We start from the raw sequence: 288,358 nt of genomic DNA, 5'->3' as shown, positions 1-288,358 counted from the left end.
TAATCATGGGTAAATCAATCAACCATACAATTCAGACAGAGGGCACTTATCACTTTAGCACTGATTAGCAGTGGTGAAGAGCCCAGAGTCCTAAAGCCAACAAAAACAGGTCAGACAAAATAGGAGGAAGAAGGCAAAAAGTTTGGGGATAACTCTGCAAAAAGAGCCAGGTCCAACAGTAACTCTTTCACTGGGGCCTGCCCTGGGCCTTTTATGCAACCTACGCTCCATCGCAATTTGCCTTAAACCTTACCTTATATTTGTCCAGCTCGTGCATGATCATTTGTCTTTGCACTTTTCGGCGTTAAAATGTAATTCAAACTTTAAAAATTAATACGTCCTGTTCCCCTTATTGAATTTTTGTGATTTTGTTAAAATATTCACTTTTTTAAAAAAATTGGAGTGCGAGTTTTTTTTTTTATTGAGTTATGTTTTCAGCTTTTTATCTGTTTTGGGACTTCCAAATACTTTAGACGTGTTCTTAAGTTATGACTGCTTGCTCTGTTCTGTAGCTAACAGGGGCTGGGCTCAGGTTTAAATTACTGAAACTTTTACTGGACCTAACAAGAATAGTGCCTTTACGACTTGTGGACTACCATCCTCCCCAAATAATAATGTACTTTCTCACTCTCCAATTTCATGTTTTTTGATGCAGTGTGCTGTGAAATGACATTCCTGCACTGGTGTGCAGTGCGCCAACAATCAGCTCAGATAGTGAGAATCCTTTTGATTGTCTGTCCGTGATCTTTGCACTGGAACCCTGAATGCAAGTACTAGTGGCTGGCTGCGTGTCTGCCTGGCAGCGTTTTAGCTGATTACTAAAGAGGGATAGGAGGAAGAGAGAGGGCAAACCGAAAGGAGGAGGATGAAGGTGCAGGGAATAGTAGGGAACGACAGCAAACCTATTGGAAGTATAGCTAGCCATTAATCTCTCACAGAACATCACAGCACCCCCAGAGGATGCATCGCACAACACTTAGCAAATTATGCATGCTACTACAGAGCAATTCAAAAAACAGTTCTAGAACAACAAAAAAGAGGGACAGCTTTACCAAGATGTAACAGTAGGCGGGGTTGGCAGCCAAACAAGATGTAATTTTTAGTTCAGGTACAGCAGTTTATTTTAGGATATTTTAATATACAGTCATGAATGTTGGCCCTTTCAAGATGTTAACTTCCCAGTACTTCACGTGGAAGAGGCTTAGAACAAATTCTACCATCCAGTTTTTGTTCAAAATACTATTTGTCGCATCTGCTTGCCAATACCGGCTTATACTGACTTGCATAACGTGGTTTTCTACCTTACGGCCAGGTCGAAGATGGGCTTTACAGTGCTTTACACTCTCACTTTTGGAGCCTGCACACCCAAGAAAGTTTTGTGGCCTTGCCTAACCACTCATAAAGACAACCAGTGCATGAGATGGTTATTAATATTAAGTAATAAAAACAAGTAAGTTTAGAGGTTTGCGGAATTGAAGACAGGTGACGGTGAAGTTGATCACCCACAGCAAAGAGTGATCTATTTGGTGGGCAAGCGACACAGAGGCCCTACCCCCTAACTGTTGCCTTTTATAGTGAAAAACCACTAGACATGTTTTACGAGGCAAACACAATTGGAAGAAGACCTTATCATTTCAATTAATCTTTTTGCAGGGACTTTCCATAAAGAGCCAGATGTGGCTCTCTATGGAAATGTAACCCTCATTGATATGGATAACGTAAGAAAGGCTGCTGTATGATAGTTTCCTGTCTCTGTTACCAAGCATGCCGCTTTGATTTGAGTAACTTGTAAGCAGTGCATCAAGCCTTTTTGTAATCAAGGACATTCCCTTGATCCAGCCTAAAATCAACCATTGCACTAACTGCCGACATCCAGACACAGCGGACAACACTTGGACAAATGCAATAAAGAATATGCAGCTATAAAAAATAAATAAAAAAAAAGCCCACCAGCAGGGTTACCTGTAGCTCAGCATCTACTGAGCTATCCCCAAGTCTTTTACCATCACAAGTTCTTTACCACTCAAACCGAATGAAGGCAGTTAACATGTTAGGTGGAAACTGACTCGCAGAGGATGGCACTGGCACCAATCCTTAGCAACTCTTTTATGCAAATTGAGGTCCAGCTAATTGCAGCCCATACAGCCCCAGACCACCACCATGCAAAGTTTGGACCTGTTGGCCTGACCCCCCACTCAACAGTTGAAGAATCTGTAAGCAACCAGCATTCGTATAAATGTGAAGCACCAGGTGCAGATGAGGCGTGCATAAGGCTCAACCGTCATGTTATATGGAATAGGGGATAACTATGACCCCTGAATTACTCCTACCCATCATATGGGGCTCAAGTATAAAGATTAACAGAAACCAGTCTGTGTATTCTTAAGAAATTATGTAAACAACCCATGGTCATAGAAATCATTCTGATGGGAATATCTTTCTGCAGACTCCTTGCCTTATGACTATCTTTCAGGATTTAGACTGGTCAGGAACATTTGTCCCAGCAATAGCTCCCAAGCGCAATCAGGTGACGACATGAGGGTCCAGCTACAACACTGCCTCAAGACAGGATGCTGCCAGAGTTTATTCCACACCAGCTGTCAGTTCCTTGCCTTATCAATGCAAGTCTGGAGCTTGCTTTCAATGTCTCACTGATGAAATACACCAGCATTAAAAAGAGACTAGGTTAAATCACTCCTCATAATGTTTCAGATCTCGAGCCTTGTCATAGGTGCTGCAAGATATCCCTTTCTTATCCACATGACAACTGCATCTGGTGTCTCCGATCAGAGGGCGAAACCACATCCTTCATTTCCTATGTCCCCAGGCACCCAAAAGCCATCAGTGAGCAGGAAGCCAATTGTTTCTGCTAAAGCTGCAGGAAGACCCCTAAGGGATCTTCTCCACCCACAAATAAGACACCTGAAAAATAATTATATAAAAAGCAGAAAAAAGGACAGAAAAGACTTCTTTGAGGAAACGGTCTTGATTCCAGGACCACTTAGTCTGGCTACAATTTTCTGAAACTGAATACTTCCTCATCGGAGGAAGATATCCCCTGGGCTTTCCCGAAGGAGAAGAACATTCTTGATGGCTTGGCAGCTCCAATACAGAGGCAACAAAAGCTCTGGTACAGAAAAATAATTCTATCCCTGTCATAGTGCTGTCTCCAGGAGTCTCTCTAGGTGTTGACACCACCCACAGAGGCAACTACTGTGTTACTCTTTAAGTATTTGATGTCTTAAGATATCTGTGTGATGTAGGAAAAAGATAAGGCAAACTTAAATGATGTTTTCCTCGTAAAGCACCTCCCCTGGGCTCAGATATTTACCTGGTGGAAGACATTTTCTGCCCCAAATCTGATGCACTTGCAGTGCCTTATAAGGATTATGGCCTTACAGAGGACGATAAGTAAGAGACTGACAACCTCCTTCCCGATTATAAAACTGATGCTGGCTTACATTTGGACGTACAAATTGCAAATGGCTTGCACGCGGCACCCTAAGAGGATATCTCCTTTCCCTGTCTGGGAGGAGTCTCATTTATGATTGTATTGCACAAAGCTTCTGAGACCTTGGAATTGACCTGGCCCTCTGCAGAGGTGAAGCCTAAGATTTTGACTGAAATCTTGCAACCCTTTTCCTTCCTGGCAGAGCTCTTGCCATAGTTAAATCAATCCCTCTTGGATCCTATCATGTCCACATTAGAGAAACCCTTTTCGAGCCTAGAAGTCTACTGATAGATTGCCAGACATCATATACCTGCTCTGGATGATCCACAATTGTTGTCCTTTAGCCAGTCACTGGAAAGTCTGGATTTCCAAACAATTTTGAAGCAGAGCCCAAGTGCCCTATCAATAGGGAGAGAAACTGGACTCCATGGGTCCCTGATGCACTTCCCTGTTAATGCCACCTGTTTCCTGGGTGGTTATGTTCAGGCCTTTTGGGGAAATATGCAGTTCAGGCCTTATATTGAACCATACAGTGATCTGCTGCCATGCTACATGAATAACACAGCGGTAGTGCCCCTTGAAGAAAGGTGTGTGGTTCTATTCCCTTTACTACTTAGTCTCAAAGCAGGATGGAGATCTGATTTCCATCATGTATCTTCACCTTGTTCATTTGACAGGACAAGTTTCAAGCTCTGAAACCATTTAGCATCCCTGTATCTCCATGATGCCTATTTCTATCTTCAGATTCTTCTTTACTTGAGGTTCACAGTGAGATCCCAGCACTATTGTTTACGTTTCTTGAACAGACAATCCTTCCATGGTCAGCAGTCCATATATTTCTGAACTTTGATGACTGGCTAATGAAAGTCAAGTCCCCAGCATTGGTCGGGGAACACCTCCAGTGAACAAGGACTCTGTTCCATGACTTGGGCTTTACTATCAGTGCCCAAAATTCACACCTGTGTTCCACACAGAGGTTAACCTTTTATAGGGGTGGTACTTACCATGACCCACCTAAAGGCCTTTCTTCCTCCTTATAGGATTGCAGATATTTGGAAGGTGATTAAAATATTCTGACTTTGGCTTGGATCCTAGCCATGCATGTCTTGCATCTCCTTGGCATCACTGGCTTCTGAATACAGTTGATGCCACATCCCAAATGGCAGATTAAGAACTTTCAGTGGGGTCTGAGGTCACAGTGCCTCTAGCATCAGAGGGGCCTCTTTGCTACAATGCAGATTTCCCACTTTGTTCATCTGGTCTGCACTGGTGTTAGGACCCCTCCACCGGTTTCATAGGTTGTCCTTTCAGCCCTCCACAGGTTCAGGCTGCTGAGGTCATTTGGGTTACATGATGCACCATGGTCTTTGGTCAGTTTACTGTCTGCACATAATTGATCTTGAGCTGTAAGTCCACCTTCCATAAAGGCATCTATCCTTTCCATCTATGGGAGCACCATCCAGATTTTGTCAGACGAACACCACCACCGTCCCTTATGAATAGTCAGGATGTTATGGTATCTTGGACTCTATATAGAGAGATAATGTCCCTGTGGAAGCGGGCTACCTAAATATGAGGACATATGCTCTCAGTTCTCTTCTCACTAGAGGACCACGAGTTGAAGCTACCCCCTAAAGTGACTTGGGTTGAGTTTTCCATATTTGGGTTTCCATTCTTGTATCCTTCGCCACTGCCCAGAACAGGAATTGTCTTGTGCCATATACCTCCATCTGAATGGTTCCCTGGGAGTTGCCTTCAGAAATGTTGTACTCTGTACTTCTGATCCTTCTGCCAGAAGTACTGCGGAGGGTGCTAGAGGAACAAGCACACTGATTCTGATTGTCCCAGATGAGACAAAAAGGATCAGGCCAATCTAATGCCACTCAACAGCCTGTTCCTCTCCTCTGCAGAGCGGACCTGCTTGTATATTAGGATGGTAAAGTCCTCTACCCCATCCTCAAGCGGTATGGCAACACATAATGAAGTTTCAGCTGTCATCAAATCTAACTTTGGAGGTCATTAGGTTAAGTTCCTTCAGTGCTGCAAGTTGGAAGGCATCATGTCTTTAAATCTCACCTTTACGACAGCTTGCAATTTGGTTCTAGTGGTTGCTACAGTTAAGGGCTCTCTGGCCGCACTGTCTGTTTTCACGTGTCTGCCTTATCCACCTTCCCTGTTTAGACTTTCACTAGTGGTGCGTTGTCTGAAAGGTTTGATCTATCTGTTTATGCCACCCTTATTTATTGATTGGATTCTTGTTTTGACTTTCTAGATGGAATCCCCATTTGAGCTGATGCTTAGTTGCCTGGCCTGACTTCTTCTCCTGATGACAGTTTTTGTGAGTGGCAATAACTAGCACATAAGATCAGAGAACTTAATGATCTATTCATTAGCCCACCTTTATAGTTTTGTATCCATGTAAGCAGGGGTGTATCTTCATGGGGGGGGAGAGGGTTGTTACACCCCCTTATAATTGTTATTTCAGATGAATAGTTGGGTACTTTTTCAGTCGGGTATGGTAATATGTCTGCCGGACTTCACCTGGGATTTTTGCACACACACACTGACAAAAAACACTTATACTCGCTCACCTCTGTTTTGAAAGTTATCAAAATGTTGGTTATTTTACAAAATGTTGTACCAATCCGCATACATCTCCCTTTCCATTGCCCATTAAGTCCCTCTCATGCACCCTGCTTGTCATATATTGTATTTTAACATTATATGACAGACTGATTAGTGGGAAATCTGAAGCTCACCCGCCAATTTTAATAACCAAACTGCGCGCCTGCCATAAGTTGATTCTTCGCACCTCCGTACCATTACTCAACGTGGTGTTTGACATTTCATATGGCTTAGTCTATTTACCCTTTTATTCCTACTTCCACTCCCAACCAAGGAGGAGGTGCTACTCAATTGACTGCATCCTAATTGAGTGGTGTCTTATTAAATTAGCTATACCCGTCAGGACAGTGTATGATCTGCTGTGTGTGGGCTTTCTCGCAGCTAAGGGCACGGCCATGACCAAAGGGGCTATTTTATGCTGGCTCATCATGTGTATCAAGGTCTCTAATGCCTTGGCCAAGATTGATCCTCTTGAAGGTATTTGTGCCTGCGCCACTAGTGCTATGACTGCCTCCACAGAGGTCTCTTCAGAGGTGTTCCAGTTGCCTACAACTGCCAGGCACCTACATGATAACCCTTGTTTGCTTTTGCCAAGCACTACTGCTTCGTGTCTCATGCGAGCAGTAAGACATACTTCACAAAGCTGTTGAAGGGCTTTCTTGGTTGACCAGAACTGCTCCATCCCATATCCCAGGGTTGTATTGGTTTGGGATTCATTCAGAAGGTGAGGAATCTGTGGGAATATGCTGTAGTGGAGCCTATTTAGTTTTAATGGGAATCTGGAGTTTAGCTTAGCCTTCTGGCTTGCAGGCATCTGCCCCAATCACCTAGGGACTTTTAACCTACTTAGTTTGCTCTGTTTTTGCACCTTTATTTAATTATTTCTTCCAAGATGGCTGCTATGTTTATAGTTAGGAAGATGTTTTAGTTTCACGTTATCAGTGCCACTGTAAAGGCGTCACTATCGGTGTTAAAGATAAATGAGATGCATAGGTATTCACATCATGTACTTTCCCACTTTCGTGTGACAGTAACATAATGTACCTTTTCAAGGAATTGTTTATACAATTGCCGCCCCAAGCATGCCTTCTTATCTATTATTTGGGAACATAGCTGCGTCATGGGTCCGATGAGATCTGTATAAATACATCTCACACAGACGTGATAATGAGAGGGATTCCTACCAGATGCCATCAACGCTATCTATGCTACCTTTGCCTTGATGCCGACCCAGTCTTGTGTCACCACAGAGTCTGATTTAGAGACCTCATTCCGAGGTAAGAAGGGTTGGGGGGGGCTCTTCTCATGGACATAATACTGGCAGATTAGGTTTAACACACCTAGCTCTCTTTAGGTTAGAGATTAAGTTCATCAGGCTAGGGTATTAGGGTGTACTTTACATCCATTTCACATTATCTGTCATAGCAAGATGGTGGGGGGTCTTCGTATTCATGACTCTCGGTTTTACCATTCTGTTTCTTGCATTGTTCATTATCCCAATCATTGCAGCCCATGCAATTTTTTGTAGATTGCAGTCTTGTTAATAAAACCTATTGAAAACTTCACTGCATCTCTTTCATTGCCTGTGAGACATGTTGCTTTTGTGAGAAAAGGGTAATCTCCGTTTAACCGCGACCTCCCTGAGATGTCGCACTCTTGAGTCCATGCATAAAGGCTAGCACAAGTCACCTTTTACTGTTTGTGTTTTTTGTGAGGTGCTGCTTGTGAGCCGGGAGGGTTGGGACGACAGTTGCGGCTTGTTGTAGGAATGGCCTTGTTGTAGGAAACAAAAGTGCTGTCATCTTTAAACCAGCAGTTTTGCCTAGAGCAAGAGTCCAACTACAACAATGCATCAATCAGAAGAAAATGTTACCTACCATATGTAACAATATTCCTCGTGGATGCTTAATCTTCCTGCCGATTGTTTTTAAAAATGTTATTGACGATATCAGGTAATCAAAAACTGTCAGAGTCATCAGATCCTCGGGGTCTGCGCACGTTCCCAACACGTCCACCACTGAACAGCTCCAAGACTCTGATAGATAAATCACAGAGGCTAAGAGAGTTCAAGAGGGGAAGAGGGGGTTAGGAAGGGAACAGCTGGGAAGGAGACCTGTAGTAAGAAAAAGGTTAAAACACACAATATGAAAATTACATCTCATGAAATCAATACTAGACTTTGACTCTAAGCCTAGTCATTCTGAAAACATGAACAACCTAAGAATTAGGCTTAAAATGACTAAGTTTCAAGATGGCCGGATACCTGTAAGGAAATCAAGATGGATTAAATGAAACTTTCAAATTCAAGTACTTTCCTTTACATGAGAATCAGGAAAACATTCTGAATAAGTTCTAAACCAGTCATATGAATCCTTTTTTGAGAATGCATACTAGGGCCATGCAATATTGCATCTAGAAACTCTGGCCTTCTGTGTTCTCTTGAAATGTTTCAACACGAATTGCGCACATTGCAGATTTTCATATAGAATATATATAGTAAACACCATAAAAGGATTGTGCACCATGAATAACACAATATGGATTCAGGAAACAAATCACACAACTTGTCAACTCAAATATTACCTAATAAATGTCTTAGAATAGTGGCATACAATGAACAACATGATTTAAGCTCGAGGAGAGAATCGTGCGTCTTGCCGATTCGAGTGCCACCATGTAAAATGTCAAGAAATGGTAGCACGCAATGAATATCAAGGTTAAATCACCATTAAACGAATCGCGCGCCTTGCCGATTCGTAAGCCACGATGTAAATGCCAAGAAAAAACATTGCGCAATGAATAACAAGATTAAAGCACCATGAAACGAATCACGCGTCTTTTGCCGATTCTTAAGCCACCATATAAATGTCAAGAAATGGTAGCGCGCAATGAACAACACAGTTAAATCATCATGAAACGAATCGCGCGTCTTGCCGATTCGTAAGTCACCATGTAATTGTCAAGAAATGGTAGCGCACAGTGAATAACCAGATCAAATCATCATGAAACGAATCGCGTGTCTTGCCGATTCGCAAGCCACCATGCAAATGTCAAGAAATGGTAGTGCGCCATAAATAACAAGATTAAATCAGCATGAAACGAATTGCGCGTCTTGTCGATTCATTAGCCACCATGTAAATGTCAAGTAATGTAAAAAAGTAATCTGTTAATCGTTAAAGAATTAGGCCAAGAATATGAAAGTTCTCGATACGGCGTCGGGAGGCCAGCCCAACCACTGTCTTACCTCCCAGAACAAGGATCACCAATGAAGAATGAAGGGCAGAGGCCTGGAAGATCAAATAGGCCACCTGGACAGGAGCTCAGGAAGTAGCTGCTGCTCTGCACCGGGACCTCTGAATAGTGAGCACTTGGGCTGGGCTGGCTCCCTTTTATAGGTTCTTGGCCCAGCCCACAAGCACACCCAGGCATGCTGCAGGGAAAGTCTCTGGAAGGCCCTGGAAAGGGACCACACCCTAAAACACTCTGAAAGCCTGCAGCAATACATTGCAAATGAACAGTATTTTTAAACACATTAAAAATAAGTCTTCAGGATTAAACTCTGCAATGCAAAAGGTTAAACAACAACATATCCGCACAATGCATAAATTAAATTGTTTTGAGAGTGCTGGGTTTTTGCATTCTAGTCGCCAATAGAGCGCGCACTGCCCTGGTGTTGACAAAAACAAACTGTAATGAGAGAGCTCACATTAGTTAATGGCGTCTCACAGCACTCAGTAGCAACTTAGTTACAAAGCAGCACAATAAAAGATAGGTCTCAAGACACCAGTAGGTGACCATTTTACAGAAACATTGGGCAGCAGCTCCTTGTAAGTCATTGATGCTAGGAACTGTCACGCATACCATATGAGTTCCAGCAACAGCAATGGCAGCCTAATCACGTAGAGATGCAGGCAAGTCTGTTCCTGGTATACTGGCCTAAGGGATAGAGGCTATTGCTAATAGATAACGGCAGAGAGGTCCCGATATGTCTTTCGGTCTGGTGACCTGAGGCTTCAGATTCGCATACATCTCTAGCTGCTCACTGCAGTAGGTCAGGTCAGATAGCTATGACACAATGTGAGGCCCCCCTTACCCAAAATTGTCTATTCACAAATCAAGCAAGTCAAAACCCAAGTGAGTGAAGTTCAAGAGAACGCAATCTATAAATTTCACGCCAATCTTTATAAAGTCCAATCCAGAAGTTTATTGGATCACATCTTCAAATTTACAGCATCATCCATGGAAATACACTCCGAGCCAACACGTGTTTCGTCATGGGAAAGTCCTCTAGTCCCCAACGACTTCTTCAGGGCTCTACATTATAAGTAAATAATTTATATTAGAATCCAAAATGCTCAAACTGCATAGTGAAAAAATATAATATATAAAGGTACCCTTTATGGTAAAAGAAAAACAGATCCCAAAGTTTGATAGTAGTGCAGAGTTTTCTTATTGGTGAACGAAGGAGTGGGCTACAATGACATATGTTTTTGTAATTGCTTGTGAATATGTGGGTGTGCTTTTTTGAACTATACAATTTGGTTTTTTTTCACAACTAATGGAATCACTTTTCCTGTCGCGCAACTTGGGGATCTGTTTTTCTTTTACCATAAAGGGGACCTTTATATATTATATTTTTTCATTATGCAGTTTGAGCATTTTGGTTTCTAATATAAATTATTTACTTATAATGTAGAGCCCTGAAGAAGTCGTTGGGGACTAGAGGACTTTCCCATGACGAAACACGTGTTGGCTCAGAGGGTATTTCCATGGATGATGCTGTAAATTTGAAGATGTGATCCAATAAACTTCTGGATTGGATTGGACTTTATAAAGATTGGCGTGAAATTTATAGATTGCGTTCTCTTGAACTTCACTCACTTGGGTTTTGACTTGCTTGATTTGTGAATAGACAATTTTGGGTAAGGGGGGCCTCACATTGTGTCAAGTATTGTTGGGTTTATTTTGAACCTTCGAGGGATTGGTGTTTTCCCTTGTGTAGGCAACCCCTAATTATATATTTGCCCAATTAGTATCCTGAGCGCCATTAGTCCCCTGTTATTACACCCCATTATACTTATTAACAGGTCAGATAGCTATCTTTGTTTAGTGGGGGCCCTACTCCTCACACAGCGTTTGAGACCTGTCAGTTGGCCAACAGGAGTGCCAGGGCCACCAATTTCATATGCACTTTTGCAGTAGGTGCCACCCACCCCAGCAATGCGACTTTTAGGTTCTAGTGCCAATTCCTTGTCAAATATAGCTGAAAACACGTCTATCTCCTCCAGCATTTGTGTATAGATAGGGAGCTCCATGCTAGATGTAGGAAGTCCTATTCCAGTTCCCTGCATCGCCCACATTCAGAGTGTTTGTAGTCCCATTTTGCATTGGCTCATTTAAGTGTAATATAGCATTTGCAAGTATTGAAATGAGTTATGCCTACTGTTGGACGTTAATTGAGCTATTTGCGTATAGCAGAATTTCCATTCCTTATCCATGCACTGGGCCTATAGTGCGTTATTCCATCTCACCTTAAAGTTTGTAACCATGATGGGGGCCCTCATTCTGAGTTGTCATCTTCCAAATGATTACTCACTGTTTCCATGAGGAGTTAATGCAGTGACTTACACGATCCGAAGGATATGTAAACATGTATTGTGCTGTATTTGTTACCATTCCCAGTTCCGCTCTGCACCCCTCCACGGGTCGCAGAAAAAGTTCAGGAACTGATTCCAGCGCACCAGTTGGCACCCAATATTTTCCGATGTACCTCATGTATGGAGCGGAGGTGCGGCTGGAGCTGCATGGCCCTACCTATAGAGCTGGGGAAAAGCTGAAACGGTCTGAAGCCTTGTAGGAAGTTGGCTCTGTATGCACTATTTCAAAGTAAGGAATAGTATGCACAGAGTCCAAGGGTTCCCCTTAGAGGTAAGATAGTGGCAAAAAGAGCTAATACTATTGCTCTATTTTGTGGCAGTGTGGTCGAGCAGTAGGCTTATCAAAGGAGTAGTGTTAAGCATTTGTTGTACACACGCAGGCAATAAATGAGGAACACACACTCAGAGACAATTCCAGGCCAATAGGTTTTTGTATAGAAAAATATATTTTCTTAGTTTATTTTAAGAACCACAGGTTCAAAATTTACATGTAATACTTCCAATGAAAGGTATTGCAGGTAAGTACTTTAGGAACTTTGAATAATCACAATAGCATATATACTTTTAAAATAAATCACATATAGCTATTTTAAAACTAGACAGTGCAATTTTCAACAGTTCCTGGGGGGAGTAAGAGTTAGTTAGTTTTTGCAGGTAAGTAAACCACCTACGGGGTTCAAGTTTGGGTCCAAGGTAGCCCACCGTTGGGGGTTCAGAGCAACCCCAAAGTTACCACACCAGCAGCTCAGGGCCGGTGAGGTGCAGAGGTCAAAGAGGTGCCCAAAACGCATAGGCTTCAATGGAGAAGGGGGTGCCCCGGTTCCAGTCTGCCAGCAGGTAAGTACCCGCGTCTTCGGAGGGCAGACCAGGGGGGTTTTGTAGGGCACCGGGGGGGGGACACAAGTCAGCACAGAAAGTACACCCTCAGCAGCACGGGGGCGGCCGGGTGCAGTGTGCAAACACGCGTCGGGTTTTCAATGGAAATCAATGGGAGACCAAGGGGTCTCTTCAGCGATGCAGGCAGGCAGGGGGGGGTGCTCCTCGGGGTAGCCACCACCTGGGCAAGGGAGAGGGCCTCCTGGGGGTCACTCCTGCACTGGAGTTCCGATCTTTCAGGTCCTGGGGGCTGCGGGTGCAGAGTCTTTACCAGGCATCGGGATCTGGGAGTCAGGCAGTCGCGGTCAGGAGGAGCCTCGGGATTCCCTCTGCAGGCGTCGCTGTGGGGGTTCAGGGGGGGCGCCTCTGGCTACTCACGGTCTCGCAGTCGCCGGGGAGTCCTCCCTGAAGTGTTGTTTCTCCGCAAGTCGAGCCGGAGGCGTCGGATGCAGAGTAGCAAGTCTCATGCTTCCGGCGCGAAACACAGTTGTTTTAAAGTTGCTCCTTTGAAACAAAGTTGCAGTCTTAGGTGAACAGAGTCGCTGTCCTCAGGAGTTTCTTGGTCCTTCTAGAGCAGGGCAGTCCTCTGAGGATTCAGAGGTCGCTGGTCCTGGGGAAAGCGTCCCTGGAGCAGTGTCTTTAGAAGTGGGGAGACAGGCCTGTAGAGCTGGGGCCAAAGCAGTTGTTGTCTCCGTCTTCTCTGCAGGGTTTTTCAGCTCAGCAGTCCTCTTCTTCTTAGGTTGCAGGAATCTGAGTTCCTAGGTTCTGGGGAGCCCCTAAATATAGAATTTAGGGGTGTGTTTAGGTCTGGCAGGGCAGTAGCCAATGGCTACTAGCCCTGAGGGTGGCTACACCCTCTTTGTGCCTCCTCCCAAGGGGAGGGGGTCACATTCCTATCCCTATTGGGGGAATCCTCCATCTGCAAGATGGAGGATTTCTAAAAGTCAGAGTCACCTCACCTCAGCTCAGGTTGCCTTAGGGGCTGTCCTGACTGGCCAGTGACTCCTCCTTATTTTTCTCATTATCTCTCCTGGACTTGCCGCCAAAAGTGGGGGCTGTGTCCAGGGGGCGGGCATCTCCACTAGCTGGAGTGCCCTGGGGCATTGTAACACGAAGCCTGAGCCTTTGAGGCTCACTGCTAGGTGTTACAGTTCCTGCAGGGGGAAGGTGTGAAGCATCTCCACCCAGAGCAGGCTTTTGTTTCTGTCCTCAGAGAGCACAAAGGCCCTCACCACATGGGGTCAGAAACTCGTCTCTCAGCAGCAGGCTGGCACAGACCAGTCAGTCCTGCACTGAACAATTGGGTAAAATACATGGGGCATCTCTAAGATGCTCTCTGTGTGCATTTGTTAATAAATCCAACACTGGCATCAGTGTGGGTTTATTATTCTGAGAAGTTTGATACCAAACTTCCCAGTATTCAGTGTAGCCATTATGGAGCTGTGGAGTTCGTTTTTGACAGACTCCCAGACCATACACTCTTATGGCTACCCTGTACTTACAATGTCTAAGGTTTTGCTTAGACACTGTAGGGGCATAGTGCTCATGCACCTATGCCCTCACCTGTGGTATAGTGCACCCTGCCTTAGGGCTGTAAGGCCTGCTAGAGGGGTGACTTACCTATGCCACAGGCAGTGTGAGGTTGGGATGGCACCCTGAGGGGAGTGTCATGTCGACTTAGTCATTTTCTCCCCACCATCACACACAAGCTGACAAGCAGTGTGTCTGTGCTGAGTGAGGGGTCCCTAGGGTGGCATAAGACATGCTGCAGCCCTTAGAGACCTTCCCTGGCATCAGGGCCCTTGGTACCAGGGGTACCAGTTACAAGGGACTTACATGGGTGCAAGGGTTGTGCCAATTGTGGAGACAATGGTACATTTTAGGTGAAAGAACACTGGTGCTGGGGCCTGGTTAGCAGGGTCCCAGCACACTTCTCAGTCAAGTCAGCATCAGTATCAGGCAAAAAGTGGGGGGTAACTGCAACAGGGAGCCATTTCTTTACAAGCCCGAAAAGATAATTCTTATGATTAGGAATATTCAGGAAGATTATGTACCCATCAGAAATATTGTTACTGAATTTAAATATTTTTTTCTGCTCTCAAGCAGAATTCTATGTTGATTTAATATACTAAGGTCGTTGACACTGTATCCAAAATCGTCCCACAGTCTTCAAGGACAGAGCAGGATGTATTCTGTGCAACTGTGATGAAAGAAACCTACTTGGAGACCAACCTAGATAGCTGCCAGCAGTAGGGAAATATGTTTTAAGTCAGATGGAGTGGAATAGTCCAACTCGTGTCTTTTTTAAGTAATATTGTACCAAGTGCCTGTCTGAATTCATCCAGAAACGTGATCGATCCGGTGAAGGATTGAGGCTAATGTTAAAAGCAGGACCTTCCTCCAGCAAAATCAGACTAACGAGTTAATCCAGGCTGAGTTTAGTCAGGGAACTGGATTTCAACATCCCAAAGCTTTGCATAGCTTCCTTTCCTCTTTTAGTTGGGGCTTGAATAAGGTGGTAGATCTCCATCATTCTGAAAAGAGGGCAGGGATAGGGAAAGCAGCTGATCTGATATCTGCCTTTTTGATCAATCGTGGCTTCTAAGTTGTCTACAGATTCCATCAGAGGGTTTGCAGATTGGCTATTGAATTGAGTGGAATATAAACGAGTTCCTTGACACGGCTGTTTTTGTTCTGCTTTTTCATTCCTGCCTCCAGTCTTTGCAGTAACATTTCCTCCTGCACCAAAACTCGCCATCTTGTGGCTCTGTGCTTACTTACCATGTAGACACCAATTGCTTTGTAGGTGGGTTTGTGCTACAAACCAACATACATGCAGTGACTAGCAGGCCCTTAGAAGCTTCAAGGTTAAGTGTGTATGCCTCACTTTTATCTGGATCACACAAAATGTGTCCGAGCCGTTCAATCGACCTAACCTTCTGCGTGACAAGGTTTAAGGGAAAAGCAATACATCTGATTTGGCCTTAACATCTTACTCCTCATTTTAGCCAGAGCGATTTTATCTAGTGAGCTAAATGCAACTGAAGGCCTCTGAGCAACCCACTGAGGTGAATACCTGGCAAACAGCCAATTTTCCTGAACATACCCTATGCCTGATTTGGGGTTGATGGCCAGAACTAAGAGCTAAATAGAAAACCTTGAAATAAATATTGAAGACGCAGGCCATCCCACTTCAAGGAAGAAGCTAACCAGGAAGATACAAAAATCTGACCCGAGGATATGGACTGAGTCATAAGTGGTCTCATACATCTGACCTCACACCAATAGAATTGTGCATATGCTGTGTGGGTCCCACAACCTGGCACTCCACCTGCGAGACAGCTGTTTGAACACTGATCCAAACGAGGTGGTTCGGTCAGAAAACGTTTGAGTGCCTGACCAACTGGGATGAACAGAACTCCAAAATCATTCAGATATGAGGCTCCTGAATAAAGAATTAGGGATTCTTCCTGCATGTGAAACTTCATTCCTCTTTTAGTGCATTCACATTGACCACATGTCCAAAGACTCCAGTCAGGTGGCGAGGCCTGAAAAGAATGTGAGCTGGAGGCTAAATGCAGGTAAAAGGATACATAAACCAACTCAATTGCACCAAGGAAAAGAAGACCCAACCGGTGTGTGCCAGCTTCCAGAACTTGACCTGTTTGTGCTGGTCCTTTCAGGATATGTAGGAGCTGTACAAAGGTGCACAATCCAAGCAGTGATGATCAAGTGAGCTGCCACTACAATCTGCACTCTGAAGGAGTTGGGCACATACTACTTTTTTGTTTTTAGGGAGAAAGACCATGCAAAGTGTAAGAGCACTATCTGTGTGCCACGTGCCTTATTGGAGAGTGGCATTTGAAGACAATGTCTTGTTTTTATTTTGCTTTTGTACAGTCTCTGGATAACTCGAAGATCTGAATGTTCTCTGCTGAAACGCATGGTGATTTTTCAAATCCTTATAGGGCAGACTAAGCTTTTCATGTTTTGGGGAAGTCCGTAAACTGAATACTTAAAATTGGGTAGTAGTAAAATCTCATATTTTACATCGCTTATACAAGGCAGAAGTACTCTATAAATTGATATATATATAAAAACAAGCTACCAATGGCTTGCCCATTAGGTCGTTCAGACATTACCTCTCCTTCCACCCTAATCAGTCCCAGAGTCTCCAGCTGTATAACCCTCAGCTTTGACTCTGAGTGACATGAAAAAAACTGTGCATGTCTGCTTAACTGGGCCACCAATTTCTGCCAAACAGCCATGCCCTGTTTATGCATCAAGAGCACTAGTGGACAGAGCTCTCTTTGAGAGGTGGTGAATGTAATGGTTTGATGCCCATCAGTGCTCTTTACCAATGGCAGCCCTGGCACCACGCTTTCAATGTGATTAACACTGCAGGGTCCAATCAGGCCCTGCACTATATGTGATACCACATATACCAGGTTGCATGAAGTACGACTGGCTATTACGTGGGGGTAGTCCTCAAAGCATGGGAGATTAAGGGAGGGAGCCTTCTAAAGGAGCGGGAGAACAACATGCAGGTGGACAGCAAATTGTAAGAAAAAAATTGAAGAACCTCTCCTATGGTATGTGTGCATGTTTGTGTGTGCATTGACCCTGACATATTGATGCTAATTCTTGCCATTTTGGCATCGGCCCAGTAGATGTGTGTGTCACAACCGGCACTGAACATGATTCCCTTTCCCACTCTAATTCAGATAGGCCGTATGGGGTTGCAATTGTTTTATATGGCAGCTGCTAACGTGGCTGAGCAAGTGTTCATCTGTTGCTCTTTGGTGAACTAAGTGCAGCCGATCTCACGTGTCAAATTTCATCTTGAGGTACTTGCAGCAATCCCCTAAAACAGTGCTTCCCAACCTTTTGATTTCTGTGGATCCCCCACTTTAACATTAATGTAACCCAGGGACCCCCACTGAATCATCATGGGAATCTGGGGACCCCCACCTGAGTCATTACTAGAAGCTGGGGACCTAATTTGCCAATATTTGTTAATATTTTTTTATTTTCTAGGCTCTTGCGGACCCCCTGAGAAGGCTTTGCGGACCCCCAGGGGTCCCCAGACCACAGGTTGGGAACCACGGCCCTAAAACATGCAGGTGTAGGCCTTGGAACACTATGATGCACTGGCCATTATAGTCCTCAAAGCATGGGAGGCTGGGAGAGACAGACGCTCTGTTCTAGTAGGCAAGACTGAAAAGTCTACCTCATTAACCAGCTTTTGGAAGAGACTACATACTTTGATCTTTCTGTACCTGAATAAACCCCTTACCACTCAGTTTGTGTTCCCTTCTTCTAGTGCTACAATAACCAATCATCAGTGGCAGAAAACTATTGCATAAATGGAACTCTGTTCAATTCACAATCCAAAGCGAATCCTTAAACTCGCCTTTGTAGTCAAGGAATACGACATACTTTAAACATATATTCTCAGCGTAAAAGAACTGAGTTCAACCTTGAAAGCACAACCTTGAAATAAAGCTGCAAAGATGATAAAAGTGAAAAATCTTATTCGGTAAGAAATAGTTGCGCTCTCTCAGCTCAACGGTATATTAATACTCAACAGTAAAATATATAAAAACATACACATTCAAGAGCCTTTTGTATCTAAATATAGATGTCCGTGAAATAGATGTGGAAATGTGCAAGCATGCCAAAAGGTGGTGCCATGCGTCTCCACACGGATGATGTTCTGCTTTGGAAGTGTTGTGTGGAGCTGCATATAAGCACTACCCAAGTATGCTAACGTCAGTTCCTTTTTACCTGCACCAACAGACGTAGATCCAAAGCTATTTCTCATCTTTTCATAAGAGTACCTTTCCAAAGATTTAGGCATTCTAATACCAGTGTACAATAGAAAATGTCACCCCTGAAAACACAGGATGCAATCCTTGTAAGGACTGTCACAAGCAAATGCCTGCAAGATCCCTGACAGATGTCTTTGGTGCTTGGGATCAGACCATAACTCCAAGACCTGTAGCCACTGCGCCTCAATGAATCCAAAGGCCATTCAGGACTATGAGGTGAAGCTGTATGTTGGCATACAACAGAAGAATCCACACTATGACTGACAGAAGTTGCAGGGAAGGACCTGTTCCCAAAATTATTCTAGCGGTTTGTCATGGTTGAAGTCATTGGGTAAGTCTAGAAAGAAGCAAAAGAAGTCCAATAGGGACTCAGCACATTCTACCCTCCCACCCTACCATGAAGTGAAAGTGCAAGGGCATTAACGTGCCTCGGCGTTGAACTCAATCGCCTCCGGAGCCAATTCTTATGTCCAAGCAACCTGGGTTCCTAGGTCCTTCAGCGACACCACAGCAAGTCCACAGGTTCTTCAAAGCTACTCTGCATCTCATCTGCATACTGTCTGCTCCCTCTGACTTGCCTTCAGACCCCAAGTAACCACAAAGACATCTGCCGGGATATACACCCTCATCACCACCTAGAACCTCTAAAACCATTTTGGGCCCCACACTGGTGCTGACATCATTCTTGGTGTCACAACCCTCACCAGACCCCAGGTCATCCATGCCAGCTGACAAGGAGCAACTGATAGTGCTCTCTGACTCCGCCAACCTCCTACTTTGACTGGGACCATGTCCTAGTCCTACTTGACCACAGACTTTAAGCAACCTATCAGACTTTGACACTTTGCCCTTGCCTCAAGGAAGGGCCCAGATCACCCACAATCTTTTTGGCACAAATTCTGACAATGTTTGCTATGATGCAGAATGTGAGTTTTCTTAATCATACATTGAAGACAACTGATTTTATGAGCTGGAAGATGCCAGGGGTCTTGCTCCTTTTCCGGATACATGAAAAGCCTGCTGGCCTCTCCATGGGGGTCATCTTCTGTGGTAAATGCTTCTTTTGCGGTGGCGATGCAAAGGGTAGTTGAGGTTCTTGACCTCTAATTGCCTACTATGGAGGTGAAAACCAATGTTCCGAAAGAAGTCCTCAAGACTGAACAGACAACTTAGGTCCTCACAGACACCCGTATTGGGATATGGATGAAGCTATATTCCAGACCACTGGTAAAGAGGCAGATAACGAGGTATTCTCAACCCCATCCTGGGTGACCCGGCTTTCCTAATGCAGCACTCAACCCAAAAAAGCTTAGTGGTGTAGGCATCTATGAGCTGAGTCAACCCAAACTCCTTCCCTACCACCCCTCCAGCTAGCGAGTCCAAGCTCTTGGAATCCTATGGGTAATGCATGTTTTCCTCCACAAGCCTGGCATTAATGTCCGTCAACAACAACTGCTTAATGGGCTGACATACTCATTCCCCTTGAGACTCTGTCACTCAGGTAGTACCTGCTGTACTGGAGGACGTGTCCAACCATTACACAAGTCATTCAGGATGGCATTGATGTGGCAAAATTCACAGTTCGCTCTGGGTTAGATACTACAGATTGCCTTGGTCCATCCATTGACACCAGTGTGACATTCGGGAGCCAAGACTAGATGAGATCTATGGGTTTCTACCCTTTGACCCTCGACTCTTCAGCGAACAGTTGACTCAACCATCTAACCCTTTAAAGACAGCAGGGCCATGCAGTGCTTTCATTGGGCCTGTCTGCTCCAATGTAGTAGTTTTGCCCCTTCTGTGGCAATGATAAGAGATTTCAGTATTGTCAGCACCCACACAGGGAGGGAAGGAAGCTGTCACTTCAGACAAGTGGGTCCTTCAAATGGTCCGTCGAGGTTATGCCCTCCCTTTTATTTCCACCTCACCGTACATTCCACCACCATTAAAACAGTTAATTGAGGACCCTCTCTCCGTCTTGCAGCAGGAAGTGCATAAAGAGTGATGGTATCAGAAGAGCAAACTGGCTGTTATTTGTGCTACTGTTTTGTGCCTTTGCCCCATACTAGACTTTGTCCTCTCAATGCCTTTCTGCGGATGAACAAGTACAAACTGCTCACCCTGGCCCAGAGGGTCCCTTTGACCCTGGAGACTGGATGATAGAGTTGGATCTGCAGAATGCTTATTGTCACATTCCTGTCCTGAAAGCCCACAGGAATTATATGCAAGTCACAGTGGCGCAGGAGCATTTTCAGTTTGCTTTTCTCCCTTTTGCCTTATCAGTGCCCTTCAGGTGTTCATGAAAGTGATGGTGTTGGTTGCAGCATACCTTTGGAGGTCAGGAGTCCCAGTCTTCCCCTCCCTCGACAACTGGTTGTTGAAGGCAAGTTCACCCAAGGCAGACATCACACATCTCCAGACAACTGGAGCCTCTTAACATCATTACAGTCACACCTGACTCCTTCACAGAGATTCTGCTTCATTGGAGCTAGTCTTCACATGGTGCAGTGCCATGCCTTTCCCCTGGAGCAGAGAGCCCAGGACATTCTGGCTATGATCCCGATGTTTCAGCCTCTGTCCTGGATCCCTGTGAGGATGACTCTGAGGCTGTTTGGGTTTATGGCCCCCCCCTCCCCACCACATTCTGCTGCTAAAGCATGCAAGATGACATATGCGATCTCTGTAGTGGGATGTGAAATCCCAATGGCCACAGCATCCAGTGGATCTGTCTGACAATGCCCAGATCTGCAAAGGGTCTGCTGTGGTGGCTGTTAACCCACGATTTAGTCAGTGGCAGACTTTCACTCCTTACTGCACCCAGAGCTAACAGTGGGCACCAATGCACTGCTTGGTTGGGGAGGCGATTTGAGAGAGGTGGAGATCAGAGTCATCTGGACTCCGGCAGAGGCCCGGCTCTACATTATCCTCCTGAAGTTGCTGGTCATCTGCTAGGTGCTGAAAGCCTTAATGCTGTTCATCAAAGGGAGGCTGGTGCAGGTGCTCGTTAACAATACCACTGCTCTGTGGTGCTGCAAAAAGCAGGGCAGGTTGGGGTGTGGACCCTGTGGCAGGAGCATTACACCTCATAAGTGGTTGGAATACCAGAGGATTTTCCTGGTGGCACGCCATCTGGCGAGATCTTTGAAAGTCAAGGCGTTAAATCTTAGATGCCAACACCTAACAGATCACAATAGCAGCTACATCTGTAGGTGGTTCAAGTCTCCACCGTGAATGGTGAGAACCTTGGCTTGATCCACCAATAACGTACAACATCAGCATTTCTGCATGTTTGAGTTTCTACAACAGCTTTCACTTAGACTCATTCTGCCTAGAGTCAAGCTTGGGACTCCTGTATGCCTTTCCACAGCTACCTCTCCTGCTCAGAGTTCTGATGACAATCAGGAATGACCAGGCCTAAGTCATCCTAGGGACATTAGATGGGGAAAGGACAGTGTGGTACCCGGAATTCCTGAGCTTGAGGCCCGTGGACATAAGCATCTGCTTTCTGATCAGGCTGCCACCTCAGGAGGATTTTCTGTTGCAGCTGCAGGGCAGGGTCCTGCTTCTGGTCCTAAGCAATCTTCATATCCTGTGCCTGGAGATTGAGGGGCATATTTATACTCCGTTTGCACCGAATTAGCGTTGTTTTTTCCGACGCAAATTCGGCGCAAAACCAACGCCATATTTATACTTTGGCGTTAGACGCGTCTAGCGCCAAAGTATGAGGAAAGAGCGTCATTTTTTTGCGTGAACGCCTGCCTTGCGTTAATGAGATGCAAGGTAGGCGTTCCCGTCCAAAAAAATGACTGCAACACAAATGCGTCGTATTTATACTCCCGGGCAAAAATCACGCCCGGGAGTAGGCGGGGCAAAAAACCCCGCATTTGCGCCTCTTTTTAACGCCTGGGTCAGGGCAGGCGTTAAGGGACCTGTGGGCTCAAAATGAGCCCACAGCTGCCCTCCCATGCCCCCAGGGACCCCCCCTGCCACCCTTGCCCACCCCAGGAGGACACCCAAGGATGGAGGGACCCATCCCAGGGACATTCAGGTAAGTATACATTTTTATTTTTTTTATATTTTTTTTTGGCATAGGGGGGCCTGATTTGTGCCCCCCTACATGCCTCAATGCCCAATGACCATGCCCAGGGGACAGAAGTCCCCTGGGCATGGCCATTGGGCAAGGGGGCATGACTCCTGTCTTTACTAAGACAGGAGTCATGTAAATGGCGTCTGGGCGTCGTTAAAAATGGCGCAAATCGGGTGGAGGCGATTTTTTACCGTCAACCTGACTTGCACCATTTTTAAGACGCCCTAACGCCATTTTCACCAACGCCGGCGCTGCCTGGTGTACGTGGTTTTTTTCCACGCACACCAGGCAGCGCCGGTCTGCTAGCGCCGGCTAACGCCATTCAATAAATACGGCGCCCGCATGGCGCTTCAGAATGGCGTTAGCCGGCGCTAAACTTTTTGACGCTAAACTGCGTTAGCGCAGTTTAGCGTCAAAAAGTATAAATACGGGCCTGAGTGCCATCAGTGGATGTAATTCGATATTCCTCCCAAAGTAGTTGATGTCAATCTAGCCGATAGGACTCCTTAGAACAAAATAAGTATACACCTGTCATTGGCACAAGCTTATAGTTTTGTGCAGCACTGAGCAGATTGATCCACGTCAAGCCAAGCTATATAAAGTGTTGCTCTTTGAGTTGCCCCTACCCCAGCAAGGACTTGCTTTGGGCACAGTTAAACGTAATCTTTTGGCTCTGTTCAGCTTTTTTGCGGTTGCTGAACCAGCCCTCTTTATTGAAATCCCCTGTTGTGATGCCTTATTGAAAAGACTGCAGCATTTATTTCTGCCCACACCCTTCATCATGCCCTAGTATGACCTGAATCGAGTTGTCACATTCCTAATGTGTACTCTCTTTGAACCACTGCACTGCTGTCCATTATGGCTTCCTACTCTAAAGAACATTTTCCTCATTGCCGTAACACCGGCAAGGCGTGTGAGTAAACTACAATCTCTGTCAACCCACTGTACCCAACATTCCTTACAAATAACCTTGTGTTGAGCACCTGAGCCCCTTTTCTCCTGAAATACCTCCTTTTCATGTAGGGCAAAACACTACCCTCCCAGTATTCCCCGCTGCACGGCACCCCTCTAAGGAGAAGAGGCTGCATCAGCCGGATAGCGAAAGAGCTTTCAGCTTTTACAATGATCGTACCAGGGAACATTGTGTGGACAGCCAGCTCTTTGTTAGAGCGCAAAGGGACAGAGCAATGAAGAAAAGGACCATTTCTCTGTGGACTGTTTGCTGTATAAAAAACGACTAAGCACTGGCTAAGAAGGCTTGCGGGATCATTCCTCCAGAGCTTAAGATGCTACCACTGCATTGGCACACAGAGTACCTGTTCTGAACATTTACTGGGCTGCTACCTGGGTGTCGCTCCACATGTTCATGAAGCACTACTGTCTGGACAGCCAGGTCTGACAAGAGGGCCCTTTGCCCACTCTGTCCCACAGACGTTTTTGGTCTGAGCCAGTTCATAGACCTTCCACCTAGGAAGGTACTGCTTTGTTATCTATTAAAAAGGTGACGAATCTGTGGTTAGAAGTATTCATCAGAACAACTTACTTAACTTCGGTAATGCTCTTTTTGGTGGATGCTCTTACCTAACTGCAGATTCCTCACCTATCCTCCCTTCCTGTTTTGTGAACTAGACTCTCTGGAGGTGTGGACATCCAGAAGGCAACTGATGTCTGTGCACTTGGATGCGCTTATATGTGGCTCTGTAGTGAATCTTATTTAGTTTTTATTGGTACTCAGGAGGTTAGCTTAGCCTTTGGCATGCAGGCCGGTACCCCCATCACTTAGTGATTTGTAACCTACTTAGTGTGCTCCTTTTTAGTTGATTTATTTTTATTATTTCTTTTAAGATGGCTGTCATTGTTTATAGTTATAAAAATGTGATTTGTATTATCGGTGTCACTCTGAAAAGGCGTCACTATCCGCATCATAATCAAGTGATGTATGTAGGTATTCACATCATGTCCCTTTCCCACTTACGTGTGACAGGAACATAATGTACACTTGTTGGGGATTGTTTACATTATTGCTGCCACAAGTCTGTTTCCTTATCCGTTGTCTGGGAACAACATACCCGCATCAGGGGACCTACATTATCTGTATAAATACATCTCACACAGACAAGGTTATCAGGGGGATTCCTTCCAGATGCCATCTATGCTGCACATCACTTTGCTGCAGAAATCAGCCTTTATGTCACCACAGAGTCTGACCTAGATACCTCATCCAAAGTAACGAGGGTAGGGGGGGGTGCTTCTCATGGACATCGTACTGGCACATTAGGTTTATCATACCTAGCTCTCATTAGGTTAGGGATTAGGTTCTCTATGCAAGGGATTTTACACTTCATGTGACGGATCATTGTACTCATGACTCTCATCTTCACAATTATGCTTCTTTTATTGTTTGTTATTCTAATCTTTGCAGCTCATGCATTTTTTCGTAGATTGCAGTCCTTTCAATAAATATATTGAAAATCTCCTGCATCACCTGTGTGTGACTGAGACTTATTACTAATGTGAGAAAAAGGGTAATTTCCATTCCACCACGACTTTGTGGCATGTCACTTCCATGGCAAAACTATGTCAGCACGCTTGGATGCATTTATATGCAGGTCTACATGTTTCTTCCAGAGCCAAATGACGTCACCGCACGGAGAGGTCCAGCATCATCTACCACACACAAGGTTAATGCTTCAAAATTTCAGGATCAAGTCGGTCACCTGGAGGATATTAAAGATGTGAAGAATCTGCAGTTAGAGCATCCACCAGAAAGTGTGTTACTGAAGGTGAATAACTTTTTCATTAGGAATCGGCAACCAATCAAAATAATGCAAGCCTTTTCCCTACACAAATGGGCTCACTACAGAACAGGTTGAGGACTATGTGGGCGTGTCAGACCTTATTTTACTTTTATAATAATATGATATGACACATTTAGGTTAAGTCATCTCTTACCATCAGAGGTCGCCTCGGACCTTTTGACTCAGACAGGAGTGTGAAATCATCCAACCAGACAATATGAACCAATAATCATCAAATATGACATCAAATAATCAACTGGAGTCAGTAATTTAAACACACCATGACCTATGTGACCATGAATCACCACACTAGTTTAGTAAAGTTTAAACATGTATTGCCGTTTAGATTAACAATGCTAAGATCACATAAATCATGTGCAAAACTAAATGACAGAAATACAGAAACATCAACACCTGAAGAATCTCAATCTAACTAAAACAATTAACATTAAACACTCCAAAAGTACAATGCAGAATAGCAACGGAATCAAGTGGCAAACAGAAACAGCATACATTTAGTTTGTGCAGCTAAAATAGTCAAATTCAGTTAATACACAGTCAAATTTAGACATTAGGGTAGGCATTGCTAACTATTGCTCTAATTAGAAAGCATGTGTGGGCTGAATGCAAAAAGAAAATAAGAAAAAAATGTATTTGGAAAACGTCTAACTATGGCACTAACCAAACTAAGTGGTAGGATTTTCTAAAGAGAAAACCTGTAAGAAAACAGAAATGCACATTGGTTATGCCTCTCCTAAATGGATCAGCAATCAGTAGAATCTTCTTCAGCAGAGCACAGGAACATCAGGTTTTCATTAATCAGCATCAGGACATGAAAGGGAAACAGTTCAGTAAAGTTGAGCCTATTATATCTGAACTGTTAGAATAATAGGCAAGACCTAAGCAGCAACATCTGAGCAGAACTGAAGCTAAATGGAATTTGACTTACATCACCTAAAACAGTGGTTCCCAACCTATGTCTGTGGACCCTTGGGGGTCTGCGAAGCCTCCTCAGAGCGTCCACGACTCCTTAGAACATTAAACAGTATTAACAGATTAAGTCCCCAGCATTCACAAATAACTCAGTGGGGGAGGGGTCTCTGGATTCCAATAATGATTCAGTGGGGGTCCCTGGGTTCCAGTAATGATAAAGTTGGGGTCCACAGAAGTCAAAAGGTTGGGAACCAGTGACCCAAAACAATGCTACATTAAAGTCCCAAAGTTTCTAACTAAGCTTCTATTGGACATGACTATGCAGTGGTTTCGTTTGCAGCCAATAAAGCATCATCTGCGCATCAGATGGATCTCTTCACTTTTCCTGCAGTCAGGATTGAATTACGCTGTCACTCCTTCCTCTTCTTCTGATATTCGCTTCAGTACAAAAATTACATGTACTTCCTGCCAAAAATGAACCTCAAACAGGAACAAAAACACAACATTGAGCACTGAGGCTCTTTGTTCAAATAACAGTTTTTATCGCAGGGAAATATACAACACCAACAGTAAAAGCAGGACAGAAATTTCCACTGTGCAAGTCACACAGGATTGTTGAAGTGACAGTATTTTGCAGAGGTAACATTCTTTTAAATATTGTGCCTCTGGAAAATGACTAAAACATGAGGCCTTTAAACTAGTGCTAAACATGAAGAATAAAACCTTTCATTTAAATCATAAATCTTATAGCACATATTAATAATCATCTTGTCAGTATATTTAATTATTATTAAACAAAATATATTTTAATTAGTCATTATTTAATTTCATGTCGAAGTTCATTGTGGCTGACACCAGAGTGATCACATTTCACAAAACACATGTTTTTCAGATAGGCCTTTTCATACACTTTATTTGACATTATGTTCAAGTGACACAGTTTTTATTTTTAATGTTTGCACTCCAACAACTATGAATGCATTGCCGGAGTTATAGCTCAGGTGCACCTTGGGAGAAGTAGCACACTTTTCTTTCCCATTTGCCGGCCTTTTCCTGACACAAAAAGGCTCACTGCAAAATGGGATTATGATACGGCCCGCAGAAGTGTGATCTAACTTAGTGTGGTGCCGACACTGCATATTAAGTGTACTGCATAAAAAGTGCTGCTTTTTTCTCTTGGTGATGACAGTGGATTGAAGGTAGTCTTGGGTACCTGACCTCATTGTACCGGTAAGAAGGCCTGCTACTCAAGACTTCCATTAATAATACATGAATGGCATAGAGTTGCACTTTTTGCTACTTGGGCTCATAATCTGGTCCGCTAATCAGATCCACATGAAGAGGAAAAACTCTAGATGTCAGCTGCATGGAACCACAGGCAAAATTATATGGGCTGATCAGTATGTGCGGGACACAATAACCAGTTGTTGAGACGGACCTAACTCTCTCTCTGCTAGAGACGTTTTAAGGCATGCGCAAAGTGGGCTCTGACCCACAGTCCCAGCCTTTCAGGGGCCCATGATAGAGCCATCTTAGTTCTGCAGAGCCTTGCCCTGATGACCTTGAATATTTCTTTTAAACAGATTGTTTAAAATACAGTTTTCCTTTAATTTTTACGTGGGTGATGTGTGAGAGTCTTTTAGATATATTTTGCAGAGAAATGTTGTGTTTGTTTTATGCAGCATCCATAGAAAAGTTTATTTTAGATCAAACCAGGACCTCGTCTATGAGAATGGGAGGGTGTCACAGAGATTATATTCAAGCAGTGAGCTGCTGCTGTGTTATAATATTGAAAACACAGGTCACTATCCCTGAATACTAGTCGTACAGACATTTAGAATTTGGACGAGTGAGCACCTGCACTGTCAGTGACCTGCCAAAGAAGACATGAAAGAGCTGAAATTGGATCATAAATTCAAAGCTGTTCCAAACAGGGCCCCCCAAAATATGTTTGGCACAGGGTTCCCACAGTACATAAGATGTCCCTGCTCTCTGCATCTATAATTTGCCATGAATGGCGCACACCTGTGGAGCGGAAGAGTGATGCTCTGCATATATTGTGCTGTTGGTGCATGTTCTGGCTGTACAAAGCTTTGAGTCCAAGAGTTTTGCGAAGCAGTTTTCGGTCCTTCCCCTAAAAAGTAGCTGAAGTCCTGCACGACTGGATGTCGCAGATACCTTTTGGACTAGGAATACCACAGCAACCATGAACGCAACGTTGTCTTGGTGTATCATATCACCTTGCACCTTGTGTACGTCGCACTGCAGCTGGCTCTTTTTTCAATACCTAACTTGATAATTGCAATACTCTCATCCACGCACGAACCTGCTGAGCAAGCTGACCGCAAAAGAGTCCAGAATGGAAGAAAAGGGATGTTGTCTCCGATCCTGTGATGGTCAAGTCTTCCCCAAGTTAGGATGACGAGATATTGAAAACCCAAAAACGGGATATTCCACAAGCAGAGAAGTAAGACTACATAATATCTTGATTGGCAGCCCTCAACTGCATAGAAAACACAGACAGTAAGGCATGAAGTAGAATTAAACACAGAACATTATCTGTGTTAAGTAAATTGTTTTCTGCAATACTGTGAGTGCTAATTCTGCACTAGTAGGAATGACAACTTGCCTCTCTCTCTTTTTTAAACCCTGTCTGAAAACTGGGACATACTAAATCTCCTGAAATGTTGTCATTACATAGGGTGAAATGAAATGGAACTGCCTTGAACAATCTGGGAAGCTTGGTCACTCTACTACAAGTGCAATATTTTCAGAAGGTTCAAAATAAAAGCTAAACGTAGGGGTACAAGCGATTTATCCCTGAAATTCCCCCATCAAACTCGAGCAGATCTGTTTTTTCGCCAAAAAGGGCCAATTTTTTCTTCGCAAGTTAATTTTATCCCCTCTGAGTTTGTGTTACATTTTGTCTTCCTTTGTCTCTCCCCGCATGAGTGATGAGAGTGATGTGCATGTATGAGCTGTGTGAAATGTATTGTATGTGTACCACATTGGTCAATTGGGGAAGCTCATTCCAAGATGGGCTGAACAACATTTATCATGCCCCTGTGGGGTGTAATGGGGGACTAGGCCTGGGTATGCAAATGACCTGTATCCTGATGAGGACTTGTTGTCAATAAGACTAATAATCCATGATTTACTGCTGTGTGGGTCACCTCGTTTTGGAAGTTAGGCTTGTCGATGTTGTAGGGCCAGTGTTGTGGCACCCTGAAGCCTGCACTTTATCAATACCTTAAGTTCTTCCAGGCCTCCAGCAGCTGCCAGCTTGTGCCAGGAGCAGGTGAAAAAGCAAACGTCTTACATATAAGTGCACATTCCTACATCTGCAGCAAAATACTCCTTTATGTCCACAGCCTCCCCCATAAAGAATCCTGTACTTCTCTCACCACCATTCCTACTTGTACTCCCTCAATATTTATGGAAAATGGAGGCCAAAACTTTTCATTTACCAGTTATAAAGGTGAAACTCAGGTGATTGATCATGTAAGTTAAGTTTATTGTATAAAGCAAAGAAGCAGCATCGCAGGTATGCATCCCAGGTACGTCTGACAGGACAGTCCCCCAAGTCTCCAACCGCTACTCTTGAAATCCCCTGATACCAAATTCTAATACTAGAAGACAGGTAGAAAAGGGGAAAGGGCACAGGACACAGCAAGGATGAAGGGAAAAGTGGGTTAACACACAATATGTACCATGTAGATTATCATAAGTAACAGTCTTGTGGTTTTAATTAGAGTCGTGGCCCCTTTCCAGATTGGAACTCATCATTAGGGAAGACTCTTCCTTTTGTCTGACTTGATTGGTGATCTCGGGTTGGTGCCAAGATCTTGATGTGGCATGCACTTATTGAACCTTGCAACCCTCCTCGTGTTTCAGCACCTACCATCTTGGGTTACAGTACTGCCTTTGTTCACCTTAACTACTACCTTAATGGACCTTAGTACAAACAATGTGCTTCACTGAAAAAGCGGGGTACCTTGATGCAACAAAATCACCAGTTCCTCCTTTTGAGTTTATGCTGATCATTATACAAACTCTTACCAGACTCCTGTTTGAGGAAAATATTCTTACTGTTTCAGCAAGCTCCCTGGAAAGAAACCTGGAGTCAGGTATTTGCTTGTTCAGTCACCACTGTGAAACCTGACACACCAGAAGGTATCTTTGAAGGAAAAACAGATTTAGTTCAGTGGAGGGAAGTGGACATATTCTGTGGGCCCACAATCTCTTCACTACAATGTTTAAGTGTAGAGTATTTGTGTGGACAGCCATCTTGACACTATCATTCACATGATTGAAGCGTTTGATTTATACTTTGTACTGCGGTTAATACAATGCAGATTATGTGCTTCATGGCAAATGTGTTTGTACTCCATTGTCCCTTACCAGATATTCAGGGAAGCCTTCTTTGCTGAACACATCCATTAAAAAATTCAAAAGAGTTTTTGTGATAGCATCATCCACACATTAGTCCACTGGCCATTTTGAATGCTAATCAGCTAAAAGTATCACAACTTTCATATGTGCTGAATGGTCCAACAATATAAACTGCTATGCAACGTCAGGCAAAGGAACGGGGTGCCTTAGAAGCATGTGTTGGATGCATGCTTGTAATTCATGGTGCACACTTCTTATTGCCTGAGCCAAGCATCAGCTTTGGCATACATGTCAGGCGACTAAAAGAATGTTCTTAACTTAGTATTTAGGGCAGACATACCAAGATGATCTTGGTGCCCACTTTTCAGAGTTATGGGTTTAATGCAGTGCTACTGAAACATTTTGGAGCCATGACCAACTTTTAATACCAAGAAGCTTTTGCGACCCACCTACCTTTAATGGTCATGAGGCAGGACAATTTTTAAATGTGACTGGAGCATCGTGATGTAGCACATTGTCATTTACAGATAGCACATTTTACTTCGAAATTGACACTAAATTTACACAGACATTCAGTTTTACTGATAAAACTATACACCACACAAATTATAATGTGTGGAAGTAGGGTTTTTGTGAATAATTCATTTGTGCATCACCTAGTAAAGTGTCTTTATTTATTTTGATCCTATTAAAACCTGTTTCCAGCACACTTCAGCATTGCAAAAAAATGTGGTTAATTTTTGCTTTCCTAACTGCTAAATACATGTATTTACAATTTGTTGTGAGTTACAAAAAAACGACATCATTATGCCTTTCCTTTTACGTTCCCTGTACATTTTTTTCATATAATTCACACAACTCCTCCCACTTTGCATTCAGAGAAAGACCAGCAAAAACGATCCCATGTTTTAAGAATAAGCAACAATTTGTCAGAAATCATAGCTTGACATTTGACCAATCTCTACTTCTGCTACTGTCACAGGAGTGGAACGATGACTGCCCTGCGGCCCCTCTTCAGACAAACAGTGCTAGCAGTACTGTACTAGCCCGAGTGGCCCTCTCTTAGGGGTTGGCCAGGTCGAGAGCTACCTGCGAATATGCACGTTTGAGTTCTAACTTTTGTTACTTTTGTTGGGGGGGGGTTCTTTTTTTTGCAACTGTTACAAAGAGTTGCCACTGGGGTGGTGGGGCAATTGCACCCATCGCTACCCATCATGATGGGAGTTTTGGTGTTCCTCTTGGGCAGTCCTACAGTTGGGGGTGAATTGAGGGCAGTTACTTGGGACAAGTACAGAGGAGTGCAAGTGAAAGTATTGCATCAGCCACAGAGGACAGGCGAGGTGGGCTGCTGGTCCTCTGTTGATCAGTGCTCCAGAGAAGATACCTTCCCTATGACTAAAGCATTAGTTACCTGGAATGTTCGAGGCCTTACCAAATACCCAAAGCGGATTTGAATATACTCCTATCTCTGCAGATACAAAGTCCTGATTGCTATACTGCAAGAGACCCACTTGCTTTGGATAGAGGTGACAAAACTGGGGCGATGAATGTGGCTACGTATTCTTATTATGCTGGTGGGACGTGACCTGGATAGCTGCAGGGGTTCTGTTCATCGAACTAGCAGTCCTGACTGATCCACTGGGCTGGTGCATTGTAGTAGTGGGGTTCCTTGATGACGTCGTACCTGCCTCATAAATATATATACTCCAATGTGGATGATCAGGCTTTCTTCCCTGATTTAGTACGGGCCATAGCTCCCTACATGGAGATGCCCCGCATCTCGGCAGGAGATTACAGTTATGTCCAGAACTGGCAGGTAGGTAAGTGGCCCCAGAGGCCAGGCCATAAGCCACATATGGAGAAGGTGATGAGGGTGGCAAAGTAAGACCTTCAATCATTAGACTTCTGGACATGTCGACATATGGAGGAGCGGGCATACGCTCACTACTCCTCTGTCCGTAGATGCGCACTACACCCATGTCCATGGGTATTATCACTGGATAGACTATGTCCTCATGTGCACTTTGGATGTAGGTGCCTATAAATCTTCAGCCTATCTTAATCAATATCTTTCTGACAACTCCCTACTTTTGCTGACACTGGAGCATGACACAGGCCTCAAATCCTGTTGTGGAAGCTATCAGTGGACACCTTGACAGATGAGGCCTTTTAAAACCATAACCTCCTTCTTTCAATGAAACACTGGCATGGCGAGCACCAGGGCAACAGGATGGGTGGCCTACAAGGTGACATTGAAAGGGGACTGTATGGCACAGAAAGTATAATAACATCATAAGGTTATGGGCCCATAACCTTATAATGTTATTATACTTTCGTGTAACCAGTGTGGAATAAATTGTTAATTGTGCAGCAGTACAGAGTGCCAGCGTTCTCCTTGTGATGGTGAACAGGGAGGATTTACTTTTGATATATAGATATATATATACATATGCACATACAATACATAATTAGAACCATGGGTAAAATATACTTAGTCAAACAGATTTAAAGAGTGTGTGTGTGTGTGTGTATTTTATTGTTATGACATAGTAGCGATACATATTTTCTAAAGAAACTATACATAACTAGAAATATACACATAATCTGAAAAAATATTTATCAACATAGGCATATGCAGTTTATAGTTGTTTGAATATGGTGATTATGAAGGAAAGAGCCAACTCTTGAGTAGTTTTCTACAAGAAAGTTATCTGTGGCTCTTATAGTTGGGGGTAATGAATTCCATAGTTTGGCTGCTTGAACGGAGAAGGATGTACCACCTATAGTCTTTTTCTTGTATGGTGGTGTTCTAAGGCGGGGTGCCAATCTTGAGCGGAGGTTTCTTTGTTGGATGTATTTGGTTATTTTGTTTCTGATAAAAAGCGGTCCTGTTCCATGTATAGCTTTGTGGGTGATACAAAGCAGCTTGAAAAGGCATCTTCTGGCAACGGGTAACCAGTGTAGTGCTCTCAAGGCAGGGGAGATGTGGGCTTGCGGCTTTACATGTAATAGTAGCCTGGCTGCGGAATTCTGGATACGTTGTAGTTTTTTCATAACAGATCGAGATGATCCATGGTAGAGGCCATTGGCATAATCCAGTTTGGATAGTACAAGCGAGATAGTAGCTTGCACCTTGTGTGGAAATCCGAGGTGGGGGAAGATGCGTCGTAAAGTCTTCAAGGTGATGAAGCTTGTTTGTGCTAATTTGTCCACTTGGGCATTCATAGTCAACTTGCAATCCATGGTGATTCCTAGGTTTTTAACTTCCTTGGATAATTGAGGAGGTGGTCCGAGATCGTCAGGCCAGATGCACAGAGGGTCATAACTTTTCCAGTCACCACATATGAGCATTTCTGTTTTGGAGGCATTTAGTTTGAGATGGCTCCAGGTCATCCACTGATCAACGGCTCTGAGGCAACTGAAGATTTGTGAGTTTTCAATGTTTTTGGGGCATTCTAATTTAAGTAGTATTTGTGTGTCATCTGCATAGTTGTAGCATGTGAGATGGAAATCATTGATCAGTTCTGGTAGAGATATCATGTAGATGTTGAAAAGCAAAGGTGAGATGATTGACCCTTGGGGAACCCCTGCTTTTGTGAGGTAGGGTTCGGACGAGAAGGGGGGCGAGTGGATGATATTAAATCTTTTTTGAAGATAGGAAGTAATCCAGTCGAGAGCAATCCCTTGTTTGCCGGCTTCGTGGAGTCTTTGAATTAGGGTATCATGGTCAACCTTATCAAAGGCAGCTGAGAGGTCCAAGAGAAGTAGTGCAGCAACTCCATTTCGGACGACTGTGTTTTTAAGATCATCCCAGATTGCTATGAGTGCCGATTCAGAGCTTCTTCCTGGGCGGAATCCAGTTTGGAAGTCTGAAAGTATAGGATTGTCTTCAATGAACTGTGACATCTGGGCGAAAGCTGCTCTTTCTATCAATTTGCCCAGGAAAGGTCCATTTGTGATTGGTCTGTAGTGGTTGGGGTCTTGCGGGTCTAGGTTTGTTTTCTTTAATAAAGGTCGTATGTATGCCTTTTTCAGGTCTACAGGAAAAGTTCCTGAAGTTAAAGAGTTGTTGATGATTCTTCTTACAGGTGTGGCAGCAGAAGTAGATAGAAGAATGTTCTTGAAGATTTGTGGTGGGCAAGGGTCAGAAGGGCAACCAGAAGGTCTGCTTGCTTTGACCAAATCCATAAATTCATCCTGGGATATTTGTTTGAAGGACTGTAGAGGTTGGGTTGGTTTATTCTTAGAGGGTATTTTAGGAAAGACGGTTGGTGCTGATGGTTTTTTTCTGTTTTAAATAGGAGTCCAATGTGTCTGCCTTTATTGTGTAGTGAGTTGCCAATTTGTTTGTGAAATCTTGAGTAGTGGAATGACTTCCTTCCATGCATGTAGGTTTTCAAAATTCATTGAGAATTTTATAAAATTCCTTGCTTGTAGATTGAGCATTTTGAATTCTGTCTGAGTAGTACCTTTTTTTAGCTTTTTTGATTGATGATTTGTATATCCTGTTAAGTTTGTGTAGCTGCAGTTTGTCTTGACCGTTGTTTGTTTTGAGCCAGGTCCGCTGCAACTTTCTGATTTGTTGCTTTATCTTTTTAAGTTCTGTGTTTCTCCTGGTTTTCTTTTGTTGTGTTGAGTTTTTCTGAGTGGTATTTGGATATCAAAAGCTTCCTGTAGCCACTCATACTTTGTCTAGAAAAGCATCTTGCAATGTGGAGTTGTTAGGTGGAGGTCTGTAAAGGAGGAGAAAGTTACAGGAGGAAGTTGGAGTAGGGTGGCATCTGATAAGGAGGGCTTCACAACCTTGTATGGAGATGTTGTCTGTTTTACTGAGGTTCAATGCCTGTTTGAATATAATAGCTAGTCCACCTCCTCTCTTGCCTATACGGTTTTGTGTGATGGTTTGATAGCCTGGAGGAACGGCTTCGTGCAACACTGGGGCCATGTCATCTCCCAACCAGGATTCAGTTATGAATAGTAAGTCAGGTTGTGTGTCTGTGAGCAGGTTGTAGATGTGGTGCTTGTTTTTTTAGAGTGATCGAGCATTTATGAGCTGGCAGTTTAGAAAAGGTGTGTTAGTGGTAGTGTAGTTTTGTTTAGGAGAAGGGTATAATGTGAGCTTGAAGCAGGAGTGTTGCTAGTTGTGATAACTGTTTGAGGCTCACAATAGTTTTGCTTTTCAATATAGTGTTCCTCTTCCAGCAGGTTAAGGAGGCATTTTGTTGGGTCTGTGTGTGTGGGTGGTGGACTTGGTGGCTGAGGGAGCCATGAGGAGTGTACTGTTTTTGTAGGGTAGTTTTATTATGTAATAGACAAGGGGATGCGAGGTTGCTATTAGTGGCATGTTTTTTATTTTGTTTGCGTTTGTTTAGTGTGGATGGAGTATGGGTTAGGGGTGGTGGAGGAGCATGTGGATCATGATGTAAGGCTCTAAATTGTGCAATGGAGGAGAGGCAAGTGAATGAAAGTTGCTGGGTTGGGGTGCTTGTGGTAGGTCTTTGTGAAGAGTGAGAAAGTAGGGGTGGCGATAGGATGGAATTTGTATTCTTTGTGAAGTCCTGAGGGTGGGGGTGGGTATGATGATAAGTGTAATGTAAGTTTGTGTTGCTTTGATGTGTTGATGTTTGTGGTCGATATTGTTTTTGTGGAATGGTGAGAGGGGATATTGGTGTAGTTGTTTTTGGTGAGGGATTTGTATGTGAGTTAGTGCTGGTGAGTGGAATTTGAGTGTTAGATGGGGTGTTGATGTGTTTTGGAGATGAATGTACGAGGTGTGTAAGAGGTGATAGTTGTGTGCCAGGGGAGTTTGTGTTAATTGTGATGACTGGAAGAGGTAATATCTGTGGTGGAGTGAAATGTGGGGATTGTATGGTTGTGTGTAATTGGTGAAGAGAGGGGTAGAGTGTTTGTAGATGGTGTGTTTGAAGGCAGGGTTTGGGCACTTTTATGATGACAGGTGGTCTGTGTGGAGCAGCGCATAGTGTTGTTGATTAGTATGAGCAGAGAGTGTGTATCTGGAAGGCAGAGACAGAGAGAAATATATACTGTAGTTTTGTGTTTTGTGGGTGATGGCAGGTTGTGTTAGTGGGAGTGGCTAGGGTAGTGTTTGCTGTGAGAATGCAGGTGTTTGACTGTTGTAGTTGTGGGGGATATGTGTATATGTGTTGTATAAAGGGTATTGTGTTGGGTGATGGGACAATGCAATCTGTCTGTGGTCAGTTTGTGATGCATGAGTTGGATGTCTTTGTAGAATATGTGTTTGCATGTTGAGGGATGTGTAGGGGCTGAAAACATTCTTGGTCCACTGAGAATTGGGCAGCATTTCTGGCCCTAGTCCCTAGTCCCTACCTGTCCCGAACAGGCCCAAACAGGCAGCTGCCCTTGTCCTCTTCACCCTTTGCCTCGACCCCCGGGCTGAGACACCCTGAGTCCTAGCCTTTAATAGCCCTACTGGCCAATAGGAAGCTGGTCCTAACCCTAGCCAATCCAATTTCAAGCCCTGATTCAAACAACTAATGGGAGACCCAGCCCTAATCACCAATCATAGCCCCGGAACCAACAGCCAATCAGAATCCCAGCCCTATCCACCAATCACAACCCTAGAACCAACAACCAATCAGAATCTCAGCCCTATCCACCAATCACAACCCTAGAACCAACAGCCAATCAGAATCTCATCCCTATCCACCAATCACAGCCCTAGAACCAACAGCCAATCAGAATCTCAGCTCTAGAACCAACAGCCAATCAGATTCCCAGCCCTATCCACCAATCATAACCCCAGCCCTGGAGCCAGAAACCAATGAAAGACCACCTCCCAACAACCTATCACAACATCATATGCAACAACCAATAGGAACTTATATACCACCCCCACTCTCTCCTCTCCCTCAACCCTGGAGCCCGCCCCAACTGCTATCAAACAACCCCCACTCACACACAAGGCCCCTTCTCCTGCCACACCTGCCTTTTCTCCTGCTCCACACCCGACGCACCGCACCACAACACCAAATACCTCACCCCCGACACAACAACCCCCGCACCTACCAACACACCCCACAACCCTCACAAGCCCCACGCCACAGCCACCCCCTCACTCTCAACACCACCACAAACATCCACACAAACACTATCACACACCACAACAACCACACCACCCGCAACCACCTCTACTGCCTACTACTAAACACCCGGTCCCTACACAAACATGCCATCACTTCACACTCACCCGACATCGTCTTCCTCACTGAAACCTGGACAAACCCCACATCCGAGCCAGACATAGCCATAGCCACCCCGGAAGGCTACAAACTCCAACGCAGAGACCGCCCCAACAAGCCAGGAGGCGGCATCGCAATCCTTCATAGAAACACCATCAAGGTCACCACCAACACCCTCGACACCCTCAACAACTCAGAACACATGCACTTCCTCATCCACGTCAACAACACCACCACCCTCAGAGGCACCCTCATATACAGACCCCCAGGACTGCGCCCCCCTTTCTGCGACACCATCGCAGACACCATCAGCACACACGCTCTCACCTCCACAGACTACTTACTCCTCAGCGACTTCAACTTCCACCTAGAAAACCCTCACGATCACAACTCATCTTCCCTCCTAGACAACCTTTCAAACCTAGGACTCAAACAACTAGTCACAGCCCCCACCCACGCAGCTGGACACACACTCGATGCAATTTTCACATACAGCCATCACATCACCTACACCCACACCACCAAACTCCAATGGACAGATCACCAATGCATCCACTTCTCCTACAACAAACCCCCCCAAGCACCACCAACATCACACCACCCCCTACCGCACGTGGGACAAGATACCCACGGAACACCTAATCAGCCAACTGACGCAAACCCCCCCCCCCAACATAACCGACCCCAACACCGCCGCTCACAACCTCAACAAATGGATCACCTCCTGTGCCGACAACCTCGCCCCCTCAGAAAAAACATCACTACCCGAAACATCAAGAACGCACCATGGTTCACCACTGAACTCCACAAATCCAAACGCAAATGCCGCAAAGCAGAGAAAATATAGAGACAAGAACCCACCACCACTAACTTCACCACCCTCAAAACCACCACACGCATCCACCACCAACTCATACGCACCGCCAAAAGAGCACACTACAAAGAACGCATTGACAACAACTCACAGAACAGTAAGGAACTCTTTACCATCATCAAAGAGCTCTCCAAACCCAAGGCCAGCAACCTAGACCCCACGCACACACAAACCCTCTGCGACTCCCTCTCAGATCACTTCCACCGCAAAATTCTTGACCTACATAACAGCTTCGCTCAACATACACCCCCCTCCCACACCACTCACCCATCTCACACATACCCACCACACACACCACACAACCTACTCACCACCTGGGCCCCCACCAACGACGAAGAAACTGAAACCACTATGAACTCTATTCACTCTGGCTCCCCCTCCGACCCATGCCCCCACCGTATATACAACAGAGCCAGCCCCGCCATCGCCCCCATACTCCGAGCCACAATCAACAGCTCCTTCGAAACCGCCACCTTCCCAGACCTCTGGAAACACGCAGAAGTCACTGCACTCCCAAAAAAAAAACAATGCCAACCCAGACGATCTCTCCAACTACCGCCCCATCTCCCTCCTCCCCTTCCCAGCCAAGGTTACGGAAAAAAATGTCAACTCCCGCCTATCCCACTTCCTCGAGACAAACAACACACTCGACCCCTCCCAATCTGGGTTCCGCAAGAACCACAGCACAGAAACCGCCCTCTTAGCATGCACCGACGAAATCAGATCAAGAGTCGACATGGGTGAGACCGTAGCACTCATACTCCTGGACCTCTCTGCAGCCTTTGACACTGTCTGCCACCACACACTCAGAACACGCCTTCATGACGCAGGGATAAGGCACAAAGCCCTGGACTGGCTCACCTCCTTCCTCACCGACAGAACCCAAAAAGTCCGACTCCCCCCCTTCCAATCGCCCGCCACCAAAATCACCTGCAGAGTCCCCCAAGGCTCCTCCCTCAGCCCCACACTATTTAACATATACATGACCCCACTAGCCAATATCATCAAACCCCATGGAATCACCATCATCTCATACGCTGATGACACTCAACTCATCCTCTCCCTCACCCGCAACCCCAACACTGCCAAATCCAACCTACACAACGCACTCATCGACACCGCCATATGGATGACAGCCAACCACCTGAAACTCAACTCAAGCAAACCGAAATAATCCTCTTTGGCCCACACAAAAACACCTGGGACCCCTCATGGTGGCCCACCACACTAGGCCCTGCACCCACCCCCGCCAACCACGCACGTAACCTCGGCATCATCCTAGACTCCTCCCTCTCGATGACCCAACAAATCAACGCTCTCACCTCCTCATGCTTCAACACACTCCGTATACTGAAAAAAACATTCAAATGGATCCCCACAGAGACCAGAAAAACTGTCACTCACGCACTCATCAGCAGCAGACTTGATTACGGAAACGCCCTCTACGCCGGCACCACTCTAAAACTCAAGCGCAAACTACAGCGCATCCAGAACTCAGCAGCATGACTCATCCTCGACCTCCCCTGACACGAACACATCTCTCCACACCTCAAATCCCTCCACTGGCTCCCATTGACAAAAGGATCACCTTCAAGATCCTCATCCTCGCACACAAATCACTCCACAACACAGGCCCTGCCTACCTCAACGAAAGAGTCACCTTCCACACCCCCACACGAAACCTCCGCTCAGCTGACCTCTCTCTCGCCTCTGTCCCCCGCATCAAACACACCACCACCGGGGGCAGATCCTTCTCCTACCTTGCACCCAAAACCTGGAACGCCCTCCCAACCCACCTCCGCAAGACCCAAAACCTACTTCTTTTCAGGAAGGGCCTCAAAACCTGCCTTTTCGAACAGTGATCCTCCCCCCGTCTCCCCCTCCAGGGCCTTGAGACCCTCGCGCGCTTTATAAATCTCTTTGATTGATTGATTGATTGATTGATTGATTGATTGATTGATATAAGGAGCAAGTTAACTGAAGTCCAGTCCCTGTGGTCAGGGGGAAAGGCAACTGCTGCTCTATTCAGAATCTCCTTGGATACAGACAGGCTGAATCCACACTTTCAAGCTAGCAGAGTCTACTTTCCAGGTAAGGGAGAGATTGTTTGATAAACAAACACTGGAATACTGCTGGGCGCGCACTCTGAAACCGGGCTTTTTAAAGGTAAAAATACAGGGGGGCAGACAGTTTTTAAGCACAATTTAAATCACAGAAACAGATTAAAACAGTCTCCTAAAAACACACTCTGAAAGATGTATGTAGCCTTTTTACTTAGGAGAGAAAAAAGGGGGGGAGGTGCCACAAACTAGCAAGGCAATTCACATAGTCACTGCAAAAACAAATTAAAAAAAAACACCACTTTAAAAGAGGCCAGGCTGCCTGAAAACACAGAGAGTCCACAGTAAAACAGACACAGGTAGCTGAAATAAACACTTTTGAACAAATAATAATGTTTACCCAGAAAAATCTCAGGGCTCCAGCACATGCTGGAGGTCTCTGAGGAGAAATATGTGCTTGCAGCAGTGGATCTGGAGCATGCTTTTGAGACGAACAGCTGGCAGCATATGTGGGTGGTACTGAGGGCGTCCAGCCTTCACTCACTGGGTGCAGCTATTATACATGGCATGGGTGGCCAGGGTGCATATGGGGGCTTGAATCTAAGACTTGTGGAGACTGAGCAAGGGGATGAGGCATGGTTGTCCCCTGTTTCTGGTCCTGTTCCTACTGGTAGTTGAGCCATTGGCTAGATCAACACTGGAACTGTTTGCCCAACTTCTTCTTGAAACTGTGCTATAGGGCAAGGTGAGAAAAGGTGCATACTATCAGAGCTTGCACAGTCTTCCTGAGCTAAAATCATCTCAGATGGCACCAAAAAGGTTCTGTCAACACAGATGCAGATCTCCTGAAGCAGGAATTGTGTCAGAAGCAAAGATGTCTGTTAAAGTTAGCGCACCTCGATCATTCAAAACAGAAAAGATCGTACAGGACAGTCCACTTTCAAGATGTGTGGATTTCTTTCCAGAATGACATCATTTCTCCTGAATGATCTTTGTGGTCAAAATGTAAAGATGAAACTTGAATGGTCATCACATAAGGTAGATTTATAGCATGGAGCAAAGAAGTGACATCGCACATCAAAATGCTAGCTGTCTGACAAGAAAATCTCCCCTTAGAACTGTGACTGTAATCCTTGGAATCCACAGTTATTAGCATTCCAATCCATGAAAACAGACAAATGTTCTGAGGGCTCAATAAGAATAGGTGGTAAAGGGGCACAGTGGACAGTACAGACAAAGGGAAAAGAGGGATTAACACAGTACCTCAGAAGAAACTACACAAACTTTAAAAGGCCAAGATTCCAGCTACTCCTGTTAGGCTAAAGGAAGCTAATATTCTGAGCAAGGTTTCATGCTCCAAGTCCTTGAAAGCTGTTGAAGGCGGACAAACCTGTCAGGTGATAGCTCAGGCCCCAGCTAGATGTGCACCCTGCACATGTGAGGGTGAGAGACAAAAAGCTTGGAAGTTTTCTGTCCTGAGAGCGCAAGAGCGAACCAGCTTGCCTTGTGTTCCTCTGCTGCATACATGCCAATAGACCCATTTCAGGCGGGAGACTCCCCATTCTTTTATTCCAATAATGGCTTTATTTTGGCTGTCTCCTGCCTGAACTTGCCTCTGCTTCAATAGAAGTCAATGGGAGAGAAATGTATCCTTCCAATTATTTTTATTTAAAATCTCCAACTTTCCTCCTCTAAAATGTTGGCATGTATGCTGCTGCCTTCACCCCGCCATTTGAGCTTAATACTTTAATTGGATCCCAGAGACTGTTGTTCTGTTGTAGTTTACATGTGTTCTTACTTACTGGTTATCTTAATTACCCCAATTAAGGCCCTCCTTGTCCCGTTCATTACTTCAGTAAGGCGATCCTGTCTCTGAGCAGGCATCTCTAATGCTAGTCCTTTTTTTGTTATTATTATAAAAGCTCCTCCCACTCTCCTCCATGCGTGCTAGTATCAAGACCACACACAACAATAGCGGGAAGGAGGGAACATGACTGGGATGAGGAGAACCTTAATCGGGATAGTGAAGATTACCAGTAAGTAACAACACATTACCCCCTCGTAGGACCTCCTCATCCCAGTCATTACTTTACTGAGGAAGTCACAAGTCAAAACAAAAGAAAAAGCTTGCCACCAAAGACTCATGTCCAAGACAAAATTTAATCAAAGCAAACTCGAGACAAAGCTGGTTTCATAACACCAAGAGCAAAATTGGCCATTGAAGCATGCAATACATTAAAGGTGATAATGCTTGAAAAAAGTGTGATGAGATTGCAAGGTAGCAGCCCTACAAATCTCTGGGATAGAAACTCCTGCCTCCTCAGCTCAGAAAGTGGACACAGACCGAGTGGAGAGACCCTGAACCGGAGTCAGATGAGCCAGTCCTAGAGGCTTAACTGACTGGCACACTGCCAGTCGCACCCACTAACTGATGGTGGAAGTAGACACCTTCTTCCCCTAAGCGACACCCCCACGAGGCACAAAGAGAGCAGGGGAAAGACAAAAGCATTGGCTCTGCTGCAGACAAATATGAAGGGCCCTCTGAACATCCAAGATAGAAGGAACCTAAGCACCCTCCTTCCCTGGGAAATCAGGAAAACCAACTTCCTGCTGCAAATTACATTTACAGGAAACCTTAGGAAGAAAGGCTGGATTCAGCCCCAGAACCATTCTGTCAGGCAGAAATTGTAAATAGGGAAATGAGATGAGCAGATTCACCAAACGTCCAGGACGAGGTAATGGCCAACAGGAAGGCTAGCTTGGCATACAATCATAGTAAACCAGCTTCCAACAAGGGCTCAAAAGGGGACAACTGAAGACTTGAAGGACAATAGGCAAATTCCTGGAGGGAACAATTACCGGGGACACTGGTCGACGAAGTGTAGAATTTTGCAACAACCAACCCACGAGAGGGGCAACACTAACTAGAGCATCCCCCAATCTCCTACAGTCATGAGTAACAACCCATTGAGCAGCCAGAGCAGAGGGGGAAAAGATATCTCCAAAAAACATCCTTGAGACACTCCAGAATTATAACAGGTTTTCCATCAACATGATCCACTCCCTGAGGCACACCACTTGACAAAAGAGCCCCAGTGCTTATTATAGGATATAAGAGTTGAATCTCTGCTGGAACGTTGACTATCCTGTGCCACCAAGGAATAACAACCCAAAAATTCCAACGTTGAATGTTCAATAGCCGGACCACCAGTTGCAGTTGATGGAGACAGGGCAATTACAGGAGTGGGAATTGAAGCAGGGATAGAATCACTGGAAGCCGGACAAATCTGCCCCTGGCCAACCTCAGCAATAGGGGAAACAAGAGGCAACAAGGCCAAAATGGGGCAACGAGGAAAACAGACACCTTTTTCACCTGAATCTTCTGCAGCACCCTCAGGAGAAGGGGAATTGGAGGGAAGGCATACAGAAAATCCAAGGGCCAAGAGATCGAAAGAGCATCCACCACCCACACCTGAGGACACCTCTTCGGAAGAGAACCGAGGTAGGAGGGTATTGTGGAGAAAGGCAAATAGGTCTATCCAGAGCTCCCTGAACTGAAGGCTAATGTCCCTGAACAGGAGTAATCACAGAGGATACAGAACAGAAGAAGGCAGATTGTGACTCAGGCTGCCTGCATGAAAATTCAGCTGATTCTGAATGTAGACAGCCCTCAAGGCACTGAGGTGGGACTCCACCCAGGAACTCTCTCCCCCGGCAATTCAAGTAAAAGCGAGCCACTTGGTTGTCGATGCAAACGCACAGGTTCGCCCCCTGCAGCTGAACCTGAAAGAACTGCACCACTTGCCAAATGACTGCCAACTCCTGCCAGTTCAAGGAGTGAGTGCTGTCCTCCTGAGACCACTGACCCTTGGCCTCCAAGAACCCCAAAGTGCCCCCCCTCAATCCCATAGACTGGCATTGGTTGTTAACAACAGAGGAGGGGGAAGCTGAAAACTGATCCCCTTCTCTAGGTTGGGAGTGTGAAGCCATCAACCTAAGTCCTGGATCAGAACTGGAGTAAGAGAAACCAGAGAATTGTAATTTGCAAGGTAGCAACCATCAATCCCTGGACCCTCAACCAAGTCCAAGCCAGGACTGCCTGCTGTGACAAGAGAATCAACAGAAAGTGATGCAGCATCTTGCGGTGACCAGGAGGGAGATAAACTGCTTCTGCATGATAAACTGCAGGCGCTGAACAGGGACCAGATGAGACCTTGATGGATTCAGTTTGAAGCCCAAATGCTGGAACATGTTCATAGTTGCTTCCACTGCCAGCAGAGCCTTAGGAAGACAGGAAGCAGAAATCAAACAATCATCAATATAGTGAAACCCAGACAACCCCTAAAACTGTAAAACATCCACAGCTGAAGACAATACCTTGGTAAACATCTGAGGAGCAGTAGAGAGTCTAAGGGGCAACACCTGAAACAGGTAATGAGCCCCATTCACAGCAAACCCCAGACACTGTTGGCTCTCTAGATAAGCAGGCATGTGAAAGTAGGCGTCTTCCAAATCCAAAGTAGCTAAAAAAATCACCCAGCTGGATAGCAGGAGTGATGGAATTGCAAAGTGGTCATCTTGAAAGACTCCAGCTTCACCATCTTGTTCAGGGCCTTCTGATCCAGTATTGGATGGTAAGAACAATTGTGCTTGGGTACCAAGAAAAGAATGGAGTAGAATCCCTTTGGAGCAACTTCTCCACCCCTGACAGCATAGCCGATCGCTTCATAGCGTTTCTTGACAATGGGGTATCCCAAAGATGACCCTGAGGAAGAGGGCCCAGGAAGGGAATATGATACCCCTGACCAATGACCAATAGAACCCAATGGTCACAAATCAAAGTGGACCAGTGATCCAGGAACAGACGGAGCCGGGACCCCACCCTGGCATAGTCACTTCTTACCATTACCTTGTGACTGCTGATTCTGGGGTTGGGATTTGTTTGAGAATGCAGCCCGCTGGGCTTGTCCACAAAAGGCCTGGGAAGAAGACAGCAACCCCTGAAAATGCTGTATATGGAAAAAAAAGACTTCTTCTTCTGTACCAATTGAAAATGTTTCAACAATTTTTTTGCCTCTGCAAAAAAGCTGCACCACAGCGTCCCCCAAACAGCTTAGGACCCTCAAAAGACAGTTTGTAAATCAAGGCCTTCTGTGCCGCATTCAGGTGCCATGGCTTAATCCATAGTGACCTCCGACTAGCCACCACTGCCCCCTCTGAGACAAAAACTGGGACACCACTTCCATCTGTGCCAAGATAGGACTAGGAGACCCACGATCCTGAACGTAGTCAAATAACGTTTCGAAATTCTTAATCAGAGCCTGGGAGGTATAGGCAGAATACATAATGGCCTTGATCCCAAAATTAGAAGAAGCATATACACACTTAAAGGCAGACTCCACCTTCTTCTTGACAGGATCTGAAAGGGAAGCCTCCTCAGAAGACAAGGATGAGGAAGAAGCCATAGAGGAATTACCCTTAGGGAGCTGCGGAACCTGATCCTCAAACTGCACTAAGTGATACCTTGCCCAGAAAGCCCAGAATTCCCTGTATATTGATATCCTTACTCCTTCACCAGGATATCTTTGATAATAATATGCAAAGGCACATCATCTACCACTGAAGCACTATATCGAGAATAGAAGCCACCATCCACCAAAGACTTAGGCTCTAAACCAGTTAGGTCCCGAGCCAACATGATAGAAAAAAACCTGCCCTGGACATATTTGCCTTTGCAGAAACTGTCTGGTTCTTTATCCTCATCCCCTTTCTGTTTCTTTGCAGAAGGCTCAGCCAATGCAGCCTGAATGGCAGAATTAATTAAATCCTGCAAGTCAATCCAAGAAATAGGAAAAATATCATCTTCTTCCAGATCCTGAACATTTTTCCTCTCGGAAACAGACTTGCCAGGCACAGTCTACTCATCACCCATGATTAGAATGAGGCAAGAAGTGTATTGTAGGAAGCTGGTCCGGTGTGTGGTAGACACCTATGGTGTTTACACCTTATACCAGGACAAGGCAACCCCTATTAGTTAGCTGGAAGAACTTGGGACCCCGCAAAGGTGAGTACCTAGATGACCCCCAGCAACCAGGAGAACAGAGGTAAGTTACCTGGTCTTCCCAGAGACTAACAAGGGGACTTGGAAAAAAAAGATTGCAAGACCAGGACCAGTCCAATGGAACCCAACAGTGGATTCCAGATGAAGAGGACCTGAAAAAGAAGGGGACAGAGTCCAGTCCACGCAGGAGTGTCCAGGTGGGGCAGGAGCCACTACCCACCCTTCTGTGGATAAAGATCTGGGTCAATGAGGGAAGATGAAGATCAGCTGTGGAGCCCAGGAGCTGCAGAGAAGTCCTTGGAGTCATGCAGAAGATGTCCCACCCCGGTCTCCGGGTTGCAAATGGTCAGTGGTCAGAAAGACTACCTTGGCAAACGCAAATCTGGGAAGAAGAGGATTTACAGAGAAGAGGACCAGCAAGGTCAAGGGGACTCGACCCCTGGAGAGGAGTCTGGGCTAACCCTTAGTAATCGGAAGAGCCAGCAGAAGCAGTTGTAACCCCCTCAGGCAACACACTGGCAGCAGGCACAGTAAGCAGCAGTGAGGCCCAGTCAGCACACCTGGAGAGGAGTCCCACGTCGCTGGAGCAGCAGGGAAGAGACTGTCCTTGCAAGGATGAAGTGCTGGAGGCTGGGGCTACTTGGAGCCTGAAGATCCCTTGGAGCAGGAGTCAACAAGCCTTGGTTGCTGCAAGAGTCACGGTGCACAAGGGTTCTGTTCTGCAAGGAAAGACAAGGGCCCACCATTTCCCAAATCGGTCAGAAGGCAGAGAAGACCAAGAGAACAACTCAGAACCACCACCTGTTACTGGGGAAAGCAGATTCCAGCAGCCAGACGTCAATGCCTTAAGTGCCTGCCAATGCAGGAGAGTGACTCCTTCACACCAAGGGATATTCTTCCTTGCTTCTTTGGTGCAGCTGAAGTCTTGCCGACCCCAGAGGGTGCACAGTCATGGAAATGTTGCGATTGCTGGAAGGAGCCGGAGAAACAATTTTCCAAGGTGAAGTTGTCTCGGGAATTGCAGGCGTGTCTGGTTCCTGTAAATTCCAGCAGCGGTTCTGGTAGCCAGGAGCAGAAGAGGTCGATGCAAAGGAGTCCTGATGGAGTCTTGAATGCAAAACCTGGGGATTTACCTGCAAGGAAGTCTCTAAATAGCCCTAAAAGGGGGCTTGGTCACTCTGCAGGGTGACCACCTTTCAGAGGGGTCACTGACGTCAGTCACCTGCCCTGACCAACCAAATGCTCCCAGGGATCTCTGCACATCATGTTTCCAAAATGGCAGAATCAAGTGGCCACCTGTAGGAGTTATGGGTACCACAGGGGGTGGTGATGGACAGGGGAGCGGTCACTCCCCTTTCCTTTGTGTAGTTTTGCACCAGAGAAGGGACCGGGAGTCCCTGGACTGGTGCAAACCGGATTATGCAAGGAGGGCACCAAATGTGCCCTTCAAAGCAAGCCGGTGGCATTGGGAGGCTACCCCTCTCCAGCCTTGTAACACCTATTTCCCAGGGTGTTTCATTCCCTCTCCTACAGGAAACCCTTTGTTCTGCCTTCCCCTGCTTGAGCTGGTCAAGCAACAGGAGGGCAGAAACCTGTCTGAGGGGCTCTAGCAGTGTTGACTGCCTGCAAACTCTGAAAGACTGGTAGGAACAATAATGGGAGGGTCCTCTAAGGAGCACCCAGAGTGCAAAGAATCATGCCACCAATACAGGCATTAGTATTCTGACATGTTTGATACCAAACCAAGGTTCAGAGTTACTATTATGCAGCTGGACCACAGGCCACAGGACCTGTGGCCAGTACACAGGTAAAATTGGTTCCCTGCACTTACAAAGGCTAGTGCATTGGAACTGGAGTTCATAGGGGCACCTCTGCTAATGCAGGAGTGCCCTCACACTCAGGAACCTGCACCCTGCACTTTGGGCTGAAAGGGCCTACTGTAGGAGTGACCTAGAGTGACCTGGTGTAGTGACCAGCAGTGAAAGGGTGAATGCATCTTTTCACGCAGGCTCCAATGGCAGGCCTGCAGACATAGGCCCATATTTATACTCTGTTTGTGATGGATTTGCGTCATTTCTTTTTATGCAAATCCAGCGCAAACTTAACTCCATATTTATCTTTTGACACTTGACCCGCCTAGCATGAAAAATATGTAGTTAATGTAATTTTAAGGATGCGTGAAACCGCCTTGCGTCAATAAGATGCAAGGTAGGCGTTCCCCTCCAAAAAATGACTCAAATACCCTAGTGCTATATTTATCCAACAGGGCAAAAATGACACAGGGGTGGGAGGCGGACCCAAAAAATTATGCTATACTCGATTTGCGTAAAAATGTAATGCCTGGGTCAGGGCAGGTGATAAAATGAGGCAAACACACCACTACTTAAGGAAAACACACACAAGCAACATCACCGACCAACAGGACAACATGGAGGTGCTACTGATGCATCTTGCAAGACGACGCCGAGCACAGCACCAACAACAGCAGCCACTACCACCCCAACGCGGCCCACAAAGGCAACGCAGAAGGCAGGAGAGGGTCTTCAGGAACAGGACAACCGTCCATGGCCTCAAGGAACAGGACATCATCTGGAAGTATCGTCTGAACTGGCAAGCCATACAGCAGCTGCTGCGCCGCCATATTGAGCCACAACTAACAGCTAACCTCCAGACACCACACAACATACCACCGGTGACCAAGCTGCTAGCTGTCCTGCATATGTTGGCAAGTGACTCCTTCCAGACAACGGGTGTCCTGGTCGCTGGGGTATCACAGCCCTCCTACTCGGCCTTCCTACCCAAGGTGTTAGATGCCATCATCTCCCTTACACCCCGCCACATCAGCTTCCCCAACACCCAGCAGAAGCAACAGGAGATAAAACAGGGCTTTTACCAAAACTATGGCTTCCCGCATGTGCTCGGTGCAATTGACTGCACCCATGTCCAGATCCTCCCATCTGCAGCAACAGAGCACATATTCTGGAACAGAAAGCACATACATTCCATCAATGTGCAGGCCGTAGTTGACCACAAGGGATTGTTCACTGGCCAGGTATCCTGGGAGTGTCCACGATTCATTCATATTCCTCCACAGCAGGATCAATCAGCACTTCCAGGACGGACAATATGATAATGGCCTTCTTGTCGGTAAGTCAGTAAACCTAGCAATATACACACAGCACAACACCCCTGTAGGACACACAATAGATACACCACTACATTGATACGTAAGCAGGATGACACTGAGGTGTGACACTGGTAGTTGTGTTGTGCACCCTGACACAATGGGATACACACCTCTGGACAAATGATGGCTGCCACAAACATCAGCTGCCACTCTAGAGCAACAAGGGACCAATGTCAAAGCCCACAGTGACAATGACATGGCCTGCTCTGGAAGTACAACTTGGAAGATGAACCATTTACAATTACATTAGGCAACATAGTCAATCCGACACCCTCCAAAGCAGTATGTAGCTTGGAAGGTGTGTACAATGTGTGTTGCAGCAGGTCTAACACCATGAGACACATAGCATGATGATGCGGACTCACATGTAGGTGACACAGAAATACCGAGGCAGTCCCAACATCATACATCACTCCTTGAGTGCCTTGCCAGGTTACAATAAGGAAGTGGACTGTGCTATGAACACATATTGATGTGGCACAAATGCAAACTGCACACTGCTGCACACACTGAAAGAGCCAATTGTCCATCAAAATAGCATATGTATAGGGAGATGGCCCTTCCTGGATAGATACATCCACCTCCACAAGGCAGTTAGCCAGGTACCCTGGAGCAAGTTTGGTAGTGTAGGTGCACGGTTGCACATGAGCTACTATCAGAGGCAACAACAAAGGTTTGCCTAGAACCAAGTCACACATGGGACAATTGTGCATTGTCAATACTGAACACCTCAGTGCTGCCAAATTATGGAGGTGTGTTGTGCATTGTCACCTAGCCAAATCACAGGGCCCCACTGTTGCATTTCATCTGCAATGACATAAGTCTAAATGGACGGGATGTCCAGGCCATGTAGTGCAACCATGTTACCACCACCTCGGAAATTATTGCGTGTGTCGAAGTATCATGTTCTCTCCAGTGAAAGCACACTAAAACATTTTGGACACTACACAACACATGGTACATACATACTGACCAACAGTTTGGGAAAAAAAATCATAGATCCCAGGTCAATGAGCCAAACACAAGTTGTCAAGTCAAACAACCCACTGCAGAAAAAAACCTCACAGAAGCCCATGATCTCACACAATACCACAAACACATATGAGTCACAGACGACACAAGATATCAACTGCATGCTACGTGACATTCCTGTTGCAAGCACTAACAAAATACTCACTCCTATTGTCTTTTGCAACGGATCAGGGTTACGGGATCCAGCCTTGGATCATGACACCAATCCCTCTATCCAAGCACCGCAGCAGAGCGTGCCTATAATGATGCACATCGGAGGACACACACCATTGTGGAAAGGACCGTTGGCATCCTGAAGTCCAGATTCAGGTGCGTGGACATCACAGTAGGAAGCCTCCTATATGCTCCACACATTGTGTGTACAATTATACGTACCTGTGCTATCCTGCACAACATTTGTGTGAGGAGGAACATCCCTGTATATGAGCCAGAGCAAGAACTGCCTGAGGAGGAGGAGGAGGATGGTAGCAGGCAAAATGAGGGGGAACAGCAGAGCACAGCTGCAGGAATGTGCCACAGACAGCAAATTGTACAAGACTTTTTCACTCCATAGTCACTCTACGCACCTTGTTAAGATATGTAAATAAACACCTTACTTGATCACACAGTCCTGCCCTGGTTTCTTCATTCTCCATCACATGTTCCTTAGGAATGTGAGCTTTACCTCAGGGAGCATGTTACAAATACAAATCTGACTACTTCTGATGCAACATCACATGTGATGCGTATGATTGTACAGCAAACATCACACACATATAAAAAATACTCACCTCTTGAATTTTGCATATGAAGGACAAAATCAATGGACCACAGCATATGACTCACAGCCACGTTGCCAACATGGTCTACTGTAGCACGACACGCAACATCTCCAATCATAAGGTAAATAAGCGGCCCAAACATGAGGCAATGGATGCGAAATATCAGTGGAAATAGGAATGTATGAACAGACCCCTGACATTAGTAAGTGTGACATTTGCAATCTCTACAAGGAGCGTGTGTGACAAGGGGGGCATCATTTGTGAAAATGGATAGCATTAGTGTCCCAGGTATGACAAGCAATATTCACAACATATGCCCTGCACAGTCCATCCCTGGAAATCAGTCCTGCCACTGCTACGTGTTACATCGCTGCCCTCCCATCTCTAGGGGGTGCTGTAAACAAACTATCTGTACCCTGGGAATCATCATGAACACTCACCCAGAGTCCCTTTCTGTCTCCTGTTTGCTTCCCTTTTCCATATGGCATGCTATAGAAGAACTACATTAGCTTGCATGGACTTCAGGTCCCATAATGCACTGCCTGGTAGTCGGTAAGACCTGTAATTTTCTGTCCATTGGTTCCTATGGGGAAAGTCCGGTTGGCCCTTTATACTAGATTCTCTCCTCCAGGACTTGTGAGAGACTGAAGCTGCACACAACTGTGACCTCTCTTGTGCAGCCCAGCCATGTGACTCTGGCCTGGCCTTGCTGCTGCCTTGAAGTGCTTATAGGCTGCCATTCCCTGAAGATCTTCGTCATGTATTGGATTACGATTCCTTTGTGTTCCAGACCCGTTGTTGGATTCTGTTACAGTTCTGATTCAGCCTGAACCTGCTCTCTGTTTACCCAGTCATGTTCCTGTTTGTTTCAGTCAGAGCCTGCTCCCTATTTCTCAGCCTTGTTCATGTTTGTTTCTGCCAGAGCCTGCTTTCTGTTTCCCAGACCTGTTTCAGGCTTTGCGTCATCCTGAGCCTGTCCCTGTTCCTGGCTTTGCCTCCTAGTTGGTTCCTTCCCTTTCTGTTTCCTCTTGGGTTAGGAATGAGCACCAGCTGAAGCATCGCTGGGCTGACCTGGTGGCCAGAGAGCAGGATCTGCTGGATCACCTGGGTGTGGTGATCGGTGGCCCTGTTGGTGAGTATCATATTGACAAATGTGTACAGTAGAATGCTCCTGAGTGACAGAAGAAGGTGTCTTGATGTGATGCATGCAATATCTGTGGCTATGTTGAATGCAAGCAGAACAAAGTGTTATTGTCCCAGTACTGAGATGGAGTCCACATGTCTACACATGTTAACAATGCAGGCCTGAGGTTTGTTGAGTCATGTACGATTATCACTTAGAGCCACATTAACAAAGCTATTTTTAACTGTCACAAACAACCTAGTTTTCAGAATTTGTGTGTTTACGTCAAGAAAAAATGTTTATTTCAGTGCACATACCCAATTTTGCCATTCTACAATCACATTGCGAATCCTAACTGCTAGTGGCATTTAGGAAGGGACGTCCCCCTCCCATTTGCGAGTCGCAGTCCGCTGATTGATTGTTTGGTGACAGGGAATGCTGTCACAGAACAATTGCAGTTACCACCAGTTTCAAGTTGGTGCTAACCCATTCGCAGAAGGGAAGGGGTCCCTATGGGGCCCCTTCCCCTTTGTGAATGGATGCCAAAGAATTGTTTCAGAGCAGGCAGTGGTCCCACAGACCACTGTCTGCAAAAAATAAAAATAAAAGTTATAATATTTGTTTTTGACATGCTTTCTGTTTACACTTAATGAAATAAGGCTGCATTTAAAAAAAAAGAAAATACATCTTTATTTGAAAGCAGTCACAGACCTGGTGGTCAGCTGAGCCCAGCAGGCCAGCATCCCTGTGAGTACCGCCATTCCCAAAGGGGTTGGAAAATAACACCTACCTCATCAATATTCATGAGGTAGGTAATTTACTACCTCATTTGTGATTTCCAAACAGTGTTATTGACAGTGTTGTACATCAGATTATCCTTCTTGCAAATTGCGAGTTGCTAAGTCTCTCAATGTGTGACTCACAAAACCTGATCTTCGTACATGTGGCCTTTAGTCACGCATTTCAGGTGCAAGGGCAACACCAGTGCCCATGCATTCTGTCAATGATAATCAGGTAAGACACTGTCAGCATACCACATTTCAATGTATCAGGACAGCAACGTGGGTAATCAATGTTTAGCGCTACATTGTCATCATTACACACACATGATCCCTGCCATTATGTTGGCAAAGGGGGCATACACTGCTTAGGGGACACTGCCAATAGAGCATTTGTTACCTGCATACAACTGTGCCACATCTGTCATGGACCACTGACTGTATGCTAATTGCAGACTGAAAATTGAGCCACTTGTCCATCACACAGAAACTCAGTGTCCCTTGATGCACAAGCCACAATACCTGAGTGACTTGTATTGCAGTGCACCAGGGAAGTGCCATTGAAATTGTCCCCAAAATTCAAATCATGCCAGGGAGTACCATCTGAAATGGATTAGCCACAAATGGTTGTAGTCGGGTTTAGCACCAAATGATTGTTAGGCCCAGTGCATGTGTGCAGATGTGTGGCTATCACTCACTGGAGTATCAGTGTCAATGTGAGTTTGCAGTGGTATGTCTGTTGTACTGTCTACCTGCAGGATCACCAGCTCACTCATGTAAAATGTTACACACTGTGATATGTTGTCTACACATTTGTACAGTGATCTGACACTGAGCATGTATTTCCTTTCCATGTCTTACAGGTGGACCTGCCCCCTATACCATTGGGAAAGTGGCTCAATTTCAGGACCCAGACGTATCCAGTAAGTGTGATAATGTCTGCCAGTGTAGTGATTGCAGCTGTTGTGTGAGTGACTCTTGTGTGTGGCACTCATTGCAAGATATGTTGAGCTGGCACGTGATCTGATATCTTACTTGGCTGGATGTTGACATAGTGTTTTGTGCAAGGGTTACACATTCACAGGCAGAGAGTCATATCTTGGGAGTCTTGTGTTGCGCAACAGGCAGCAGCGTGTGAACAAGGTGATTACTAGCCACTTGTAGGCCCACATGTGACTTGGAAGTGCTCCAATGTCAGTATATTGGCACTGGGGCAAACCCTCATTCTCACAACACAGTGATGCATCAATTTTCCACACAAAATTGTGCATCCCTGTATTGTAATGTACATGTTGGACTGTATGGGTAACTGTCCCCCAGCATCTAGCCCTATAAGTTGTACTCAATTTACGTGACACTTATGTGGGATGTAATAGAAGTGCATGCAGGTCAAGGCCAGATGTGTGCTGGCATCAATGTGAGTGTTTTGGGAATTGTGTTGGCAGATCAGGTGTTGATGGTTGTCCACAACTGGACACATGAATGTAGATGTGAATGACCTATGGATACCTTATTTCTAGGTGGCAGCCCTCCTCACATGTGCACTAAATCCATGTACAAGTGGACATGCCTTTGTGGTTGTCCTGGACAGTTATGATGATGTATTGCATGCCCATCACCCCTGAGGCACAGGGGTAGGGGAACAACACATATGTAGGTAGATGTGATGGTCACAGTGTAGATGACAGTCATCTCATTCAAGCATCCATGAGTCCCAAACAACTTTGACCCCTTATGATTAGCAACTGCATACCATCCTGGCAATTACATCTACAAGTCACTGGTCTTGTGTGCTTTGAAGTTGACTCAGATGATAAAGATTAGTCAACCTGTCCCATGTGAAGTAGTTGCTGCCTTTGCATTGTGACACATTGCACTACATCAATGCACAGATCTCTTTATCTGGTCCAACTCTTGTTGTACTTTGCTGTGGTGTAAAAGACATGATGGGTAGGCAGCCTTGCCATTACATTCATCAGGGACTTTGTATTATATGGACTGTGATTTGGATTGCATGTGCAAATTGAGGCAGAGTGTTAGATTATCATCTGTACATGCATCTCACAATGATGACACTGATGATTGCCTGTCTCGTTTTACAGCTGCCAACATAGATGTTGCGGAAATCAGGGCTTTCCAGAAGCGGGCAGTGCGATACAGACACATCTTGGATGTGGAATTTGGCTATCGAAAGATGACACAACGCTATCAAAGAGAGCGAGCCACAGGGCAATGGCGGGCTTTCAGCCAAGGGGGACCGACGTTGCCCACAAAGGTTGTAGCCACCACCACAACTACACACAGTACTACAGCCACCACTGTCACATCTGCCCCACCTGCTGCACCGTCAACCTCTGCAACACAGACCACCACAGCTGATGCAATGGACATGGCAGCAATTGTGGAGCTCCAGAGGGACATGAAGAAGGTGCTAAAAAAGCTGGACAGCATTCAGAAGGATGTGGACAAAAACACACAGAGACTGAAGGCAAATAAAAAGACACTGAGGAGGGCCAACCTGTGAACTCTGGCCTCCCCTCACCCCTAGTTCAGTCTCCTCCCTCCTCATTCTTCATCCTGTTTTGTAGTGGGTTTAAGGCGTTTAGTGATAGGTTAAAGTAGGGTAGTTGTTTAGATAGGATAAGTAGGTTTGGGGGGTGGTTTTTCATATTATTACATGTTAGTTTGTGGGTGGGTGGGTGGGTGGTTTAGTTTGTGGGTTAATGTCGGGGCTTTTGTGGTTTTTAAAAAATATATATACATATACATTTGTTTTGTATTAGGTAGTATATGTTTAGGTTAGTATATGTTGTCCTGCATGTGTGTCTACATATAAGGGGGTGGGGGGGCAAATGTTTAGAATGTGTTCTTAACTGTGGTAAGTAACCTTAGCATAGGGTAGTTAGGGCCAGTTGTGGGTAATGTATAGATTAGGTTAGTATAGGTGTGTTACACAGTTTTAAGTTCTGTTCCGTAAACAGTTATTAAAAATGTAGGTACTCCCTTACTGCATGTGTCATATGCTCGGGCTTGGGGTCTTTGCATGAGTGGACAGTGCCAACTGTCTGTTGGCCTGTGAATTCCATCCTGCATCCACATCCCTCTCTTTACATGTTAATTCCCACTTCCAACTGAGCTGTCATCCATTGTACACACCACTCAATGTGACTATAGTTCACATGTATTGGACAGGTAGGTTTGCTTTTTAAGCTGTAATTGTTTTGATCCTGTGTCATGATGTTGGGCACTGTGGGACATCTGCCTGCAGCCTGAAGTGCATGTCAACACTGCTAAATTGAGTAGTGCCAATTTCAGATGAGGTCAAGTATACAAATTTCAGGACAATGTGTTTTACTTGTACTCCCAGCTGGTGTTATTGGCAGAGCATTCTTACACAGGCATTCCTGCTGCATATTGTGGGTGAGGCATGTATGTTTTAAAGCAAATGTCACATACACAGTGACTTGCTTGTAGGAGATGTGGCCAGCATTGACGTTCATCTTGTAGATACCTTGGGCGTAGATATCTGCCCACATTATTTCTGCACTCTGGTATTGACACTCTGACACCCTAGACATGTTACACACATCACAAATCTCCAGCAAAGTAGATGTGTCACATTACACAAAGACACGGTGGGTGTGTAGGTGCTGTTTATTTTAAAGTGCTGTAGTGCAATATTTACACAGTCCAGGTCTGTGACCCCAAAAGTGTAAAGCATTCTATTGTGACGCAACACAAGTGCAAGGTTGAGGGACATGTCATTGGACATGCTGAGGTGAAGGGTTGTTCAGTGCAGGGGAACATGAACTGCCAATGGAGTAGTGAGACAATTGCAGTCCATAGTGGAAAGGTTAACAGTGTGTTGGTGAAGAGTGCATGCCACCAACTGTAGCAACACTAGCATGTTGTCAAGCACAGGACAAAGGAAAATCACTGCCCATGTGGCATGGGCTGGTGCTACCGGGTACTCCCAAGGGGTGAAGATGATCTGTTCCACATCTCCATCCTCTGATGTATGCGCCATCTCCTCTGCCCTTGATGGTGGTGGTAGGGGGGGGGGCTTGAGGGGGCCACACACACTTCGGTGGTTGGAGAAGTGGACACCAAAGTCCCGGTAGCTGCCATCTGTGGAACTACATATGGCATCACTGCAGCAAGGAGGAGCTGCTGATTATATAGTATGGCAGCAACATCCCTGTGGTAGGCAGCCATGTCTGCCCTGAGGGAGGCCAGTTCCCGGTGCATGGAGTCCTCCTTGTTGTCATGCATGCAGCAGCAAGATTGGGAGGGCAGGTGTTGTGGCAACTCCCTTTTTCGTCCTCATAATAATAAAGAGAGAAAAATCCCACCTTGCTACGTGAGGGTCATCAACCTGCGTCTCGTAAGGCGATCCAATATAATCAGATCCAACCTGAGCAAACGCAGCCATTCACCTCTCCTTGCCGGTACCAAGACTCGTGACCTGCAAGACCACCAACCAGCAGCCAGCCATGAGAGAAGGGCAGGGCAAGGAAGTGGGCAGAAGGAGGTGGTAATAATCATTGGACTATACTTCTGAGGTACTTCTGAGGTAACAGTTTGCACAAAGTTCTCCCAAATGACCCAACATTCATCTCTGTTGCTCAGTGGGCCCATACGTTCCAAATCACAAAAATAATTAACAGATAAAAACCAGTCACGTATGTTCGGAGATGTGGATTTAACCCAAATTAAACATATTTGTCTTCTACCCAACAGCATCAGTAAAAACATCATACCCTTATGTGATCTAGACAACTTAGTGTCCCATGACGTACCCGAAGAAACCCCAAAAAAACACTAATACTGGAGTCACTTCCACCTCCGTGCAAATAACCTGTTTAAGAAAGCCATTAATCGAGGACCAAAAAGAAAAGAGGTTAGGGCAACTCCAAAACATGTGTATGTCGTCTGCATTAGGCACCTCACAACGTGGGCACTTCCTTCCCCAGAGCAGTTAACCTCTGGGGTAACCAGAAAACCCTGTGTGTTGTATACAGAGGATTCTTCCGCAGGGCAACTGATCTAGTAACCGACCAGAGCATGGAAAATGAAGAATCCCAAATCTGCACTATATCTGGGGCCCGCAAGACACTACCCCACTTCTTCTCTAGGAGGGAGGCCTCTGAGTCCGAGGCTTCAAGCAACGCCCGATACCAAACAGAAATCTCTTTATGAACCAGACCTGTTAACAGCCTCAAGTAGTTCTTAGTGCCCCCCCCCCCTTTTGAAGGAAAGCCACCCAACTCAATAACTGCTAGTATTTAAACTTGGAAAGCCTATAATCTGTCAGCTCCCCGATCCTAAACCAGGATAGCAGCCTAGACTCCTCCATAATTTGTCCCCATCTCATTATACCCTTCAATGGAAGAGCCAATTTATCTCAAAGGAATTCAAAAGTGCCAGGTGATTCCCAAATCGGGGCCCCAAAAAAAAAGTTTCAAACACATTTTTAAAAAAAATTTGGGATGACCAAACTTATACAAGAAGAAACTACCAGCAACTGAAAGCTCTTGAGTCAATGCAGCCCACAAAAAAGTGTATTCAGAACTGTCACAAAGTAAAGACTGAACATTCTTCAAATGAAAGGGCAAATAATATTTATAAAAGTCTGGAGCCGCAATCCCCCCTTTACCCTTAGGCCTGCATAACTTATGCCAAGCGATCCTAACCCCTCTGGAGGACCATACAAAGGAAATTAGATCTGCTTGTATCTTTTAAACCAACTTTTCTTAAATTCCAGAGGAATAGCATTAAACAGAAAAGTAAAATTGGGAAGAATAATCATTTTAAGAACATTAACTCTCCCTATAAAAGATAAAGGAAGCCCAGCCCGGGTCTTAAGCAAAGCACAAGTCTCCTTACAAAGCTTTTCAAAAATGAAGTATGCTAGATCGTTCAAGTCAGAAATAACTTGAACCCCCAAATATCTGATCTGCTGCTTGACTAAAGGGCTATTATAGGTAGTGTTCCAGCACATAATTTCAGTTTTCTCAGGATTAGCAGAATAACCTGACAATTCACCAAAGTCTTTTAAACATTGCAGGATTCTAGGAAAAACAAGTGGCAAATGGCCAGTATAAATCATAAGATTGTCCACATACAAAGCTACTTTTTTTTCCCAACCCAAACACTTAAAGGAAGGTATCTCAATATCTGCTCTAATTGTCGCAGCCAAAGACTCAATATATAGATCAAAGAGAAGGGGAGACAGCGGACAACCCTGACGTGTCCCTCTCTCAATCCTAAATCTAGGGGAGATCCTATCATTTATCAAAATACTAGCAAACGGGTCCTTGTATATAGCCTGAATAGTCCCAATAAATTTAGAGCCCAGCCTAAAACCCTCCATAACGCATTGCAAAAAGCACCAGTTAACGCGATCAAAAGCTTTGGCGGCATCAAAGGTAAGGACCGATAGGGGAACTTTTTCAGAAACTGCCAAATTCACTGCACCCAGCAAATCATGGGATAACTCATGCAATTGTCTACCTCTAACGAATCCCTTCTGATCCACGTGTATCAATTTATAAATCACATCCTGAAGCCTTTTAGACAGAATATGTGTATACATTTTATAATCCAAATTTAACAGGGAAATAGGCCTGTATGAGCTACAAGAACCTGGATCTTTCCCTGGCTTTAAAAGGAGAGTAATACCCTTCTCATCCCAGGATTTAGGCATAACAGCCCCTTCCTGTAGGAGAAGGTTAAACAATTCTGTCAGGAATGGAATTAACTCCTCATATAAGTTACGATATAATTCATTAGGCAAACCATCAGGGCCTGGCGCCTTCGCCTTCTTTAAGTTCTGAATTGCAGCCCGCACTTCCTCACCATCTATCTCCCTAACCATTTGTATCTGGTCCTCTTCTGACAACTGAGGAAGATGAAGGGCATCCAAATAAGCTCTTACCGACGATTCGGAAACGTGCAGGTCTTCAGTGTAAAGGTTCTGGAAAAAACCTATAAATGCCTCCTCTATCTCAGCTTCAGTCGTAGCTAGGGCTCCAGTAACCTCTGATCTAATGGAGGAAACAAAGTACCTGGAGCGATCTGTTTTGGTCTTCCAAGCTAAAAGCTTCCTACAACCTTCAGCATACTCATAGTGAGCAAACCTGCTACATTCCCATGACCTTCTAATTTTCTTCTCAAGATATAGCCCCACATCCTTTCTAGCCCACTCCAGCTGAGCATTCAGAGAGACCAACTGGCTCTCTTCAGCTCTTTGAGTAGCCTCCTGCAAGGAGGTGACCTGAAACTCTAGTTGTTTAAGCTGATTCTTATCTTCCCGATAATACCAGTTGCCCAAGCAACTAACCTACCTCTAATGAATGCTTTTTAAGCATCCCACTATAACTGCAGTGTAGTAGATCGATAATTAAATTTAAAAAATTCTCTTGTGTCCCTCTTCAGACCCTCTACTATCACTGCGTCCAAAAAAAGCGCATGATTGACTGTCCACCTAAGAATGGATGGAAAAAGTTTAAGAAGAACCTGCATTCTGACCGCTGAAGGGTCCGAGAGATGCGCTGGTGCGTGAGTTACTGATCTAACCATATCCCTCAACTGTTGCTGTAATAAAAAGAAATCGATCCTGGAGCAATGGCCATACTATTTGTTGTAAAATGTATACCACTCCATGCAGTAGTGATTGTGTGACTTGTTTGGCTGCTCTCTGTTCTGCGGACGTCATCATGCACATGAGCATCCCTTCAAGGCTGGCTGCCATAGATTGCATCCCCACCTGCACCTCCATGGCCAGCTCCCGCTGTACTCCCACTATTGTCCTCTCAAAGGTGGTCCCTGTGTCATCAGAGTCCTCAGCTGTGTTTGAGCTGGCAGGTCGTACTATTGGGGAGGTGGGTGGGTCCTCTGGGATGGCTGGTACATGAATGCTCCTCCTTCCGACTGGACGTGGTGTCTGGAGGATTCCCGGGACATCTTTGAGGGTTTCCTGGCTGATGGTTGTCAGTTGGTCATCCAGGTCATCAGGGTAGTGCAGGACAGGCAGATCCACAGGAGAGCCATTGTCCTCTACAATGAGACAGTGTACAATTAGTGTGTCTGTGTGTGCCAGTTGTAATGTGACGTTACTGACTTCCTATTGGTGGTACATTATCATCTTGGTTATTGTTCCTGTCATTAATGTTTGCAGTCTCTCAACCCTATGCTCCACCTGCATGTCACATGTAGTGTGGGCAGTTTGGGCAACTGTCTGTGTCACATCTTCTAGGTGTGGGTTCAGTCCAAATTGTGGCTTGCCACCTTCTTGTCTTCATCAACCCTCCCTCTGCTTCCATTTGCATGGTGAGGCCTTGCAATGATTGCTGGTGTGCTGATGCCACAGCACCACACGTAATAATATGGCCCTGTCCCAGTCAACATTTTGCACATACACCTATGCTGTGCTGAGCCCTAGCACCACACCATGCATGGCATTTCCATGAGACAATGAATGTGTTATCATTAGTAGTTTCGCATTTTGATGTTTGCGTATGTGTGCTACATTGCATTGCACTGATGGACCTGGCAGAGTTCAATTTCCTCTTGTGACTGTGTTGGTGTGTTTGCCTTCCTACACACATATGTCCTCCCCTTCAATGCAGTTGTCTTAGCACTATGGTACCTGAGATGTTGCATGATGGCATTGCAGCCATTGTGACACAGGCACAGGGGTAAACCCAGGGATGGGCAGCATGGGTATAAGATTACTGCTGTGTACATCATTATGTATATGACAGTGCCTGATGGTTATTGAGTCTATGGACATGACCAGTTGACAGGAGTTGCACTTGGATAAGGATTGATGGGGATTGATCACGTAGTCATACTGAACACACATTTCGAGTGTGTTTGTTCCATGGGCACCTAAGTGGCATTTCCTAATTGACCAGCGCACACAGCACAGGTAGTTGTGGCAAATGTTGTCAATGGGGAATGCCGCTTGAGCCAATGGCCTGAGACTGGGCATTTTCCTCTAGTTTACATTCTGACAATAGCAGCTGTCCTGTGACACCAGACCAGTTTTACGTTCTACCCTATCGTCCTGGTCTGCTTCAACATTTTCAGCAGCCTTGGCATGGCGGTGTATCCCCATGCAAAGGTTGTTGGTGTTGTGTTGTGCTGTGCCGCTGGATGCCCCTGCACAGCCTATGCACCTGGCCTGGGCAGTGCAGGGAGTCCCGTACTGAGCCCCTTTGCCCTTTCCACTGCCTGATTTGCAGGGCTGACATGCACTGTGTAGTAGGTATATGCCTCCCCCTTCTTGCACTTGACATTTAGGCATTTTGGTCCCCCATGCAACTTACCCTGCAAATGTGTTGTTTCCTGGTAGTCTGCGCTGTCCTGTCCTGCGATACCAGTGACGATTTCCACTGGGATGACAGCTGCAACCATCTCCTCCATCTCGTCCAAGTCCTCTTGCAGTGCTGGACTCTCACCTCCGATCTCCAGTGCTGCCTTCCTGTTCCTTGCCATTTTTTCATTTGTCCTCCGCTTACAGTCATGCCAGCATTTCTTGCACTCAGTGACAGTTCTCCTGACCTCTGCCACACTGTTAATCCTGTCCACAATCTGTTGCCAAATTGCCTCTCCCCTCCCAATTGGCAATTTAGAGGTGATGAAGAGTTGATGCTGGTGCTCCGTCACCTCTCACCAGTATTTCGTGCTCCTCTACGCTGAAGCGACACTTCCTCTTCTTCTTGTCTCTCCCCTGGGTCTTGTCTGTGTCCCCCTGGCTGGTTCCTGGTTGTCTGGGGTCTCCCTAGGGTCTCTCCTGGCTTCTGGGATCCATTTTGGGGCTCCTTTGCACTGTTTGCGTCACTTTTTGACACTAATGCGGGGAAAAATGGCACATATCCGTTTTGTGACGGGTTTACATGTGGTAAACTGGATTAGAGTCATTTTTCCTGCGTTTACGTCATTTTGCCTTACGACAAGGCGCAATGGTTAGCGTCAGGAAAAATGACTCTAACCTCTTCTTAGCGCCACGCAGCGTCAAAGTATAAATATGACGCACGGCAGGCGTTAAGAAATGGCGCTAGCCAGCGCTAAACTTTTTGACGCAAAACTGCCTTAGTGCAGTTTTGCGTCAAAAAGTATTAATCTGGCCCATAGTTTGCATGGGCTCCCATGGGTGGCATAATACATGCTGCAGCCCATGGGGGGGCCTTGGTGGACCAATGCCCTGGGTACCTAAGTAATATACACTAGGGACTTACATGGCTCCTCGAGTGTGCCAATTGTGGGGTATAAAGGATACCAAAGCAACTGAATTTAGAGGAGAGACTACAATCACTGTGGTCCTGGTTAGCAGGATCCCAGTGAAAACAGTATAAACACACTGAAAACAGGCAGGGAGTAACCATTCCACTTTCCTACATGTACAACGACTACTTCCTATATATACTGTCTCCTAGCAACCAAGTCTTGAACCTCATGAGACCTTGGAAGCATAAGGACAGCCTTAATGAAGGGGTCAAGGGCCACTGGAAATCACTCAGCACCCAAACGGCCCTGCACACAACCTTCTAGAATCCTCCCTGCCCCAGTCAAGCACATGTGCAGGGAGTGTGGCGCGAGAGGAGCAAGAAATGTCATACGCGACCCACCACTCGACAATGCATGCAGTAAGGGCAGTGTGCATCTTAAGAAAGAACAAAAACAAGCACAGTGTAAAAGAAGCCAAAAATGAAAACACGTGAAATCTAACAAGGACTGCACAGCATGGCGGAGGGTGGGAGGGGCTTTACAATAATAAATAAAAGGGATAGTTATAGATGCCTGTTGGGAGGCGGGATTGCCTCACTGAAGTAATGAGTGGGTCGAGGAAGTCCTATGATGGATTAATGTGACCTCCTAACTTTCTAGAGTTCCCTCCCAGAACCTTAATTTTCATTACTAGTAGGTCATGATATCTGAGGTAAAACTAGACAATGTTTTGAAAGGAAACTTTCCCTGCTTCCATGTTTTATCAGCTAGGACAGTGGTTCCCAAACGGTGGTCTGGGGACCCGTGGAGGTCCACAATTGCTTAGAAAATGTATTAACAGATTAATAAATTGTATATAAATAAAGTGGCTAAATGTACAATTGAAATTTTTTAAACGTTCTGTAAATGTCATGAAATTAGAAATTGGGGGCTAAAAATTAAATTGGTATCCTCAGATTGATTTGTGGGAGCAGCGCAGGTACATCAGGCAGAAAATAGTATGGAGGATGTGCAGCTTCAATTACAGTTAGAAAACTCAAACCGTATATTAACATTTTAACTTTATTTTTTATATTTGTTTGCAAATAAATAAAATATGTTACAATTTGTGGATGTGTTTGATGAATGCTTGCTTCTATATTGTTTGTGTATTGTTATGCAGGTTGAGTCATGACAATGTTGAGGCCTAGGTCCCGGCTTCTATTAATGGCTCAGTGTGGGGGGTCCCAAGGTTCCAGTAATGATAAAGTGGGGGTCCACAGAAGTCAAAACGTTCAGAACCACTGAGCTAGGACAACAGAATGGTGCTGACTTAGCAGTCCTCTATTTGTGCAGTCGTAGCCCAGCTCTTAAAAGTTACTTAATGCGGTAAACAAATTAAACACTGTCTCGGAGACTGCTTGCTAAACAGAGTTGCTCACATAAGTACTATCTCCCTCAAAGATAACTGTTGCGCTGTCCTAGAGGGATATCTAAAATCAAATGTAATCACCGTAAATTATGTGGTTTGCGCTGCCGCGTGACTAAAACATTTGTGTGATCTTGATAACTGTTATTTGCCATGCATAAACATGGCAGGGACTGCGGTATGAAGTGCATTTAAAAACCAAACTGGCCAGGCCCGCCCACTGTAGTCAGTCACACGACTGCGAAGTATGTAAATGAGACAGCTCAACAGAAGAGGAATCAGGACATCGAGTCCTAAGGGCGGGGCTTCGAAATTCTTTTGCTATGAACTGCCAAGCTGCAGCTGATTAAATTTAGGATTGGTGCTGTGTCTACGATTGCACAATGCGAACGGGATTTCTCGCCTGCATTTTTATTATAACACTGACAACGAATGCAGGGATGGTCAATACCTAACAGTGGCGTAAAAACAAATAACGATCTAGACAGGGGTCTCGTCACAATTGTTAGACCGGCACAGCCGAGAACTTCGACCTGTTGGCTCGCGACGCTTGGTATAGCATCCTCATTTCCGCCTGGTCTTGGGACGTTTGCGGGCCTGGACATGCAGCGCGCTGATGGACTTCTGCAGCGTCTCTGCGTCACTGTTCATCATGATCCCAAATGGTTTCCATCAAGACCATGGTCCCGATCAACTGAAATCTGAGGAAAGCAACACTGGGTTTAAAAAAGGGCTTACGTATAAACGGCTCCATGAAATGCATTGAAGAAAAATTATTTTAAACAGACAAATACGTAAACGACAATAAATTGCTTGATAAAAATACTAGCCACTGCATTCAATTTCAGTATACCTATTTGTTCTCAGCCCACCTGTGAGGGTTACCACGCGACCAGTATGTTACACATCTATCTGGGGTATGGTGACCACCTGGCAAGAAGACAAGTCCTGGACAGTGACAATAAAGATTCAGAACAAAAAATAAGGACAAAAGGTAATTTTTACAGAGACCTCTGAGGACGTTGCACAATTATAAAATAGACATCTGACAGAAGCCCAAGCCAAGATAGGTTTATGTTCTTTAGTTTGTGTTACACATTGGAGTGTTGAGCAAACATTCACAAATAGCTGGACAGATTAAAAGACAAAAAAAAACTAGTAAATATATACACTCCAACCAGAATGGGGCAGCCAAAATGAACTGTAAACTTCGCACTTGTATAGCACACTACTCACCCATTAGGTTGGAACAGTGAGCGTGAACAGTGTGAGAAGAGGAAAGCAGATACAGAGAGATGGCGAGGGTCACAGAGAGAACGTTGAAAAGAGGAAAAAAGGGGTAGAGGGGGCATATAAAAGGCAAATAAAAGGGAATCAAGACTAATAACTAGGAAGAGGAGAGAAGGGAAGAGATAGAGAAAATGAAACAGAGAGATGAGGTTGAATAGGGAGTGAAGTGGAGTGAGGGCTCACTTTGCAACTTGGATGTCAGACTTTTCAATTCCAGTTCCAATGCACCATATCTTGGAAAATCTGGTGCTGCTGTGCTCTTTCCCTTTCACACAGCGCAGCAACTTTACTTATTGAGCTGTGTTGCATGAAATGTTAGTAAGTATACCTCTCAATAATTTGGCTCAGGTGTCTAGACATAAATTGTGTCTTGGAACTTGTACAGTGCTGTACTGCCTTTTTCAAAGAATGAGGGCGAAATCCATCAAAGGTACCAGCCCAGAGCTTTTGTCCAGCAGGTTACATTGTGGCACTAGAAGATTCTGGGATTAGAACACTTTGGTCATGTTATGTAGGCATTTCTACTTGTGCTCTTCATTTTCGTTAACTAGAAATTTTAAAATAAAAACTTCACAGAAACACTGATTACAAAAAAATTGAATCCTTCCATTCATATACTATGACATCCTACCAGTTGTGCAAATCAGCTACTGAAGTGCTTTTACCTCTGGGCCTAGGGCACGTCAAAGGCTGTAGGAATGATAGTTACACCCCTGACAGGGCCGGCTTTAGTGCTGGATGGTGTGAGAAAATTTGTTGTGCCCAATCAGTGCTTTAAATAGGCAGGTATTGTCCAGTACTGATTACCGGCACTTTTTTATTTTGGGAGGGAGAGTACTTGCACTTCTCAGGAAAAATGTAGTACTTTAAATTAGTGAGTACTGGCACTTCTCAGACACAAGCAGGTACTCTAGTACAGAGTACCTGCACTTCTATATTTCCATTTCAAGCACTGTCCCGATCCCCAAAAAACTCCTCCTAGGATTCAATCAGTACCACCCTCCAACGGTGTCCCTCATCTCTACATAGACCCACTCTTGTGTAGATAATTTATTTTGCAGAGCTAATCATTCTAAGTATATATGACAGAGTAGGGTGTCGGAATGCATCATATGGCACACATAATATGCAGACAAAATAGCTTGTATAAGTTTGTAAGCCAATACATAGGAAATGCTACTTGAGACCAGAGTCACAGGAATTATGCATTTCTGAGGCTGAGAACATTTTTGTATTATAGCTTTGCTGCATTTGCCACATAATCCAACATCTGCCACATATTCTGCAGATATAATTAAAACACTTCAAAAGTAACTAAAAATGCAGCAACACATGTTTCCGTGCAATGAAAGACGCTTTACAAAGCTGGACTGGTCACCTTTCTGTTACCTACTGCTATATTTGGGTATTAAACTGGTACTAATGGGGTGCAACTAATGCCCAGAGTGTGTTAACAAGTTTAAAAAGGACAAAATAATTAAGTAATACTGTCACAAAATGTGTCACAGTACGCCACATAATTTTCTTTTTCTTGATGCATAATTTACTCAACCCTACTGTATAATTTGGCTCTCCTCTGACGCATAATTCCAGTGTCCCTGCTTAAGCACAGAGGTCCACAACATGTAGGAGTCACATGTCACCCATACTGGTGGGCATTATATGTAGAGTGCTTAGTACGGAGAATTTCAAATTTGGGATTTAAAACATAACATAGTGATTGGAGTTTTTTTTGCTAATAAGTAATTATTATTATCCAAAGGAATCCTATTTAGCAACCTTAGAATAATGAAAGATTAAAATAAAATAATAAAGGCTGTAAACCTACACCTAGGATTGTATCTTATGAACTGCATTTAACAAAAATATCCCTGTGACAAAAACAATACCCCACTGAGCTGTCGTCATAAAAAAACAATTCTTTGATCTGAATGTCACACTTTGTGCTTCCCTGGAGGTACGCTATCCCTCTGTGCTACTTTATGATGAACCAAAAACAGACAGGAAAAAACTCAGGTCTCTCAAACAGATAGACTATCACTAATCACCAAAGTTAAAACTGACATTTTTATTATGGCCTAGAAAACACTGGCACCTAACCTGATGTCTGTACTATAATCATGTAAGTAGTGTCAAAATACAACTACCCCTCTTCACCTCCAGAGAGTTTGGCCTTGATGAGTTGACACCAGCCCCTGAATAAAAGCAGAATGCCGTTCTCTAGGGTGGGGCAGAAGGAGGCCCAGCAAATGCTGTAAGTGCACAGTGAGGTTTATTATCACTCTGTATGTGATAATGAGCCAAACAGAATCATAATGGGCAGACAGAAGTCTGTGCAAGGCTGGGGAGGGGCTGCTACAAGCCATTGAGTTCACAGCAGAAGTGCGAGCAGGCCCCTGTTGTGAATGTTGCGGGGAGGCAGCACAGCTCCCTTCAATGTCCAAAATTAAGGACAAAACGCATCCGTGAAAAACATAATCACGGACAACAGACCCGAATCTAAAATTATGGATTTTCCGTGAAATTTACGGACGGATGGTCACCCTAATCTGGGGTCGTATTTATTATACATTGTGCCCTGGGGGCACAACGGGTGTGTGTGCCTACTTTGTGGGCACCAGGGGCACAATAGTAGATGCTTGTGCCCCCGCTTCTGTAATAGTGAAGCAAATGTAGCTCCAGTGCTATCATGAGATGGTGTTTCCTCATTGCCTCTGCACCCGCACTGTATTATAGACGGAGGAGCAGATGTAAGCAGGCCATTAGGAGGCACACTCACAGTGCGCCACAAAAGAGTGGTGCACTATAAGTGTGTCCGCTCAGGGCAGCACTCTCTCGAGGGGGAGGAAGGGGATCCCATGAACCCCCTAGACATCCCCCTGCAGGCGAGCTTAGTCACGTAACTGCACCCACCTGCAAGGAGATATCTCTTTCCACCTCAAAGTGCAGGTGAAGTGCCATCTGCACAGAGAAACACAGAGCAGCTTTGAAGCAGCCATTCAGTATTTCGCAGAATGCACTGCCCCTAGGGTGCACTGTCCCTTTTTGGGTCCAGTGCACCTATTTAAAGGTGCATCGTGGAGCAAATAGGGAAAGACAAACCTTGTTTGTAATACTTGTGCTGGTATTTTCTTTTTTTTTAAAATAATTATTTTCATTGTTTTTCAAACAAACAGGGTTCACACTGTCGTATCAAGCAATGCATAGTGGGTACATACATGAGTTACATAGCATCTTACATCATTATGAAATAATTTTTCGTCCAGTCCTTCATGGTGCTTTTCCAGCCATCTCACTGTCTAGGGGAAGAATTGATTTTCTTACCTCATTGCCCCCCCCCTCCATACACTCCTCTGGGCCGCAGTCTAGGCCCGAGCCCCGAGCAGTTGCCCAAGCCCCCCATACCTTCTCCCATTTCTTGGAGCAACCTTTGCACTCATATATAACCTTCTCAATCCACTGACACCAATCCAGTGGCCCTGGTATTTTCATACCAAAATAATTTTAAAGAAATAGCAAAATGGTGAAATCCAGTATTTTTTAAATTTGAAATATTATGATTGAAGCAACGAATACATGACAAAAACACTCCAAAAGTATTGTAGTGCTGTATAAACTATTCCTAAATGTTTGCAAATAGAGGCTGAGTGAAATGTTAGAATGTAGAGTATTTTACATAAAGGTTTTTTAAGTACCATCTACGAGCTCATTAAGAAGTTTACAACACATACAGATAGTGGTATTATTTCTGAGAAAGATGGCAACCCTCTCTTAAGCTCAATCCAACAAAAAGAGAATTCCTGTTACTAGCCAAGAACAACACACAATAAATAGTACTCAATGACATGAATCCTGACAGCTTCTAAACCCAACTTTTACTAAATGTCAAGTCACTTGGATTAAACCTGAACAACAACCTCACCCTCAAGGAACACAGTGCCAAAAAAACATGATGACAGTCTGAAACCGCGTGTCTCGTACAAAAAAAGAAAAACTGTTCTTGCAGAAAGCAGCTTCAGCACTGCTATCCAAGCCCTTGTACTCTCACATCTGGATGGTGGTAACGCCTTGCTCCATTGCCTCCTATACTGCATACTGGCAACCCTAAAGAGCATCTTACACACAGCAGCACGTCACATGTGGGCCTGAAGAATTATAATCACATCACCCTTATTTGGATGGAACACGATTGGCTCCCCTTCTGGCCCAAGCTACAGCTACATAGTTTACAAAATTCCTCTGTTTACCTTGCAGACAAGCTCACCATGTCTGGTGGTTCTCGGCACACCCGCAGCCATGACACCATCAGACTGCATACTAAGAAGTACAAAAAAAATCAAGACAGCAGGCCTCTCTCATCTGTGCTCCCAAGATCTGGACCAGCATCCCTGTAGCCATCAGCACTGCCACAATTTAGGAAAAAGTTTAAGATTCACCTCATTAAAGAACACTACGCTAAGTTTGCGCTACAGAAATACCATTTATGTACATACATAATAATTACTCTGCAGTTGCCCTCTTTCTCAACAATGCCAATGCTTCATACGCCCAGTGCACAATGCCTATATTGCATATGTTATGTTATCTTTCATTTGCCTACCCACAACTGCCCCTGGGGTGACATTGTGGCAGTCTGTCCGGCGTGCTTACAGAGATGCATGTTTGGTTGCTGAAGTGTGTGTTTGTAGTATGACCCATGTGTGAGGAGTTGGGCGAGGTGCGCATGGTCCTGAGACTTGGTCCTGAAATCTTTTTTTGATGCTGCAAATGGCAACCGCAAAAACTCATTTTGAAAGGTACAAAAGCCAAATTGAGATTCGATAACGAGCAAAGTTCTTCAACCTTTCATAAACCCAGGTGGTTTTCTAGCTTCCTTAACTTGGTGGGGGGTGGGGTTCCACAGCTTGCTGATTGGGGCTGAGAATCCATGCTGCATCTTTTTGAAATGTGACACGACCAGAAGCTTCATTTGGGGCGCATCAGAGGCTTCATTTGGGGCGATGTGTCTATTTCTGGTACGGGAATTTGACTCACTCCATACAGCACTTCATGCTTTAAATGCACTGTGACAAGGCAATGAAAGTTTGTGAACGATAATAAGGGCATGTGTGACTTTGGGCTCTAGGATTTCAACTGCAGCAGTAGCCTTGCCACAGAGTTTTACCTATGTGATAAGTTATTTAGATTGCCCTGGCAAGACATCATATCAGCTGTGGGTTGGACTCTATAGGGCAAGCCTTACTAGGGGAAACCTATTTTAAAATCATGAACATATTTATTGAAGTATTTACTACTGCATCTATTTGTGGTACCATAGTAAGATCTGCATCTGCTGGTGAAAATCCCTTGAAACATGCAAGTTAGTAATTTTGCACAGACTCAAAAGGCCATGCCAACCCTGAAACCATTGCTGATGCTTATCTCCAGCCCCTGTATGTAGATCTGCTGAAAGATGGCAAAATAAGATAATTGCTAGTATTCAAACCCTATAATAGTATGAGCCCTGGCATAATCAGAGAGGCTTTTCTCGGAGCACAAATTAGATTGTGCCATAGTCTGTCGCCACACTACATGGCACCAAAGGGACAAGTAGATATTTGTTTACAGGGCAAGTAGATTTATGAAATAACCTGTCCGGCAAGTAGATATTTTATAAAATTCCACACCCCTGTTAAGTATTGATTTATTGAAGGCAGAGGGCTGAGGTAGACAGTGAAAAGAAGGGAAGAGTTGAAATGTGGGGAACACTGGTAATCTAAGTGGTTCTGTTTGATATGAACAGTGGTAGTGAGACAGTAAGGCTCTAATCAGATAAGAATTCCCTCATTCTTGAGCCTGGTTAATAGTGTTGGGTGGTAGGTGATTTGTGTTGAAATCGGCACAGATGTCTCGTAGAATCAGATTGGCTGGTTTATTAGCACACACCTGTGTTTTTAGCTCATCCACTGTAGAGACTAGGATAGATCCAGTTTCTCTGGAAGGACACAAGCCAACCTATTCCTCTAAAAGGATTACGTCTTTTTTTTGAGTGAATTTCTACATTTCGATTAAGTCTGCCTTTGCAGTTAGCTTAGCCAAGCAGCATCCATTTTTATTGATCTGTAGTTCACAGGATTATTTTATCAGACCAGTTTTTTAAGAGATTTGGTAGATGATCATTTTAGTCCTTTTGCCATGGTACCTGTCATACATGAGGTATTGATAATCATTTGTATATCTCCTGCTACATGTTTGATGGTTAGGATTTCTTTGAAGGTAGCCATGGGGCATGGATCATCTGGCAATCTATATTTTTCCTCTATCATTCTGGTTCTTTAAATGACTGAATCTGGTAACTGGAACGCACTTCTGGTTTCCACTGCATGTTGCTTCTGGGTGCCCTTGAGCAGCGGGTAGTATGTAGCTTTTTTGTTTTTCCATGAAATTAGCGTCCAGAACATTAAAGAGCATTTGGAAGAGAGTATTAATTGCAGCAAGCTGTATGATTTTTAAATTCAGTGATGATTGTAATACATTTGTATTTTGTAAGTTTGCGCCGCTTTTGTGTCAAAAAATGACGCAAATGCGATGCTAAAAAAGTATAAATATGGGCCTAAATCTAAATAGTTACGTTGCAAAGGTAAAGCTCGAGGTGTAACATTTCTTCAGTTTTTTTAATGGTTGCTCTGTAGATAAAGAATTATCTGATTCAACTGTCCTTCCTATCCTATGATTCTCCTCCTTTTATGTTAGAGTTCTCTGTCAGTGGCGAGCTCCTTGGTAAATCTTTTTGCAGTCCTGGTACAAGTCGACCATGACTTTTTTTTGGCGATGATTGTGTCGGAGGCATTCACTGAAAATTGTAATTTTTGATGTAATGCAGCTGAAGGTTTCTGGAGTCGGTTTCGTTGTTGTCATTGATGTTTTTAAGGTGTCCGATTTCAGCTTTTTCCAGGTAAACTGTAGAGTTCTTGGCTAAAACTGCCTTTTGGAATTAGGATTCTGGAATTGTGATGTTGATTGCAGAATGGTCACTCCAAATTAGTGGTCGGATTTGAAGTGGTTCTTTTGTACGTGGTTGATGAAAATTCCACGAGGGTGTGTCCCACTCCCACAGAGTGAGTTGGACCAGTAACAAGATATGGCTATTCCAGAGTTTCAAAGCCCATTTGCGACCCATAATATTTTAGAACAGATCTGTCTTCTGGGGCAGGTATTGCCCAGAACGATAAGCATTTGGCAGCTTAGACTGAAGATGAGGACGGAATCCCATGAACTTATTCCAGGTGAAGTGCTTTGGGGTGGTGGGTGGTAGGTTAGCAAAATGTAGATGGATGCTTGTGAAAGGCTAGACTTTGGCTACAAACACATTATTCGGATGTGAAAAAGTTGTATAGTTTGAAGGGATTTAGGCATTCCTTACACAGCGACTCCTGCCTTTTTATTTTGGCGGTATTTGACAATCTTATGTGCTGGTAGTATTGATTCATTCATGCATCATCTGCTAGACGTGGTTTGATTATGAACAAACATTCCACTTGTTTGTCCCTTGTGAGGTCAAATAGGTGATGTTTATTCTTTGATTTAGATTTTGCATTGATGTACACACATTTGCGTTTCTGTTCTTAATAGGTGAGTAATTGAGTTGTGCGCAGGTGAAGGCTGTCTGATCAGTGCCGGCTGCTCGTGCATTTACACCCATAATATTGTTAAGTATATCAAGTTTATTTTATTCAACTGAACCATGGCACGATGTTTACTGGCTGGCATGCTTGTATTGTTCAAGGGGCATGCAAGCGGGGGACTTGGCACTTATCAGTACTGTGACAGGTGGGAAGCTGGCATATGGACCATATCTCATTATTTTTTTGTCCTTGGCTGTGTTTACACGTTGTCGTGATCTTTAATGTCGTAGTGGTGTTTTGAAATGCCTTGGCGAGGTGTCATCTGGCTCCCTTTGGACATGTAGCTTATTGAAGACACCACGCTGACCAAGAAAGAGATGCTTGATATAATAGGAAACACGGCGTAGGCATTGCCCTGTAAATCTTATAGTTTAAGATTATTTTCACATACATCATTTACCACACTTTAGTGCAGACAGAATAATACATATCCACTAAACAACAGGATTTACTTGGAATAGTTGCGATATATTTGGCAACTTTGTAGGTGTGCAAAACACATGAAAAGGCATCCACACCCATGTTAAACACGGCGACTGGTTTAGATGGACACATTTTAGGTCATGAGAGACAGAGGGAAAAAGTGAGAAGTAAAAATTAAGAACAATGGTGAGGAAACATAGTAAGAAGAAGAAATAGTTTAAAAAACGTCTTGAAAGAAAGCAAAGGGACAGGGAAACAGGAAGGTTGTGATTGTGGTTAGAATTAGGGTTATGGGACGGAATACACCCTAAGTTAAGGTTAGGGTAAGGCATATATTGTAAGCTAGGAGTATGGTTACAGTTAGGTTAAGGAATAGAGTATACGCTAAGGCAAGGGATATGTATGGACCTTGGATATTGTGAGGAAGGTAATAGTTTGGGGCATAGTAAGGGTTTTTTGACAGGGTTAGAGAAAATCTGCAAGTTAGGATGAAGATAAGGAGCAGTTGGTAGCCCATATGTCATGCTAGGAGCTTTATATTTAGTGGTTCTGGGAATAGAGTGTAGCTACAATAAGGATTAGAGCATGTTTTATGTAACCAAGCAAAAAAACAGTAGGGATATTTAAATACATAGGAAATGTCTCACTAAATATACTGACGCATTTTTCCATTGAAAAGTTTAACACTTGGTTTTCTTGCTTTCTACCTAGATTCACTTTGTCCATAGTATGGCATAAACAGTCATTCACAAAACCAAAACGTCTGCCCTAGCAAGATAGTGCGATGGTTATTTTTTTTATTGCAAACCCATGCCACAAAAAAAAAAGAAAAGAAGGAATTTACACCTAAACATGGCTGCCATATGTTTGCAAAAAAGAGTTAAGTGCAAAAATAATTCACCGTTGTAGCTAGTTTCCTCGTTACTCGTTTAACTAAAAAGCTTTCAGTGGCGCCACACATTTAACTATTATTGTTTGTGAGGGAGACAGGATTAAGTCATTATCTAGCCAAGCACTCATATTGCAAGAAACTACAATGTGACAATGTCACTTCACTTTATAACAGCAACAATAAAAACCATTGGCAAACCAATTTGTCCTACCAGCCTTTTGCCTTTGTCGATGTTTGTTTTGTTATTTTTCTTTTGGAAAACTATATTGTTTAGGGAACAGTGGGGCCCATCCTCATTATTCATTATAAATAAATAAATATTGGAAGAAAAAATATTTTTTAGTCTCAGAAGGCGCACAGTGGACTGACATTGCCACAGTAGGGAAGCCTTTTGTGTGCGGATGTGCTCCTTGTGGAAGATCAGAATGCCTTCACTCACAGTGTAGTTAGCCAGTGGCCGATACATTGTCATACTGAATTCTCTAGTGGGTGTAAGAAAAATGTAAATGACACAACTAACCAATGGATGAAGGAGGTTGTCTGAAGGCCCCTTGAAGAAAGTATAATATATAGATATTTTTAGTAAAATCAAAAGGTCCTGAATAATGCCAGACCTAAAAACGATATGAAAAATAAATTGCCATTTAATTGGGCACCTGATGCGCAGGCAAATTTTTTTTTTAAAAACGGTACTTAAAGTTAAAGTAGAAAAATACACAATATAAAGAAGTGCACTTTGAACTATGTGTTTCACCCAGGAGAAATTATTTCTAGGCAGATGTGAACAATACGCACAGGCTTTCTGTAGTCACTCAAAGGATAATTTGGGCTGATCCATTTCCCCATGCTGTTGTAGACAGAAGGAAACTTTAATCATCATCATAAACACTTTATACGGCTTTTAAAAAGCAGATACAAATATAAAACTAAGTATATAAACCATCTTCATAAAAACATCACAATTTACCCAAAATGAGGTACAGTGCATAATAAATAGATCATATAAAAAGTAAAACATCGTAAATCACAACATAGGAGCAAATAGGAGGTTTTACCATTTAACACATTACCAGGGCTGCTCCTCCGTTAGGGCGGAGGAATGTTGCCACCCCACCAGCAGAGGCAGCTGCAAAACCTTTGCCAGAAAATGATAATAAACTGGGTTTATTATTATTTCCTGGTAAAGTGGCGGGGCCACGGGGTGACGAGCAGTGAGGGGGAGTGTACAACACTCCCCCTCACTGCGCATGTATGTTTGGCCAGCCATCTCCGACCTGCCAAACACACATGCGCAGTAGGCTCTCTCAAGCCCAGCAACACAGGTGGCAGGCTAGAGAGAGCCTGCACAGGCTCCTAGTCTGCCTGGAAGCACCCTGGCTGGGTGCTTCCATGGAGAAGAGGAGCAGCGCAGCAGAGAGTGAAGGTAAGTGGTTATTTTTATTAAATGAATGTTTATTCCCCCACGTGCGCCGCTCCGCCCCTTCCGCGCCCCGCTGGTACTGCATATTACCTGTACAGATTGCATACAACGAACAGCACAGTCTAAAAAGGATTCACACATGCGATGAGATGTTAAACCTAAGAAGGCTGCAGTAAGAGTTCTTTGATTTCCATTGCTCACCTCTAATTCCCATTTGTGCGACGAGAAGGCTTCCTTAAGTATTTCCTTAGAGAGGTTCAGAGGACGAACCATAATCATTCCAGTGGGCCTACGAAACAATTTGGCACAATGTCCCTTTAAGGGCATATCCAATGAATCTTGGAATTCTTATCTAGCTCAATTGCTTCTTTAAGAGCATTACGATACTCCATTAGGGCTGGTGTGGATTTAAGCCTCCACCAAAACAAAACTGGTTTTAACTGAGCTTTATCAATAATTGGTTTAACACCCAAGTCCCACCGCAAAGATAGCAAGGGTTACTCTCGGGGAAGCCTATGAAAGATCTTAAAAATTATTTTCGGCTTTTCCTAAACTAGTCAGCCCTGCAAAGCCAGACAACTCTGCTCATATAGGGCACTACCTTCAGCCTTCACGCTGTACACTTTAAGTGCTGATGAAATCTGCTTGGTTTTCGAGGCCCAGCACATTCTCTGTACCCGAGATGCATGGTAATAAAAATTAATACTACTCTTCTAAACCTGGGTGGACCAGAGCATACTACTAGATACCCTAATACCAAGATAATCAAGATAATCAATTTCTGCCACCACTTCAAGATCCCTTTCTTCAAGGGTAATGGATCCTCTAAAGGACTTGTGTGGGTTGATAGCCATAAATTACTTTTTGCATGATTTATTATCAACCCTCTCTCCATGCAAAAGGCTACAAAGCAATCAACCAGTGTCTGCAGACCCATTGGGGTCTTAGATACCAACAGGGTATTGTTTGCAAACAAAAGAAAGGGATTTTCCACCCTGCGATCTTCAGAGCATCATTATCGCAGTTTTGCAGGTGGTCCTCCACATCATTAAGGTAGAGGGAAAATAAAGTTGGGGCAAGTACACAGTCCTGATGCACCCCTTTGTGTGTTGCTATACATCTTGTTGATTCCCCCAAGGAGCCCCACCAGACTTGTGCATAGGTGTCCTGGTGAAGCCTCATCAAGATGTTTAGTAGATCATTGGGAACCCCATTATTTTTTAGGACTGCCCAGAGTTTATGCCGAGGGACCAGGTCAAAAGCAGATTTAAGATCCAAAAAGGCCAAGTATATATGTAATTTTTGGAGGATTACCGTCTTTCTGTATATTGTCATAAATCTCAAAATCTGGTCAATAGTGCTTATATCACTCTGGAATCCTGCTTGAAGGTTAGATAAGGCCTCCTTCTCTTCTATCCAGTCCTGTAATTTGTTTAAGATTTGCCTACTATCGGGTTTATTGGTCTATAGTTTAGGGTTGAATCCCTAGAAGCTTTTTTGAATGCTGGTACTATCTCGGCTGCCTTCCAACTAGCCGGAATCTCTGCCCCCTTAAGGATTGCATTGGATAATGTATTTATATATGTGGCCCAATTTTCTGGATCCACACCAAGTAGATCACCTGGAACCCCATCTGATCCAGCCACTTTCCCCATAGCAACAAAGCTAATTGCAGATAGGGTTTCTCCTCGATCAATGCTTAGTGACAGTCACCATGCCTGTAAACCAAGATCTTTAAGTGTGCAGCCCTGTACAACCAGACCCAGAGGGGAATTAAATAGATCAACAAAATGCTTATACCATGTATGAGGGTGAATAGAGTTAGCCAGAAACTCTCAAGCATTCTGGCTCTCATTAGCCACCAGATGCCATAATCTCTTGGTGCTCCTTGAGGCCCTCGCTTCATATAACTTCTTCCAGATTTGGCTTTACCATTTACCACATGCTTTTGCCTGGACCTGCTTGTATTTTTCCCTTTGTGTTCTAATGTGCACAGGATTCCTACTCTTTAAAGCTAAGCATAGCTCTTGTTTTGCTTATTCTGGCTGTGTTCCCCTGATGTTTGGTTCCTGGGAGCCTCTGAAAAAACACTCTCCAAAAATTATAAAAAGATTCCCATGAATTGTCCCAACCTCATGAATTTGGACTTGAAAAGGTAAGAAATTTGTTGAGTCGCTAAAGCCTCTTCGAGGGCAATATTCACAATCTCTGGCTTAGATGTCATGTTAACCCATTTAAGTCTGTGCCTGACATTCGTTGGATTTGGATTAATAGAACCCGATAGTGTAACTTGCTCCTGGTGCCCAATCAAGTTTGCCATTCTACAAACAACAGCATTATGATCACTACCACTCCTAAGACTCTGGGCACTTTATCACTAATGATCAGTGCTAAAGGGCATGTGCTCTCTCCTTTAAACTTGGTATGATTGCCTTACACCTGTTTGGCACATTTAATGTACCTGTAAGTCCCTTGTACAGCGGTATCCCATATACCAAGGGCCTATAAATTAAATACTACTAGAGGGCCTTCTGCGCAGCTTGCGCCACCCACAGAAGTAGCCTTTGCAAACCTGTCTCAGGCCTGCCACTGCAAAGCTTGCGTGGGCAGTTTACTGCCACACTGACTTGGCAAGTCAAACTATTTGCCAAGGCCTAAACTCACTTTTACTACACCTACTCCACCTCTAAGGTAGGACCTATATAGCCCAATGGGCAGGATGGTGTGTATGTAAAAGGTAGGTCATGTATTTTTATATGCTACATGTCCTAGTAGTGACAAACAGTCTATTTTGTTTTTCACTGCTGTGTGTGCTGCTCCTCTCATAGGGTTGTATTGGAATTCCCTTCTATATGTCTAAGTGGTAACTTCTGATCTGTGAGGAGTAGCGTTTGCATGTTTGGTATGTTTGGAATGGTAGTGAAAAATCCCTGCTTATTGGTGTAGGAGGATTTTTCATTACTATTGTAGAAATGCCACTATTAGAAAGTGGACATTTCACTGTGCTTATGACTCTTGTGTTTTGTGGCCTGACTCCAATCCACGTCTAGGGTAAAGTGACAGCTAGGCTTTGTACATACTTTCCAGACAGCCATCGCACAGGGTGGAGATGTAATAGGATTACATTTCCATACTGAATAGTCTTCCTGGGCTGGGAGAGAGAGGCGGGGCTCACTTACATATGTATAGGCTGTATCCTGGCCTCACACAAAGGTCTTGTTTACCCCCTACTGATGTGTGGAGCGAGAGCTTGGGTTGACAGGGGGTGTTGTGCATTCTAAGGTCCTTTTGAAGTTCCCCTTAGATCAAAGGTATTTTGAGTATAAGTACTGTGGCCCCCATGTTTTTAGACACTGAGTGGTCTTGTAACCAGACGCTGCTGGCTCTACATGCTGCACCAAATGACTGCTGTACTGCCAGAGAAGATTCCCACTTGGACTATTTGTGCTCTGTTGTGCTAACATGCTTCCCTGTGTGGCTGCTACAGACTCTACCACTTTGCTGAATCCAGTGGGTGGGTCTTCTGCCTGCCTGTACCTCATGCTCCCCCAGTGTTCTCAACAACTGTGGCCTGCTTTCCCTGCCCCTGTGGGAGGGAGAAGGATTCCAGTGGCAGCCTCTGGACTTGCTGGGGGACCTGGAGGCCAGCCAGCGTGTTTGTCATAACGTGTGCAACCTATAACTCTTTATCTTATTGCACTAACTATGATGTTTTGACAATTGCCTAATTGGAAAAGGAATCACTGTTTTATGATGTTTTGGTTTCTGGTTTATGTACAATACATTTTATATTTTTATATATCATTGTGTGGAGCCTCATTTCATGTTGCATTTATTCTGTCACTGGACGTGTGGGTTGTGGAAACGGTTTACACATTGATTCTGGGATAAACCTGACTGCTTTGGCCAAGCTACCAAGGGGGTGAGCAGAGGTTATCTTGGGTGTGTAGCTCCATACCCTGACTAGAGTGGTGGGGTCTGCCTGGGTTGGGTGCATACCCTAGCCAACCAGAATCACAATTGCTAACAATAACCACTCCTGCTGGTATGTTTAGTTTGATTGTGTAAGTATGTAGTGCATGCAGGTCAGACTTTGTTTGCCCATTACAAGCTCTCAGGCCATAAAATGATGTAAATGAAAGCAATTGATATGCAACCTCAGTTCATCTCTTCACCGGCAGAATACCAAGGGAAGGGACCCCCCACCCCTTTATCCCTGCTTTACCTCAGTGAGCGAGTGACCATCACTGTCCAGTGGTTCAAAGGTGGTATTAAAATTGCCTGCAAAAATCATGCAAATCAAATTGTTCGCTGTGCGCCCTTAATTGCTTTAAGGTCGGGAATCTCCACCACTTCTGACCTCCCGATTGTATACATTTTACAGATAAATATCAAGGGTATTCTCCCCAGTAATTTTTATACATTGTATATCTAAGGATAAGATATGTATGGGGCTCAGTGCTATGCTCAAAGTAGTAAGTATCCATGCTAAAAGACATCCAGAGCAGCGTCCCCTTACATTAAAGGTGGCTGGGACAAAAACAAAATTACATTCCTTGGTCTATGCTTGGGAACCATGCTTAAGTCTCATGGAGCAGACAAATATCGAATCGATACATATAAGAAGCCCATTCAGAGACACCAAGCTTAGAACGTAGCCCTGCAAAGTTCCAGGACAAGATGTTTTTAATGGACAGCTTGTTAACTTGGCCAGATTTTAAAAGTATGTCGGTCCAGCCCAGGGGTGCTAAATAGGATGAGTCTGATGTTCCAAGGTAAGGTATACGTTAGAAATTGGGTCCCTAGTTGGCAAAGGTAAGGACCCCATCCAAGTGGGGACCACACTCCTAGTCAGGGTAAGTCACAACACAACCTAAATTATCCTGGGCTCACCCTTCTTTAGCTTGGCACAGAGTAGGCATGCTCAATTAGAAGGCAATGTGTAAAGTATTTGTGCAATAACATACAGTAACACAGTGAAAACACCACAAAAAGTACTCCACACCAGTTTAGGAAAATAAATAATATTTGTCTGAATAAAATAAGACCAAAACGACAAAAATCCAATATGCACAAGTCAATATATCACTTTTTAAAGGTTTAAATGAGTCTTAAAAGAATCAGTGGTTCTATCATAAACACACAGTACCTGGGATACATAAAAAATAATGACGCAGAGGGGCTGCAGAGGAGGAGAGGCTTTGAAAAGTAAAGTGATGCATTGTTTTTTCCGTCGCGGCAAAGGCGATGTTACTTTTCATGTTGCAAGGCGATGCATCAGTTTCCAGGAGGGCAGCCTTGGTTCCTCTGTGCAATGCGGGGATATTTTGATGCCCAGGGATGATGCGTGGAAAACCCTTGAGAAGAGGCAACAGGCACTGCCTCGGTGTGGAAGGCGATGTGGTGAATTTTCTGCTGCGGAGCAGGTGCTGCGTCGATCCGTCAGGCGTTGCATCAAATTTTGCAGGTGTTGTGTCGATTTTCCAACGTGCTGGATTTTCTTCTCTTTGGTGAAGTCTATGATAGCCCTGAGACCTCAGAACAGGAGGCAAAATCAATCCAAGCCCTTGGAGAGCAATTGAGGAAGGCAGAGTCCTTCCAGCAGAGTCAGGGGTCAGAAGGCAGTAGGGCAACAAGCAGGCTAACAGTCCTTCCAGCAAATCAGTCCAGAGGAGTCCTTTGGGCAGCCAGGCAATCTCTCTGACAGAGTCTAGTTGTAGGTCCAAAAGTGTCTGATTTGGTGGGGTCACAGACCCAGTATACACACCAAAAAGTGCCTTTGAAGTGGAGAAAACTTCAAAGAGTGGTTTTGAAGTGCACAAGTTCCCCTTTCAACCTAGCCCTGTCTACCAGGAGCCCCATGGGGGGTTATCAGTCCTTTGTGTGAGAGAAGGCAACTGGCCTTGGAAGTGTAAGAGAGAGCCCCTCCACCCTTCCTGCCCAGGGAAACCCATCTGTATTCAGATATATGCAGATGCAGCTGAGGGTCATGTGTTTATGGCTGTCTGGGTGGAATGCACAAGGGGGGCTGTCAACCAGCACAGACCAGACATGGATTGGCGACAGGTTGTAAGGCACAGAGAGCAGTAAGTGCATAGAAATGCCTACTTTCTAAAAGTGGCATTTGTAAAACAGTAATGTAGAATCCAACTTCACCAGTATGTAGGATTTCTCACTACCATTTCAACCATATGAAACGTAACAAGCCTCTCAGTTCAGAAATGACCACTTAAAAGCATATATCGGGAATTTCTAATGATGGCCTATAAGAGGAGCAGGCTTCACAGTAGTAAAAAAAACGACTTTGTTTTTTTTTTTATTACCAGGACATGTAAAACGTAGAAGTAAATGTCCTGCCTTTTCATTACATAGCATCCTGCCCTATGGGTTACCTAGGGCCTACCTTAGGGGTGACATATGTAAGAAAAGGGGAATTTAAGGCTTTAATGCCAAGTCGAAGTGGCAGTGAAACTGCACACAAAGGCACTGAAATGGCAGATCTAAGAAGTAGTTAAGGTGCTACATATGTGGGTGGCACAATCAGTGCTGCAAGCCCACTAGTAGCAATTAATGTACAGGCCCTGGGCACATCTAGTGCACTTTACTAGGGACATATAGGTTAAGTAAATATGCCAATTGGGTATGAGCCATGTTTTAGGGAGAGAGCACATGCATTTTAGCTCTTGTTAGCAGTGGTAAAGTGTCCAGAGTCCTAAAGCCAACAAAAAAGAGGTCAGGAAAAGAGGAGGAAGGCAAAAGGTTTGGGGGTGACTCTTCAGAGAGGGGCATTTTCCAACAGTATATGTTGTAAATGGTCAATATCCATTGTTGACTACTCATCTCTAACTAGTGGCGGATAACTCCTATCTCCAAGTCAGTCCACCATTGACAACCCCAGATTGTTGTTAAGGCATTTATCACAATTAGCATATGAGGGGAGGGATGGGTGAGGTGGCCTAAATTTAAACTGCATTGAAGTTCTCTCTGGGGGACTTTTCCATAACTCCACTCTCACAAGCCCTTCTGCCAATTCAGGGTCCTTTATTGTACACTCAATAAAGTCAGAGTCATCCCTGTTAAGGGATAGATCCCCGATGTCTTTTACTGGATGGATTACTGAACAACAATTCCGTGTGGATTTGATAAAGTGAATACATTTATTCATTAGTGTTTCCTCATCTTCTCTTTATCATTTGATTAGTTTAGGAACGTTTGTCAAAAAAATTTGTTTCAATCTCATCACAATTGTCTGGACCATTTAAGATCTAGACCGCTTCCTCCTACTTCTAATTACACAAGTGGTTAAATCAAATGGAGAGAGTATTGTGTTTGCGTTAGGGGGGAATACCTGGAAAGGAAGTTGTGTAGGGCGCAGCTAAGGATCTGACTGGCGTTTCAGATATGTGCTATGGGAAGGAGGTTGACAAGATGTAACAGTTTGATTCCTCGTCATGTTTTGTTCTGCTATCAGTGTAGTATATGCACAATTAGGCAAATAGGCAAGCTTACTGCTAGAAGCGGCTTTAAGACATTTTACCTTCTCAACCTCCGCCGACACAGATGACAGCTGTGCCTGTAACTCAGTTATTCAACATGCAACCTCTTACCCGGTGCAATAACTCTAAACATCAGACCCAGTTCTCACATTTATCACCGTACTATCCCCAGATCATTGTCCTTGACACAAATTTCCTCTCATCCCCCCTTTCCACTCCTTCAATCTTGGTACCCTGTTGCAAGTCTGTAAGCACTGACTATCTATTAGAACAGACAATAACAGGATCTAAAGGAACAAACCCCCAGATTATAAACGCTAATTGTGGCAGGATTCACGACATTAGCCTCCAGAGACTCATTTGGCTGAGGTGTATTTCCACTTGTATGCGTTAAAAGTGAAGTTGAGAGATTGATTCTATGTCAGGACCGGAGGCTTCGGATTATGCTTTCTCTTTCTTTGCTGTCAACACACAGCAGCCAATAAAAAAAACAACACTACATTTCCCAAGAGCTTTGCAGCCTCGCTATAACCCCCAATCAGGGCCCACTGTCTAGTATATATATAGTAATCACTAAAGTACGTCCTCTTTCTTTGCTGCTTTGATGCAGAGCTAAGTACTTTCATCATTTCCCTTACACTATATTTGATTATCACAATTATTGTGCTACACGTTTGTTGCAGCTTATTGCCTTGAGGTGCCTTAGATTTGTTTGCCGTGCTCCGAGCGTGGATTCCACATTTGTATTGGCGTTGTTCTCAGCTGATGTAATTGACGTCGGTGAGGAGTGATAGGGGAGCAGACTGCTTTCTGTTGTTGCCCTCGCGCACAGACCAATTTTGGGGAACCGTGCGAGCGCGCAGTATCGGCAGACAGAGGCTTCCCTTTTTGCTCCATGCGCCCCCAGCTCTACGCCCGGAAGGGATGCAATAGAACTTTAGAGCCTGACTCAAGGGGACTTCTGGTGCTTCCTCCTCTGCATCTTATAAATAAAAATACCGGCAAGGACATTCTTCTAGCACCTGGGTGTTGCCCTCATTGATATTGTCAGTATATATTTGGGACCTCTGATTTATTGTATTTTATATTGCACTTCAAAATATGGCCCAACAATATCCAGACATTATGACCAGCACATGGAAGAGCGCCTTGTGGAAGCTTTGGACTTCCATGTTCAGGATTCAGTAAATAAGGCTTTAGTGAAAGCCCTGCACCCATTTGCGCAACCTATTTTCAACTTTGGAGTAAGGCACTTTGGCGCAGGCTCGGGGAACCCCACCCCGGTAGAGGTGAATGTAAATGAGCCTGGCCGGTCATCTTATGACCCTTTAGAACAGACTATTAATTTGGTCATGAATGATCACAATTATGATGCCTTTAGGGGCCATAAAACTAACCCTTCCTTTCAGGCTACTCAAAATACGATAGATGAGTCCAATTCTTCTGATTCGGATGACAATTCGACTCCTGACAAACACAAGGGCAAACGCAAGCGTAAGACTCATCATACTGAGGAACCTTTAATTCTCCCCCAAATAAGAATCTACAATTTGATCCTATCGTACATCCCAGGTCCACAGAATGGATCCCATGTCCAGAGGTGGAAGGGTTTGCTCAATCAAGACTCGGCAAATGTTTTGAGAAACACATTTGCAACAGGCTGCAGTCTGAGTGCCTTCGCCCGGCTCTCTCCGGCAAAGTTGCAGAGACACCAGAACTAGACCCTCACATGGTGACCTTCCTCAAAAAGTATACCAAGGACCTGAAAAAAGGCATTGATAGAGCCTGGCGGGATGTCAGGATAAATTATTAGATATTTCCAGACCCCTCACCAAGATTTTAGATCTTACGGTACAGGCCAAGGAGAGACAAGAGGGGATTAACCCTGACGTCCTGTTGGAATGGGCCCAAAGAGCCATCTGTTTAATAGGAAACACCAATTTTTCGATTCCCACAGAACGTCGGAAATCACTCCTATTGTGTATTGATCCCAAATTGGTAGAGTTAGCGCCCTCTGATGCAGGCTCAGTGGCTAATGGACTATTGTTTGGTGACAGGTTCGTCAAGGACCTAGCCAAACATGTGGCTACCTTCTTGGCTTTAGATAAGGCCCAAACTTCAATCAAGAAGGTGTTCAACAGTGGCCTTTTTCACAGGGCTAGGCGCTTCAGAGGTCGTGCGCTAGGCCGGTTCAGTTGCCAGACCTCCCGATCATACTATAGAGGCAGAGGAGCCTCTGGCTGCCAAGCCAACTCCAACTTCTACCCACCGAGAGGCAGAGGCTACAGAAGTCGCAATCCCACGGCCTCACGGGGAGGACAATATCACCAGGGTTCCCCTCAATCAGGTAACAATTCTTCCTTCAGGGGAGGTCATTTTGGGAGGCAGAGTGAGTATGTTTGTACAAAACTGGTCTTAGATCACACAGGATGTATGTGTACTAGAGTCAGTACCATGCTACCATATAGAATTTTATTTGACTCCTGAACAAAGTTATTCCGCCTCCTCTCAGTTTTTCCCATCAAGAGAGTGCTTTTATAGAGTAGAAGCTCTTCTTCCCAAAGGGTTTATCAGTATGATCTTTTTGGTCCAAAAGAAGGGAGGGGGTTCTCGCTTGGTGCTCAATCTTAGACAGTTCAATGCGTGGATTGTTTACCAGCATTTCTAAATGGAAGGCATTCATCTCCTCCGAGACCTATTGTTAGGAGACTGGATGGTCCACTTGGACCACAAAGATGCTTATCTGACCATTCCTATTTTTGCTCCTCATTGTCGTTTCCTTCAGTTCTTTTGACGGAAAAGGTGTTACGAATTCTCAGCCCTTCCTTTCAGACTGTCTTCCGGCCCTTGGTGTTTCACCAAGATCATGCGTCCAGTTATGCAGTGGCTCAGAGAAAAAGGTGTGTGTCTAATAGTTTATCTCAACTACATTATCATCATGGCACAAGAGAAGCGTCTGGTACTTATACACCCTTCCTGGACAATTTAGCTTCTTCAGGATCTGGGTTTCATTATAAACACAGAGAAATTGCGGTTGGCTCCTGCCACAAGATAGATTTTTTGGGGTTCAAGATAGATTCTATTTTGACCTAATTGAAACTCCCTTTGACAAAGAGACTAGCTATCAAGAAGGAGTTGAAGAAAGCATTGTCTGTTCCTTTGAACAGATGAGGCTGGGGAACCAGATGTGGACAGATGGAGACAGGGAGTCGGTGGTCCCCGAAGGAACTTCAACTGCACATCAGTTGTCTAGAACTTCTATCAGGCTCGTTTGCGGTGAAGACATTGTCCCCGGTCAAGACAAAATGTTGTATCCTCTTGATAATGGACAACATATCAGCAGTGAGCTATATCAACAAACCTGGGGGAACACGGTCCAAGATGCTAGCGGTAATTAAGAAAGACTTTTGGCACTTGTATCTAGCTCATCAAATTTCGATCACAGTGGAGTACATCCCGGGAAAAGTGAAAGTAGTAGCAGACTGAAATTCTCTATACCTCCGAGATGTCAGCGATTGCTGTCTACCCCCCAGAGTATTTCAGTTTCTGAATCATCTTTGGGGTCCTTGCTCAGTGGACCTGTTTGCGTCCCGTCTGAAAGCTCAACTACCATGTTTTTACAGCTGGAGACCGGATCCGATGGCTCTCAGCTCAGACGCCTTCCTTCAATCCTGGATGGGGGAACTGAATTACAGGTTTCCCCCTTTTTCCATGATTCATCGAGTCCTCTGCCAGGTTCTTTCTCGGAAGGTAGAGATGATCTTGGTAACTCCATGCTGAAAAGCTCAATCGTGGTTTCCAGTGGCATTGTCCCTATGCTGTGCTGCCCCGGTGCTAATTCTGAGTTCGGAGGATCTTTTATTGGACCCGATGGGGCAACCACATCCTCTAATTCTGGAAGAGCAATTATCGCTCATGGCATGGAGAATTTCGGGGGATCGGTTCAGATCCCAGATGCTTTGGAGGACACTAGATTCTTCCTCTCTCAATCCCTGGTGCCTAGTACATATAAATGATTTGCCTCTGCATGGAAACAATGGCTGTATTGGTGCAGTCAGAGGAGTGTGGATCCCTTGGGGGCCTCAGTGCAGATGATTGCTAATTTTTTGTCCCCCTTTGCAGCGCAAGGTTTAGCTTACAGAACAATTAACAACTTTAGATCGGCTATTTCAGCCAAACACCCTCAAGTTGATGGTAAGACCATTGGGGAACATCCTTTAATATGTAAACTCCTACGTGGTATACGCTTGGTACGTCCCCCTCAACCAAAATATTCACCCTTGTGGGATGTTAATATAATTTTAAAATTCCTTGTGGCCTGGCCTGCCAATGAAGGTTTATCACGAAAACAATTATCGGCAAAATTAACTATGTTACTTTGTCTGATTTCATGTTGGAGAGTGTCGGACGTCAAAGCACTGGACATTGCAGGTAGGGTTTTTACTTCTACAGGAGTCTCTTTTCGTATTTCTAAACGCACAAAATCGAATTCTACGTGTATTTCTTTTCCAAGTTTTAGAGACAACTCTAAATTATGTCTGGTGAATTGTTTTAAATTGTACGAGGATGTCACTCGTGAATTCCGTAGAGACCATTCTGGTCAACTTTTGATTTAATTGCAAAAACTGTTTGGTCCTGTGTCTTCATCGACTTTAGCTAGATCGTCAGAGGGTTATTGCAAGAAGCAGGAATAGATATTTCTGTTTTTGGGGCACATTCTGTTAGAGGTGGTATGGCCTCAAAAGCCTTTAATTCAGGGACAAGATTAGAAGATATTATGACAGCGGCAGATTGGTCATCAGACTCTACTTTTAAGTTGTTTTATCATAAACCAATTGTAGATTTGGCTTCTGGGGTTATAGCTCAGCTTTAAAATAGCATAATCCAAAGCCTCTGGTCTTGACAGAATCAAATATTTTCTAGCTTCAATTCTATTAAGGACACAGAGGTGAGGATTATCCCTCCCGTGATATGGGTAACATTATGAGTTAATGTCAATGGCATATTATATGATGATAAAAGTTGTCCCACCCGATGTAATAAGATCCATTTTTTCATGTTTGGGAGGTTACTTCATTCTTTTCTTTTACACATGAGAAACCTTCCTTCTTGAAAGATTTAAGGGGAGATCTTCCTGAAATTTCAACATGGTGAACAGTTTGGTTCTGAATTGCACCGGTGATGCTGTTTCGCTTTCCTACGCTGAGAAGGAACCATGGGTTGGGGCTACAACTACGTTGGTCGGTGTTGGTTGGCGTCTTTGATTATTGGACTGAGATGAGCAAAGAAAGAGGATGGACTTTAGTGATTACTATCTATATTCTAGATGGTGGACCTGATTGGGGGTCATAGCAAGGCTTGGAAAATGTAGTGTTGTTTTTTTTATTGGCTGCTGTGTGTTGACAGTAAAGAAAGAGAAAGCATAATCCTCACCTCCGTGTCCTTAATAGAATTGAAAGTTCTTGTCACGCAAGCTAGAAAATGTTTGATCCTCCGTTTGGGTACAAAAACTGGTGCTAATTTCCTTGCCACTTTTCTTTGCTTAGCGCCTTCCACAGCCTTAGTCCCCCCCCCCCTACAAGAGGCTCAACCTCTTCAATGACAGCATCAGTATCCTCCGGTGTTGTATGAACTACAGATCTGACTTCAGTCTCACAAGGAACAACCCTGGAACTTTTCTTCTTTTTCCAATGGAGGTACTCCATCGCTTTGCGCTTACCCATTTAAACAGGTCTGAAACCTAAGCAAATGACCTTGTGCATGGTGCTATCTCCTCACTCTTTGTAAAGCATTCCCACGTGGGGGGAATGATCCAATAGAACCGCAGGACAAAATGCCTCCTCCTGGCGTTGACAGGTGCAGAACAGGCCTGCCTACACGGCAGCGCTTTATAGCGCGATATTACTGGAAAACAGGTGTAGGCAATTGTGGGACAGCCTCTTGGCTCCCCGTGGACACTGGGACACGTAGTCCTGGATGCTTGTGCCTCCCGTGCAGCAGGCCCTCTCTCGGCGCTGTATAGCACACTTTTGCTGGGAAGCAGGTGCTGGCATTTGTAGGACCGCCTCTTGGTCCCCGTGGAACAGTCCTGGATGCTTGTGCCTCCCCTCAACTTTAATGACAATTGAACAGACCAGTGGACGAAACCTGCTGACCGTAGGCTTATCTGCGTATGTATGTATTTATTTTATAAAGTATCAAAGGCCAAACCTAAAAAAGTATGGACCGGTGTAATTTTTCATGGAAACCTACTGGACACAACTACAGGTTAGAATTGGTTAACCCGGAATTACTCAGAGTTGTTTGTTATTTCTTTTTTTAAATACTTCTACTTAAAAAGTCGACTTCTGTGTGACGGTCGGTTGAGACTGCTCGGAGCATCTCTAACTTCAGGAGTACCTTCTCGGTTGTCGAGGCAGCTGTTGCTGCCCTCCAGAGAGTGACTCGCCCGGCCTGAGTGCAGGAAGAGGGACCTGCTTGGCAGTATCCAGGCCGGCATCTACGAATGAATGGAAAGTTTTAAAGAGGAAATACAAAAAAATCACGAGAAAGAGAACACGATAATAGCAACTTCCCCCTCCCATCCGGAGGCAGCGGCTCGAGAATTAATAGTGGAGCCGAACTGGTGGAATCACAAACAAGTGATTTAGGGAGGAGCCATATTGGTAGAGGTGGTCTTGCGATAACGAGTCATCGTTCTGACAGGGCTTTAACTGGGATGCCAAAAGTGGGGGTCTCTAAAAGGGGCGTGGCCTATGTAAATGATAGCATGGTTTAAACACGTTAACTAAATATGTGTGATCCCTATAGTATGTAACCCGACCGACATTTTGGTGTAGTTGGTGTAGTAATAAGTAAATCGTGAAATATAAACATGAACTAATCCGCTGCCATGGATTTACCCCCATAATTGTTTAGAAATCGATCAGTGTTATTTGCCAGTAAAGTTAAGGACATGAATATGGGGCCCCACGGGGACCTGTTTCAGTGTTAGTTTTTAATTACTAACGGATCTGTGATGAACGCGGGCCACATAAAGCCCTGCGTCCTGGAATCACAAATTGCTTTTGCTGGACGATACTAAAATCAGAAAGAAGTGCCTCGGAGAGGACAGATACATCGTCCGCGCTGTGCGCAGAATTGGCTGTGAGTGTGTGTGTGCGGGGTGAGGCACTGTCAACGAAGGCATTGAGGCATGTCTACATGGCATTGAGGCATGTCTACATGGCATATACGAAGGCACCACCAATAGTGAGCCGACCCAGAAAGACGAACTTCAGGGGAAGGTGAGATACATTGACTGGGCTTGGTGGAATTGGGCAGCTCAGTAGAGACATTCTAAATAAGTGACTTCGAGGGAGGGCCGGGGAGCACTGGCAGAGTTGTATGCGGGATAAGTGGTCTGCCTGTACTGGAAACATAAAGACGACTTCACCGAGAGATATGGGGTTCCTGCAACCCCAGGGGATGCCCTAGGAGCAATACACAGGTAGTGAAATGTGAGATTCTAAGATAGGGTGACCCAACAGTGGTATTAAGGGAAACGAAATATATCGTGCCCCAGATATTGTTGTTTCAGGGAAGAATAGACGTGCAATGACAAGGCGCCAGTACTAGAATGTCTGCAGGTGATGCAGGCTGCGATGAAGGCGTTATGGTTGAGTGGTGTGAGACAGTCTAGTACTGGAATGGCAGTCCTTACTGAGGGTCAGAATGAAGTTTCCATTGGCAGATGATGTGCGAGGGTCTAGTACTGGAATGGTACTGGATGTCAAGATGAAGTTACCATGGCAGCGGGCAAGAGAGGGTCTACTGCTGGAATGTCACTATGTAGGAGGCTGGACTGGCTTGTAGTGAGTACCACGGGGTACTTGCACCTTGCACCAGGCCCAGTTATCCCTTATTAGTGTATAGGGTGTCTAGCAGCTTAGGCTGATAGATAATGGTAGCTTAGCAGAGCAGCTTAGGCTGAACTAGGAGACGTGTGAAGCTACTACAGTACCACTTAGTGTCATATGCACAATATCATAAGAAAACACAATACACAGTTATACTAAAAATAAAGGTACTTTATTTTTTATGACAATATGCCAAAGTATCTTAGAGTGTACCCTCAGTGAGAGGATAGGAAATATACACAAGATATATATACACAATAGCAAAAATATGCAGTATAGTCTTAGAAAACAGTGCAAACAATGTATAGTTACAATAGGATGCAATGGGGAAACATAGGGATAGGGGCAACACAAACCATATACTCCAAAAGTGGAATGCGAACCACGAATGGACCCCAAACCTATGTGACCTTGTAGAGGGTCGCTGGGACTATTAGAAAATAGTGAGAGTTAGAAAAATAACCCTCCCCAAGACCCTGAAAAGTGAGTGCAAAGTGCACTAAAGTTCCCCTAAGGACAAAGTAGTCGTGTTAGAGGAATAATGCAGGAAAGACACAAACCAGCAATGCAACAACTGTGGATTTCCAATCTAGGGTACCTGTGGAACAAGGAGACCAAGTCCAAAAGTCACAAGCAAGTCGGAGATGGGCAGATGCCCAGGAAATGCCAGCTGCGGGTGCAAAGAAGCTTCGACTGGACAGAAGAAGCTGAGGTTTCTGCAGGAACGAAAAGGGCTAGAGACTTCCCCTTTGGTGGACGGATCCCTCTCGCCTTGGAGAGTCGTGCAGAAGTGTTTTCCCGCCGGAAGGATGCCAACAAGCCTTGCTAGGCGCAAATCGTGCGTTTGGCGTTTTTGGACGCTGCTGGGGCCCAGGAGGGACCAGGAGGTCGCAAATTGGACCTGAAGAGAGAGGGGACGTCGAGCAAGACAAAGAGCCCTCACTGAAGCAGGTAGCACCCGGAGAAGTGCCAGAAACAGGCACTACGAGGATGCGTGAAACGGTGCTCGCCGAAGTTGCACAAAGGAGTCCCACGTCGCCGGAGACCAACTTAGAAAGTCGTGCAATGCAGGTTAGAGTGCCGTGGACCCAGGCTTGGCTGTGCACAAAGGATTTCCGCCGGAAGTGCACAGGGGCCGGAGTAGCTGCAAAGTCGCGGTTCCCAGCAATGCAGCCCAGCGAGGTGAGGCAAGGACTTACCTCCACCAAACTTGGGCTGAAGAGTCACTGGACTGTGGGGGTCACTTGGACAGAGTCGCTGGATTCGAGGGACCTCGCTCGTCGTGCTGAGAGGAGACCCAAGGGACCGGTGATGCAGCTTTTTGGTGCCTGCGGTTGCAGGGGGAAGATTCCGTCGACCCACGGGAGATTTCTTCGGAGCTTCTGGTGCAGAGAGGAGGCAGGCTACCCCCACAGCATGCACAAGCAGGAAAACAGTCGAGAAGGCGGCAGGATCAGCATTACAGAGTTGCAGTAGTCGTCTTTGCTACTATGTTGCAGGTTTGCAGGCTTCCAGCGCGGTCAGCGGTCGTTTCCTTATCAGAAGGTGAAGAGAGAGATGCAGAGGAACTCGGATGAGCTCTTGCATTCGTTATCTGAAGTTTCCCCAGAGACAGAGACCCTAAATAGCCAGAAAAGAGGGTTTGGCTACCTAGGAGAGAGGAAAGGCTACTAACACCTGAAGGAGCCTATCAGCAGGAGTCTCTGACGTCACCTGGTGGCACTGGCCACTCAGAGCAGTCCAGTGTGCCAGCAGCACCTCTGTTTCCAAGATGGCAGAGGTCTGGAGCACATTGGAGGAGCTCTGGACACCTCCCAGGGGAGGTGCAGGTCAGGGGAGTGGTCACTCCCCTTTCCTTTGTCCAGTTTCGCGCCAGAGCAGGGGCTAAGGGGTCCCTGAACCGGTGTAGACTGGCTTATGCAGAATTGGGCACCTCTGTGCCCAACAAAGCATTTCCAGAGGCTGGGGGAGGCTACTCCTCCCCTGCCTTCACACCATTTTCCAAAGGGAGAGGGTGTCACACCCTCTCTCAGAGGAAGTTCTTTGTTCTGCCATCCTGGGCCAGGCCTGGCTGGACCCCAGGAGGGCAGCTGCCTGTCTGAGGGGTTGGCAGCAGCAGCAGCTGCAGTGAAACCCCAGGAAGGGCAGTTTGGCAGTACCAGGGTCTGTGCTACAGACCACTGGGATCATGGGATTGTGCCAACTATGCCAGGATGGCATAGAGGGGGCAATTCCATGATCATAGACATGTTACATGGCCATATTCGGAGTTACCATTGTGAAGCTACATATAGGTAGTGACCTATATGTAGTGCACGCGTGTAATGGTGTCCCCGCACTCACAAAGTTCAGGGAATTGGCTCTGAACAATGTGGGGGCACCTTGGCTAGTGCCAGGGTGCCCTCACACTAAGTAACTTTGCACCCAACCTTTACCAGGTAAAGGTTAGACATATAGGTGACTTATAAGTTACTTAAGTGCAGTGTAAAATGGCTGTGAAATAACGTGGACGTTATTTCACTCAGGCTGCAGTGGCAGGCCTGTGTAAGAATTGTCAGAGCTCCCTATGGGTGGCAAAAGAAATGCTGCAGCCCATAGGGATCTCCTGGAACCCCAATACCCTGGGTACCTCAGTACCATATACTAGGGAATTATAAGGGTGTTCCAGTAAGCCAATGTAAATTGGTAAAAATGGTCACTAGCCTGTTAGTGACAATTTGGAAGTAATGAGAGAGCATAACCACTGAGGTTCTGGTTAGCAGAGCCTCAGTGAGACAGTTAGGCACCACACAGGGAACATACACATGCACACCTATGAGCACTGGGGCCCTGTGTGACAGGGTCCCAGTGACACATACATATAGGCCACAAACCTATGAGCACTGGGGTCCTGACCAGCAGGATCCCAGTGACACATAACAACCATACTGAAAACATGGTGTTTTCACTATGAGCACTGAGGCCTGGCTATCAGGATCCCAGTGAGACAGTGAAAACAGTGACAAACACCCTGACATACACTCACAAACAGGCCAAAAGTGGGGGTAACAAGGCTAGAAAGAGGCTACCTTCTCACACACTACCAACCAAAGAAGGTACTGGGCATCAAGATGAAGTTACCATGGTAGAGTGGCATTAGAGGGTATACTGCTGGAATGTCACTACCAACCACAGAAGGTACTGGGCGTCAGGATGAAGTTACCTTGGTTGAGTGGTGTGTGAGGGTCTCGTACTGCAATAGCAGAGGGTACTGGATGCCAGGAAGAAGTTACCTTGATAGAGTGGTAGAGTGGTGTGTGAGAGTCTAGCAAAGAAATGGCAATAGGTACTGCAGTTCAGGATGGAGTTACCTTAGTAGAGTGAAGTTACCTTGGTCGAGTGGTGGGTGATGTTCTAGTACTGGGATGGCAGTTGGCACTGCCACAAATGTGATGGAGTATTCCCCTTTGCCAAGTTCTAAATCAGACCCTAAGTACTGAATTGCAGTAGCCACTGCAGGTAAGGATGACTTTCCCTTGATAGCGTAGTGTGTGAGGGTCTAGTATGAAAATAGCAATAGGCACTGCGGGTTAGGATGGAGTTACCTTGCTAGCGTAGTGTGTGAGGTACAGGTACTGGAAGGCATTACAGGTTAGGATAGATACTGCAGATGAGGATGGAGTTACCGTGGTGGTGTGGTGTGTGAGGTTCTGGTACTTTAATGGCAGAAGGCACTGCAGGTTAGGATGGAATTACCTTGGTGGTGTGGTGTGGGAGGGTCTAGTAACAGAATGGCAGTAGGCACTGCAGGTTAGAATGAAGTTACCTTGGTAACGTGGTGTGTGAAGAACCGGTACTGGAATGGCAATAGGCACTGCAGGTTAGGATGGAGTTTCCTTGGTAGCGTGGTGTGTGAGGTTCTGGCACTGGAATGGCAATTGGAACTGCAGGTTAGGATGGTGTTACCTTGCTAGTGTAATGTGTGAGGTGCTGGTACTGGTACTGGTACTGGTACTCAAAGGCATTGCAGGTTAGGATAGACACTGCAGGTGAGGATGGAGTTACCTATGTAGTGTGGTGTGTGAGGTTCTGGTGCTGGAATGGCAGTAGGCTTTGCAGGTTAGAATGGAGTTACCTTGGTGGTGTGGTGTGTGAGGGTCTAGTAACGGAATGTCAATAGACACTGCAGGTTAGGATGACGTTTCCTTGTTAGCGTGGTATGTGAAGCACTGGTACTGGAATGGCAATAGGCACTGCAGGTTAGGAAGGAGTTACCTCAGTAGCGTGGTGTCTGAGGGTCTCGTACAGGAATTGCAATAGGCACTTCAGGTTGGGAATGAGTTCCCTGGGAGTGTGGTATGCGAGGTTCTGGTACTGGTACTCTGGTAGTGGTACTGGTACTGGAATGACAATAGGCACTGCTGTTTAGGATGTAGTTTCCTTGGTAGAGTGGTGTGTGAGGTTCAGGTACTGGAATGGCAATATGCACTGCTCGTTAGGATGGCGTTTCCTTGGTAGAGTGGTGTGTGAGGTTCTGGTACTGGAATGGAAATAGGCACTGTTGTATAAGAATGAGTTTCCTTGGTTGAGTGGTGTGTGAGGTTCTGGTACTGGAATGGCAATAGGCACTGCTAGTCAGGACGGAGTTTCCTTGGTACAGTGGTGTGTGAGGTTCTGGTACTGGAATGGCAATAGGCACTGCTAGTCTGGATGGAGTTTCCTTGGTAGAGTGCTGTGTGAGGTTCTGGTACTGGAAAGCTGGGGGTTCTGTGAATTAGTATGCACTAGTATTGGTAGAGTGATTTGAGGTTCGCATGCTGCAGTGGCAATAGAAGTAGTGTATGTTATGATGGAGGTACATTGGCAGAGTAGTGTGGGAGTTCCAGTTTGGTGCCGGTAGGAGGTACTAGAGGTCAGGATAGAGGATTCTTGGTCGAGTGCTGCAGGCCAGGAGAAGGTGCACTGTTAGAGTGCAGAGTACAGCATCTCCTGCCAACCCACTCCTAGGAAGTACTGGAATGGCAGGAGATGCTACAGATGAGGTGCTTTGGTTGAGCGATGTGTGGGGTTTTAGCACTGCAATAGCAGGAGGTGCTGCAGGTCAAGATGAGGATACATTACATGTGTGTGTGTGGGGGAGTCCCAGCCATGGGATGGCACAAAGTGCTTTGGTCGAGTGATGTCTGGGGTTCTAGTACTGAAATGGCAGGAGGTGCTGCAGGTCAGTGATGAGGTACTTTGGTTCAGCGATGTGTAGGGTTTTAGCACTAGAATGGCAGAAGATGCTACAGGTCAGTGATGGGATACTTTGGTTGAGCAATGTGCAGAGTTTTATCACTGCAATAGCAGGAGGTGCCGCAGGTCAGGCTGAGGGTACATTTTTAAGAGTCTGTGTGGGGAAGTACTAGTAGTGGAGTGGCAGAAAGTGCTCTGGTCCATTTGTGTGTGGGGTTCTAGCACCTGAAATAGCAGAAGGTGCTGCAGGCCAGGCAGGAGGTGCTTTGGAAGAGCAATGTGTGGGGTTCTACTACTGGAGTAGCTGGAGATGCTGCAGATTAGGATGAAAGGCGGCAGTGTAACCAAACTTGAGGAAGGGAAATCTAACCCCAATCAGTCAAAAGCTCTGAGGCCAGGGGCCACTGCCCAAGCACAGTGTACTGTGGTGAGGGGGCACCCCCGCAGCGCAGGGGCTGCTGGGTCTATTGTTATGCCAGTGATGAAAGGGCAGTGGTAGAGCTTGGGTGGGATTCTAATACTATGATGGCTGCAGATGCTGCACAGAAGTATGAAGGCAAAAGTACATCCTTCCAGAAGGTAAGGTTTTTTGTAGATTGATTTTATTTTAAAAAGTTAATCTATTTATTATGAAAATCAAATTCCTTTGTTAAAAAGACTGAGCAAAATAAAATATCATCGATTGAAAACAAACTCAAACCAGAACATCCAAAGTAATGATAAAATTCTTACATAATAAGTGTGAGGTATTCCTACAAAGTGACGACGCAGTGTAAAGTGAATAAGTGAACGTAAAGTGCAGCAGTGTTATTTACAAGTACATACACAAAAAATGTGGCTGTCAAAAATTCTGTGTTCTCATAATACATCACCTATTGAGTGTCATAAATCCTCAACAATGTATTTGCAGACAATCCACATAAAATATTTGTTTGTTGATGTTTCAACCCCAACAGTATATGCAATGGGTCTCACATTTGCTGGAGTAAGAGCTATTAGCGCTGTAAACTCCTAACCGGACTTTTCTTGCCACAAGAACTGAAAATGAACAGTAAAACGGTTTCACATAAGCGAGCCGACGGCCGCCATGAGCGTGAAGGAGACACACAAAAGGAAACAAAGTTCACTCACAGTCAAACGTATCGGCAAACGTGCAATTATCAATGTAACCAGCAAAATTGCAATTGTCCATGTAACAGGGTCGATGTCATGCAAAGCACTCAACGACTGCCCAGCGAGATCACGATGTGTAGGAAATAAAAATAAAAGTAGTCCAGAAACCATGCTGAAAACATGGAGCCTCGTATGTTTTCAGTGGTTTACAGGTGCTCTTGAGGAGGGCTAAACAGTGGAAAAGCCATGAGGTATGCATGCCTTTCACTAATGAAATCAAGCGAATTTTAAAAGTCAAGGCCATGAACCAACCAAACTGATGGGCGTGACATGGCGACATTAAAAGCCCACAGAGATATTGCAATAGGGGCCAGAGCGCTATGCACGCTTGACCCTAAAAATTACCAATGGGTCATCATCAAGACCAAGAAGTAGTGTCGGAAGCACTGACAAGGTGCAACTTGAATGAATAACACAAGAATCAATGTAGTTTAGAACCATCAATTATGCATGTATCCCCTTGTAAGCGTCAGGAGGTCGAAAAATATACATGGCAAGACCGCAGTGTACAAAATATCACTGCCAGACCAAAGATATGGGCTAAATTCTCTTGAGGCACAGACCTGTTAATCTCTGGGCTCCAACAGCCGTGATGCCCAGGCAAGTCGAGGCTATAACTTCTCACGCACTGACCCATTTTTTGTTCATAGACTTATTCACTGGGGTCCACGGGTTACAGGGTTTGCCCCCTTTTTAAAAAAAAATACCAGAAGTATGAAGGAGCAGTGGTAGAATCTGGGTGTGGTTCTAGAACTGAAGTGACAGGAGATGCTCTAGGTCAGGATGAAGGTGCATTGGTGGTTCTAGAACTGAAGTGACAGGAGATGCTAGTCAGGATGAAGGTGCATTGGTGGTTCTAGATCTGAAGTGACAGGAGATGGTGTTGGTCAGGATGAAGGTGCATTGATGGTTCTAGAACTGAAGTGATGTGTGGTTCTAGTACTAGATGGAGGCACAGAATACGATTTGATGTGTGGTTCTGGAACTGGAGTGGCATGAGATGAAAGGTCAAGATGAAGGGGTATTGCTAGTGTGTGGTTCTAGAACTGGAGTGGCAGGAGATGCTGCAGGTCAAGGAGGATGTGGTTTGGTCGAGCAATGTGTGGGGTGCTAGGCCTGGAATGGCAGAAGGTTCTGCGTGTCAGGATGGAAGCGCAATGGTAGAATCTGGGTGTGGCTCTAGTACTGAAATAGTAGGAGGTGCTGCAGGTAAGGGTGAACGTGCATTTGTAGAGTGTGGATCTAGTACTAGAGCAGCAGACAATGCTGCAGGTCAGGGTGAAGGTGCATTTGTGGAGTGTGGGTGTGGTTATAGTACTAGAATGGCAGGAGGTGCTTCGGGTTAGGATGTATGAGCAATGCTAGAGTGTGGGTGAGGTTGTAGTACTGGCGTGGCAGGAGATGCTGTAGGTCAGGTGCATGGTGCATTCGTAGAGTGTGGGTGTGACTGTAGTACTGTCGTGGCAGGAGATGCTGTAGGTCAGGTGGATGGTGCATTCTCAGAGTGTAGGTGTGTTTGTAGTACTGGAGTGTCAGGAGATGCTGCAGGCGAGGGAGGGGGTGCTTTGAGTAACGTGTGTAGTTCTAGCATTGGATTGGCAGGATGCGCTTCGGGTTAGGATATAAGCATAATGCTGGAGTGTGGGTGTGGTTCTAGTACTGGAGTGGCAGGAGATGCTGTAGGTCAGGAGGACGGTGCATTTATAGAGTGTGGGTGTGGTTGTAGTGCTGGAGTGGCAGGAGATGCTGTAGGTCAGGTGGACGGTGCATTCGTAGAGTGTGGGTGTGGTTGTAGTACTGGAGTGGCAAGAGATGCTGTAGGTCAGGTGGACGGTGCATTTATAGAGTGTGGGTGTGGTTGTAGTACTGGAGTGGCAAGAGATGCTGTAGGTCAGGTGGACGGTGCATTTGTAGAGTGTGGGTGTGGGTGTGGTTGTAGTACTGGAGTGGCCAGAGATGCTGTAGGTCAGGTGGACGGTGCATTCATAGAGTGTGGGTGTGGTTGTTGTACTGGAGTGGCAAGAGATGCTGTAGGTCAGGTGGACGGTGCAGTCGTAGAGTGTGGTTGTAGTACTGTAGTGTAGGTCAGGTGGACGGTGCATTCGCAGAGTATGGGTGTGGTTGTAGTACTGGAATGGCAGGAGATGCTGCAGGCGAGGGAGGAGGTGCTTTGAGTAATGTGTGGGGTACTAACACTGGAGTGGCAGGCGCTGCTGCAGATCCGGATGAAAGCGTAATGCTAGAGTATTGGTGTGGTTATAATACTGGAGCGGCAGGAGATGCTGCAGCTCAAGAGTAAGGTGCATTTGTAGAATATGGGCGTGGTTCTATTACTGAAGTAGCAGGAGATGCGAGGTCGGGACGAAGGTACACTGCTAGAGCTTGGCTCTAGAACTGGAGTGGCAGGATATGCTGCCATTCAGAGACGAGGTACTCTGTCAGGTTGGTGGGTGGGACTGTCAGTAGCTAAGTAGCATGATGTACTACTGCGGGTCAGCATGGCGGTGCATTGGCGGAGCTCCCAGTTGGGGATCACAGTAACTGGATAACGAGGGGGCGCCTCTCGGCATTCTCTGAGCAGCGCATTGGAACTCGCACCCTAGCAGCTGGCAGACTAGCACGGTGACATTGACATCTTGCCGCAGCTCCTGCACCCCACCGCCTCTGGCTCCGGGCCCGGCCACCAGCCTGCAGCGCTCTCACGCTCCTGTCAGAGACACCTGTTAAACATTTCCTGTTTTGGAACATGGAGCGCGACCTTTGCACGGCTCCTGGAGCTGAGGATGCAGGACGCTTCATGCTCTAAGTGCAAATAAACGTGTGCATTCCTGGAGGACATCCTCTCGGGCCAAGTAATGGGCGAACCATTATTTTCACACAGCGGGGGTGTGAATGGAGGGGCGTTTGCTGTAATGATTACAAGAGTGCATTCGCTGCTTGAACTGTTGTGCAGTTTTGGAGGTGGATGCGGAGGGCTTTGGGGAAGCTCGAGCCAGGATGTGTATAAGGTAGAACAAAAGAGGGGTGTATGTGGGTCAGGGTGACCAGGCGTCCCGGATTTCCCCGGACAGTCCCGGTTTTTAGAGGACTGTGTCCCGACGCTTGTCTTAATTTTAAATAAATGTCCCGGTTTTTGGGACAGAGGTCAGATTATTAAATAAATGTCCCGGTTTTTGGGACAAAGGTCAGATCATCTAGGGTAGCATTAATTAAATATGAAACAATTAAACTAATTTATCTGTAACTGTCAGGCAACACAGTCCTCTGCCTGCTCCCAGCAGAGAGACAGAGTAGGGAGCAGAGAGAGGTGGGTGGGGTGGTGGTGCAATGTGGTAGGTCAAGCCATAGCTAATTTGATAAATGTAGTCTTGTAAATGTGTGTCTGTTTATATGTGTGTGTGTGTGAATAAACACACACATGTATAGGCACACATTCACAAAGCTACGCAAAAAAACGGGACAGACCAGATTTAAAAGTGAGAGTATAGTCTTTAGTCCTTCTTTTATGTCTGACCTGTCCCGGTTTTTGCTCCTCCAAATCTGGTCATCCTAAGGTGGGGGAGAACGGGGCGAGTGGATACAGAGAGTCTACCCTACACTGGTAATGCCTACAAGAAATGAAAATTAAAACGCCTGCATGCAATTGTGCCGACGGAACTGCCCTGCTAACTAACTGCATTATAGCTGTATATTACATTATCCACCTAAACATATATCATGACCAGGATATCAACTCCCTAAATATCGCCAAGGTAAGTGTGGATATACTGTAATCAGTTCTGTGATGGTGCATCACTCTTATATCCTTAAATCATAACATTTATAGCTGTACCAATGCTATTTGTAGACCTGCCAGTTTATAAAAAAAAATCAGTGTGTGATTACAGGAGAGGCTCGCAGAGCACAGCCTGAGAAACTTTAAATTCACGGCCTCCCTCTCCAACACCAAAAAACAAGTTTCTGAGGCTGCCACCATGTCTGGGGAGGTTTCACATCCGAAGCAGACATTGGCAGTACAGAACCTCCAAACAATTAGCTGGAAACTTGCTCTATGCAGGGGTTCCTGCTCCTCACCGGTGAACGTGTGATAGGAGCTGATATGATGTGACACACGGTGGTATTGTGTGAGATTTTGTATAGCACAAAACGAACTAAAAGGTAGCAGAATGGCAAAGGTGAACATTCAGTGAACACGTGACTGGAGCAGTAGAAGGGTTCGAGAGAGGAAGCCGACTGTTACTTTGCCATAATCACCTTTTAAATGGACAGGTACTATAATTTACTTAGGGGGTGATTCTGACCCCGGCGGTCACGGACCGCCGGGGCCAGGGTCGGCATGAGCACCGCCAACAGGCTGGCGGTGCTCCGCAGGACATTCTGACCGCGGCGGTATGGCCGCGGTCAGAACAGGAAAACCGGCGGTCTCCCGCCGGTTTTCCGCTGTCCTGCAGAATCCTCCATGGCGGCGCAGCTTGCTGCGCCGCCATGGGGATTCTGACACCCCATACCGCCATCCTGTTCCTGGCGGTTCGCCCGCCAGGAACAGGATGGCGGTATGGGGTGTCGTGGGGCCCCTGGGGGCCCCTGCAGTGCCCATGCCAATGGCATGGGCACTGCAGGGGCCCCCGTAAGAGGGCCCCACAAAGAATTTCAGTGTCTGCTGAGCAGACACTGAAATTCGCGACGGGTGCAACTGCACCCGTCGCACATCCTCCACTCCACCGGCTCCATTCGGAGCCGGCATCCTCATGGAGGGGTGTTTCCCACTGGGCTGGCAGGCGGCCTTTTGGCGGTCGCCCGCCAGCCCAGTGGGAAACCCAGAATCACCGCGGCGGTCTTCTGACCGCGGAGCGGTGTTCTGGAGGGGGGAACTCTGGCGGGCGGCCTCCGCCACCCGTCAGAGTTAGAATGACCCCCTTAGTGTCTACACTTCTTTAATGTGGAAGGAATAGTACCAGCACTTCTCAGCACTCCTCCAGCGCATTCAATGGGAGAGTAATGGCACTTCTTTGCAGCAAACGGGTACTCTGGGACAAGAAGCAGGTGCACTTCTATATTTCCGTTTCAAGCAGTGGTATTTAAAGAAGGGTGTCTTCTGCACTTACCTAAGCCGGAACATGGTAGGGGTGATTGTGTTGGATATGTACAGATTTAATGATATATTCGACTTAGATTCCCTCTGTCTCCTTTACTGTTCACAGTCACCATAGAGCCAGCAACTTGTTTACATAGCATTTAGTACTTGTTCACTGTCATTGTTCTTTTACACAAGGTACTGTTCTTTGAGAAAAATCCAGAAGTTAACTTTCCCCAATTACTGTGACAATATTTCAGGTCTGGCCAGCTTTCTGGAGTCAACATAAATTGGCTACAGAGTCTACGCGCTTGCGGCAAACGTTGCTGTGACCCCGCGGGTTGCATGTTTTGAGCATGCGCACACCTTCGCTGCTTCGCACAAGCGTTCCTGCACCCTCTACTACGATATGCTCCCCTGGTCCCCCTTTGGGCTCGCTGGTTACCTGGCAACACACATCAACGCTAGTTGGTACAGAGTGAGCTATTTCTTAGACCGCGCAAGTAAAGACACCGACACCGTGCTTGGATGCTAGCACACTAGGAACTGTGTCATCTCAGTTCCCACTTTATTTATACCCGTGCTCTGCGCCCCTCCGTGACATGCAGAGCACGCTACACAGTAGAGGAGAGCCCGGATGGCTCTCCGAACAACACTCTACAAGAGACACTGGGACCACCTCCCTTAAGCTGGGAATCCAGGTGAGTTAGGGTGGAGTGGCCCTCTTAGGTAACTGGGACCCAGCAATCCTGCTCTGCTCACTGAAGAGTCTGAGTAGGGTGTCAACTACGGGCGGAGTGGTTGTTGCCAACCCAGAGATTTATTAGTAGGTGATTGTGTGGTGCGTTGCCTGCTGTGAAAGCAGTGTGTGTGTGTGTGTGTGTGGTGGTGGGAGGGGGGTTAGCCATCAGCTGCGGGTATTTCCAAAGGTAGGAGGTAAGAATCCTTGAACAGTGATGAGAAACAAGAATTGATATTCTTTCCATGCACTTTGGCGGCATAGGGTATAGACACGGAACAAGGAGATCTAGCGCTTTCAGTTGTTTGGAATTTTGACATTTCATTGACACCCGTTTTAGTAAACTCATGTCATTGACTAATATCTTCCTATATTATGAGAGCCCTATGCTGTTCCAGACTAAACTAGACAAATAACAGACACACAGGTATAGCTTAACCGGATTCTGGGCTGATAAGGACCCATAGGAAGGACATAAAACCGCCTAATCCAGGTAAAACAACCAACATCTGATATTAGTAAAAATACATTGACAAAAACAAATATAAGCTGAAACCAGAAGCTCAAAACTGAATACAAGCAATAGACAAAGTCAACATAAAATTCAACATTAAAGGGGTTACCTCTATAATCAGTGTAGGCCCAACACGAGTCCTATCCACAAGGTATGTAAAGACAATATAAGGCAAATAAGGGCAACACTGGGATAGTAGTGGATTATCAGCATCCTACTGAATATTTGTTCAACTTGCACAGCTTATAACCTTTTATATTACATATTACATCACTCTTACCATGTGAAATCATAACATTTAAAGCAACACTGATGACATCTCAAATGACATAATTTATGAGAACATTGTGTGTGGTAGTGGGGCGAGATGTAGTTAATGTAGTCTGGCTAGCGAGTTGACAACACTGTTTATGGAGGATTGAGAGTTATAGTAATTTTGTGGCTGCGCATAAACTATAATTTTAAGTTATAACTGTAAAGTTATAACTATAACTTTAGAATTTCTAAAGTTTGCGTAGTTTAAGTTGGTTTTGCATAGAAATAATACATTAAGGTTTCCTAACTATAACTAAGCTTTACCATTTGTATTTTTTATTGAAAAAATATATATAATTATAAATGTTTTTAAATAATAAAATTATAAATGTATTTAAATGTGCTTGCTTGCTCACCTTTCATACCCCTGCACCCAACCCCGTCCTTGCTTATCCGTCACGCTCTTCCACTCAAAAATAAAAAGTACTATGGCCCAACACCAGCACTGTCCATGTCCTAGCGCTTTACTGATAACTTTAAATTTAGCCACACTGCTGTACAACATGGCTAAAAAGCATTGACAAAGCCAATAGCTGTCATGTAGCTGAGGCCTATCAGCTTTAGCAATGCTTGTGTTTTCATTGGAGGTGGAGACTGCAGATCCTCCTCCACACCACTTGAAGGAGAGGGCTTCATCACTACATAGCTCGACACTGGGCCGGAAAATATTAGCTTTCCAGAGCTGTACACAGTTCACAGAGCAGCGTTTCCTTTTCAGTCGATAAACATGTTTTGAAGAAAGTCTTTTTTTTCTCGGTTGTACAGTTTTTGAAAGGGTGTGGGTTGAATCAAGGATGGATGATAAAGATCACAGTGTGAATAAAGTATGGTTTGGTGCTGGTGGATCATGGCTTTGAACTTCTGCTTATCTGTATTTGTGGAGCAGTCCAAAGCTACATGCAGAAGTCTCTGTATCTGCCTTGTGTGCACTTATCAGGACTCCAAGGCACTACTACAAATACCTGAAATTGGATTGCCATCAGAACACCTGGAACACCGAAACACTGGGAGATCAACAATCTTCTGGACGCAACCTATTATGGATTTAGTACCAAACACAGCACCAAAACCTCCCTGATTGCTTCTATGGATGACATCAGAACCTTACTCGACCGGGGAGAAACGGCAACCCTGAACCTCATCGACCTCTCAGCAGCATTCATCACTGTAGCCCACCACACCCTTATCAAGAGGTTTTATCACATTGGAAACCAAAGAAACACCCTCAAATGGTTCGCCGTCTTCCTTACCAGAAGAACCCAGAAAATCTGCCTACCACCTTTTACCTCCAAATCCAAGAACATCATCTGCAGCGTCCCTCGAGGCTAGTCTCTCAGCCCTACGTTGTTCAACATCTACATAAAGCCCTTGGCTGACACTGTCATACCCCATGGAATAAGCATCATAACCTACGCAGACAAGACCCAGTTCATCTTCTCACTATCAGAGGACCCCTCCACCACAAAGGTCAACTTCCACAGTTGCATGATGGGCATCGCCAACTGGATGTCAAACAACTGCCTCAAACTCAACACAACCAAGACGGAAGTGCTGAACTTCGGGAACAACATCTCCCCATAGAAGGACTGTTTGTGGCCTTCGGAACTAGGACCTATACTGAAAAAGAGGTGCACCCAATAAACCCGACCTGACCTGGGTAAGAGTATATTTTGAAACATAAAAATTGGTCAAAAGGCCTGGATTAATTACTATGGGCCTGATTCTAACTTTGGAGGACGGTGTTAAACCGTCCCAAAAGTGGCGGATATACCACCTACCGTATTACGAGTTCCATAGGATATAATGGACTCGTAATACGGTAGGTGGTATATCCGCCACTTTTGGGACGGTTTAACACCGTCCTCCAAAGTTAGAATCAGGCCCTATATTTTCTGCAAAGAGAAGTGCTAAATACTCTCTTCGGGAACTAATTTCTTTCCAAGATTTATTCACAATAAATCAAGCAAGACATAGAAAAACAAGCAAAAAAAGTCAAAGAAACGGAATGCCCCGACACAGCTGGAACATAACGCCCCAAATCTATTTACACAGTGTCAGCCATTAAAAAACATATGTATAAGTACATGTAAATCACATAAGATCACCAAAAATACATTGTCTGGAAATTATCCCAACTCAATTTCCTCCGTTGGAGGTAGTGGTACATCAATCACTTAAACTTGTAATCCACTCAAAGGCAATGGTTGTGGATAGCTATAGCCACAAGTGCTAGACCCTGATACATTTCTTCTTAGGGCTCTTTGCACTGTGTGATGTAATTCTGGAAGGTCTAATATGCTTTTTACCCAACCTCGCCACAATCCACAAGGTGTTGACGCATTTCGGGCCCTTCAATTCTGGGCCTCATCAGGACTAGAAAGGGACAATGTTACCTAATAATAAACCAAAATATGTAAAATAAGCATAAAACACTGGAAGGAATTTACAATTGCCAAACATTTGGCCACCCAGTGCATGTTGTGTGACACCCCAACATGTGAGTCTGCATAATAGTTACCTAATAATAAACCAAAATATGTAAAATAAGCATAAAACACTGGAAGGAATTTACAAATACAAACAAAGAAGGAAGGACAATCTATAACCAACAAACTATTAAGACTGGAAGCCCGGCTGATTGAAAAATACCAAACAGCTCAACAAGGACTAAATGACATTGATGAAATTTGGTCATTAATATGAAAAATTGGACTATGTTGTAGTTGATTTGGTTTTATTGCTCCTTATTTTGTATATTTGTTCTCATGTGGCTGTTCGATTCATCTTCATTTGTTGTCCCGGATTCTATATAGATGCCACTTTCCTTTATCATATTGTCAGCTGTATTATGGTGATGGTTGTTTATCCCTGAATAAGGGATTGATCCATTTGAAAAAAAAAGAGCCCGGGCATTATTAATTAATGTGTATAGTTACGTGTAAATAGCGAAATATGCTTGTTGGTATAGCAGCTCCATTTTAGTGCTTTAAGTTTTTAAAGGAGGCTGTGTCCCTAGCCATAAGTTAATGCAAGTTCCTTTATAGTCTTTTTCAGCCATCCCAAGATGGCCGATCCCTTCTCAGGCTCCCTTCCCCGGTCACTCCAAATGACTCGGTAAGCTGACGCGACGCTTGTTTTAAGCGCCGAGACATTCAGCGTGGCTTAGCAACGATATATAGGAGGCCTGCCAGCAGCGTGCTTCTTCGCTGCCAAATGAGGTGAATTTATTTTACAGCACCGAATCGAAGATGCATGCAGAGACGCTGCGCACGAGAACTAGAGACATTCTCTTTAACAGTAAGTACGGGGCATAATAATTTGTTTGCGGCAGATGTCAATAAGTGATAACTAGCTTCCTTGAATTTAGGGGTGCATTACGCTTTAGTTGTGCTGCGCTTTTACCGAGTTCAGTTGTCCACTGTAATTTGAATGATGTCGAGCAACTTTGGGGTTGATTTCATGTATTCTATTTAGGTCTGCCTTGGACGAGGAACTTCTAGACTGCTATAAAATCGAGAAATAATGAAGGTAAACAATGCTTTGGCCTAGTGCTCAGGCATCTTTATTCCCATATTCTGTTGAGCATGTTGTAGGAGAACGTGAGCACATTTGGCACACGTACAGTTTCTCACATTGTATCAGTGACGTTTTTGAGATCCTGTTAAGTACACTGTACACAGTATGTCTATGCAGACTCAGATATTGGGGTGTTATGGATAGAGGTGGTCACACAACATGCACTGGGTGGCCAAATGTTTGGCAATTGCAAATTCCTTCCAGTGTTTTATGCTTATTTTACATATTTTGGTTTATTATTAGGTAACATTGTCCCTTTCTAGTCCTGAATAGGCCCAGAATTGAAGGGGCGAAACGCGTCAACACCTTGTGGATTGTGGCGAGGTTGGGTAAAAATCATATTAGACCTTCCTGAATTACATCACACAGTGCAAAGAGCCCTAAGAAGAAATGTATCAGGGTCTAGCACTTGTGGCTTTAGCTATCCACAACCATTGCCTTTGAGTGGATTACAAGTTTAAGTGATTGATGTACTACTACCTCCAACGGAGGAAATTGAGTTGGTACAATTTCCAGACAATGTATTTTTGAGGATTTTATGTGATTTAAATGTACTTAAACATATGTTTTTTAATGGTTGACACTGTGTAAACAGATTTGGGGCGTTATGTTCCAGCTGTGTCGGGACATTCCGTTTCTTTGACTTTTTTTGCTTGTTTTTCTATGTCTTGCTTGATTGATTGTGACTAAATCTTGAAAATAAATTACTTCCCGAAGAGAGTATTTAGCACTTCTCTTTGCAGAAAATATAGTAATTAATCCCGGCCTTTTGACCAATTTTTATGTTTCAAATTCAGAACTAGGACCAACACCCACTCTGACAGACCACACACGCAACCTTGACATCATCCTGGACTGCAAGCTCACCATGAAAAATGAGATCAACACAGTCTCTTCCGCCTGCTTCCTCACTCTTTGCTCCGTAGGATCTAAAAATGACTCCCTGTCAACACCAGATGAATCGTCACTCAAGCCCTAGTCACCAGCCGGCCGGACTACTGCAACACACTTTATGTAGGAATCACCGTGCATCTCCTGAGGAGACTACAGACCATACAGAACTCAGCAACCAGACTCGTCCTTGACCTCCCCAAACGGAGCCACACCACCCCACCTCAAGAAGCTCTACTGGCTCCCCACTCAGAAAAGATGTCAATTCAAGATGCTGATCCACACCTACAAGGCCCTTCACAACCAAGGACCAGCATGTATCAACCACTGCCTGAGCTTCCACCAACCCTCCAGACACCTGCTCTCCGCCTCCTTCTTCCTTGCACACAACCCTCACATCCGCTGAAGCAACAACGGGGGACACTCCTTCTCCTACCTTGTCGCAAAAGCCTGGAACAAATTCTCCTTTCACCTATGGACTCATCTTCTCTTCTGGAATTTAGGAAAGGACTCAAGACCTGGCTGTTCACCTAAACCCTTAGTAACTATGCTCAGTGCCTGGATACCCTCAGGGGTGACTAGTCACGCTGTATAGTTCTGATTGTGATTTGATTCGATTTGACTGGCTCTAAAAAAGAGTGCCTTTTCATTTGCATATTACATATTATATCATTCTTACCACATTAAGTCATAACATTTCTAGCAACACTGATGACATCTCAAATTACACTATTTATGAGAACATTGAGCGTGGTAGAGGGGCGGGATATAGTTAATGTAGTCTGGCTAGCGAGTTGACAACGCTGTGTATGGAGGTTCTTGAGTTATAATAATGTATGTTAAACCCATTGGCAGAAAAAGTAATTGTTCAAACCTGAAGTTTTACACTAGAGAAATCACGAAGAAATTCCATTTAATTATTTTGGTTTGTTTTCACAGTTAAATACCACTCAACAATGGCATCCACGATCTCCAATATGAAAGCACGCATGCTCAAAAACCTCCCTTCTCTTTATTTAGCTAATAAACCTCAAAAAAGCTCAACATCACTGTGTTCTGCTTCTTAGCCGGTTATTCCTCCAGTAGCATTTAATTGTTGCGCACTTCTATTGCACATGTAAAATGATTTCGTGTTAGCCGTAAGTGTGTTAAATAAGTTTAGCAACACTTTCAGAATCGAGTTGTTCCATTGCTGCTGTTGTTCCAGGTTATTTCAGCAGTAGGGACTGAATCTTAAGTTATACGTGCTTCCTTCATTCGTGGACTATGACACAGGCCATATAGTTGTGAGTCAAGGATTTCCAAGGTGTGTTTGAAAAAGAAAAGGTTTCTTTAATGTAGCACCACCCACAGTCAATGCTCAAAAGAGGCGGGCCAAAGGGTTTAACGCCAGAATGGACAGTAAAAAATAGATTCTTATGATGGTGACAGGTCATTGATGCACTACATCTGAAGCAGGGCGTTTCTGGGGAAGGAAAGCTTATATAAAACACTATAAGTCTGTATAGTATTTATCCTGGTTGGTCCCATGAAAGACCCAGTACAGCCATATAATTTAACCAGGGGCACTGAAGAATGTCCACACATCACCGACTCTCCTCCTTTAGTAGGGTGGTGACATATAGACCCTCATTACACCCCTGGTGGTCGGTGATATAGTGGCGGTAATACCGCCAACAGGCCAGCGGTAATAACTATGAAATTATGACCATAACGGAAACCGCTCAGACAGACAGCCACTTTAACACACGATCGCCAGGGCGAAATTAACAGGCACCATGGCAGTAACTGCCTACAGCCAGGCGGAAGACAATGTTCTGCCCACTGTATAATGACCCACCAATCTGCCACCTTTTCCGGGGCGGTACCAATGACAACAAAAGCCTGGCGGAAACACTGCACAGAAGGGAAACAACTCACCTCTGGAGACTCAAGGAAGAACCACGCCACTATGGAGCCCGAGTTGCATGTGTTCCTCATGCTTTTCTACGTTCTGCTCCACTACGAACGCCAATGCCGGTGAAAACGACCATGGTGAGTACTGCCGCCTAGCACACAGGGGAGGGGGGGAGAAAAAAGAGAGTGACACACACATGCAACACGCAACACCCCCACCCCCAACACCATACACACAAGCAGATGCAGTAACATTACACATTCACCCCGTGCCCCTCAGGACTAATGCTAGGACAACTACAATACAGTAAAAAGAGTGTAATATGATAAATATAGTAGGAATACGTGTATCAAAATAAAAAAGTATATACATATTTACAAATCAAGGGAGACTGCCCAGTCCTCAATGTTCGTGGGCCACAGGGCAACATCACAAAGTCCAAGGCCCCACTTCACTCCTGCAACAACACAGAGAGAACACTGCAGGGGCATCAGGTCGAAAATAGCCAGGCACCTCAGGGGGGTGGGGAATGGGGGGGCACCACAGCCGGAAGATGGTACAACACCACTAGTCCTGGAGGAGGCAACATGCCCATCACTCTGCCCTGGGGAGTGCAAGGCCACAGTCTCTCAAGTGGGTGACTTGCCCACATGCTCTGGAGGGGGTAACATGCCTTGTGCTTGATCCTGGGGAGTGCAAGGCCACAGTCTCTTAAGTGGGTGACTTGCCCACTGGCTCTGGAAGGGGCAACATGCCCTGTGCTTGATCCTGGGGAGTGCAAGGCCACAGTCTCTCAAGTGGGTGACTTGCCTACTGTCTCTGGAGGGGGCAACATGCCCTGTGAGCTTCATCCTGGGGAGGATGGGGTGAGTGGATGGCTTCTCCACTAGTTCTGGAGGGAGCATCGTGCCCTGTGAGTTTCATCCTGGGGAGGCTGGAGTGAGTGGATGGCTTCTCCACTGGTTCTGGAGGGGGCATCGTGCCCTGTGAGCTTCATCCTGGGGAGGATGGGTTGAGTGGATGGCTTCTCCACTGGTTGTGGAGGGGGCATCGTGCCCTGTGATGTAGATTTTGGGGAGAGGAAGGTCACAGTCTCTCACCTGGGTGTCAGACTCACAGGATTTGCAGGGGCCAGGCCACACAACAGCCCATGGCCGAAGGACTACACACTGTCCACTGGCGGTGACGGGTGCTAAGTGGTGGCAGTGGCGGTGCTGCTGGGGAGCTGGCAGTGGTGGGGGAAGGCTCCAGCTTGTCCCCTGCAGCCTCGGACGGCTGGCCACTGGGGCTGCTGCTGCTTGTTGCAGTGCTGGTGGCGGTGCTGGCAGTGGTGGGGGGGAGGCTCCTGCCCATCCCCTGCAGCCTTGAATGGCTGCCCACTTGGGCTGCTGCTTCTGGTGGCGGTGCTGGCAGTGGTGGGGGGAGGCTCCAGCACATCCTCTGCAGCCTCGGATGGCTGCCCACTGGGGCTGCTGCTGGTGGTGGTGCTGGCAGTGGTGGGGGGAGGCTCCAGCCCATCCCCTGCAGCCTCGGACGGCTGCCCACTGGGGCTGCTGCTGGTGGCGGTGCTGGCAGTGGTGGGGGGAGGCTCCAGACCATCCCCTGCAGCCTTGGACGGCTGCCCACTGGGCCTGCTGCTGCTTGTGGCGGTGCTGGCAGTGGTGGGGGGAGGCTCCAGCACCTACCCTGCAGCCGCAGACGGCTGCACCACTGAGTCCCAGTACCAGGCCCCTTGTCTCTACTGCCTGCTGTTGGAGGCCCCTTGCCCTTCCTTCCTGCAGCTGGGGCTGCCTCCTTGCCCTTCCTTCCTGCAGCTGGGGCTGCCTCCTTACCCTTCCTTCCTGCAGCTGGGGCTGACTCCTTGCCCTTCCTTGACGCACTTGGGCAGGCACCCTTTCCGTCTGGCTGCCTGGTGGCCGGGATCCTTTCCCACCTGGAGTAGTTGGGGACACTACTGTGCGTGTGGACTGGGTGGCTGAGGTGCTTGCCTGGGTTTTTACCACCATGGCCTGTTGTTAGGGACAGGGTTGAGGGCTAGGGAAGAGGTCAATGTTGATGAAGAAAAGCTTCTTAGGGACATTGGGGTGGGAAGAGGGAGATGGTTTAGGAGTGGAGGAAGAGGGAGTAGTGGTAGGAGGTGTCAGTCTGCTGTGTTTGGGTGCAGGTGCATGGGCTGGATGCTGTTGTGAGGTGGATGGCTGTTGGGTGTCTGAGTGCTTGCCTTTGTGTACTTTGGGAGGAGGAGGCACAGACACAGTGGGAGAGGATACAGGGGACGTGTGCATGGATGTGAGGGTGGTGACTGCCAGTGAGGGGTGTGTACTGATAGGTGTGCTGGTGATGGAGGTAATGGATGAGGATGTAGTGCATGCAGGTGTGAGTTTAGACGCAACTAGGAGGGAGGAGGATGACGAGGAGGAGGGGGACACAGTAGAGGCAGTGGATGTTGCTATGTCTGATTCTGGATGGTGTTTGTGTGAGTGCCTGTGGGATGAAGTGTGGTGCTTGTGTTTGCCATATCCACTCTTGTGTTTTGTCCTGGGTGCATGTTGGTCTGACTGTGTGCTTGGGATAGGTTTGGGTTGAGGGGAATGTGATTGGGAAGAGGAAGTTGGAGAGGGGAGGGTGGAAACAGGGACAATGGCTGCCATCAGAGAGGAGGCCAGAGCCTGGATTGATCTCTGTTGGGCCGCCAATCCAGTGTGAATGGCCTCCAGAAATGCATTGAACTGTTGAATTTGGGCTGCCAGTCCCTGGATGGCATTCACAATGTTTGACTGCCCAACAGAGATGGATCGCAGGAGGTCAATAGCGTCCTCACTCAGGGCAGCAGGGCTAACTGGGGCAGGGCCTGAGGTAAGGCGATCCCCACCCTCCTGGGTGAGCGGGCACAGGAAACTCGATGAGAGGCTGCTGCAAGGGCGGTGTTGGTATGGGGGTGGCGGCTGTACCTGTAGCTGGGGTGGGCACAGAGGTGTCCACCACCACCAGGGAGCTTCCATCGAAGGAGGTATCCGTGACCGAACTGTCCCCTCCTATGGCCGCCGTGGTGCTCCTCTCGCCCTCCGTCCCACTGGTGCCCTCACCGTCAGTGGACTCGGCCTCCTGGGTCCTGTGGGAGGCAGCTCCCTCCATCGCCAGTGCCTCTACTCCTGCCAGTTGATGCTAATGCACATAAGGACAGGGTGACAAAACAAAAAGGGGTGGGGGAGTGACAAAGGATACACTTGGTCACTGGTTGCACCAACACCACCGTTGGCGTACACAACACACACACACAGGGAATAGCCCTACACATTAGGCAATGCACTACCAGTCACAATGCTAGTCACCAGCCCATGGATAGGGACATATAACACAAATTGCAGCATACCTAAGACCCACAGACCCCTACCCAGTAGTGGATGCCTACTAGCTTCGTTGGAGGACTTTCACATCAGAATCCTGCCCAACATGGGACTTACGGTGCCAGGCCTGGCCTAGGGGCACCCACAGGGCCCACTCCCCGAACCGGGATACCACCCCACCAGGTGTAAGTTGCAAATTAGGGTACTGTTCTCATCCCTTTGTGGCTGCTGTGATGTCCCCAAGCACCCATCTAGTTCTGGATAGGCCACCTCCAGTATGCAGGCCATCAGGGGGGTCAGGTTTCGATGGTCACCCCTTCCTCATTGGGAGGCCATCCCCAGCTGGCCCTAGGCCGTCTTTCGTGCCCAGCGTCTCAGATCCTCCCACCGTTTCTGACAGTGAGTGCTCCGCCTGCCATGGACCCCCAGGGTCAGCAAGTCCTTAGCGATGGCATGCCATATACCCTTCTTTTGATGGGCGCTGACCTGCAGGGAAATAGACACAGGGAAAGGTATTAGTTTGACCGTCCTGCCTGTTACACTCATGGCCCACCATGCCCCTTCCCATCCCCATTAGCACAGACATGGCCCACCATACATGCTGTACGCTGCCCAAGGCCCATACACCAACACCCCCCCACAAAAGACTTTCACACACAGCACTCCATGCATTCATGCCCCATGCATTGTACTCACGGTGTACTCACCTGTTGGTCTGGAGGCCCATACAGCAGTCCGCACTGGGGTAGGACCCCATCCATCAGTCACTCCAACTCCGGTAGGTAGGGACCTTTTCCCCAGTAACACGAGCCATGGTCGGTTCCAGAAACAGGTCACAGCAGCACATGCAGTGTAGGTCCTCTCCTGTTGATGGTCAGGTAGCACAGATAGAAAATGGTGGTCACGTCTGCGGCGGTGTGTACTCTCACCGCTGGCGTACATCACCATTGGCCACTGTACCCCATAGGGTCCAATGATAACCAATGAGGAGTTGCACAGCGGTTCTTGACCGCCTCCCGCAACAGCGCACAACGTCAGACGTATTGCCTCATTTCCACCTGTCCCTCCATACAAGATAGGCAGACGCCATTTCAGGGAGGGTGCAGGCCATGGATCCTGGACACAAATGCACTATTTGGATATCTCCAACAAAATAATGTTACAATCACAACATGCATTGAACTGTAGTGGTTGGAATGTAGAGATAATGACCAGCTGCTCACTCTTTTGCCCCATAGATTGCAACCACTGCGGGCGAATAGGAGGTGGAGACATCCCCCTGTTTGCAGACCCCTGGTGGACTTGGCAACAATGGAGGACAGGCACATTATCATCACCTATGGACTTGACAGGGCCACAATCACAGAGCTGTGTGCCCAATTGGAGCCTGATCTAATATCTGCTATCTGTCACCCCACTGGGATCCCCCCTCTTGTGCAAGTCCTATCAGTGCTCCATTTACTAGCAACTGGCTCTTTCAAAGTGACAGTGGGCTTGGCAGCAGGAATGTCACAGTCATTGTTCTCAATAGTGCTGACCAGAGTGTTGTCTGCCCTCATTAAACACATGTGCAGCTACATCGTTTTCCCTCAGGTGGAGGATTTAGCCACAGTGAAAGCTGACTTCTATGCAATGGGACATATCCCCAACATCATAGGGGCAATCAATGGAACACATATTGCATTTGTCCCCCCTCTGGCGAAATGAACAGGTGTTCAGAAATCGAAAGAGCTTTCACTCCATGAATGTCCAGATGGTGTGCCTGGCGGACAAGTACATCTCCCACGTCAATGCAAAGTATCCTGGGTCTGTGCATTAAACCTTTATCCTGAGGAATAGCAGCATCCCAAATGTGATGGGCCAACTCCAGAGGCATAGGGTGTGGCTAATAGGTGAGCCCTGGTTCCCACTCAGTGGATGTTTTTGTATGGGTATGGTGTGGGCCCTAAGGGTGAGTGTGTGGCTAACAGTTGTCCCTCGATATTTGCAGGTGACTGTGGTTACCCCAACCTCTCATGGCTACTGACTTCTGTGAGGAATGCCAGGACAAGGGCAGAGGAACGTTACAATGAGGCACATGGGCAAACAAGAAAGATTATAGAGAGGACCTTTGGCCTCCTGAAGGCCAGGTTTCATTGCCTCCATCTAACAGGTTAATCCCTGTGCTACTCACCCAAGAAGGTCTGCCAGATCATCGTGACATGCTGTATGTTGCACAACCTTGCCTTGCGCAGCCAGGTGCCTTTTCTGCAGGAGGAGGAGGCTGGAGATGGCCGTGTGGCAGCAGTGGATCATGTGGACATAGACGATGAGGAGGCAGAGAATGAGGATAACAAAAGTGCAATTATTCGTCAATACTTCCAATGAGACACATGTAAGATAGTGTTAATACACATATAATTGACAGTTTGATGTGTGACATTGTCACTGGCAGGCTGTGTATTCCTACTTCTATGCCCACTCACTGTACCCTTTTGACATCTCTTTTTGCAGATGTTGGTTCCCCACTATTGCTCCTGGTGTGTTCAGTGCAGCCAACTACAGGTCTTTCCAATGTAAACATTACTGTTAATTGCAGTGCTCTGAAGAAGAGGGGGTAGTGCAATGGGCTGGGGTGATGATGAAGGAAAGTCCAGGTTGGAGTCCAGTCTATTTGTATCACAGGTGCATTGTTCAAGAGGGCATAGGAAGGGGAGCAATGGCAGTTCAAGGTGGGCAGGGTGACAGAGTGGGACACAAGGGTGACCAGGAGAGTCTTATTTCCTGGCAGGGGTCTTGGCAATAGTCTCTGGCTTCTGCCTGGATCACAGGGAACATTTGCGGGGTGGTTCTCCTTCTGCAGGAGGAGGGGTGCCTGTGGCCTGTGGGTCCTGTGGCGGGCCTCCTGTCCACTAGCGGCATTGGAGGTGAAGGGCTGTTCAGTGGTTTGGCTAGCGTCAGGGGCCCGGTGGTGTGCCACTGCCTCCCTCATACTGTTGGCCATGTCTGCCAGCACCCCTGCAATGGAGACCAGGGTGGTGTTGATGGCCTTCAAGTCCTCCCTGATCCCCAGGTACTGTCCCGCCTGCAGCCGCATGTTCTCCTGCAACTTGCCCAGAATCTGGCTCAGCGTATCTTGGGAATGTTGGTATGCTCCCAGGATAGTGGTGAGTGCCTCCTGGAGGGTCGGTTCCCTGGGCCTGTCCTCCCCCTGTCGCACAGCAGTCCTCCCAGCTTCCCTGTTGTCCTGTGCCTCTGTCCCATGAACCGTGTGCCCACTGCCACTGACCCCAGGTCCCTGATTGTCCTGTGTTTGTGGGGTGGCCTGGGGTTCCTGTTTTGGTGGACACACTGCTGATTGACGTGTCCTGGGGACAGAGGTATGGGCACACTGGGTGGGTACTGTGGTGGTGTTTCCTGAGGGGGTAGGCACTGTGGTGGTGTGAGAGTGTGCCTGGGTAACGGACTGTCCGGAGGTCCCTGATGGGCCAGGTTAGTCATCCAGATCCAGGCGACCAGAGCTGCTGTCCTCACTGTGTGCCTCTTCTGTGGGGGGACTAGATGTTGCTGGTACCTCTTCGCCGGTGACATTGGCTGGGTTACCTGTGGGGATGTAAATGCAGTGTTATTGTTTCTGTGTGTGCCATATTGTGCATGGGTGTGTTGCCCTCTATGGTTGTTATTGCCTTGGCAGCTTTGCCTTGTGTGAGTTATTTGGTGGGCTTGGTGAGTCTCTCTAGTGTGCATGCTGTGGTGATAGGTGTCCATGCAGGTCTGTGAGGGGTGTCCATGCATTGGTGTTGCATGCAGGGCTTGGCACTGGGATGAGTGGGTTGTGATGGCGGGGTGTGTGGGAGGTGGTGAAGTGATGGGAGTGAGGGTGGGGGTATGTGATGGCATGCAGGTAGGGGGGTGATAGTAATAGAGAGTTGACTTACCAGAGTCCAGTCCTCCTCCTACTCAGGCCAGGCCCTCAGGATGCATAATTGCCAAGACTTGCTCCTCCTGTGTTGTTAGTTGTGGGGGAGGAGGTGGGAGTCCACCGCCAGTCCTCTGTACTGCGAGCTCGTGTCTTGCTGCAATGGAATGCACCTTCCCCGGTAGGTCGTTACACCTCTTCCTGATGTCATCCATTGTTCTGGGGTGCTGTCCCACAGCATTGACCCTGTCCACGATTCTCCACCACAGCTCCATCTTCCTAGTAATGGATATCTGATGCACCTGTGATCCAAATAGCTGTGGCTCTACCTGGATGATTTCCTCCACCATGACCCTTAGCTCCTCCTCAGAGAACCTGGGGTGTCGTTGTTGTGCCATGAGTGTGGTGTGAGTGGTGTGGGTGAGGGTGATGTGTTGGGGTCTGTGTTTTGAGGTGCGTGGGTGGTGTATAGGTGATGATGGTATGTGGCTCTGGTTGTGTGGTGCTTTTGCTGTCTCTCTCTCTGTTGGCAATGGTTTGTAGTCATAAAGGGTTGTGGGTAATGTGGGTGGGTGTTTTATAGTGGTGTGGGTGTGTTGTGTGTATAGGTGTCAGGTGTGTGATATTTAAATTGTCCAATGTGGCGTTGTTTTGTATGTGTGTGTATATTTTGAGAACAGCGTTATATACCACCAATAGTTTACCGCCCTTGAATGTCCGCCACGGTGATTTGTGGGCCATAATATTTTGGGCGTTGTTCTGTTGGCGTAACGGTGTGGGTTTGGATACCCACTGACCTTTGGGTTGGCGGACTTGTGTGTGTGGCTGTATAGTGACAGATTGGTATGTGTGTGTCATTATATGGTTGGCGGATATCCGCTGCGGCAGCGTTATGTTGGTGGCAGTCGGCATGGCGGTAAGTGGAATTTACCGCCAATGTCATAATGAAGGCCATGGTGTCATTTTAGGCTGCTGCAGCCTCTGGGATGAGGTACATGCCAGTCTCTGCAACACCCACATTAACCCGCTGTGTAATGTTAACATCTGTTAAAGGGATGGATACATGGGAATCAGTCGTCAAGTGGCGCTGTGGTGAATGCCTTTCTGCAGAAACACTGCTGCATGCTTTCTGAGATATAGGAAGTCATTATGACTTCAGCGGGGGGGGGTTTACACTGTCTGCCGAAGTCCAGATGGGCAGTTTGCCGCCAGTGCGAGTTTCCCACTGGGTCAGCGGGCGGAAACAGAGTTTCTACTCGCTGACCCAGCGGGAAACGGCCTACAGCAATTCTGTAGTGCGCAGGGTGCACCAGCATCCATCGCAAAGTTCACTGCAAAGCAGACAGTGAACTTTGTGACAGGGCTGGCCAGGGGCCACCCGGCATCCCGTCTCTGCCAGCCTTTACATGGTGGTGCTACCACCTTGTAACCGCTGGTAGAGAGGGGGGTCGTAATCCCCAGGGCGGCGCTGCTTGCAGTGATGCCGTGGCGGATTAGGACCGTCACGAATGCCAGCCCATTGAAACAAAGTGTCTGGCGGAGCTGGAGGTCTGACCGTGGCATAACTGCCACGGTCATAATGTGGCAGTCAGACCACCGCCAAAGCAGTTGGACCACCGCTTTGGCAGAGGTCAGACTGCTACCGTCAATTGACCGCCAAGGTCGTCATGACCCCAATAATCTCATTTATTTGCATCACTGTCCACATTTAACCCCTTATGCACTGGTGTAACAATAGCCCCCACAGTGCGGGGGGGAAACTCCACGGGGCCCCCTTAGCATAGTAAACTGGATGGGCTGCAGGCGGTTGCCTAAGAGCTCCTGACTGAATCGAGGAGGGAGGCCCTCCGTGTATTTTGCAGGAGGGCCCTATCAAGTTTCGTTACGCCACTGCACTTATGCTTGTATTTCTAACAATTATCATTTTTTTCCATTTAACGGTCCATGTGTAACGTAACTGATGCTTTGTGTAAAGCGCTCCAATACCTTTGGGTCGAGTTTGCGCTATACAAAACTGCATTAAAAAAAAACCACTAGGATACATGTGCAAATACTGCAACCACAGATGCCTCTGGTGCGCATTTTACCTGCCTTGGAAACATACAAGGTTTTGCTTCCCCTGATGCGGTTAAAAAACTATGGCACTATACATTAAGTTCTGCGGTGGAAGCATCAACCCAGCAAACTATCTTTTCCTAAGAGCCTGCACTCTCTAAATGCATTTTAGGGCACCAACAAGCAGTAAATGGTCACGCTACCCTGCTGGTTCCATGCTGCTAACATTGGGTTCCTCATCCTGTGCAATGCTAGTCACACAGGGTGTTGTGACTACAACCACAAAACGCTGGCAATGCCCCCTACTTCATCCGCCTCGGTATGGCACTGGATGCAGACACTGAAAACAGATTTGGCTGCCACGCTTATGCAGTCTGTCCATTGTAGTGCCCATCTGTGCCCATTTTGGCACTTCAAGTCACACAATCAGGGAATGTAGCTGGTCATGTCACATGCAGGGTGACTGGAGGACAGCATCCTAGTATTGCTCCCTTGCTAGGATAGAAATAGAAGCTGAGGTCAAGGAGCCACCGTAGGTGGTGGGGGTGGGTCACCCTTCTTTTACTGTCGGGGGCATCAGGTGGGGAGGAGTAGGCCAAGTGGTCTCATGTGTGGTCAGGTCCCAGGGCTGGGCCTCTTTGGTGACCATGCTTGGAGGTGAGATGGGTTGTGTGGCTGTTGGCAAAGCCTGCGTGCAAGCCTGGGGTGGCGAAGGTCTGGCACCTTAATAGATATATCATCACCCTTCCCACCACCCCCATTGTGTGTTTGGTTCTCTGCTGGGATCGTTGCTGAGTTGGGCATATGGGGGCATTCAGCCAACACTCCTGGAAGCCCTCCCCTCCCATCCCCCCTGTGCATCGTCTGTCGCCCACATTCCTTGCCCCCCGGTGGGTCATCCCTTTGGCTGTGTGCTGCTCCGTCGCTGCATGTTTGGGCAGTCATTGGGGGGATCCTGGCTGCTGGTCGGGAGCAGTGAGGCGGGGCGCCGGCATCCGGGGGCAGTGAGGGAGGGTGAGCGGGTCGGGGGGAAAGCAGAGAGCGGGCTCTATGTGGCTGGGGCCGAAAAGGTCACTCCCCCAATTGTCTGGAAGTCCTGCTGCCCGTGGCCCAGAGCTGGAAGCGCACTCCTCATTCCAGCCCCACCCCTTGGATGAGCGAAGTTGCGGAAAGGGTGGTAAGGAGGAGCTTATGGGTCATCATTTTTGAAAAGGGAGAATTCCTTGATCGGCTGCCATGGGATCGGTGCATTAATACTGTAGGACAAGATTACAAGCGCACACAGAGGTTGAGCACCACCAAATGCTAAATGCATTGGTTTGCACCGCGATCACGCACGCGCACGAATTTGAAACATTTTGGTAGCAGTAATTTCTAGTGCGTTGAGGCCTGAGGGGGGCCAAACAGGGGTCAACAATTACCGAACACGTCTGGGGTCCAGAAGGTCCCACATGCAATAAAAAAAAAATAAGGGAAAATAAAATGAATGAATAGTCACAGTGAATGTTCAAATTCACTGCATTCATGGCACACCAGTTGCTGAGGGAGATGGTCACAGTCGGGTGCTCATTCCAGCCTCTGCCTGGGAAGTTGTTTTGTCAAGGCGGGGGAGGATTAAGGGCCATGTCTCGTCCACCTTGAATGCGCCAGAACCCGTTTGAGATGGGAAGCTAAGCGGGGTCAGGCCTAGTTAGTGCTTGGATGGGTGACCGCTGGGGAATACTAGGTGCTGAGGAAGTGACGATAAAGAAACAGGGACAAACAAGGGGAAGGATTATGAGTTTGCCATTGCAGCTGTCCATCAGGGGTAATAGGTGAAGACTGAGGGAATGGCCATAAGCGATAAACATGTTGCCAGAAGTTCCGGATTGGGCTCGGGCAAGATGGTGAGTGAGAGGCTCACAGTCCTCAGCTGTCATCAATAGCATTTCACGCCATGTCTTCATGGCAGGGTCAGGCCTGGAAAATTTTGTTACATCTTACAGTGAGCGTGCACTGCATGGAAAGGGATGGAACCGGGTTGCAAAAAGGGGATACCACTCATTGACTGTTGTTTTAGTAGGCACAAAAGCTGGTACGCGACAAGAGGGATACAGTAAAACAAATTCCCTGGTGTTAATTGGAACAGGGTTTGGTTGCAATCCTGGCTGGGTATGTTAGTCAGGGATAGTAAATCAATACACGGAATGTGGAAGTAATAACAACAAAATAAATAGTAAAGTGAGCAAATAAATGAATAAACAGATAATAATAATGTCCCTAGTGCAAACGAAACACGGGGGCTTGGGACATCTCGCTTATTGTAATAAGGGTCGAGAGAGAATAACTATAGCGCTGTGTCTATTGAGTAAAAGGCATGCTGACCGCAATGCTTGGGGGGGAGGATCTGAATTACCGTTTTCATATAGCTAAGATCCAGCACTTCCTACACAGACAAGTTGGGCGCTTTCTGTCATGTGAATGCTGGGTGTATGACGTGAGCTGTGATTGCCTTCTTATTGAGGGACATTGGCAGCACGGTTACCATGGCAGCCTGGGGATGGCCCTACCCCCTCGCCTACATGGTCCACCATCTTGGCACCCAGAGGGTATTGGTATCGCCTGTTGAGCCCAAGCAAGGCAATCAGGACCAATCTCAATTGCGAGGAGGCAATGCGCGAATTTTGTAAAGTAGGGGACACATATATTTAAGGTGGGCTTCACATGTGCATGAATAGGATCCAGTATAGAGTGTTTACAACTGAATCTTTGCAAACTAACATCTTGCAATTTCTCCTCTATTAAGAAGCCTGTAGAAGCAAAGGCAAGCGAGGGTGGCCAGTCACGCCGAGCCAGCCACTAATTTTACACCACCTTGCAGCCAGGGGATCGAGAGTGGCTCAGCACAGTTGGAGGTGAGGATCAGCCGCACGAGGGATCAAGTCGGACATCGGCAGAACAATTGGGGACGAGGGTAACACAGGTGTCCGGGTCATAGAGTGGGGAGATACTGACACACAGTGGTGCTGAGTCATTTCTAGCAATAAGCAGGCCCATTATGAGGGTGAAGTTTGAGATGTCCCAGGCTGGGGCCATGACTTTATGGTATTTACTCCAGAGTGCCTTTCAGGAGGGCGCAAGCCCCTAACAAAAAGCATTGTTGCCATGTCTGCTATCTGATTACATGTCTGGGTGGTTTTGCGACGGGCATGCTGGGCCAGGATTGGATGGTATTTACCACAGAGTGCCTTTCAGAACATGCGAGCCCATTATAAAAGTCAGTGGTGCCATGTTTTTTATCTTCTTATTTGTTGGGGTTGTTTAGTCAGAGTGAGCTTCAGAAGGGTCGCAAGCCCATTATGGACTCAACATGGCTGTATGCAAATGGGGAACAAGTCAATAACCAAGGTGACACATTTCCTGGCACAGAATGGTAAAGTTGTCCTTTCGCAATTGCAGAGTCAATTCTCTCACTCCTATGCACATTGGTACGATGGAAGAACAGGGTTCCCCATCTTTGTTTTCACCGGAGGTGAACCAGGAGGAAACCGAAGTCTGGGCAAATTTCGTGGCCATGCTGCAAGTGAAAGGCCTGGAGTGGGCAAGGAAAATGTTGGCGATGCAAGGGACGTAGCAGCAGGCAGCAACACCCGCCGGAACAAACACTGACAGAGTGCAGCCATCTGATTCTGGCCTGGGGGCCCAAACCCACGAAAGTAGCAGTCTGCCTGCCAAAAAGAAGAGACCAGCAATGGCCACTACCTATGGTAAGGCGAAGAGAACCAAGAAAGACAGGGTTGACTACAAACTAGCGGAAGCCCCGCAAACTTCCCAAAGAGAGAGCAGAACAAAGAGGGGCAGAACAGACAGTGAGGAGCACTGCGAATAGTGTTCCCATCGCAGGAGGAGGTCTTGAACTACTGAGCAGCAGGCCTATTGCCAAGGGACTGACCAGCCAACCCACACAGAAGGAGGTCCACAGCCTAACCCCAGGAGCACCGGGTCAGGGGCTGCAGGATAGACTGGGTAAGATGATGGGAGCAATACACAGCTTCATGCCTCAGCAAAGGCGTTGGTAGGCTTGGGCATGGAAGGACAGGGTGCCAGCCGTAAGCAAGCAGGCACAAGTCAGGTGTGGGGGCAAGGAAACAGCCAACCTCCAGAAGCGCAGGGAGAGTCTTCCTCTTTGGTAGCAGAGGTTTCAGGTGGTAGTGCTGCAGACATAGTCACATTGGGGAGTAGCAAGGGTGCTTTGGTGAAGTCGGACCCCCCCTTGCTGACTGGGAGGTCATCCCTGGTGGGGAGAGTTCCCCTATCAGCCAGGGAGAGAATATGGAATAGATAATTCATCTACATTTTCTCATTGCTTACATTTGCCAACAGTGTCTACGAAAGATGGGGATAAAAATAAGTGGAAGCAGAAGGTTAAGCCAGAAGAAACAATAGACAACTGGTTAGAGGCTTTTGCGATGCTGTCCACTGTAATCATGGAGAAGTTCCCTGAGCAGGGACCGGACCTCTGCAAATATATCCAAGTAATTTATGAGGAATATAAGTGTAATGGGGGCACGGGTTGGCTGAGCTATGACTGTGATGACCGGGCCACTCACCTTAAAAGCAGGATGTCTGCAGGGGCGATGGTATGCCCCGAGCTCCTGGAACACCTCTCGGCACTTCCTGGTGGACACAGAAACCCCGGCAGGTGTCCCAAAAGGAAAGGGGGAGTGGAAGAGAAAGAGACAAAACACTGCCACATCTTGCTGGTCCAGCCAGGCACCCTGTATCTTCGGGGGGCAGGTCGTTGTTGACAGAGTGATAGTAGAGTTAGTGCACTCAACTTCCTTGAAACTGAATCTCTCTTTCTGATATGGGCACGGGAGCGGTAGGAGAACACCAGGATGCTCCAGCACTTTTCTTGGATAATAATAACTGTTGCCACAATTACTAACACGTCATGACCAAAAACCCAACAATAAGTATTGCGACACTAGGGCTGGCTTCACAGAGATTCACTGTTGCACACTACAATTAGAACTGTGGTTGCACTTATCATGCACAAGAAAGACAAACAAGGGCATTAATTATATCACATATTAATATCACATATAACTTTCCTGCATGCGTATGGTTAAACTAAAAGGAACAAAAGCATTCCAAGAAATACAAATGTCCACTCTGGGTTCAAACAGTTAGGGTGGCACAGTTTGGTTTGGTTTCACTCTGTGTGTGAAAAACCCTTCAAAAAGCACATTCCTCAAACCTGAAAGACAGGCATGAATGATACAATTTAAATCCAAGAGTTATGTTATTAGAGAAAGAAAAGTCACGTAAATGCTCTTTTAAAATTGCACTGTTACTTTTTATAGTACTTGAGCTCAAGCAGATTTGCTACAGCACATTTAGGTAAGTAACTACAATAATCATGTAGAATGTTCAGAAATTCATTTGTCAAGATAAGCACTCTGCCAAAATACGAGGTCTGAAATACACCAGCTGTTCTAGGAAAGCGCAGCACTCAAAGAACAACTCCCTGGAGAATATTAGTCACTTAGCTGCAGTCTTTTCCAGAGTGCTGAAGAAATGCCTGGTGTCAGCTAGTACAGGAACGAAGAAAAGAATTGCCTCCAAAGTCCTGAATACGAGGATGACAGCAGGGGCTGGAATGCCAAATCTTATGCTGAGATCAAGAAGCAAAACAAAGCCAAGCAGGGAGGAAAGGCTTCACTCTGCTATTTATAGCCAATCAGGAAAGCAGTTGAGTTTCCACATGTGGATGAGTCACCACACCCAATTAGAAGCACATGTCTACCACACCCAATTAGAAGCACATGGCTACACCTGCTCACATTAGTAAACAAACATTGGTAAAACAAGCATTGATAAAACCAATTGTGTAACATAGCACATTATGTTTACTTAGAAACATGAAGGTTTAACCAAGAACAGAGATATGATTTAACCCTAATCCCTGGGGATGCTGACAGATAACGCAGGAGGCACCTTGGGGATTCCTGACAATGACAGAGTTTAGACAGAAGATGGAGCAGGAACCTGAGATGTCATTGAGCTCTGGGTGTAGTACATGGGTAACAGCAACAGGAAAGCAAGCAGGTTTAAGCAGAAACATAGAAAGCCATACTATTTTAATCACCGGTTTAGGCATTCCTTTCGTGGCAGGGGCCCACGGAGGGGAGGGGTGGCTACCAGCATAGGACCAACAACTCATGCAGGCTATACAACACTGGGGCATGCTTCTGAGGCACCACATGCAAATTCACTCACAACCAAGAGGGGCTAACACCAGTGCAAAACAGCCCTGACCGCCCTGAGGCACAAAATTCTACAATAGCACCATCTCCTATAGCCTTTAGTACCTTGGCCCATATCTTTAAAGACTACCCCAGACAGGCAGAGTGTGAATTGTTGTTCAGAGGTTTCAGTGAGGGCTTTAGGATCCCTTCTGTGGGACCCACAGTGACTAGAAAGGCAAATAATTTACGCTCAGCCAGGGAAGCACCGGGGGTGGTCCGGGATAAGTTGGAAAGGGAGTGTCAGTTGGGAAGGGTGGCTGGGCCGTTTTCCCAGCCACCCCTTCCACATTTCATTGTGTTACCTCTGGGAATTGTGCCCCCCAAAAAAGAGCAAGGCAAGTACAGAATGATTCACCATCTCTCCTACCTCAAGGGCTTGTCAGTGAATGACCACTTGGAGGAGGGGACATACTCAGTTTCTTATGCATCTTTTGATGAGGCAGGTGATTTGGTACGAGCAGCAGGCAAGGGTGCCCTGATGGCGAAAGCTGACATTGAGTCCGCTTTCCGCCTTCTCCCAGTCTATCCAGATAGCTTTCACCTCCTAGGGATGCAGTGGGATGGCCAGTATTTCTACGATATATGCATGCCCATGGGCTGTGCAGTGTCATGTTCCTTGCTCAAAACATTTGCATGTTTCCTGGAGTGGGCATTGAGGCAGAGCAACCCCCCAGGGAGCTCACTGCACTACCTAGATGACTTCCTATTCATCGGTAGGGCGGGTTCCAGTGAGTGCAGTGAAACCCCCCCAGACATTTCAGCACATTAGTCAGGCATTAGGGGTGCCTTTAGTGCCTGAGAAGACCCAGGGACCAACTGAGTGTTTGACATTCTTGGGCATCGATATTGATTCAACAGGAGGGATTTGCAGACTGCCAAAAATAGAAGGTTCATGCTCTTCAGTCTGAAATTCTGCGGGTTCTGGAAAATAACAAAGCGACGCTGGCCACAATTCGGAGCTTACTGGGCAGGTTGAACTTTGCAGCCAGCATTATACCAGCTGGTGGAATCTTTGCCAGATGGCTGGCCAGGGCAACAGCGAAGGTTACAAGGGCTCATCACTTAGTACGCCTTAGTGGGGGGCTGAAGGAGGACATGCGCTTGTGGCAGTGCTTTCTGGAAGAGTTCAATGGGGCACTGCTGTGGCGTATCCCATGGTGCAGCAGTCAGGAGATCCAGCTCTTCACAGATGCATCAGGGAAAGAGGGCTTTGGTGCCATTCTGGGCCGGGAGTGGTGTGCAGCAAAATGGCCTAATGCGTGGAGAAAACATGCCCTTACAAAAACATCACTGTTATAGAAATGTTCCCAATCGTTTTGTCTCTACATCTATGGCCGCAGGTGCTGGCTAACAGAAGGATTACCTTTTGGGCAAACAATATGACAAAAGTACAGGCAATTAATTGCCAGTCTGGGAGTTGCCTAGTCTTGGCGGGGCGGATGAGGGAGTTAGTAAAAGCCAAGCATGACCTAACGTATGTGGCACTGTGGGTGGGGGGCTTCAAGACGGGTCAGAATTTGGTTGAACTGACAGTGAGATATTTAAAAACAGACCAGAAAGGAAAAGGTGTGGTAGTCCATTTGACCAGACTGAGGGAACCCAGGTATTGCCCAATAGAGCTGCTTGGGATGTATATGGCCTATGGTCCCACACAACCAGGATACTTAATGCTTCACCAGGACTTACAGTCTTTCACCAAATTTCAATACAGAAGTGTCCTGAGGTGGGTGCTTTTAGTGGCAGGATACCAGGGGCAGAAATGGTCAACCCATTCCTTTAGAATTGGGGGTGCCACTAAGTCTTATAAGGAAGGTTTGCCACCAAGGACAATTAAGCAGATTGGAAGCTGGCAGTCAAACAGATACAAACTGTATGTTCAGACCGGAGGCAGGGAAGGGTGGTTAGGTCAACCCCCCCCTTAAAGAAAATACCATGACTTGTGGGGATATGAAGATCTTCCCGCCTCAACAAACGGGGCAAAGGGTTATATCAGTAAAAGGTTATGTCAGAAAACAGGTAACTTCAGACCCAGATAATTGCTGATGCCTTGTTAATATTACTGGAAGTTAACAAATTGAGTGTGAACACAGATGTTAATAAATTGTGAGTGATAGGTCACTCCTTCGTGGCCAGAGTGGAGCAGCGGGCCAGAGAGAGGAACCACAGTTCCAGTAACATTGAATTGTCCTGGATGGGAATCCCAGGAATGTGATGGGCCATGCTGGAACTGAAGTTTCGCTAGCTTTTGGGAGAGAGAGAGAGAGAGAGAGTAGGTCAGACATTCTGAAAATCCATCTGGGGGCTAATGATCTGACCTCCTTTGGGAGGGGCCCCCTTTTACAAGCCATACGACAGGGTCTGACCAGGATCACTACTCTGATGGGAGGCGGTGAGGTAGTCTGGTCAGAAATCATCCCAAGTAGGGTGTGGCAGGGAGCTAGATCACCTGCGGCCATTTAAATGTCCAGGAGGAGAATTAACGTATTCCGACAGAAATTGACAAAGCAGCATGGATAGGGTTTCTTCAGGCATAGTCTCCTCAGGAGGCATCTGAGCGGTAATTTCACACCAGATGGGGTACACTTGTCCAACGTGGGTACAGACATTTTCCTATTTAACATTAGGGATGCGCTGGAGAGTGCGGGCGTACTTAAGAGGTATGTGAGGGGAGCGCAGGTGGGGGGGGCTCGTTTATCGTGAGGTGCAATCCCAGAGGCTTGGCGGAGTTACAGGTTGATCCTTAAGCTTTAAAAAAACTAAAAGGCCTTCAGATAGTGGATCTTGGAGCCAAAAGCAATCCCTCAGGTCACTGGTAGTCTTTAAGGCAGGGCCTGGGCTGACGAGACGGTGCTCCTTAATCCCTCAATGGACAGTTGAAACACCAACAAGACAGCTCTAGCTTTCTCAGGAGGGGTATCATCAGTTCAAGGAACTCACCATCGACACCTGGATCGCCTGTAAGCTAACCCAACCTGTGAAATCAATAAATGTGCGGCATATTTTATCCACCGAGAGTGTCACTGTCATTTATTATTTTGCATGCAGTGGGTGGTTGTAATTTCAAGGTCCTCACATCCCCAAAGAGCTAGGGGTAGCAATGCCAAGTAGCTGGACATGTCGCACGCAGGGCGACATAGGGGGAAACAGCATCCTATTATTGCTCCCCTGCTCGGATAGAATAGAAGCTGAGCAGCTCAACGAGCCACCATAGGTGGAGAGGGTAGGTCACCCCTCTTTTATTGCCAAGGGCTTCAAGAGGGGAGGAGTAGGCCAAGAAGTCTCATAAGGGGTCAGCTCCCAGGGCTGTGTCCTCTTTGGTGACTGGCGTAACCACCCTCCCGCCCAACAATAAAAAAATAAATACAAAAAGAAAAATAATAATAACGAATATATAAATAAACAAAATATATTTATGATCATAGATATAGGCATGTGTATTTTATATAACTTTCTTTTACAGAAGTTCCAGTCAGCATCGCAAGGCGAAGTTACAGGGCGATCCTTAAGCTTTAAAACACCTAAAAAGGCATCGAGATAGTGGATCTTGGAGCCAAAAGCAATCCCTCAGGTCACTGGGAGTCTTTATGGCGGGGTCTGGGAAGACACGACGGTGCTCCTTAATCCCTCATGGGACAGTGGAAATCCTGGCAAACTGTGGAGACTGGCCGGGTTCTCGCTCTGACTTGTCAGGAGCATGACACAAAAGTAAAAATTGTGGGGGGAACCCACTGTAAATGAATGAGCTGTAAAGATTCTAAGTGAGTAGGTGCTGACAGCTCTAGCTTTCTCAGGAGGGGTGTAAGAAACTCACCGTCGACACCTGGATCTCCTGTAAGCTAACCCAATCTGTGAAATCAATAAACTTGCAGCATATTTTATAAAGAGAGTGTCACTGTCATTTATTATGTTGCATGCATTGGGTGGTTGTACTTTCAAAGTCCTCACATCCCCAAAGAGATAGGAGTACCAATGCTATGTTCCTCCCAGCTCTCCCATCTTTGTTTTCACAGACACAACTCACTACTTTAGCAAGGCGCCCCCTCCTAAATATGTGACTGTAAACGTTTCACCACATAACAAACAGCCACTGTGAAGTGGGGAATGCTGCAGTGAGAGGCTAGGCACTGACAATTGCCATTAGGCATCTCTCTGTTTTCATGATAATGTTATGCACTGTCAGCTCGGTGTAGCTGCGGGTATAATTACTCTGCACAATTGGAATCATGTGCTCACCGCAGACACAAAACACACTCTGTAAATAGTGCATCATGATCTCAGAGCAGACAGACTCAGACTGTAAACACTGCATTATTCGTAGGGCACTTTTAGTGCAGTTAGACATAGGCAGCACACAAAGGAATAACACACTCTAACACACATACACTGTAAAAACTGCACTGTTTGTATCATGTGCCTAATGCAACCCCCCACACACAATTCACACCCTGCAGTTTGTGCATCATATATTCACTTTCCTAATGCAATGAGACTTTCACAAATACTCTAAGTACTGCACTAAATGTATCACATGCTAATAGATGGACACAGATACAAACAAATGCAGGATGTTTATCGAGTGCATTATACAACAGCACACACACACACAAACTGTAAACACTGCCTTGTGCCATATACTTTCTAATTAGACACAAAGGCCCTCATTATGACATTGGCGGTAAATGTTGCTTACCGCCACGCTGACGGCCGCCAGCCCAAAGGTCAGTGCTAAAGTGGTGATACCAACGCCCATACCATTACGCCAGCAAAACAACGCCCACCACATTATGACCCACGAGTCACCACAGTGGACATTCAATTTCGGTAACCATTGGCAGTACATACCACCGCGCTCAGAATGGACACCCACAAACACTACATTGGCCAATACTAAAAGCACACACCTGACATTCATACACAAACCACACCCACACGAATATAAAACACACACCCACATTACCCACATCCCTTTGCCAACACCAAAAGACTGCAAGAGTTAGCCACCGACATCACAGAGACAACTATGCACACACCACCTACACCAATACATCCCTCACGCACCCCACATCACACACCCGACCACATTACTCAACACACTCTCACCAACACAACACATACAACACCCATGGCACCACAAAGGCACCCCCATTTCATTGAGGAGGAGTTAAGGGTCATGGTGGAGGAAATTGTCAGGGTAGAGCCACAGCTGTTTGGAGCACAGGTACAGCAGATTTCCATTGAAAGGAAGGTGGAGCTACGGGGGAGAATCGTGGACAGGGTGGATGCCGTGGGATGGCACCCAAGAACAAGGGACGACATTAGGGAGAGGTGGAATGACCTACGGGAGAAGGTACGTTCCATAGCAACAAGGCACCAGCTCGCCATATAGAGGACTGGCGGTGGCCCCCCACCTCTTCCCCCACAGCTCACAGCATGGGAGGAGCAAGTACTGGCTTTACTGCATCCTGAGGGACTCACTGGAGTAGCCGGAGGACTGGACACTGGTAAGTCAATATTTACTACTTATCACACCCCATACCTGCATGCTATCTCACACCCTCACTTCCATCACTCCACTCCATCCCACGCACTACACCTACACATATGACTAACCCTAATGCCAACCCCTGCGTACTATACCAATGCATGGACACCTCTCCCAGCCATGCATGGACACCCATCACCAAAGCATGCGCAGCATAGGGAAACTAAAAATCCCACAATACATCACCATACACAAACAAAAGGTGTCAGGGCAACAGCAACCATAGAGGGGAAGCCAGGAATGTACAATATGTCATACACATGAAGCATAATATATCACTTACATCCCCCAGGTACCCCAGCTAATGCCAGTGGAGAGGAGGTGCCACGACTATCCAGTTCCCCAACAGAAGATGCCCCCAGTGATGAAAGTAACTCTGGACTTCTGGATCTGGATGACCAACCTGGCCCATCAGGAACCACTGGACAGTCGGTCAGCCAAGCCCACTCACAAACCACCACAGAGCCACCCCCCCCATCAGGATCCAACACCACAGCACCCACCCAGCGTCCCCACACCTCTGTCCCCAGGACATGTCAATCAGCAGTGTGCCCACCTGTACAGGGACCCCAGGCCACACCTCACCCCGAAGACAATCAGGGACCTGGGATCAGTGGCAGTGGGCACACCGTTTAGGGGATAGAGGCACCGGCCAACAGAGACACTGGGAGGATTGCTGTGCACCAGGGGGAGGACAGGAGCAGGGAACCGACTCTCCAGGAGGCACTCTCCGATATCATGGGAGCCTACCAACATTCCCAGGAGACGATGGGCCAGATCCTAGACAACGTGCAGGAGAACAGGCGGCTGCAGGAGGGACAGTATCAGGGGATCAGGGAGGACTTGCAGGCCATTAACACCACCCTGATCTCCATAGCAGGGGTGGTGGCAGACATGGCCAACATCATGAGGGAGGCATCAGCACACCAGCGGGCCCCTACCACTAGCCAGTCCATTGACCAGCCCTCCATTTCCGCTTGTGGGCAGGAGGCCCCGCCATAGGACCCACAGGCCACCAGCATCCCTCCCCCTGTAGGAGGTGAACCACCCCACAAACGTTCCCTGTGACCCAGACAGAAGCCAGAGACACTTGCCAAGACCACCGCCAGGAAATGAGACTCTCCTGATTGTCCTCCTTGTAGCCCACCCTGTAATCTTGTCCACTTTGAACCGCCAGTGCTCCCCTTCCTTTGGCCCCTTGGGCACTGGACCAGTGCTACAAACAGACTAGAACAATACCCTGGACTTTCCTTCATCATCACCCCATTCCATTGCACTTTCCCCTCAATTTATTAGCACTACAATAAACATACTTGGACACAGCTCGACTACTTGTATGTGATGTGTTGAAAATGTGTATTCCTGGAAACAGTTTCATCCATTGCAACTGTACTGTACATTGTGAGAGCATAGAAATAATGAGCTGTAGATGGCTGTAATTAGCATATCAGTACACAGCTGTTATATCACCAACATCTGCAAAATGACAAACCATAGGTGACAGTAAGTAGAGGAAAAGGAAGTGAATGCCATCATGCCACAGCCACACAGAGTACACCAATAGTCATAGAAATGTTAATCTGCACTGTCTCACCTGTGTGTCATTGGAAGTATTGACGGATAACTGATGTTCTGTTGTCCTCATCCGCAGCCTCTTCATCCTCACTGTCAGCAGGGTCTACTGCATCCACAGGGGCACCTCCAGTCTCCTCCTGCAGAAAAGGTACATGGCGTCTGAGGGCCATGTTGTGCAACATGCAGCCTGCCACTACTGTCTGGCAGACCTTCTCGAGTGAGTAGCACAGGGATCCACCTGTTTGATGGAGGCACCTGAACCTGGCCTTCAAGAGGCTGAAGGTCCTTCATCCATGTGCCTCATTATAACGTTCTTCAGCCCTTGTCCTGGCATTCCTCACAGGAGTCAGTAGCCACGATAGGTTTGGGTAGCCAGAGTCGCCTGCAAGTATTGAGGGACAACTTTTAGCTGAACACACTCCTATGGGGTTGACACCAGAGGCATACACTAACATACAGTGGGTGGGGACCAAGGCTCACCTATTAGTCACACTATGTGCCTCTGTAGTTGGCTCATCACATTTGGGATGCTGCTATTCCTCAGAACAAAGGCTTCATGCACCAACCCAGGATACTTAGCATTGACGTGGGAGATGTACTGGTCCACTAGGCACACCATCTGCACATTCATTGAGTGGAAACTCTTACGATTCCTGAACACCTGTTCATTCTGGCATGGGGGGGTCCATCGCAATGTGTCCCATCAATCGCACCAATAATATTGAGGATATGTCCCATTGCATAGAATCCGGCCTTCACATTGGCCAAATCTTCCTCCTGGGGGAAAGCTATGTAGCTGCACATGTGTTTTACCAGGGCAGACAAAACTCTTGCCAGCACGACTGAAAACATTGGCTGTGACCTTCCTGCTGCCAAGCCTACTGTCACTTGGAAAGAACCGGTTGCCAGGAAATGGAGCACTGAAAGAACTTGCACAAGAGGGGGGATTTCAGTGGGATGACGGATAGCTGATATCAGGTCAGGCTCCAACTGGGCACACAGCTCTGTGATTGTGGCCCTGTCCAGTCCATATGTGAGTATTGTAAGTCTGTCGTCCAGTGTAGCCAAGTCCACCAGAGGTCTGTACACGGGGGTATGTCTCCACCTCCTATTCAATCCCAGCAGTAGGTATCTAAGGGACACAAGAGTGAGTAGGGTGTCACAATTGGAACAACAAAACCACAACTGCAGTCCACATGGTGCACTTATGTATTGGGACAGTGTAAATGGCAAAGTATGTGCCAATCTTGATGCAGTAATTGTCGATAGGCCCATTCCCCCCACTTAAAATGGCGACTGCCTGTCCTGTATGGAGGGACAGGTGGAAGTGAGGTAATTCCGCAGACGTTGGGCATCGTGGTGGAAGGCGGTCTTGCACTTCTGTGAAATTCCACATTGGATAATATCTCTGTAGGGCAATCAACCATTGTGAATGCTATCCAGGGGCTGGCATCTCAGATGCAGCAATGCAGTGCATTCCTGGAGAGCATTCACGGTGGATTGGCGGCCCAACAGAGATCGATTCAGGCTCTGGTCTCCTCTCTGATGGCAGCCTTTGTCCCTGTTTCTACCGTTCCCCCCTCCAACTACCACTTCCCAGTCTCATTCTCCTCAACCCTAACCCATCCAAGGCACACATACAGACGAGCATGCACACATGACAACACCCAAGAGTGGCACAGGCAAACACAAGCACAAGCCCCACACTGCATCCCACAAGCACCCACGCAAACATACAGTTGCAGACACAACAACATCCACTGCCTCCACTGTCTACCCCTCCTCCTCTTCCTCCGCCTTCCTCCCAGTCACGTCCACACTCACACCTGCATGCACTACATCAACATCCACCAACAGCATCACCACACCAAGCAGCACACCCACCTCACTAGCAGACACCTCCACAACACCCATCCATATGTTCCCTGTGTCCTCTCCCACAGTGTCTGTCCCCCCTCCTAAAGGACACAAACACTCAGACACCCAACAGCCATCCACCTCGCACACACACTGCCCATGCACCTGCATCCAAGTCCACCAGACGTACACCTCCAACAGCCATTCCCTCAACCTCCACTCCCATCCCTCCTCCCGCCCCACTGTCCCTAAGAAGCTTTTCCTTGCCCAACTTGACTTCTTCCCTCCCTTTCCCCCCGTCCTGCCCATAGAACCAGGGTGCCAACCAGCCAGCCCAGCACTTCAGCCAAACAATCCATGGGGACAGTGGAGGCACCTCCTAGTCGTGGAGGCAGGACTGTGAGGAATTCCAGTTCAACAGCCAGAAAGGGGAAGGAGCCCACAACACCTACAGCCAGGAAGGGGAAGGAGCCCACAACACCTACAGCCAGGAAGAAGGAGCCCACAACACCTACAGCCAGGAAGGGAAAGGAGCCCACAACACGTACAGCCAGAAAGGGGATGGAGACCACAACACCTACAGCCAGGAAGGGGAAGGTGCCCGCACCTCCTGCCATGGATGGACTGAAGCCCTCAACTCCATCAGAGGCTGGGAGGGTGAAACTACCACCACCACGCCACCACCTGTGGTCATGGATCCCTCACCGCCAGCTGAGGCAGGCCAGGAAGCACCATCACCTGTTGCCACAGAGCAGCCCTCACCACCAGCTGAGGCAGTGCAGCTATCACTTCCAGCAGAAGCAGGCCAGGAGGCACCATCACCTGTCGCCACAGAGCAGCCCTCATCACCAGTTGAGGCAGTGCAGCTACCACTGCAAGCAGAGGCAGACCAGGAGGCACCATCACCTGTTGCCACAGAGCAGCCCTCACCACCAGCTGAGGCAGTGCAGCTATCACTACCAGCGGAGGACATGTAGGCCATCCTCCAGGGACTGCTGCACAAGGGGCCCCCTCCTAAAGCAATGGGCATGTTCCCCAACTAAGAGACTGTGACCTTGCGCTCCCCAGCAAAGATAAATGGGCACGATACCCCCTCCAGAACCAGTGGGCATGTTCCCTAGCTCAGAGACTGTGACCTTGCACTCCCCAGCAAAGACACCTGGGCATGGAGCCCCCTCCAGAACCAGTGGGAATGTTCTGCAGCTCAGAAACTGTGACCTTGCATTCCCCAGCAAAGACAAATGGGCATGGAGCCCCCTCCAGAACCAGTGGGAAAGTTTCTGTATTCGGCTAAGGTGCCCCCATCCACCTGAGGTGCCTGCCCACTTGCAAAATTATGCCCCTGCAGTGTTCTCTCCGGATGATATCAAGATACACATTGGGCCTTGGACTGTGCCCTGTGGCTTTGTGTGCCCTTATGACTTTGGACTGGACATTGGCCCTTTGTGAACATTTGTATATCGTCGGTTCGTTTGGTGGGTTTTGCTATGCTAATACAATTTTCTGTACATCCGTACTCTGGTCCTTGTGTTATTCTGCCATGTGTGGTGTGCCATTGGTTTACGTCTGCAGCTGGTTGTCTGTATGGTGTGTGTGTGTGGGGTGTGTGTTGTGTGTGTGTCACTTTAATTTTCCTCCCTCCCTCCCTTATGTGCTAGGTGCCTGTACTCACCGTCGGCGGCGGCGCTGGTGTTCCAGGTGGAGTAGAACGTAGAAGATCATCGGGAAGACTTGCAGTTCAAGTTCCATGTCGTCGTTGTTCTTCCATGTGTCTCCGATGGTGAGTCCTTTATCTTCTGTTTCCGCCAGGCTATTGATGGCATTGGTACCGTCCTGGAAAAGGTGGCGGATTTGTGTGTCTTAACATGGTGGGCGGTACTTTGTCTTCTGCCTGGCTGTTGTTGGCTACCGCCGTGGTGAGTTTTGTTTCCGTCCTGGCGGTTGGTGTGATACATTGGCTGTCTATGGGAGTTCTCACCGCCATGGTCATAATTTGGCAGTACTTACCGCCGGCCTGTTGGCGATATTATCGCCACTTTATCACTCACGGCCAGAGTCTTAACCCCTTCGCTGCCAGGCCTTTTCCCCCCTCCTGTGCCAGGCCTTTTTTTGCCTATTTGGAATAGTTCTCGCTTAGGCCCTCATAACTTTTTGTCCACATAAGCTACCCACGCCAAATTTGCGTCCTTTTTTTCCAAACATCCTAGGGATTCTACAGATACCCAGACTTTGTGAGTTCCCCTGAAGGAGGCCAAGAAATAAGACAAAATACAGTGAAAATTTAGTTTTTTTCAAAAAAATGGGAAAAGGGGGCAGCAGAAGAAGGCTTGTGGTTTTTTCCCTGAAAATGGCATCAACAAAGGGTTTGCGGTGCTGAAATCATAAGCTTCCCAGCTTTCAGGAACAGGCAGACTTGAATCAGAAAACCCAATTTTTCAACACAATTTTGGCATTTTACTGGGACATACCCCTTTTGTACTATTTTTTGTGCTTTCAGCCTCCTTCCAGTCAGTGACCGAAATTGGCGTGAAACCAATGCTGGATCCCAGAAACCTAAACATTTCTGAAAAGAAGACAAAATTCTGAATTCAGCAAGGGGTAATTTGTGTAGATCCTACAAGGGTTTTCTACAGAAAATAACAACTGAAAAAAAAAAAAATTGAGGTGAAAAAAACAGCAATTTTTCTCTACGTTTTATTCTGTAACTTTTTCCTGCAATGTCAGATTTTTTAAAGCAATATACTGTTACGTCTGCTGGACTCTTCTGGTTGCGGGGATATATAGGGCTTGTAGGTTCATCAAGAGCCCTAGGTACCCAGAGCCAATAAATGAGCTGCACCCTTCAGTAGTTTTTCCTTCTATACCGGGTATACAGCAATTCATTTGCTGAAATATAAAGAGTGAAAAATAGCAATCAAGAAAACCTTTGTATTTCCAAAATGGTCACAAGATAAGGTATTGAGGAGCAGTGGATTTGCACATTTCTGAATTCCGGGGTGCACATACTAGCATATGAATTACAGGGCATTTCTCAAATAGACGTCATTTTTACACACTCTCTTATATTTGGAAGGAAAAAATTTAGAGAAAGACAAGGGGCAATAACACTTGTTTTGCTATTTTATGTTCCCCCAAGTCTCCCGATAAAAATGATACCTCACTTGTGTGGGTAGGCCTAGCGCCCGCGACAGGAAATGCCCAAAAACACAACGTGGACACATCCCATTTTTTGACAGAAAACAGAGGTGTTTTTGCAAAGTGCCTACCTGTAGATTTTGGCCTCTAGCTCAGCTGGCACATAGGGAAACCTACCAAACCTGTGCATTTTCTAAAACTAGAGACCTAGGGGAATCCAAGATGGGGTGACTTGTGGGGCTCTGACCAGGTTCTGTTACCCAGAATCCTTTGCAAACCTCAAAATGTGGCTAAAAAAACACATTTTCCTCACATTTCGGTGACAGAAAGTTCTGGAATCTGAGAGAAGCCACAAATTACCTTCCACCCAGCGTTCCCCCAAGTCTCCCGATAAAAATGGTACCTCACTTGTGTGGGTAGGCCTAGCGCCCACGAAAGGAAATGCCCAAAAACACAACGTGGACACATCAAAATTATCAAATACAAAACTACCTGTTTTTGCAGGGGGCGCCTGAGTATTTGGGCCTGGGCTCAGCAGCCTTCTAGGGAAACCTACCAAACCCAGAGATTTCTGAAAACTAGACACCGAGGGAGTCCAGTGAGGTGTGACTTGCGTGGATCCCCCAATGTTTTCTTTCCCAGAATTCTCAGCAAACCTGAAATTTAGCTAAAAAATCACATTTTTCCCACGTTTCTGTGTGGGATCACCGCACTGGGACACATTTCATAGCACCGAATGTTCCCCTCGGTCTCCCGGTAAAAATTATACCTCATTTGTGTAGGTGGGCCAAGTGCTTGTGAAAGGGAAGAGCCAAAAACATGTCGATATTGAGGGGGAACAAAGGGGGTCCAAAAGGGCAGTTTGCAAAAAAAAATTTTTAGGTTGACAAGTGCAGCAGAATTTTTATCGGTATAGATGAGACAATGCTGGGTGGTGGGAATTTTGTGGATTTCTGCAGATTCCGGAAGGTTCCATCACATAAACGTGGGAAAAATGTGTGATTTCCAGCAAAGTTGGAGGTTTGCAGGGGATTGTGGGTACAAAAATGGTGCATGTGAAACACACCAGTCTGGAATCACCCAGATGTTTAGTTTTCAGATGTGTCCAGGTCTTGTGGATTTTTCTACGTGGCAGCATCCCAAAGTCCATAAAGTGCAGCCCTCACCATTCCAAGTGGGACGATTTTGAGAGTAAGCCAAGTTCTCATGGCCCAAATGTAAAACTAAAACCCAAAATAATCAAATGCCTTCTTGCTTGCTGTGTGATAAGATGTTGTAGAGTGCGGGGGAGAGCTGAAAGACTGTTACCCCCTTCAGTTGAGGAGGGGGCGTAACCAGGCCCATACTGGTTGGTAGCCACCACCCCAATATTTTTTTTTATTTTTTTTAATTCCTTGGCATCTAGTAGACTTTCTGCCCCCCCTGGGGTGTGGATCAGGGGTAATTGCCCCATCTGCCCACTAGTTGGCAGAACAACTTTGGCCCCATTTATTTGGGGTGGGGGTATGGCCATACCTCCACCCTCTTATTTTTGGAAAAATACTTCCCTGGCCTCTGGTATGCTTTCTGCCCCCCTTTGGGGCAGATGGGCCTTCCAAAAATAGGCCCATCTGCCCCCAATGGGGGGCAGATATGGCCAACAGTAATGTGCTCCCATGTGGAGCGACCCTTACCCAAGGGGCTGCCTCCCTAAAGAAAACACACGCATACACACACACCAATCCCTGGTGCCTAGTTGTTTCTGCCCCCCTTGGGGACAGATTGACCTAAAATCGGCCGATCTGCCCCCAAGGGGGGCAGAAATGGTCTAAATACAATTTGCCCCCCAGGAGAGCAACCCTTGCCTAATGGGTCGCTCCCCATCTCTAAAAAAACAAACACAAACATTTTTTTAGCCCTGGCGCCTAGAGGTTTCTGTCCCCCCTAGGGGCAGATCGGCCTAATAACAATAGGCCGATCTGCCCCCGGGGGGGGGCAGAAATGGCCTAAAATAAATTTGCCCCCCCACCCCCTTGCTTTACAATCCGGCTTTTGAGACGCTGAGAGAGACTTCAAAGGGAAGGAAATTAATTTCCTTCCCTTTGAAGCCTCTCCAGCCTCCTCCACGTGATCGGAAGAGAAATGCTTTGCATTTCTCTTCCAATCACGCTGGAAGCTGAGCTTCCAGCGCAATGGAGGAGGCCTCTGTGATTGTCAGCACGCGATGTGCGCTGACGTCAAGGGGGGTGGAAGGGGAAGGGATTCCCCTTCCATCCACGACCGGGGGGTGTGGGTGGGGGGCCCATGGGGCTAGCGCTCCCCCCAGTTCCCGGGTGCAGGACGAGGTGATCTCGTCCAAGGCACCCGGGAACCGGTGCCTTGGACGAGATCACCTCGTCCAAGGCACCATAGCGGTTAATGAGGGCCAAAGTGTAAACAGAGCACTATTTGAATTATGTGTTTAATTCAGCCAAACACTTATAAATCCTGTTAAAAAAAAAGCATTGTCAAAGCCAATAGGTATTGCCTGTGCAGTATGACTAAATCTAATTTTGAAAAGTACTATTACACAGCCAGGGCTAATGCACTTTTTTAAATTAAAGAGTGCATTAGTGCTGGATGCATCAGAGTCCTTTTTAGGTTGAACGTAAGCGTACGATCTCTTGCATATACTTTAGTATATACTTACACTTATACTCTTTGAGGGCTCTCTGCTTTTTCATTGGTTTGTTTTAGTGTCCTTAAAAATCCTTGTTTGCTAGTGGTCAGTCCTTCCTCTTTGTTCCATCTTGTCCTCAGTTGTACACTCCCCTTGAGCACGGCCCCAAGACCTGTATTGTACCCTTGTACTTGTGACACTGTAGCATCTGCTTAGGGACTTCTTTTTTCTTAGGCTAAGAGCATTTGACCAGAGCGCTGGATGTTTTCAGTAGCTCCAGTCCATTTCTGTGAACAGGGCTGTAAATCATGTTCTTCTCTGGTTGAATGTCCTGTGCTTTCAAAGTATGAGGTCAAGTGTTAGAGGCTGTTTTCTGGGGTGCCTGTTTCTGCCTGCGCCACAGATGTGCAAAGACAATTGTGACCACAGCTATGTTTATATTAGGCGCTGCGGATGCGTAGAGAAAATCACTACCGTTACAACATTTACTGTCTTTTCTTTCACCGTTGCTTGTTAATTTTCACTCCAGATTCTGGGGCGCACATTTTCTTTTTCAAGTAAGATCTCTGTTTTATTAGCTACGCTTTGCATCCCTGCTCATACAGAACGATTAGGGAATGGGTTCATATATGATGCTCTGTACAAACTTATTAACTTAAAAATGACACATAGCCATTAATTCCCGCTCACAGGACAGACAATCCCTGCGCCCAGCAGCACAAGCTTCCACTTATCACCAGTGATCAGCCAGCCTTACCTGATCTGTCCTCGCATCAGAGGCCTGTTCTTCGTTCTGTTCAAGCTGGAGTCAAACGGAACCTCAAAGATCTGCAAGGGAAGCAGAAAAAGTGTAAAAGGTGGCCTGGGACGTAGAAACCATACAGGTCGCAGTTCTTATAATCATGAAGCCAGGGACAGGTTGAGAAATGTACTGATCGGGTTGGAACAGGGTCAATCACATCACCAGCTTAGCTTGAGATGCCTTACAAATGACTTCCCCAACACAACCAGCCTTTCACAGGCGCCTACAGCCCAATTATTCAACAATATTTTTATTCAAATTTATCCAAATGTATTTATTACATGATTACATAACAAGTACAATACAAACACGTGTAAGAATAAAATAATATGTTTACGAAAACTCTCACATTCAATTGTAATACAGCCTCATTTGATGGTCTCTTTAATTCCGATGGGGCTGGTAACTGGAGTTACCATTACCACTGCTGAAAAGAGGCATAGACTCTGGAAGAAATACTGAAGTGCAAAATGAGGAATTACCAGGAAACTTTAGCCCGGTAATTCCTCATTTTTAAGGAGACTTCAGTGTCCCACTCTTGTCTTGTCCCCTCCCTCGGAGTCACTGATCACATGGTATCTGTAGTTCTGGGATGCAATCATCAGGCATTGCTGTTCCTATTTTGCTTCAATGCGCAGCATTATTTCACAGTTGGTAACTTGCCACTTTGACGAGACATCCACTGAATAGGCGAGAGGTGGGTATGGTCCGTTGTGCTAGACCTCTAACGTGAATGTCTCAGTTTGAAACAACTCAGAGATTATGCATTCATGTCTATTCACTACAGGAACTGTGCAGTTTTCTGGCTTGGAAAGCCTCATGTAAGGTGTCGTTCAGACCACCTTTCATCTGTACTTCAGCCTGCAGTATCTGCAGTCGGGGTTTCATGAGGGTCTTCTATTCTGAGAAGACTTCTCCATCCAGAGTCTGTCAGTACCTGGTACATGTAGCATAGGCGGTATTGTCTGTCATGAGCAGGACTGACACCACAAGGGGACAGGTACTTACAAACTTTTTGCAGGGTTTCTCCTGGTAGGGGGTGAATATGTAGGGCAAGGGACCAGACCACCCTTCCCGTTTGACAAGACACTACTTTCTTTATCTTTCTGTATTCAACCATTGAAGTTTATGAATTTGCAAAACTTTCCCCATGTGTGTGCTAGGTGGATGGATGGTTTTCGATATTTAAAATCCAAAAAAGGGGTTAAGGGGCAATATTTTGATTTTTTGCTGCAGGCAGAGGAAGAAGGTAAATGGAAATGCTTTAGTTATATGAAGGGCCACTGGAATTATGTGGCAGAGAAAACCAAATTATGCTGCAGTGTTGACCAATTTATGTGGCAAGAAAAGTCCTGTTATGCATTGACAAGACCAACAGCTCTAACTTAAGCAAATGTGAGACCTATTGCATTGCAAATGTTTGTTTATTATTATTAGACATGCTGCACAGCAGTCATACTGCTCTACAGCATGACTTCAAATCATTGCCAAAGTCAGCACTGCCCATGTTGTACAACAAGAACATAAGGCCATGGTAATGGCAAGACCTATTGGTTGTGCCAATGCTTGTTTCCACATGTCATCGGCAAAAGGTATAATGAGGATGGCAGGCAGTGTGATTTATAGTGTGGATTGTGCACTGTGAACCTCACCTGGCGAATTTCGTTTTTACCTTGGTTAAACCATAACTGACCTTTACCTATTTTTTCAGTGTGTTTTTTTTTTTTTTAAGATGTATTGCATTTACCTTTCCATGTACCAGCTCCACAAAGAAGGCATCTTTGCGAGGACCATAACCGGGCCTCGATTGTATCTGTGGTTTTTTTAAATGACAAATTTTAGAATCTACCATTTTTCTCAAAATATACATTTTGTATTCTTGTTTGTGAATACAAAATGGCAGCCACAAGACTGTGATTTTTCTGAATAACTACAACTTTATTGTGGCAAATGTATTATTGTTTTCCATTGTTTGAGCCAATTTCCCATTCCTCGGTGTAGTTACAGGGCACTCCCTGAGGTTGGGAAACTTTGATAGTGCTTCTTCTTAGCTAAGGATATTTTTCAATGAAGCTAAATGTACGATTTGAACCAAAACTGCAACTTACAAGATTACGGAAAAATATTTTTTTATCATCATTTCAAACAATAACATCCATATGTGATTACTAGAAACTGTGATTTTCTAAATCACAATCGTAAATGTTTAAAATATACAATTCTTAAGCCTTTCAAGCCCACCTGACACCTTTTTAAACAATAATAACGCAAAAACTATTCATTTGACTTGTATCAAATAAAAAAAACACACTTTCTGAGTGATTTTCTAGAAGCATGCCAATTTTAGGGTACTTCAGTTAAGCAGGTTTTGCTGTAGTAGCGAGCACAATTTCTTACAGGATCTAAAATATGAAAACACATCACTTTTGACCACCATTTCACTTTTTTGTCATACTACGGAGCTGCACATAATTTTGCAAAGCATGTGCAAGTTCAGCTCCGTCCATGGGGACCGAAGTCACTGGCAAATCAAAAATGCTATATATCTATAGCTAACCATCTCTCTCTAGATATATATATTACCTACTGGTGATAGCCAGTAGGTATTTATAGTTAGGATTAACTTTTTTTGTTTTGCTAATACTTTTGGCCCCGTTTGACGGATCTTGACAAAAGTTTCAAAAGTAGTGTACATATTACTTTAGCTGCTGTCTGGAAATGTTTGTGGTAATTCATTAGGCAGGTGCCGAGAAAAATGGGGGTCCGAAAACATCCCTTCCCTGTATAATGTCTATGGGGTTTTTGCAAGTTTTAGGCATGGCTACAGCCAGAACCGCTGAACGGAATTACACCAAATTTGGCAGAAAGCTAGCTCTTGGTCTGCAGATTGTTCTTTTTGTAATTTGAGGTACAGCTGTTCAGTAGTTTTGGAGTTTTCAAGGTTTGAAAAATATAGACACCTAGGGATGCAGATCCTTTGCAGATCAGCCCGTGGGGTAACCACGGATCATGTTGAATAAGAAGGTCCTGATTTACTGGCCGCAATTTAGAGAAAAGTTGCAGCTGACATTTTGTTTCTCGGTCAGGCACAGATTTATTATAATTTCCTGTGACATTCAGATACTTACATGCTTGTTTGCTGTTCTAAGCAACACATAAGTTCATGTTACCTTTTTGTATTATTTGTACGTACTGTATTTTATTGTGTTGTTTTGGTTCTGTCTTTTCAAATGGGACACTGTGCACCTTATGTATATCTATATAATTAAAAAAATACAATTTTCGCACACTTTTTTGACCACTTTATTTTTTCCTACAATTTGTTGTAAACAGTTATGTAAACAGCCATTGTTGATCTTTGTTATTCTAATAATGTGTTTATTTTAAAAAGAACCATTTTTTTTCTTAAAATACTTTATGGCCTGGTTCTTGTCTAAAAAAGGCTGCCCTGGTTTTTTGAAAGGAACTTTCTAAAAGTGGCATTTTCCAAATCGTAATGAAAAATCCAACTTTATCATTAAAGACAGTTTGTCAATACAATTTCATAAGTACCAAACATGACATAGCTTCCTGCTCCTAAGAATTACTGCTCATGAAATGTAACAAGGAATCTGTAATTTTACCCTATGGGAGGCAGGACATGTTAAACTTAAAAGTACACATCCAACCTTTTAATTACACAGCACACTGGCCTATGGGCTACCTATGGCCTACTTTAGGGGTGTCTTATATGTAAGAAAGGGGAGTTTATGGTTTGTAAGAGGGTTTAAATGCCCAGTAGACAGGACAATTTTAAACTGCACTCAGGCTGCAATGACAGGCCTGGAACACGTTTTAGAGTATTATTTAAATAGGTGGCACAATGAATCGGGCAGGCCCACTGGTAGCATTGAATTTATAGTCCATGGTATATCATTCTACAAGGGACTTATAAGTAAATTAAGTATGTCAATTAGGTATATGTCAATTAACCCATGTTTAGGGGAGTGAGTGTTTTACTTCACTAATGACCGAGCTGAAACACTCATGCACTGACAAAAATCTCTGGAATGCACTTCTTAGTCCAAAGAAGACATTTATTATTTCACTACACAAGCTTCGTGAAAGGAGATTAGCATGCTGAAAGCACACGTTTAAAAATGGTCACAGCAATGAAATGAAAGAATGTACAAATGCTTTTCCACTGGAATATACACAGCAAATATATGTATCTATATTATAATGCAAAGCAAATAATGAATTAAAAAATATGCATTACCATGAGAAAGGGGCATCACTGCTTCATCTCCCTCCTATTCAGCATCAGATCGCCAGATCCCAGAATCAATGTAGGAGAGAGAGATCAATTATCCTCACGGGAAGGATGGCACACTCCAGCGTCCTGGATGTGCCTGAGATCTGCAAACACTCTCTGTCCCCGGTCCATCTGATCTTGGCCTCTTATACTTTGAACAAACAAGAGAGGAAAAGTCTAGAACCTCCCTCTCCCTGCAGAAGTTTATTTATTCAAAAAATGCTGATTGCTTTAGGCCTGCTTTGAAAATAATACGTCAGGACTTGGTGCCAATTCGAAACAAGACCGTCCCTGCAGTTTGAGTACATTCTTATAAGCCTAAGCCCTTGGTGGAAAAAAACAAGAAGAATAAAGACATGAGCACAGTACAACGTGGAAAACTACTTGCAGCTTTTAACGTGGCAGTGGCTAATGCTAAACTAAAATCAATAGGCAAAATGAAGCTGGTGGGCACTAATGTGATGGTGTAGTGCTAAGCTAAGAGCAATGTGGAGTCAGTGGTCAAAACTCACATATCATTACAGTGAGCACAAGCATTTTCACACTTGTTAGCAGTGGTAAATTGCACAGAGTTCGAAGGCCAACAAAAACAAATTTCAACAAAAAATTGAGGTAAGTAGACAAAACGTTTGGTGGAAGACCACCCTAAGGCTGACAGGTCTAACATCACCCTCAAAGCTCTGGATGTTTTCTAACCCTTCAAACACCATTGTGGCAGCCCGTGGAATCTTGCCATTAAATTCCAGACTGGAATGGGAGGTGGAGAACATGCCAAGATTCCAGATACAGGCGTTAGACTAGGCTTTTTCTTCTGTTTAGGAGTTAGCTTGATTTAGGAATCAAGAAAAGTACTTACATAAATTCTACAGCATGTGGAGGAATCCTTCATTGAAGATACAGCACTGACGACGAACGGGAACACAGAGAAGCCTGGAGCTCGTCCAGGAGAAGATTCTGTTTGACAACATTCAGGCCAGTTGAAGCAGTAACACAAAGCGCTGTCACTGAAGTTGCTGACCTGCATGAAAGAGTCTGCAAGAAGGTCGGCTGTGTAACTTTGTGAAGCCCCGTAAGATGAGATTGGGGATCGTGTGGGTGCCAACTACAAGGAGCAGTGAAATCGTGGGGATTGAGCGTGAGGCAGCTACCAAGCACAAGCCAGCTATCAGTGTGCGAGCCAGTCAGTAGAGCTCTTGGTGCGCACAGTGATTTGGTTCATGTGCACACATTGGATGCAACACAAGTCCACCTAGCAATTAAAATGGGCAGGTGCACAGTATACAATGCAAGACTAATACCTGTACAAGTGGCCATATTGAAAGTACTGGATCCTGTTTTTCAAACATAACCAAATCAAAGCACATTGGTATAAAATTGCAGATGTCACATGACACACTAAGCAACTGTAGTCGGCAGTATAAAACATTTAATACAGTTCAGTTCAGTTTATGGTGGCCATATTAACATTACTTGATTCTGATTTAAAACATAACTAAATCAAAGCACATCAGTATAAATGTGCGGATTAAAAGGCCTGTCAGTGATTCACACAATATATACACATATATGTCATTGAAGGGTGAATGTTGACTATAAGTAATCAGTGATTCACACACTACATTTATATGCCAAGTGTGTATATTCTACATAAAGGAGGAGCACGAACAAAGAGTCAGTGATATCACCGTGAGTCACATTGGAAATTACGATGGGTCACCCTCCATAATAGTTACTTGTGCGATTTTTAAAGGATCAGTGATTCACACACTCAATTGCTTGTTTGAGTATTAAAGGATCAGCGAAGGATCAGTGATTATCACATTTTAAGAAGATTGGATTTTTTTCCCCCACTTCCTCTGTCAAAGACTGAAATAATAATTGAGTGTGTATGAAACATCAATGAAACAATTGGATTTACAATATAAGAAAAAAACAAATGTAGTTGTGGCCAGGCATAAACTGTAAGATGAGATCAACTATCCAATGAATCAAATAATGCATTTGTCAGTGATTTGAGGATATTAGCTGCTAAGTGCAACTATGGATCTTTTAGGGATCAGATGATACAAGATCAGTTAGTGAACATAGTATGTGATTTCAAACTGCAAGAGAAACTTGTTGGTGGAGGATTTAACATTGAGCAATGCAATAGATATGGCTCATCAATTTAAGGAGATGAAATTTTAGATAAAAGAGTTGACACATGAGGCTCAGAAGATGTGCATGTAGTGAATAAAGATTAAGCAGCTAAATCTAGCAAAGCGTTATGCAGAAGCATGGATAGTAAACCTAGGATAATAGATCAGAGCAAGGCAGGAAGGGAAAAAAGGGAATATATGTTTCAAGTGTGGTCAATCTGGTCATTTTGCTAATGATAGAGCATATCTTGCAATTGCACAGATTTTTTGATATTGCAAAGATAAAGGTCACTTTGCCAGAGTATGCAAAAGAAGGAGTTGGAGTAGTTATAATAGCACTGAGTAAAGCAAACAAAGTCAAATCAGAGAGGTCAGGCAGAGTGAAGAGTTAACGCAGGAGGAGTACAGATTTGGAGTCTATAAGGTAATAGAAAGTAAGAATGATACATCATTTTGTGAAGTAGAAATTGGAGGGGTTGGGGTAAAAGTCATGGCGGATTCTGGAGCAGACACACTTTAATTGGTGATGACTTGTGCATTGTTTCCTAATATTAAGCTGTCACCACCTGACATCAAATTGGTTGGATATGGAAACAAACCATAGATGTGATTGGGCATTTTCCATTTTCATTGACTTACAAAGGAAAAACAACTGATACTAAGATATATGTGGACAAAGAAGGGTTGTGCTTATTGGGTTGGCCACAACAAAGGGATCTCATGACTACGCTTGATCCCATCATACTGAGTGACTGTTGAAGTATGAAGACTTGATTGGTCAGGTGTGGGAGGAAAGTTCCATGGAGTGGAAAATGTGTTTCCTAAAGTGTTTTGATCTGAATTGGCCTTGTTAAAACAATTTGTGCAAAAATTATTCTTAAAGAAGGGACATCAGTGAAAGTCCATGAAGATCGTAATGTGCCCATATCAATGAAAAAGGCATTGAAGGAAGAATTGGAAAGATTGTGCAACTTGGGTATAATTGAAGAGATTGAATCTTCTGAATGGCTGTCTCCTGTTGTGGTTGTACATAAATCCAATGAAAAGATAAGGCTGTGTGTGGATTTGAGAAATTTGAACAATTTTGTGTGGGTGGATCATCCTCCGTTACCTAATAATGGAGAAATGTTTGCTAAATTGAAATATACCACAGTGTTTACCACACTAGATCTTTCCAAAGCGCTTCATCAGATTGCACTACATGATGCCAATAAACCATATAAATCGTTCATTATGCCTGAGGGAGCATCTTGGTATAAATAAAAGAGTGAAGTTTGCTATAATTTCAGCATAGCGGTATGTCAGAGACTGATGCACAAATTATTTAAAGACGTTTTAAATGTATTTTCAGGATGATATTTTAGAGTGGGAAAAATCAAAAAAAGGAGCATGCTGAAACTTTGGTGAAAATCTTTACTATTCTGGAGAATAGTGGATCGACCTTAACTAAAGAAGTGTAAATTTCAAAGGTATTCTGTTAATTATTTAGGTCACAATATTACTAAACATGGAATTGCACCTAAGAAAAATTTGGTAAACGCTATTGAAGAAGGACCAGAGCCAAAAGACAAGGACCAGTTAAGATCATTTATGGCTTTGGCGGAATACCATGCCAAATTTATTCTCAATTTTTCTGATAAACAATACATATGAGAGAGGTATTGATAAAGAACCAGAAATGTGAATGGAATGATAATTGTAGTTGTGAGCTCAACAATTAACAAAATGGTATTGCAAGAGCACCGGTGTTGCCATCTTTTCATACCAAATGTAAATCAATGATAACGACGGATGCCAGTAATTTAGGATTGGGTGCTGTTTTAATGCAAGAACAGGATGGAAGAGTGGTAAACACTGCTTTTGCGTCAAGGTCATTGAGGGGGCAGAAAGAAAGTATTCGGCATCAGAAAAAGAAACATTGGCATGCTGCTTAGGAATTGAGTACTTTGGGAAATATAGTTATGGTACCGAATTGGAAATAAGAACAGCCCTTTGTCCTTTGATAATTTGTTTACTACAAGTGGTTGTTGGAGGACTACACCTAAAGTGGCAAGATGACAGTATAAATTGCAGGATTTCCATTTGAAATATATCCCTGGTGCTAGTAATGTACTAGCTGATTGTTTGTCTAGACTACCTGTATCAGATACTGAAGAGTTACAGATTATAGATTATTATATGGAAAATGTGATATTGATATGCAAAATTTCTGAGGGATGTATGGCAGAAGATCAATAGAGTGAGGAAGTGCAAGTGATACAGAAACACAATTATTTTTAAAGTACATTAAGTCCAGTTGGCCAAAGAACAATTATTTGGATGGAAATGTATTATCATATCGGCATGTTGAGCAAGAGTTTTCTGAACAAAATGGCATATTGTTATGAAGTGAATAATTAGTTGTACCAAAGAACTTGATACACAATAGTTTTGAAATGGCTCATGAAGGAAACCTAGGGATGAGCAGCATGAAACGAAGAATCATATGTGACTTTTGGTGGACCAGTGTGGATGGAGAAATTGAAGAGAAGGTGAGATCATGTATAGAATGTGTAACAAGTTATACATCTCAGAAAGAAGTCAGGCATGTTAAAGGACGTATATCAAGGCCCACCAGAGTGTGGCAGGGAGTCACTTTGGATATTGCAGGGCCTATGAGTTTAGCCTAAAGTCAAGTATTTTGTATTGTTTTAACTGATCAGATGTCTCAGTGACATGAGGTGAAAATTGTTGACAAAGTTACATTTAAGAATGTAATTTTATTTTTAAAGGCAGTTTTTGAAGGAGGTTTCCCCAAGAGTATTGTGACAGACACTAGCGTACAACTGACATCTGAAGAAATTAAATCCTTTTGGTTAGGACAGGGAATTAAAACATATTCACACATCAGTATATTATCCACAAAGTAATGGCATTCTGGAAAGGTGGATAAAGGTATTAAAAGAAGGTTTGCAATTGGCTACAGCTTATGGAAAAGTTTGTTATCAAACAATAAGAGAATTGCTTTGGAGCTATTGCATCACTCCTAGAGATGTGGGTAAAAAATCCCCATTTGAGACGATCCCGCGAGAGCAGTAGATTGTAATATGAAACAGATGTGGATGATAGATGTGTTTGACAAGATTGACGGGAATATGAGAAGAACAACAGTAAGAAATGGTGAAATTAAGCAATTGTCATTCCAGAAATTCAGAGGCGTGACACAGTTTTCAAGGAAGGGATCTGGGTTCAAGTTAAAAAAAGGAAGATATATAAGAGTTGGGGAATCCACATTTTCTGATCCCATGAAAGTGATTAGAGTATGCCAGGAAACAATAAAAATATTCTACACTGCCAAGGTTTTCTCCATTATCAAGACACCACCTTCAGTATTCAAATATAACCCTATGGTCAACTTCTTTTATTGTCTTCTCCCAAGAAATCTGGTTCTTCAGTAATAATGTACATTTTGCCTAGCCTTCCACTTCGTTGAATGATATCTGATCATCATCCTGTATGTGTAGTATCCTTACATATGGACCCACCTATTCTAACATCCACTTTTTGTACATCCAAATCTCCCTCATTAAACACCCCATAGTTACCAGTCTCAGACACAGTTGTACATCAGAGATTGCGACTTGAAATTTGTGAGTCTCAATCTCTGATGGTCGCACATCTGGATCTTGGTCCTTTACTTTGCACACAATCAAAAAACGTATGGTGCCTCAATACTACATAAATCCTCTGTCCAAATGATGCTCATGCATATCCTATGATTTCTCACATACACCCACAAATCATCTTTAACATCCTGTCATGCACATCTGAAAACTGTTTATGATTCTCCCTTCAACACCAAGATTAAACAAAGGGGCACGTTTTTTTGAGAAAGGAGAAATTGTTTTACCCACTAGTCTAATCGAGCATGATTCAAATAATGTAACTCATTCATTCTAGGGTTATCCTGATTCTCCACTCTTATTAAGAAAAAAGAAGGCTGTGACATGCATGTTGTAGTCGTGCATATTGGCTCAAAACGTTAAAATAATGAGCCAAAATAACTAACTGACATAAATTAAAACAGATTTAGATTCCACAGGAAACATTCATCAAAGTTTCTTATCTATAAACAACAACATTTCTTCACCAATACAAGTTCACAGTCACATGTTCTTCATGCACTCGTACTGTTCACACAAAACATTAAAGGGTATCTCTAGCTTGAAATGTCTTTCTTCAGTCTTTCACTCCAGAGGCGCTGCCCCAGCCATGGGACATCATCACTGAGGGCTCACACAAAACAGGTGAGCGAGATCTAAATGTAGTCCATATGATTAAACTGACAGTATGTTTGCTGTCCAAAGAGTGAATGATTCTATGTGTGTGCATGGAAGGCACAGACACCGACACCTTCCTTCATGAGTGTTCACACAGATGCTGAATATCCTCCTCCCGCAAGAAATGTGCATGCACCTGCACCTCACATTCTTCAGTTTGTGCAGTTTCCATGCACTTGTGGCAGGATGCACATGCACATCCTCCTTCTTTGTCGAATACAGACTCCGCTTGCATGTTGGCCCAATGCATGCACGCACTCTGTCCCCTCCTCTCCATAAGAGAATTTTAATACATCAGCCCACCCATGCCAATAACCAGTTGTAAATTTATTGGGTTAAGGGCACCAAGTCACAGAACATACCTGCCCTTGCCACAAAGGCTTATCAGACTGAGGAAGCAAGAGCTCATTCTCTAGGTTCTTTGAAATGTCCAGGCGATATCATTCATAGAAGATGGCATCAATCTGCCCCTTGAATAGATGGATAGACTCACCCAAAAAATCCCTATCTGCCAAATTATTGCAACATTCAAAGCCTGGGATTCATTTCCTCCTGTTGAATGAGGATGACCTCCATGCATGTGGTTCCACAAGATGCCTGTCACAGGTTCTGGCACTCATGGTGCGGATTTGGTTTAAAGGAGGGGGAAGTGGCATTAACTATCACCAATCTCTCCACCATCCCTTCCTTTGGAGTGAATCCTCTGTCATGTTTATCTCTGGCACACACACATGTGCAGGAAGGGGGCTGCCTTAAAAAGTGGTTCCTGTTCCTTTCATGTCCCCGAGGTCACTGTCCAACAGGGACAGTATCCACTATGCAAATCTGCTACTAATTCCTTTGTCGATTCGCTAACATTCCATGGTTCGTGATGACAATTGCATTCACAAATCATTGATACATCTCTACTTCACTCAAATTACTGACACCTGCCATAAAGGGCAAAACTGATACTATTGGCTTGAGTGATATAAGCCATAACAAATCTCAACATTCAAAATTAGATTTCATCATCATATTAACAATAGTACAACTTGTAGGCGGATTTTTGCCATCTTTAAATCCTCCGGTCTGAAATCATTTGGCAAATGCTTCACAGTTCATCAATAAGCAGAGTGATCTTTGTTATGGCTCTCACTTAGGGGTAGCCCAGGTGTAGCAGTTCAGAACATTTTCTTACATGCAAAGACTGCGTGACAATTTATTTGTGCAAATCTAAAGGTAGTTCAGAGGTGACTTTTAAAACATAATTTAGTCGTGCCACATTTTCAAGTTGGACATCATTGTATTAGAAATGGATGCTGTTTCTGTTTAGTTATTTACTCTAAACCTGATCATTCCTCCCTCCCTCTCAATTTGAGACCCGTTGTAAAAAATTCTCTCCTTACAGTCTCCATGGGCATGGCAGGAATGATATCAATAGTACCACTCATTAGAAAGGGTGTATTGTGGAAGAAACTTTCCTCATGTTCCTAATGTATCGTTTTGAAGGACATCTACTGGATGTTATGATGTAGGACTGCTGAAGACATTATTTTGAATGGGTGTTTGCTTTAAAATATTTTACATTGTATTAACAGCATTTCTAGACTAATGTTGGTGAGGGAGCAAGGGGAGATTTACCTTACCTTAAGAAATGGGTTAGTATTAAAAATGATGATTTGCAACGCTGCTTATTCAGATCTGGCCAAAGCGAGCTAATTGCTGAATGAGCTGTGTATAAAACCCCCTGGTTTTATGGACTGGGGGCAACTACTGATTTTCTTCTCAAAACTCTGTCCGATTTCATTGAGATTATCGTTACATGGAATGCTGGCAGAACACTTTATGAGTATGATGCTTAAACTTAGGAAAATGCAACTTACTATGATTAATATTTCTAACACTGATTTTGTATTTTTGTGTCTGAGTCTTTAGACATTTCTTGATATATTTTGTGTTATTGCTCATGAGATTTCCTGTAATAATTCTTTAAATTTATATCTGATTTTGAACTCACTTATTGACCGGTTGTTCCCAATCACTTTTAATCATACAGTTATTGCTCTGCTAATTTGATGGGGACAAGAAAAGAGGGTGGTAACTCTAACTGATAGATCAACAGCGAAGAAGGCTCGAGCTGCCAAGTTTAAACTTGGGTGTCTGAAAATACTGCAGTTCACTTGAGAATATTGGGCTTCACTTGATTATTGGGGTTTTACACCCACAACGTTTTGGTAGCCGAGTATCATTAGCATTAGAGCTCCTTATTAAGGGATCCCCAACCCCTGCCTAAAACATCTATTGTGAATATTGAGCATTTTTTCCCAAACCCAGAGCAAAAAAGACTGTTGAGTTTTGCCAAATTTCCCAATGTTGGATTCTCCTGCAGAGTGACTAGCTGAATTGGCTGTTCATTCATGAGCAAAATTGGAGTGTAAGAATCAACAGCTCAAGAAAATGAGTTGAAAAGTGTGCATTCTTTGGGACGGGTTTGTGGTAATGGATTTCTGCTTTTGTGTTTAACTGTTTGGGTATGTGATGATGATCGTGGGTTTGATTCGAGGACTAATTATTTTTGTACTGATGTACTATTCATATTTGTGAACAGTATTTTGAACCATTGATTATTGTTAATTAAGTGTTCAGATTATTGAATTGAGGTAGGTATCAGGTTTGTCAAAATCCAAGATCTTAATATGTGTTAATGACTTGTCTGTCACAGTGAAAGGGATTCTGAGCTAAAGACTTTTCTTTTGTAGGTTGTGCTTATTAATTTGGATTTGTTTAACCTTCTCTTGAGTGCATGGGAGCAATGCACGCTGATCGGGTAGACAACTGCAGGTCGGTAGTCTACTTGTAAGGGAGTTATTGTTGTTGTGTTGGTTGAGACGCTACTAACCTTAAAGCTTTAGTTTGACTGTTCTTCCCTTTCTAGAGTAAAGAGACAAGGGGTTTATTTAATTCTGGATTTTAAAAGCAGTTCTGTAATTTTTTTCATAATCACAGGTAAGTTGTGCTGTGATTGGTTGTCAGCCAGAAGCAGCTCTGGGATTGGTGAGACGTCACCACAACTGGTGCTACAATTGGTTAGTTACTGACTAAGTTGCGTTGTGATAGGTTGACCTTTGGGAGAGCTGCACTGCTATTGGTTGTTGTTTGATAATTTGTTTGTTGTGGTTTCGAGGAGTTTTCTGAGATTGAAAGAATCTATTTAGCAAGGTTTGATAATGAGAAGTTTACTGACAGAACACATACCTGTGGATGGGCTTAGAAAGGGTGAAATGTTAGCGACTGAAGGAACGCCAGCCTATGAAATGATGAAAGAGATTGGGTATTATACCTGCACCTGGATCTCTGAATGGAATAAATACACAGCTCATGATGAGGATTTACAGTTTCCATTGGAGGTTACCTTCAATGTTAAGAAATTAGATTTCTCGCAACAAACCATATATGAAATGAACCCTATGCCTAGGCCTACACAGTTTGAGGCCCTCAATAAACAGGATTGAATGGCTACAGAAAATAAAGAAAGTCTCTAAAGGAGCAAAGAGTTCAATTAAACACTGGCTTGTGAATAAGTCATATCAAAAGGAGAAGAGATGGAGAAAGGATATGATAGAATGCGTAAAGACCTTCCCTGCTATTATGTCAGAAGAATAAGAAGAGAGGAAAAATAAAATAAAAGCAAAACAAAGTGATGGACAGGCAGATGAGGTAAGAAATTCTTCTGGAAGATTTTGAATTCCAGACTGCCACCATCGATTTACAGAGCCGCAGGGACAGCTTAACATGTTGTCTGAGTTGATAGGGTGGCTGGTGGAGATGGTGTTGTGGTACAAACTTCTACTGGTGTTTTACTGGTGGCACCTGTGGAAGCCTAGCACCAGTGTAGAGGTACAAATCACTCCTGTGTCAACTGAATTATCACCTAAAGCTATTAGTGTTGGCATTCTAAAGACTGATTTTGGTGAAATGTTACAGGGCAATGTATATTTGAACAGGCTTTTAACATATAATAGGGAGGTAATTAGATACTTATTAAAAGAAGCTGCTATGTGTGCTAATGAGGCACATTATAAATTGAAAGAGTTAGCTGATGAATTGGAAATTACATCAGAAAATGAAAAATGTAAAGAAAAGTACCAAAATGGATTTGACGCATGATGAAATTAAATAGATGGGTTTAATTACCTTAAGGGCCCATGTTAAAGATTTAAGCGAGAAAACACATGATTGGAGTTATTTGAAGAAATATAGAGAAAGATAGAAGAAAAGCATGGTGAATAAAAAGAAAATGGACTGAGGGAAAACAGAGAAATATTGCAAGTGAATCTGAGGTGGCAGTTAGTTCAGTACTAGAGTTTCCCTTGAGAGAGGTTCATGGTGGGAAATTTTAGTGGTCTAGGACTGATTTGTAAATGTTTACGCATTATTTCCCAAAGTTTTGAGAAGACCCAGTACGTTGACTTTCAAAAGCTGACGAGAATTTCTCCAATGTTATGGACAGATATGAGCTTGTGGATATATATGAACTTGTTATTTGAAATTGTGGCTCCTGGAGCCATGCGGTTAGAGTGGAAAGTTATTGTTGGGTGGCTGACACAAGAGTCAGTGAGTGTTGGTCTGAACAATGCATCAGCTACAATAGTAGCAGGTAAATATAAGATTGTCACTGAGTATTTGAAAAAAACAAATTCCTGAGAAAAATGTGAACTGGGGCAAGATTTGGAGCACCACACAGGAACCAAAAGCATTAATGCATTCATATTATGAGGGATTGATGCACATTTACAGAATGCATAGCAGAGTTTAAAGCCCGAGCAAGGTGGTGGTAGGGGTTTTGTTTCTGCATTTGTAAATGGTTTGGGAGCAGAAATGAGAAACCACATTCAGCAAAATGAATTGTGCTGGCTGACAAATAGCATTAATGATATCCTGATGTTGGTGAAAAATAGTAGTGAATTCTTGGAAGCAAAGCAGAATAGGCTTAAAGAAAACTGATGATTGCTGCTCAGACAAAGCACTTTAAGAGAGGAAACTGGACTCAAATGGGTTAAAAAATGAATTTCACATAGAATGGCGTGAATGGAATTAATCAAGGAATACAAAGTGCTAGGATGGTTGGCATGAATGTGAATGTTGAGATGTCAAATTAGAATATAGTGTGTGGAAAAATTGGCCATTGGAAGCAGGAGTGTAGACAGAATCCGAAAAGGGTACAGGTAAATTTAGAACAAGTCCCACAATTGCACAGAAACAGAATAGTGGAATGTCAAATATGCAAAATCTAGAACATAATATACAAAATCAGAAATCATTTTGAATGCCCATACCAGCAGCTCAAGTGATACAGCAAAACATGAGAAATGAAATGCCATGTAATGGACGGTATCAACAAAATGCATTGATCCTAAATGATGACTTGGCAGGGAGCAGTTCACAATGACAGTGCCTGAGCGGGGTAAGGATTGCTTACTTGAGCAGTATAAGAGGTAGATCAGAGTGGCTGATACATTGACGGACAAGTCAATGGCCAACGCTAATTGATATGGGAGCAACCCATTCTACAGTTCATTCTATTGAAGTCCCAAACCTACCCCTCTTGGGAAGAGTAGTCCAAGTTGTAGGGATCAGCAATGAACAGATCGTGAATCAGGTTACAGCGGATGTTCCAGTTGAGGTTTGACAATTGGAGATAAGCATCAGTTCATATTATGAGATTCAAGTGAAGTAAATCTTCTTGGAAGGGATCTGCTTTGTAAAATGAACTGTGTGATCCATTGCACACCAGATAGTGTTGCAGTTGAATCCCAAAATGAAGAGTCAGTTTTTAAAATTAGCTCGGAAGAATCACAAGTTGAGTTATACCCATTGTTGACAAGGTGAGACCTGCCTCTGGATTTAAGACATACTGCCAACGAGGAGGTATGGGATAACACAGATTAAGAGATGGGTTTGATCATGGGAGTAAAGCTAGTTAAAATAAAGATAAAACCAGATGCAATATTTCCAAGAGTGACCCAATACAAGTTGACAAGGGAGGCAGAGGAAGGAAGGAAGCCTGTGGTTGAAAAATGATTGAACAGGGAATAATTCAAGAGGTTCTTGCTAGTGCTTGAAACTCTCTGAACATGGGAATTAAGAAACCAAATGGGAAATGAAGAATTGTTCAAGACCTCAGGAAAATTGATAATATTGTTGTTCCATGCTGTTCAGTGATACCGAATCGTACAGTGATTCTTTTCCAGATTCCCTCAGAAGCAGAATGGTACAGTGTCACTGACTGATGCAAAGTGTTCTTATCAATTTCTCTTGATGAGGAGTCTCAGTATCTCTATGCGTTCCAATTTTTGAACAAAGTTCTCTTTTGGTGCAGAATTCCACTAAGGTATACTGAAAGCCCATAATTTGTCTCCCAAATACAGATGAGACAATAGAGATTCTAAAATGTCCAAGCAGCTCAGTACTAGTACAGTATATAAATGATTTGTTGATTGCATCTAAGAGTAAAGAAGATTGTAAATTGGATACAATTGCCTTATTGAATCAATTGGCTGAAAATGGGCATAAAGAGAAGTCATTTATCTTGGACATTATATTGAAAAGGGTGTAAGGAAAGTCTCAAAAGAACACATTTCTGCAATTCTGAAAATAAATCCACTGACCACCAAGAGGTCAGTCCAAATGTTTTTAGGAATTTTTGGATACTGTTGTCAGTGGATTTCAAAGTTTTTCACTGGTTGGGAGGGCCTTGGTGAGATTGACATATAGTGATGTCCAAGATCCTATATCATTTGACAGTGAATGAATTGAGGCATTCAAGAAGCTGAAAGAGAGTTTGTGTCATGCACCTGCACTCAGGATGCTTGGCTGCAATCTTCTTTTCTTCCTGCTCTATCATGAGAAAGATGGATATGCACTTCCAATCCTTGTCCAGAAACATTGAGGATTAATGCCCTGAGTGGCGTATTTGTCTTCTCTGTTGAATCCAGTAACTGTAAGTCTCCCAGGTTGCCTGAAATCAGTTGCTGCTGTTTGCTAGACTGTGTTGGGTCATACTTTAATTGCTTATGTCCCACATTGAGTTGAGATCCTTTGAATAAGATCTTAGTACATGATAAATAGTAGGCTGAATTGTTATGTGCGGACTATATTAGAAGCAGAGAATATATCAACTCAGAGATGTAATATCCTGAATCCAGCAACACTGCTACCCATTCCAGACAAACCTGATGAAGACTGGGAAAGTGAATTGAATGATGATTTGGATTATGACTGCTTGGAAGTGAGTCAGTTATGCATAAACACAAGACCAGACATTGGGAAATTCCTTTGCAAATGGCTGATTTTACAATATTTGTAGGTAGCTACAGCATATGAAACAAATATGGAGCAATGAAGGTTGTGCTATATTACGGAGACACTAAAATCATCTCCTATACAAAATGTGATATCAGCACAAGTGATAGAATTGGTTGCTTTAACTAGAGCTTGTTGCTTGACTGAGAATTTGAGTGTGACAACTTTTACAGATAGTCAGTATGGTTTTGGTGTGTTTCATGACTACAGGCAAATATGGTCATAAAGGGGATTCATAGCATCCTCAGGCGCTCCAATAAAAACATTACATACTGGATTTGTTAAGCCAAAAGAAATAGCTGTGGTCAAGGGCACCGCTCATAAAATTGGCAAAGATATGGTTACTTTTGGAGAGAGATATGTTGACTAGATGGTGAAGTACTGTGCACTACAGGAAGAGTCAGTGCTCAGTAAAGTGAAAGCGCTGAATTTGAAAATAATACACTACAGGAATTAAATCATGTATATTTTCTTTATGGATTCAGTGCAAACTTCTTTGAGTGAACTGCATAACGTGCAGGTTGATGCTGCAGAAGAGGAAAAGTGAAAGTGGGAAAAACTGTACTAAAAAATAATTATCAGGATGTGAATGTCAATACAGATCAGAAGTACATTTTGCCAAATGGAATGCTACAGCCTATGTGTAAATATTTACATAACCAGACTCATGTAGGAAGAGATAGTTTAGTAAGATTTTTTAGGACGTATTGGGACAACGTTGGGTTTTGACAGTTGTTGAAGATGTATTAGCCGCTGCATGGTTTGTCAGTTGAATAAGAAAATTATTACTGTCATGAATCACATTGGCAAATCAGAAGGCCCATTTACAAGAATGCAGGCAGATTTTATTGAGATGCCACATTACAATGAATTGAAGTACATCTTGGTGATTATCTGCCTATTCTCCAAATGGGAGGAGGCGTATCCCACAAGGAGAGCAGATAGCCTTACAGTTGCCAAATTGTTTGTGAGGGTGAGGGAATTGATACCAAGGTTTGGCCTACCCACTTCCATTAAAACATATTGTGGGGCACACTTCAAGAATTAGGTGCTGCAGGTAAATAAACAGCTTTTAATATCAATTAGCATTTTAATCCTCTGGATTAGTGAAGAAAATTAATAGAACGCTCAAGAACAAGCTGGCGAAAGTGTGTGCGTCATTTGGTTTGTTACGGTCTGGTACCCTTCCTCTTGTCCTGATGAACTTAAGAAGTAACCCTGACAGGAAAACTGGGTTATCTGCTCATGAGATAGTGATGGGCAGAGCTATGAGACTTGCATTTTTTCCCTTAAACTGCACTGATTTCAATAAGTGGTGACATTGTGTTAGACTATAGTAAGGGTCTGACTGATATGGTGAAATCTGTCTCTCACCAGATGAATGTATCTACAAAAGACTACCAAAACATACCCACCCATGGGCTGAATGCTGGCAACTGGCTCATGAAAGGAAGCCTGTCTGAGCAGCATGCTTGGATGAGAGGTGGAAGGGCCCTCACCAGATTGCATTAACAACAAATACTGCAGTCAAGTCTGCAGGAGTGTTTCCACGCTGCTCACATGAAGAGAGTGAGCGTAGCAGAAACAATGGTTGAGGCCAATGATCAAGACAAACATCATATACAAGTAGCTGAAAGTGAGAATCAGAGTGAAGCCTGAGCTTGCAGTGTGTATCCTGGGGTTGGGGGTGGGGGTGAAGTTTTTCTGAAACTGATGAAGACAGATCTGGTGAAGGCAGAGAAAAAGCTCAAAGACAGGAGAGAGAAGTGAAGTTTAGGTGAGTGAGAATTCTGATAAAGAACCTGAAATTCTAGAAGTCTACATTCACAGTGATCAGAGTAAAGAGCTGTTGCAGAGCAAAATATCAAGGCATGAGTGGCAGCAAGAATAAGTATTCTCTGATCAGAGCAATGACAAATTGCAACTGAGAGTCAAAATCAAAAAGAACCTCCTTGGAAAGAGAAAGTTTTCTGTGAACATAGCAACTGGATAAAAGACTGATAAATATGCAAGTTCAAGCGCAAGTCAAAGTTTGGAATGCAGAGTCCTGAAGAATTGAAGAAGGACAAAACAGTAACTGAAAAGGTACAAGTTGAAGATATCCTGAGAAAATTAACTTGCAAACTGAAGCACTGTGGGACACAGAAAAGACAATTTGACTCAGAAACTAGTGGAAGGGAGTCACCAGCTTTACAAAGATCAAACAGAAAAAGAGCTCATAATCAAAAATGTGTTTCACCTGATTGGGTATATCTAGCTGCAGTATCAGAAGAAGAATCCAAGAGGGCTATTTCTTATTGAAAGAGTGCCAGCAAAGGGTTTGGGGTGATCAGAGTCTACAATTGAAATAGATGAACAACCTTGAAATAGACTGAGATAATAGAACATAACCTGGAAAGAAGAAGAAAAAACATTTTGAATTTGATGATTTTGTGAAATTAAATAAATTCCTAGAGACTGAGGTCCTCATCATAAGTGTGTCGGTCTTAAAACCGCCACACTCATGGTTGGACTGCCGCCAAAGTGGTAGTCCGACCTCCACTTTATAACCGTGGCAAAAGCCCCACGGTCGGACCACCGTCATCTCCACTTTTAGGTCAGTCGGCTGTCTTAATCAACCAGGGCAGCGTTGCTAGCACTGCCCTGGGGGTTACGACCCCTGTGTCCGCCAGCTTTTGCATGGTGGTTCCAAGGCTGGCGGAGACAGGGTGCCGGGGGCCCTGCTTTTTTACTGCCTGAATTACAGGCAGTGAAAAGCGCGCCAGGTGCTGTCGCACCTGATCCACCGCCGCCTCCACTTTCTTTGGCCAGCCGGCTGTCTTAATCCACCAGGGTAGCATTGCTAGCACTGCCCTGTGGATTATGACCCCCGTGTCCGCTAGTTTTTGCATGCCAGTTCCACCGCCTGAAAAGGCTGGTGGAGACGGGATGCCGGGTGCCCCATGGGGGCCCCTGCACTGCCATGCAGTTGGCATGGGCAGTGCAGGGGCCCCCATGGACAACCCTGTTGCGCTTTTTTACTGCCTGAATTACAGGCAGTAAAAAGCGCAATGGGTGCTGACGCACCTGATGCACCGCAACATTGCTGCTCACCCGATTATGAGCCAGTGTCAATGTTGTGGTGAGTTTCCCGCTTGCCAGCGGGAAACTGATAATAGGGCCAGCAGGCGGAAAACGGGAGAAGCGTTTTTTCTGGCCCAAAGAGTTTGGCAGGCAGCCTCCGCCACCTGCCAAACTTATAATGAGGCCCTGAATCTGAACTTTGAATGATTAAAAGCAGTGCTTAATTAGTAAATAAAAAGGTGCCAGTGCCCAAAGCCCTTATCTTAAACACTCGGCTGTTGCAGATAAATGTGCCAGCACGGAATACTGTGGTATCATAATCCGGAAGGCATCTCTGGCCTCTTTAATCCATTTAAAGCCACTCGCTGCCCCTTCAGCTCACTCTTGCAGCTTTCTACTTTCTCTCTTTGAGATGCTTTTTCGCTTATCTCTTCCTCCGTCCTCCCCAAATGTGTCTTTTGCTCCCAGCAAATGCTTGAGGCAGAAGACTAAGCGCTGGCCATAAAAAATAAGTGCCGGTGCTCAGCACTGGAAACAACAAGCACAAATTAAGCACTGATGGAAAGTTAAAAGACATTTGTTAATATTTTGCACAAAAAAAAAGAAGAAAACTAGAAATATGTAAACAAAAGAAATGTATGGAATCTAAGCAGCTAAAGTATTACTGTTTGCTAACAGCTGGGGTCTACCACATTTAGGTTAAAGAGCAAGAATACTACTTTAAAACTACCACACTAAACAACAGATCAATTTAAACCTTACAATCAGCCTAACTCACAGAGTGTATTAATATTTATTTTTAAATAGTATACCAACAAATGTTAAATATCAATCTGAAAAGTAAACTAAATGTGCAATGCATACTGATAGTTGCAATAGTAAATATGTATGAATAAATGTACAAACCAACAAAGCCATAATTAAGTTAAATAATAAAACATTTCTCTATCACCTTTACACAAATCCTAACACAATAAAACATATAAATACATAATAACACAACATCAACAAATCAACATTTCCCACCCGATACAGTTTTTAAAAATTACACTTACACAATTTCGTGGCTGATGACCTTTTAAATGAAACCACGGCCAAAAGGCAATTCCATAAAACGTATCCGTAAAAAGGATCCTAAAAAACAGACAAGCAAACCACACAAAAATAACACACCCAACTGGAGTTGATTGATCCAGAGAAGCCATCTAAAATCTGAAAAGTATGTAAAAATGAATAAATGGCTAGGAAAATCAAAAAATCAAGGAAGTAGAAAATAATGATTTTGGTTAAAAACAAACAAGTTGTTTTCCTTGAACATAAAAATGTATCCAGAAGACAAATAATGACTGATAGCTGAAATAAAAATTTGTAAAGCAAAAACATATAACCCCACATTTACAACCTATAGATAAAACAACACAACATTTACATCCCACATATAAAACATAGCACAGTTGAAAATCATTATAAGCAATCATACAAAATCTATAAAAATATGATAAATTACAATAAAGTCTACCACATTTACCCAGAATAACTATTACAGATTAGTATGCTAAATGAACTTTAACTATCAAACAGTACTTCAACTAACTCCTAAAATGTCCTTCCAAGTAATAAACATTTAGAAAATAACAGTAAATAACACTTAATTGAACTGGAGAACAGGAACGGAAAACCGCAACTACAAACTCCACATACAGCCCAAAATAATAAAGGCGAACTACAAAATGAAAGAAACAATTAACAAAATATACATATGGCAAACAAATGGACATAATTAAAAAAATCCCATGTGATACAACAGATTGATTTTTTTAAAATTATGTTCATAAATTATTAAAAACATGGTAAAAGTGTTAGTGTATTTTTTGTTGACAAAATGCGCAAGTTGTAAAAAAGTTATAAAATAAATATATACATTACAAAATACTGAAAAACTAATGCTAATCTTTTTTACAGTAGATTATAATGTTTTTAAATACATATAAAAACGTATGTGAGAAAATTGCTTTTTGTAAACAAAATTACTATAAGAATTTTTAAAAAAAAGTTATTGTATAAACATAGTCACATTGGAGAAAATGTTGGACATTGGCATAGTCAGATTTACTATTCTGACTCCAAACTCAGGGCCTTATTTAAACAAACATGATGGATATCCCATCTGCTTTATTATATCCAGTGGCATTTGTAATATAGCGGACGGGATATCCGTCACGTTTGTTACGGAGTAACCAGCTTGCAAAACTCTAAATCAGGGTTTTGCCACATTGGGGGAACAGTAGGTCTTTCCAGGGTGTCCGATTTACAATTACAAGCCTAAACATCGCAACATTGGTGAAGGTGTTGGATTTTTGAGAAGACAAACATATATTTCCTGCTGCTAAATTGACTACATTGAGGGAAAATGTTGGACTTTGAGGGGAGAGGCCCAATTTATAATTCCCACTCCAAACTTAGCAACTCTGGAGAAAGTGTTAAACTTTGAATGGGTCAGATTTATTATTCTCACACCAAATGTAACCACATTGGAGAAAGTGTGAGTTCTTGAGGGAGTCAAATTTATTGTTAGCAATACAAACTTAACCACATTGATAACGTTTTAGATTTTAGGGCAGGTTTCATATTTACTTTTTCCCCTTCACATTTAACTACACTGGGGAACGTTTAGGACTTGTGGGATACATTTACTATTCCCCCACCAAATTGAACAGCCTATTAACCCACTTCCTAAATAAATAAAACTTAAAACTACACAAAATAATCACAAATTACAAAGTGCAATATGACATAAAACTGATTAAGTATGCAAAATGACAAAAAAAAGGTTATAAGCCTGTGGCATGGGCAGTGCAGGGGTCCCCCTGCCAAGCACCCTTATAATGAGCAGCGTCTGCTTTGCAGACACTGCGCATTATGAGGGTGCGGGTGGCAGCATTGCCGCCGGCTCTATTACGACGCCTGTCACCCCAGCAGGAAAGTCATAATGGGTCCGGCGGGGAGGTTGCCACTACAGGGGCAGCCACTGTGTCAGGAGTTTGGCAGACAGGTGTTCTTGTCCGCCAAACTCGTAATCAGAGCCAAAGTGCTCAGACTGTTACAACATCCTCTGAAATCTAAATTCTTTCGACCCCCTCCATGGGCTCTTTCCCACTGACAATCTTTCCTTCCTTAAACCAGCATCAGATCTGTTCGGCATCCCTCTCACTCCCACCCAGCACTGCCACTTTTCGGCCGCTCAATGGTTTGGCAATGCTGGCGGTCCCAGTCTGCCAAGGCAGTGTTGCTGGGGATTAAGACCCACCTGTCTGCTGGCATTTACATGGTGTTTGCCCCCCCATCTAATGCAGGGGGCCGGCGTCAATGCTGTTGGCTGTTTCCTGGTGGGCCCACGGGCAGAAACTTTGTTTCCACCTGCTGGCCTAGCGGGAAACTCGTCATAAGGGCCGCAAGAAGGAGACCGCACTGGCGGTCTCCTGACCGTGGGACTTTGGTGGACGGCCTTTTCCGTCCGTCGAAGTCATATTGGGGGCTTAAGTGACTGTATCTTTAGGCTCTAACAGGTAATTTTGTGACCCAGTATGAACACTGCCTGATCTATACAAAAGTGTGACCTTCAAGAGAAATGTCTCTATGTTTGATCCAACCAATGTTCTGAGCTGCACAAAGCCTTGTATCTCTGTTTACTTTTTTGTATGTCTTCTGAATCGCTCTCAGGTTTGTAGATGCCTGCCAAACGTGCCTCTGCACAGCCCTGTTAATTCAGCTGTGTAGCTGCCCACAGTGTACCCAAATAAAACAAGATTACTTTATGAACGCAAGATACCTGACAACAGAAGCAAGTGATTCTCACCCAAGTGCATCACCAGGTCTGGGAAGCCTCAACCACAGAACAACTGATTGAAAGTTTATAGGAGCTGGCCACCATACATCTGACTCCTGCCGCACCACTGGACTGAAATACAGCTGCTGTTCAAACTTCAATTTCAGTTAGCCTTTTCCAAGTGACTTCCTGTTTTGGGGTGAGAGTTACTCTTTCATATTCTTTCTTTCACAGTAATTTTGGGGGAGCCATGTGTCATAATATGTCAATTGCGCTTCAGTGACTTATTAGGACTAGTAAGCGCTATACAATTACATTTACACTTACAATTACAGTACTTATGGCTTTTCTTTCTTTTTTGAAACAATAGCACTGTGTATAATCTCCTATTTTTAATTGTCAACGCTGATCTGTTTTCAAAGGTAAATTATCTACCTTCATTACTTTTTCTTTGCAAATGCCGTTTGGCATTATGAGACCACAACTCATTTACTGTTTTGGCACTTTAGCACCCATAATCAATGATTTACTGTGACTTAACTGTGTTATTCCTTTCCCTATTCACTGAAGGACACACATTTGCACCACTGACATGCCAGTTCTAACAAATACAATTCTATCTTTGTGCATTATGTTTTCCATCTATCTCAAATGCTGAAATTACATTGTCCTGATGGGGACTTGCTGACTGGTCAAAAACTAGTTAAAACGTCAACACTATACAACTGGCCTGTCATATAATGTGGACTCTTTTACAATATTATGCTCAGTCCCCTTTCAAAAATATTCAGGTGCCATTAATATATATTTGTTCTCTTTGGGGCCAAATATTTTTATTTGAAAGTGCTTCACAAACTGATTTTCTCGTGTTGTTTTTCACTTGCACTGAATTGCCCACACTAAAGTTTTGCATATTACATGTACAACATATGCTACAACCCATTGATTATATGCCGCCCGATCAGATGGTCTCTTTTCTGTGTCCTTTACCATATTACCCTGACCGGACATTGTACTGGGCATCTAATACCTGACGGGAATCATGAGTTAGGTAGGACAAGTGAACCTTTAGAACTTTCCGTCGCTGCTTGTTGACAGCTATCTGCAAACAGTCATTGTCTTTAGTGGTCTCTACAATGTGGTCTAATGACATGGGCAGAGACCATGACCTTTCCACCACATAGCTTACATATTCTTCAGTTTCTTGAGCTGCCTGCTCTACCTCTGTTGTTGAGGCTCAAGAGTCATGTGACAAGTAACCTGCTGGATTCTGAGAGCCAGGCTTGAAGATTACTTTGAACCAGTACTCATTTAATAGAAGTGCCCATTTTCCAATGTAAGGAGGCAGCTTTGAGTAAGAACCAAGGAATAGCAGGGTCAGACTCATATAATCAGCAGGCGCTATAAATGAATGACCACACAGATATAAATGAAAATGGTGGCATCCGCAGTGTATTTCTATTGCCTTTTGTTGAATCTATGAATACCTCTAACTAGCAGGTGTGAGTGTGCGGCTACCCTAAGCAACTGTGGCCCACTCCCCACACTCCTAGTTTTGCAACAAAACTGATCTTCACCCCCTGGGACTGTCCTCCACTGAAAGCTTAGTGTCTTGAAGTATGCTAGCGTAGTGTGCACCAAGAGTTTGTGCATTGGAAGTCAGTGAAATTGGTGTCGGTCCAGGGCTAAGGAGTGGGCTTCTTGGTAAGGTTTTAGAGATGCTCTATAAGGGATGTCAAAGCTTTAATGAAATGGCCACAGTAATTGACAATTCCCCCATAAAAGGCTTATTTCAGTGACAGAAAGAAAGAGAGTACTAGTCTAATGTACATAACTTTCATTGGGCCAGGGGCCACGCCAGTCACTGAAAATCACTAGCAAACAAATATTCTTAGGTCGCAGAAATTCACATTTTTCCTTGAGCAGCATAAGACCACTCTTGTGAAGCTCTGCAGCACTTTCCGGAGTCGCACATGGTGTTCCTCCATTGACATCACTTATATTAGGATGTTGTCACTTACATTAAGGACCCTGGGAAGGCCTGCAGCACCTCGTGAATTATATTTTAAATATTTATGCTACACTTGAGTTGTCAAAATGCATGGATTTTTAACAGCAGAGGCCCATGTCTGTTGAAAACGTGGTGATGTATAATGACTGCGAACCAGCAAGATCTAATGAGAGCTAAATGGGAGGTGCATCTTGGAGAACTACCCAGACCCACTTAATTCACTCACAGTATTGTTCACTGTAGGAGTGAGATGTCTTTCCCACTCTTTGAACAGGTTCAGGACATACATTTTGGAAAACAACTAGAATTTCCCTGGTTGCTTTGGCTTACAGGTCACTACAATTGATGACACCTTTACCTTTTCAATTATGTTGGCTTTTTCAGTTTTCTTCAACTCTGTCTCTACCATCAGCCTAAGGTGGAAGGCTACTCTTCAGTGCCATAAGGCAACCGGTTGTACTGAGTGATCAATCTGCAGCTTGAGGGCATTCCCCTTCAAACGTTGTATTCTTTGAAGCAGGCTGTGGAATTCCGCAACAGATGACTCAGTTCTGCTGTATGTATTCTGAAAGCAAATTATATTAGCTTCTGTCTCTCTGCCGTTTGGCAGCTCAGCAACAGCATGCAGACTTTTCACCATGCTTTTAAAGCCAGCTGAAACGTTACAGCCTCCACAACAGCACCTATTTAAACAGGCCTGCAAATTGAGGTGGTGAATCTCAGAGGGCACGGAATTGCCCACTCCCCATAAAAAAAAGGATAAAAAAGGCATCCACTGTGGGGTAAATACTGACTTCAAGAGTTACTGTGTTTGTCCCGCTGTGAAAAGCCTGCAAATCCTCAGCAACATTCTAAACTTACCTTTTATGACATATAACTCAGCATGGGTGGTGTTAAGTTTGTGGGAGAAGTTGGTCAGAAACATATCGGCCTGGGCAGTAGTTGGGTCTGCCCATAGGTGTAGACTATAATGTCAGCCAGTTTCAGGTCGCACATTGAGTGTTCCATATGTTTCTTTGGCCATGACATTAAAAGGGGTCCCCGTGTTTCAGATAGTTGTCAACAGCCTCTCTCCTACTGTGATCCAACATTTCGGAGAGGACCATGTGAGTTTGGCTCACAACAAACACCTTTGCACCTAGTGTTCCACTAGCAGGTCAAGGTCTGTTGGTGAAAAATGAGCCACAATCTCCTAAAATGAGTGCATGTGCCCACTACAGAAACATTAAATAAAGGGTAGGGCTGATAAAGCATACTTCACATAGGAGAGCGGTCTCACCTCTGGAGAGCGCAGGCAGGTAAAGCAACCAAACCGACATGTAAAATATGCTGCATAGGGTATACTATGTCTGGTGGAGCTGGCTAGTGGTGGAGTTAGTTTGTTCAGTCATTGGTATTTACGCTGACAAAAGACATCATTGTTTTGAGTAGCTTACTGAAAGTGTGTCTTCCTCTTAAATCAGGAGTGTTTGTATTTATACTCATAATGTGCTTGAGAGAGCGTAGCTTTTATAATCTATATTAACATGAGATGTTTATGAAATAGTGTGCAATAATGCTGCATAGAAACTGTATTACTAGGTTTTGCTAAAAGGTGCATCTAAAATGTGACCATGGGGAGTGGCTGTCAATGTATACGTGGAATAATGAAAATGACTAATGTTTATGAATTATTGTAATTGAATAGTTTTATTCTAATTATTAATGATTATGTTATTAAAGTTTTGCTAAATAAATTGTGTAGGCCTTAAGTTAGCATGAGTCGAAGCTTAGCTGCCTGGCTCTCATATTAAATGTATTTTTCCTGAACGTGCAGTGTCCTGACTCGCAAAAGGACATGGCCTCTTGTTTTCTTCAAACTAGAAGTTGAATGTAACCATAGTAGATCCGTTCTCATGAAATTCATATTGCTTGTAGAAAAGTAGTAGCAAAAAGCAACAGTGTAGATTAATGTAATGTACAAGGTCGCTCAAACCGGTACAGACAATGGAGCTACTGACCAAAAGATGTGCAAAGAATTACAGAAGGATGAAATCATACCGGACGTGCTACCTCTGAAGACGTCAATCATATGGACCAATAAATTGTCTGTGAACTAATGTGGGGTGAAAGATTTAATGACATCATCTGTTTCCCATTGGCTAAAGATAGTGGGGTGTAACATTTAACCAATTAAGTTTTAGGGGAATGTACAACGAAAAAGGGCTAAAAACCCATGACACGGGGAGTCATTTAGATTGGTTAGGGAAATGCTGTTGATTTGATCCAGAAACTCTGTCACTCTGGTGACTTATTGGTTTACTTAAACCATCCTTTTCCTTAGATTGCCCATTTTACACTTTACCTCCTTATGAGGGAAGTGCCCCTTTTTCCTCCTGAGAGCTGAGTTTTTGACTGATGATGAATCAACTGATGTCCAGAAGACGAAGACTGAACCTGAATGCTGACCTAAACCTTGGAGGGTAACTATGACAATGAAATTGTGATTTGTCTGTTTGACTTTCCTTTCTAGGTACCAACTGCTTACTTTTGACAGAGGCCATAGCTAGATGTTTTCCAAATTGGTGTTATAAATTGTTTTGCATTAAGCCCAACATGCTAATGCTAATCAGTGGTTAGGACAGGGATTCATTATACTGACGCAAATAGACAAATGACTGAATCTATGCTTTGTTGAACTGGCGCGTTAATGACACTCTGCTAAAATCGACCTATGTTGACGCTGTGTTATGTTTTAATAATTGCGTTCCTTGCTTTGATAAAGTCTTATTCGAGTTGCCAAATTATGACAATGTTATTGAGTTTTCTGGTTTTGAGATTAACACACCTGCTTTTTGAATTGTAATAAACAGGGAATAAAACTCATAAAAATTGTGCTAAACTGGTGTAGTTATTCCTGACTGCAAGGTCATGGTGGTATCCTGAATTGATTAATGTCTCTGACTAGAGTGAAATGCATTGTGGTAATAAATATTGATGACATTATTGACATATTGATTGACATATTGATTAGCTGTCTCGTCCTAAGGTGTCTCTCAACTACGTCAAAAGATTCATTGGCCTAAAACTAGTCCTAATTTGTAATAAATTATCATAAAGGGACGCGTTAGCATGCTCAAATATACTCATGATAGACCTGCTAAACCATGGATTCCAAACTAACTATGAATGCCCAAGTAGACAAATTAGCACGCGCAAGCTTCATCACCTTAAAGACTTTACGACGCATTTTCCCCCACCTCGGATTTCCACACAAGGTGCAAGCTACTATCTCACTTGTATTATCCAAACTGGATTATGCCAATAGCCTCTACCATGGATCATCTCTATCTGTTATGAAAAAACTACAACGTATCCAGAATTCCGCAGCCAGGCTACTACTACATATAAAGCCGCAAGCCCACATCTCCCCTGCCTTGAGAGCACTACACTGGTTACCCGTTGCCAGAAGATGCACTTTCAAGCTGCTTTGTATCACCCACAAAGCTATACATGGAACAGGACCGCTTTTTATCAGAAAGAAAATTACCAAATACATCCAACAAAGAACCCTCCGCTCAAGACTGGCACCCCGCCTTAGAACACCACCATACAAGAAAAAGACTGTAGGTGGTACATCCTTCTCCGTCCAAGCAGCCAAACTATGGAATTCATTACCCCCAACTATAAGAGCCACAGATAACTTTCTTGTTTTCAGGAAACTACTCAAGAGTTGGCTCTTTCCTTCATAACCACCTTTTTCAAACAACTATAAACTGCATATGCCTATGTGGATAATTATTTTTTTCAGATTATATGTATATTTCTATTTATTTATAGTTTCTTTGGAAAATATGTATTGCTACTGTCATAACAATAAAATACACACACACTCTTTTAAACCTGTCTGACTAAGTATTTTTTACCCATGATTCTAATTATGTATTGTATGTGCATATGTGTGTGTATTCATGTGTGTGTGTGTGTATAAATATATATATATATATATATATATGTGTATGTATGTGTATATGTTGTTTCTGTGCCTGGCATGTTTGTGGATCATTGCATGGCTCCTGTTTTTTTGGGTTGTTATACTAGATATCTATGAATTTCTGCTCTCTTTTTATCACACTTATCTACTCATCACTCTTATGTCATGTCTCTATCAAACTATCCTCCATTCTCACTCTGACTCATCCCAAATCCCTTCGACCACTTTCATCTCCTAAATATCTCTGCCTAAGCTCTTTCCTCCACCTCCACATCTAACTCACCAAACCTCACTCTACCTCTGTGACCTCCCACACAACCCTACTAAATTCTCCTGCATTCATCTCATCCTGCTACTATGCTCTCCCTAACCCTGCCACATCCTCTTTCCCCTCCGCCCCCCTTTTATTCATCCCAAGCCTTTGGATTGAGTAAATGAAGGATAAACTCCCAATTAACACTTCTGGATTTCTTTCCTCCTCCACCCCTCCATTACTCCAGTCAATCTAACTAACAAACTCTCATATCCGCAACTCAAATGAACTCATAATAATACTAAAACTGTACTCATTATTAAATTATACTAATCCATCACTAATTCTTGTTGGGTACCGGAGTAGCGTGCTACTCATCGAAAAGCGCTTTGACGCCTCGTCAGGGGTAGTAAGCGCTATATAAATACGATTACAATACAATACAATACAATGTGTGAGGTCTTAAGATCTGATGTAACTTTCTGTAAAGTCATTGCTTGTGATGTAATTTCCTGTGATGTCACTTTCTGTGATTCCCAAGTGCAGTCACATGCTGTGATACCACTTCCACACTGCCCAACTTGGTTAGTCCCCACATTTCATTTTTTTTTTAGGACGTGCGCCCTGATTTTAATAACCAGACGAGTCGCAGTGACGTAACTGCATAAAGTGAAGACATTAATGGACGCCAGGCATGCGGCGCTGCTTTCAGCTGTAGTCGTTAGTTTCTTTCAAACATGTTAAACCATAAATTGTAGTGTATTGTCGCAGTGCAAATCCCGTACCATCGTAATCACACGGTGGCAGTAAACCAGGGCCTTAGTTGGTTATACCCCGTTGGAACTTACAAAGACAGGTCCCGCTTTGCGATCACAGTCTAGACTTTCCGGCCGCTCGTCACTCGTAACCCCGCCCTGCATGAATATTACGCAGAGGCTCGTCCATCTGAACTCCGCCTCTAGGTGATGTAACCTCGGTGCAGCCAACGCCCTCTGAGACCGAGCCACTCAGATCACAGAATGAGCCTAGCCACGCCCCGTGATGCTCATGCTCCCTGGTTCCGCCCCTGTGGGTGGTGCTAGCGTTACGCTGCTTGCTCCGCCGTCTGTCGGGAGGGCCTCCCTGGGTTGATGGGGGTTTCACAGCTGTGTCTGGCGCTTTTGCTGCTGGACACGAGGCAGTGCCATTGCATCCTGGAGTTGACGGGCGGCGGTGCCGGTGAAGTGCACCGGGGATAGGGTGAGGCAGGCACGTAAAGTAGTGCAGGAACCCCAGAATGGAGCTGCAGCTGATGGAGCACCGGGTGCGGGTGTTGAGTCTCCAGAAGTCTGGCCTCTGGCGGTGCACTCACCCGCTGATCAAACTGCTGCTACTGCCCCAGCGAACCAGGTATTGGGGGAAGTGACGAGCAAGACAGTGGGGAAAAGACTAGTGGGAGAAACTATGGCTTCAGGGGGGTCTTGTAGCATGAGTAGAAGGCGGTTCTGGGATGAGTTGCTGAGGATTCTAGGGTGGGGTGAATGGGAGATTGAGGAGCGAGGTAAGGTATGAGGGGAAACTAATGGAGGGGTGGAGGGGGCGGCAGGGCGTTGGAGAGCCCAGGGCTTGGGGAGGCTGGGCTGGATTGGGACTTGTAGTGAGGGAACGGGAGCCGAGGGAACTCAGGATTAAGTGATGGAGTGTGGTGGAGGAGAGTCTAGGGAGGGAAGCTCGACTAGCGATGAGGGCAAGAAAATGGGGATTAGACACTTGATGGGAGGGGAGGGGGATACTAGAGCTGGGGCTGAGAAGAAGGGGAGACAGCAAAGCTGTAAAATACTACCAGATGAGGGAGGACATCGGGACGAGGATGCTAGTATACCACCTACATAGATTACGATCTAGAATCCCATCCCTTGGTTATCGCCCATTGGTAGGCACCACATTACTTCTTAGCTCGGATACCCTATATAGATACCTGTACATATACACTTGCATACACACATGCTCAAAAGTGAGTCCAAGATGCGAGTCCCACACTTTATAACCCTCATTGTCTTGCGTACCATTTCCTGTAAATTGCTTACACACTTGTGATTAATGGGCAGTGTATAATATCTGGATGAGGTAAGTGCTCTACCATCCTACACTGGAATGAGTTGCACTATAGCAAATGTAAGTATTATAAATTAGTTCTCCGTAGATGGTTATTAGTACAATTACCTCCATAGACAGGTACGACGTACATTATTACATTGTATGCATTTCTCTTACATATATTGTAAAAGTCAGGAATATTCCTTCATGTCGTAGTTTGTCTCTCAAGCACTTGTGAAGTGAAAACAAGCTTAGTGTCTTTGTTTACCTTTATGCCAGTGGCATCAAGGGGTTACGCTCCAGTTAGCTCCCAGCCAGAAGGATACTAGAACGAAAAAGTTACTGATAAAACCTTCTAAGAGAATCATTTGATTGTGCTCAACTGGAAGTTAAAATAAGAAACCTCTCGCACTGTTTAGGTTGATGATCTAGTCACAAAGCAGACAAAGTGAGGCATGGCAGATTGTGCTCAAATGGAAGTTAAAATACGAGATTGCACGTCAATAAAAGGCATGCAGATGTAAACACGGAAATGTTTGGATCAACATTACAAAGGCATGTAAAAATATAACTAGGGATGCCATGTTTATTAAGTAAGTATGCTATGAGAGATGAGCCTGGACAGATTAAGAGATGGACTAGTAAAAGGGAATACGGAGAACATTCCAGATTGCAGGGGCAATGCCAGAGAAGTCGCAATTTCATTGTTTTTTGCTTTTGTGCTAGATATTTGAGAAGTATTGCATGTTAGAACATAGAGTTCAGTAATGTCGACTTGCATGTAAATCGACTTCACATTAACTAGTATGTTGTCAAGGGATCCATATGCAGGGAAGTGTACATTTACTATTCTAACTCAGCATCTACTTACCTTGCTGATATAATGATTGTCGATATAAGTGCAGGTTGATATTAAAACTTCAGTGTTATGGATCTTAACCATCTAGAAGTGCTCATATAGAGAACACTATAAATGATGTGCTATGTTTTGTAGGTTAGGCCTTTCCCTTGTCTAGCGCATAAAATACACAGCTTAGAACCCTTTGCTTTTGTAACCAATCCATGTTCTAATATTTACAAAGAAATAGATATGGATAAGCACTGACATCAAAAGTAGTCGGTTATGTTGATTGTTTTAATAAATATGGAATGAGCATTCTGTAGTCGGTGTGTCTGGGACCCCGTGATCACTTTGCTACTGATTATTTTCACTTTCTGGACATTTGTGGAGTATTGTTCACTCCGAGTGTCTGAGTTAGTGTGCCAGACTATGCGACATTAAGATTGCCTTTGAACACTGGTAATCCTGGGGATAAATATACATACAAAGTTAAGATGAATGTGTAAGAGAACGTGGTAATTTGTAGGTAGAAAACAACAATACCTACTGTCAATGGTGTTCCTGTTACAATAGAGCGCAGCAGTTATCTGTACATTCTGCTAATGTTATGTTATTAACCATCAAAAGTCAGTTTTAACAAATAAAACAAAGGGCCAGATGTACGACCATTTTTTTTGTCACTCACAATTTGCGTTTTTTTTTTGTGAATTGCAAATTGCGAGTAGCAAAACAAAATGTACAACACTGTCGCAGACACTGTTTGCAATTTGCAAATGGGTCTAAGGGACCAGGCTCACTATTAATCATGAAACCGGTTGTAATTTACCACCCATTTGGGAATGTCCGCACTCACAGGGATGATGGCCTGCTGGGGTCAGTAGACCACCATGTCTGTGACTGCTTTTTAAATAAAGCAGTTTTTTTTTAATGCAGCTCATTATCCTTGAAGAAAAACGGACTGCATTTCAAAAATAAAAATGAAATGTTTGTTTAATTTTTTCTAAGTAGGTAGGCATCCCCAGAACCACTGCGGACTCTGAAAAACTGTTGGCGCCCCCATTCACCAGCCGCTGCCCGTCCTTTAGGGTAGAGGGGCCACGACCCCCTACACCTTTTGCCCCTCATGAAGAGTGCCTGTCAGGCTGAGCAAAGGTCAGCCTGACAGACACTCTTCATGTTCAGGTCAGGCAGCCAGGAACGAGATGTGCGATTTGCGCAGACTCCTGGCTGCCTGAGCTGAACTTTGCTGGGCTAAAGAGGTCACAGCTCCTATGGACGTGATCTCCTCAGCTCAGCAAAGGTGCCTTGAGGCACTCCTCCTCGGGAATGAGTCACCCATTGACTTCGACCTGGGCGATTCAGGTTAAAGCCCTGAAGCGCCCAGGGCGAGTGTCAATTAGTGACACCTCGTCACAGAGTAGGGTGGGTCAGAAGTCTCACTGACCCCATCCCATTCTGTGACGAAGTTGGGACTGCTGCCTTCCCCTCATTGGGTGACTTAAGGTCAGCCAGTGAGGGAAGGCAGCAGTCCCAACCCTCCTGCTGGGACCTCAGAGGCAGAAGGTAAGTGTGTGTGTGTTTTTTTAAAATTAATGTTTGGTGCATGCGTGTATGTTTGAACGTTGACGAGTGTTGTGAATGGATGTGCATGCATGCATGTGTGAATTAATAAGTGTGTGTGTGTGTGTGTGTGTGTGTGTGTGCTGCCCGCCCGCCTCCCTCCTAAAATTACCGGCCACCACTGCCATTCACAAAGCGGAAAGTGTCCCTTGGGTGAGTGGGTTATCACCAATTTGAAATTGGTGGTAACTGTGATTGTTTTGTGACTGCATTCATGGTCACAAAACAATCATAGTTGCTATCAGGATGGGATGCTCTTGGAATGCACCTTCCTAATAGCAAGTTGCAATCCTAATTTTGCGAGTCAGTAACAGGTTGCGAGTTGCAAAATAGGGATAGTATGTCCACAGTTAATTCAGAATCCGACTGCAGGTATAATTTTGGGCTGCTCAGCTTGCAAACATATTTCTCAAGTATTGCTTTAACTTCACTTGTCTGCCCATATGTAACAGAGTCATTTTTAAATCTATACCCACCCCGTACAAGGCTGTACAACAATAAAACGCCCAATTTTTATCCTTCAGGTTTTTCTGGTCTGCTCCAAATGAAACATTGCAATCAGTTACTTTTTTGTTCCCTAAACTAGGACAGTAGTTCTCAGCAAAATAACTTTTTTAGTTGCTCTACCTAAGTTTTGGAATTCCATGCCCCTTGCACTTCATTCTGTTTTACGAAATTATTTAAGACCTGGCTTTAAAGGTCTCACCTGAGCCAGCACATCAGACATTTTATTAGCTTACAGTTGCGACTTAGCGCACTCCTGTTGCTTAGTAATGGTTGATTTAATTGTTACTCTCATTCCTTTGTGTATCTTTGGTCACCTTATGCAGGCTTCACATTCCTTTTCATGTGTCTGTCCCTCCCCTGTAGCTTGGCCAAAGTACTACTTCCCTGTTAATGTGTATCCTTCCACTGCTCATGCTTTAGGAGGTACTTTTTCCTTTAGTTGCTAGCCCCATCGCTTTTGCTTGTTCTGCCCCCCTCCTGCTTTGTTGCTGGTTCCTCTCAACCCTCTGGTGTTGTTGCTTCTTCCGTACCTCCCACCTCCTCCTGCGTTAATGCTTTTCCTGCCCCTCTTGCATAGCTTGCTTCACGCACCAGAAAAAAATTGGTGTGACGTGCCAAGCGCGAGCCCTGTTGTAGTGATTTTTTCTCTAAATTTCAGTCATGGTGCACAGCAGTCACATTGCTGTACTACATTGCTAAAATATATTGACAAAGCTAGTGGCTCTTGCATAGGCTAGGCTTATTGACTTTGCCAGAATTGTTAATCAGGAGTGTTTACCTTGCCCCCGTCTCCAGGGTGTTATTTAGGTAGTGTTACTTCTGCAGTGCCAAGAAGCTTTGAAGTTCGTAGAATAAATAAATACAATTAACATAAATAACTTAACATCATACTTTTTCACACTTTAGATAGTGGTGCCATCCTCTCAAGTTTTAGGTTAAAAATACTATTATTGTCCTCCCTTTTTTTTTTTTTTTTTTAAGAAGTATAGAAAACGCAAAATAATGCGTTATAAATGCTTGTCCATGAATGCTTGCAGCTGGGCCTCCAATATTTTGGGTCAGCCAAGGATACAGACATTGTTGCGTGTTTTTCTGCCTTTGTTATTGGATGTGCAGTATACTGCTAGGGCACTGTTCTATTGCTTACAAAGGCATAATACCGCAAGATTATTAACAGATTTTACTTTATTTTAATGCTGCCTCTACAATAGTGCCAAGGGTATTAGCACACTATCAGGGGATTGTTTATAGAATTAAAACCAGAAGTAATCCGTGTACAGTTCGTAAGGCGAACTAAGTGGGGATCGGGGTGGATTAGACTCGGAAGAGCATTAAGAGAACTGGGGTGTGGGTAAGAGTCAAGGTTGTCCCTATAGAGTTAAAATCAATTAATGAAGAGAAGAGATTATAACACTTCATGCTCCTAAATATAGATGGCGTTTTTATCGTTTTGAAGTGTAAAGAACTTCATTATTGCGATGTTGGGGGTAATAATGGATCATGTATTTAGAAGAAAAAGGGCCTAAAAGCACATATACAGGATCAGGAGAGTATTTTAGTTCAAAGGCCAATGCAGAGGGTGAAACAGTTGAGTTTTCTACAGCTGGAAAGGGGGAAAGGTAACTGATCAAGTAATTCTTGACACTTCTTGTGAACAAGTGGAAATGCCACTAGAAGCGACAAATACGGGTTGAATTCAGCAGGGACACTGATAGTGAGGGCAGGTGCGTGACGTAATCCTTTTGCAATCTATTTTCCAGAAAAAATGTTGATGCGGGTGGTAAACCGCGTTGGTAAAATGCACGGAGGGAGTTAGACAAGCGAGGGGAGAAATGTGCTTGTCAGCGGGTTTAAGAATACTACTGAGCCTCCGCGGCTGGAGGGCTATTTGAAGCACACTATAATCTTTGCAGGTCTTTGCCTTCCAGGCTCTTGTTTTTGTAAGTTTGTAGAAGTTTCCTTGCTTAAGAATTTAGCAAGGTAGGTCGGGGGATAACTGATGCACTACTAGAAAACAGAGAAATGGCAAGAGGAAGCAAAGAAGCCGAGGGAGTAGGTGTATCAACAGAAAGGTGGGGACCCTTTGTTGGATGCATGCTGTGGGTAGCAAAGTAGTGTAGCCAAGCGTGTATTAATGGGAAGGGTGACATTTTGGTAAAGTAACTTACTATAAGCGGAGTGACTGCTTCTCAGTCTCATGCTTTGGGATACACGAGGAGATGTGTTCTTGTAACCATTTGAAATGGTACATTCCGAGTCGAAGGCAGAGTATACTGCCCCTCCCCCTTAATGCAATAGTTCGTGTATGGACCTGGGCTCTTAAGACAGTTGCAGTCCTCGCATGCTGCTGCTAAATTTTCTTTACATGCATGAACTGGACGGACTGGAGTAGTGTGCCCACCCCTATCTTTAGAGAGAAGCGTTGTCTGTCTCGGAAGAGCTTGTTGGTTCACCAGAAAGATGGTGTTTTGTGGAGTTGGAGGAGGGGACATGCTCTGTTCCTTATCTTTCACTGCTTTCTTCTGCAGGTGCAAATTTTTCAGCCTAACTGAAACCCCCGAGGACTACACAATCATGCTGGATGAAGAAGGCTTTAAAGGTACAGGGCCTGCTGGGGCTTTCAAACAATTTGCCTGTTGTTAACTTTCCAGCATGCAGTTGGCATTAATTGACCTTGGTATTTAAATGCTTCCAGCTTCCAAGGGTTTCTTATCGCATGTGACCGCCATTTGCAGTAGTGTGATAACATGTTCTTTCTGTGTTTTTTTTTTTTTTTTTTTCTTCTTCTTTCCATCCCTCCCATCTTTAAACTTTCCTCTTGACTGTTGTGACCTACAGTAACTATCATATTGCTCTCTCTGAGTCTCCTTCGTGCCCGTTTATTTAGCTACCCACTGACTAGCAAAATGTTAAAAAATCGTGGATACGTATAAGCTTTTTATTTTGCTTTTAGCAACAGTATAATTTAAAAAGTATTTCTCTATCCACAATTGCAGCCTCGTTTTTAATAGAAATGTTGGTGCTGAGGAAAACATAGCCATAAGATTTGTTAAAGGCCAGCCATTTTGGCTTGGTTGCTGCATCAGTGCCAGGCGAGGGATGGATGGTTTAGGGTTAGAGATAAATCAGTGATATGTAGCCGGAAAAATGTCTATACTCTTATAATAAAAAAGGTACATTTTTTTCAACTCAGTATTGTGTGCAGCTGGTACCAAAAAAGTTTGTCCAGACACAGGAGTAGTGCATACATTCATGTAGAGCTTATCCTACTCAGTAATTATCTTTTCTGTGAATAAAGCACTATACTGGACGTGGCACTCTTCTTATAATCAGTAGTGCCTTTTTATTTTTTTCAGTAACTACATTAGTTGCATTCTGTTGTGTGTGTTTTATTTTTGTATTTTTTTTATTTTATTTTTTACATCTTGCTGTACATTGTAAGATCATTTTTTGTGCTGCAGATAAAGGTGGGCACACTCTAGTTTGAGAGGCACTGTGCGTAACGGTGATGCTGTCTTCACCCTCTGAAGCAGTGCTACCTTCCTCTGAGCTTTGCCCATACTTGTATGTATGAGCAAAACTTAAAAGGACGAAGGGTAGTCTTACCTGTAACCAATGCTGTTAACTGCTTTAATGAACATGAATCACCAACACTGAATTACCAGACTGCGTATAGCATTCAGTCTTAAGCCTGCCGCTAACTGGTAATACTGATATTAGGGATCTTTTATGCTGTCTTTTGATTGGCTGTGATCTTCCCAGGTTCCGATTCCTGTTGGCATTCAAGATTGCTCAAAATGCTATTGCACATAGGGCAAAGTACTGTTATCTTTAACCTATTTCGCTCTTTAGAATCCTTTGCTGAGATTCATCTTAATAATTTTAATGTTAAAGCCTTGAAAAATGTTTTCTTCAAGACCATCAAGCATGTTGCCCCTGATCAAATTCGTGACATATCCTGATGTGCTGTCGAATTTAAAATCAATAAAATAATTTAACAGAGACAAGTTTTAAACGTAAGGAGTACAACAAGACTAGATGTTGAGGTGGCATGGCCAAGATGGCGACCAGAACTGATGCAGAGTGCAAAAGCTCTGTGTCTCAAGCCTGCCCGGCACCGTCCCATGGCGCTGCACAAAAACCAGGGAAGCCAGTCCTTCCAGCTGCAGGAGCATGCGCTTGGAGCTGTGTGCTGAGGTGGGGACACACCCTTCCCCTTGCAGTGCCTGCAGCGCCCTGCATCCCGGCGAGACTATAAGATCATGAGGGGTTTGGCTGCCTGCTGTATATTGCCCCCGTCCTCCCCTCCATGGACAATTGCTGGGGGGGTGATCCAGACCTGAGCTTCATCGATCTGTCATTGCTTAACTGGCCATAAACTGGACTCCCTAGTGTGACTGGCCCTATCTACCTAACCTTGGCCTCCAGTGGGCCCTTACATGTGCTAGGTACTGACTCGGTCTGGAGGACCGGGGTCCCTAAGAATTGAGATGGTTGTTCAGTGGTGAGTAGGGGGAGTTGGCTGGAAAGTGAAAGGAGGAAGTAGTGGGGGCCCTCTGACTGGGACCCTCCCCCAGTCTGTTTCCCTCAATTTATTTGAACAGGTAGCGCCTCACAGCACGTGCAACTGAAGACCAAGGTGACTTGGATCTATGGCCCTTTGAATGGTGAGCTTAATGTGGTGTGGATAAAATCTTTACGATTGGATTAGTTGGGATCTCCTGTTGTGTGCTGTATGTCCCTTTCAGGTACAATCATGGTGAATCATTGCTCCGCCAAATGCAGCACTGATGGGGGAGACGAGCTCCCCACCCACACCCAACGGAGTGCTAACTGGGCACATCCCAGGCAGTCACAGAAACAAAAAGAAAACTCCTTGATTAATTGCTTTGTGCCATCAAAGGTGTGAAAAACTCTGGAGTACATATTGGAGACATTGATGATTGACATTGGTCTTCTGCTAGCTGATAAAGCCAACCTTAGGGATAAGGTGAAAGAGCATAAAACTATGCCTGTGGAGATACACCCCGCAGTTCTGGCAATGCAATCCTGTATCAAAGCTCTGCAGGCAGAGGTTTCCCACCTGTGTGACAGAGGGAAGGATGCGGAAGGCCAGCTGCCCCGGAATAATATGAGATTGGTTGGCCTCCCAGAAGGGGCGGAAGGTCCCAATATGGAACTGTTTCTAGAGGACTAGCTCCTTCTTAAGTAGTGGGTGGCAAGAGATCCACATTTTGTCAGTGGAAAGGGCCCATAAGGTCCCGGGCCAGGCTCCTTCCCCTTGTTCTCCACCTAGGCTGGTGGTGGCCCACCTCCTTAAATTATAGAAACCAAGACCATATCCTTCAGGGTGCAAGAACTAAAGGCCCTTGGAGACTGAACAACGAGGTGAACTATGAGAATTATGGGATTCTTAATGCCGGTCAAGCAGTCACTGTGCTAAAGTATTCCCTCATGATCTCAGCCAAGTTACAGGTAAGGTATACTGGAACTGACCACTTCTTCACGACACTGGAGGCCACCCGGGAATGGCTAGAGATAAAAGGAGTATCCACGCCGCCTTGCACAACAAGCCAAACTGGAGGCTGTAACTGATAGTGCTCATGACAGCAACTGCGCAGACCACTCAGGAGCAAGCCCACTAGTAAGCAGGCAGCACATGAACGCGCTATGGCCGTGACGGAGCTGGAGTCTCAGTGCAGCTTGTCTCAGTCTTTCACAAATCTTGTGCCTGTTACATCTCAGCAAAGCTGGCAATCACATTGGAGCACATCTCACCAGAAGTTTGAAATGGTCCCGAACTTAGCCCAATCAAGTGATATGAGGCCCTGTGTAGCGCCTTTGACTTTTGTAATGTCTTTATCAAGGTATTGGGCGGGGTGGGGGTGGGGGATTCTTTCCTCTGTGGAAGGAATATGGCTTATGTAATAACTGCATGCAGGCTTGGTTCAGTTGACCGACCACTAGTCTGTTTACTATTGCATGAATCTCTCCCGATTTCAGATGGAGCAAACTGTTTGGTTACTTGTTACGGTTTCTGCTTGGTTGCGGAATAGTTATTCTCTCGACAAGGGAAGGGTAGCTAGGGTATTAGTTCTGAGTTTGCACACCGAGGAGCTACGGTATCATGACACTTCCAAAGTAACTGGGGAGACCTTCATTGGGCTTCATAGTGGTTTGGCTAGCAACGAAGAAGTGGGTTGGAACATTGACAGAACATGATAGCACGCCCACCTGAACAAATATCCATGTACAATATTATCTCCTGAAATATTTGAGGAGTGGCCACCCCAGGTGTTACCATATGATCTACTCCTACTTGTGATGTAAATGGATGAATATTTCTCCATTACAAGAAACGCACCTGACCGCCCCAGAGCTTCTTAAACTCCAGCGGAGGTAGAGAGGCTAAATTATTAAACCTTCATACTCCGCATACGCAAGAAGGTTTCTTATTTGGGTGCCTCTATCAGTCCTGTTGACAGCCATTTGCACAGTAGTGGATCCAGAGGGCAGATACGTGGCGGTCAATGCATCTCACCACTAGAGAATAGTCCTTTTTCTCCCTTGTATACCAACTACATACCAGGATAAATTCACTCCTAGGCAACTCCTTCATGACATCTCGGGTCCTGTCCTCTGAATACCTGGGCCTCACGCTATCTGACCACAACCACTACATGGCTCGAATGGGACACCTTTAAGGTCATTATATGGGGTCTGCGCATTAAGACGTCCTATGGTGTACATGATGCAGATGCAACTCATTGATCTTGAAGATGTTGTGGAGGTGCGGGTGGAGACAGGAGTAGGGAATGAAGAGGAGGTCACACCCCTCATTAGGGAACACAGGTAAGTGGCGGGCAGACTCAAAAGACTAGACATGCAGAGTTTGTGGTCAGGCAACATGCAGTGCGGGACAGAACGGGGTTGGTCTTTGCATGGCTTGTGACGTCCCCTGCCAAATAAACTCTGTTAGATAACCAAAAGGGGAAATCTTGAGCATCTAGACTGATATCAAGCAGGCCCTTGTTTGACTACTACACCATGCTTTATTGGGAGGAGCTGGGACAAAAGGGTCCCTCATTGCTGGAATACATGGAAAACTTACCCATCCCACGGCTTGATCACTTACAGCGTCCTATCCTAGATGACGCTCGTACCTTAGACGAAGCGATTCACTCTCGTACGTACTCACTGAATGTTTCTGACAGCAAGCCCTGCATGCCCTCGTTACCCATGTCGGGAATCGGGTTTCCATCACATGGTATAGACCTTCCCCATCATCTGGCAATTCTGGGAAGAGATGTCATCCACACTGACTGAAATTACAAGACAGACACTACCAGTGCCTCCTCGGAATCATAGTGCTCACACACAAAACCAAGTATGCTACAAAGTTCATTGACTTGGGCATATGTCCTTGCAAAAAGGCGTATTGCTATGACTTGGAAATGCCCGGGGACCCCCCCACCCCACCAAACAACTCTGGGTACAGTAATCTGCTCAAATGGGCAAAAACTGAAGTCTGTCTGGCACATGCAGATTTCACACCAGAGGGAGGCACACAATTAGACACATCTATCTAAGGATATGTGAACATTTTCCTGTAGCAGTTGGGCTTTTATGTCAAGCATGGCCAATGCCTGCAAGTCAAACTAAAACAAAGATGAGTAGACCGTGCCCAGATTAATTACCAATGGTTCAGATTGTATCAGCCATTTTCACTCCTCTTTTTTGCTGAACATGAAGGTGTGTTTTTTTTTATTTTTATTTTTTATTTTTTTTATAGCGTCGAGCATGCGCTAGCACATGCGTCTCTCTTGTGAGACTCTGTTGTTAACTAAAAAATACTTGGAGCATGCCCATTGCTTACCATTTGTTTGCTTGGGGGTACACTCTTCTTTAATACCTCGTAATTCTTCACTGCAGTCCAAGCATTTCCGTTCCGGTTTGTGGAGCAGAGACCACGCACTGATTGATTCAACTTAATTAGTGCCCATCTGCTGATCCCAAAGTAATTTAGGTACTTCTTTTTAACTTCCTCGGCCCCGAAAACAGAAGGCGTATGACTGGCAAAGAAGTGCCCAGCAGGCAAACAAAACTGCAGAGTTTTATTTTCTGTGCTTAACTATTTCCTTTTATTTTGCCAAGTCTTCTTTTCTCACTTTGTATTCATGTTTTTTGTTTTGTTTTGTTGTTTTGCTCGTATGCGCTGTTCTCAAAAGATGAGGATTATCTTCTTCTAGCTATTGCAAAGCAACATTGTTTATTTCTCATGCGTAATTTCCCCCTACTCCACTCTACACCCCGACTCCACTCTACAACACTTTCCTTCAGGAAATCCACTCTACAACACTTCTCCCCCACTCCACTAACTTTTAGCCATGCTGAACAGAAGCCGCACTGGTGTACAACATAGCAAAAACATATTGCCAAACCAATTGCTTGTGTATAGGCGAGACCTATTGGCTTTGCCAATGCTGCACATTAGCTTTATACTACAAATATGTTAACATGTGCCTATATTTAAGAAAATCTGATCCCGTTTGGTAACTCCCTATCTGTCTACCTGCTCAGCTTGTGCCTGGAATTCATGAAAAGTCTTTCACAAAAAGCACATTTCCCAGTATTTTTCCACTTTTAAAAATAAATACAAATAGGAAACGGATTGTTTTCTGTCTGTATTCATCTGTAAATATCAGTAAAATTGGAAAACTGGGAGCATTATTTAAAATACATATGTTTTTATACCACAAGGCAAGTGCAATAATAAAATGGTGCACCCATCCACTGCTGTGATCTTATTGAGGAAAGAGGCTGAAGGCTGAATTCCTTTGTAAGAACATGGAATTCCGAGGTGATTTGCATCGTTCTGCTAACATAGGGAAAATGGTATTTCATTGTACTTGGTCACAACATCACCGTTCACATAAACCGCTTAAGTCCTTGGTGTTTTGTTGCTTTTATATGAAAGAGATAATACGGTTGTAGATATAAATATTAAAACAGTAATCGGTAGTGCAAAATTAAATGCCAAAAAGCAGTTAATAATTCGTTGCAAAAACATATCAGAATCGGGTTAATGCAAAATGAGGTTTAAAAAAACAGATGCAGGCAGAATGAGTATTAACACGCAGAGACATTGTTTGTTTCTTTTTATCTAATGAATTGTGTGCAAAAAAGCTCTACTTTTTGCTCATCATTGTTCATGTTGGCAGAACAGTTTAGAAAGACAAAAAGCCATTTTTCATTTTCATTACTTGAACTACATACAGCTTCAGCGCTGCTCTGTTATCTGCCTTTTCCTTGGCCGCTTGCCACAGACATAATGACCTTATAGTTCAACTCTAACAAGTTATTACATTTAAGCAGCTATGTGTTTTCTTTATAACAGATCAAAGAAGTCCTGACTCATCTGTAGTAGGGAAATGAGCAGCCGTTTTTTTTTTTATACCCGCGATTGCGGGCTTCCATCCGTTATAAAACAATACATTACTGGGACATTACAATCACTCGTATCATTTATTATAAAAGGATAAAGTTGTTGACTTATTTGCGCTTTAGATGAACGCTACAAAGGGGGAAGAAAAAACAATTTAAACATGGGTTTATTTCTACTGTGTTCGCCCCTTTTTCATTTTTTTGCGCTTTTGTAAAATAAAAAATGATGGCTGTAAATGCGTGAATGCTTGAATTTGCAGTAGACTAAAATCTTTGAATAGCTAAAACGGCTCACAAACTCGAAACTTTATGAACTGCAGCAATGAGTAAAACACACAAAGTAAATAAAGTGAAGGATTTGCTGGATTTTTTTCAAGCCTCATAAAATATTTTCTCATTTAGCTGCAATTTGTATGACTGTCTATGGGGACTTGTTAACTGTTTTCATTCACTGTAGTAGCTAGTAGCATAACTCTGTCGATTTATAGCTCTTTTGATTTATACATGTTCCTTTGTGACCTATAGCCGACTGGTTCAAATTGGCCTTTCATTGTTTGCAAGTAGGTGCATTGTCCGACAGTGGTGCTGTGAAATGACTAATCATGCTAGCAAGGCTTGGACACAAAGAACATTTTACCTACCTTCAATAAAGCTCTTTCTCTTGACACTATCCAAACACAGGTTCCTGACCTTCGATTATACTCCATGCCCCTTACTGGATCTAGAGAATTATTTTGTAGTAGACCTTCCATGTCCCGCTAGGTGGTCTTGTGTGGCTCTGTGTTTGCCTCTAGTCTGCCACAGAAGTATGGGAGCAAAGCTGTCTATGAGCCCACCTCTGTGCGATGAAGTCAGTTTCTTGTTTTTTTCCCATATCTGTACTCTCAAATGCAGATTGTGAACAATTGCTGGTAACAGTATGTTAAGCTCTAACTCTTTTAGATGTAAAAAAGGGGCCACGCCACCAAGAAGAGCAATACTGAAGGTAAGCCGCTTGTTTTTCTGGTGTATACTTTTAACTGCAGGTTCCTCTACTTAGAACAGATACCAACGCAGTGCCTCCCCAATGTGGAGGGTCTGTTGAGTTGGCTCAGACAAAAAAGCTTGCAGAACCAAGCGAACAAAGGGTTCTTGCTACCGGATCTGTCTGTCAAGGCAGTAGTGCTTCATGAACATATGAACAGACATCCATGTCGCAGCCTGGCACTCCTCGCAACAACACATTGGCCTTAGCCCTGGTGGAATGGGCTTTCAGAGCTTCTAGGACCTGCATCTTGGCCAGTACATAGCACTTCTTAATGCAGAGGACTATCCACCTGGACAGGGTCCTTTTCTGCATAGTATAGCCTTCCATTGCTCCAGAAAACAGGCAAAAAGTTGATAGCCTACTACATGGTCTATCATTTGATCAATGTAAAAGCTTAAAGCCTTTTTGGAGTCCAACCAGTAAAGACGCTCCTCTTTCGAGGAGTGAGGAGGAGCAAACAGTGGTAGAGTAATAGATTGCCCAAAGTGTAAATGAGTGACGATATTCAGTAAGAAGGCTGCTTGGGTCATCTGTACCAATTTGGAAAAAAGATGGTGTAGAGCAGGGTGCACTGAAGTGCCTATAGCTCACTCATGGAACAAGCGGACATAATTGTAATGAGGAAGTCAGCTTTCAAGGTCCAGAGATGCAGTGAGCAACATTGCATTGTCTCAAAAGCTGTGGACATGACCAAGTTAAAGTTCCACTATCGCACCACAAACTTTTGGAGCATGTGTATCAAAACCTTAGTAAACCGCAACAGGCATTTGAACAAGGATGGTTGATTTTGCAAATACAGAAATGCTGAAATGGGCGACAAACCTGTCTAGAGCCACTGCAAGGGCTTGCTGAGCTAAAGACAAAGCAGACAAAAAGACCCCTAACAGCTTTTCCTGTAAGGAGCCACAGGCATAGTAAGTCAACTTAGCTTTTCATGTACCTAACCAATGCAATAAATATTTATACAAAAAACAACATAAAAAATGGAGGACCACACACAAAAGGAAGTGTTAAACACTGAGATAGCACTTGAAATAGAATACTTTTTTGTCTGACTGACAAGTGAATCTAAACGTGTCTTAATATATATTTTTTTCACATTCAGGAAGCTTAGCACAAAGGGTGTCTTTGCCTCATGTTGATCTTATCCAACCAGTGAAGGTGAGTTTGTCAGTTCAGGTGGAAGAGGGCCTTGTAGCTCTGTACTCTTTAGGCTTGGATGGGTGTCATTTGGTTTGATTTCTTCACGCTCACTATAAAGTGAGCTGTTGACTGGAGCACTGCTTTTAGAGAAGTCGTCATTGAGTAGCATAGGTCAAAGGGAATTGATTTTTCCATCTTGTCTGCATGTGTTAGGGCTCGTACAGCAGCCCAGCAGTGCCACACAATTTTGGGTTAGACGAATGCTTTTCAGTGCTTATACCTGCATTACCGAACTAAAATGTGTTTGGCACCTAGTTAGAGCTCCTCTCTGCCTTTTAGAATTCATTGAGGAGCTGAGCAGGCAACTGTGTATGGAATTACGGGCAGAAAGTCCGCAGTCTGCTGGTTTGGGCGCAGAGAGAGAGCCTGGGATTTGGTAAAAGTCAGGTTTGATGCAGACTTATCTTGACTCACTGGGCTCTCATTGCAGTACTAGTGGGAAGATAGAACCAACAGGAACAGCAGCAAATGCCTGTGATTCCCTTCAACCTCCCCGGTGGCATATCAGTGAATGACTGATGAGGCAGGAGCACCAATTTGGAGCAGCTCTGGTACATGGGGTAAGAGAGATATGTCTGCTCCAGGCACTACAAGTCTCTCATTTATGCCTTCTGTACTCTCTGCCCCATCCTATATGCCTCTGTGCCTTCTGCTCTCATCCTTTCAACTGCCACCCCACCCTCCCTACACGAGACACGCCTAGTCCTAGGTAGGTTTTACTAACTTTATTTGTTGCAGTTCGGAATGGTTGCCACAGACTGACCATGCTGCCTACAAGGGTTATCGTTCTCCTTTCCTTCTCTTAGGGGTTTCCCTCTGCGACTAAGTGTCCTGGGCACTTCCTGCCATCCCTTTGATGACTCCTCTTCTTCTGGTCCTCTCCTGGTCCAAAGATGAGGCGTAATGTGGCCCTCAAAAGCAGATCAAAATAAGGGGAAAGTAAATGACAAAAGCCAACAGCCTTTCAGGTACCCTAGCTATTGTGCCGTCACCATCCCAGTACAATCAGTGATATCTGCCATCTCACAAGTGCTCTTCCCCTCCCAAGTGACTTTGTTGGGATGACCCTAGCCCTGCCATCCACCTTCTCACAGAGAACACACTGACAACTGGCACTTGCCTGAAGGCACTGCCCTCCAGTATTGTGGCAGCAGGAGCCACAGTGTCCATCTCCTCAGTGGACCAGGACACAGTGCTGTTACAGCGGTCTTCCTATCTCCCATCTGCGGCACATCCTGCCACTCTCCTCACTGCTCTTTTCTCCTCATCATGCCCTTCAATGCCGTCTTCTACCCCGTCCTCTCCACATTAGACTCCTCCCACCATGCCTGCCTTCCTCTGCTCTTCCTCCATGGTCCTCGCCTTTCCTCGGCATACACCAGGATCTGCCACCTCCAAACCAGCTTGCTCCTCGTCGTATCCTGGGAATCAATGCTTTATTGTGGCGACAGGTTCTGGCTGCACCTTGACGTCCACCTGAGCGCTGCGGTTCCCTCGTTCATGTTCCACGACAACGGCCATCTTGAAGTCCTCCGTCGCGGTGGATGCCTGACTGCATGCACTTACTTCCTACCACCATCATGTCTCCCTCCAGTGGCCCCTACCCCTTTCTGTGTCCACCCTTTTTACTTTAGCCACTGTTACTTTTGCCCCCAAGCCTTCCTGTGGTCTCTCTCCATGTGTGTTCCCACTTTGACCTATACCACCTCTTCTCTTGAATTCCTCTGCCCTTACCGCTTTTCGGTCTGCTACCCATTGCTCATTTCCAATCCTGCCCGTTCTGCAACATATCGCTCTTCCTCCTCTGCCCCTTGAGCACTCTGTTCTATTCTTTATGCACCTGTGGTTCTTTGTCAGCTGTCCTTCCTCCCTTGTTCCCATCGTTCTCGCTCTGTCACTAGTTCTTCCTCAGCGACCCATGTTCTTTGCGTACGACCAGACATTTTCTTGAGCCTGTGCATTCTACCCCTGCAGGTGACCTCTCTACTTCGTCTCTTCTACTGTTTAACCATGTAATTTATGCCACCTGTCCTGTGCTTACTGCGCTGTTTGAACCTTTGCCATCTTTTTCCTTCAGTACCAGTGTTGTCTATGCACCGCAGGCCTGCTGCTCTCTGTAATATCTGTGTTCCCAGACCTTCTGGTGCTCATGCTGCAGTTCCTATATCCCCTCGGCCTGTTGGACTCAGTGCTGTCTGTCTGCCCCCGAGAGCTACTGACTCTGTGCTTTGGCCGTGCCCTCCAGATCATTCAGAATACAGCGCTCCCCCCCCCGACCCCAACGGCTCAGCTGATCCTTTGCATCCCACCCAGCTCTCTGACTCGGAAACCGTTTTACACACGTTATTCGGTAGCTATTGATCAAAACATGCCAAAGTGACCTCAGATGGTCTCACAGCCGCACAGTTAAGGATCAGATCTAGTAATAGTTCTTGTGTTGGAAGCTGTGTACTAACACGAGCTCTGTTTTTTAATAAAGATGCATGTGGTTTAACGGAAACTGAAGAAAGGGGGACAGAATATCAGTAATGCATTGTCAGTTAAAAAGGACATCACCACAGAGGTCCAGTGCACCAAACACTGAGATGTGTTTTGTATCTTCAAGAACAGACATTTCCCATTCATAATGTTGGCTTTGTCACGCATGACAGAGGCCCATTTAGCTGCTATGCCCTAAATAGCTCCGCACTCCTCCTTCTGGCGTAAGAGTAGACTATACAGGGGTAATGTACTACAAATGGCCCCGCACAAGAGACAGACGTGCTAAAGAGGGCGAGGAATGCTTGTTGAAAGTATTAAACAGGATGTGTCCTTCCCAACACACCAATCCTAGTTTCATATTTTTTTCTTCTCAATCTCCTTTCCGTTGTTCCACTGATGTAATTTGTCTATTGTTTTCACTGCTTCAAGTCAAGAGACTTCACTAAACATGAGACTATATTGAGGCCATTGTATACTGAGAGATGCTATTGTTGGGGGTGGGGGGGGGCGTGTTCAGATCTAATGGCCATGTAACAGGTTCACTGAGGGATCCAGTTGTGTTGTAATTTTCCATTTTGAATTACAATAAAACTTGTTTAATGAAAAACAATACTTTCATAATTGCAGGTCATAAACGTTTCCAAAAACTTGTGTATGTGAAACTGTTATCAGTAATATTTGGAATTCCTTCTGTCTGAGGAAGGGTACCACCACTCCGCCTTTTATTAAATGCAGTGCTAATGATAGCCCGGCAGTCAGTATGCATAGCTGTCCTGTAACATCATCTCTTTTATGATCATTACCTCCAACCTCCAGTCCTGTATTACAGCCAAAAACACTTGAAGTGGTATTTCTCATATTGTAAACTAAAAATGGACTTCAGGACCTAGAATGTAGAGTGACTGGCTCAAACACAGGCCTGGCTACTGTGGTCTACTTGGTAGATACATTTTAAATCAGTACACAGAGGGTGTAGTTGGTCTATGACACATTTTCTTCTAAATCAGTTTGAGTGGCATGTGTGGCTTATCATCTGCCTTTGACTGTCTGGGCAATCTCATCTGTAACTTTGCATTGATGCCTGGGATCTCTCTACCGGTGGGGGAGGGGAAACAGAGCTTCTCTGTGCTCTCTTTCATGTATTTCAGTACATTCCAACCGCCTCTGTTTGATGTATCTTCGAGATGGTAGCAGGTACCAGCGGTTCTCTCCTCTATATGACCCATGCCCGGGAAATCCAAGCCTCTCGGTAAAACAGTGTCAGCCTAGGTCAGCTGCAGACCTGACCTATTAGGTCTTTGAAATTGTGCCTACATAGGAATTAATATGTCCACTTCTATTCATGAACAGAGTGTGCAAACTGCTTCACTTGTGTGAGATCGTAGCCCTTATGATAGAGATTAGCTTCACTTTTGGTGTCCTAGAAATCTTACACCACAGGGACCACAACCAGCTTTGTATAAGCCTTGCATTAACATCTCATGAGCACTAGAGCTGTTTTACATTTATTCGAAGACCATTCCATATCTGATTAGTTTTACTCGTACTATAGTGTCACTCAAGGGGTCACACATAATGCATTAGATGTCACATCTATACATGCTGAAAACATGAAAATGTCACAGTTAAGCAAACTAAAACTTGGCAGCAATGCCTCCCTTCTCCCCTACGCTCCTTTCCCCTACCTCACAGTCCTTCCCCATCTCCTGCTGTTCCAGGCATTACATGTTCCAAGAAGCTTTGTGCTCCTCAATTTACTCAAAAAAACGTATATCAGTGTGTCAAGACCATCAATGCTCGTCAGTTGAGCACTTTCTGTGCCCTTGCTGAACTTACAATTTAATTGTATTGAATGAGTAAATTAACAATTAATTAGCTTTTTACGATTTCATTGTGGTTCCTTTTATGGAAATTCCTAACTTGGTAACCCAGCAAATTAATGATCCATATTTCTTCTTCCTTAAACAGCCAGACAAGCTTTTTAAAAGCCATGTGGCTTACCTGGTGCGGTCCTTCGTGTTTCCTAGTACTGGCCTCCATGATGATTAGTCTGGTTTTCGTGCATTGCCCTGCTTTTTCAGTCCTTGTTTCAACCATGCATTCATCTTGGGTTGTCTGTGGTGATGATGATGTCCGTGCCTTTTATTTTATCAGACATTTCTTTCATGGTTACTTTAGGTTAGCTTTGCAGAAATGGCCTTCCAACGGTTGACCTCTTTTCTAACTAACTGACTTTGTTTGTCCTCCTCTTTACATTGTGGCCATGTTCCATCTGGTGTGCTGGATGCCCCGTGGCTCCACACTCCTACTATATTGATTTCATTTTTATGTTAAGCTACTGGCCCTTGCTACTCCATCCCTATAACATTTTCTTTTAGAGGTATGCAGAAGACACCCAGCACGTTGGGTTGGAAGGTCCTCCTCACGGATATTTCTAGTATGTTTTGAGAGAGGATAGGCAGTGAATCAGCAGCCAGTGCGCCAACTAAACTCCCTGATAAAATGCAGATTATGATAGTGAATGGGAGTCTACAGTGTACACCAGGGGTCTTCAACCTTTTCTGTAACAAGAGCTACATTTGTTCCATGAAAACCACCCAGAGATACTAATATCATTAGTGCTTAAATAGTGACGTCACCAGACTAGATTACATCAGTGGCCACCATATGCACGATTACTAGCAGTGGTCTTCTCAGTGTATCAAACAGGGTTTCCAGTCATAACGTAATAAATATTTTATCAATTTCAAATGTCTCTACATGGATAATAGCTAACTCCATGTCACTGGCAGCAAGGTTAATGTATCAATAATTTGTATTCCCAATGCCACATGATTTATCACTCAAATAGTAGCTTTATGTATATTTTGGAAATTGAGCCATTTTCTCTACATGCCAACTTATGAATTCTGAAAATACACACATTTTCATCTTGAATACACACTCTCAATTTTATTATAGATCTATTTATTTAGCCAAGCAAAATCTTCTAACTTAGTGAGGTGGACTGCACACAGGAGAGCTACTTAGGTGTAGCTCGCAAGCCACCATTAGCTCATGAGCCACTTGTAGGAGAAGCCCGGTGTACACAGTACTATGAGTATTCTCCCTGAACCAGCTTAAGCAGTCCAAAACCTTGGGTTAACATTTGACAACAAAATGACGAAGTCCGCGCAGGATTCATGAGTGGCCATGCCTGCTTTTAATCTTTGCAGAGGCCCTGCAGAACCATGGCTTATCCTGACCATGGAAGGTGTAGAGATCTAGATGAGCCTGCTTTTATAGGCTTTTGGCCTTGATCATGACACAATCTGTTGATAGCTATGTGCAAATTCTTAAATATCCTAGTTAAAAGTTGTACAGGAAAATGTGGCACAAACGGCTGTTATGATTCCCAGGTTTAACCACTCGCAAAATTAGTAGTTAAAAACCTGTACTAGATTCAAGTATAGTCAAGCTGCCTTTATGACCTAATGCACTATCCATAAATGGTTTGGTGACAAGCACCCTACTTTCACTTTTATAGTGGTGGTCTCCTTTGAGAATGCTCCAGTCTTCCAGTTGAAAGTTCCCAAGTTAAAACAAGTCTGGCTCAAGACCCTCAGACCCAATGTCTCGTTCTCTGCCTTCTTCCGACACTGATCACAGTCCCCATTAAATCCTATTGGCTCCTTTAAAATTGTTTTTTGCCAAAAACTTTTTTATTACATTTTCTAAACTAGGAGCGTCGACTGGACCCCGTTCAAAACAAAACATACAGGACCAAGATATGCGTTTGCAGCTGATGTGTACATGGCAACAGTGGCTCAAAAAAGTGTGGTCAAAACACCGGACCTATCACATCATATTGTAGGGCCTGGCCCGTTTCCAATCCCGTCCAACCAACTCTGTGCCCAAACTGCGGAGAGCGACCCACTCACTGATCTAACCACCAAAAAGTACACTCTGCATATTGTGACTTGTCTGTCTGCACAATCCCGTAAAGCAGGATGGGAACAGAAAATGAAGCAAAGAAAAATCGGCATTCAACCAGAGGAAGAACCTTACATCTTGACTCAGTCAAAAATGCCTATGGTCCTTCATCGAGAATGGTTTAATGTGTGCGCCAGAGCCCCTCTCAGCATAGTGTTTAAAGGTTTCTTTTTGGTCCATCAGCAGAATAGTCCAAAGGTACCAGTGCGTCAAAGGAGGGCAGTTCGCAGATTTACACTTGTGGGTAATAATAATAATACAGTTGTGGGTAATAATCAGTTTAGCGGCTCCCAAGCATTGCAACACCATTTCACATTCCTGTTTCGGCATAGCCTGCAGGTATGAGGCCCAGGAGCTGCACCTCTGGAATGAAAGAGATAGGGAAACCAAGAATGGTTTTAAGTGTGGCAGCCGCCTGCTCTCAAAATGGTTGACCCTTGGGACACACCTACGAATGGTGCAGATCCCCTCTCCGTGCCCCACAGCCCCTCCACCTCCGTGGAAATGCATTATGGGGCATGCAGTTTAAGCAGAGAGGAGTATAGTGCCAGCCAAACCAGATTTTATATTGGATTTCCCTCCCTAGGACCTTGCTCAGTGATGAATGTCCCTGACCAGGCACTCTGTGCGACCTTCCATCCCAAAAGGCAATGTATAATGCCTAGAAATGACACCTTCAGAACCATCAAGGGAAGGGAATAAGGTTTTGAAAGGGATTTTGTCCATAGTAGCAGCAGAACTGGTTACGGGACGGATGATCCAGAGGTGGGTCTGAGAGCAACACGGCACTCTGTTTTCAGCAGGGCAAAATCTCCCTTGCATCACAGGAATATTTTAGGGATCTCCCTGTTGTACATACTTGAAGTAATTTGACACCACCCAAAGCCGCCACCACCCTGCTCCGCATCTTCGGGCCTGTCCCGCCATAGCAGAATTCAAAGCAGTGCTGTAATGGATTAGCGTATATGGTGATGGGAGCATCACCGTTCCTTTCAAGGCAACATATGTACCTCACAGGCACCCTTTAGTGCTCACAGGAGTGCTGGGGTAAGCATTGAGGAGCCTGTATGGCTTCTGCAACCACACTGTCCCCTTACTGTGTATAGAGTTTCCTCCAATTTCATGCTACAGTCCATGCCATTTGTCCACATCCTTATTGGTGGTGCAGAGGGGAAGTTCCAGGCTCTTTACTATGGTGCTATGTCTCTTTATGCCAGGAGTGTGCCTAGACTCACCAGATTTTTGTCCCCCCCAGGGGCCTTCTATGTTGCTAAGGATGCACAGCAGTGTTAGTTTGGGGTTTGGCTCTATATGTGTGCCCCCTACGCGTGACAGGGTACACATAATATTCATCGAGTAGTTATGAATAACGGGACAGAACCACACCATGTGAAAGAAACTGCTGTTCAGGTCTTGGCATCTGGGGCAAGCGGGGGAAATGCAGATTCAGTCCATCCATAGCTGGTGCAGTGTAATGTATGCTTGGTGTAAATATTTGAACTGTATAGGTCTGAGTCTCCCCAAAATGGCCAGCACTCGCGGTGCAATATACGCCTTTAGCCAGTCAGGTTCACCCAGATTTCCCACTCACTCCTCCCATTTCACTTTGAGGGGGCACATTGGAGGGGCACGTCGGGTATTGTGAGAGTGATACTAAGGTCTTTTATACCTGAGAGACTCTGCCCTGTCCCAGGGCGCCCATAAGTAGTCATCCCGCCAAGAGGTTGTACTCTGGGACAGCCGCCAAATCGTTTTTGTGGGTCTGGAGTGCGTGTTGTGTTTAAATATCAAAAGAATTGGGAGTTCAATAGTTCAAAGTCCACTTGGAGGGTCTGAAAGGACTTGATATGGGACTGGTACCATACATCCCCTAAAAGTGAGATCCTCATGCTGTCCTAGCCCCGGAATCCCTTTAGCTGCGCCACCTGAGTCCTCCACCTACCTTCCATCAGGGGGACCTTCAGGGTGAGTCTGCTGTCCCATTTGATCCAAAACAGGGATGCTCTCTACACACGGAACGCCACCTGTGTTGGTTCCAGGAGAGTGTCAGGGATGGGAGCACCATACAAGATACCCATCATGATGCTGAATTCTACAAGAGCCAGTTCTCTTTGTAATATCGGGTCCCCCCATTCACCATGCATCCAGTTGTTAATGGTCAGTAGCTGGGTGGCCCAGTAGTAGAGGCACATATCGGCCATCCCCAGCCCACCTTCATATACTATGCATACACAGTTGCCCAGTGCTACACATGGGGCTCTGCCTGCCCATATGAATTACAACCCCATTACTACAATGAAAGTAAACCAGGATTGTGGGATATGGAGGGGTAGTTCCAAAGGTCATATCGGAAGCATGGGAGAACCATCATTCAAAAAAGGGCTATCCTACTTCTGAGGGTCACAGGGAGTTTATCCCATCGGGCCATCTCCTCACCAGCTGTCTGAATCAGCTGGCGCAGGTTGAGGCTCCAGGTGAGGTGAGATTCCCAGGAGATGTGGACTCCCAATTATAGGAAGCTGAGTGTGTGTATGGGGAGCTTGGGATGTCAATTTTCGCCCCAGCAGCCTCCTTGTATTGGGACCAAAAGGGTTTGTGCCTGTTAACCATTAGGTTAACCTAAGGTCATTCCAATGGTTTTAAGGATGTGAAGCAGGTGACAGCCCATCTCGGCCAGGCATGCGGGTAACATCATGACATCGGCATACAGGGCTATCCAGTCCTCAATCGCCAGGCCTAGGTCAAAGTCCCACACTGTAGCATCACAGTGGACCCAGACTGCTAGCGGCTAAATGGCCAGTACTAACTGAAGAGAAATACAAGGGCAACCTTGTCTATTCCCTCATCGAACTGGGAGTTTATGTGATAGAACCTATATGTATGCGCACCTGGGCGCATATGAAGGTGTACAGGACCCGGACATAGGCTTGGAAGTTGGGCTCAAACCCTATTTTCTGGAGGATTTCTTCGAGGACGGCCCAGGGCACGGAATGAAATGTTTTTTCGAAGTCAATTAACAACATGGCAGCAGATCCTCCCCCTAGAGACTTGATGCGTGCCAGCGCCAGGTGCACTCTCTGGATACAGTGCTGCGTGCCCAGTCAGTGAATGAACCCACATTGATCTTGATGGACCAGCTAGGGTATCACTTGTATCAGTTGATTGGCCAGGAGTTTGGCGTATATTTTAACCTCCATATTTATCAGTGAGATCGTTCGGTAGGAAGCACAGTGGGTTAGGGGCCATCTCAGTTTGTGCAGGACCACCAGGGTGACTAAATCTATGTCAGTGGGGACTAGACTTTTCCTGCTCACCTTCTGGAAGAGGTCTAGGATAGGGGGTAGATTATCAGGCCCCAGTCGCCGGTAGTACTCCACTGGTAATTCATCTGGTCCCGACGTCTTCCCAGAGTTAAGATCAGAGAGAGGGCCTTGTTCTCCTCCTTGAGCGTTAGCTCATGTTCCGGTGCTGCGCTTTCCACTGAAGCCAACCAGGACATCCGTAGTTTCATGATTAGTAGAGTGGTAGATTCGCAATTCAGACACTCCTGTTAAGCATATAGCTGTTCATAATACTGGGTGAAAACCGTTGCAATTCCTTGGGCGTCTTCTATTGCCTGGTCACTCCTGTCTAACACTCACAGGACTATTCTGGACGTGGCCTCTTTGGTGGCTAGGCAGTGTAACAGTTTGCTGGATTTGTCCCCCACTCATACACCCTTTGCGCTGATGCCATCCAGCATTTATGAGCCTCGTCCAAACACCGCTACCACAAGGATGACCTGTCTACCTCCACTGAGGGTGCACCAACTCTGTATAACCAGTTGCGTCCTCTTTTTCCTGGGCCAGGGTGGAGGTCTCTAGCTCTGTGATTTTAGCTATGTGCTCGTTACCCTTGGCCCAGGTGGAAGCCAAGCCCCTCATTGTGGCCTTACATGCCCCCCTACAGTGTCCCGGGCAAGGTCACTGTGCCTTTGAGGTTAGGGAAGAGTTTCAGATTTTCCGCTAGGTGTTCAGTGAAATTGTTGCCGGTAGGGAGCCACACATTGAGGATACATGTTGGGCACTCCCCGCCGGACGGTGTCCCAATGTGGAGCACCACCGGTGCCTAATCCGAGATTTACCAAAGGGAGAATTTGCGACCCTTTAGTGTGCAGGGTATCATGCCCCAAAATGAACAAGTAGTCTATATGGGATCATCCCAAATCATCAAATGAACTCTGAAAAAGGTGCTAGTCATCTCAAACAGATTTGGATAAGATTCGAGATGCACTTCACACAAATATATTTGCCGGATCCTACGAAACATCATAGATGCAGCCCTACGAAGAAAAAGGCCTTAAGCAGAACCGGTCGACACTTAATATTACACGCATGGCTATTGACACTGCTGATTTATGAGAATAAAACCAATTGGGCAAACCAGCCAGGTCCTTAGAGTTGCAGGTTTTGCGATTATTGGTGAGAGGGGATAACGGGGAACATACCGAACAGGGGTGCCACCCGGGTGACATTTGTGGCACTATGACGTTTGCTATGTAGGTCAAAGGAGATACCAAAGAGGTATGTCCATCTGTTTTGTTAATTGTCATCGCAGAGTTGTTCGGGAACAGTCTTCCAACAAGGCTCTCCCGGGTCCTGCACCCAGTCTGGGAACCTCCACTGTAGCGCGGATGGGGCCCTCTCATGACCCATCCGGTCAGGCCACTTGAAATGCAGCTCTCACGTCGTCTGCGCCCGTCGGCCCCTTTTCAGCTGTAACCCGGCCTTGAGAAAGACTTCCGACGGCGACCCTCACCGTCTCCCTGGGTCACGCGCAATTGCAGGATACACATTCGATCATGGCACCCAAAGGCCTCCTGTTTCCGCCCCGGGCTCGGCCGTAGATCCAGGGCAGCTGCCAACGCCATCAGTGCACTATGTCTGCTATTCATCATGCAAACCGGTGATCCCTTTTTGGGTTGTAAATAGATATATTTGCAGGTTCTAGGCTGTCCTTTATTTTGTTACTACTACACACAAGTCTTTGTTCCTGTCGGGTTCCCTGTATACCTCTGCTTGATTCTCTGTGGGCTTCAGATTGTCAAAAAATAGAAATTTCTCCTCTTCAGTAATTTTCAGGCTAGCAGGAAACATGCATTTGTTTTATTTCATGGATCTGAGTTTTCTCTTGACATTGTAAAGCCGCTTTCTTGGTTCATGCACCAGATGAGTCTAGTTGGGGAACATCAAAACCTTGGTTCATCTTTAAGGATGTGTCCTTCTCCTAGTCTGTTGAACGGCCTTTTTGGCAAGAAGGTTAGAATTCTCTCTAAAATCACCCTTGGAGATGCACATGCTTGGGATCGATGCACAGGAACTCTGTCTCCCTAACCTATCACCTTATGGCTATACACACATTAGCTCACACACCAAATGCAATGCTTATAAGTTCACAATATTTATTTATAAGAATAAATAAGGCCTGGAAGCACACTGTAACTAAATTACAATGCATAATACTACATTTGTAGTAAATTTCATAGTGTTAGGGGTCTTGTGGTATGTAATCCTATCTGTAAGATTATTTTTCATATTTTTATTTACCTCTGTTACATGAAAGGTCATGAACATTGAATTCTATGTGCGAGGTATGGTTTGTATGGCAGCTGTTAGGATTTGTGGTTCTATCCATAATTTGCACATTTCATTGTTTTTTCACTTGTAATTTGTAAACAGAACTACGATGTAAAAAAAAATTAGTGACTTTCAAAAGTTTTTTGGGCATGTACGTTTAAGTTTTATAATCAGTGCAAACCATGAATTCCATAACTCCACTTTAACATTTGCCTTTTTCAGTAAATATATTAAATGTATTGTTTGAGGCTTACAGTCCCGATACAGACACAGATGTGATGTCTTCATTTTTTATATATGTTTATTTTTTATTGAGAACAAACAAATAAGCTTTACGTCACAGCCAGCATAGCACTGCATTGTTACCTATACAGAACAGTCTGCATCGTCTTGTATACTGCTGTAAGCCTGTACAGATTGTGAAGCCTACAACCATCTACAACATATTCAACAAAATCTCATAGGTGTGCAGCTGAACGATTGGTGTGAAGTTATGGGTATAGGGTCAACCGGGAGAAAACGAAGGCGAATAACAGTATTATGGAGTTCCGGGGTACGGGACAGTATAGTCTGATATAGCAGAATTGGTGCGGCAGTATGTGCACACTCAATGGGACACCGTCATTAAGGATCTGCCGGCCGTGTCCTCACCGGGGGGGCGGGGGAGGAAGGGCATGCCCTATGCCAGGGTGGGGAGCTGGGCTTAGAGGTGCCACTAGGTGAGCCACGGAGCCAGATGGAAGGCCTGCACAGTAGGGAAGAGCTAGCGCTCAGTCGTGACGTTGGAAGGGCAGAGTGCGCCTCGTTTAGCCTTCAGTCGGTAAGGTGGTCTGGTGTCATCGCGCAGGGATTGTAGAAAATGCGCAGGGTTTGTGGCCCAGTGGTGTGAGTGGCCACTTTCGGACTCCCTGCATTTCCGCACTGCGGAGCGCCTCTTCTTCACCTGCTCCCCACTTGCGCACAGCACCCCTCCAGGCCTCCACAGGGGGGCGGGGCGACGTCGGGCTCCAGTGCAGGGTGAGCGCGCGGATGAAGCGCCAGGGTCGCAAAGCGAGTGCGAAGCTTGTGGCCCTTTAATGTGACGTCTTAATGGTCACGAACATTGATTTCAAGGCCGATATCACGATGTTATTGAGATAGTTGTATTTAGAATTAACAATCTTTAATGTATGGGTAGCAAAACTACTACAGTATAAAAACTCTGGAATTAAAAGTTACATTTATTGTGAGTAAAGTTCACGTAAAAAAAAAATCAAGCAAATGTATCCCGTTGTAAAAACAAAGTACAGCAGTATCTAAGGCCACAGTTAATTGTGTAGTGCATTTCGTTCTACACAAAAATAATGTATCCCGACTGATTCTTATGAACGTAATAACACTGACACGGGTCAAGTTGGTGCAGCCTTCAAAGTAAAGTGCCCCAGCTCTGTAAAGTGTCCGGATTTCAAATTCATTTAAGAAAGGTTTTAACCAGGGCATGTACAAAACAAATGGGATTAAGCTCTGTGTTGCAGATGCACAATCTGTAGCTCATAATTTCATTAACCCAAGGATCTCCTGCGCATCTTCGCCTTCGAGTTGATAATAAACCACAGCAAATCCTTTAACATTCTTGCCTTGCTGAAAATGAAAGTTTGCTCTCTGGGTATGTTTGTGTTGTTAAACATTGCTGCGACTTAGTCACCCTGCTCAAGCTTTTTCTGCACTCAACAAACCTGGTTCTGGTGAAACGGTTAATGTTTTCACCGATGTGTTCCAGATCTGCTGTGCTAGTCAGATTGAGTTGAAGCTTGATTTGAGTTGTGGGTGTGTCCAGAAGAGGACTCTCCTTGCACATGGCGTGACCTTCCTGATAGGAAGGAGGAAAACTAGGCCGTCAGTTCCTTCCTGGCAGATCTGAAGGTTAAGAAAGCCCCAAGGGTGACGGTGTTGAAGGCTCCCGAGAGAGCAAAGGCAGCCAGTAAACACAAACCTCTGCCTTCCCTCACACTGAGAGCCAGGGGAAGTTCTTAACCCTTTGACGTCTGTGGACCCGCATTGATTTACTCTTGGAAGCAGGGGACCCTGGCCTTACCCATTTCTACAATTTGAACCTCAAAGCAGTAGACACAAATACAAAGTCTACAACCACAAATAAGCAAAATAGTCAGTGTTTAATTCACAAACAAAAAAAACACAATTCTAAATGTAATGTTAACGGAAATGTTGCTGTTTTTCACAATGTAGTTGTATTTCTAATAGAGGGAACAATTTGCTAGACTCCAGCATCACTTTATTTTTTGCTACTCTGTTGCATGCTCACTTTTTGTCTGCATGTACCAGTGCCTCTAATTATCTAGACTAGATTCCATTTACGGTACTTGTGCTGCTTCCCCGAACCCAGTTAAGGATAGCAACATCATTTTTAACCTCCAGTTTAAAACGTTCATGTTTAGAGTGTTTTAAAAAAATTCAATTTCAAATTTTGCATTTAATGATTATATACTTTATTTCTCTGCCAATGTTATTTAATTTTCAGAACCGTCGCAGGCCAACAAAGGCTAACTTATAAAAACTAGAGGCGCAATAGGCCGAAACTGTACTATGATGTAGTATTATTGTAATACGTGTTTAGTCTGTTCAGGAAAGACGGACGGGATCTCGTGTAATATATATTAGATCATGCAAAGTACAGGAGAACTACGAGAATTGGTTCTTCTGCTGAACATATGAAAGAAGCATTTTTTTTGTTCTTTTGAATCGTACTAAGATCCAAAGCTGCCAAACCAAGGCTTTAAGTACTACTCATACCAAATCATCAGGCCTGTCAGTTTAGTTGATTACTAGTGGAGAGGTCGCTAACTTCAGTCCAAAATTCATGATGACTTCTGCACCGGCTAACATTTATGTTTGACAGTAGGTTTCCTGAATAGGATGAGAATAAGCAACCCCTATTTGCAGTAGTGGTGATTGACAAATGGGATAAAACATCAAGAAGGAGGGATTCAAAGGTGAGGAATACTACAGCAGAACTTCACCAACATAATCAATGCAAAGAGGGGACAGCTATTCACTGCATTCTAATTCCTCATCTTGGAAAAAAGTTCTGTATTTAGAGACGGTCTGTCAGACCTGATGCTGTATTTATTGTTTGACTTCAGTCTTGCAGTCCATGCAGGGATTGAGCTCACCCTGCTGTCGAGGCAGTGCATGATAGGGCTGACCCTCAATTTACTGTTTTTCTACCTACACCAGTGGTTTGGTGGGATAGACTGTGTAGTAAATGTTAAGCGTTACAAAAGGTTATGTTCTTAAAATGCAGGGTTTTATTCCGAATGGCAAGATGCTGCCCCTTCTTAACAATTCTAGTTATAGGACCTCCTGGTGATGTAATCCATTGCATGTACCTCTACTCTTTGAATTTTTTTTAATTTTATTTTGCGTAATGACAGTACAAACTAATTGTAGCATTATCGTCATCCAGGAAGGCATGATATGTGTAGTCAATAGTACAATTAGTCTAGTAGTGTATAATAAACAAGAACAAAGAACAAGAAAAGGTTCTCAGTACCTGCAAGCACATCTCCAGTATTACCAAATCGGCAAATGTCAGTGATTCTAAATCTTTAATTGCTAGCACGTCATCACTCTCTAGTCCACAATAACCCTGTATTGAGCTGAGGCCCCCCGTATCCCTGAATATTTGGCGTTGCCATCCCCTTGCTTCATACATCAGTTTCTCCAACACTTGTAACTCTCCTAAGCCATGCCTCTATTTAGCAATGCTCAGAGGGGCATGAGCACACCAGTTCTCTGAGTAATTCCGCTTGACAAATATCATGGCCACACCCAGAAATATATTTTTATATCTGGAGTAACCAAGAGCCTCAATTATGTGTAATAATACTATGCGAAGGTCCAAAATAATTTGGGATCCCAGAGCCTCATTACAAGTCCTTTTCAATGCTCCTCACAATCCCTTCAGAGCTGTGCACTGCCAAATCATGCGCATTATGTTGCCCACTGCAGAATGGCAGCGGAGGGCACTGGTAGATGAACCTTGTTTAATGTGCTACTGTTTGTCTCCTGTGTTATAAACCTGAAACAGTCCCCTAAAGGGCCTAAACCTGAAACAGTCCCCAAAAGGGCCCACATTAGATTCCCAAGCATTTCTTAATTTGTCAAATGTGTTAGGGAGTGTCAATAACCATGGATCTCATAGGTGAGAGATTTTGTGTTTATGCCCTAATCATCCATTGTGATAATGGCCTCCAAAGGATGAGAGTCTGGGTTGAGTCTGCTTACTGCAAATAAGGAAGCAGTGCAAGTCTAAACTGAAGGAATTTATGAAATTGAGTGTGAAGTAGTCCGAAGCCCCTGGTAATTATGTAAAGTCCTTAAGGGTGGAATGTGAAAGGACCAGTCCTAAAGTCAAAATGCTGCCCTCGAAATCAGGTAGTGCAGCTCCCTCAGCAAGCAGTGTTCCCTGCTATAGTGGGGTCTCCTATGCAAGTCTCCGCTGCCAACAGATTTGTTCCAGAGTATTAGACCATGTCTTAAGATCAAGGTGGGTCACTGGTGTGTGTGTGTGTGTGTGTGTGTGTGTGTGTGTGTGTGTGTATATGTGTATATATATATATATATATATATATATATATATATATATATATATATATATATATATATCTCCAGTTAAGTACAAGGAGCTGAGGTGCTCAATTGCAGTAAAAGAGGTCTGCCATGGCTAGGCCTCATTCAAAAGTAGATTTGTATCATTTGAGCGTTGACACACGAGGCACACAGTATTGCCACAGAAAGGTGTGCAAGGCTGCTGTAAGTTTATTAAAGAATGTATGTTGGAGGGGGAAGGGATAGTTGTGTAACATGTAAGGAAGCCTGGGAAAAGCCACCTTTCTAGGTTGAGCATAGCAGCACGGAAACACTGCTTTCCAAAGTGTTGTTCTTTATCTCTGGGCTTTAACCACGCTCATCACTTTCATTCGCTCTTTGGCTTGCCTTTCAAAAATCCCTTTATGTTGGTAAATGCCTAACGTTTGTCCCGCCTTGAGCCTGGCTTGTTACTGCCTTGCAGGCTGACCCTGTTACATGGCTTATTGCACGGTCACCCACATACTTTAGTGTGGGTGAACTTCTTTTCTCTTTTGTCTCTCCCTTTCACGCGGCCATGGCAGCTTCAAGCGTGACCTCCATCTCCCCTTCGCGTTGCGATCCATGGCTACACTGATCCACCTATCTTCGGTTCTGTTTCATTCACAGTCGCCTCACCAGTCCAAAACTATTTTGAAATCCAGGGTGGGCAGCGGCTTCCTCGATGACGTCGGAAGCAGGAGCTGCTCTTGGCCCACCAGCAAATTCCGCAGCTAGTGTGGATAGGCGGTAGACTTGAAAACATTACGTTTTATTTTTTGTGTAAACGCACAATAGACTTACGTTTTAATCTCATACAAACTCAATATACACACACAACGTTCTTTGATTAATGTTTGTTTCACGTTTACTTCTTAACACAATTCGCAATAGAAACTATCTGTTGGTCGGTTTTCCTTAACCGAGATATACCCCTTACCTTCTGTAACCGAACGTGGGAATTCTACAATCTAAAATGCTGAAACTTTACATAGCTCGAAATGGCTTGCTTTTTTTAGATTGTCTTTTATGTCAAATCAGTCTCATCCTCCTGCCCCTCACCCTTTCTTTATTTTGCTCTTTCAGAGCATTAACATTCCCTTTCGGGATCAAATGGAGTTCGATTTCTTTGTTTTTTTTCTATATGGCATCTTGTGAGCTTGGCACTATCGGGCAGAATGTTTTTTGGGCTACACACTGCCTGTTCGACAATAAACAGCCTACTGGTGTATATGGGTTAAACTTTGTTTCAACTCCAAATGTTTTCAAATCGAGGCTTGGCCCGCAAAAGAGTCGTAACTGAAAATACAAGGACTGGTTCTGTGCCCTGGAAGTATTTTGCTTGAACTCTTTGCCCCTACCACAGAGCTACCGGCTGCAGGCAGTGTTTTTTTTTTTCATGCGTTATTATTCTGCTCGTTGTTGATCCATGACGGGTATCACACCATATTCATAGCAACCGCCCAACATGGTGTTAGAAACCAGGTGAGATTAGCACCAATATGCTTCTTAATGCTATGAAATAGGCACAAGTAAAGTGACCTGGTGACTAGACTCCTTTTCTCTTGAATGCAACATGTCCATATCTTGCATTTTGCGATAGAGGAAGAAGGAAAATGGAAATGCTTTAGTTATATGCAGGGCCACTGGAATTATCTGACAGGAAAAGACCAAGTTATGAGGCAGGGTTGAACAATTTATGTGGCAAGAAAAGTCCAGTTATGAATTTACAATACCAATAGCTCTAACGCAAGCAAATGCGAGACCCATTGCATTGCAAATGCTTGTTAGTGACTGGGACTCTGCCCAGAATAGAGTGGGTCAGAAAATTCCAGTAATCTTAATCATGATAGAGGTGCTCAATTAAGGGATTTATGTTATTGGAAAAATGTAATTGCAGATGTAAAGCCACGTTTGTTTTTGGCTCAACCCCACTCTCGTCCCACGTGCAACGAATGGCATTAGTGAGGACATTAAAGGTGAGGAAATGTCCGGACCACGGATCCCTAGATTGTATGAAACTGGGCAATGACAGTTACGAGAGCCACATACATCTGACTCAGCTTTATAACAAGGTTACAGTGAATCCGAGGCAATCAAGAGGCCACTCTTAGTGAAGTTATGTCTGAAAACTGAGACCACATGTAGGTGCTCTCCTGTAATTTGTAAACTAACAAGAACAGTGTTGGAATGTTACCAGGCCAAGAGACCTTTCAGAGTGCCACGATCTACCCTGAGAGCTTGCATGACAAAGGGATTAATTTTGCACTTTCCAAAACTTTACCAGCTAATGAAATTAGTTCTGGTGTCTTGATGCATGAGTGCCATATGGACATTTTGAGGAGACACCTGTTGGCCTTCGTATTGTCTTCAAAACATATATATACTTTATCAATCTAATCAATCCTCGTTTTCAAATGATTCTGAGGTCAAGCTGTGATCAAAGACTGACTCTGACCGTTCCGTGACAAACAGCAGATTTCTTCCTGTCCATGACATCCTTCCCTAATTCTCCAGTATCGGAGGAAATTTCTGTGTCCACCGTTTGGCTCTGTCTTCATGTCATCTCAGACTGAAGACCTGTAGCATACTTGGCATGCTACTGATGGAGAGGGCAGGGTACAGCTGTTTAAGTAGCACTACCACCCACTGATTATTGCCTGCCATCCTTCTGCTTTTTTATGAGACTGTAGCAGCCCATCTGAGTGTCTTCCCTCAGCAGTAAAAATATGATTAAAAGACCGACAGCAGCGAGTGATCAAATTATCTTAAGGTCATCTCAGAAAGGAGGCCATGTAAAAGTGTAAGGGCTTATTAAATTGGAAGCCCATATCTGAGTATATCCAAATTCCCCTTTAGTAGTCAAATGATTCCTTTGTCAAAGGTCCTACTTTATTAGCATCTTTTTCTCCCCATCTAATTTTTTGTGCTTCCGTCTGTTTCTTCCCAGGTGTCATATCCTGTGTAATCATTTCCTAATTTCCCTTCTCTCTGACATGCTTCCTCTTTATTCTTCCTTTTACTCAAAACCTTACCTCTCTTCTTCCTTGCATCTCTTACCTCCCATTCTCACCTTACTACTTCTTTCTCTCCCTTCTTCTTTCTTCCACTATTCCCTTCTCTTCCTGTACTTTTCTCTTATATACAAATAGCAGTGGAACTACATTAAATTAAGTCAGTATGGGTGAAACTGGAGGCAATGAAGCTTATGGGTGATAATATTGGAACTAGTCACTCCAGATGGCCTGACGACACATGGGATCTGAAGTACTGGAATAAAGGCAAGGGCGAGGAGACTAATATATATATATATATATATATATATATATATATATATATATATATATATATATATATATATATATATATATACATATATATATATATATATATATATATGATAAAACAGAGGCTTTCAGCTCATCCGCTGCAGTGTTTCTGTGAGGCATAGTTCGATATCTCGATCTGTTTAGTCTGCCCTTCCCACCATTTTTGACCTGTCCTGTGTATCAGCGTGCTTGAAATCTGGGCAGCCCTACCGGTGTAACGTGGCTGAAATGAAGAGCTGGGCGGAGGGGTTTTTTCTGCTCTTTGACTTTGGTAATTCTACCTTTTCTAGGCAGCATGGCTTCTATATATAATGTTCAAGCATATGTGAATTATGTATGTTTTGGAGCAAAATTAAATAAAAAGCTGTGCTTTTAGGCAAAGGTCCTTTCCAGATTACATGGGTCAGAGCTGTTTATGGAGCCTGGGCTTATCCCTTTGGGAACCCTTAGGGCAGAAGCGGCCCCCACCCTGCATGTCCATCGCTCAATATTTAAGACTTAGTCCTCCACAGAGTGTTAGAGAATGAAAAACCTGCTGTGCGTAAGTGGATTTTTGATTTCCTTGTATGCTCCCTGTCTTCCCCTTTGTCCTTCATCTCCTTCCTCCATTCTTTCCGCCTTCTATGGAACACAATGCTGGCAGAGTTCCCAACTGATGTCCTTTTGTGTAGGAACCTTTGGCTCCCCTTTGCTATTAGTTAAGACGGTGCCAGGTTCTGTGCCACTGGAGCCCTGTTCTGTGAGCCTGACCCCTCAGTTCCTTTCTTGTTCAGTTGTTTAACTTGGGAAACATCGTTTACAACGTTGCCATTACCGCGCACATGCCTTTACCGCGCACATGCCTTTACCACACATTTTGTTCTAAAGGCATGAATGGTAAAGGCATATGCATGGTAAAGGTGGTGCAGCTAAGTACAGGTAAGTATTAAGTGGTTTAAGAGTATTTTGTATGTATGTGTGTGTGTGTTTGTGTGTGTATATGTGTGTGTGTGTGTGTGTGTGTGTGTGTGTGTGTGTATATATATATATAGATAGATAGATAGATAGATAGATAGATAGGGTTTTTAGGTTTTAGGCTGGATATGGGTTTTGGGATGGTAAGGTCATTTTTAAGTTTTAGGGTGCGTATGGGTTTTGGGGTGGTAAGGTCATTTTCAGGCTTTAGGCTGGGTATGGGTTTTGGGGAGGTAAGGGCATTTTTAGGTTTTAGGGTGGTGAGGCATTTTTAGGTTTTATGGTGGGTATGGGTTTTGGGATGGTAAGGGTATTTTTAGACTTTAAGGTGGGTGTGGAATTTGGGGTGGTAAGGAAATTTTTTGGTTTTAGGATGGGTATGGGATTTCGGGGTGGAAATGGCATTTTTTAGGTTTTAGGGTGGGTATGGGATTTAGGTAGTAAGGGTATTTTTAGGATTTAGGGTGGGTATGGGTTTTAGGGTAGTAAGGGTATTTTTTTTGGTTTAGAGTGGTCATGGGTTTTGGGGTGGTAAGGGCATTTTTAGGGTTTAAGGTGGGTAGGGTTTGTGGGTGGCAACATGCGTGTGTGTGTATAGATAGATATATAGATATATTATACTTACCATTTTCTTTTCTACCATGCATATGTCTTTACCATCCATGCCTTTACAACAAAATTTGCATGATAGTCATTTTCGTGGTAAAAAAAACTTCTGTTGTAAGTGCATTCATTGTAATTACCAGGTTTGTAAAGGCAGTTGTTGTAATTACATTTGTGGTTCTGTCATACAACCGTTTGACTTGCAGTTCCTGGCATATTGCTTGTTAATTAGGTGCTGTCTCCCAGCCAGATCACTTGTCAGTCAGTCCCAAGCTTTTTCCTAGGAGGTTGATCAGGTTCAGGCAAGTAGGATTTGATTTAATGTTCAATTGACAGTCCGTTATACCAGCACTCTTATGGGTGACATTTAGATTGACAGTGCTTAGACTAGCTCCCTGCTAGTCTACCATCGATCAGGCCCTAATACCCAATGCCCAAATGGCAGGTAGTCAGTTGGATTGCACCCTTGTTTCCTGTCTGGTCGATTAGTCCCATGCTCCTGGTCTACTCTGTTGAGTAGCCCTGGCTCTCTGTCTGGTCACATGATGATGATGCTTTCTTTCTGGGTGCTTGCCAGTCATCTCTTAGCTTCCCTGTTTGTTTGCATGTGTACCATGGTATAGCTCCCTTGCTATGCCATGGTCATGGGCAGGTTTCCAGTCAATCAATGTATGTAATTACCCCTCCCAGTCAGGTCGCCCTTCAGTTGATGGGGTCCTGGCTTAATGTTTGGTCAAAAGCGTAATAAAGCCACCACTCCAACTTGCTCACATGCTGATCGATGGCACCTAATCACCTTGTTGACAGATACAACCACATCTCTGTTGCTACTTCTTAGGTTGCACATTGATTCATAGGCACATTTCTCCTTGCTTGGTTGCCTGCGGCCTTGGCTACCAATCTGATCTCCTGGTCTCTAGCTACCTCTCCAGTTGCCTGTTCTTCAGGTCCCGTATTCTGTCTTCTGTCAAGCAGACAGTTGCCACGGGTTGCTGTTGGTACCTCTGACAGCCGCCTTTCATCCCTTGCTGCTCGTTCATTAAGTAGTAGTTCTGCTTCCTTAGCTGTGATTCATTCCCTAAACAGTTGTGTTTACTGAAAACACAGCAAAGATTCACCAGTTAGTGCAAACTTAGCCACATAATATTGATGGATCAGCGCTTATTCACAAATAACTTGTGGCAGCTAATGTTTCACAGTGAGATTGTTATCCCTTTACCGAAGAGCCACTTTCTAGACGGCCTTGATCTTCCATTCTGTTGCTGTTTGGCTCTAGCTGTAAACCTAGTGGCCAGAAATAAAACCTGTCTGTGTCCTATGAAGGGCAGGGTGTTCCATCGCTGATGAAGCAGTGTACTTCTCCTCTGTGCCAGGATCCCGCTGAAGCCCTCAATGCCCCCTTCTTTTGTCCCAATCCCTAATACAGAATGTGCTGAATCAGACAGCATAGACAAAAGTGAGAGGCCACTTTGGTAGTGTTTTCCTTTTTTGTGTGTGTCTTTTAAAGATGATAATTTACAATTGTTCCTACAGTGTTCAGTTTAACTCTTTCCTGTTCACACTGTTATGTACCATTTCCCTTGATCTCTGCTGTCCCTGGGCCCCCTTTCATCGAGGTATCTCATTTTTCATGGTTAGGACTCCCTCCGTGGGAACATAGTGTCTCTTCCTTTATGTTTACTTTTTAAACTTTTCAGTGATATTCTTATGCCCGACATACATTTTGAAACAATGCTGGACAGATCACCTTTGACCTTGTTCTTCACTTAACCATACTGTGCTGATGTTCCTTCCTCTTGCCTTCCAGAGCTGCCTTCTTCGGAGTTTCTGCAGGCGGTGGATGCCACGTGGCTGGTGCTCAATGTCCTGACCAATGGCTGCTCGACGAATGACGCTCAGCCGGTTGGAGTGACCAAGATTGCCAAGTCAGTGATCGCCCCATTGGCAGAGCACAATGTTTCGGTGCTGATGCTTTCCACATACCAGACAGATTATATTCTGGTGAGGACAGGCTTCTGGGCTAGGATGTAAGAAGGTGTCACATGTTGTATTCAGCCTATTTAGCATTAAGTGCAGTAATGGCTTTAAATAGTTTGAACTTTCTTTGGTTTTCCCATTTTTAGATCCGGGAGCAGGATCTCTCTACGGTGATCCACACACTGGCTCCAGAATTCAATATCTTTCGGGAAGTGAACGGTGAACTCATCCGTGTGATGCATGAGGAGGCCAGCAATGGCTTCCTGAAACCGAAACAAGGTGAGTGCCTGTGGGTCCCAAAGCAAAAGGTGGGCACGTAGGAAATATTTCCTAGGTCATGGGAAGGATTCGACGGGATGGATTGCTACCTTAATTTTGCAGTAGAGGGCGAGTCTTTTGGATAGAAATTCAGTGTCAGGAGAGGATCTGTTTGATAGAGATTAAGTATATGTTGGCGCTTACTACCTGAAAATCCAGAGAATAGAGGATGGGTAAAAAGGAGGCTAAGGTATGACTTGGGGAGTCTTAGAAATCCGGAGGGAAAAAAGTAGTTCTGTGGGGGAAGCAGTTTTTTGGGTTAGGGTAAGAGTTTATACTTGTGGTATCACTGCATGAAGGAAACATACCTGCTTTCTCTTCTTAAAAAAATCATGGTCCGTCTATGAAAGCCAGAATAAAATGCAAGAGCTTGAATCCCCAGTCAAGGCATCTTATTTGAAATTCCTGAGAGCAGCCGCAGTACTTGTGACTGCTTCGGGCTGGTTAATGCTATTCCTCATGGCCTGCCACAGGAAATATTTTACCAGTAGTGGCCTTTGAAAGTGGTGGGCGTAATACTTGGCTCGAGTTTCAGTGATTGAGTCTGACTTCTTACTAAATCCCCCTTGCCCCCCAAACATATTTTACGAAACGGGGTCAAATAATGCTTTTTAAAGCACAATTTTCAAATACATTTGCTCAGAAGGCATAGGCTTTGAAAGAGATGTTATTGAATAGTCAGTATCTATTAAATATTAAGTCTTTCACCTGATGCTTCCAAGGAGTTGACCCTGTTTTTTTCATAACATACCGTGGGCACACCAACATGCCAAAATTGCCTCCACTGTGCCAGTAACACATTTAGTCATGGTTTTCGCCCCATATGTCATGGGGTCTCCCCCTATGCCAAATACTCGCGCCTTGAGACCCGCACGGGTGAGTAGCGCGCTTTATAAATGTTAATGATTTGAATACTAGATACAATATGCCAGTTCCAAGCTTTTGCCATTTATGCTGTACATTAACCAAAGTCAGCCTTACATCAAAACGTATCTCAAGTATGTCAGGGCTAGCAGTTTGTTGTGGTTGCCTCCCTCTTAGATGTCATAGTTGTTCTCCCATATGGGAAGAATTATTTCCAATGTGTTAACACCAGCATTTTGCAGTTGATGCCTTATATACTAAGAATTATCTTCAGTATTTCAGTTCCACCATTTGTTCCCATGTGTGTCCCATATGCCGAGAATGCCAGTGTCATTATTTTGCCTCAGGTGTCCATTTTTCCAAGAATTACCGCTATTACCACATTTTACCTGTAGTAAGTGAGTGCCAAGCATTACTGTATTCTGTCAGTGCGAAGTATGACCTCCTATATGCCAGTACCAAGTATTCACTTGAGCATGCCAGTTCCACATAATGCCTTCAGTACGGCATTGCCAGTTTCTTCATAATGCACTGTCTGCTACGAATTACCGCCATTATGACAGCACTAGCATTTTGCATTGGGTGTCTCTGTACGCCCAGAATTCCCGTCAGTATTCCAGGGACAACTGCAGACTCGCAATCACAAAACCATATTCTTATTCACTTTTCTCATGCACCTTCAATCACTCATGCTCACTTATATTACCTCATTCTCACACATTCTCACTCATACTCCTCTCTCACTCATACTCTCAGTCATTCACACTCCCTTGCACTCACTCTTATTCATTATCACTCAGCCGCATTCGCTCACATTCATTTAATCTCATTTACACTTGCATTCACTTTTACCCTCTCCATACTTACTCACTTGACTGGCTTTTACCCATTCTCACTTTTCACTCGCTCCAGCAAATTCTTACTCAGTTACAGTCTTTCATGCTTATGTATTCTCTCCCTCATTCATTCTCACTTACCTACCTTCAGACCTATTCATAATCACTCACTTTCTTACTCACTTGCACTCACTCTCATTCATTCTCACTCTAGTGACTTGCACTCATTCTTATTCACACTCCCTTGCACTCACTCTTACCCTCAAACATGCTCATTTGCACTCAGCCTTAAGGTCACTCACTAATTTTCACTCACAGGCTCTCTCTTTCTCGCTGCCACTTCGGTCAGTACTTTCTGTCTCACTTTCACTGATGCAAATACATGGCCATGCTCTTTCTCACAGACACACACACTTTCCAACAAAACATTTAACTTTCTTAACTTGCTGTATCCCCAGGCCCTCTTCAGGCTCTAGAAAACTCCTTCCTGCTTCAACCAGCACTGGAACAATGATCGCCATGAGTGTACAATATAAACTCACGAGTTTTCATTGTGCGGTCTAGTTGTTGAACTGCAGCATTAAAATGACTGCTGATTTCCATTGTTTTATTCATCATTGTGCTCCCTTTCCCATGATAGATACATTGTTCAGCCGTTTCAATCACCATACTACCATGGTGTTTATTTCTGGAGTTGCAGCTAGTGATATCAACAAAGAAACAATACTATTCCATTGAATGATGGGAGCCATGAATGTACAATACATTGGTTAAGCATTACGTTGTGCAGTCTAGTCTTAAAATGGCTGCTGACATCCACTCTCTGGCCATTTATATCGATACTCGGGAATAAAGCAACAGTACCCCATTGTGTGTTCTAATTGATCAGAACTCTCTTCAAAGTAAAATTGGTAAGCAGTTTGGTGCTGCTTTTATAGGCCCTTAAGATTTTTTCGCTTGATAACATTTCTACTGACTGTTACTCTTTCTCAAAGTATTAGTTACTTTTCATGCTGCCATAAGAAGGATTGTGTTCAGCTAAAATTGATAATAAATCCATTTGTCATCACTATGTGCATGTTTCAGAGACCGATAATACAAAAAGGATAGGTATTCAAAATGTATAGATAATTGTTTGTTTTACACTTTAGCACGTATGGCATGTTCACATTGCCAAGCTATATTGTCTGGATTTAGTCCGGATGGTTTTAGTTGGTCACAGAATGCCACACTATTTGGTTTTGTACTTGTTCATGTTCACCTCGACACAGGTGTAACACAGATTTTATTTTAACTTCAGTTTGTCGAGGCATTTGTCTTAGTTTGCTTTTGTTCTCTATTTTATGCATAATTGAAATCTACAGGGCATTTTGTTTCTCAGCATTGTCCTCCGTATGGTCTCGCTTATTAATTATACAAAAGACTGAAACGTTGATGTCAGTCCACTACTTACTTCTTTGAAACCAGTTTGACAACACCCAAATAATTTTGTTATCAACGGATTTGGTCCCAGTCGAACTATCTTGTCAGAGGGGACTGCCTGTACTTTTGGCCCTGTCTATGGGCTTGATGGGACAATTTTGGGTCATTAGCCTATTGGATGCTGGGATTTGGATAATCCTGCATATCTGTGTCTTTTGTTTGACACTTTAAGTTAAAAAGGTTTGTTTTCTTGTTTGCGCCCGAATGTTGAATTTGTTTTTTTTATTACTTTGATGCTCAGTACTAAGATACATATGCAGATCTTGTTGATCATATCTACTTAGATTTCATGAGTTAGGGTTGGAATGATTCCCTTGTTAGCCTACTGTACTTTGGTTTATATTTTGTTATTTGACTTATATTTATTCAAGCTATTTACCCTTGTTTACTGCAAAACCAGCACTGGAACATGAAACTGAAACCTCAAACCTGCACAAGGTCGTGACGAATCGGGGAAGGGTGAGGTGATGGGCTGATTGGCATGTAGCCCGAGCATTGCATGGTCTCAGCCTACAGCATCCAGGACCACTTTTAGCTGTGATGCTTTAGGGCATCACACATGGGGAAGCACTAAGGCCCTGGGCAGGGGCTTCCTCAGCCCTGGACAATCTCTCTGATGGCTGGTGCAGGTGCCTTCATGGCAATATCACTGGCTGCTGCAGAACCCAAGGAGAGTCATTTTTATTGGAGAGTGAATAAAAATCTATTGTTCACTGTCCATATGATTAAAAAAAAAATAGGTCAATAAATAGGGAGCTTGTAGCTTTGAAGTCTGTATGGGTGAGCCACCATGTGCCCTATCTTACCTCCTCCCTGTTTCTTTCAAGTACAGTCCAGCAAGCTGTGATGTACCCCAAGGGTCCTCCATATCCCAGATCATTTTGAATGTTTGAAACCCGAGGACTGGCTCAGTTAGAGTAAGCAGCTGTCTCAATTTCTAAATGCATACCAACAAATTATCTTCTGTTTGGTTGGATATCTGTGTTTTGTTGCTAACTACGTTTGGCACTGCATGCTCGAGGTCTGGGAGTAGGCGAGCAGCCACTGGATAAAATCTAACACCACCAAGATTGTCATCGGTAATAGTCATAAGTGGCACAAAGTACTGTTGAAAGATTTTGGGGTGCAACAAACTCTGGTCCAGAAGGTAAAAAATCTAGGTTACTAAATAAATGACTGTGGCATCCTTGTGCTTTGTCAGCCCATGGTCCTTTGGAAGATATTGCTAAACCTTTCCCAAATTTGGAAAAATCTCTGGTATCCTGTCTAGATTACAGAAACCCTTCTTTACCTTGTCATCTGGAATATCTCATGTGGCACATTTAGGTTGCCCAAAAAGTATCAACCGTACCTTTTTGTATAGGGCCTGCAAATTCTGGAAAGCTCTAAAGTGGCTCTGTTTGAAAGCCCATGTTGTGTTTGTACTGTGGACCTCATTCAGTGTACTATGGATGGGATCCATGGTGCTCTTTTTTCTGTGTTTACCAAATCTGGCTGACAATTCAGTTGCATACATATAAAGGTAGAACCTTTTCCATCATAGATCCTTAAGCCTGTGTAAATATGCCCCTGCTTATATAAGCGATTTCTAAATGCCTCATGTTCAGAATCTGCTAAATTACTGTGCATAGATTGCATTGAGGAACATATAATGTGGCGGTGAGCAGCAAAAAACTTGTTAGATGGCTTTATGGAGGACTGTTAGTGTAGCATGACCTGCTTTGTTGGACATCCAAATGACATGTTGGCTCTGGCTAACCTTCACCTGGTGAAGGTTGGGTGCCAAGTTACTTAGTGTGTGGGCACCCTGGCACTAGCCAAGGTGCCCCCACATCGTTCAGGGCAAATTCCCCGGACTTTGTGAGTGCGGGGACACCATTACACGCGTGCACTATACATAGGTCACTACCTATGTATAGCGTCACAATGGTAACTCCGAACATGGCCATGTAACATGTCTAAGATCATGGAATTGTCACCCCAAGGCCATCCTGGCATTGGGGAGACAATTCCATGATCCCCCGGGTCTCTAGCACAGACCCGGGTCCTGCCAAACTACCTTTCCCGGGGTTTCACTGCAGCTGCTGCTGCTGCCAACCCCTCAGACAGGTTTCTGCCCTCTTGGGGTCCAGCCAGGCTTGGCCCAGGAAGGCAGAACAAAGGACTTCCTCAGAGAGAGGGTGTTACACCCTCTCCCTTTGGAAAAAGGTGTCAGGGCTGGGGAGGAGTAGCCTCTGGAAATGCTTTGATGGGCACAGATGGTGCTCATCTCTGCATAAGCCAGTCTACACCGGTTAAGGGACCCCCCAGCCCTGCTCTGGCGCGAAACTGGACAAAGGAAAGGGGAGTGACCACTCCCCTGACCTGCACCTCCCAGGGGAGGTGCCCAGAACTCCTCCAGTGTGCTCCAGACCTCTGCCATCTTGGAAACAGAGGTGCTGCTGGCACACTGGACTGCTCTGAGTGGCCAGTGCCAGCAGGTGACGTCAGAGACTTCTCCTGATAGGCTCTTACCTGTGTTGCTAGCCTATCCTCCTTCCTAGGTAGCCAAACCTCCTTTTCTGGCTATTTAGGGTCTCTGCTTTGGGGAATTCTTTAGATAACGAATGCAAGAGCTCACCAGAGTTCCTCTGCATCTCTCTCTTCACTTTCTGCCAAGGAATCGACCGCTGACTGCTCAGGACTCCTGCAAAACCGCAACAAAGTAGCAAAGACGACTACCGCAACCTTGTATCGCTGATCCTGCCGCCTTCTCGACTGTTTTCCTAGTGGTGCATGCTGTGGGGGTAGCCTGCCTCCTCTCTGCACTAGAAGCTCCGAAGAAATCTCCCGTGGGTCGACGGAATCTTCCCCCTGCAACCGCAGGCAACAAAAGACTGCATCACGGGACCTCTGGGTCCTCTCTCAGCACGACGAGCGTGGTCCCTGGAACTCAGCAACTCTGTTCAAGTGACTCCCACAGTCCAGTGACTCTTCAGTCCAAGTTTGGTGGAGGTAAGTCCTTGCCTCCCCACGCTAGACTGCATTGCTGGGTACTGCGTGATTTGCAGCTGCTCCGGCTCCTGTGCACTCTTCCAGGATTTCCTTTGTGCACAGCCAAGCCTGGGTCCCCGACACTCTAACCTGCAGTGCACAACCTCCTGAGTTGTCCTCCGGCGTCGTGGGATCTCCTTTTGTGACTTCGGGTGAGCTCCGGTTCACTCCTCTTCTTAGTGCCTGTTCCGGCACTTCTGCGGGTGCTGCCTGCTTCTGTGAGGGCTCCCTGTCTTGCTGGGCGCCCCCTCTGTCTCCTCACGCAATTGGCGACATACTGGTCCCTCCTGGGCCACAGCAGCATCCAAAAACCCTAACCACGACCCTTGCAGCTAGCAAGGCTTGTTTGCGGTCTTTCTGCGTGGGAACACCTCTGCAAGCTTCTACACGACGTGGGACATCCATCCTCCAAAGGGGACGTTTCTAGCCTTCTTCGTTCTTGCAGAATCCACAGCTTCTACCATCCGGTGGCAGCTTCATTGCACCCTCAGCAGGCATTTCCTGGGCATCTGCCCAATCTCGACTTTGTCGCGACTCTTGGACTTGGTCCCCTTGTTCCACAGGTACTCTCGTCCGGAAATCCACTTTGGTTGCATTGCTGGTGTTGTCCTTTCTTGCAGAATTCCCCTATCACGACTTCTGTGCTCTCTGGGGAATATAGGTGCACTTTACACCTACTTTTCAGGGTCTTGGGGTGGGCTATTTTTCTAACCCTCACTGTTTTCTTACAGTCCCAGCGACCCTCTACAAGTTCACATAGGTTTGGGGTCCATCTGTTATTCGCATTCCACTTTTGGAGTATATGGTTTGTGTTGCCCCTATACCTATGCTCCTACTGCAATCTACTGTAACTTTACATTGCTTGCATTACGTCCTTTTGCTATTACTGCATATTTTTGGTATTGTGTACATATATCTTGTGTATATTTGGCATCCTCATACTGAGGGTTCTCACTGAGATACTTTTGGCATATTGTCATAAAAATAAAGTACCTTTATTTTTAGTATATCTGTGTATTGTGTTTTCTTATGATATTGTGCATATGACACCAGTGGTATAGTAGGAGCTTTGCATGTCTCCTAGTTCAGCCTAAGCTGCTCTGCTAGCTACCTTTCTATCAGCCTAAGCTGCTAGACACCTCTTCTACACTAATGAGGGATAACTGGACCTGGTACAGAGTGTAAGTACCCCTTGGTACCCACTACAAGCCAGGCCAGCCTCCTACACTCACCACTTCTGAAAAGGCACAGGACCTTCCCTTTTTGCTGGATTGATTTATTTGCTAGCAGTTGTAGTGTTGCGTTATCCCAAAGTCCATAATAAAAACTTGTAAAAATGATTTATTTTGAACCAAGTGTGTTAGAACTGTTTACCACTAAATTTATACAGAACAAAGCTGACCAGCCCTGGGGCTGGTACCAGGATGGAACACTGTTAGTAACTTAAGATCTCACAGAGGATGTAACTGGACCCCCTGGGAGAAATTGTCTCTTTAATTTAATCATCCCATAGGACATGTGCATAGCTGTTTAATACCCTTTGCAATCCTTTTTTTGAGGAACGCTGCAGAGGAACTAGAGCCTCAGAGCAGAAGCAGTACCCCAAAATTCAAATTGCCAGAGAAGTGACCTCTAAGAGGTGGCATTTGGAACAGAGAATCTCTTGCCCCGTGTGATTGGGAAAAAGTTGTTGGACAGCTGATCACGCTGTAGTCCGGTCGCATGACCATTCAGTTTGAAAAAGTGCATTAAGGGTGATTGAACTGTTTGGGGAAGTGTGGGCAGAACAGGGAGAGGATCTAGAAAATGTAAGAGTTATCGTTTTATAACCATTGGTTAGGAATCACCTGAAGAGTGGTGTCCAATTCCGGACGACACATTATCAAATTGTGAAATTGGGGAAACACTAAGAGTGAAGGCAGGATCTGCATCTTTAGTGCAAGAAGAATTCACATATGTTAGTTTATGAGTGCTGGATTAGAAATCTGCTGGTAACATCTTAACGTCTGACCTGTAAATGAAGAGGATGTAGCACGTGTGGTTCTAAAACAGGAGGGCACGAGAAGGCTTGGAAAGAAGAATTGGGGCAGCCAAGTAAGAGTTATTAGGATGCTATAAATTACTAAATTTTGTGTATAAGCTATAGTTACTTGGGCAAGTGCTGTGGCCTTCAGCACAGGTATCCCGGTGGTGGTTTACAATCCAGAGTCATTGGCAAAGTCTATAGATGGCGACCGCATAGTGGGGCAGTACGGCCTTATTCTTTACATCCTTTTGAGTCATATTGACTCCACCTATTGACTTAATCAGATATAAAACAAATAGCTAGTTTTAAATAAGTTCAGACCCAACCACAAAAAATAAGCTACAGAATGTGAATCTATAAAGTGGTTGAAGTTGCAAATTATTGCCACAGATAAGTTTTTTTGTGTGTAGTTTATGGTTTGTGTTGTGTTGTAGACTATCCATCTCCTATGCGGTGTTCTCCGTCCACTCTTCAGCACCTCATCAACCTAATTCCTAGGAATAGGTGTGTGAGCAGTACTGCGGCTACTGCATATGTTTGTTGCGAGTGGACGCTTATTTCCTCATGTGAATCTGTTTGGCCCGAATGAGGCAGTCGCCCTGGATTAGACCCAAGCTGCACGTTTTATTGCCTTCTGCCTTGTGCAGTAGAATGTACCCCCGTCATGTTCTGTTTGCAATACATACTCCCTTTTAGTACACACCTGTTCATTTCCAGCAGCACGCGGTTAATAACAACTTCAAACCTGTAATACAAGGTGGAGTCCCTCGAATGTGTCACTTACGGCTTTGTGGTGTAACCCATGCTATATTTAACCACAGTTACAAAGTAAGCTTGTCCTCTGTTGTTTTCAGTGGCAGAGCACCCACTGCCGGTGCATGCGGGCCGTATGAAGTTGATGCTGTTGTTGCTTAGCACCACCCACAAGAGGAGCCTTTCTTGGGAAGGTCGTGGGAAAGTGTCATTACTCAGCGATTCATTCAGAAATGCAGTACCCAGTGAAACTAAAGCCTTTATCTGTAAAATGCTGTGCAACGGATGCAAGGTCGTCCACTTGGGTATTTAATATCACATGGACATTTCACCAATCTTTGTAGCCTTTTACCCAGAACAATAGATCAATGTTAATGCAGACCCTATTGGTCAAAATAAAAGACCACCATTTCCCTTGCTCTGCCTAACAGTCTGTCTTCCATGAAGGAACCAAGCAGTGGAAGCCACTAGCAACCCTCAACTATTTTCCTACAAGCCTACATTTTTCCCGAGACAAAGTAACTTTGTGTTTCTCCGGGTTATGCCTTAGCATCGATACGGGCCCAAACACAGCACGTCACAGCTGAGCTGTTTACTAAATACAAAATCTAAGCTACACTTCTGTTTCATATTCACACTTGAAGACTTTGTTATGGCTCTGTCCGGGAATATGTCAGCATCCTTCGCAGCAACCTAGCATCCAACACGCCTACTTGTATACTTCCTTTTATTAACATATAAATGTTTTCATAAATCAAAGGAGACCTGTTTATGCAACCGTATTCTGTTGTGAAATGATACGGTTCACTCCCGGCACACTGCAAAAGAGGACTCGATGTTCCAGTGATAGCCTCGTATTTACAAAATAAAAATAATCACGGTGATCGCCATTAAATGCATAAATTATTCCGAGGGAGAGAAGTTTTGTTATTGTTACGTTAGGTGCGTGACATGCTGGCATGACTGCAAAAACTCCTCAGGATGAGGTCTGACACGAGGAAGGTAGGTTCGGTTTGGGACATATGCCCACGACAGTGGGTTGAGGCTCCATTTTCATTAATATTTCCAATAGTTAATGAGGTGAGCTTCTCGGTACAGCCATTGTGCAGCCACACACCCTGTCTGCAGGACCCGAGGACACTGCGGGGATGGACAGATTCAGGCCAAAACAGGTTCATAATACCACGTTACTCACAATAATGGTTAAAAGGTATGCATTTCCGGTAAAGGTTCATAAGATCAGTTGTAACTTCTATATTGTCTGTTTGTAAAATAACAGTTCAAAATGATTTTGATTTGACAATATTTGTGCCCCTTGTGGGGCAAGATGTGATCGTCCGGGTAGGCCTCAGGTCATCATACGTAGGTCAGGGGGTGAAAGCTGGGTCAGTGGACGGAAGGTGGCTTTGATACAGCCATTCTTTCTTCATGGAAAGAGCCAGCATGCCACTGTATGTTTCTGGCAGCAGCATGGACGGTGAGAGAAAGCTGCAAGTATGATACCCGGTGCTGCTGTGAGCAGGGCTGGATGTGCGAGGTGGAAGTAGGGGTATTGGGATTGTACGTATTGAGCAACATTTACAAAGAAATACAATAGATATACAAATGAAGTAAAGATTCCTATTTTTAGAATTGATATTCTAAAAAATCAATATGTTTGTGATAGACAATTCAGTGCATTATACAATCATTATAGCATAAGTGTTACAGATCAGCATTATAGAGGTTTTTTAACACTATCTTTTTTTTTGGCTTCAAATCTTTGGAAAAGGTTTTGATTTAATTAAATCTTGGAAGTGATAATCTTAATAAGGAAGCTGGCACTGGGCTCATCAGTACTTAGTTTTAGCCTAAGAATAAATTTGACTTACTAGAGATTTCCTTCCTTCAGAGGGTTTACATTTGCCTAAGACAGGTGAGTTTCCCTGGCTTTCAGAAAACTGTCAAGGGTGTGCAACTAGGTTTGCCACCTGGGTCGTGTTTTCTTACCAACCAGACCTGTATTTCTATGTCCAGACTGGTAGAAATATGGCAAAAAGCAGTGAAATCCAGTATTTTTTCCATTGTGAGACATAATCCTAAAACAGCAACCACATACACAAATCAGTTAAACATTATTTGAGGGCTCTGTAGAGGAAGCCGAAAGATTATTGCCATGTAATAAAAAATATTCTTACACTTTTACACCTATTCTTTTTGGTCCACCGGCCATTGCCTGTTCTAGAATAGAAACACATAAACAAATGGCCTATATTTTCTCTAAGAAAGACGGCCACTCCATTTGTAGCATGTACCAATTGTAGTTTTTTATACTGTACACACTGTTACCATTTAGTGTTAACTCCAGGTTGTGTTTTTCGCAAACTTTGTTTTGGCTTCAAACTTGGCTCAGGTGACTCCTTCTTTTGTTGCATGAAGCCCACAGTGCATTGGAACTGAGACTCTTGTTGCCATTGATTCTGGAACTGTACAATTATTTGCTGGTAAAATACAAAAGAAATTTCAAGTGATCCTCACAGATGAGGTGGAAGAAATGCTTTAAAACCTCAATTTAGAGTGATGCTTCTCACAGTATGGTGGTCTCGCACGTGGAGACTACCCAGCTGTGACACCAGAGGCACAAAGAGGTGTGATGTTTTTTCACTAGGCTTTCATCAGCCCAACTTGAGAAGAAGGGCGACCTGTGCAACATTCTGAGCGAAACTGGGCTGGTGGTATAAGGGAGAGCTGACCTTGCAACACATGAACACATGAAATCCAGTAACCCTGCAAATGATCTTGAAGTTAGTTCAGATGCTGGAGGTAAGTTCTCTGCCCTGCCCAAGAGTGATCTGAAATCACATTTGAATGGTCTGCTGTTCAACCTTTCCACGGCCTGTAGGCCGTAACCCTTGAAAAGAGGCAATCTTTGCAAAAACTTTGCCTGCTATAGTCGCAGCATGCTTTTGCCTTTTTCCCCAATGGTAGGGGCAGATTTGCTGAACCAAATCAGTTTCTGAAGTAGAAAACTTCCTTCAGTTACCAGGCGATCTGCAGGAAGTGACACATTGCGCAGAAGACTGTGTGGGCAGTCACCAATTGACAGATGATGAAGAGTACCTAGGTAGAGGAGTGGCTCTAGGCTGAACACAAACCCCCCATCATGGAGAGACGGAATCATTGACCAACTCAGAAGTGGAACTAGTGCAGCAGCTGGATTTACCATTGGGTGCATTACAATGCCAATAAACATGCCAGAGTGAACTAACAGACCAGAACTGAACCTTGCAGTCACGTTTTCAACACCCATAAAAAGAAGTTGACTTTAACTGCAAGGGCTGGAGACACTGGCGAGAGACATGGCCAATAATAAATACAGCCCCAAGAAATGGATAATCCCAAATAGGGGTGGAGAAGGGGGTTGGGGCGAAGCAGGTGAGACCACCTGTGTTTAGTTCAATGTTTTTTTTGTTCTTAATGTTTTAGAGTTTAGTTAGGGAAACGGGAACACTATGCACCAACCCATATAGTTACGCAGTTGGCATAGTGAAATGTACACTCGCCAAATGGGGTCCACAGCCCAGCTGCATACCCCGGGATAAATGTGCTCACCTGCAATGATTAGAATTGTGAGCTATAATGACTAGACGTTAAATTCTCCAGCAAAAACAATGATGGTTCTTAGTATGCTTCATAATATGGAGCAGGTGGCAGGACATTTGTCTAGCTCAGGAACCCCATTTGCTCCTATAGAATTTGCCACAGGTGAATTTGGTGGATAGAACCCAGTTGTTTATCTTACAGATTGGCCAGGCCAGACTTACTGTTGTTAATATCTATGCCGCTAATTGTGGTCTGGAGACGTTCTTCATGAATGCCATCACAGATGTACCTTACAGCACGGAAAGGGAAGTGATTATTCACTGGGACTCTAAAGTAGAGATGGATTGTCTGAGAGAGATCACTCCAAAGGGTGAGGCAAAACGGATATATAGGCTAGTCTTCAAGATCCATGGCAGAGTCAGCATCCAAATGTTTGGGGCTATGCCTACATTTCAGTAGTACACGGCAGATATGCTAGATTTGGTCATCTTTTAATTTTGAACTCATTGGCAATGAAGGCCTCCCATTTGGATATTGGCCACCTATTTCTATCCAGTCACAACAGCCGCGGTCCATCCTTTGATGTCAGATTATCTGAAGGCAGTAGTTGAGAAAACCATCAAATCCATTGTGGCCAGGTTGAATAGAGATAGCAAGCAAAAACATGAAGAACTGGAGAACTTGATGCAGTCCACAAGAGGACAAAGTCATTCAAAACATGATGAAACTAGTCGACATGAAGGGAGCAGGTATGAACGTTGGACATAGACGAGGCACCAACTACGCCTTGATTTAAGACTACACAGGAATACTACATTGAGGATACAACAGCCGGGAAGCTACTAGCCTGCAAACTGCCAGGAACGGTGGTCCGAGAAGAGATAAAGACATTATTGGACCAGATGGGGTTCTACAGAGAGGTACCACAGGGCTAGTAATAGCCTTGGCTGGTTTCCTGTTGAAATCTGCATAGAGAATACATCGCTGACTCAAATCAAGGTATACTTTAGGATTGCCAGCCTACCTCGACCAGTGGCTGAGCAAGTTGAAATGCTTGACCAGTCTTCTGTGGAAAGGTGGTTATACCAGATATTTCCAGCTGAAACTGGGCAAATTGCTGGAAGCAGACCGGTTTACCCCACCATTTTTCAAAATGTTCTGTCAGCCTATCCGTCACACTGACACAGCTGTACAAGAACTTCCCTAAAAGAGGATCCATGTTACAGGATGTTGAAGTGTGTATCACAGTTTATCTGTAAATATGTTAATGACCCGCAATAACCTGTCTAATATAGGCCAGCATTTCTCCTTAATTTGGATCCTAAGCTGTTTACGATGATTTTGGCATCCTGTCTGAGGTCAGTCCTGGATCTTGCTGTCCTTTCACCAGTCTGACTTTGTCCCTGGCCAAAGCTGTGAGGACAATATTTAAAGAATTCTTCATCTTATTGACAATGGTAGGAGAACCTGGAATCAAAACAGCCCGCTGCAGGCATTAGGAAGTGAACTTATGAGGCAATTACCCTCTAACCCCTATGACCAGGGTAATAAATATGTTTAAGAATGAAAGGTCAAAGAAAGGGGGAAATAACCTAGACTTCTGCGGTAAACTGGATAATTTAAAAAATCTCCGTGTACATATAATGTAACATCAAAGAAAATTTATTATATCATATATATCTTTAAACATATTATTCCAGAGATCTGCATGTAAATTTCTTTTAAACACGTCATTCCATATATCAATATTACATTCATCTAGATAGGTGCTCCTAATAAAAAACAGTGAAGGTGCTGAGGTGCAGGTGAGTGAAGGTGATATATACAGTATGTGCAAGAAGTGGTCCGAGGAAATTTTATGTGGAAATGTAGTGGGTCCTGCGATTAAGGAAGCCCTGTCGTCTTCCGTAGAATTTTTTCTATTCGTATAATCCACTTTATAAGGTATGTCGACGTTTCGACCCCATGGTTGTAGGTAAGTCAAAAAGGGGGTCATCATAGAACTGAACAAACAGCAAACGTCTGGTTACTAGTAACTAACATTTTTCTTATTTACCACATTTTATTCCAGTTTGATTATCTAGCATTGTTTGTTTAGTTGTAATTTAGGAGGGCCTTCTTTTGTATCTTTACTCCCCTGTTTCCCTTTTCCGTGTTACTGTTTTTTATTTTAAGTCCAGCCTTAGCCAAGACCATATGATTGATGTTAATATATATACATCGTCTCTCTCTCTCTCTCTCTCTCTCTCTCTCTCTTCTGCCCTCTTACCTCCCCTCCACCCCCATCTGCCTACCTACGGGTGCTATTAGTCAGACTTCCTTATCCATTGATCTGTTATTGTGCTAATCGCTTATTTGCGCCTGCCACTAGGTCATCCAGCAGTTGGTCAGTCTACTTCCGCGATAGGCTAAATTCACTGTGAGGGTCGGCATTCTGCTCTTTGGGATGGAGCACTTCTGCCCACAAAGTAGTTGCTTATTGCCAGAGGCTACTATAGCAATTTGTGCATTTTGAAACAAAATATTTTTTTGCTTTTAGGAATTTTTTATTTATAGTGCAACAGCTCCTCCATCAACAAAGATTTACAAAAGCCATGGCGAAACAAAGCAACTATTTTCAAAGCCAAAAGACTGACAATCAGAGCCAGCCCTGCCTTTGCCAATGCCTGTTAGTAGTTGCAGGCACTGTTAGAGGGCCATTGGCGGTATACAATTCTACATAAAGGCCCATTACAGTAGGCAGTGCATGGGAAGCACATGGGTGGGGTGGGGAGAGGGCTGCATTCGGAAGTCTGAATTTTGCAGGGCAGTTGCTAATGATTTTTTTTTTTTTACTATCCCCTGTAGTCAATCTCACTGTGCATCCAGTGCAGAGTCCTCGGAACCAGTTCTGCATCTTGTCTTTGAATCCAGATATGTTACCTGCTATTGCAGTAACCCTCATCGAAGTTTTGTTCTATTCTCACAGGTGAGCGCCTAAACGATGATGCAGTTCGAGAGTTGGACTGGGTGCTTTCGAATCAGTGACATGTTAGATTTGTCTGCAGGTCTAGTGGTGATGTAGACTTTGCGTTGGAATCACTTTGTGATGAGTGCTGTAACTTGCTACTTTTTCATCTTCAAATGAGAAAAATCTGTCAGTATATGCAATTTAAGTGTATACTCATATGTGACTGGACACACCTAAAGCCAGTCTGCAGGCTGTGCCTTTAGTGAAACCTAGGGAAGAATGGGCATAGTCCAGTGCAGCATTGGGTTTTGAGAGTTACCCGGAGATGTAGTCCAGCAGGTATGTTTATAATGAAAATAATCTACAGTTACAGAGGATATCAGTGTGGTGTTGAGATAGAGTAATACATATTTTGCTGTGTTCTTCATAGCCAGAATGTTGACCTGCAGTGCCTGCTGCCTACATACTGGGCCCAGATGTGTGTGGTTTTATCCTTATTTGCCAATTGCTGTAATGGTCACTCTTGTAAAATTGCTGCCTTTGTCTTAGTACAGACTTGGCAGCAGAATATTAATCCCACAGGATCCTACACCACAACACCTAATTTTAGATTGCTTGCAGGGCGTATTTCTTACTACATAAAATGTAATGTGACATTTGTTGTTTTTGTTTAGAACATGATATCCAAACCAGTGTTTTTTTAGTTCATAGGTAAATCTATGGTGAGAAGGTAGCTTATTGAAGCATTTTTGAAAGCTAAAATATATTCTGGTTGAGATAAATTGAAGTAAATGGCATACACATTTCTTTTAGGGTGCCGAGTCATTTCACACCTGTTGATGACTCTTTTCTCCATCTCCCACTTCAAAGCAGTGGCCAAGGAGTACACAGGATTGGACCAATGGGATTAATGAGGCCTCAAGTGAGAAAGTTTTGACTGAATAAAATGTGTACCAGTTTTCCTCATTCAGAAGTCAAGGAAAAACAGTGTACTGCAAATTTTTACTGAATGAGATTTCCATTGACTCTCGAGCACTGAACTGGGAGAGTGGAGTTGAGTGGTAGGGGATAGCTCTGCCGAGAGAGCAGTAACCATTTAGTATTTTTGGTTTATGGTTTTCTGGGATGAGTTTGACTCCACAAATCGTGCACCCAGGAAAGTAAGAACTCTCTGGGAGTTTAAAGCCTTCAATTGTATTAAGTTTGGCCTAGATCTCAATAACAGTGACCGACTGGTTTACTCTTCAAACCACACTGCTGGACTGATTCCAAGGAGATAAACTGCTTGGATCAGAAGAGAAGAGAAAAACTATTTGACAGCTGCACTGAATTCCTGCCTTCCTTCAGAGATCATTGCAGAGATTTGTCCTCCTCTGCCTGAAATTCTGCTTCAAGCATTTTGCTCCCAGGTTGATATTGCCATTCTCCTGCTGACTACCAGGGCTAAATTAGATGATGGTCTTTCCATTGATACCTAATGCTGATGAGGAACTTCTCTTAAGAGCTGATAAGGAGAAAATGGTTCTGAGACAAAGGAAGCACTTGCCTGCTTGGAAGAATTTCAGTTGACTTGTTGATACCTAATATTTCATGTAGCCCTGGAAGCCAAGATGTGTGAGCTTCACCACTTCAGCTGAAAGGAGTTGACCAGGGTCTGAGTAGTCATTACTGAAGATTTGAGGAATTTTCTTCATGTTAGCATTGGTGCCTGAACTTGTGGGAAACCCGTCTACCCTTTGACATACTTCCACTGGAAGACAAGTTTCAGCCTGCAATCCTCCCTGTAAAAGGCATGACCTTGCCAGACTCAATTTTGCTTTTCACACTTGGAGTTTTTAGAGGGGAAGTTGGACACTGTTGCTGGGCTTCTTGATTAGTGTAGAAACACTACTAGCTCTGTCACGAACCGCTGTTTTCAGAAAACAGACTTGTTTATTTCCACTTGACTTCCTAACTTGTCCTGGGATTTATAACAATTCCGTTTGCAAAATCTGTTTGACATAGTTGAACTAGCAATTAACAAAAGTGTGAAAATGTAATTCCATCAGAAGAAAAGACTAGATGTACTACTTACTGGTTGCAAAATATTGGCCTAAATCAGCTCTTAAAATTCCAAATCGTAGTGCGTTGCAATTAGACATCCCTCATGAATATTAATGAGGGAGGCCGCAGATTGTGACTCATTAAGATTAGAGACCATCACAGTTATGTGGGCCTGCTAAGATCAGCAGACCACCATTTCTGAGTTGGTGTTTCTATAGAGTAACGCATTTTTTTCAAATGCAGCCAATTTTCCTAAAAGGGCACTGGGCTGCTATTAAAAAGAAAAGTGTTTGTGTTTTTTTTTTTTTTTTATTTTTTTTTTTTTTTTTTTATATATATATATATATATATATATATATATATATATATATACACACAAGTTTGCAGTATTCCCTTGGACCACTGTCTACTCCCAAGCAAACATTTTTCCTGTTAAAGGGCACATCAAGGATGTTCTTTTGTTTTTTGTTGCCCCAATAAAGGTGTTTGTAGGAAAACAGTGATTGTGTTGTTAAATGTAGTCAGTAGCATCACGTGTTACATAGATTGGTCACTATTTGCTCAATTAACAATGTTGAAATATGACTGTTTGTGGTTTCACCAGAAATGACATAGTAGGAAGGATACAGATGTTACTTTGCATGATTTCAAGTGCTGTTGTCCACGGAATGGGTTTGAAAATGAGCCAAGTTTAACATTTTTCTAAAGCTGCGAATGTTATAAAGGGTGTCTGTTGCCAATGCGGACTGAACGTGTGTTTTTCCAACAGCTGTCAGGAAACCCCCTCTAACACCCGAGACCTGGAGTCCATCCGTTTCTTTGCAATCTCTTTAATTGAGGGCTACATCTCGATTGTAATGGACACAGAAGCTCAGAAGATGTATGTATAAATGAAAAGACTTGCAGCATATTTGCTGTTTTCTCACATGACTCGTGTATCTCATTTTGAAACTTACTTTTATCATTCCATGGCACTATAATCTCATTTTTATTTGTCATAATTTGTTTGTTTACATCATTATCACAATTGTATTGAGAATCAGACAAAAATATTTAATACTAACTCAGCCCAGTAGCTATTTTGGCAGTGTTTTTTAAAATAATTGGTATTTTGAGAGGCAAAGCAATCTGTAGTCCAGGCGGCTTGGTTTGAGTTTATTCCTAAAAGGTGCTAGCCTGGGCTGACTTTCAAGCACCAAAACCAAGGGCACACCTAACAAAAATCGTCTTAGATTAGCCCATGAAAGTGGCAGGAAGTTTCGGTAGAGCATTTAAAGAAAGGAAGCAGATCAGCACTACTATGCATGATCTTAAAGGTCTCCATTTCGTGCTTCTTCCACACTGTTAGCAGGTTTCCTTGTCAGAAGCAGCCATCTGTGTTCTGAGTGGATTAGTGATTCCCTTTTGGTGTGTTCAGAAACAGAATATTGGCAAATAGCAGAACTTTTGGCTTAGTGTCTTGGACCAATCACACCTTTGGATACTCAGCAGGGTATTCAAACAGGGGATATTCTGCTTGTTTGAAGTACACAGTATTCAAAATGTGGCATCCTGCTTTATGCTGCTTGTTCTCTGAGGGACCCATCTACATTAAGTGACGCAACAAAATTCTACTAATGAACTTTTACTAGATGCTGATTTTTTTCCAGTTTTATTATACATTTCCATAATCGTTAAGACTTTAAAAAAATATTTCCAAACAATTAGATGTGAATTTGCACTATTTAAACCATACCAAGGTCCCACATGCCGTCCCTGTCTTTGTGTTACTGATTGTGAGCCTGCGATTTGTGTTTTATAATTTGTTGCACTTTAACTTCATATTTGACACCAATTACGAAAGTTTTGAATCTTGAATTCTTTCCTACGCTAGTTCCATGAAATTGTAGGTGAAAATTGCAGAAATTTACATAATTATGAACTAACAGAATAATTACCTGTAGAGGAAGTCATATTCTAGGAATGATGAGCACAATCGTGTAATTTGATTATGACTTCAAGTTTTGTTAAACTCTTCCTGTTAGGAGCATTATCTGTGTAGGTGTACTTTTCAAGCAATCCCAGGTGATCCTGTGGATGTTCTTTAGTGAAAAAGTTTCCCATGGCATCTTTGTTGTGTGGAAAGTTAATGATTTTACATCCACTTGTTTGTAGACATGATGTGTGAAAAACCAGTAATTTCACTCTTACTTTCCAGGTTCCCCAGGGACCTCCTTTTGACAAGCTCATCTAGAGAGCTTTGGCGTATGGTGAGAATTGGTGGACAACCTCTAGGTTTTGGTGAGTATCCAACTACAACAGTATTTTTATCGAGTGGCAGGGAGAGTTTAGGTCCAGCACGTGTACTCCCTAACTAGACCTATATACATAGAGCTAACAAAAGTGTGAAGTTCGGTTATGAAAACAAAAAAGGGTTTCAAAGCTTACATCAAAGGTTCTGAACCTAGCCGGTCATTAAAGAATAGCTCCTGTTATGAGCACAAGCCCTCACCCACCAATGATTACATTCTTCATTGCCTGATTACCGCATACAATCGGGATGGCTGTAATCGGGTAGGCTCAAGGCTAAGACTGCTGGATGGTGGAGTGACCAAGGGGTAGTCTCACATCCTGACAGTTCTAAGGGTCCCTTTTACCATAGGATTAGAGTCATCAAAATATACACAAGAAAAACATCCAACATAAGGACGATTTTAAGGTCAACTAACCACATGATACTGCGCACATAAAAGGTGCCTCTAACATTCACATAGTTCTTCCTACCAGAGCAGGTTAGGTATTGAAAGGTTCTGAAGAAGTGCATGTCAGTCAGAGAAGGGGAACTTGGTATCATAGTAGTTCTGAAGATCCATTAATTAGTGTTTTTATCCCTTTAACAGAAGCCCCATCAATAAAACAGACCTTGAGAGGACCTTTAGTTAATTTTAATATTTCTTAATTTAGACCAGTCTACAGAATATGTATTACTCTACTCATAACCTTTCCTGAAGGGCTGATTGGCTATAGTTTAGTGTAACAGGTGATAAAAAAAGATCTCCAGCAAATAGTCCCTTGTGGAGCCTTTTGGGCATTGCCGTGCTGTTGATGAAGCATGTCATTATTGATGGGTGAGGGCTTGTGCTTCTAAATGGAGCTATTCTTTGATGACCGGCTGGGTCCAAAACCCTCAATGGAGTATCCAACCATACCTATAGTAGATATTTTGTGGATCAGTTGATGGTTTTCAAGGTGAGTTTGTCCTCAGACCAACCACAACAAACATATCCCAGAATCTTCACAGACAGACATAAGCTGATCAAAAAGCCCATTATCATTTCAACACCTATCTCACCATCAAATTTTAAGCTCCTTATAGCGCCATAACAGATATTTTCTGAGCTCAAACCCAAATGCAGACGTTGCCACAGAGAATTTGAAAATCTGTTTAACTGATATGTATTCTAGCATGTTTGGTAACGTTCTCTTACAGTCCTGTTTTTCTTTCTCAGACGAGTGTGGGATTGTTGCACAGATTTCTGAACCCTTGGCAAATGCGGACATATCTGCCTATTACATCAGTACCTTCAACTTTGACCACGCCTTGGTGAGTAGTGCTGAAAAGTAATGAGTTAAATATCTGGAGGGATTACAGTTATTTACTTTCAATTCACTTCTTTGTGAAACCATTTTTATTAAACATAAATTAGGATTATATATAAAAATATACAGATGTATATTAAATATGCTGTATTATATAAATTATTCTCCAGTGTTTAAAATATATCTTCAAGACTAGAAAATATGCTAGACAGCTAGGAAGCCGAACAGCAGATTATACGTTCCTCCTTATAACCTATCATCATTTGTTAATGAAGCAGTACCAAAAAAATATACATCTGAAAGTAAGAGGGAATATTGGGGCAGAGGATCCTACAACATGTATGAAAGTTATATCTAGCATAACACTTGTTCAATTCAAAATAACTTAAGACATCCGTAAAAGCACATACAATATTTAAAAACAGGATAAATAACGAAGCAATAAAACAATATTAGCGCAATTTAGAATAACACAGTTCTACGAGCTCTTACAGCATACTTTAAAAACTCTCTAGTGTGCAGAACTATTCATCGTCAGATAGCTGCAATAAAAAATTTAAGAGCAGACCTACATTGTCTACATAAAAAAAACGTATTTTTTAAAAGCAGTATTAAAAAAAAATGTTTGGTGTACCTGAGATAAAACTTGCACAAAAGTGTTAAATGGTCTGACTTTTCATCACAAGGACAGGTCTTCTTATTTGGGTTCTCCACAAAGCCCAGTAGGAAGCATAACAGATATTTAATAGTATCAGATCTAAATCGACATAAGAGAACTCACCCAGTGGCCCTAGCACACCAAAGGTAATCATTTAAATAATAAGATTCAGTCAAATTTAGGTATACGGCAACAGTAGTTTCCCTTCCGCTTCTCTTTAGCGCCTAGAGTGCTCAAATTCATAAAGTGCTTTCTCAACCTTCTTTTTTACTTAAACTGTTACAAGACATAAGGTCCAAAAAAGGCAGACTGTTCTCCATTGATACAGTACTCAGACTTTACGTATGCTAGCCACGGGATGTGAAGTCCTCTATCAAGAGACAGGCAATCCCGAAATATATCTTTTGTCAAAGCAGGCTCCACATTCCTCCAAATTGCATGCCACAGTAGCACATGGCGAGCTTTGATCCAAACTTTTATACATGGAAGCTCAAGCTGACTGTGACCGATAAAGTGCAATGAATGTATGGGGACAGAAAGGAGTTTCCTGCAAAACCTGTTCTCCTCGTGCTGGATAATGCCACACCGCACAATACCCGATATCCCAGCCCACACAAGGCAATTGGAATACATTGGGACTTGTATATTTGTAACAGGCGGGCGAGGAGGCCACTCCCGGCAGGTTGCGGGAGGCTGCATAAGGAACCTACAGCCTTGGACAGTTTGGTTCTACGCTGCATAATATTTGGCACCCATGACCCTCGAGCAGGGAAGGTAACCCCAAGGTACGGAAAAGTATTAGGACTACTCAGGCAGTTTGACCCTATCAAAAGGTGTGAAAGTTGCCTACACCTGGGGTAGCATCCCATAATGTGTGGCTTTGTGAAATTTGTCTGCATATCCAGTGAGGCCATGAAATCCACAATGGCAAACACCAACTGACGCAGTGCCCTGGGGGTGCGTGCCATGAGCACTGCGTCTTTGGCATACAGTAGGGTTGGTAGTAGTTCCCCCTCTAAATTTAGGTACATCGAGGTAAAGCTAGTTGATATAAAGGGGCCAGCACACACCCTTGTCTCACCCCCCCCCCCCTGCAATTTCAGTGTCACCGGAAAACTCTCCCTGTGTACTGATGTGGACCCTGGCCTTCATATCTTTATGTTTGAATGCAAGAAAGTGCACTATTGCCGCATCCAGGCAACACAGAATTAACAAGTTCCACGTCTTTGACCTATTCACACAGTCAAATGCAGATGATCAGTCCATGAATACAAAATAAAGAGGAGACTGTTTGGCTATTGTATATTTGCCCAAGACTAGATTTAAATGTAGGCACTGTTCAATCATCCCCACTTTATTCCTGAACCCATATTGACAGGGGTAGAAGACCGACTCAACCCCAATCCATTCTTTAATTCTGTTAGAAATTACTCTTCCCAAGATTTTAGCTGGCATATCTATTTACGGTATGGGCCTATAATAACCCTGGAGTTAACAATCCTTTTTAAATATGGGAACAATTATGGAAGTGCTCCAGACATCATGTCTCCTAGTGCAGACAAGATTATTAACAACATTAGCAAGGAGGGGAGCCCAGAAATTCGTTAAAGGATTGCCCACGTATTGAAAAGATCCAAGTCTCCCTTCCTCAAATACAAAACTTTCTTATTGAAGGAGAGATGTATTAAACTCAGCCCAGCCATTCACTTTGCATTGTCCAAAGTGTCCATTCTTTTAGGATTATTTGCGTTAATAATATAAGCGTTTTTGGGTGTGTTGGAAAGCCAAGAAAACTCAGACTGTAGCAATGATTGGCACATTTTAACCCTTGCATTATTGCTAATGTCTCTTCCTATTAATTGCTTCTCTCACTTGCATCTTGATAGTGTACATATTTAAAAATAATTTCTTAATAGTAACCACTTTTAAACAAGTTGCTTTCAAAACTTTCAAAAAAGTAAAAGCTATCAATTGGGCAAGGTAATCTCCCTGCAGAAAAGCAGAGTAATTTGTTAACACACATACTGTGTTCAGACCACCTTTATCTCCTAAAAGATGAGGTTTAGACTCTCATATGAAAGAGAAAACAGATCTAGTACCTGCACACAACCATTTTTTTAAACCCAGAAAAGTATGACTACCTCTGGCAAATCATCTTTTGGCCATTGAACAAGTTCATCCTCTGAACATTTTCTCGTTCGGCCATGACATAACAGTCATTAAAGGCTTCAAGGAGTGCCTATAGGAGATAAAATCCCCATGACATCTTTGGCACCCAGCAGCCTGGAATCATAATGTAGTTCTCATACAAGTTATGGGTCCTCCTTATGAACCCATACACTCATGTCAACTACAGTTGAAGGGTACTTTTTTCATCACTGTCCCCTCCCTGATTTGTATTAGACAAGACAAGGTTGTTCTCAATCAATCAATCAGATTGTTCTAACTCTGTTCTAGCTCTTAATTTCTGTAAGGTTGTTTCACCCTTCAATAAACACCCTTCTAACAACCAGATTCTGTGCAGAACGGGGTTTTAGATGCTTACTGTTAAGTGAGTGCCTGTATATTACCTTGACAGGACTAATCCTTTTAGAAAGTCTAATCAATTTTTTGTGGCCTTTGCTACACCCTACAGGTACTCTGCCATTTCTAAAGCTTGCATTGCAAAGAGGATAGTTAAGTGTATTCAAACATGCTATGCCAAGGCTTGGTTGCACAATTCCCATACTTCTTAGAATCCATTTTATATGCAGAAAGGGTGCAGCACCAGCTGCGGTCCATCATTATGGACGGAGGGGGCCATGCTCCCACCTTTTTCCAGACAACAAAAGTGTCTGTCAGGCTGAACAAAGGTCAGCCTGGCACACTCTTCTTGTTCAGGACAGGGAACTACACTAGGAGCTGTACATGCTTTAAATCCCCGGGCATCAGGGTGATTGAGCTGAACTTTGCCAAGCTGAGGATTTCACAGCCCTGTGGGCATGACCTCCTCAGTCTGACAAATGTACCTCAAGGCCCTCCCCCTTGTGATGAGGGGGAGCATCACTCATTACCTCAGACCTCACCACTGCAGTTTTAATCCCTGAAGTGTCCAGGGCCCGATCGTCTATCACTTGCATCTCGTCACAGAGTGTGGTGGGCTCACTGACCCGATTCCACTGTGTGATGAGTGACAGACTGCTGCCTTTCCACATTGACTGACCTGTGGTTAGCCAACAAGGGATGACAGCAGTCCTAAACCCCCTGGGACCTTTGCGACTTCCCTCCCGGAGAGCTGAAGTGAAGTGAAGGTAAGGTTTATGTTTTTTAAATATTTGTGCATGTGTGCGTGTATATATGAGTGCACGTAAATATGTATGTGTATTTGTGAGTTGTATATGTATGCCTGCATGTGTGAATGCATGAGTGTGTGTGAGTGAGTATGTATTATGTGCGAGCGTGGTCCCGCCACCTTCCCTGCTAAAATTACTGACCACCACTGTGCAGAACTAGCCTTTTCTGTTTTTTGGTAATATCCTTTTAACTGATATCTGCAAGGTTGCTATTTGTCAACACCACATACGATCACCAAGCATTATGGTGTTGATGTTCTTCAACTACAACAAGCTTTAGATGACGGTCTTAAGAACACACTTGCAAACACCTGCATCATCTGCTACCCAGCCACCACTTTGAAGAAGGACTCCTTTATACTCTATGCAGAGCATGTGTATCTATAGCCACACATGCTGAGAATGGAAAATATTACTCACTCTGTAATCATCTGTTTGTAGTGTGTAGTGCTCTAAATTCACATGAACCCACCCTTTAATCTCAGCCCCCTGATACACCTGCGTAATTTTTTTTATTGCCCAGACATTTTCATTTTTGATTTGTGTTTTTGGACCATTAAACAATAATTTAGCTTGAGTAGACATTGCTGATCCGGGCCGAATTTTTCTAGACCGCATTTTTAAAAACAGCCGATGTGTTGCAGTGATGATGTAATATTTCAGAAACCATTGGACCTAAAACATAGGCTTTTTGGGTCAAGTATTCTTATAGAGACAGAAAAAAACTCCTCCGAGCAACCCTTCGCATAAAAATGGCGGCTATAATAGAGGAAGAAGAGACATATATAGGAATGAACCAAATAATAATGGTTTTAATCCATACATATATAGTCACACAAGAGAAAAACACCGCACTCCTGGGGAATTCTTTAGCAAGTTGATTTAATGACAGGCAGAATTTCTTAAGCAGCATAAATCAAGCTCCATGACGCGTTTCAACATCTCGTCTTTATCAAATGGTTTAAAGTCTTTTTCAATGCTGTTTTAAAACGTCTGTCTTCAGTGCGCAGAGGCATTGTGGGATTTATACCTTCATATCCCACACCTGTGAACTTCATTATTCTGTGAGCAGTTGAAAAGACAAGGCAGGTGGCACGAATAATGTTGGTGCAGTGACAAGTAAGTAGTTTGTACCATTAATCTTCCCAAAATCTGTTCACATTTTCATTATTTCAATAATTCAACTCTCTGCACTTCAACATTCGTGCATAGGCTCCAATACCTGCACTGTTATTTCACAGAAATCCATTTCGTGTCTTATTTAACCACTGTGCACAATAACTGTTGGTGTTCAAATGCTTTATCCCCGGACCCTCTATGTAGTTAAAAGGGTTGCATCGGTGCTGTGAATCATGAAATGAAGAGACATATGCTCACCATAATTTAGATAAGTACATCTCTTCCACAAACAAGTTGGCGCAAAGGCGCTTTGGAAGTTATTGACTTCACAGTCTGTTCCAATCTTCCAAGTACAGTACACATGCAGGGGAAATGTTTCTCCTCGCCAATATTGTTGTAAATTATATCCTTTCACAGAACCGGGTGCTCCTGCTTTTGCGCCAACTTGTTTGTGGAAGAGATGGACTTATCTAAATTATGGTGAGGGCAGCTACTTTCCACAACGTAACAATGCACTCGGAACCGGTGGAGGATGACTTCCTGTTCAACACTCTGGCATCCACTCATGCATCCTACCAAACTTTACCAATGCTACCGTGCATGCTCAAACACGCACAAAAGGTCTTCCAAGAGCCTGTAAAAGGGAGGGCCATCACGCCAAGGGTCGAAAAGAAATATAAACCGCCCCCGTCAGACCCAGTGTTTATTACTCAACAGCTCCCTCCGGACTCAGTGGTTGTGGAGGCTGCAAGTAAAAGGGCAAATTCACACTCATCAGGGGATGCCCCACCCCCTGATAAAGAGAGTCGAAAATTCGACATAGCGGGGAAAAGAGTGGCATCGCAAGCAGCCAATCAATGGCAAATTGCAAACTCACAAGCCCTACTTGCACGCTACGACAGGGCGCACTGGGACGAAATGCATGACATCATCCAGCATTTGCACAAGGAACACCACAAACGTGCCCAACAAGTGGTTGAAGAGGGACAGGCCATATCAAACAACCAAATACGGTCTTCCCTGGACTCTGCAGATACAGCAGCACGGACAGTAAACACAGCTGTAACAATTCGAAGGCATGCATGGCTGCGAAGTTCTGGATTTAAACCAGAAATACAACAGGCGGTACTGAATATGCTGTTTAATCAACATCAGTTGTTTGGGCCGGAAGTGGATACCGCAGTCGAGAAGATGAAAAAAGACACAGACTCGGCCAAAGCCATGGGCGCACGCTACTCCTCACAATACAGAGGAACATTTAGGAAACCACAGTTTAGGGGAGGGTTTACACAAGACACCAGAACCATCCACCTCCCAAACAAAACCCACCTACCAGTCGCAGTACCAGACAGGGGGGTTTCGTGGTTCCTACAGAGGACAATTCCCAAGAGGAAGAGGGAAATTCCAGCCCTCCAAACCAAGCCATAGCAAACAGTGACTTCAATGTCACACTTGCCCAACACTTATCACCAGTGGGGGGGTGGCTAACCAAATACAATCACAATTGGACACACATTACCACAGACACGTGGGTCCTATCAATTATCCAACATGGTTATTGCATAGAATTCACAACATTCCCTCCAGATGTTCCACCAAGACTGCACAGATTGTCTCCACAACACTTAGACCTATTACAAATAGAGGTCCAAGCACTGCTACAAAAACAAGCCATAGAGCTAGTACCCTATCATGAGAAAGGAACAGGCGTTTACTCCCTGTATTTCCTTATCCCAAAAAAAGACAAAACGCTAAGGCCTATCTTAGATCTCAGAACACTGAATCTCTTCATCAAATGAGATCATTTCCATGTGGTAACGCTTCAGGACGTAGTTCCCTTACTAAAAAAAGGGGAATACATGACAACACTGGATCTCGAGGATGTGTATTTTCACATACCCATCCATCCATCTCACAGGAAATACCTCAGATTTGTAATACCAGACAAACTTTATCAATTCAGAGTGCTACCGTTCGGAATAACAACAGCCCCCAGAGTATTTACAAAATGCCTAGCCGTAGTAGCAGCTCATATAAGGAGACAACACATGCACGTATTCCCATATCTAGACGATTGGCTAATAAAAGCCAACACTCAGCAACAATGTCAATTTCACACGCAATACGTCATAGATACTCTACACAAACTAGGGTTTTCTATAAATTACCAAAAATCACATCTACAACCATCCCAAATACAACAATACTTGGGAGCATCACTCAACACACAAAGAGCAATTGCCAACCCAAGTCCACAAAGCGTTCAGTCGTTTCAAAATATAAGATCAAGCATACAACCAAACCAACAATACACGGTAAGGTTTGTGATGAAACTACTAGGCATGATGTCCTCATGCATAGCTATTGTCCCAAACGCAAGGCTACACATGTGGCCTTTACAGCAGTGCCTAGCAAAACAATGGACGCAGGGACAGGGTCAACTCCAAGATCTAGTGTTGATAGACCGCCAAACACACTCTTCGCTTCAATGGTGGAACCCTGTAAATTTAAACAAAGGGCGGCCTTTTCAAGACCCAGTGCCTCACGCCATTATCGCAACAGACGCTTCCATGATTGGGTAGGGAGCAAACCTCAACAATCACAGCATACAAGGTCAATGGGACAATCAACAAAAACTACTTCACATAAATCACTTGGAACTGCTAGCGGTATTTCTAGCATTAAAAGCGTTTCAGCCACTTCTAGCCCACAAACACATTTTTGTCAAGACAGACAATATGACAACAATGTATTATCTAAATAAACAAGGGGGGACACACTTGTCACAGCTGTGTCTCTTAGCACAAAAAAATTGGCATTGGGCAATTCACAACAACCTTCGGCTGATAGCACAATACATAGCAGGCATTCAAAATCAGTTGGCCGACAATCTCAGTCGAGATCAACAGCAAAATCACGAATGGGAAATACATCCCCAGATTCTACAAGATCACTTCTACCGCTGGGGGACACCAAACATAGATCTATTTGCACCAAAAGAAAAAGCAAAATCGCTTTTTAGAATCCCAATTATTAAAGCCTTTATGGAAGGACTAAAAAGCATCATTCCCCCAAGGACACCACCAGTGCCTTCGTGGAATCTTAATATTGTATTAACACGACTCATGGACCCACCATTTGAACCCATGCATTCTTGTCAAATACAATTTTTAACTTGGAAAGTAGCCTTTCTAATAGCCATCACTTCACTTAGAAGAGTTAGCGAAATACAGGCGTTTACTACTCAAGCACGCTTTACACAAATACATAAACATAAGGTGGTTCTCTGTACAAATCCACAATTCTTACCAAAAGTCATATCAGCGTTTCATCTAAACCAAACGGTAGAACTCCTAGTCTTCTTCCCACAGCCAGACTCAGTAGCAGAAAGGGCATTACATACATTAGATGTAAAAAGAGCGCTAATGTATTACATGGACAGAACAAAACAATTTCGTAAAACGAAACAATTGTTCGTAGCTTTCCAAAAACCAAATGCAGGTAACCCTATATCCAAACAGGGCATTGCCAGATGGATAGTCAAATGCATACAAACCTGTTACCAAAAAGCTAAAATAGATTTACCCATTACTCCAATGGCACACTCCACTAGAAAAAAAGGCACCACAATGGCTTTTCTTGGTACTATACCAATGACAGAGATTTGTAAGGCAGCCACTTGGTCTACGCCTCATACATTTACTAAGCATTACTATGTAGATGTGTTAGCAGCACAACAAGCCACAGTAGGACAGGCTGTACTAAGAACATTATTACAGACAACTTTAACTCCTACAGGCTTTCCACCGCTTTTGGGGAGATTACTGCTTTGTAGTCTATGCACAGCATGTGTATTTGTAGCTACACATGCCATTGAACGGAAAATGTCACTTACCCAGTGTACATCTGTTTGTGGCATGTTGCGCTGCAGATTCACACGCGCCCTTCCACCTCCCCGGGACCCTGTAGCCGTTTTAGTTGCATTAAAATTGTAAATATGTAAATAATTTTGACTTTAATACGCTATGTACATACACATTTACTCCATTGCATGGGCACCTCTAGTATCCTTACTTTAACAACTCCTACCTCCCACCCTCTGCGGGGAAAACAATCTAAGATGGAGTCGACGCCCATGCGCAGTGGAGCCGAAAGGGAGGAGTCCCTCGGTCTCGTGACTCGAAAAGACTTCTTCGAAGAAAAACGAAGTGACATTTTCCATATATATATATATCTATATATCTTAGATTGTTTTTTTTCCGCCATCGGGTTCGGACGTGTTCCTTTTCGCTCCGTGTTTCGGGTCCGAAAGTTAGTTAAAATCTCGGAAGAAACGTCGGTATTGTTTGCGTTCGGTATCGGTTTAGTTACAACAGATCGACACCGAATTTTGAAGAGCTCCGGTAGCCCTTCGGGGTTTTTTCGATCCCCCGTCGGGGCCTGGTCGGCCCGGCCACGTGCGACTTCAAGCTGATGGAACGGACCCCATTCCGCTTCTGTCCAAAATGCCATAACAAGTATCCGGATCAGCATATGGTCTGTAACTTGTGCTTGTCTCCAGAGCACAAGGAAGATACTTGTGAACCCTGTCTAGCGTTTCGGTCGAGGAAGACATTAAGAGACCGAAGAGCCAGAAGACTGCAGATGGCGTCGACGCCGACAGGACAAGAGCGTTTCGAGGAGGAAGAGGAAGCTTTCTCTATCCACGAGTCGGACTCAGAAGAGCTCGAGGCCGAAGAAATGCCGAAAACCTTGAGTAAGACGTCGAAACAGAAGACTCACGAGAAGTCAACAAAAGCCCAGGGGACGCAACCGCCAACAGGCCATGGCTTAACCCAAAAAATAGGTGACCGATCCAAGGCACCGAAAAAGGGCACGCTTGCGGCGAAGTCATCCGACTCCGGTCGAGATACCACCAGACAGCAATCTCGGACCGAGACATCGGCTCAGAGAAAGTTCGGCACCGAGACACCACGATGCCGAAAGTTTAAAAAGGTTTCTTCAGAGCCTAAAAAGACGTCCGAAAAAGTTTCGGTTCCGAAACTTCCAGCCTCGGAGCCGAAAACAGGTTCCTATACAGAGGAACAAGGATTGTCCTCCCAAATGCAAAAACATAGATTTGGAGAGGAACTTGAAGCAGTAGAGCCAGACCATACTCAAAGAAGGCTCCACATTCAAGAAGACACAGGGAAGATAACCACTCTTCCCCCAATTAAAATAAAAAGAAAACTTGCCTTTCAAGAAAAGGACAAGCAAAGGTAGCAAGGAAAACAACTCCACCACCATCAGTGCACACATCACCGGTACCAACTCTTCCACTGATGCACTCCCCGACTCATACTACAATGAGTCAAGATGATCCTGCTGCATGGGACCTTTACGATGCTCCAGTATCGGACAACAGCCCAGACTCGTACCCTGCCAGGCCGTCCCCACCTGAGGACAGTACATCTTACACACAGGTGGTCGCAAGGGCAGCTGCTTTCCATAACGTCACCTTGCATTCTGAACCAATTGAGGATGACTTTTTGTTTAACACGCTATCCTCCACTCATAGCCAATACCAAAGCCTACCTATGCTCCCAGGAATGCTAAAACATTCAAAACAAATCTTTCAGGATCCTGTTAAAGGCCGAGCCATAACTCCAAGGGTGGAGAAAAAATACAAGCCACCGCCAACAGATCCAGTTTATATTACAACGCAGTTAACACCAGACTCAGTAGTTGTCGGCGCAGCTCGTAAGAGAGCGAACTCTCATACCTCGGGGGACGCACCACCTCCAGACAAGGAGTCGCAAATTTGATGCTTCGGGCAAAAGGGTTGCAGCACAAGCAGCAAACCAGTGGCGCATTGCCAATTCACAAGCACTTTTGGCAAGATACGATAGAGCTCACTGGGATGAGATGCAACATTTCATAGAACACTTACCCAAGGAGTTCCAAAAAAGAGCACAACAAGTGGTGGAAGAAGGACAAAGTATCTCTAATAATCAGATACGGTCTTCAATGGATGCAGCAGATACGGCTGCAAGGACAGTAAATACTGCAATAACAATAAGAAGGCACGCATGGCTGCGCACATCAGAGTTCAAGCCGGAAATTCAACAAGCCATGCTAAATATGCCATTTAATGAACAGCAGTTGTTTGGGCCGTAAGTCGACACTGCTATTGATAAACTCAAAAAAGACACTGATACAGCAAAAGCCATGGGCGCACTCTACTCCCCGCAGAGCAGAGGCACATTTCGCAAAACACCTTTTAGGGGAGGGTTTCGAGGGCAACCTACAGAAACCACAACATCACAAACAAGGCCCACTTACCAAAGCCAGTATCAGCGGGGAGGTTTTCGGGGGCAATATAGAGGGGGACAATTCCAGAAAAATAGAGGAAAGTTCCAAAGCCCCAAAACTCCTCAAAATAAGCAGTGACTTACAAGTCACACATCCCCATCACATAACACCTGTGGGGGGGAGACTAAGCCAATTTTACAAACATTGGGAGGAAATAACAACAGATACTTGGGTACTAGCAATTATCCAGCATGGTTATTGCATAGAATTTCTCAAATTCCCTCCAACAGTCCCACCGAAAACACACAGTATGTCAAAACAACATATAGATCTTCTAGGACTAGAAGTTCAAGCGTTGCTCCAAAAAGGAGCAATAGAATTAGTACCAAAACAAGAATTAAACACAGGAGTTTACTCACTGTACTTTCTAATACACAAAAAAGACAAAAGACTAAGACCTATACTAGATCTCAGAACATTAAATACATACATCAAATCAGACCACTTTCACATGGTTACACTACAAGAAGTAATCCCACTGCTCAAACAACAAGACTACATGACAACACTGGATCTACAGGATGCATATTTCCATATACCAATACATCCTTCACACAGAAAGTACCTAAGGTTTGTATTCCAAGGGACACATTACCAATTCAAAGTGTTGCCATTCGGAATAACGACTGCACCAAGAGTTTTTACAAAATGTCTGGCAGTAGTAGCTGCACATATCAGAAGGCAGCAAATACATGTGTTCCCGTACCTAGACGATTGGTTAATCAAAACCAACACACAAAAACAGTGTTCCCAACACACAAACTATGTCATAGAAACCCTACACAAACTAGGTTTCTCAATCAACTACCCAAAGTCACACCTTCTGCCGTGTCAAACACAGCAATACCTAGGAGCAACAATCAACACAGTAAAAGGAATTGCCACTCCAAGTCCACAAAGAGTCCAAACATTTCACAATGTAATACAAGCCATGTATCCAAAACAAAAGATACAGGTCAAAATGGTAATGAAACTGCTAGGCATGATGTCTTCATGCATAGCCATTGTCCCAAATGCAAGGCTGCACATGCGGCCCTTACAACAGTGCCTAGCATCACAATGGTCACAAGCACAGGGTCAACTTCTAGATCTGGTGTTGATAGACCGCCAAACATACATCTCGCTTCAATGGTGGAACAGTATAAATTTAAACCAAGGGCGGCCTTTTCAAGACCCAGTGCCACAATACGTGATAACAACAGATGCATCCATGACAGGGTGGGGAGCACACCTCAATCAGCACAGCATCCAAGGACAATGGGACATACAGCAAAGACAGTTTCATATAAATCACTTAGAACTGTTCGCGGTATTTCTAGCGCTAAAAGCATTTCAACCCATAATAACCCACAAATACATTCTTGTCAAAACAGACAACATGACAACAATGTATTACCTAAACAAACAGGGAGGGACACACTCGACACAGTTGTGTCTCCTGACACAAAAAATATGGCATTGGGCGATTCACAACCACATTCGCCTAATAGCACAATTTATTCCAGGGATTCAGAATCAGTTAGCAGACAATCTCTCTCGGGATCACCAACAGATCCACGAATGGGAAATTCACCCCCAAATACTGAACACTTACTTCCGAATTTGGGGAACACCACAAATAGATCTATTTGCAACAAAGGAAAACTCAAAATGCCAAAACCTCGCATCCAGGTACCCACAACATCAGTCTCAGGGCAATGCGCTATGGATGAACTGGTCCGGGATATTTGCGTACGCTTTTCCCCCTCTCCCACTCCTTCCATATCTAGTAAACAAGTTGAGTCAAAACAAACTCAAACTCATACTAATAGCACCAACATGGGCAAGACAACCTTGGTACACAACACTACTAGACCTTTCAGTAGTACCTCATGTCAAACTACCAAACAAACCAGATCTTTTAACACAACACAAACAACAGATCAGACATCCAAATCCAGCATCGCTGAATCTAGCAATTTGGCTCCTGAAATCCTAGAATTCGGGCACTTAGACCTCACACAGGAATGTATGGAGGTCATAAGACAAGCTAGGAAGCCTACCACTAGACACTGCTATGCAAATAAGTGGAAATGATTTGTTTATTACTGCCATAATAATCAAATTCAACCCTTACACGCATCTGCAAAAGACATAGTAGGATACTTACTACATTTGCAAAAGTCAAAACTAGCTTTCTCTTCCATAAAAATACATCTTACTGCAATTTCAGCTTACCTGCAAATTACGCACTCAACTTCATTATTTAGGATACCAGTCATAAAAGCATTTATGGAAGGCCTAAAGAGAATTATACCACCAAGAACACCACCAGTTCCTTCATGGAACCTCAACATTGTCTTAACACGACTCATGGGTCCACCTTTTGAGCCCATGCACTCTTGTAAAATGCAATACTTAACGTGGAAAGTTGCATTTTTAATTGCCATCACATCTCTAAGAAGAGTGAGTGAAATACAAGCATTTACCATTCATGAACCATTTATTCAAATACACAAAAATAAAGTAGTTCTACGGACAAATCCTAAATTTTTACCAAAAGTAATCTCACCATTCCACTTGAATCAAATGGTAGAATTACCAGTATTCTTCCCACAGCCAGATTCGGTAGCTGAAAGAGCACTACATACATTAGACATCAAAAGAGCACTAATGTACTACATTGACAGAACAAAACTAATTCGAAAAACAAAACAACTATTTATTGCCTTTCAAAAACCTCATACAGGAAATCCAATTTCAAAACAAGGCATTGCTAGATGGATAGTTAAGTGCATTCAAACCTGCTATCTTAAAGCTAAAAGAGAGCTGCCTATTACACCAAAGGCACACTCAACCAGAAAGAAAGGTGCTACCATGGCCTTTCTAGGAAATATTCCAATGAACGAAATATGTGAAGCAGCAACATGGTCTACGCCTCATACATTTACCAAGCACTACTGTGTAGATGTGTTAACTGCACAACAGGCAACAGTAGGTCAAGCTGTACTAAAAACATTATTTCAAACTACTTCAACTCCTACAGGCTGAACCACCGCTTTTGGGGAGATAACTGCTTACTAGTCTATGCACAGCATGTGTATCTGCAGCTACACATGCCATCGAACGGAAAATGTCACTTACCCAGTGTACATCTGTTCGTGGCATTAGTCGCTGCAGATTCACATGCGCCCACCCGCCTCCCCGGGAGCCTGTAGCCGTTTAGAAGTAAATCTTGAACATTTGTACATTTGTAAATATATTACTTTAAAATTCATTATATACATACGTATTCACTCCATTGCATGGGCACTATTACTAGCATACACAACTCCTACCTCACCCTCTGCGGGGAAAACAATCTAAGATGGAGTCGACGCCCATGCGCAATGGAGTCGAAATGGGAGGAGTCCCTCGGTCTCGTGACTCGAAAAGACTTCTTCGAAGAAAAACAACTTGTAACACTCCGAGCCCAACACCAGATGGCGGGATGTGCACAGCATGTGAATCTGCAGCGACTAATGCCACGAACAGATGTACACTGGGTAAGTGACATTTTCCATATATATACACACACCAAACAATATTTATGATCTGAATATGAAAAAATAATGTTTATCACTCCTGTTTTAGGCTCATTTTCATAGTTCACTGTTATTTAATTGCTTCTGGTACATTTGCAGAATGTTGAATATTTGAGAAGAACATATCGACAGGGACATTTTTCTTGTAGTACATGCATGTGTAATTTCTGTGGGTAGAGGCTTTAGAACTTTTGTAGGTTTTAGCACCCCATCAGTATCTTCCCAACCAAATTCACACTGATCTTTCTCTACATATGCATGATCCAAAACATTTACACATCTTCTGATCAAGTAGAACAATCTTTTAATGTGTCCCGGACAGAATATGACATTGATGAAAGGTCACTTAGCAAGACTGATCTCTTGAACTAATTGTACCAAAGATCATCAAATGTGTGACAGAACTTGTTATCCAGACATGCACTATGTATTTTTCTGCGTCTTTAAAGTCCCATTCCTCTGTCTCAGCAAATCCTTTTAGAAACTTCACAGGTTGAGCAGTTAAAGCTCCAAGCTTTGGTCCAATTTTGCTCAGTGTCAGTACTCGTAAGAATATGTGTCTTGTTAAGAAAACTGAGCATCTCTGGGTCAAGTTTCTTGTACAGAAAATGATGTGCGATTAAATATATGTTCTCGCCTATTCCATAACGTGTCCGTAACTCTGACAATCCTGGAATTATGAACATTGCAACAAATCTAAGTAGCACAATAATAAAATCTGTGTCATTTGACAGTACAATGATTCGATTGGAACCATTTCAGATATCCCGCTCAACCTGTGGCGCAACACGAAGTTCAGCTCTATCCAATTTGCTGTTAAGTTCTTGAACAATATGGCCTGTACCTTTTGAATACATCTCTGCAGGCACCAACTTCTCGTTGAAAATCATTCCACTTGCAATAATTGGAACTTTAGTGTTCATTGGAGTATCAGCAATCTTTTGGCAAGTTAACATCTCTAAGTTAATTTTGTTTGATGTTGAGGACCAGAATTTATCAAGTTGCACAGATATAGGTGTCATATTTTTGATGCAAGCAAGGTCACTTGTTCCACTTGTAGACATTAGTCTGATTCTCTCACATTTTTTGACAGATAGTTCAAGGTGCTGTTCTTGCACGGTGTACACTGCCTTTGATATTTGTAGAACAGTCTGAACAACCTCTCTGAAGTTTTGCATGGACGTAGTCTTGACCATTCGCAATTGTGACCTTTAGTCCACATCAACACCAGTTTTCAATGAGGACATCTTTTCGAATTGAAATTCTTTAGTAGAAAGTTTTTTTGTTTTTTTTTAATTTGTATTTATTTTTAGCTCTTGTATGAGTTTGTCCTGGTTTGTTTGCAGCATCACCATCAAATAATGCGTTTGTTGGAAGAAGACCATGTTTCAGAATGTCCTTGATAAATTCACCCCTTTCATTTGCTACATTCTTCTCTCTATGTGCTTGCGGAAGTTGTTTTTTTGTAACCTGTTTTGTAGTGGCTGGTAGGAAGAAACTTGTACTTTGGCAATTAAAGTTTAGCTTTAGTGATTATGTCAAAAAACTTTTTCTCTTTCAATACAAACATCTCATGCTTCAGTTCTGCATATAGTTTTGATCCATGTTCCAGGACATCTAGTAGACCTGTCTTTATCGTTATCAACATACTATTTGGTCACAAAGTTGTGTTGTCGCACAGACTGTCATTTCAAAGGGGTTTCCTTGCAGCTGCATGAAATGAAGAAGGCTGTCAACATGTCTATTAAAACGTTCCCCTCTCTTTCCCACTAGTTTGTGTTGAGAAACTGTTTCACTATGGTACATACATTTTGAATTTGTCATTTCTATGAAGACATTGCAAATAGAAAGGACTTCATGGTAAACTAGCAGCCATTGAGCAACATAGTCACTTTTAGGTGTCTAACCAATTCAATTTCAATGCTTCAATTCAATTTATTTATTTCATGATTTGGAACTCCTTAGGGGTCTACATGAACAAGTGATTCATAAAGTACAATACATGGAAAATAAAGAAAATCTACTTCAAAATATATGTTATCTGCAGAATTTTATACCATGTTTAAACGTGTTTGACAAAGCCTTTACCAGACAGTGCTTCAATATATAAAATGCATCAATCCATTAAAATAAATAGCTTCTATAAAGTGCATCCAAATCTCAACCCCTCTAACTTGTTTCACAGTGCATTTCCTATGAAGTACATCCCAATGTGCAATATGTCCATTAAGAAAATACATTCTTTTAAAAATCCACCAGTAGATAATAAAATCAATATAGATTTAAAAATATCTTTAAATTTGTTTAAATCCTGAAGCAAATTAAAATTCAAATAAAGAGGTTTCAGCCATTTTTTCCTCAGTGTAGCTAGGGAGGGACAAACAAATAACACATGCTTAAAATCCTGCACCCCCAGCTGACAGAAATTACGGATATTAAAAAATCCATCACAATTAGAGGTTAAATCTTTTAGTGGCAGCATATTTAATATCAACAAAATAATAACGCCTCACCCCTTGTGATAAGTTCCAAGATAAGTATGGTTGAGATTGTTTAAAAATCACAGAATTATTTAAAGCCATAAATCTCCTGTTTTGGCAACAGAACTCTATATCCAACAAGAAATGTTTACACATTGTAGCCTCTTTTAGGTTCTTTTTAAATAAAAGGGGTGGTAAGGTTAAAATAAGGTCAGCGCCAAACTCTAGCATTTGCAGGGCGAGATTATAATTATAAAAAACTGTGATTTTTCTCTTAGTGTACCAAAAACTTATTGGTATGCTAGGTATCTTAGAGTAGATTCCACGCTATGTACTAGACAGAAAGGCCTCTGGACCACAGCCGCTAAAACCTGTACATAGGCACTCTTAATACCAAATTCAAACCTTAAAGCTGCCACAGATGCCAAGTTATTACATGGAACCAAGCGTCTTAAAATCTGCCCTTGTAATTTATCTAAAAACTTCCATTTGGATATCTCTATACATTCTATCACATACAAAAGAGAGGCCGGAATCTTCACTTGGTAAACTATCAGTACATAAGTAAAATGCCGCCAGCCTACTGCAGTACAGAAGGCCATTAAACCTTGTGCCTGAGAAAAGGCCTTCCTGACATTATTAAGTATATGATCTTGGTCGCTGAGTGAACAGGATAAAGTTTTCAAAAGGAAGCAGTACATTTTTATCGGCTCCAGCTTATGTTGACCCAGGGACCAAGAAAAGATTATTCTTTATGAGATTTTTTCCCTAAAAAACACACCACTTCAGACTTCAGTGCATTCATTTTTAAAAGATGCTACTCGGTGTAGTAATTGATGGCAGCCAAACGCTTATTTAGTCCTTTCGGGGTGAGATCAATCATCACTATATTGTCAGCTTATAAAAGGCAAGATATCAGACGCCCTCCGATTTTGGGTGCAAAACTTTCACTGTTCCCTAAGGTGATGGGCAAATCATAGATATATAGTGAAAAAAGCAGCAGTGCCAACAGACAACCCCGCTTCAATCTAATTTTTGTGGGGAATTCCGGAGACAGACCCTGATCGCCACCTAAAAGTACTTGACACCAAGTAGAAGAATGTAAGGCTATGATCAAACATAACAGGCTTACCGGGATGCCTAAATTAAATAACTTCCTCCATTGAATCTTGTGATCTACCCTGTCAAGAGCTGTTGAGAAGTCTATAAATGCAGCATATGCAACTCCACCCCTGATCTGCACATATTTTTCATTGAAAATTTGCATTATTAAGATATTATCTAGAGTATTGTGCTCCTTCATAAAACCTGCTTGTTCCAAAAGAAGGACAGAGTTTTCCTCAACCCAAGACTTTAAATGCTCAAATAGACTTTTAGCGAAAATGTTACCAGCTGCACCCAACAGAGCTATTTGATGGTAATTTATAGGTGAAGATCTGTCACCCTTCTTATACAGGGTAACTCTGACACTCCCAGTCCAAGACGCCGGGACTATACCTTTTAAGTAACAGAATTGAAATACAGGGTGGAGAATCCTTGCCAAAGCAGGGGTTCTTGTTTAATTATTGCCATGGAAACCCCATCAGGTCCCATTGCTCAGGAAGCCCGCATTGACCTTATAACCCATCAATCTAAGTCACTGAGGGGGAGGGGTAACTATCAGATTCAGCCTATCTACCCATATTAGAGTCCATTTCACATGACTCAGTGTCCCAGTTTTCCGCATACAGGAAGAGTATGTACTCTCTCGTCTATCAGAGGGGCGAAAGAATATTTGAGGGACCCACAGCATTCAGAGATGATTGCCTAAAACTTGCGGGCATTTTTAGTCACGGTAGCTTCCTTCAAAGCTACCCACTTCTGTTCGGCCTCCTCCTTCCTTATGCCTATCTTCAAACGCTTTCTTCTCCTCTTTAATAGGAAAATTATTCTACTCCTATCCTTTGACTCCTGCACATACTGTAGCCTTACCAATTTATTAATTTCCCTATTCAGTAGTAAAACAGATGGCCTTATTTTCTTATGTGGTGGCTTGGTACACTTTGGCTGACCACTTTGAATTATATTTCCCATAAATTCAGAAAAGCAGTAAAGGGGGTCCCCACTCCAATCATCAATATGCCTCAAGGTCATTTCAAGAGATTCTTTCACAAATAATATTTTTTATGACGACCAATGAATTCTACCTGTTTTCCTATTAAAATTGATGTCCTGGCCCTTCTAATCAAGACAAGTGAAGTTTTAGAGAAAGGCTGAGTATCTTATGGTCATTGAACAGGGTATCCACAATTATCATGTCCTCCACCGATTGGGCTATAGCATAAGAAGCCATTAAATAATCAATAATGTATGTGTAAAAGCTGCAGGGTAGTCCGAGTAGATTATGTAGCTGAATTCCCTCAGACCTTTTAATAAAATAGAACCTCTTTTATCTGTCCTAATTCTTGGGGGAAATAAAATAGGAGGAAGATATAAAAACAGATTCCCTCTCTGTGTCACAAAATATGAACAGAGATGAATTGGAGAGTTCACAGTTTAAGTCCCCCATTATCAACACCTCGTATACGCTTTCATTTGGATTTGAACCAATGGAGGAAATGAAATTAAACATGTGTATTAACATTTTTTTGTGGGACTATAGGCATTTACTATTAGCATGGACGTTCTCCTACCATCCTTCATACTTGGGTTCATACTCACTATCTGATAGAACTTTTATGAAATTGGAAGGCTTTCATACTCCCATTTATGTTTATTACTTACCAGCATAGCAGTTCAACCTTTTTTAATGCTCTTTCTTAGAGGGCTGCACCTTTTGACACAGTACTGTGTACCCCGGACAGGAGAAATCAGTTAAGCTCCAGGTCTCTTGGATGCAAATTTGATCAGCTTGTAATGAACAAAGATAATCTAGTTTTTCAGTTTTGTTCTGTTCTCGCAGCATTCCAAGAGACCACATGAAAGTTAGGGTCAATGGCCTGTTTCTTGTGCCTTACCCTTTCCCCTAAAGTCTCAGCCAACCAACTCCAATTTTCTAGTTTAGAACCTGAATGTTGGGAAGGGACACCACTCACAAACTCACCACTCTTTCTCCATGGAAAAGGGAGACCTTAAGATTTTCCAAAGAAGAATTAATTGTATCACGCGAGGGGCGAAGCCTACTTCCATTCTGATATTGTGCAGAAGGAAACTGATGCTTATTGAAAGGGGGCTCTTTTTTCTCATAATGGGACCACATCTATACCTCTACGCTGCAATTGCTGTCAGTTGACTAAGATCAATTTTGCGATGGTTTTAGAATACAACCAAATGTTTGTCTTTACTGCTCCTGGACCACGTACTAGATATACAAGGGAGATATTACTGCTTTCAGTCAATTGTAACTCATCTATAGGTGCAAAACAGGAGATTAGAAGTGAGTGATTCAAAATTTAAATTGGAAATCAATTAATACACAAAATTCCAAACATGCAGTAGTCTCGGTATACCGTAGGTAATCCTCATCCTTACCTTCAGCTTCCCCACCATTCAGAGGATCAGACATAGCATTAGGTAACACAGAATTTGATTTCAGATCACAGAATGGATCAGCACATGGATTTAAAGAAGACAAAACCCTCTTTGCAACAAGAGGCTTATCCTGGTGGGAACCCAACGTGGGGACCTGTTGATATTCTTCCCTGGAAGATGAAGTTCCTACAGTTCCCAAGTCCTCAAACCTGACTTTCCGTAGATTCTTTTTAGCAGCTTGCCGTTTGTCTTTTTTCCATCTTTTTTTCCATCTTTTTTTTCCTTTCCTGTTTTCCTCTTTGTTTACATTAAAAACAGGATTTCCATTAGTCTCTGTGACCGGAAGATCAGTTTGTGCTTTAATGAGGGGTCAAAATATGGGAAAAGGGCCCACCACGGGACTCAGCTCTTTTATTGAATGACATGATCAGCTATACTAGGAATGAGGGGACTTGAAAAGAGATTTTTCCAAAGAATAATCAACACTATCTTGATGGAGGATTTCCTTAATATTCGGATATTTAAGGGTCACTTGAGGTTTGCCAGCCTCAGTTCCCTGGTCTGTGCAATGAGGCTGTTTAAGTGAGTTCGCAGTCGAGCAGGTATCCAGGATAGACAAAGATACAGTGGATCCTCGGCACCCCAATTTATTATGAACTTCTTTAGCAGCCAAAAAGACTTTCTCATCCAGGACAAACCCGTCGTCCTTTTGACCCATCAAAACTTTCAGTTTGACCAAAGTTATTTATTGATTTTTCTAATAGCGTCAAGATGGAAGATACAATTCTCTCTAGGCATTTAATAGATTCCAAGATTACAGTATATTGGTTGGGGGGGGGGGTCACTGGGGCAGTTCTGAGGGTCCACAAAATCGGGGGTCAGGGATGACAATAATGGAGAGAATGCTTGATCAGAAGGAGTACTACTATAGAGCCTTAGACCGGGAGATTGATTTCTACCAACCGGAGGCATAGCCTCACAACAGGCAGAAAGACTCCTGGCACCTTGAATAACATTCACCACAATATCGGGAAGGGTAAAATCACCTGCTTCAGGAATGCTTAACACATTGATTGTGGGAGAAATGTTATTCCCTAGTCCTCCCCGAGGGAAAAAAGGCTTTCTAGCCGAAGTATTTGAATCCACATCCCTTCCACTGGTGACCAAAATTCTAGCAATTGAACCAGCGTCCCCCTTGGAGACTGATTCATCAGGTGACTCCTTTTGGAAAAGAGGAAGAATGGAGTTTGAACTTTTTATATTCAGTTGAGAGATACTCTTATTTCTAAGGGGGTTAGACTTGGTCTTTTTGCATGCCCTGTTGAGAAAAGCTCTACCCATTCGAAGGCATTTGGCCATCATGCTAAAAATGTGGGTCTTCCTCATCTGAAATCCTCATAAGAGGAATGCCTTGAAAGATTAGCCAATGAATTGTAATATAATGTAATGTCTTTTCAAAGGAAATTATTATTCCAAGCACCAGACTATGAGGGATTCTTAGGAGATGACCGAGGAAGGTGGGCCCCCTGAGAAGAGTAAGCCGCACTGGCCTAATGTAAGCTGCTTCTGCTCCACCTCAGGGACCTGCAGCTCTGAGGTTTACCTTCCCAGGCCCTGCTTCAGTTCTTTCAGGATTCCTTGTCTGCACTTGTCTACCACTGATTGCAAACTCAACAGTGCTTACGGCCTAGGAGAAAGTCTCAGGGCTGATGGAGCCACTAGCTGAAATACCGAGGAAGCAGGAGCAGTGAGGGCTAGGCCGCTGAAAAGTTGCTGGATTGTTGAGTTATTGAGAGCTGGCCTGGACACTCGCCTTCCTGTGCCCCAGCACTACTGCTGCGTCACTACTGTACCACTTTCGCTTACCACAGCCACCGCTCCTTCTTCCTTTGCTGCCCTTCGCTACCTACTACCTTCCCCTGCCCGTCCTGGGGGACTGCAAAGTGCCGGTCACTGCAGGCATGTGGCATGAGGAGTAAGGCTAGCATGGCTACTCCGGGTCCACTCCGCTGTTTGCTGTTGCAGCTGTTACTGGCTTACCGGGCCCCCAACGGGCAAGGGCATGGACGCCGCAGTGCTATTCCCTGCTCCCACTCCTCGCGTATTATGGTCGTGCGGCCCCCTGGTTCCAAGCCCCTCCCCTTCTGCCTGCTGTGTCTTTCTGCAAGTGTCTGACCAATAACTTCCTTGTAGCTTTTCTTTGATCCCCTGAACGTCTGTTCCAGTTTCATATCTGGAGACAGCACTGAACCTTCCCTTTCTATCTTTCACCACAAAATGTCTTTGGATTAATTTTTTGTAGAGGGATGAGTTTTCCACCTCTAGCTTCTCCACTCTTTCCAAATTCCAGGACCCATATTTCAGGTAGTTTATGCAGTCGATTTCATGAAACACAGTAACCAGTGACTCCACAGTCTTCATGTCCAGCTCCCAATCACCTTCCCGATCAGCATGTACCGAGTTTTTCACTAGAGCTATTATGTGTGAAACATTTCCCCAGTACGTGCAAAGATCAGATTTTTCTTCACATTCTTTGACAAACTCTAAGAACTTGTTTTTCAGGTTTGTTTTATTTGGCTTTGCATTATGTCTTTTGAATGAAGTGCACCCTGTGGCCTTGTTCACTTCTGAGATAAGATATGCTAAACCTAATTTGTAATTCTTTTTCCAGAAAGCATTCCAACGCATTGTTTCTGTAGCCTTAGATATGATGAGCATACCTTGTAACGAACGAACAATGAGTTCCAGTCAATACTGCCTGGACAGTTTTGCTTCCAAAGATCTCAGCCTCAGTAAGTGTATTGTCAATGCCAAATCTACAGAGATAACATCCTGCACACCGCAACAAACTTTTGTCAAGTGGAAAATACCCATCTTTGGATAAAGATCAACAAAGTCCACTGGATTGCTCATAAAAATGTCAGCTACAATACGGAAAGCACCGTAATCGCAGGAAATTGTCAGGATAGGCTGGTCTTCAAGTTGAGCACACACATTTTGGACATTTTGGAGGGCTCTGTATACTGTTGCATAGTTTGTGACGGGAGATGGTTTTACTAGTAAAAACCCACCCTTCTTTAGTGGGACTGAATTCCAGTCCATGTAGGAACTGATTTTAATTCATCTTCAGTCCGCACAGAATAAGCAATATGATAGCTTCGGTTAAATCAGCTTTGCAGACCGCAGCATCATGTAGATGAAAATCCATGTCTTTAGCCACTTTGAAACTTTTTGGTAAACTGGGATGTGTAGATGGCTTGTGATGTTTTTGCACATGTTGACAAGGCAGTTGGGTTATAAGTTTGCAGCTTAGTTTTTTTATGCCTACAGCTGACATGGTTTGTTTTTCTACAGCTACTTAATTAGTACAGTCTTGAAAAAGTACCATGTGTGCTGGATCTTCCAGACAAAGAAGAGCTGTCTTCAAAATCAAAATTATCAAGAGCAGCAATTGTAAATCCTTTCCTGGTAAAGTGACTTGGAAGTGTTGTGCTGTCAAATTCACAAGATTTCACAGCATGAGCTGCTAACAAGTTTGTGCTCTGTACTATGTCATTATAACTTGTTGATACACCAAACCTATTCATTTAAGTGATTGGCTCTCTACTTTTGCACTTGTCATAGAATGCCTGGGCAGTAATCATATGTAGGGGAGTTTTCCTTTTGCCGTGATGTAATTCATAAAACATGATTTGGAAAAGACGGTACATTTGCACAGCTTAAGCCTAACTGTTCATGGGATTGTCTTCCACTTCTTTGCTTATATCTTCAAAGCCTTCATCCTCATCACTTATATCTTCAAAGCCTTATTAGGCCCAGGGGGCCCATCCCCAGAGCCAAATATAATTTAAAAGAAAGGGGAGCCCTTTGACAGCATGTTATTTTAAAGGGGAGGAATGCTGCATGGCCTCCCTGCCCGAGCCTTTTTTTGGCCCCGGGAGCCCTGTCCCCTCGGGCCTGCACTAATTACAGATGAGTGCCCTAATATCCTCCCGGGAAACCCACCAACCACCATGTTGGGGGCCCCGCTGGCTCCCCTCATGATGGTTGCCGGCATTGCTCCCACTTGGAGGGAACAGCTGTGTTTTTTGTTTTTTTTTAATGCTCCCTCCAGTCAGGAGCAAAATGTGTCCTGTTTCCCTGCCTGCAGAAGGGTAAGCAGAGAAACAGAACACAAGTCTGCTCCCAGCCACTGGGAGCACTTTTAAATACAGCTGGTTGCGAGCAGACTTCCATGTTTGCTTCCATCTGGCGGGAAATTTAAAAATGCTCCAGCCAGGTGGGAGTAAACATGCTTCCCTGCCCCTGCTAGTGCCTTTTAAAAAAACAGTGCTAGTCGCCAATGGGGAGCTACAATTAAGATTGCTTTTCCATAAACAAGACATTTTTTGATTTGCTATGACTGTTGGTGCCAAATGACGAGTTTTTATGACACTTTCCAAAACAAAAAGCAAATTTACATATAAAAGAATATATAAAATACAGAACACAAAAATTAAAAAATAAGTATATACATTATTCTGCCATCTAGTGTTGGGCTCGGAGTGTTACAAGTTGTTTTTCTTCTAAAAAGTATTTTCGGAATCACGGATTCGAGTGACTCCTCCTCTCAGTTATACTGCGCATGGGCATCGAATCCGTTGTTAGAATGTTTTCTTTCCGCTATTCGTACATGTTTCCTCTCGCTCCAAGGTTTCGAATCAGAAACTTTAGAAAACTCCCTTAACCGTTGGTATTGTTTCGATCGCGTTTCCACCTAGCCCCGAACCGATAGTACAGTCGGAAACTAGATGTCGCCCTTCTGGGGGCGTGCACCCGACTCTGGCCTGTTCGGGCCTACCGCGTCAAAGCCTGATGGATCTGACTCCATTTCGATTTTGCCCTCGGTGCCATGCAAAATTTCCCTACAGAGACCAACACCTTGTTTGCAATCTGTGTCTTTCTCCTGATCACAAAGAAGAAGATTGTGAGGCTTGTCGATCGTTTCGATCCAAGAAGCCCCTGCATGATCGGAGAGCCAGAAGATTGGAAATGGCATTGAAGAGTACGGAAAATCATGGAGGAAGAACAGGCGCAGACAGCGGTCTGCATCCGAGACACCGACTTTGAACAAGAATCGGAAGAAGATAGTCCTATCACTGCTGGACAGCACATGAGTATGTCTGCCCCTACGCCCACATATAAAAAACCCATCGAAGGCCTTGGGTACACCACTGCCAGAGAGCCATGGTTCGACCTTCGGGATCAGCGCTTAAAAAGGCCACTCCTCCGTCTCTATCGGAGTCAAGTAAATCCATGAAGAGTTCTGCTTTGGACTCGAGCAAGCGTCCTCACTCCTCAGAGTCAAAGCCTCAACGCCCTGCTTCGGAGCCAAAACAACCGGCTCCATCTTCAGAACCGAAAAAATCTTCTTATTCAGAAGAACAAGGACGTTCGAACCATCTTAAACAGAGCTCAAAATCATTGCATGAACAATCTTATAGACCTTCTGATGAGGACACTGAGATTTAGCCTATCCTTGAGGTTATGGATGAAAGATAGTCCAGGATTCACATCCACAAAGAGACTGGCAGAATAGTTACTGCACCTCCTCTACAAACCAAAAGGAAGCTGGCCTTTCTGGAACAATTAGACACTGCTCAACCACCAGCAAAATTCATAAACAGAAGGAGTAGCCAGAACCTGCCCATACTTCTCCCCCTCATTCAGCACACATTTTTTTTCATCTCCACCCACTAGCCCACCACCGTTGCCTTCACAAACTCATTCGCAGTATTCACATGGTGAAAGTTGATACTTGGGATCTATACAATCCAGATCCATTTCCTGACAATGACCCTGATTTATACCCTTCTAAGCCTTCCCTATCAGAGGCCACTACTGCATACACGCACGTTGTTTCCAGGGCAACAGCATAGCATGGGGTGCTTATGCACACTGAGCGCCAAGAAGACGATTTCCTGTTTAACACTCTATCCTCCACCCACTGCCTTCCTATGCTACCTGGCATGGTTAAACATGCAAATCAAATATTTAGTGAGCCAGTCAAAACTAGAGTAATAACTCCATGCATTGATAAAAAGTATAAACCTGCTCCTACAGACCCGGATTATATTACACACCAAGTTCCTCCAGACTCCGTGGTAGTAAGTGCGACTAGAAAGAGGGCTAATAGCTAGTCATCAGCCCTCTCCCTGATAAGGAGTGTAGGAAATTCGATGCTGGCAAGAGAGTGGCCACACAGGCAGCTAACCAATGGTCGAATTGCCAACTCGCAAGCCTTGCTAGCGATGTACGATAGAGCCCACTTGGACGAGATGCAGGAACTCCTACAGCACTTCCCAAAGAAACACCAAAAAAGGGCACAGCAAATTGTAGAAGAGGGTCAGGCCATCAGCAATAATAAGATAAGGGACTGGTCTTAATGCTGAAGATACAGCAGCTGGAAGTGTCAATACTGGCATTACTATAAGTAGACCTGCAAGGCTACATTCTTCTGGTTTTAAACCAGAAATCCAGCAGGCAGTACTCAACATGCCTTTTAATAAAAAGCATTTGTTTGGCCCTGAAGTCGATACGGCCATAGAAAAACTGAGGAAATACTCGGGCACTGCTAAAGCAATGGGAGCATTATACGCAACACCCTATAGAGTCTCCGTTCGCAGACAACAGTTCAGAGTAGGATTCAAGCCTCAATCCACTGAGGCTTCTACCTCCCAGGCAAAGCAAGGGCAACAGCAATACCAGAGAGGGGGATTTAAAGGGTCTTACAGAGGCCAATACTTTAGGAACAGAGGCAAGTTCCAAACTTCAAAACAAGCCACTACCCCATCTAAACAGTGACTTATTTATCATCCCTCAACCCCACACATCTCCTGTGGGGGGAAGACTGCAGCACTTCCACTTCCATTGGCAAAACATCACCACAGACCTTTGGGTATTGTCAATTATCCGCAGTGGCTATTGCTTGATTTCTACTCCTCCAAACTTTCCTCCACGTTACCACAAGCTGTCCCCAGAACACAATGTTCTATTACAGCAAGAAGTACAATCGCTACTAGTAAAACAAGCAATAGAATTGGTCCCACATTCTCAACAAGGAACAGGAGTATACTCTCACTATACCTCCTCATTCCCAAAAAGGATGGCACTCTCAGGCCCATCCTAGACCTCAGATCTCTAAATCTATATATCCTAATAGAACACTTTCACATGGTAACTCTACAGGATGTCATTCCACTACTACAAAAACAAGATTACATGACTGCATTAGACCTCAAAGAAGCGTATTTCCATATACCCATCCATCCAGCTCACAGAAAATACCTCAGGTTTGTGATAGCAGGAAAACATTATCAGTTCAAAGTTCTACCATTCGGCATAACAGCTCCAAGGGTATTCACAAAATGTCTAGCAGTAGTGGCAGCCTACCTAAGAAGGCAACACATACATGTATTTCCATATCTAGACGATTGGCTAATAAATTCAAGCAATTTTATACAATGCCAACAACACACTCAATACGTAATAGAGACCCTACATACACTAAGGTTCACTCTCAACTAACACAATTCTCATCTTCAGCCAGCACAGGTGCAACCTTACCTTGGTGCTATTTTAAATACGCAAAGAGCCTTAGCCTATCCAAATACACAAACGATACAAGCTTTCCAAAATCTCATACGAGAAATACAGCCAAATCAACAATACACTGTAAGATTTATCATGAAAATCTTAGGACTGATGGCATCCTGCATAGCAATAGAACCGCATGGAAGACTAAACATGAGGACACTACAACAATGCCTCTCACAGCAATGGTAACAAGCACAGTGTCAATTGCAAGATCTAGTGTTGTTAGACTGCCAAACGCTCTAGTCCCTTCAGTGGTGGAATCTCAGCAGTTTAGAGAAGGGGTGGTCATTTCAAGACCCTGTGCCTCAGACCATAATAACAACAGATGCATCAATGATAGGTTGGTGAGCTCATCTCAACAACCTTACCCTTCACGGGGAATGGAATTCAAAACAGTAACATTTTCACATAAACCATTTAGAATTGTTAGCTGTGTTCCTTGCCCTAAAAGCGTTTCAGCCCTTCTCAAATACAAGATTGTGCTGATAAAAACAGACAATATGACAACCATGTATTACCTGAAGAAACAAGGCATGACAGATTCATCTCAACTGTCCCTTGTAGCCCAAACTATATGGAAATGGGCAATTCACAATCACATTAATCTATTAGCAGAATATATTCCAATCTCCTAAGCAGGGCTCATCAACAGACACACGAATGGGAGATTCACTTTCAGGTACTTCAAAAGTACTTTCAAAAGTGGGGAACACCAGAAATAGACCTATTCACAACAAGCGAAAACGCAGAAAGGCAAAACTTCGCATCAGACACCCACATCCTCTATCCAAGGGCAATGGCCTATGGATCAACTGGTCAGGGATATTTGCTTATGCTTTTCCCTCTCTCCCACTACTTCCTGTTCTGGTCAACAAACTACGTCAGACCTCTCTCACCATAATACTAGCCCCAACGTGGGCACAACAACATTGGTACACCACACTCCTAGACCTGTCAGTAGTACCTCACTCCAAACTTCCAAACAGACCGGATTTGTTAACTCAAAACAAAGGACAAATCAGGCATCCAAACCCCAGTGCTTTCAACTTTGCGATTTGGCTCCCGAAGTCATAGAATTTGGATACTTAAAACTTCCATTAGAATGCATGGAAGTGCTCAAGCAGGCACGTAAACCTACAACTAAGCAATGCTATGCTAACAAATGGAAAAGATTTGTTTACTACTGTCAATCTAAACATACTGATCCACTTACATCATCAATACAAGATATTGTATGCTGTCTACTTCATTTGCAGAAATCAAATCTAGCTTTCTCATCCACTAAAATCCATTGTTCTGCAATATCAGCATACTTGCAGACTATTCAACACACCTCTCTCTTCAGCGTTCCAGTTATGAAGACCTTCATGGAAGGATTCAAACACATTATTCCCCCTAGAGCACCACCTGTTCCTACTTGGAATTTAAATATCATACTCACCAGAATCATGGTCCCACCTTTCAAACCCATGCATTCTTGTGAGATTCAATTTTTAACATGGAAGGTCGCCGTCCTAGTAGCCATTACTTCATTGCAAAGTTAGTGAAATACAAGCACTCACTCTTGTAGAACCCTTTTTCCAAGTACACAAACATAAAGTTGTGCTTGGAACAAATCCCAAATTTCTGCCAAAAGTGGTATCACCTTTTCACATAAACCAAACAGTGGAATTGCCAGTCTTCTTTCCACAGCCAGCCTCAGTTGCAGAAATCTCTTGAGATCAAAAGAGCTCTAATGTACTATGTAGATAAAACCAAACAACTTTTCGTTGCCTTCCAACAGCCAAATAAGGCAATCTTATCTCTAAGCAAGGATTAGCAAGATGGTTTGTTAAATGTATACAAACATGTTACATTAAGGCAAAAAGCCAACTTTTGATCGCACCTACAGCACATTCCTCTAGAAAGAAAGGTGCATCTGTGGCATTCTTAGGAAACATACCAATGGCAGACATATGTAAAGCTGCCACATGGTCTACTCCTCATACATTTACAAAACACTATTGTGTAGATGTATTTTCAAAGCAACAGGTCAATGTTGATAAACCTGTTTTAAGAATATTATTTCAAACAATTTCAACTCCGACAGGCTAGCCACCGCAATTTTGGGGAGAGTAACTGCTTTGTAGTCTATGCATAGCATGTGTATCTGCAGCTACACATGTTATTGAATAGAAAATGTCACTTACCTAGTGTACATCGGTTTGTGGCATGTAGTGCTGCAGATTCACATGCACCCTCCCTCCTCCCCGGAAGCCTATAGTTGTTACCGTTTTCTTATTTGTACATATGTATATACATTTACATTTGCATGGACATCTACTTTTACTTACTATTTTTATAGAACATTTATATTCTTACACTCTTATCACTCCTTCCTACACCCTTTTGCGGGAAAACAATCTAACAATGGAGTCGATGCCCATGCGCAGTATGACCAAGAGGAGGAGTCACTCGATCCTGTGACTCCAAAAAGACTTCTTCGAAGAAAAACAACTGTAACACTCCGAGCCCAACACTAGGTGGCAGAATAATGCATAGCATATGAATTTGCAGCACTACATGCCACGAACAGATGTACACTGGGTAAGTGACATTTTCCATATACATATATACCGTGGGTGAAGTGGTACTTTAACAATAGCTTGAATTGAAGGTGCCAAGTGGACTATAAGATTTGACCTTTTTGCTCCTCCCCATGTCTGACATGCAGTCTGATGAAGTAACCTGAGGTTCTTCCCTTATCGACCACTCCCTCCTGCCCTAGCTTGTGGGGCTTACCGTGGGGGCAAGAGGTCCCTATGAAGGGCATTGTCTACAGCTTGCCACATTTGCAGACAGGTGGACGAAGTTTCCTATGCATGCTCCTGATCACTAACATGCATTTACCTATAGAATTATAGTTGGGTAACTGTGAATTATGGAGATGTTTTTCACTTTTTAAGCAACATATAATGTTAGTATGTTATCTGTGGCCTTCCAAAATAATCTGTCTCTACTTTCAATAGCTACGTAAGATGGCCTCTCCACCCTGTCCCGAATTAGGAAACACACGGCCTCCTGCCACCCACCACTCTCTGTGACTTCCCTTGCCTCCTCTTCCCTCCAGAGGTTATGCTCCCTGCTTTCCTGATCACTGCTTTCTTTGAGCGTGCTGTCAGGCTGGCCTGGACTCACCGGTTGCCACATCATAGTTAGAAACACAGTTTAGAGCTTTTTGATAGCTTGATTTCCACCATCCCCATAGAGAGCTCTTTTGCACCATCTGCCAAAATCTGCAGCATAAATGTGAGGTGAGAGGTTATTGAAATGTGGTTTACATTTTTTTTATTTTTTATATCCAACATTTCCAGACGTTTTTAAATTGTGGAAGATTTTCCATCCACTTTCACGAAGGATGCTAAAAGGCAAAAAAAATATTTCTTTGAATATGTTCATGAATGTCTTCCTCTCTAGCATTAAAGCTGGTCAGAAGAGGACTTGGGGGGTTCCAGATTGCACATCTTGACATTATACACACTCCAGCTCGCTGGAAATGTTTTGTTCTTTTTTTAATATCTTTTTGACGTACCCTTCAGCCAAACTTGTCTGCAAAGAGAGCTGATTTTCATTCACCTCTGGGCAGTTCTTCTGACTGTCGCAGGCCAGCTCCTCTACCAGGGGAGAATCTAGCGAGTGAATTATGAAAAGCTTCTTAACGATCCCATTCATACCTTGGCGCCAAGTTAATTTTGCAGCATGAAAGCATGCTCGATTCGCGGTCTGTGTTATACCGCCATCTAGCGGTCGGACTCAGAAAAGTATGTACGTTAATCTTTCTGGGCATCGACCGTAGGTGGAATCCACATGACTCATGGTGACATTGTCATAAGTCCACAGAGCCTCACGACGTAATCACCATAGCCCTAGTCAGGATTCTGACAAATCCATAAAAGACAGGGCTACTTCTCTCACCCCAACCATTACATGTCAGAATAATGCAAGCATTTGAACCTAGCCTTAAGTTGCAAAAACCTAGCCTCAGGCAAGTAAGTTTTCCTTTACTCTTTCCCAACGTAATCCTGCTGCAGTGCGTTTTCATACCTGTAGGTAAAATGTGAATGTGAACAGTAAGGAATCCTCAGATTGTACTCAGGTTCGTTGACCGAACCCCTATAATGGATCTACACTTTTAGTCACTTTATGGATAGAAATTCACAGACTGACTCCATTGTTTACCCTTCAGATTGCACCCCAGACCCAGTGACCATCCATCCAGAGTAGTGCATTACCATTCTCGTGTTTTTTTTTTTTTCCTGTGTGTCTTTGAGATAGTCCAATTCGGGGAAACCCATGGCATGCCTTCAGAGAAGTTCACGTGAAACTACTTAACTTGTGCCCTGCCCTCTTCCTAGTGAAGCAATCAAGTGTTTCAGGGCAAATTGTTCAGAATTCGAATATCTCCATTAACTCATTATGTTTGATGACTTCTGTTTAGCATCAGTGGTGGAGGAAAGCCTACCCCCATCCCATCCGCACTGACTTTTCAGACCCAGCATTCTGCTGTGGTTCTAACCTTCGCTTTTTCAGGGAAGGTGAATTTAGAGCCCTCGTCAACCTGCGCTTAATGAAGTATTTTATTTCGACCTGTGGGTTACAATTGTAAGCGTCCAGTCGGTATTAAATGGTGTAGCTTTGCCATCATTATTTATTTGTATAGCCCCGGAATTGCTAAACTGCTTTTAATAGTTGGCCTGGTTGGGTTATTTGCATTTACGTTTCAGCTTTTTTCAGTCATAACATTTGGAAATCATGACCTTCCTGTTGTGAATAGTTTTGACGATAATGTGAATTAAAAGCCTGTCGAAATTTAGATCAAATAAGCATTTTATACAATGGAAAGGATTTCGGCCCGAAGAGTGTGTGACGTCATCGGTTTATTGGTATGTTTGTCCTAAGCCTGTGGGTCCACTTCCACTGCAAATGTGCTGCTGCTGTGAGCCTCCACCTGAAATGGCTCTAATGTCACCAGTCGTGTGCATAGCATGTGCCATCTACCCGTAGTGTGATTTTGCTCCTCTAGGAAATCTTGATACTCATCTAGACACTCTGAGCCCCTTCATTAGCCCCTGTCCCTCTCAAGTAGCATTGCCTCCCTCCTCACACACACACCTCCTCCTGATACCCACTCCATATGTGCCTCAGTCACAGTGCCAGAGAGCCACCATATTGTCCCCTGCTATCAGATCCAGTCATGCTACAGCTTTTCCTGTAGCTCTGGAGGTGCTACAGAGATGCTGAAGCTACCAGCCATGTGTGATTGGCCGCTAAAGGTCAAGCCCTGAGCATTCCCCAGTTTTCAGCAAAGGCTAAGGGTCTATCAAGCATAGTAGAGACACAGCTCACCCAAAAGAAAGTACCTACACTGGGGTTGACTGTTCCACTTCTAACAGGGCAATACATGTCTTTTTGCATGAATATTTTTTTCCTGTTTATGCTGCCCGAAGCACATTTTTTTGCTATGTCCTAGTTCCCTTAACATTGTGAGCCGCATGGTGGATTAGTGGCTCCTCTGCGGAGTCTCTACTTATAGGGGCACTCACTTCGTTGATGCTCATGGATCTGTTAAAGTGCTCTGCTCATGCATATCTTCTTTATTGTAACATTTTACATTTATTAGAACTACTCAACTCTAAACTGCTATCCTGCACTTCCAGTGGTTAATGTAAAGCCAAGAAAGTTACTGATTCAACTTTTTTTCTGTAATTCACCTGCTTCTCTAGTTGCTTTTTGGACATTGGTCGAGTTCTTGTTCTTGTTAAGGGATGCTGGTAGGGGAGCACCAGGTTACTGTTGTTGATCCCAGAGTGTGGTGAGCCATTTTCAGCTGACTGCTGAAGATCGTAGTCATTAAGAATCTGGAGTCCTTACTCACTCTGTACTTGGTTCCTTAAGAATCTTCATTTGCAGATTCTGGTGTGCTTAAACATACTCTTTATATATTCTTTGGTCGTCTTTTATTTGTTGTCAGCACAGTTTTCTTTGGTGATGCTACCCATAATTTGTCAGCATCATGTGATATCTAATCTCCTACCACAAGTGTTCTTTTTTTTACCTCCGAACTCTTGCACTGTTTCAGATACATTTCAACTTGGGATATTGTATGGCATATCATGTCTTCGTGTCTAGTTCCATCATAGACTGCAAAAGAGTGAGGAACTTTACACTAAAAAAAAACAGATTTGTTGCAGGATGAATACAGTGCAGACTTATGAAGGAGCCAAGTGTCTGATCCTAATTTTTGTTCAAATTCGAAAAGGTAGCGCTATTGGAAAGTGATTCTTACCTAATCAAACTTTGTGTAGCTAAGGACCACTTTCCAGTGTGACTTGCCTTTGTCGTACCTCATACTGTCTGCAATAAAATTGTCCCCCTCACTATTCAGTTGTTACCTTGCCACCTATTTGCAGTTCCGAAAAATTCTTCTGAATGCAGTTTAAACCAATAGTGCTGCTAGTACCATGCACACTTGTGTATTTAGAAACCTCCAACTGGGTGAAAATACTGTAATACATGGCAATTCATCGCTGAGCACCAAGGGCCAGATGTATCAAAGGGTTTTACCCATTGTATGTCAATGGGAAAATGCTTTGGTACATACGGCCCCAAGTAACTTGTTCCTCCCAGATCTAACCTCTAAGCTGCTGGGAAGGTTTATTTCTGTTCCCAGTAGTCAAAGGCCTTTTCAGGACTGAATTTTGATTCATACTAGAGCAGTCTTCAACTAGTAGCTCTTGGGCTAGCCTGTGAGTAGCCTGATTTTTGCTTGGCTGACTTTATGTATAATACAACTGAGAGTGTGTATTCAAGATGAAAAGTTGTGCATTTTTAGAAATCCTAAGCTGATGTGGAGAGAAAATTGGTTCAGTTTCTCAGATTGATTAATTGATTGATATTCGAGTGATAACTCATGTGACATTGGGCAGACTTGTTGTTAGCATTACACGGGTGCCAGTGGTATTGGGTGATGTATTGACCATGTCAGGCATTTTAAATTGACCAGATCTTTTTTTATATTACTGTTGGGAACCTTGCCTATTATACTGAAGTGATCACTGCTAGTAATTTTCCATATTGTGGCTACTAATAAAATCTTGTCTGGTGTAGTCACTATTACAACACTAATGATAGTAGCTAGGGATGATTTTTATTGAACATAAGAAGCTATTGTTAGACACTCTCTGTTCCCACCTCCCAGACCATACACATGACCCTGAACAAGCAGCAAAGATCTTCTCCCAGTGGATCACAGAATGCGCTGATGCCATCGCCCCCACCAAGACAGCCAAGGTCAAAGAACAAAGCTAAAGAGCAAGCTGGTTCATCGAGGAACTGCACTCCTGCAAATGCAGCTGCCAACAATGTGAAAGGGGTGGCACATCAGCAAAAAATAAGAAGACCCGCACCGCCTTCAGGACCGCCCTCAACCAGTACCATCGCCTCCTGAAAGAAACCAAGAAGAATGCACTAGCAGACCACATCAAAGCCAGCACCAATCACAGCAAAGAACTCTTCGCCATTGTGAAGGAGTTCATCAATCCCGCAGCCACAGAGAACAGCATCACTCCATCCCAGGAACTGTGCGACAACCTTGTTGCCTTCTTCCACAACAAGATCTCGTCTGTCTACAAAAACTTTGACCTGCAACCCCCTGCCGGAGACAGCATCAACCAGCTCACATGCACAAACACGAACCCTGAACTCCTCACTCACTGAGAACTCCTCACCCCAAAAGACACTATCTCCATGATGAACTCCATACTCTAGGGAACACCCATGGACCCTTGCCCCCACCACGTCTTCAGCCTCTGAAGCAAGACTATCTGCAACGTGCACAGGAACGTCCTGAATACCTCCATCACCGTGGCCTCCTTCCCGGAGGTCTGGAAACATGCTAAAGTGAAGTCCCTCCTGGAAAAAAACATCTGCAGACCCAGCCGAATCAAAGAACTACCGGCCCACCTCTGTGCTCCCCTATCCTGCAAAAGTCCTTGAGAAAGCGATCAACCAGCAACTCGCCTAACACCTAGAAGACCACAACCTCCTGGACCTCTCCTAATCTGGAGTTTGAGCTAACCACAGCACAGAGACCGCCCTAATTGCAGCCACTGATGACATCAGACCCCTCCATGACTGTGGGAAAACAGCAGCCCTCCTCCTCTTAGACCTGCCCTTCATGTTTGACACTGTCTCCCACAATATCCTGATCAACAGACTCCACCACATTGGGATTCAAGGAAACGCCCTCAAGTGGATCACCTCGTACCTTACCGGCAGAACCCTAAGAATCAGTCTCCCATTGTTCACCTCAGAGCCCAAGAAGATCATCTGTGGAGTCTCCCAAGGAACGACCCTCTTCAACACCTACATAACCCTCCTGGCTGTCGCCATCAGATCACACGGACTCAACATCATTGCCTATGCCGACAACACACAGCTCATTCTCTCACTGTCCGAAGATCTTGCCTCCACAAAAGTTAACTTACACAGATGCGTGATGAACGTAGCAGGCTGGATGAAGGACAACTGTTTCAAACTCAGCACAGAATAAACAGAAGCCCTCACCTGTGAGAAGAACACCTCACCATGGACTGACACATGGTTGCCCGCAGAGCTCTGAACCCTCCTTCCCCCACCCCAACAGACCATGCCCGCAACCATGGCATCATCCTCGACTGCAAACTGTCCATGAAGAAATAAGTCTCATCCGCCTGCTTCCATACCTTTTGCATGCTCCGCAAGATCTTCAGGGTGGCTCCCAGCAGACACAAGAAAGACAGTCATGCAGGCCCTCATCACCAGCAGACTGAACTATGGAAATGCGCTCTATGTAGAAATCACTGCACGCCTCCTGAAGGGACTCCAGACAATACAGAACTCAGCGGCAGGACTCGTACTCAACCTCCCCAAAAGGACCCACATCACACCCCATTTCTAAAAAATGACACTGGCTCCCGATTCAGAAGAGATGCCAGTTCAAGATGCCCACCCACACCTACAAGGCTCTGCACAACAATGGACCAGCGTACATCAACAAATGCCTGACCTTGCGCCAATAACCAGACACCTCCGATCTGCTTCTGTTTTCCTGGCAGACACCCTATGATCCGTTGAGCCAACAGCGGAGGACTCTTCTTCTCACACCAGACAGCCAAGGCTTGGAACAATCCCCCCCTGCACCTCAGGACCACACCGTCACTCCAGCTATTCAGAAGAGAACTAAAGCCCTGGATGACCAAATGATCATTCCTCCTCACAGCAGCATAGAGCTCCAGCACCTCGAGGCCCTCACAGGTGATTTGCCGCTCTCTATAAATGTTTGATTGATTGAGAAAAGGTTGGAGACCCCTGTACTAGAGACTCTGTCCAGCACCCCGTAGGAGTGCTGTGACTAGCCAGCCTTCTGCAAATGTTGATCACAGTTTGTTACATCAGGAAGCAGAGCTCTTCCAGGCATCTTGTATGGGCAAAGTCCCACCCTGCTCATGTGCCTACAAGAGAATGCACCGGGGAGTCAAGCCTGCTCGAAAGGACACACTCGCATACGCTTTATCCTGCTATGGGGTCCTCTCCATGCATATATGAAAGTCTTGACTTCTGGTGCAGGTGACAATTGTGGAGGTAAAGTACACCCTATTGTGAGCAGGGACAACACCACAAGAAACCATGGTAGAGACATAGTTTATCTTTGCTAAATATTGTAAGTTGGAAGGAAGAACCCATGTCAGACATAGAAAGTTGCTTGTGGAGGCTTTTTGTTTACTTACTCAAGCAGGTTGGCTTGATCAGCTCCTTTAGTTAGCATGTCTTTTTGTTGGTGACCTCCTACTCTGGTCCATTGCTTTTGTATTTAAGCTTATGCTATATGCCATATACACACATACGTACCAAGACATACCTGGGTTCACCATCACTGTCCTACTTTAACACCTTTAACTTCAGCAGCACTATGTTATTCTGCAATGTCTTTATGAAGGTATCTTTTGGTTGCTGATGTCCTGCATTTACCACTCCCTTACTGCATTGTACTACTTACTTCTAGTATTATCTGCACTCTGGTACTAACGTACCTGCTCAGGATCCTCTGGCCTTTGTGTGTTCTTAGGTTTATGCCTTTCTCTTGGATGTAAGTGCTTTTGACATATGTTTTCAAATTTTAAAGGCATTTTTGGCTTCCTTTGTACTAATTATTTCGTTTGCACTCTGTTGTGTTTCATTTTGACGTTCTGTGTTAACCAATGAAATATCCTCTGTGCAGTCTGTGCGCTTATCGCTGTAAAGGTCCTATTCACTTCTCTTTACGCGTTGCTAAGAGGGTGGGTGTTCAGCTGCCTTTCCCTTGTCCCACCCTCCACTTTGTGGTACAGAAGCTACAGCCAGTTCAAAGTAACATTCCATGCTACTCAAAGCAGATACCTACCATACATTTGTGTGCTGTCTCCACTTGATAACTTTTTGAATACTCTCCTGACTACCATGGAGAGACCCTTCTTTTTACTTTGACCTTTGCGGGTATTGGAGGTCGGGCTGTTATTTTTCAAGCTTTTACGTACTGGAACCATCTTTTGCACCCTCACTGCTATTATGAGCTTCTTACTTTGTCTATGCTATTTTAGACTGATTCCCTTTGCTTCCTAGGTACTCATTACTTAATGGATCCTATTAGCCCCCTCTGTTTGCAGTGCATATTTTCTTACACTCCCTAGATACTCTTTTACATTGAGTAAATTTGTAAGCTTCTTGTGTTCTCTGTGCCCTCATTCATTGCCAATGCCGTTCACAATGGGGATCCAGTTACGGTACTTAGTACCCGTTACAATGAAGTTCCTCTGAAACTATTTGTTTCCTTTCTTCTATGGTGATACCATTGTCTGTGCCATTCACAGTTCTCTTTTGTTGCCTATGTCCTCTTTACCATTGTGGTCTCTCATAGTCTGTCTTCCAAGAGGATCTTCTCACATTGAAAGTGTAAGAGGAGGATCATTTGCAATAGAATTGGCAATCCATGTGAAAACCCTACTTGAGAAGTAAATATTTATAATTACAACTCTCCTTTTAGTGGATTTGCCCATTACTCAGTGCATTTGGTTTTAATCTTGTGAGTGGGAAGCAACAATAAAGTGGCAACAATAAGCCCCTCCATTGAGTTGTAGCATAGGTTGCACGGTGCAGTAAGAGAGGGTATAAATGTAGATTTAAAAATGCAGAACCTCCCCACTCCCTGTTGTTTTTCTTCACTGTCAGATTTTAGGACAAGAGTAAATGTGTGCCCTTGGATGCTTTTCGGTACTAGCTAAGGAAAGCACATCTGAAGTTGCTGAATTGTCAGCAAGCGCTTATCCGAGGAAAAAAATCATGATAGGCAATTGCTGTAATTTTGGTATCCACTGGAAGAAGAGCTCTGCTATCTGTATGTTTACTATCTTTTTTTTTTTACTGCAGAGGGTCCTTTTAAGATACCAGTGTCCCCTTTACCATAGGGGTTTCCTCTTGCAACACACGCTTTTATCACCAAAATCCCTTTACTCTGCCTGTACTCTCCCTGCTGTGCAGCTCCTCTATCAGCCTCTGCCCTCCCTACCAAAAGAATTTGACTATTCTTGGGTGCTTATCACTTTGATCCTGTTGGCCTCATGCTAGGTGCTTTTCCACAAGAGCAAACTATTGTGAATGTAGCTTACTCTGATTTGTTTTTCTCAAATATCTCGTAATAGACTCCTGTAGTAGGGAAGAAAATTTTCAGAGCTAGAAAAGTGTCCTCTCCGGACTGCGAAAAGTGCACCAGATAGTGCTCTGGGTGCAGATGATGGTGTTGCAGCTACAGGCCTCTGAGTGGTCCTCCTCAGTAATAACAAAGGAATTGTCAATTTTTGTTTTTAGGTTCCTGAAGAAGACATCAGCAAAGTCATTCAGGTGCTCCAGAAGAGACAGGAGAGTGGAAGGTAACACAGCCAGCAGTACTGCCCCTCATCGACTGTGAATGAACAGACATTTCCCAGGCGCAGCCACAGACCAGACTTGCCTCTGCAAAGTGCAAAAAATCAACATGACGATGTGTGAACTTGCATTTCATCAGCAAGATGATTGTAAATATGTTCTGACAGAATATTGTTTCAGCTTTTTATTTTTCAGGAACTTAATTGCATTTCCAGAAGGATTTCCAAGGCATGAACTTTTGGCACAGTATCCATTGGAATGTTTCTTGTTGACAGACCGTTGTGGTCTATTTGGTCCACCAGATTGACTATGCAATCACACCGTGCCTTTTTGTCCAAACTTTGCAAGACGGTGCTTCGATCACAGTCAGGCTGTATACGCAAGTCAGTGATAGTTATAAATAGGACAGTTTAGAATGCTAGATTGTTCTGTGACTATCTTGGGGTCCGGAACTTGGTCAGTGTTAAATGTTTAGTTTGATTATTGTTGGCAGGAGGATAGACTTTAAATTACAGTCTGTGACTGAGTGTTTAGTTTACAGTCTGTGACTGCATTCGGATATGCAGTGGTTGGTAAAGTTTATTTGAAACCCCTCCGGAAAATGATAGTTTTCTTGATTGGTTATTACAAATGAGAATGTTTAGAAGTATTGAATAAAAGGAGGGAATTTTAGTTTACTACATGTGACCACTTTTAGAAGGTCGATGATTGATCAGATACTGTCTCTGGTTCAGATGGGAAACCTTAGATTACACTCTGTGATTAGTTTGCAGAATGTGACTGTCTTGTGTGCTTGATAGAAATGAGGAGCTGAGTTTACAGTTTTACTTCTGGGGTGTTACAGTTTCTCACAAGGGGCAGAGATATTTTTCCTGCTGTGGTTCTTTGAAGAAATGTGACATTTTGTTCATTTGGTAGGTCAAGATAAGCTACTGTCTAGTTGCATTATAGAGTTGGTGATTTATGGGAAAACCGTTGTTTAGAGTTTCATAAGGGTTATGGTGTGCAATCAGTGACTAGTTGCAAATTGTTAATGTAGTGCGTAACATTTCTGAAGTGATAGTTTACTACAGGTTGTAATCCCCAAGAGGATAACTGGTTTTATTGGATTGGTTGAATTTGAAGTTTTTTTTTCTGTTGTTAGTGGCAAGAGTTTGATTTTTGATGATGGCTTTTTCGGACCTTTGCCACTGGAATTCTGCAGTTATATAGAGAGCCTCAACTGATAATTCTTACAGTATTACTGTGTTTAACAGGGTTAATGGATTTTCCAAAACTGACAAACTGACTTCCATCTGAGTATCAAAGATCTGGATTAAGCCAGAGTGGTACGCAAGGATACCTCAATGAAATATAGGCTGTTGAGTAATTAACTTGGTTGCATTGGTGATGATAGAAAGGACCAGCTGGGTCAGAAGAGACACTATGGCATCAAGCCAGCAAGGCCTTCTATCTAACAACACAATTGATTGTTTTAACATAGCAAGGACACAAGAGGAAGACAGCCCGCTTAGACTAAAATGTTAGCACTCCATAAACCACTCCTGCTGTTTCCCTATGTTGGGATATAGCACTTAGAAAGTTAGAACCAAACCAGACGCAGTGCTTGCTTGTGTTGCATGTGCGGTGTCTGAGGGGTTGGGGATGTTTAGTGTGTACAAGGTATTTTCTGAATTATTGGAAATAAGGTGACTGCAGTACAATAACTAAGAAAGAGACCATGTCAAGCTGTTTCAACTGTTAAGTCTTCCAAACAAATCATCTGCTTGGTTTTTCCCAGGAACAGCAGCTATTACTTGAGTTCACACAGTGAGAAATGTATATTTTTGTATTCCTTTATTTCTTGTATTTCTTGTGTAGAAATAAAATACTTTTTGAAATATATTTGTGGGCTGCATTGCTAGACAAATTTGCATGCTGTTAATTCCTAATCTGTACCTGAATATAAACTTTACACCTTCTACATATATAACAATAGCATAATTACCCAGCTTAGTAAACAGACTTGTGCATATATGTGCTAGTTGATAGTTAAGCACAAGGGTGAAACCTGAACTGGACAAGAATTACACATGAATTACAATGTGGCCTTACATCATGGCCATTCATTATGGTAGGAGACCTGCCTTATGTTTTGGAGGGAGATAATTGATTGTGCTTTGATCATTGCCAAGCCTGGTGTCTAAAAACTTCCAAGCTGCAGTTATGATGGGTTTGCAGAGCACCTACTCCTAAATGTGTGTTGGGTGGGGTGGGGATGAGGGTGGGGATTTCGGGGGGGGGGGAGGAATAAGTCCATATTTTTCTCTTTCTTTTTTCAATCTTTCTTTTTTCCCAGCAAGCATCACACGCATCACAGTACATTTATAAATCGTCATTTACAGGTCGTCATTTAAGGGCAGGGAATAAAATACATTCAGCATAATTAATCCGATACAAAAACGCTCTGTCCTATAGGCTAATCTCTTCAACCCATTTAGTCAGTGGTGCCCAAATTTGTTCCTCCCAGGTGCCTCTTCTTATAGCCTTTAAGTCTATATAAGGTCAGCTCAATACCATGAAAAGCTAATAATCTTGACCTCCAAATTTCAAATGTTGGGGTGTCCTTTGTAATCCAATCCGAGGTTATACATAATTGCAGTATTGCGATAGCCATATACAGAAAGAATCTTTTTTTTTTAATAATATACCCCGTCTAGAGTTGGTGTAAGTTTCACCCTTCCTCCAATTATACCATTAAGAAACAGTTCTACTTCACAAAGCAACAATTTCAGCCTGGGACATGTGTAAAACATGTGCAACATCTCAGCTTCTGGCCCCCTACACCGGTTACATTTCCCATCAGAACCTCCCCATTTGCTAAATTTTACTGGTGTGTAGTATAAATTAAATACCATCTTGTAATGCTGCATTTTCATACTAGCTGAGAGATAAGGTTTCTTCTGCTAACTCAATGATTCCGACAACCACACCCCCTTTACCCACCCGGGTACCCTATCTGTCATTCTGTATCACAAGATCATCCTGTTGAGCATCTATTATTAGATTATATAATGTGCCTATCTTCTCCCTGCGACTTACAGCCTCTATTAATGATATCTTGTCCATTGAAGATATATCATGTTTATGGCGATGGAGAAATTCTCAGATTTGTAAAAAAAAAAAAAAAAAAAATGATTCCTGTGTAAGCCCTATTGTGACTGTAGCTCCAGAAAACACTTACATACAGAATTTGCATATAGATCCCCCCCAATCCTCACTATCTCTTGATGTGGCTAAAATATGATCCCTAAAGATAGAAAAAGGGAGCACAATGGAGCATACATATGGTGATCTTATCCATCCCAGTCCATCGTTTTAGCTGCACCCAAACCTTATATACAGCTGGTAGAGTTTTAAATCTCACCCTTTTAAAATAAATAGCTGGGCTCCATATATTTCGACAACCAGTTTTTTTTGCCTCAGAGCCCAGCACCATTTCATACAAGGAGGGATACTCTACTTGCATACCCTCCTTTACACCACCAATTATCAGTATATTCATATGTTAAAGGCAGCAAGCTTAATAGTATAGTGTAAAGTTGGGAACTGCCCAGCCGCCTCGACAATTTGGAAGAGTCATATATTTCATAGCTCTTCTGGGCGTGGCATAACTCCACAAAAAAAATGCTGCCAATTGACTCTAGATTGCATAGCCAGCTTTTTGCAATCTCTAAGGGAATCGATCGAAACAGATACAATACCTTTGTCAGAACATTCATTTTTAAAACATTGCATCGACCCTCGAGTGATAAGTATAAATAGTGCATTCTATCCAGATCAGTCTTCACTTTTCTCAACAGGGGGGCCATATTAAGTTCCACCGACTGGTTTACTGTAGTTGTGATTCTAATCCCCAAACATACTGCATCTGTCACTACCCGCTTGGCTTTGCTAAAAGTTTGAGCTGAACATATAACCTGTGTCTTATCCTCCTTCAATTTATACCCAGAATATAATCCAAAATTTCTAGACCACTCTTCAATTTCCTTAGTAGTTTTCTCAGGGTCAGTTGTAGTCACTGCTACGTCATCAGCACAGGCAAAATCCTGTATTTGTTGTGTAGAAATAAAATACTTTTTGAAATATGTTTGTGGGCTGCATTGCTAGACAAATTTGCATACTGTAAATTACAAATCTGTACCTGAATATAACCTTTACACCTTCTACAAATATAACAATAGCATAATTACCCAGCTTAGTCAACAGACTTATGGATATATGTGCTAGTTGATAGTTAAACACAAGGGTGAAACCTGAACTGGACAAGAATTACAGGTGAATTACAGTGAGGCCTCACATCATGGCCATTCGTTATTGTAGGAGACCTGACACATGTTTTGAAGGGAGATAATTGATTGTGCTTTGATCATTGCCAAGCCTGGTGTCTAGAAACTTCCAAGCTGCAGTTATGATGGGTTTGCAAAGCAACTACTCCTAAATGTGGGGGAAAAAAAATTAAGACCAGATTTTAAACGAATTTCCTGACGAACTGCTTATGGTTGTGCTAAGTCAGTTACAAAAGAAATTATTAGTTTTTAAGAATAAGAATTAAAAAAAAAAACACAAAATAAAATGATGGATGGCGTGTTGAAACTTTTCAAACACTCACCCCAAGCCACATATCCGGGTTTAATCCATTGTTATTTTACTTGCCACTTCACCCCAGTATGGACCCAGCCATATGCAAATCAGTCTAGACCGTGCTCTCCATGGGAACAGTCCAGCCTGAACTGCCCAGCCAGGTCCTACCTGGACTTGGAAACAAGCATCCTAGGACCGGTATTTGGGTATCACCCCTCATCAGGCAGGCTAGCTTGAATCCAGTGGTGCAGCAAGCAAGGGACCCATGTCTGTACATATCCTAGCCACTTAGGGCGCATATAGCAACACCACAAAATAAAATGATGGACAGAGTGTTGAAACTTTTCAAACACTCCACCCCAAGTCACAGATCTGGGTTTAATCCATTGTTATTTTGCTTGCCGAGTCACCCCAGTTTGGACCCAGCCCTATGCAAATCAGTCTTGATCCTGCTCCCCGTGGGAACAGTCCAGCCCGAAGTGCCAAGACAGTTCCTTCCTGGTCCCCATGGGGAGCAGGGTAAAGACTGATCTGCATATGGTTGGGTCCAAACTGGGGTTACATAGTAAGCAAAAGAACGATGAATTTAACCCAGATCTGTGAGGGGGTGAGTGTTTTTGAAAAGTTTCAGCACTCCGGCCATCATCCTTTTATGTTGCTACGAATAAAATAATACAAGAACTGTGTGAGAACTTGAGTGAGGCAACTATTGTGGCCATAGTTTAGAAATGCAGATTAAGGGGTGGTAAACTATTGCGGCCAAACGTACTAAATACAGAGCATGTGGCAATATTGGACATACTTGTCCTGTTCACCACTGACAATAAAGTTAAAATCCTGGCAAAGACTGTAAAGATGCAGACTTTTACGCTGCATCCAGTAAGGGTTGACACCAAATTGATTGGAGTTACTAAAATGAAGAAGATTGAGCGTGTTTGGAAGCCTTTGTGTTTATCAGCAAACCATTGCTTTATATAGCAAAGGTATTTTGCTCCAATGAACCTACAGATGAGGGTCTAGTTTGAAGTCAGTCAAGCTGCCTTATGTGTGCATGCATTTATGTAAGTTCTGAATTTATATAATACAATAGAGCGCTGCATATATTAGGGTGTGCTTGGAAACTGGTCATTGCTTTACTCAAATCAGAGGCTGTTATCATCACTGATTTTCAAAATGTCGCAGGAGCTGATTCTACAATGGGTCAGAAGAGATCCTATTTTGAAAAGATTTAATTGGAAGTTAACCTTGCTGATAGAATATCAATATTTACAAATGAAATATTGGTTTACATGTAGCATTTGGCCAACTGAATCCCAAGATTACCCTATTGGCAATCTGGAGATAAACTTAACAAATCAATATTGCAGCCAATCATTAGAGAAGGGGGGTTGAATCCGTGAGGTTGTCAGTTTTGAGTGAGCAGGACACTCGTTTCCAGTAGTTCACAAGGTTGCCCATTGTGAGATATTTTGTTTAAAGATTTTGATCCTGAACAGGCATTGTTTGGATGGAGACTTTGGAGATAGATCTGTTAGGATATATTTTGTTAATGTCATCCCATATCTGATTGTCATACTGGGGTGTCCAGAAGTGTGTGGTTTGTCGGAATTTGCAGTGGAATACTAAATAAATCCTTCATTGGCCAGCACAATGTGAAAGATCTCTTCAGTTATTCCATGCCTGTTCAGTTGGTCATGGGTGGGTTAATGTTATGGACTTGTACACTACTGGGCCATGGATAAGACCCAAACTGAGTGTAAGGGAATTATTATGCAGCCTGTATGAACTTCAGTTGACTGTCCTACTGCTGAGTGTTATGGTATTAGTGTGGTCCATGAGGAATATATAATGTAATGTAATATAATTGTAGTTGCCTTTATATAGTGAGGCATTAAAGCACTTTATGCTGAACAGCAAACTGTTCCAGGGCTCAATGTTAGTATTTGTTTCTCCAAGTATTATTATTGGTTATTGGGATTAGTCTTGTGCTGTTAATGAATCCTTTCCATGTATTTACACCAGTTCCTGTGTGGTAGGTTGAAGTAATAGGAGTTAGGCTTGACCTTTAGTGGGGACGAGGTATGTCAATTTTTGCACGTAGTTGGTGGTAATAATAGATGAGGAATAGTTATTGTTAGGCTGCTGGGCTATGACGTTTTAAATGAGTTTGTGATCTGTGAAATGAGGTGTGGTCATGTTGCAGAAATGGAAAGATGGGGATTAAGGCAGACATGCTTGTGATTTAGAGTAAGTTGCGCTAAGAGAGATGAGGCATGTAGAGGAAGGAAAGCAAGTAGGTGGGCCTTTGAAAGAAAAGGACAGCCAATAATGAGAAGTATTAAACAAGGTCAATTTTCCTGTGAAAACAGTGAAAGCCTTTTTTAAGGTTGTATGCGATCAGAGGATGCAAAACTGCAAAAGGAAACATTATTTACAGGTGAGAGACTGCTATATTAGTTACTTTTGATGCACACTACACTCAGGCAAATGTTCTGTTCCCTGAAAGACTACTTATAGATCACCACTTCAGCAAGAACAGCTGATCGTGGTCTATCAAGTATTGTTAATAATAATAATCAGCCTGGTAGTGTAAATTAATGGGTGACACAATATACAGGGAAATATCTAGCGGTTTAGGCATGTCTCTGAGATAATAGTAACCTCATGATCATAGCAATTGGAGAGAGTATGTGAGGTAAATACTGCAGAGAGTGAAAATGAGATTCTTCCAATAAGTAGATTGTTTCTTAAGTTAACCCTTAAAAGTTTGTCTTGTAGTATTAATTACAAAACCCACGTGGGGTACCTCTAGTTGTGGCATATGGCACAAGGTGGGAGTAGAGAAGTTTCCCAGACAGTGAAAGTGTATTGTCCACATAACTATGCCTGAAAGGTGGAGACCAAGATAATGAAATTAGGAGGGTGGAGGGCTACATTTAGCAATTCTGTTAACTTAAGTAACTATCAGTAAAGGAGGGCAAGTTGTACGAATAGATCCCACCAAGATCAGAGTTCCAAGTTCTGTTTTGAACCACAACTGTTGTAAGCTATTTCCTTTCAACGTGGAGGCTCTGAGGAGGGCGAGCCCTGTAGTCACACATTTGTCAAAAGTATTCACCCGTTTTGGTACCTACTTTCCGACTTCTGGAGCTTTATGCGCTGAAATACTGAGCAACAAATACTCAAAGGGAGTAAACACAAACAAACCCTAAGTTAGGAACTGTGATATGTTCACATGCCAGAGCACGCATGTGATACTGGTCCTGAAGAAAGTCATATTGACCCTTTTGGGCTTTTGGACATTATGGCTGAAACATGTCGACCGAAACTGAGGATGTGAGAGCTCATTGCTTTCTCAGAACACATCCACCACTGCTTTTAATCTTTGTCCAAGGTTACTGCTAATAGATATACCTCATTGGATGGTAACCTGAAGGTCATTTTAATTCACCTCTTTCTTCACTTGAGAAACCACAAAAATTCACTCCACTGTAATCAGGCATTCAAGCATACTCTTTATGCACTCGGTGTCTCGGGTGGGACCCTAGTGATGAAGTATGCCACCAACAAGGTTGGTGGGTGAGGGGTCTTTAAAAAAAAAACTAAAGGTGTTTTGTACACACATAGTGTGAGGAACATCTCGAGCAGACTAGTAAATAAATATGGTATCGTGTTCACTTTTCTTTTTTAAATGCAATGTGAGTTTAAGTATTCACCGATTTAAATTATTGGTAATGTTAGAAGGAAATCGTGTTGACTTTACCCTTAGAGCACCAGAGTTTTAATCCCCACTGCACCCAAACTCTGTGATCCTGGGGAATCCAGTCTTCCGCTACATGTTTTACAGTAGATGCTAGGCTGACTTGCACATTCATTCCGTATCGTCCATGTGTTTTGCACCTGAATTAGCATTACATGTCCACAGGTAAGTGCAATGCCTTTAACCTCTTCTTCAATGACAGGACTTACCAAGCCTGCTTCTCTTCTTAAACCCACCCCACTCATAGCAGCCTGTCATTATTATCTTTAAAAACTCTATCTCACATACCTGGTAAACATCTTCAAATCCACCTTCTATGAAGTTTAAGCTATCTCTGAAGAAGCCTCTCTCAACTCTACTCACCATTCTCAATGCCACCCTTCCAAACCGTACATCCAAAAAACGCTTTTGTGTAGAAAATCGTAGTGATGTCTGCATAGGAAAAGCTGGCTGGAAAGATTGAAATTCTGCTGTAATTGGGGTATGCATTCTGACCACTCACATCTGTTATTCAGAGCAGTGAAACCCTGTATGAGGAGAGTAAGCAGCACAGGGGAATTCTTGTCCATTGTGGTATCAGTTTTTCCCCACACCAAAATAGTGGGTCACTCAGAGTTGAGGGCCTTGATTTGATGCATTCACACACCTGGTTTTCCACTCACTACAGTGTGTGGTGGCAATGAGCATAATGTCCTTACCAATTTTCCACTGCTTGTTTAAAAGAAAAATAGGATATCCTGGGTAAAGACCCATTTCTGTAACAGATACTTTCCAGAATCAGAACCTCAAAGTGTTTTCCAGCTGCCAGGCTATGCCTGGAAAATTCTACATTTTTAGAATTGTAATCTTTTTGGTGATGACTTTTCTTATATTAGTAACGCTCATGGAAGAGGCATTAGGCTGGCCTCTTTAAGTGACTTGTGTCATTCACATGTTGTTCAGTCAGTGATTGGTGCAACTGTTATTCATGATAGAATATAGGGATACCTTTTGTCAAACTCACAAGTGGGAGTGGTTAGCATAATGTGACAGGAGGCCATGGTTTTAATTACAGTTCACACCCCACCATGAAAGATTTCTATTGGAAATGGTTGCCTATGCTGTGCCCCACCCCTTCACCTAAGACTTGGCGGTGACGCCAATGTATTGTAACCCTCAGATGACAGTGTGGGTGGGGGTAGGATGTTTAACACTCCAAAAGCTTTTTTCAGCATTCTGTGCTTAGATTTTGATGTTACGTATGTTTATATACTTACTTCTCAGACAAGGCCTAGAACCACCTACAGCAAACTCTAAGCATAGCCCTGGATAGATGTTTTGAAAAATTGTTACACACGTTACCTAAACAAACAATAACTGAAATGCATCCAGCATCTCCGAAGTGTTGGAACGTTTGTGCTGCAACAGAACATACATACATTCAAAAGTGTAAAAATTTTGTGTGCATTGCCAACCAGTGTTAATGCCTGGTTACCTATAACAAACAGACATTCGTACGTCAGCATAGCAGATCAACGCCCTCAGCTTGCTTCCGGGGATAGCCGTGCAGTATGCCTTGAATCATTGTAGATGAAAGAGGGTGGGAAGTATTTGGCAATGCAGAAGGTCTGTTTGGACGGACCACGACTGACAAACAGCCTGTTAAGGGAACTGTGGTGAAGGACTGAGTATATGGTGGAAGATAGGTATTCTTTTTCACAACCCCACAAGAAAGTTGTTTCAAAGAAGGGCAGCATATTAACCAGGGACATGCCTCTGCCTCCATGTGCCTCATGGGTTAGCGTGACACCAAGGCCAAAGTTAAAAAGTCTCAGTACCTGTCTTGGAAGCAGTCGGGCTCTTGTGGCAGGGATACATGCCAGTTTACTATGCAGGGGACTTTCCTGTCCAACACATGCATCTTTTTTTTTCTTCAAATCTGTTTATTAGTTTTTTTTAACATTTACATTTCGCTGGGTATATCTCCGCTTTTCCGACATTTTATCTTTACATTTAACGTTTCATTACAATTTACATATTATGTCGGTAGAGCGTTCAATGTGCGATCTGCTGCCAAATAAGGCAGCGGAATTTAGAAGAAAGTGAAACATAGAGAACAAAAAGAAATAAAACAATCAAGAGAAAACCCGCTGTGGAACTTAGTAGCAGGTGATGCCATGTTTTGGTTGTCATATTTGTGCGTGTTGCCTGTTTGTGTCCAGTATTATGTGAAGAAATGATCCTTCAGGGAGGAGGGAGGGGGCATGTCAAAGGAGGGGAGGGGGCGGTGTATAGTTCAGATCAGTTGTAGTTTTGAGTCTGTTATTTGCATGTTGGCTAGACTTCACAGGTAAGTGGCGTTCAGACATGTTTGTTACTGGGTTGGGCGATTATCTAGTTCAAGGGGGTCGGATATCGTCTTTTTGCTGCAGCTGTTCTATGATAGTGTCCCATATATCTGCTCCTTTGATTTCCACTCCACTGTCACGCAGTGTCTGTAACACTTGTATTTCAGCTTTAGACCAGTGTAGCATCTCTTGTGTCCAACGGTGTATGCTAGGTGTACTGGGTGATTTCCATTGTATTGCAATTAGGCACTTGAATAGAATAAATGCAAGGTCTGCGCTTATGTGCTTTTGTTTATCTGCTCCTTGTCGTGTGCGTATTCCCAATAAGCAGGACTCTGGAGTGGGGATAAGTGGTAGTCTCGTGGCTGTTTGTGTCGTTACTTCCTGCCAAATGCGATGTACCGGTGGGCAGCTCCATGTCATGTGTAGAAAGTCTGCTTCCGATGTCCCACATCTTGGACATTCCGGATTGGATTCTGAGAACATGCGTTTTATTCTTGCTGGGGTAAGGTAGGTCTGGTGCAGGTAATTGAATTGTGTGTACCGGAAACGGTAATTACGTGATATTTCTTTTGTATTTGTTAGTGCCATGTTCCATTGTTTTGTATGTAGAGGTGTATGTAGCGCTGTCTCCCATCTGTTTTTTGCGTGTTTTTGGGGCTCCTCCGGGTGATTTTGTAGGGTACAGTATATCCAGGATATATCTGCTTGTGTGCCTGTCCCTGTCAATAGTTAATGTAGTATTGGTGCTGTGTTAGGTTCATTGCTGCCATTGCCCCATGTTCTGCGCACTACGTGTTGTAGTGCCCTATATGTGAGAAATTCGCCTTTGCCCAGGTTGTATCTATCCGTTAGTACTTCATATGTTAAGAAATGTCCTTCTTCAAATATGTTGCTAATTGTGTTAATCCCTTTGTCTACCCAATTGGTTAATTTGAAACATCGTATTGTTATTTAGCCCCGGGGTTGATAGTAATGGGATTTTGGGTGAATATGGTGGTTTACGCCCTGTTGTCATTGCATATCGACGCCATATCCAGTCCGCCATTCCCAGTAGTA

General features: G+C 44.1%; 1 protein-coding gene and 1 long non-coding RNA gene across 3 annotated transcripts; one reads left to right on the top strand and one right to left on the bottom strand.

Annotated features, from left to right (window-relative positions):
* Nucleotides 1–65,089: 65,089 nt before the first annotated feature.
* LOC138266161 (uncharacterized) lies at nucleotides 65,090–175,138 on the bottom strand. 2 transcript variants are annotated; one of them, XR_011199476.1, is made up of 3 exons: nucleotides 175,073–175,138; nucleotides 142,959–143,029; nucleotides 65,090–66,089 (listed from the first exon to the last, which is right to left on the bottom strand). It is a non-coding gene; the product is annotated as an uncharacterized lncRNA (long non-coding RNA). The 2 variants fall into 2 exon arrangements; XR_011199477.1 differs by having other exon boundaries at nucleotides 175,010–175,122.
* Nucleotides 175,139–175,327: 189 nt separating this feature from the next.
* On the top strand, nucleotides 175,328–278,473 carry CASTOR1 (cytosolic arginine sensor for mTORC1 subunit 1). The gene is made up of 9 exons (XM_069214619.1): nucleotides 175,328–175,613; nucleotides 181,797–181,867; nucleotides 214,330–214,523; nucleotides 214,646–214,778; nucleotides 230,241–230,361; nucleotides 233,156–233,266; nucleotides 234,584–234,666; nucleotides 235,875–235,969; nucleotides 276,533–278,473. Exons 1-9 carry the CDS (start codon nucleotides 175,501–175,503, stop codon nucleotides 276,596–276,598), a joined length of 987 nt encoding a protein of 328 aa, XP_069070720.1. The 5' UTR covers nucleotides 175,328–175,500; the 3' UTR covers nucleotides 276,599–278,473.
* The last annotated feature ends 9,885 nt before the right edge of the window (nucleotides 278,474–288,358 follow it).

Source organism: Pleurodeles waltl, chromosome 11 (assembly GCF_031143425.1).
Source record: "Pleurodeles waltl isolate 20211129_DDA chromosome 11, aPleWal1.hap1.20221129, whole genome shotgun sequence".
In the NCBI taxonomy this organism is placed as follows: domain Eukaryota; kingdom Metazoa; phylum Chordata; class Amphibia; order Caudata; family Salamandridae; genus Pleurodeles; species Pleurodeles waltl.
The sequence above is the reverse complement of the archived record's forward strand: the minus strand, read 5'-3'. Positions and strand labels throughout refer to the sequence as shown.

Bases quoted from the DNA above. Each gene is read 5' to 3' on its own strand.
- CASTOR1 (XM_069214619.1), top strand. From the start codon at position 175,501: ATGGAGCTGCAGCTGATGGAGCACCGGGTGCGGGTGTTGAGTCTCCAG. The intron at 175,614-181,796 runs GTATTGGGGGAA...TTTCTTCTGCAG, and splicing joins CTACTGCCCCAGCGAACCAG to GTGCAAATTTTTCAGCCTAA. The intron at 230,362-233,155 runs GTGAGCGCCTAA...TTTTTCCAACAG, and splicing joins GTTTTGTTCTATTCTCACAG to CTGTCAGGAAACCCCCTCTA.